Genomic DNA, 288,358 nt, shown 5'->3' on the forward strand with positions numbered 1-288,358 from the left:
GTTCTTTATTTGTTTCTGTCAAATTCAGACATAATGCAACTGATAAAGTGTTGTTATTATAATGCAAATTCAATGCTTCACCAAACACTGGAATAGACTCAGTGCAAATGTGATGGTTATTTATGAGGTAAAAAATGGAATGCGAAGCTAACAGTGTTTCATTTGATAAAGGCTTGTAAGTTATTTCTCCCTTGTTGCCTCATTTTTGCATTATGAGCAGCATTTGCATAATGAGCTTTATTGGCATGACAAACATGTTGCCATCAGTAAAATAAACAAAGAAAATGTTCAATTTAATCAATAATCAATAGAATTTTCCAAATGTTATATTATTAACCATCTCTCTCTCTCTCTCTCTCCCTCTTTCGCTCTGACTTGACTTTATGAGCGGCCCCAATGGTCCTAGGTGGAGATTGTTAATTCCACTCCTAAGGACTCCTATGACCCGAAGATGTCCTAAGGCATGACCTGTGACCTCTGTGTGTGTGTGTGCATGAAGGTGAGAGTGAGCTCCTGGCTCTGCAGCGTACTTACCTCAGACTGGAGGCGGTCAAGAGAGCTGAGGAGAGGGAGTCCCAGGAGATCATACGCAGACAGAGGTACCGTCCTCTACACCCGGATTCTAAACACTTCAGTGCTTTAGTACACTTCAAACTGATGATTAAATATGCCGCAATGTGCTCAGGTTGACGGCCTCGGGTGTCCTTCTGTGGTGTAGTTTCTGCCGAGCGGCAGAGTTCATATCAGTTGAGAGTTGTGGGCTGCTGTTGGACTTAATGTACTGTGTAAGCTTCTCTTTGTGGAACGCTGATGCCGGTGTGACTGTGACCCAAACTGAGCTTGACAAGCCAGACTGATTGTTAGCTTCTGCAACATCTACGGCGTCGCTACCTGCTGCTTCTAAATTCAAGGCCCGGCCGTCTGCATGCTAAGAACCGCTACCCAGGCGAGCGGCTGATTTATGTGGGCTGCAACACAGTCATACTGTAGATGGGAATTTCAGCCTTTTTGCATAGCAGAGACATCAGAGCGGTGCTTTGGAAGTGCTTTTGTGCTACTGTGAAAGATATACAGGCGAATACTATTACATCTTTCTCCGTGCTCTGTTTTCTAGGCTGGAGATTGGCTCGTTGACGGTGGAGCGGGAGGAGCTCATGAGCTCATTAACAGGGTTTCTGCCCGTCTCCAACAAGAGGGACCGTCCTGTGGCCCGGGCCGTACATGACATGCATCTGCAGAGCGATGACATCAATGGCCTCGTGGCCCAGGAGAAGAACAAGCTGGCGGGCTTGGAGAGAGAGGTCTGTGTTCGGGTAGATATTCCCATGATGCAGATTAAAGTCTTGTTCTCAGCATCACCATTCCCACTATTCCAGACAAGTTGAGAATGTCTGTAGGTTGAACTTCGTATAAGCTGTAGTACCCTGAACATGACTGGATGATTGGGGTTTTCAGGATGGAGAGAAAACCGATAATGACTACAATGATCCATGTCTGACTGCATACCAGATGTCTGCCCTCTGCCGTAGCATTATAACCTCTTTATCCAGGACGCTAGGACTCAAAGCCTCCAAGCAGAAGATCATTTAATTAGTAACACCATCCTGTTCAGCATCTTGAAAATTAGATTTGAAACCAATGTCTGTGTGCTCATGGGGATTAGATTAAGGGTAATCTACATAGACATTAAAATGGAACTCTTCCAAGTTCACATAGATGACTGCTGGAATTAAAAGGCACACACACACACACACACATACACACACACACACACAGAGGTACAGGCATTATGTATAAACATATGGACTGTAAAGTGAATTCTGAGATTTGTTTCTGAACACATTATACATGTTAGAAAATAATTGCTGAAAATATGTGGAAAGTCTGTGAACTATGTAGTACTGAATTGTGGCGTTAGACCGCTAAACTGTTTTTCCAAATTTGTATTTTCCTGATTTTTAAAACACGGCTCGATGAGGAGCCCTGTGGAGCCCTATTTACTGTATCATGGTCAATATATTCTTAAGAGATTGTACCTGAAAATATGACATAACATAACATAGAAATGGTGCACCTGCATGACCAGCCGAGCGGTACATCTTGAGTAGCCTGTTCCTCAAGCATCAATGACATCAGAAGGTTTCTGTGTCGAAGAGATCATCCTCTGCTGATCATTTTTTTCGCCGGTGGGGATACGCTTTTATCCCTGCTTCTGGTCAGACTGAATATAGCTACAATTGCCCGAAAATAGATCGCAATTTAGAAAAACTACACTAGCTATTTCAAAAATAGGATTTACAACAGCTAGTTCTAACCACGCGTTTGATTGTCATGGCGGGCCAGGTGCTCGATGACGTTGATTTTACTGGGGGTGAGCCCTTCGGTGTTCAGCTGCAGAATTCTGGCTTGGGCTGCTCTCCCTGAACACCAGCCCGGGCGGTGGCCCTCAGTTGGCTTTGCTTCGCGTACGGTGGTTAATCGCAGCTACTGACCACGAGAAAGTGTCTGCCTTGCATCTGTGTCGTGTGCCCAAGTAAGGCCATCAGAGATCTGCATCCATAGGAATTTGAAGTGGCTGATTGATGATTGAGGATGATTTGGGCAGGGGGGTGGCTTTTTCCTCCTCTCTTGAAGTCCACAATCATCTCCTTTGCAATGCTAGTGTTCAGGATCAGGTTGTTGTCTTCACACCATGTAACTAGGTGTGACATCTCCTGGAGGAAGGCCGATTCAGATGAGTCATTGGGGGAGATCAGGCCTATCACAGTGGTGTTGTCCGCAAACTTGATGATTCGAATGCTGCTGTGCTTGGCTGAACAGTCGTGGGTGTACAGTGAGTACAGCCTGGGGCTCAGGGAGCAGCCTTGCGGGACACCCATGCTGATGTTCAGTGTAGATGAGTTATTGCTGCTTATTCTCACCACCTGTGGTCTGTCACCGACCATGATGTTTTGTCTGTATTTACCTCCATAAGCAATGCCTCTATCGACAGTGATTGATCCTAAGTATTAATTTACCATGAAGAGCTTGAAGACCTTCATCTCCACATATCTCATGATAGCAGAGTTTAAAACATGGTGATGAGAAATACCCATTTTACATGGCTCAGCTTGTTCCTATCGATGGTAAAACACTGCCTTATCTGAAATCTTAACAGGACTTAATGGCTTGGAAATTTAATCAATCCATACCGTTTAAAGGAGTAGTAAAGAGAAAATGCATGTTTAGCCCTGTTTTAAGGTTACTTATGATCATATACAATGGTTCAGATCAAAACGTTGACAAAACTAGCACTTTTGAGAAAGTCTGATAATTGCTCTACCATCATTTTGAGGCTGCGTGGGTGGGGCAGGCTGGGGACCCACAACAATAAGTTGCATAGAACAGTGACCATTTATATTGTATGGGGTTCTCTCTTATTTCTAGTGCTGCTTAAGCGGCAGTGGATTGTCTTGTAAAGGGATATTACTGAGATATTACTCTGGCATCTGGATTTGTTTTTCAGATCCGGGACACTCTGAGGAAGATTGACAAAGAGAGGCGAGGGTCAACTTCAAAAGACGACCCTGCCAGAAAAATTCAAAAGCTGACCACACAACTGGAAAAGGTTTCCTCTCTCTCATATTCCTTCTCCCCATTACAATGTTCTACTCTCCTTTTAGTTTGTTCTCTAGTCCGTGCCGGTGGACTCCTTCACCTCTCCGTACTGTACCTCACAAGCTCTGTTCACATACAACAGTTAGAGCAATTTCAAGCAGTTTTATCATGTCTCCCTGTTCTAAAACTGGAGTATTTTTAGGACTACAGTTTAGAACTGCAAGGGTAGTTTCAAACAAACATTATATTCTAAAACTGCTTAACCCTAGAACTGCGGTTTGCCATGCCAATGGGCGTCGAGGTACTAAATTGTCTATTCTGTTGCATGTGAACCCCCGACTGTTGACCTTCGTGGGGAGTTCTGTCAACCCTAACCCTAACCCTGGCTCTTACTGTAACAGAGAGAAGTGAACATATTTAGCTGTAGTTCCTCTTAACGAGCCATTCCTGTCCATTTTTGGTGGGAGGATGCTGCATCACTGCCTACAGAAACTCAATCAATTAATCAAAGCTTTATTAGTATAGCGCATTTCATACACAGAGGTAACACAATGCGCTTTACAGAGAACAAGGGAGGTGGGCATAGGTCCCACCCCTACATATTCCAGAGGGAAGCCAAAAAACAGTATCACCCAGGGGCCAGAAAAGTGAGCTGTAAAATTTTTTCCCTGACCTCTCTCAACGAGATGATCGAGCAAGCTCCTGGAGTATGTTTGTTCAACGGCTAAGAACATTTATAGAGCAATAAATTACATTAAATTACATTTTCAGAGCAAAAAGGGGTAAAAATATAATAGGAGAGACACGGCATACACTGGTGTACAGTATGTCTGTGTGTGCGTGAGTGTGAGTGTGCCTGGGTCCAGATAAAGGCAGGGGTTGAGTAGGGTGGGGGGAGGAAAAGGATACGGACCCGGGTTAGGGTGAGGGGAAGGGGATCTGAGCCCAGGACTGGTCTATGTGTGCGCGAGTGTGCCTGGGTCCAGGTAGAGGCAGAAACTGACCTTGCTTCAGTCTTTGTCCCACAAGCCTACTCTGTATTGACTGAATGTTTGCCTCTCATTAACCTCTAGACATAAAGCCTGGTACAAGACCCTGAACCTCCTGTGAACCTTCTTCTAAACTGCGTCTTTCTATGAATACCTTAGTGCGTGGAGCTTTGCCTGTACTGTCTAAGCGTTGCCTGATGAAAGCCATACCATGTGGTATGCGTAGTGGAGCTTGTTCAGGTCAAGGCTCTGCTCAAGCACAGCAAATGAGTTGGCTTTAATGGTTTTTTGACACATCCCCAACCTCCCACCATTGGAGCCTTTCATACGCAATATTCACTGATCTGGTAACCGTGACAACCATTCTCAATGTAAAGGACTCGCATCCATTGAAACCACCCAACAATTTCTTATTTCCATACTGAAGAGGAGAGACTATACAACAGCTTACATGCACTTTAAGCCCACAAAGGCTCAGGTGGGCCAGAACTTGAAAACTCCTTATTTTCTGACAAAGTGAAGCCTACAGTACTAGCAGCCAATGAGTTAATATTCCGATCAGGTTCCAATCTGCAAATCTTTGAGCAGGAAGACATACAGGGAAGTTGACTCTGGCGCTGAAGAGGCACAGCGTGCAGTAATTGAGCGAAAGGATTACAGATCTCCTGGCAATTATACGCTTGTTTGGCTGCTCGTCTGCCGTGCCCTTCTTGTCAGGTTTGGCTCTGAAATTGTGATATTTTCCAATTACATCAGCGACACATTAATCCACAGTGGTGCATATCTGTACGCCGGCAAAAGACACACAACTGTTTACACAGACTGCACTGCACTTTCACTCAAACACTTATACTTGTGGATTCATACTTTGCTTAGAAAGTCTGTATGCCGCTAACTCTGATTTGAAAGTCTGTAGTAGCTACATGGAGTATGTATAAGAATATATTAGGGCATGAATAATTAATGTAACTGAACAAACGCATGTGAGCTCTTCCGTACCTCCCCTGTCAGGCTCACAGCAGGTTCAGCTCTGTGGTGTCGACCAACGGCACGCTTCGGCAGGACATTGAGACGATGAGAGGGGAGAGACAGAAGTTTCTGCAGTTGCACAACAAGCTCCAGACGGTACAAAGATTTAAAGATTTTCGTAGTCCTCACACGGATGATCGCTGTGCGGATTCTATGTTCATTTCCTCATGCTTTGATACAACAGGAGTTGTTGGACACGAGGCGTGAGAAGAGAACTGTTCTGGAGGAGGCCATAGAGCACATGAATGTTAGGTACTACTCTTTCTCTCTCTCTCCCTCTCTCTCTCTCTCTCTCTCTCTCGCACACACACATACTCCATGCTGTCAAGGTGCTCTGATGTCAAAAAGGGGATCTGTGTGCCATGTCTTTGCCCCCTCCGCCTGCAGGGAGGAGGCCGGGACGCGAGTGCTCCGATCACACGACCAGTGGGTAAAGGATGACGAGAGTCACGCCGGTGAGGCGAAGGAGCTCCTCAGAGAACTGAGCCACGCTCAGAAAACAGAGCGGTTCCTTGAGGAGAAGACTAAAGCCAGAGGACATGACAAGGGCTTTATCAAGGCTAAGGAGAAAAGGGGTGAGCTGAGCTCGCTGACCCATGTCGCCCATCCCCTCGGCCCCTTGTACAAAACTCAAGCCATCAGAAACCCATTTTAAAAATTCTGTATTCATAGCATATAGGCAAAGGGAAGTGCTTAACAGTGGGGAATACGTAATGGCTCTGTGTTATTGCTTTTTTTATATTGGCTCGTGCTCTCTTATCTTCAACCATTGAATTCTAATAACCCCAAAAGCGCATGTAAAGCGCTCATATTTATTTCCGCGGCTGTTCTAACACGGCAACGGGACGGCACATACCGTGTGCTGAAGTCACCACCAGTCTCTTGATTAACAGTGTCAGTGACCTTAAGAGGACTCTCATCAGTCAGTCGGCTCTCGTTCGGACCACTGGGCCTGGAGGACTGTAAGAGGGAGAACGGCCACATGAGTTGGATTGTGAGGCCATTGATTGAAGGAGGCAAACTAACTAAGTGGTGTCTCTTTACCTCTGATCACCACCGATGAGAATGACATATTTCTTGGCTATTTCGTAGTCTCTTCTCCTCCTACTCCTACCCACGTGATTGCCTTTTGTTTTGCTCATTCTTATTCATATAGGGGTCATCTTGGAACACTGTCCTCTCTGTCTGTTCTTCCATTTGGCCTGTTATTAGTGTGCTACATTATACTGTATGTCAGTGGCTCTGGACCACTGCGTCCCTCAGCTTTAGGCCCCGTGTGGATTCTGTAAAATGCACTTTCTTTCCTGCCTTCCTTGGAGAAAGCACTGATCTAACTCAATGAGATCTTAATCATGTTACATCAGAGATGACCTCGAGGAGGAGAGGACGGAAGGGTTGCAGTTCAAGAGAATTCAAACTGGGCCCTCGCTCCTCTCTGTGGCCTCGCTCTGGGGAGAGATAAGAGCGTGCTGTTGTTTTACCTCCTCCGTTGAAAGAGACAAGCGACTGCGAGGCCAGTTGGTCTGCAGAGACCTGCGATAAGGCTGTCCACGGCCTTCCTTGTAACATGTTGTAACACGAGCCCCATCACTTCCCTCAGAACCAGAACATTTTAAAAGGGAGATACTGTGGGGGAAGGGGGGGTGTCTCTATTCCACACGGAGTAACTGTTCTTTCCACAGAGTTGCAGGAGCGGGAGACTAAAGTGGAGCAGCAGGTGCAACTGAATGAGTATGAGGTTGCCAAAGAAAAGATTGGAGACATTGTGGCGCGCAGGAGGACCAAGAGGAGGAAAGTGGGGAGTCAGCATGGAGGTGGGGCAGTGGACCGGTCCGCCCCCACGGACGGTATCGATGAGGAGGAGGATAGGAGACGCCCCTTCCTGTGGGAAACAGGTAGATTAACACATTCTGTTACACCGGGTGACATCTGGCCATGATAAATAAGCATTGATGAAATACTTGCTTATATCTGCATCAAGCGACATGCGTATCGCATCTCGTATCCAGACTCCATGTGACTGCTCACAAATATTTTAGAGTGGGGTACGTGATATGCACATATGTTTCAATGCCCAGCTCATAATGAAATGTTAATTTAGAAAATCAGTCTACAATTTATATGTAGATTGTATATTCATTGAAGTTAAAAGCTGCATTTAGAATGAATGAATGTTTGAAACAAAATTGGGCTTCTCACTCTGAAAAAAACAAGAGCGTGAAGTGCAAGATGTTTCTCATGAAATGACAGATTGGACACACGCACACTTATACTCACCAAACACCCCTTGATAGACAACCGCAATAATTTAAAAGCCTTAGGACTTAAAAACTAAACCAGGCACCCTTGACAAGAGACATCCTGTTCCATGTGTGTGCATGAAAGAAGCCACACAGGTTTGTGCTGATGAAAGCCACTCTCCAAGTGTGCCAGGAAAGCGAGAGAGAATATAATTGGAGAGACAGAGAGGGAGAAGAGGAGAAGCACCGTGCTGGAGAAAGGTCTGGCTGGCCTCTTACCATTCGGGGATAGAGGGAAAAAAACACCCCATTTCTTTAAACAATCACAATCGTCTCGGGCGGAGCGGTTGCTAGGTTGTTGTTGTTTCTCGTAGTCTGGATTGAATCGGATTGCACCGGGATTCACTACTGATTGAGCAGTAATAAACGAATGACAAGGCCTATACCCTAAAACCTGAGTTTGAGTCAGACTATTCGTCTAACTCTGCCACCAGTTTAGGAGAAATAGAATTTCCCATTATATATATGCTCATTCACTGTCGACAGCAGGACAGCAGAATTGCCTCTTTACCTTATCTTCAGCACTAGATTATGCTCTTAGTCACTTGTTTTAGAGAGGAGATGCACTTGTGAGTTCTGGAAGGTAGTAGTACATTGGCTTTTCTTACGTTAATTGCAATTATTAAGTCGCTTTGGATAAAAGTGGCAGCTAAATGACTGTAATGTAATGGACACCAAAAAACAAATATGCCCGGCTTATGTGAAGATATGTGAGACAGAATTCCAGTGGATATATAGAGAGGTTAAATCAGTGCGGACACAGAGGGCATCTCAATGCATCAGCGTCTCGACCGCCCCTGGGGCTTTGTCTGGGTCGGCCCCGTGATTAACCGTCCAGAGGCATGTCAGTCACGGCCACCCGGGGATCTGCTGACATATTGCGGTTGACACATCGAGGATGGAGGAGTGACCCTCAGGCAAGGAGCCCGTTCCTGCAGCGTCTCTCTGGGGGCTTCAGACTCCAGGTGTTGGCGGGATGAGCTGCCTCCTCCTCCTACTCTGCTGCCCCCCACCCCCACCAGACCTCCGCTCCTGCTAACAACCAGCTCTCCTCCCTGCATTGGCACAGTAGCCCAGGAGGGAGGAGGAGGAGGGCGGATAGGTTAGGCACCCCATGCGTTGTGACGCAGGCTGAGAGAGGCCGGGGAGGTTTTGTGGGCCAGGTTGACTACAGACAGAGGCAGATTGTGGGAGAGAATTCCTACACCCCGGATGGGAAATATAGAGTGAGGCTTCACAGCTCCCATTGTTAAGGATGTCTGTGATATACCATGTACGGATAATGCCCCACACAGTGAACCCGGTATGCAAATGTAACACAAAGAAGTGCTACTAAAGTCTGCCAAGCTGGCTGCATGTGCAACATTCCATACAATACCAGTAACTACAGTACGTGTTTGTGAATAGAGTAGACCTTATTGCTTCCAGGAGCTTTGTAGTACAGGAGGTAGCTGGCGAGATGAAAGGAAGACAGGAGAAAAGCACCTTGCACTTAATGTTTGCGGCCAACAGTGGGTAATGACATGCAGGAAGATACAGTATCAAACCATTTGCTTCAGAGCTCAGCATATTTTCTCATAAAATCTCGCTATCTTTGTGTTCTGAGCATTAAAGTGCCCTTTCCAATTGGGGCAAATTACTTGGAATTATTCGCTGACAAGTGGCAGATTGCGTTGCTATGGATATGCCTCTTTGAACAGATAAATTGGTCCACAAAAGTTAGACACTTTGCTTGAAATAAATTAAGGGGGTGCATCTGTTCTCTGTGTGTGTGTGTGTGTGGGTGTGTGTGTGTGCATGTGTGTGTGTGTGTGTGTGTGTGTGTGTGTGTGTGTGTGTGTGTGTGTGTGTGTGTGTGTGTGTGTGTGTGTGAACACTGAGCCCTCTGCATATCAACTACAGTGAATGGCTGAGGGAAGTTGATAGGAGGAAGATGGAGGACATGATGCAGAAGAACACCGTGAGGGAGGTTTGAGATGGTATGAAGGTCATCTGGCTACAAACAAACCAGCCAGTTGACGGAGGGAAGCCAAGCCAGGGCCAATGCGTTGAACAAGTTTGACAACCAATGTTTTCGTTGGTAAGGTTTTGCCTGGCGTGGCGCCATGGCAAAATCCTTGCCGCCACACTATACATTTGATACAAAATAATAATAATAATAAGCTACAATACAAATTAGGCTATACTGTATATTAAAGTCTTAAATTCAAAATCTTGAACTTTCTAAATATTTCTGCCTAAATGCACTTTCAAAATCATGATAATATCGTGCCCTAATTTTTACTTTCCACAATAGCTTGTGGAATAGCTACAATAAAATGTAATAGATAAATGAATGACAAATAAATGTATAAATAAATTAAAGTGGATAAATAAAATAAATTAAAAAAAGACAAATGCGGGCTCTCCGCCCCTCGACGCTGGATCGGATTCGTGGTGTTATGCGCGACGCGCAGTATCTCTACCGTCGCTAATATTTTGCAGGGCCCTCAGTGGTCTAGGAAACGCTTTCTCTTCTAACGATGCACCGTGAATATTATCAACTATGATCGTTTTAACATTCCGTTCATAATAATTCATGCGCTGCCTCACATGGCTGTCCGGGCACGGGAACTTCTTTTCCACGCGTCCTCGTCCCCGGCCTCAACAATCGAATCGCTGACTCGCTGTCCCTGTTTGATTTACAGAAGTTCCGCAGACGCCAAACAGGATGTACAAGCTGATAAGTACAGCGGGCTACAATGGAAGTCAATGGGGCATGTAAAGTCCAAAACAGTGAACTTATCCTTTAAGCAGCTCCAACTCTCTGGCTCAGAATCATTCAAAGTAAATACCCTTAAGCTCTCACTCCTCAGGTCTCATGCCCAGCTGTGTTTGAGTGTGAGATGCCTCGTCATAATAGTTCAACCTTTCTGTCTCTCCCCTAGTCGGCAGGAGGCGCTCTACACTGGTGGGGCCGGCGTTCCGGGCTGCGGCGGGGTGGGCCGGCGAGGCGGCTGGGCGCAGGGGGAGGAGGCTGACGGAGCACAGGAGGCGTTCCACCGTGCTTCTCCCCGGGCTGCTGGCGGAGGAGCAGGAGCGGCTGAGGGAGCTGGCCCAGAGAGCCCTGGACGAGGAGCGCAGGGGGCGGAGCAGCCAGGCGGCCGCCTTCGACGCCGAGCTCTTCTACTCTGTGTATATGGAGGGTAAGATAGACACCCACCCACATACTAGTAGTCAGGGATGGGCTAGGCTAATTAGGCACCCACCCACATACTAGCCAGGGATGGGCTAAGCTAACTAGGCACTTAAGACGGATGGACACTAACCAACGATGGGATGGGATGGGATGGGATGACCTGCTCGATAGCTTTGAGATCATTCATTGTACCTGCAGTACATCACTCTGGTGGTTGCATAGTCAAGATATTTCCCAAACAGTCTGGTGAGGAGGAGCGTTTTTATGTGCAGTTGTGACACATTGCATGAGTACTGCACATACAGTAAGTACTGTAGGCTACAGTATGTGGTGCACACTTGAATAAAGAGTCAGACAGTGTATGTTATTTTTTTACTGATAAAACCACTCACCAAATCCCTGTGCATTATGAAATAATGATGGCACTACTACTAAGAGGCAAGGATAAAGAGTGATTTCTGTTAATGTCACACATTACAGCACTCAAGCACACTTCTAGTGATTGAAAATGGTAAGATAAGAGACAAAATTTGTTCTTTTAGATGTAAGCGCCTATAACAGACACTTCCATCTGAAATAACAGAGATTGAAGGTAGAACCTTTTTGGTCCGGTTTCCCGTTTCTGTTGACAGCCTCGAACTATCTGTTTGAAAGCTTTCATGACATTTGGATAGTGTTTATCAGAGACTTTGCTCCTACCGGCATTCACTGTGTTAATGTATTCTTGTTTGTGTGTGTCTCTTTTCCCTGTCAGGGGAGGACGAGAACTTTGCCCTCTTCAATTATGTATTGGAACAGAGCAGAACGATTGAGGAGCTGGCCAAAGACTTGGAGCAGGTATGGAGCTCTGAATGCTGAGAGATGAGATGAGGTGAGATGTAGCCCACGGCCCGGATGTCACCAGAAGTGAGATGCAGTGCTGCTTTTCACAAACCTGATGATTCAAAGCACCGAAGAAAGCTTTTATCCACTCTTGACGATCATGCTCACGTTGCCAAAGATGCTACGAGCGATGAGCTACTCTATACACTTGTCAGCGTGCCGTGCCATTTTGAATGGAATCTGAATCAACATGCACACTTGCGGTTGATTTTAGCAGTTCAGAGCAGGTTTTATTTTTTGAAAATAGTGTTGATGTGTCTGGATGAAGAGTTCCTAGCCTTCTCCGCTGTGCAGTCAAGAGAGCCATTATGAATCAACCTGGGGCCCATGGTAATATGGATAGCACCCAGAAATGAATGGAAACAAGGCATAGTCAGCTGGTGATGGCTAATGCTGCTGATGGCTCAGGCTTCCTCACTCTCCCAGCAGAGATACACTAGACGGGGCCCATTGGAAATGCAATTAATAATACCTTAGGTTTGGAGAGAGAGAGAATGTTTACAGTAAGCGTGTTCTTCTCTCCATTCCTTCTTGCTGGACAATCATGACACAAAGACTAAATGCCATAATTAAGCACAGAAATGAATCCCCTCTGTTAAATGTGAATTGGGTGATCAGTATTGGTGGGTTCTCAATCAATCAATCAATCAAAGTTTTATTTGTATAGCGCATTTCATACCCAGAGGCAACACAATGCGCTTTAAAGAGAACAAGGGAGGTGGGCATATGACCCACTCTCTACATATTCCAGAGGGAAGAAAAAAAACAGTATCACCCGGGGGCCAGATAAGTGAGCTGTAAAAATTCTTCCCTGACCCCTCTCAACAAGGCGATCGAGCAAGCTCCAGGAGTATGTTTGTCTACCGGCTAAGAACATTTATAAAGCAATACATTACATTAAGGCATCAAGTGATGCCTTTAGCCCATTTTCTCCTTTTAATACACTGTAGTGATTCAAGATATTGCTGTGGTGGCTTTCTTTTGCAGCTCAAACGGAGTATCAAGCTCCAGGAAAAGACAGGCGCTGCCCAGGGACACCAGAGCAGAGGGCGGGCAGCAGAGCTGGTGCTGGAGCGCCAGCGGGCCGCCCAGGCCTCGGGACAACTCCAAACAGATGTGGAAAAGTACCAGAGGATCCTGAGCCTTGTCAAAACAGGTATACGTCACCTTTGACATTCAGAACAGAGTTTAATTAAATTTGGGTTGAGGACAGGATGATAGGCTGTGGAATCACGGATATGTTCTGCTATTTAAAATCACAGCGGATGCTTTGTTATTATAAAAACATATGAGGACCTCCTTCCATTTCTGTTGGAGCCAGTCCGTCTACATCACACAGGTTGGCCTAAAGCAGCTGGTATAGCTCTCATCTTATTTTAGATCAGTAAATACAAGCCACTTTTATTGGGGCCCATCCATGACCTTGTGTCACAGGACGAATCAACTGATTGATTAGTTGGTCCCAATGTTAATGTCTATTCCAGGGATGAGGTCATAGCTACATTACATTACAGTTATTTAGCAGACATGTTTATCCAAAGTGAAATCATAAGTGCGTGGGTTAGGGTTAGTCCTTTCTAAACAAGCATCTAAGAGAACAACCAGTGCTAAAGTACAAAGTACAAGTGCAAGTGCAAAAACAAAATGAATATTAGAAATGGTGCTCAGAGAGCACAGACCTCCGCCCATTAATACATTTTGTGGCGCTGAAATTGAATGAGTTCCAAATTGGCCCATGCTACACCCCTCCACCGAGTTTCATGAAAATCGGTCTGGTAGTTTTTTGCATAATCCTGGTCTAAAAAAATGAATGGAGGTGAATGGTCGGCCGTGTTTGGGCGGCTTGTGGACCTGCCCCGTAGTTTGGATCCCCATAGTTTGGATCCACTTAATGGGTTCTAGGTTGACCCATGTTACACCCTTCCACTGAGTTTCATGAAAATTAGTGCAGTAGTCTTTGCGTAATCCTGCTAATAGACGTACGGACGGACACACGCCATCGAAAACATTACCTCTCACCCTGCGCTGTCGCTGGGGCGGAGGTAACTTATACAGTAAGCGAGGAGGGGTCAGGGTAGTACTTCTTGAAGAGGTGAGTTTTCAGTCTGATGGGCAGCGACTCTGCTGTCCTGACGTCAGTGGGGTGTTTCCATTCCACCACTGTGGGGCCAGGACAGAGAAGAGCTGTGACTGGGGTGTTTCCATTCCACCACCGTGGGGACGGGACAGAGAAGAGCTGGGACCGGATTGAACGGGTCAAAGGCTAATGACATCCAGGGTTATATTGATTTGGATGTGACCTTTATCTTTCTCACACACACACACACATGCATGCACACACACACACACACACACACACACACACACACACACACAATCACTAATACCACCAATATCAGCTGACTCCCTGTGAGCAATGAATTCAAATCAATAATTCAAATCCTTTTGTCTGCTGAATGTCATGGCTTATCACCAAAGCAAAGATTACAGCTTGATTTAGAAGACTCTTGAAACAGGACTAAATACTAGAATAACAAGTTATATTTGATCTATTAGAATGTCTTTGTTATGTGTGTGGGGAACCCCAGACCACCTGTGTGTTACAAAGCCAGCCATCAGTGAATCGTCTCATGGGTCCTCTGTTCTGCCATCACACCCCTATCACACCCCTATCACACCCCCATCACACCCCATATCACATCCCTATCACACCCCTATCACACCCCCATCACACCCCTATCACACCCCTATCACACCCCCATCACACCCCATATCACATCCCCATCACACCCCTATCACAACCCCATCACACCCCATATCACACCCCCATCACACCCCATATCACATCCCCATCACACCCCTATCACACCCCCATCACACCCCATATCACATCCCTATCACACCCCTATCACATCCCCATCACACCCCATATCACATCCCCATCACACCCCTATCACACCCCCATCACACCCCATATCACATCCCCACCACACCCCATCACATCCCTATCACAACCACTGTGTTCCTCTTCTCATTCACTCCTGTGTTCTTGTCCAATTATAAAGTGTGTGTGTGCGTGTATGTGTATGTGTGTTCGCGTCTGCCTGCACATGTGTGCGTTCACATGTGTGAAGGAAACACTATTCAGACACTTACAGGTGCTGTAGATTCTAGGACGGGTCGCCCATTTAGCAATCACTTATGCAGACGCAATAAAACAGTGTATGTCCACCTTAAAATGGACAGACATCCCAAGAGACAGAAACAAAGAAACCTAAAGTGTCCACTCAGCCCCGTGGCCTGCTGTTCCCTCGTATAACTGTAGCTGCACACCAGATTTGCAAATATGTTAATTCCATCCAGCTAATTTCAGAGGCAGTGCTGATATAATTTGTCCACATTTGGATTTTATTCCGAAATGGATAGGCCCTTGTCGTTTCGCAAAACAATTATTTACAAAAGACTGCAGACGATTTTGAGATCGCAGTCACCCCTCAAACCATAATTCTCATGCTAATGTCCCAGAGCGCCTGCCCCCCGCCCCCCCTCCAACATCACAAATCAAATTGGGATAGATCATGGGTTCCCAAACTCCATCAATGTGGGCCTCCCCTCTGAAAACAGTGACACACCCGCATCCTCCCCAACCCCCCAAATTGGTCCATTTTGCAAGGCAGCGTTACACAGCTAAGTTAGCTCGGTGGCACCTGTTGCTATGATGTTTTGACGTCATAGCGTTGCAATGACGCTTTGACGTATGACGTTGTTATGACGTTTTCGCACAATACATTCATGCCTGCGGGGCGAGGCTCTCTCTGCACTATCCACAAATTTAGTATACATCTCTCCCATTATTTATTTAGATTTTCTGTCCTTTAAAATCACGCCTCACAGTTTGGGAGTGCCTGGGATAGATGATTGGTCCCTTTTTTTCAAACCAGCCCCGGCGGAGGGGGTGAGGATGTCCGTGAAGCAGATTAGTCTGTAACCTTCCCCCGTGGCTCCTCCCTGTGACAGATAGGGCTGAGGCACGCTTCATGCCGGCTTCCTGCTCGGGTGGCAGAGGAAGACGCAGACGGGCCGAGCGGGAGTAGAACCAAAACCGCTCTCGCATTTGCATTTTGATTTAGGCCACATTGTTGTCTGTCCTGCGGTATCAAGCCATTGTTCCCTTTCATGAGACATCCGTGATATTAGTTTCTGAGATGCAGACGGGAGGGGAAGTTACACACTCCCCAAAACTTGATTAGGACCGGAACTTGAATTTGAATCTTTGTCGTGTTGCTGTTGTGAAGGAACATTTCAGTATTCTCCTCTTGCCATTCTGCCACATTGAGGCAGCCTTCTGTGACTGTTGTTGTTCTGGACGATCAGTTGTTAAATGTAGCAGTTTAGGAGTTTAGAACTATGGAAATATGACTATGACTAGGTATAATTTATGAATATTTATCATATTATTATTATTTACATTTATCCCGACCCACACCTGGGAAAAAAAAAAGAAGTTAAACAGGCCTACCGTTGACTATGTGAAGCCTGACGAATAAAAAGTTTTGCAAAACGAAATAGTTAAGCCTACTGCAGCGCACAAACATAAAAAGAATAGGCCTACAATTATTCCCTCTAGCATGAGAGCTTGGCTCAAAGCTTAAAGAGCTGCAGCTCGAAGCTTCAGTAGGTGACAGCTGGAATCTGGCGGCAGTGAAAACTGGATTTAAAAACACATGCAAACTCACCACCTTTCCCGGTGGTCCGTGGGGCGCTGAGAAAAGTACGGGAGGGAGGGAGGGAGGAGTTCGGAGAAAGGTGTGCACTCTCCGACATGTAGCCAGGTCTCCGTCAGAAACATAAAATCCAGCTCACGAGAAGTGAAAAAGTCATTCAGTATAAAAGTCTTATTCACTAGCGATCTGGCATTAATCAGAGCCATATTCAAAGTGGTGTTAGGAGTCACACTGGTCGCAGCCGACAGGATGTAGGGAACGTAAATATCTTGGAGATCGCTTCATAGATTCAGTGTCAGTAGAAGGAGCTCTGTCAGTGATCCTGGTTGTGATATTAAAAACAGTAGGTGGGTGAGGAGGGGGTACAGGTCTAGCACATGTACGGGGAGAGGGCGTGGTGGGGGGAGAGAGAGAGCGATTGGGGGGTAACAATGAAGTGGTACAATGTGAAGGTCTTTAAAGGTCTACACCAGCCTGTGTAGCCTGGATGTTCCAATTATCTTTGCACAGGTGTGGAGGCCATGGCAACAGCGGCTGGCGTTGACCACCCTGGGCACGTGATTGGTGGAGAGTGGACAGATGACACGGTGACCAGAGCTGTCCTAAGTCTACTGGGACAGACGGAGCTGAAGTTGACAGAACAGCTGGCTGCACGCTACTACCAGACACACATGGTCAGTCCCCCAGAAACCGTGGGGTCAAAGGTCACTGATGACATTGTTGAGACAGGGCTGGGAATAGATACAAAAAGGCTACATTTACGGACGTCAGATGCCATGTTTGTCATTGTATTGATAGGACACAGAAAAGACTGCTGGGAAGTTGAGCTCCATCAGATCTGTTCTGGGGATGTCATCACCACACATGGCTCAGAATGATGACATCCAGCTTCCCTTCACCAGGTAATATTAGATTTACAGAGGTTATTAGAAACAGCCTTGCATCCCTCCTTCATTGTAGGTCCAGATACAGTAGCTTAGATACATTTAGATAGAAGTGCTGTTCCTAAATTGCAGCCTAGTCATTGTGAACATTAGATATTGATCATATGATTAAAACCAGAGGACTGAGGGGACATTTCATCGTAGCCGCCAGGAAATGTTGGGATGACGAATCAGCATTTTGCAGTATCAGTGTCTTGAATGATAAAATGCTTCTAATTAGGGCTGGGTATCGATTCGAATTTCAAGAATTGATTCGATTCCGATTCACAAGGTTCAGAATCGATTATCACGAGCGATCGATTATCAATTATCAAAAAACTTTTTTTTTTTTGCTGTAACCTTAATTACATGACTGCCAAGTTATGCAACACATCAATACTAGGGCTGGGTATCGATACTGATTTCCAAAAATGAATGAATCATTGAATCAATTAATGAACTATTCATTCCTTCATTTATTCATTCATTCATTCATTAAATAAAAGATCGATTTCGGGATTCATGAATCGATTCTGAATGAATGAATCGATGAATCGATTTTTTAAACCCAGCCCTACTTCTAATGCCTTTAGAAGTGTGATGACGATCTCCAGACATTCATCAGAATTTCAGACACGCTCATTGGATTACACCTGCTTTTCAACTGTGGAGAAATTTAGCTGTAAAACACGTGCGTTCCCCCCCCGCAGTTTTCATACATACATCGCCCCTAACAGGGCGCTAACATGTTAGGACATCTGCCCCCTTTGACTTCAATTGAACTCTCTCAGCTGGGTAAGAAAGATGGCCTAGGGGCTAAAAGCCTGCAGCTAAAAACTTATCTCACTTATATTGACTGGCATTTCGTAATCATGTCCTTAAAGTGCTCTGCAGTGATCCTCTCTCTTTTCAACCAACATTCAACACTCTATCTAGAGTTTATTGGGTCTGATAATGGATAATAGATTGGGGAGGGAAACCTAGCAATCAATTACATTGGCGAGGGAAATCCATCAAGCCCAAGATTCACAGCCGCTCTGGTTAATTAGCCCAGAATCAGATGGGTTCAGCCCAGCCTGGACCAGCCCAGGGGTGTGTCGGACTATAGTGGACCGCGTCAGTGTCTCTCACACTCTTTGGTAATGAACAGTGAGGGCGGTCTGGGGCTGAGGAGGACCGTCCGTGCTCCTCCCGTGCCTCTCTCCCAGCTCACCGCTCCAAACCAGTGGAGCCGTCACCTGCCGACCATCTGTCCTGGACGCGGCGCTGGCTGGCGTGCGCTCGGCTAATGGCGGCCTGTCACTCAGAGGCCGCGCTCCGCTCCTCTCTCCTGGCACGATGTGTCAGTCCAGGAGGAAAGCAGCCGTGATAATGCTAGCCGTCTGTGGGATGAGGTTACTTGGGATGAGGTGTCCTTGACTGGATTTCCCCTGGGTAGTTGTGTGTCTCTCCGGTCATCAGTCTTTGTCAGTCAGTGGGAGGGGAGTGGCCTCGTTTGACCGGGACAACATGCTCGGGGTCCAACCAAAGAGAACATTAAGCAGGATTATCTCTCTGGAAATTCCGTTGACAGCAAAGCATCTGTGCCTCTGTATGGGCATGAGGACAGTACTGTACCTCCATAGTAATACAAATGACTCTTCTTACTTACAGTACTTATTTGCTACCAATCTCAATGCCCCTGTCAACAATTCTACCTTATCTACCCTACCATTCTACCTAAGCATATCATTGATCATTCTGCTACTTGTTTGGTCCTCAGCCTGCGTGTCAACAGTGAGGTGGAGACCAGCGATGAGGAGGAGCTGAGGCCACTGTCCAGAGATGAGCTCAGGCAGAGAGCCCTCAACATGGTAAACCCCTGGGCCCTTTTACTCCTCTGTGGAACGGCCAGGACCTGCATGGCTGTCTGTCCGTCAAACATGGTTGTGTGTTACATCAGGGGGAAAGGTGTACGAAATGGAGAGTTCAAAAAATACATTTTTAAATAATCCCTAAAGACAAATTATTAATTAAAGAGCTTAATTTAACAGACATTGAAGGTCATTATTTATTCTTCCCAAAAATGCCAATGACATTTATATTTAGACTCTATATAGAGTCTATATGTCTGTATCAAAGGTACTGATGATGAATCAGTTCAGAGAAAAGGAATCCTGAACCAATTCATCAGCAGTCCCAGTGTCTGTCCCCACCTTTGGTCAGGATTAAACCTGAAGGCTTGAAACACCGATGATAGTATCAGATCAATTAATGATGGGCTTCAAAGTATAGGGGAAATAGAAAATCAGTTAATATCCACTTTCACCTGATGTTGTGGAATATTTATACACTAATTAGACCGGCCCTGTTAAGAGTATTGGGTCCGACAAATCACTCGTCAGCTGAAAGGGACAGGTCCATTCATAGCATAGCATGCTGTACAGTATACATCAGGGACGCCTTCATCTCTCACTGGACACAGTTACAGTTAGGTCCATAAATATTCCATAACGTTTTCCGTTGCCTACCTTGTTTAGGCAGTTTTCTCTCTGTTTTCTACACTCCACTGCTAATTAGTAGCTAGATAAACAGAGATATGCCTCAGCCAGTTACAGTACAGGGGATTGTATTTTGGTGCAATAATATGGTGTCACTAAGCAAATGTAATTCAATTTGTGCTGATCCTCTACCGTGTCAGATCATGGTTCAACCTACTAGTTGGGTCATCTGTGGCACTTCCGTGACCGTGGAGAGCGAAGGTCCGTTTCTCAATGGATTTGTCATCTAGGAGGGTTAATAAACAAATTTAGCCGGGGTGTATTTTTTTTAAAAGGCAGAGAAATTTTGTGAGAGGAAAAAAAGGAATACATATTTGGTGTTTATATAATGATTTGACCTATTTTTGACCTTCAAATGCGATATGGCTGCCAATTTTTGAGCTCTAAAAGGCTTTTTTTTCAAAATCGTCACAGAGCCTTCATATTAGGCTCTAATGAAAGCTCTGCTCATGAGTTGAATAATATACAGTATATGTACACAGAAGTACTCTCTGAGGTCAATAAAGTCAATGTTTGTGTGTAAACAACAGTTGCTGATACTGAGAATATGGTGTCCAGTTCATCCCATAACATTTTCATAATGAACCAAAATTAATTTTGCGCTATAGCCTAACATATAATAGTATTCTGTATCCAAAGCTAGCAAGGTAAGTTGCTTGAGCTGAATTTAAAGGTCAATTTAAAACAAACAATAAAATCCACTTCAAAATTAAAACAGAATCCTAGGCTACTAAATTTCATCAACACACAGTAAAGGGAACTCAGCTGTCTAACCCTAATCCCTGTTGCATGTCCCTTTTCAGTAAAGTTTTAGTTTTTGCTAAGAGTATGGACTTTTAAGCTTGACCTTGTTGGTAGTTTAATGTAATAAAAAATATATACAATAGAGGTGAAGTAGTAATGCTGGCTGTAGATGATTATACATAATTATAACTCTTCCATCCATACCAGTTACATGGACCAAGCTGACACTATACATAGCTTTCCTTTATGTGGCTGTAGAACCACAGCAGCCATTCCAGTCGACACTGATTACAGATGGAATCTGCTATATTGGAATCGGGATGGTAGTTGGTGGCATTGACGGGGCCCTTATCCAGGCTGTTGATCTCCAGGCTGTGGAAATGAGGGTCAGACACATGAGGGGGGCCAGGCTGCTATCATCACTGCTGCTCCGCTCTGTCTGAAGGCTCCTGGTTGCCTGTAGCAACACCTGTTCTCTTGTGCTCTGTGTTATAGATGGCGAGTAAGGCTGGCGGGGCCAGAACATCATCACATGTCAGAAGTCCAGAGGAGATGATTTGATAATCGCCTCCTTCATCTCCAGAAATGTCCAAACGTTTGTTTTTTATGACATTACCGTATCTCCAAACTGTATCTCAATTTTTGGACATTTCTCCCTGTATCTGCAGATGTTTTTGGGGTACATGTCTATTTTCTAATATCTTTATCATGTAAGTTTGCCCAATAAAGGTTGAAGGATATCAAAAATGCCCAAATGTTGTTCTTTGATGTAATTACTGAGAATACCGCTCCATGCTCACAGGGCTCTTCTTTCACTCCTCTCTCCCACTCAGAGAGACTCCCAGCTGCTCCGCTCAATATCACTCACCCCAGGCCCCCAGGAACAGCCGGTAACGTTAGCTACGAGGTGCACGTCAGGCTACGGCATAGGCAGGCGCGCAGATTGGCTGGAGGCGCAAACTGTCGGCAACTCGTCCAAAACATTTCTAGAGACTGGGTCGCAACACCGGATCGGAGAAATCCACAGCCAGCTAACTGGCCTAGCGTACTTTTGCTTAAATGTTGTAGTCTGTATTCATCAATGTCAAATACCTGTAATTATCTATATTGCACCTATTGCACCTTAAGTTACTAGAGTTGACTTGCTCTGCAGTTGGTGTCCTTGACAAAGGCTACTGTACATGTGTCAAAGGCAGAGATAGGCCTGGAAGCAGAGAGGCCATGTCGGTGTTAGAGTGAACTAGGCCAATGGTGCCTAAAGATTTGAACTTGATGGAAGTTAGCTGCTCATAGTCCTGTACTTCAATCAAAAGTGTGCACTTCAAACTCAGATTGGAAATAAAGCATGGACTCTCTTCAACCCCGTTCTTCATAGGCAAACAGTTTGCACACATACACTCACCCACGCACACACACAACCACACACACACAAACATATACAGCACACACACACACACACACACACACAACAGGTCTGCCACTCCCCTATATGATTCAAACAGTATGTGTAAATGAAACTTGCATGGAACACACTATAGTTACAATCAAATGTTCATAAATCGTACTGTATAATCACTGGTAATCAGTGACTCGTTGCTTCCTCTGTCCTCTGCAGCTGCTTAGAGCCTGATACCCTCTTGATACATGGCTAACTCTTTGTAGCAGGCAAGAGACAGGCTCCTTTGGTTGACAGTGAAGGATCTGTATTGCCAAGCTTAGCAGTGGCACACATCTGCCAGAGGGATGCCAGCGTGGCGTCTAACATCCGCACGCTCAGCAGGCACCGTTCTGGCACCGATCACCACAAAGCGGCTTCTGACGGATCAAATGCGGATAAAAATGAATAAATTAATCAAAGTGAGGAGCCTCATTTGGCATCTTAAAGTCGCACAGAAATGAAAAAAGCATTCTGTCCCATTTTGGTTCACATAATTGGTCATAGTGTTCACCTATTCAACGATGTATGCCAACATTTTTTACAAAATTCTACTTTTGTTGTAATCTTATATCAAAGTATATAATTTCTTACTTCCTGGAAAACGGTAGGTCACGTGCAATTACGACACCAGGTACCTTAGATCTTAGGCCAATAATCTCACGACATCCACCCTGTCAATCAAAACGTCAATTACTCTGCAGCCTCAAGTGTTGAATATCCCGCCCGCTCGATAACGTTCCAATGAAATGTGTGTCTTTGAAACCCCTCTATTTTAAATGATTATCACCGTATCACTGCAATTGACTTTTCCATTTCTCATTCTTTTTCTCATCATATCCTCCCATTCCAGTGTAGCAGTGTGCTGACGGTAGGCTATTATCAATCCCAAAGTTGGCATAGTTGTCAGGTGCGCTGTGGGATTTGACTCTAAAGTGAGAGGGTGTTTGATTTAGGCTCCTCGGAGCGCAGTGGGTGCATCTCAAACACAATGGGGCTACGACCGCCTATCGGATGCAGATATGTCCAAGGACAAGGTATGAGAGAATAGTTTCCCACTGTCCTCAGATGCTCCCTGTTGACTATGTTTCCACCAATCTGATCTCAATAAAACAGTTCTTGTTCTTTATTTGTGTGTGTGTGTGTGGAGGTGGCGGGTTAGGCAACTCATTTGTTTTTTTATATTAGAATTTGGTGTTGGATCAACATTGAGTGATTGATGTCTGCGTGCATGTGAAAGAGAAGTGTGTGCATGTGCGTTCGTATGTGTGTGTGTGTGTGTGTGTATGAAAGACCAGGAGTAGCGTGTGTTTCTGCCTGTGCAGCCTCAACATGGCGTCCTGAGGATGGATGACAGATGCCCGTGTCCATTGACAGATGCACCACGATGTGGCCTGTCCATTTCGGCTGGCCATCGCCCGTGCAGCACCACACCACAATATGCCTGTGGGGTTGATGGACGGCACCTGTCAGCATTATGACTAAATGAGAGTGCGAGGTGCTCGGGTGATTTATGGGACGGTCGATAGAGATCCATGGGTAAATCATTGAAAGAGAGTGGAACAAAGGGTGTATGTTTTGTTTTTGCCAAATCATGGCAGCAGAGACAACAGTAGAGTATTGGCAGTGTTGCTGCTCTACAATGGACTGTCTGGCCAATTTGTTTCGAGGCAAACAGGGAAAGTACAATACAATAGTTACTGCTAGTAGCTCCGAGCAATCTGTTTTTGATATTGTGGTGTTGTTCTTCCATCGGGTTTGTGATATAGTGTGAATTGAATAGTGTCAATATTTTAAAGGGATAGTTCGGAATTTTGGACATATAGTAGTGTCTTATTTACTACTTGGCCATTTGGCCGATGTTGTTGATCCATGAAGATCTTTTTCAGCTGATTCCATGCTGTCCTTCTCTGTGGGCATACACAATACACTAATGCAAGCGCAAACCAGTGGTAACCAGCTAGCACCCATTAGGACATAATGTTTAGAGGAATTTGATTGGAACATTGACAAGTGGACGGGTTTTAAGAACTTTAGACAGATTCGATAGGATAGCGTTGATTGACAGGTGGATGTCGTGAGATTATTGGCCTAAAATCTAAAGTACCTGTTGTCGTAATTGCACGTCACCTACCGTTTTCCAGGAAGTAAGAAATTATATACTTTGATATAAGATTACAACAAAAGTATAATTTTGATTTTTTTTTGCCATACATCGTTGAATAGGTGAACACTATGACCAATTATGTGAACCAAAATGGGACAGAATGCTTTTTTCATTTCTCTGCAACTTTAAACACCCCACAGTGCCCTGTGGAATAAGTCAAATTCTGTGGATCTCCCTGCACACAATTGTCTATACCAGTGGTTTTCAAAGTGGGGGGCTGGGGCCCCCCAGGGGGGGGCAGTTGGAAGGGAGAAGAAAAAGTAAAAAGCAAAAATAAATATATATATATATGCGTATATATATATATATAAACAAAATCCACTTCAATTAAAATTCAATTCATAATATTATTGTACTGGTTTAAACTAACTAACTAACAACTTTAATTGAATACTGTAAAATCCATTCATATCGAAATGAGGCCATGCCCTTTCAGTCATGCCAAATCTACGTGTCTGCCTGACAAAAATTCAAAACATCAGCCTACAACTGCTCGTGCTAGCTAGCTCAATCAATCAATCAATCAAAGCTTTATTTGTATAGCGCATTTCATACCCAGAGGCAACACAATGCGCTTTACAGAGAACAAGGGAGGTGGGCAGACATCCCACCCCTACATATTCCAGAGGGAAGCAAAAAAAACAGTAATCACCCGGGGGCCAGATAAGTGAGCTGTAAAAATTCTTCCCTGACCCCTCACGCTCACGTTATCTTTACCGATACAAAAAATGCACGACCACAGAACTCGTCTTATATAGCCTATGCCAGTTAGTCTTATAGTACAGTCCTATCTTATATGACCACCGCTCCCTATGGCAGTGTTAATGATCATAGTTTATTTGGAAACAATTCAATCCTCTGGTTGGTCAATTTGCATTTGGTCATCCATCCAATTTACTTATGCATTCCTTCCCCGTTAGCTCATTTCAAACTAGTACATAATACATAATACATACATAATAATAGTTTCAGTAGTACATAATAATACTTACAATAACCTTAAATGGTTTGAGCCGATTCTCCAAAGGGGGCCACAGCATCTCATAGTTGTGAAACAACTGAAAAGGTCACTCTACAAGGTCACATATACTCCTAGGGACCTGGGTAACTTCCACCAATGACATTATCCTATCTACCATTCAGTTATCCAATCAGAGGGGCATGTGTCTTATTTAAAACCTCCCGCTTCCCTCTTCATGTTAGGAATCATTTTTATTTGTTAGTCAGGTCACGCTGTCTCTGTCACTAGTGTTTGTTTGTTGTTCCTGTTTTAGTTGATCGTTAGTCCTGCTGTTTTGTTTTAGTCCTACTTTATTTAGCTCCTACAGTAGTAGGTTGACCTAGGTATAGTAACTTAGGTAAGAGGCCAGCGGGCCTACATTTACACGCAGGTAATGTCTTCTAAGTACACTAGGTTAGTTTCCCCAGGTGGGTGCCACCTTTTGTATTTTTGGGATTAAGACTAGGCGGGACAGTTAGTTAGCATTAGTGAGGACGATGGCTGATCTTTTTTAGAGTAAAGATAGGGAAGTGATAGGGAATTAGATCTACTATAGGGCGGAAATTATATTCCTTTTGTTCTTTTGGTTCCAGCTGGTTTTGGCGTCCTCCCCTTAACTTTTCCCGAGGTTTGCCTCGCCTCTAATTGTTGGTGTTGTTTTTTGTATTGTTACTCCTATTTGTGCTTAATAAACCCTACCTGAGATTTGGGCATTTTATCCAGTTGTCTGTCGTATCTGGGTTGTATTGTTTGTGCTTCCTCCGCAGCACCAGCTATTACATGCAGACACTGCTTCTTGAGTTGTCTCCCTTCTTTATCCCCTAGACATACCATCTGGGAGGGGTATGTAACAGATATGAATAATAAGTAATGTAGGCCTACCAAATAACCCAGGGGGGTTGGGGGGGGGGGGGGGCATGGGTGTGTTATGTACAGTACATGCTATAGCTACAGTATAATAAATAATCCTGCGGGGGGTTATATTGACATTTGCATGTGTGGCTATGATCTAGATATTCTGATCCACTGCGTATAGTGGTACTGTACATATTGTGGTACTATACGTTAAATAGTCATTCAGGTGCCATTCAGGTGCCGGATGGCTTGCGGAAAGAAGCTTTTCCTTATAAGGCTGTAACAATGACTAACCACCCAATACTGTACCTCTGGGTGGTTAGTGGGAAGGACAGCATTGACATACTGAAAAAGGTCTATTCTCCCTTTAATGTGTTCCTGTGGTTGTAGGCTATGTTTGAACTCTGGTCTGAATTTTAGGTTGAGTTCCCTTGCTTGAATTCAGTTTCTGTGTGATAATTGTTGTCCCCCACCTGATGAAGTACTTTAGCTTGTGTGTGCATGCGTTTCTCCGTCACATCAGAGCCCACCCCCTGGGGCGTTCGCCACAAGGCTCATAGTGTACAATCACCAGTTCAAACATCATTCACCTAACCTGACGTGCCAGATGGTTTGCTCGTGAGCTCGCGAAATCAGGATGGTCTCACGAGGCTATTGTTCACTTATATCTCCCCTGGAACCCGAGATACGGGTATCAAACCGGCTGCCACCGAGAATGAATGGGGGAAATGTATTTCGCTCTTGAGTAATGCTAGATTATAGTTTGCCGTTTGCCCGCAGCCTGGGGAGCAATGCCCCTGGAAGAGAGATGGAGAAGGGAGAGATGGATGGGGTGAGGCGGAAAGCAGGAATTGAACGTGACATGTTGCCTGTGTCAGTTCCACCCTGACCTGAAACTCACGAGATGGAGAAAGAAAAGATGACAAAGGGAAGTGTGTGTGCGTGTGTAATAAACGTACTTGAAAGCACTGTGGCCTTTCAGAGAATCTAGGCTTATCCATCCTGTGTCCCTTTAATTCACTGAAACCAGGTCATGGCGTTGAGTTAAAGTGGAAATGCAGTGTGGCATAGGGGACACACACTTTGTCATGCCATCATAATGAGGAATCTACAGCCCCTAATATACAGTTGGATGCAGCAGAAGTAACGAGCCTGGGACCGGATCAGGGACGTGTGTTGCAAACAAAGCTGCTGTAGCAGTATCGATTTCTTACCAGGTGCAAATATCGATTGGCATGGTACAGTGCAGAGTATGAAACGGAGTGACAGTGAAACTTGTATTTAGAAAATGTAGATTGAAGACCGAGGATTTTTAGAACAGTGTTGCTACTGTATGTAGGAAACATTAATACTGTACATACTGCAGCTGTCCCAATTAGTTAGATAGCATTTTCTAGGCTGCTACCATGATATAAGTCATTGTGAAGGGCTGTGTTCAGTGTTGTAAGTCATCCTCATGGAGTGTTCAGTGTTATAAGTCAACCTCATGGAGTGTTCAGTGTTATAAGTCAACCTGATGGACTGTGGTAAGTGTGCCTGTGCCTTATGTTTGGGGACCACTGTACAGTATCATCCACAGTTTGATTCAGGGACCCAGTCAACACCAGAAATTGCTTTTCAAAAATATACTTTAATACAGACATCATTTTTCATTACTCGCGTGCATCTATGACCTGCAAACTCCAGTAAATAAAGTTGACACGGACACATCTTGGCACTAAATCACATACAGCAGAACAACTCTGAACATGCCTCGGAAAGTACAAGACGACAAAACACTTGAGGAGCGTCAGATTAGGGGTCAGATGAAGACAATATAAAACGTACACAACTCTTCTTATCTGTACACCAAGAAACGGCTTCCTCAACTTGATCAGTGTGCACTGCAGCCTTGTATCCCCTAGACAAAGGTCATCCCCAAGGTGGTGCTGATTTATCATGCTGTTACCTTCCAGACCAAAGTACAGTTGCCTCCTTCATAATACCCGTTTAAGTCCCCACAAGCTGAGCAATGTCATATTGCTGTGTGTGTGTGTGTGTGTGTGTGTGTGCATGTGTGTGTATGCATGTGCTGTGTATGAGCAAGTGTGGTTTTGGTTTCAATCTGATTAGGAGCAAGCATGGCTACAGATTTGTACATACATGGTGTGCTTATGGAGACTTGACTCATGCAATACAATATTAATCCAGGCATCTGCTCTATATGGTCATTACCATCCCTGTCGTTGCCTTTCCTTTTGTTCAGTGACGCTACAGCATGGAGAACAGAAGACACTGTCCCGTGTACAGATACAGTATAAGGACAGAAACCAACACAGAAATTCAAAGACACCGCAAACCTGTTGCTACATCTACAGAAACTAGCTCCGGATGTCGACAGTGTCACAGTATGTTGTCCTAGTGACGTGCTTCGACGTGATCACACGCTTCGTGACGTGATCCTCTTTGCTTTTGGACATGGCCGTGTAGCTAAGCTAATGTTGGAGCTACAGTTGGCTGTTTTATAATACACTGGAAAACCATTCACAGTGCCCATACAGTAAGCAGTATCTCTATACATACAATATACAGGGAAGTGTGTGTGTGTGTGTGTGTGTGTGTGTTAAGAAAACATCCTTTGTTGGCTGTTGATGGTCACCAAGTCCTATTGATTGATGATTGACCAAGTCCTATTGACTGTCTTTGGGGATAAAACCTTTGACTCAGTCAGTCTCATCTGCTCGGGCAGAACTCAGACCTTCCACATCCAGAAAGCCTTCCCCAAGCAGTGGAGGTGAATTAACACACTATATCAGAGTATGATACTGGAACAGCACTCAACAGTCCACTGTCATGTCTAGGCAAGCTTCAAAGGGAGGAGGAGACAGATGAAAGCAGGGTGCATTCTAAAACAGCAGTGAAGGCTGGCGTCCACATCTCCGAGGACTTCTCTTGGGCGCCTCTTCATCCCGAAGGAGACAGAGGAAAAGCCCGTCTGTCTCCTCAGACTCTGGTGAATGTCTACCGCTGCACCGTCTCCTTCCCCGCGGCTGAACTCTGCGCCACAGTGACACCCCACCCACCCACCCACGGATACCCTCAACCCCTGGACACCCGAACCCCGAGCCCTCCGGTGTCTGAACTTTTGCACATTTGCACTTTGCACAATGACACCGCCCACCCCCTTCCTCTAAAAACTGACCTAGAACATGTTGACTCTCCCTGCCTCACTGGCTTGCTTACTTATTCCTATTCCTATTTATATGTATCTACTGTCTATACTGGTTACAGTAAATCTGACTTAGTGCATTCATATGTACTTATATTATTTACACCACTGTCTATAGTATATTCATTTTATTATATTACTGTCTGTAGTGTTTATACTGTACCTGATCTATAGTGCACACATCGTATTCTTATCATACCTTGAACTGTTTACTCCTACAACGAATCCTCCTACAACTCCTGCATTTACATTTCATACTGTTCACAGTTACTAGTGTTCACACTGTATTCTGTACATCTTAGTGTACTCATAACACTCTGTTCATACTGTTCATCCCGTCAATACTATTCATACCATACAAACCTTAGATTTGTCATGTTTCATACTGTATATTATACACACTCTATGTACATTACAGTCACTTTACTGCTTCTTTCACCTTTCTGGTTACAGTAGATGCTAAACTGCATTTCATTGTCCCAGTACTTGTAGTCTCTGCAATGGCAATACAGTTCAATCTAATCTAATCTAAATCTAATCTTATTTAAAACAAAACAAAACAACAGTGAAGTCAGGTGCATGCCAAGAAGACAAGTCAGGTGCACAGCAAGAATAGACACAAAGACATCAGAGTCCTAACGTTAGCACTGGCTTTATCGGGTTTAGGCTTACGAAATGGGTCAATCCTGTATCTACAGTAGCCTGTGATCATCCTATTTTGTCATTGTAAATCAACATAACCTAAGCACTTCATGTCCAGCCTAATCTTCATTTGAATTAGGCTAGAACTCTCCCTGCCAGGAAAACCCAATGTGCACTGGTCAAATACAAACAATGATTCATGACAAATGTTGGTTTTGGACTGTTTTGGGTTTTCATGTAATTTCAATGAAACAGTGTTTTATCTTTCATATTCTGTACTTGCAGTTAGGACATTCATAGTATTAGCTACATATATTTTTAAGGCTCTTTCCAGTTAAAACTTAATTGTTTTCACTCGGAGTACTTATTGTCCTGTCTAGGTTGTAGACCCTCTCATGTATCTAGTTCAGCCTTCAGGAAAGGCTTTCATCTCAATAGATCCCCTCAATGCCATGGCTAACAACAATGAAAATCCTGATGATTATAAATTTGCCGGATGTTTTGAAAATGCTATCTTCTTTATTTTCGATGTCTTGAACTTCCACCCCTTCTGCTCGCTCCCCCTCCTCCTGCATGAAAACTCCACTGTATGCTGATTGGCTTCTCCCGACGTCCCGACATGTCGGGAGCAAGTTTCTCTGAGAAGTCGGCTCCCGACAGCTCCAAACGGCAGCCGAAAATGCGGCCTCCCCAAGCTAATACCTCCCGAGTCCGGACAGTTAGAACCCCTAGTGGTTCGTCGGACCATCGGTTTGGTGTATTTACAGCTTAACACAGGCCAGACACGGAAAGACAGACAGACGCTTACCTACTGGGTCTGGGTAGTGCAAGCACCCTTTGCACTCTCTTTTGATGTCCATGCTGATCCTGAGGAGGACATTTTGAAGTCTAATCTTGCTCTACCAAGACAAGCTGTATGGATAGCAGCGTAAGGAGAGGGGGATCTGACAAGTCAATATTTACAACTGGGAAACTGCAGAGCTGCTAATACAGTTTTGTCATGCATGATCACATAATGTTGTTTGTGCTCTGGTTTTGGACCAGTACCATCCAGCCAGTGAAACCTGAACAGACAATCAGGGGACCACTATAGTATCTTGGCAATGTGGCAACTAGTGAGATGCAAGAGGGGGAAGCGGGGGAGAGTGTGTGAGTCTCAGAGAGACTGTGGGTCTGTCTGGGAGTTGCCGGGAGAGGAGGGTAGAGCAGGAAGGGTCATCTTACATGGGGCAGACCTTATTCTCTGGGATGGGCAGCTGGGCGAAGGAGCTGCACTCGCTGGGCTGGTCGTCGGACTTGGGCGCCATCGTGCCGCCCACCGGTATGCGGGCAGTGATGGTCGACATCTCGCCCGTGTGACTCTCCCCGGTCATGCCTGGTCGCTCAGAGGTCTGGTTGAAGTTGTCCGGTATGGTTCCCCCGCCGGTGAAGAGCTGGATCAGGCACTTCCTGAACTGGACAAAGGTCAGAGGGCGTTAGAACAGCCAATCAGGGGGCCATTGAAGATGCTGCAAGAAAAGAGAGATGCTCGTTCCTTAGAGACAAGACTTGTGTTTATATTGGACAAGGTCTCTGTTTCATATTTCGTTTGCATGATCACTGAGAGGGTACAGTAGCAACGTCAGACCTAGCAAGGAACTAGACTCAAACGAGCAGTTAGCAGATGGCTTAGCAGGATGCAGATGCATCCTACAGTACTTAGCCTCGGCCAGATGGGGGTCAACAGTACTGCTGTATGGACGTCATTTCTACCATTTGCCATTCGATGGGTTACATGGCTACAATTAGGGCTCTTCCAAGTAGGGGATCACAGCTCATTTTGGTTAAAAGTTTGATAAGAACGCTCACAGTGAGAATTCTCACAGCGCTGAGTGCATTTCTGCTCTGAGTGCTGAACAACTGCCATCTACAGTAGCACAGATAATGACAACGAATTCTGCATTTCATAGTAACAAATAAAGAACATTAGCAACCAAAATTTCAAAACATGCCAGGGAAGCCAGGAATAGGGCTAAACATGAATTTCAGTGTCCTTATCCTTTAAGGAATTCTTAAGGCAGACTGAAGTATCTGTATTTTTGGTCATGGGTCAAATCTGTGGTCATGTTTTTTTATGCATAAATATGAATACATGTTCAGTCAGTGCACTACCACTAATCTACCTACAACACTTTTGGCTGGGTAGTCAAAGAACTGAATACCTACAGTACCGTATGTTCTTATGTCAAGCAACTACAGTACAACATTGAATAACGTATGTGTCACACTAACAAGGCTCTGAACATTTTACCCTAATGGTGAAATGAATGGCTCCAGGAAAATGTCCCTAGCACTTATTCGTCAAGGCTCTTGAAAAGCTTTATCCCCAAAAGCCACTGCAAATGCACAGATTTCCTCTACTGTAAATGGAGGGACACATTTGAGGACTGGATGTGCCTTCACATGCTATACGAATGAGACAAGCCATGTGAACTCAGATGTGTTGCATTACATGAGGTGCTTGCATTTTTCCTCAAGGATAATTGGTCTTTCATCTTGTCACAAATGGCCAAGGATGTTCACAGGTTCACATGATTATAGTCTGGTTCTGCTACAGTATCTCCGGTGCTTTCTCTGCGCTATTCCGCTGCTCAGTAACTGCCTGTCTGGTGCCTGTGTGGAATGGAAGTTTTGATGGGAACTACTGCAGCGAATCAGAGGCCCTCTACTTCTAGCCCACACAATGAGGCTCCTGGGTCTCCCTGCAGCATACACGACGAGAGAGAGAGGGAGAGAACGAGGGAGAGAACGGGGAATGAAATCACATCCCAATCACCTCAGAGAGAGAGAGAGAGAGAAAGGGGAAAGGAGGGCAAGGGTTTGCTCCCTGATAACGCACTGTAAACGCAACCCTGTCAATCATACAGTATCATTCCCAAACGGTCAGTTTCATTGGGTCTTATATGATCGTACATTGGGGGGGGGGGGGGTGAGTGGGGGTTCAAGGTGGATGCCAAACCACAGAGGCACAGCTTGCTATCTCACCAGCCTTCTGGTGGTACCTGTGGTGTAGTGGAGGGTATACAGAGGTATATGCAGTAAATCCACTTCTTTATCCATGGACCCACAGTATACCCAGTTGTATAAACACCACTAATGTAAAAACGGTAACATTTCTGCTGCAGTATACCCACTTCTTTAGTCACCACACCACCCCTGGCTGATACTGTTCACTCGCACCATGGAACCACACTCCCCTAGCTTACATTTACAATAAATTACATTACACAGTCATTTAGCTGACGCTTTTATCCAAAGTGACTTACAATAATTGCATTTAAGGTCAGTGTGCTACTACGTGCCGGAACTCACAAGTGCATCTCCTTTCTGAAAGTGACTAATAGCATAATCTAGTGCCGAAGGCAAAGTGAAGAATATCAAACTAAAAATACAGTAGGTGTTTAAGAGGGAGGATCCTGGTAGTACTTCTTAAAGAGGTGAGTTTTGAGCCTGCGGCAGAAGATGGGCAGCGTCTGACAGCTATCCTGACGTCACTGGGCAGTTCTTTCCACCACTGCGGGGCCTCTCTTCCACCTTGTTATGCAACTGACCCAGAGTCAGCCTCAGCGCTGGAGGTCAGTTGACTTTTATATCAAGTTAAGCTCTTTCCAGGGAAAAAAACCAGCACTCAGGAACAGGCTAGCAGGCTAACTGTGATTTGTGTCTGATTCTACTGGATCTTTTAGAAATACTGTGACCTGTTTAGAGTCGCTGGGATGCTGAAGTGGGGCAGTGAGATGGATGAAGGTTCTCACTCGAGGGCCTACATGCTGTGCGGAGATGATGCGGAGCGTCAAGCCCACGCCAAGGCCAGGGACACATCAATGGGGCCTCTGCTACTTCTGGTCCTGAACATCATAGCTTTGAACCTATAGCACTGCTGCTCTGCCCCAGACCTTTGTAGACACCAGTCTTGACAGATTGATGTCTCTTTCTTTCTCTCTCTCTTTCAGAATGATTGCTGTGATATTTATTCATGAAAAATTGTCATGCGCCTGACAGTTGGCGTGCAATATTTTCTAAATGGTGCGCACAAGTTGTTGCACCGTACACAACTTAAGTGATTTGGTATTTTTCCATTCCATTGGAACGGTATGCCATTCAATGTTTTTCACATTAGACACCTGACTATCCAGAAGTGGGTGATTCATCATCATCTCATTCACGTCGCAGCTTAATGTCAGCATATAAAAGGCAACCATAATATGCATGTTGCAAGTTTCCATCTGCACATTGCCATCTGCATGTTAATTCTCAAGTCTGACTCACTTCAGATTTTCAGCTACTATGAACCAATTGATCATTTCCACGGATTGTTTTTCCCAATTTTATACTGGCTCACAAACGACTTCTTTTTCATTCACGGACAAACACTAACAAAAGCCGCTACCGTTTTGTTACTGTGACTTCCTCCACAAACAGTGTAGACGTGATTGATTTAAGATTTTGGGGGGTCTGTCCTTCACACGCATTATCAGCCCCTTTCCTTATGAACCACTGCCTAGACCGGCCTTGACTGTAATCCCGCATGTCAAAAGATCTCTATCTCACTGAACAGAGCAGCAGCAGGAAATGGAAGAGCCTGATGGAAACAGCAGCGATGCCGCGTTATAATTGCTACGCATACCCGAGAAGGGCTGATGTATTTTTTAAGCAGCAGTCCTAGACAATTCTGTGTTTCACGTTTCATTTATTCATACGCCATGCATTATTGAGAGACAACCTAGCACCCAACAATAGCTGCAAAAAAAAAAAAGTCCTCAAAATTTTACTCTAAAGCTTTCGCGTTGGGGGGCTTACTAGTCTGGCTCACAGCTTGGTATCTGCCAAGGGAGTTGCACTAGCCAGTCGGATTCAGATAGAGAATTCAGAAACGTATTCCCAGTTATGCTGGGGAACTGCTATCTGCTTTATGACTATACTTACTAGATACTAGAGCTAAGACTATTGTAAATTCATTTATGATTCTATTGAAATCAGCATCACACAAAGCACATTTCTGTTGCCGTGTGTCTATGTGTACTCCATTCTCTACCTGTTTATTCATGAAGACGTAGATGATGGGGTTGTAGACGGTTGCGGTCTTGGAGAAGAAGGCGGGGACCGCCGCCAGGCGGGGGTCTATGTAGATGGTGGGACAGGCAGTGACCACGATGGAGAAGGCGGCGTACGGCGTCCAGCCTACCATGAACGCCACGATCATCACCACCACCATACGAGTCACCTGTCGCTCCGGCTTCCTGGCATTACCCAGCCTGCCGTGGGACACCTGGCGATTGACAAACACTGTTGTGAGGACACCTTTCATACTGTACACTCTGTAATAAACTGAGATTAATGTATAGTATACTGTTATCAGAATCAGATTTATTGCCACGTAGTTTTTATAAATACTAGGAATTTGTTCTGGTCAGTTGGTGCATAACACTGATGGGTAGACATCATCAGACAGGGTGCAGGACAGAGACGGGACAGTGCAAATGAACAGTGCAAAATTCAAAAGGGTGTGTGATGTGTGTATATGCAGTACATGTACAGAGCGTCAATGCGTGCGCGATGTTTTTATATATACAATGTGTGTGCCGTTGTGATAAGTGTGCGCAGACTGAGCCTATGTATGTATATGTCATGTGCAAGTACTGCAAAAGGGACAAAGTCAGATGGCCGACTATACAGTGATTCCTCTCCCAGTAGTTGTATTGTCACATGCGCGCCTACTCACCTTCCTCAGCTTCCGTAGGAGCTTCATGTAACAGAAGATAATCACCCCCAGCGGCAGTATGAAGCAGGTCGAAAAGAAAGTGATGATGTAGGTGTGGTCCAAAATGTTAGTGGAGTACCTGTGGGGAAAAGAGACCGATAAACGTTCAACATCCTCACCTTTGGCTGTAATATACGCCGAACAGTTACAGGGTGGACAGTGGTGTTAGAGTTTCTAAAATGTCATTGTGAGCGAGTTGAATTAAGGGTACTGAGGCTGTGTTACTTCCATAAGAATACTGCAGGTTCCTTTTCTCTCCTGGGAGTAAAGTAGTGTACTGACTCCCAGGCACGGTGGCCAGCGACGTCTGTTAGCCTTAAAGGGGGCTTGAGGACCACCGAGCCGAAACATCTCCACCCTCAGTCCCTGCTGGCCGGTTATTGACTAACATTCTTGGTTTAATGAAGGCCTTATCGGCCTGACACAGCCAATAGGCCAGGTTCTGAAGGAATCTGAAAGGAAGTCAATGCTAATGCAGGTCAATTCCCCCGGTTGCTCTCTCAGCCAACACTTTTCGGGTAAAGTGATTCCCTTTCCTCCAGAGTACCTGGTGAAAATGATACCCTGGCGTTTCTTCTTCTTCTCTTTAACATTCACAATCCTTTGTTTTCGCGTTGCTTATGAGGAAGGGGGTGAACATAAACTGGGCATTTAAAATGCATTATGTCTATGCATGTGGCGAGGCCCGCAGCCCATCATGCACCTGTGTTTCCTCTGCGCCAGCTGTGAAGTCAAGAGTTACCCACAATGTTTTCTGACAGAACGCAAGCTGTGCAGTAAGGCAAAAGGCGGGCCAGGACATTCATACCCCTTGTCTCTGTCCTTGACTAGGAACTTAATTATATTGTCTGAACCAACACCGCAACCCCCCCCTTCCGCCCTCTCAACCCCATCTTCATTTATGGACCCGAGGCGAGCAGTCAGCCCCCCTACTTGCAGGGCTTTGATCAGCTAAACTAAACATCATTACCACAGTTCCCTGGAGGACACCGCCCACAGCACCAAGGTCAGAGATGAGTTGTTCCTTGAGAGAGTTGTTCCATCGACTTTTCCAGTGATCTCAGACTTTATGATTAGACAGTGACTATGCTTACGGAGGCTGGAAGTACTGATGTTAAGCATTTTAGCCATGAATACCTTATATTTGGGTTAGGGTTAGTGTTGGCTAGGGTGGCGGAAGAATAGCAGACACGTCTATTCTTACAGGCGCCGTGACTGTGAGGCTGCAGAAGCGGCGCTGTAATATGCAGTGTTTTTTGAGAATAGTGCTCGCGACACCAAGGTGGTGAAATTTGATTCTTGATCCTTTAGATTAAGGCTACGCAATCCCTGTGCTTTAGGACAAATCTACTAAGTGGCAGGTGTGTCCTCTCTCATCACACCGGGGGTGGGTGGGGACGGGGGGAGGGTTGGCTCTCTCTCACCAGTTTGGCTCACAGGTGGTTCCAATCTTGCTGACAGTGTAGCTGCTCCAGCCCAAGACCGGGGGGATGGTCCAGATCAGGGAGAAGGTCCAGACGAACAGCAGGCCCAGCGCCGCGTGCTTCCCCCTCAGCCGGATGTTCCCCAGGGGCCGGCAGATCACAAAGAAGCGCTCAAAGGACAGGACGGCCAGGGACCACAGGGCCACAATACCTGAGGAGGAGGAGACACAGGGGGGAAATTAGCCTTGAACTTTAAATGATGCCTTCTGAAGGGCTTAGATCTGAAACACCACTGTTAGCTCAATGTTTCTGCCCTCAACCAAAATGTGGTTCAATTACACAAAGTTAGGGCAAAAGCACAGCACACACATGATTCTTCTCCAAGCGCGCTGGGTTTTTTAAAGACAGGTGAGTTCAGCTGTGACTAAACACTGTAGCTTGAAGAGATCCCTCATCTAAGCGTAAGGTAAAAGTAATGGCACACAGGTGACTAATTTAGAGCATGTTTTTATAGTCCCATGTACATAAATATTGGTCTTTTGATGCCGTGACGACAGGTGGCTGCCTTCAAATGGACTAAAAAAATCATCTTTAATTCATGTAATAACACACTGGTTCATTATCCTCGTCTTCAGGGCAGAGCTACACTCACTCTGTCCCGTACAAACCCAGGGCTTGGTTGACACAGGGATAACAAAAGCCATATCAAAAGAGAATACAGTAATTAAATATGCTGTTGAGTGGTGGGCTTTTTCAGTGTAACATTTGAAAGTCAAAGAGCCACATTCTGTTTCTTCAGCAGTACAGAAATACACACTGAAATATGTCATTATTTCTATCCAGGCTCATCACCTAGAACATCCCTCCCATCTAGAATTCCACTCTGCCGCCACTTTCCACTTTCCTGTATGATGCACAAACACCACGGGACAACTAGGTCACAAGCAGGCTGTTAAGCACACCACACCACAAACTATTGATAAATTATTTCCCATTTTCAGCTTTTTCTGGCCAACAGATATGTTCTGTTCACAAACATGCAACTCGGCCCTTGTTCATGAGACTATGACAATGGAGTGTGTGTGTGTGTGTGTGTGTGTGTGTGTGTGTGTGTGTGTGTGTGTGTGTGTGTGTGTGAGTGGGCTGCAGTTAGCATGAGCTTGTCGCCAGACACATTGTGTACAACATTCCAAAACTTTAGAATTGAGAGTGAACGAGTGAGGTAGTGGTAGAGAATTGGACCACAGCATCCATCCAGGTGTGCTCTGCACACTAATGTGGATCACATTGTCTCATTTCTCGACATATCCATGGGAGGCATCCCATTGTCGTTAATCTCTGCCCAAAGAGCAAGGCTGGTTCAGAAGGCTTAGAGCATCTGTCTCTTCCTGGGACTAAATGAATACTAATTTGTCAACTGTTCAAAGTGTGACATTCCAAAAGCGGGAATGAGAACATTTTCCCCAAATGCATGACTTCATCTCTTATAAGCTCAATTGCACCCTCTCCTTATGAGCCAGTCATAATTTAAACAGAAAACTTGTCTCACATCTGAATATAGCCAATATACAGTATATCAATATATTCCGATATCAGACATTCTAATATATAGGTCGCCAAATCTCCCTGGACTGCCTGTGGGTTCATCATGCAAATAACCTAACTGAATGCTTTGACAAAATACTAGAAATGGTTCACCGGATTCAGTGGAATGCTATTAGCAGTCACGGTGCTAGACAAAGAGATAACCCACTTACAGTACAGTCTGCAGTGTCTGAGGGGAAGACAGAGAGATGACAGATAGAAACAGCTCATCCTGAGCTTGCTTTACTTACAGTAGCCCCCTCACTCCCTGCATGCTACTCAATGCAATGCCATGCACTCTAAAACTGTGTTGCCAGCACACGGGTAGGCGCAAAGGCATACTGCTTCATATGGTGGTCAATGCCCTTTGAACTTCCTAATATAACATTTACCCTTAGACACTTGGGAGAAAACCACACCTATGGGCTAAAAAAAAAAAAGATCATTGCCCCGACTATGAATTTGAGAAGCCTCACAACACGTCCCTAACCCCTGCCCTGAACACTCAAACAAAAGCTTCAGGAGCGAAGTGAAGTTGGTTTGATTTTGGATATTCCAGTTGGATATTCGAGGTGAACTTCACCAACGCTTTGCCGCTTATTTCGCTGACTCTACCGAAAGCCAGGTTGAAGCGGTACCGCAAAGGTCCTCAAGACGATTCTTCACAATGCAACGTAAATGTTAGGGGCCGTCTACAAATGACCGTTTTATATGACTTTTTTCAAATCTTTGATTTTCAATAGCTCTGGTACCACGTGACTCAAAAATACCAAAATAGACTCAAATTGTTCAAGGACAATTGCTGCACGAGATACACCTTAAATTTTCTCCAATTTCATCTCACATTATTTTATATTAAAGCTCATTGAGATAGCTTTTTATGGTTCATTATTCACCTTTACTTGCTATTAGTTTATGAATTGGTCTTAGCAAGACCCCAAAAATCATTTTCGTGACATGAGACTGCATGAGACCCTGTGAATTTATTATTTTAGAATTGCGATGTACTGGCTAGTACACTGGCGGGAAATCTTGTAGTGGAAACAGAAGTGACACGTCACAATATCAGGAAGACAACAAACACTTCGCCAGCGAAAAGAAATCTACATGCGAAGACCGGTATTTACCTGCGTGTTTGTTATCATTTTCCCCCCATCATTACAGCGAGTGAGTGGGGGATTATGGGAAGTGTGGTTCTTAAAATGCAGTGCCGATTTTATCACGACCAGAGGGGCTGCCAAAGTGCCGAGTTATCTCACCAGCTTTAATTTTTATCTTCCACTTTTTTTACCTTTTCTTTTAAATAGCTCTGGGACCACGTGAACTAAAGACCCCAAAATAGGCTCGTATTGTTCAGGGACATTGGCTGCACGAGGTACACCTTTTATTTTGTCCAATTTCATCTGGCATTATTTTATATGAATTTTAATTGTCATTTTTAGACCTTTTATTTTCAATAGCTCTGGAACCACGTGACCAAAACACCCAAAAATAGTCTCATATTGTTCAGGGACCTTGTCTGCACGAGATACACCTTTTATTTTGTCCTATTTCATCTCAAATGATTTTACATAAATTTTAATTGTCATTTTTAGAACTTTTCTTTTCAATAGAAAAAAAATAAAAGAAATTTGGTTCTTGAAGTGGTGTTTTTACAGCGAACTTTTAACATTGAGACTATTTTGGGGTCATTCGGTCAGGTGGTCCCAGAGCTACTGAAAAGAAAAAGTCTAAAAATGACAATTAAAATTCATATAAAATAATGTGAAAAGAAATTGGACAAAATAAAAGGTGTATCTCATGAAACCAATGTCCCTGAACAATATGAGACTATTTTTGGGTGTTTTGGTCACGTGGTTCCAGAGCTATTGAAAGGAAAATGTCTAAAAATGACAATTAAAATACATATAAAATCATTTGAGATAAAATTGGACAGAATAAAAGGTGTATCTCATGAAGCCAATGTCCCTGAACAATATGAGACTATTTTGGGGTCATTCGGTCACTGGTCCCAGAGCCCAAATGACGGTCTTGAGGACCGTTGGGGTAGGAGCTCTCAACCCCGGCTTTCGGTAGGGTACAGTCGGCGAAATAAGCGTCAAAGTGTCGGTGAAGTTCACCTCCAATATCCAACTGGAATATCCAAAATCAAACCAACTTCACTTCGCTAGTTTCAGGGTGGCCTCAAGAAGTGAAGTTTGTCATTATTATAATGTAATGTATTGGCTTTGAGATGACTAGTTTGTGTTGGAGGGTCAGGTTATCCCAATAGCCTACATTAATTAAAATGGGCCTAGTAGCCTATCACAGAGTTTAAATCATAATAGTATTGTACATTAATTGCTGCATAATAGCCTACAATAGTGAGAGTAAGGTAGTGAACAATAACCCTACCCCATGTGGACTAACAGTCACTAATTGATTATCAATTGATTGGCTACTGACAGATGTAGGCCTAATCTAGCCCAACTTGGTCCATTTAAGAATCTATGAAAATGATTGTTATAGTTTTTCTGTAGTTTGCCGCCAATGAGTGCCAAAAGCCCCGACACTGACACCTGCAGCAATTTTGAAGTTATGCACGCATCAAGTCACCGCCACACTCAACAGTTAGAAAGTCCTCATTCATTGGTAGACTAGACTTACCGAAATAGGTGACAGCAAATCCCTCCAAAACGCAAGCCCATCTTCCCAGGAAGAAATAGCCCCTCGCATTTGTTAAAAAGCTAATTAGTCCACCAGTAACGGACACTAGGAAATCGGCGATAGATAAATTAACTATGATATAATTCAAAGGCTGTCTCAGCTGTTTGAACTTAAAAGTGACAAACATTACAGTGAGATTTTCGCACAGAGACAGAGATGTTACCACAAACATCACAATTGCCAAAATTGTGAAATTCCATGGTGCAATATTACTCAGTGGACCACTAAATGGATCTTCTGGTTTCGAGATCTCTGCGGCCTCGGTATATGAAACACCGTTTACTGGGACTCTTAATGTATCCATTGTCCATGTCCAAATAACTTTCTGGTGACCTAAAATAGTTAAAGTCTTGCTCAACGAGGTAAGGAATCTGCAAAAATGTGGTCCATGGCTCTCAAGTTCACAACTTCATTGGGAGTCACTCCTCGAGACAACTTTCATTCGCAGGTAAAACGCATCTTTTTAAAACACTGTCTGAATCAGCGTCCATCCTTTGAATTCTCGACTTGTCTTTGGAAAAGAGAAAGTTAATTTCTTAAAGGCCACTTTTTGGATGCAAGAGCACTGACCAAAGCGACGCACCCTGTCGAGATCGGCTCTGTTCAAAAGAGTGAATCTACATATCGAAGAATAGCAAAAGCAAGATGAAAGACCAAAGACACTGCGCAATATAGACGAATTATTTGCGAGTGAATGAATGCGGGCTGAATCGATGTACTGAAAACCCATACCAGCATGTGAATAAATGAGTGATGAGCAGCAGCATCTTGGAAGCTCTTATATAGCCCGTGGTCCTCGCTACAGTTCGAGCATCACTCCTGCCTCGAGGAAACGCGAGATGCGCCCTCCTCCTCCTCCTCCTCCTCCTCCCAATTCTCCACACCTGTCAGACGCGTGCAGACATTGACGGACAGCTTGGTCTGACAGCTTGGTCTGTCCATTCTCCAAGCGTAGGGCGCTAATACACTCACGACTTTCGCTTTTTTAAATCCCAAACTATTAGGCTGGTCATTGCTTGTGATAAATCAGAGGTTGGTTAAAAGAAAAAAATCCATGCGCGACAAGAATAATTCAACCATGTTTTGACAGCGAGCACATGACACAAAGTGCTCAGTGTTGTCTAAGCTAGAGTTTGAAATCTTGAGAGAGATCTTAACCAAATCACCAGGCATACGAATAAGGCTACACTATATGCAGGAATGAAGTTGTATTTTTCTGTTGCAGATTAACAAGATTAAGAATAAATTGTGAGCAGGTTAAGATTGGACTAGCCTACATTTTCCTCAAACCCCCTCGTGTCCCAGCTTTGCCCACCCTTTGATCTAGTTCCTTAGTGCCAGCCCTCCATCTTGTCACATCTCAATGCCCATCTACAGAAATTAAGATTTATTGCTTTTACTGTCCCTGTCCCTCCAGACCTTGCCTTTTTTGTTTGCAGGCAGGGGTGTAAATTTACTTTTTGGCTCACGGTGAGTCACCTGCAAAGGGGACTGTAGATTAAAAAATCTACCGGCCAAGTATAGCCTATATATTTTTCAGATAGCCTTCCAAAATCTAGTCGCCAATTGGAAATTTTACATGCATTTGGCCGGTGGCAGGTGTTAATTTTCAGCCCTGTTTGCAGGTGTTTTAAAACTTCACCTGTCCAAGCTCCTCCTGGTTCTTTTCCAATTAGGCTATAGATGGACAGAGCTGTGAAGCTCACTAGTTATTCATACAGTCAGAGTGAATGATCTACAAGATCATCTTTAGTGGAAATAACAACTCTCAAGCCCACCTGCCACCACCACACACACGCACGCACACACGCATGCACGCGCGCGCACACACACACACACACACATGTTTACCATGCTTCCACACAGGTGGACAGATGCAGCCAGCCAGTGACCTGTGGAATTGGCTGATTCAGTGTTCGCTGGGGGCTTGGGATTGGATGGGAATGTGAAGGCCGAAGGTGACAGCGTACGTGGGGGAAATGTTGAGGGGACAGGGCCGGTGTGTCCACCTACATCTCCATGGTCAGTGGATGTATAGTTTTTTTTTCTGTTGGGGGATACTAGCAAAATGATTGGTTAGTATGAAAACAAGAAGCTTCTGGCAAGTGCAATAAAACCCACACTATGCAATGGCATACACATACAGGTGATTAGAAAACATGAAAATTCAACAGAATTATTTCTGTTGAATTTTCCCATTCCCATTTCTTGTGCTTTACCATTCAGTCCCTTCATCAGTCACAGGAGATGCCATACAGAAGCTACTAAATCTTGCTCTATTGGACATTGCTTTTATGTTTACTTCATGTATTCTATATCTATTTCCAAGATATTTCCAGTATATATACTATATATATATATATATATATATATATATATATATATATATTGTCCTTTTTTGAAACAGTGAATACTTTCAAAATCACAGGCTGCCTCCGCTTCACTTCATGGTCAGGGTACCTGGTATATTTTCCTCACAGTAACCAACCCCCCCAAGCCCCTGCTCCACTCCTTGTTGCTCGCTGCACATCAGTTGACGTTCCATTAAACGGACTGACTCAAGGAACTTCTGGAATGATCACTCCAGGGCTGAATGGATTTGTGACCTCTGGTACCTTCTAGCTGTATAGCTAGCCGTATCCCCCTAGTGAGGTCCAACTGAGGTAGAGACACCCTACCTCCTTCAGCTCCCTCTTACCAGCCCAGCACCGACATTTCTCCTGAAATGTTCATTCCATAAGCCAATCTTTTTACTCACAGAGCTAATCCATCCCCTCTTAAGAGCCTAGTGAAAGTGTTTCAGATTCATGGTGAATTTGGAATTCTCTCAATGGCTTATGTGGCCATGTAAGGGAAATACGGTAGGGAGGAAGAGGAGGTTGTGTGTGCTAGGAATTCTAAGCAGATCAGGCAGTGTTCTCGCTGTGAAATTCCTCAAAGTAAACTTTGCTTAAAGCCTCCTTGGAGACTGGTGAATGTAATGCCGCTGCACAAAAGGACTGGGTCCAATTACGATGTAATTACAAGGTACACCTGCTCTCCCCTTAAGATCTGACCCGTGTCACATGACTCGCATGTGCAGCGTTGCTACAGGCAACGTGTCAAAGTGGAGGTCACGTTGATTCATTTTTACAAGATTCAAATAGCTGATCAATATTTCCCACCAGCCACTTCGATCTTGGTGATGACCCCTGTCATCCTCCTGCACTGATCCCAGAAAACAGTGCTGATCCATGGGTTTGAGTAATGTTGATTGCCGAAGGCCTTCAGCTGGTTGAACAATATACAGTAGATATGGAGAGGTCCAATGGTCTGTCTAGTATTACCTTTTACTCCCCCAGGGACACAGCACGAGTTCATTATCCTCAAGTACTTTAAACATCCCTTCATGCACTACCTGTTTTCTTAAAGGAGAATGCTCGTTTTTGACAACCTGGACCTTATTTACGACATATTATAAGACGTTTGACTCACTGAGATCACTTTGGTGTAGTTCGGAGGCATGTAGAATAAATTTAAAATCCAGCGCGAGCCAGTATATCCATGTAATGGCGGTGGACGGGGCACCGAGAATGCAGTTTCTAAAAATCTATTTTCGGTCGCTAAACGGTTGTTTTCATCAATCTGATTTTATGAATCGACAGTTGTGATTCCCCAAAGCGAGGCCTTGTTGTGGTTTTCAAATACGTAGTCTTCAGCCTCTGTAATATGATCTTTAAACGCCTTTCCCCACTTGCTCCAGCACGCATGCGCACAGGCCAGCGCGCAGACTGGCTATTCTCCATCTGTAGGCTACACTCGCGGCTCACATTCTCTATGCTACGATCGGATTGTTGGTGCCTAGAATATTTGTAATGTGTTTACTTGAATAAAAATATTTTGGGAATTGTATTATATTGTGGATAGTATATGTTTTTCTGTATGAATAGCAGTAGTTTGAGGGGACAAAATGAGGACAGACTTCATAATACTGTCTAAAATGAACATTGGAGATGTATTGAGCGAGTATGCGGTAGCTGCATACAGTACTGTTTACAGTAAAACATTTTGATGCGCTATGGGCTCAGTTTTTGATATTTCAAAAATCTGTGAAGATCGTTTGTGGAGGACAGTCTGAAGATTTGGTATAGCATTTGGGGTGTCAATTGACCAAAAAATGTGGGAGGAGAAGGGTTTGATAGGTTTTACAGCTTTTGAGAAAAAACAAGTGATGGACTTCATAATTCCTTCCAGCTCAAAGCATATGGAAGTTTCTGCTTACTTGGGCCTACATTTTGGTGGTGGTTGCAAAGTGATAGCACATACGGCTGATTTGTTATGATTTTTAAAAGTTTTAAAATGTAGGTGGTTGCTGTAGCGCCACCATCAGGACTATTGGCTCAATGCCAGTTGAGGCATAGGACTGAACCTATGTGCAAAGTTTGGTGATTCAGATTCAGAATATTGGGAAATACAAGGGGGACCAGCAGTTGAGGCTGCCCGGCCCCTAAAAATCAATACTACACTAATCTGTAATTATAGAAACATTTTCTGACTGATCCCTTCTTCATTTTTTATTAATTATTATTGATTAACAGCGTCATCATAAACATTGTCTAAGGAAACAGCTTTTCCCAAGGTCTCCATGATCTTACATAACTCAGTCCTGAACTGGGGATTTACCTGACTGAATCCTCAGGTAGCAAAGAACCAGGCCAGGTCCTGCCTGGCTTATGTGCGTGGCCGGCTTGTTTCTGTTCAGGACTGGTAGGACGGAAGCTAGTCATGCCACTGAAATAGCTGTGAATTGAAATTACATTAAATAATGTTTTATAAATTAAGATAGGTATTGTCGCCTGGACACATCAGTTCCAATGCTTTCAATGCTAATCCATCACATAGGAGAGGTAGGGGTACACAGGTTTCCCCTACTGTGCCAGTAGCCAAATGGAACCTCCAAATGCGCTTGTGTGAGATGAGATAACTTCACACCACCAGGTGGTAGTAGTCTGTATCATTAAGGGAGGAATGGATGTCGACCGGATGTATAAAATGTAAACAACAGCATTTGTTTAGCTACATTTAGACTAGAATAATTTTGCTCATTTTATTGGATTTTAGGGCCATTTCTATTTTATATTAATATTTTAAGAAAATTGCATCTATTTTTTTCTATAGCTTATCTGAAATGTGAAACTGGCAGAATTGGAACTGCATTACTTAAAGAAGCGAAGAACTTTAATACATTTTAAAACTTTCCAGCCTGAGTAGTTTAAAGGAGTAGTAAAGGGAAAATGCATGTTTAGCCCTGTTTTAGGGTTACTTATGATCATATACAATGATTCAGATCAAAACGTTGACAAAACTAGCATTTTCGAGAAAGTTGATAATTGCTCTACCACCATTTTGATCATACAATGGATGTGGATGGGCATCTTGAAAAAGCATTCAAAAACATTTTAAACTCTCGATTTCAAAGACAAGAAGCTCACCGAGGGAGTAATTTGTGTCCGTTGGTGTTCTGACATCAAATTCGCCGCAAAGTATGAATCCTGTAGGGTTTTATTGATCATTTTATGAAATCCATTGACTTTATTGACGCAACCATTGTAGATGTGTAGATCAATCCGCAGAGGTGATTCAGGAAGCGGAACTACTTACGGTAGCTATTGTTATTGTTTATGTTGCTAGGCTACCTAGTTTTCGGAAGTTTACAGACATATGTGCTGCGACTAAATAGTTCTATGCTAAATATTTTAAAAAGCCTTTCCAGATTAACTAGAATCTTACTTTATGCGAATTATATGTCACAACGCCAACTAATACCTCGGTGAGTTTCTTGTCTTTGAATGCAGCTGACGGCTAACTATGGCTCATTCACCTCCATGTATTTCCAAATACGCGAAAACAACGGCAGTGAAAAACAATCAGAGTCTGGTAATGATGAGTTTGTAACCCCGATAGTGTATTCAGCCTGTTATTTTGACTATTTTGGTTCTTGAAGTGGTGTTTTTACAGTGAATTTTTAACATTGAAGTCAACGGGCACTTCCGCATCCGCACCCCAGACTGACCAATATGGCTGCCAGGTGAATAAGGCGAATTGAAACCCAGAAATTGGATGTGAGTACAGATAAACACTGGGAAGATTAAGAGCAAGCAGAGCGTGCCAGAATGTGCAGAATACAGACAGTGAATTGGTGTTGATGTATGACCCACTCTGTGCTCTTCCGTTAACTGGATAAGTTGTAAAAGAGTATCAACACAGAGCACAAGCGATGACTGTAGCTGAGTATCTACAAGGTAGGATGTTTAAACTTTCTTATCTGTGACTCAGAGGGATCTAACACTGACACGGTAATAAAGGTGGCCATAAGTTTTCTAAGTGTGTGTGTGTGTGTGTGTGTGTGTGCATGTGTGAGCCATTTATACTAAAAAAGTTAGACTGAAATAGTGTCAGATTTCTCTTCCTACCTATGGCCCTAGTACCAAACAGGGTTCGCTATGGTCAACTCTTGACTTCCCTCCCACCCACAATCCAATTACTTCAAATTAAATTGAATTTGCGCCGATCCAACGCCGTCTGACCGCAAATGCCCATTGACTCACCAGCCCTCAGGTGTGTAAAAGAGTGATGACCTACAGTATGGCAGAGCCTCAATATCATCTGTCCACCATGAACTCCACCTTTTAAACATCAAATGGCCAGGTCGGATGCTAGGTGTTTGTAGGCGGGTGGTAGGGAGGAGGGGTGAGGCTGGATAATGTTTTGACAACTTCTTTTTGATGACACTCCCGTCTTTTTCATAATGTCTGCCTCTGGTTGGCATTAAACGTCTGCCTCTCTCCTGGGCAGCGAAAGACGCTGTGCGGGTTAATTTGCATGGCTTTTATCTACCACATGAGACGGCCAGACAAGCCCCCATCAGTAGATAAGCGTCAGTCAGTGCCTTTCAAAGAATCCAGAGCAGGTAGGGAAATGGACTGGCATCTATCCCCCAGTTAGTTGAATGGCAGTACCAGAGAAGGTGGAAGCACAAGCCATGGAACGGTGGAAATAGGATGGAAGCAGGATTTGATGTCTACCATTATGATTGACCACAGGAGTGCTCATCCTCATCCCCCATGCCCAATTAAACCCTTTAATGAATATGAAATTTAAATAAAATTAAAAAAAGGTTTGAAAAGTTCAACGTTACTCCTCCCATTCGCTGGGCTGGGCTGCAACCTGATATCACACAATATCGTGGCATAGTTATGAAATGTAATCTATGATTGAGTGTAACATGCCATGTTCACCTATATTGGTGAATTTCTGCAAGGGTGTGATCTTAACAATACAGAACTCATGCCAAAATGCCACTCTCCTAACAGACAGGCCTATAATTGCTCCTTTGTAATGGTCCACAACACCGTGCATTAAACATAATGATAACATGGAAACGGCCTATAAAAATTGTAACCTTTACGATCATATGGGAAAAGGGCGCTGGGTGTTAAACTGTTCATATTGTACAGTATGTAGTAACCTTTAGGGCGGCTATGCTGAAATGGAGCCGCGGTATTAAAACAGTTCATTTGGTGTAAAATGACAGTCAGGCAGCACTTTCCAATCAGAGAGCCGCTATAGTGGTGTACCCTAACGGCCCTCCAGCCCTACCTCAGCATATGTCAAGGGGAAAGTATGGTCCATTCCATACACCTCCTCACTTCCCACCATCTCACACATTTCCTCAACCTGGGTACATTACACAACTGCCGTGTGACCGTGTTACAGATACAGACAGTGACCTACAGCTCCCCATGTTTGTGTGTGTGTGTGTGTGTGTGTGTGTGTGTGTGTGTGTGTGTGTGTGTGTGTGTGTGTGTGTGTATGTATGTGTGTGTGTTGGTCAGATCTAATGGTTGCTAAATGAACGTGGCCTTAGGAAAGGAGCTGGAACAGCTGTCTGTCTGTGGGGACCTTCAGCACTGTGGGAGACCCAGACCATGTGCACCCTGATGTGCGTCGCCTCCTGTGCAGACACACTTCCAAGAAACCCAAATTCATCCCCATGCCAGTGTGTTAGTGTGTGTGTGTGTGTGTCTGTGTGTGCATTTGTCTGTGTGTGTGTGTTTGTCTGACTGTGTGTGTGTGTGTCTGACTGTGTGAGTGTGTGTGTGCATGCTTCATTATTACACAGTTACACTTTCAGAACATTTTTAGCAACTTTGCCAATGACATTGAAGAGCTGCGACCATTTCTCATTGAACCATTTCTTCTTTACCTGTGAAACCTTGAAACATCTAATTCATTGATGCTGTTTTGTGTACCATTCCAAATTCATAAATATACTCTTCAGCCTTGAAATTCCCTAGATAGCCCCTATTGAAGGCCTCTATTGAAGACCTTTGAATGAAAATTCAGGAGCAATGTCAAAGGGGGGTTGGGAACGCGCCTGGGGACAGGAAGACCAGACAGTTCTCAGAAAATCAGGCCAGTCACAGCTGTTAGCCCGGAGACCTGAGAGAAATGGGGCAGAGAGATGTTGATGTGTGGCTGTGGATAACGCCCATGTGGCACCTCGGTAACCCTCCCCAATGCCCCCCCCCCCGTCCACCTCATGCCACATGGGGACCCGGCAATGTCCTTCATACTGCCCGTCTAACAAGCTCAACCCTTCCCCACCTAGCGTTGGTGCAAGGTTACACATCCGCCACTTCTGCAACTGTGATGCTCCCCCCAACGTGCCGTACCAGTCCAGAACAAAAGGCCAACAAAATCATCAGCAATTAATCATATTCATTCTAAGTTTTCAAAAAGCAAATGGCTGCAAGATCTTAAGCAGAGAGAGTTGAGCAGATTGAGGCGATTGATCAACCGCCGTCTTGGAGCTGGAGTGTAGCTCTATAGCTAAAGGGCTAATGAGCCAGTCAAGTGGATATCCTTTAAAAATGTGTCTGTAGCACTCACTTTGCAGATGCACTCAGATAAACTGTGAGTAAATTAATCTTCTACTCTCTTTCCTCTTACCTCGACTTAATTGACCAGAGGAACTTCAATAACCATTGTTGGGCAATATCAATGTTACTGGACAAAGACAAAGGTTACTGGACAACAGTATTATCTGCCGCATTTCTCTGAAGAAAAAATAAAATAGTGTTTATTTGACTTGCTTTAGTTGCTTATTTATTTAGTATTGTGTATCCTGTGAGTATCCCGTGAGCCTAAACACTTTAATTATCTGTGTATGTCACAGTCTGGTTCCCCCTGCTCTGTGTGGAACCAGAGGAAGTCTGCATTTTCCCCTTCCTATTAATGCTCTCCACAACCATAAAAGCAGACACAGGGCGGTCACTGTAAGTGATTACAAGAGTGCGGCTAGTGAGAGAGTGTGATCATGTGTATGCGCATGTTAGCATGTTTTCGCGTGTAGTTACACACATAAAGTTCATTAACATATGACACAAACACCACCAAGGACAGAAAGAATAGCACACCAGCATGGCAGGCTGAAGCATGCATGGTTAGGTAATGTAGACAACAGCCCCTCCCCTCGACGGACTCAGGCACACAGTCCTCATGTGAATTCATGAGGCCTCGCTGGTCGTCTCTTAGTGACAGCTCCTCTGGCGGGGACATCTAATAGTGTGTGAATCCTTCTCCCTGAGGACTGGGCCTCCAATGGAAATTGGGAATTTCACGTACACCGTACACTATGACCGGTCACTCAGACTCGGCAAATTCAATTTAAATCCTTGACGTTGTTTTAAAGCAGAGTGGAAATGCAAGGCAGTAATGCTGCTCCTCTGAACCACCTCTGAAGGAGTGAATGGAACAGACAAGGGGTCGATGAGTTGGAGAAAAAGACTGCCTTTAATAGGTAATCCCCATCCCCTGCTGTCTCACCTCAAGTCAATCTTTAAGGTTACGATGTTCTTTGTTCAACCACTTATTCAGTTTAAAGTTCTGTTAAAGCAATACATCGCGATATTTGGACCTTTACAAACATGTTTGGTGCTAATTCTCCAATTAGATTTACTATAAGTAAGCTGAATCGTCCAAACAGTTTACTAAGAAATATAATACATTGACATTTATTACCTTTTAAAACTCGCGCCCCTGGGACGCAGCATTCAGTCGAAGTGCGCATGCACAACGTTGTGCTTAAACAACACAGGAGTAGCTAGCTATTCCGGCGTCTATGGATATCATTCGTTTCTTAGCTCAATGATATCATGGCGGAGGTGAGAAAACCAAAGCGAAACATCACGGAGGATGCCTTCAGCATTTCTGGACGGATCTCATCAGTCCCTGGGGCTTTGCCACTGTGGAGTTGTATGACTACCTCAGTGACCTCCTCCACGGAAATTGACGATGACCCCCCATCATCTTCCGGCTCTGCCTCAATCGTAGAGGGTGGATTAGTCGGGTTCAGGAGTTCCTCAAAGTGCTCCTTCCAACGCTCAACAACCTCCTCAGTTGAGGTCAGCAGTGTCCCTTCCTTGCTGTATACAGCTTGAATGGTCCCCCGCTTTCCCTTCCTGAGGTGTTTGATGGTCTTCCAGAAACACTTTGGTGCCAACCGAAAATCCTTCTCCATGGTTTCTCCGAACTCCTCCCACACCCGCTGCTTTGCCTTGGTCACAGCCGAAGCCGCAGCCCTCCGGGCCAATCGATACCCTACAACTGCTTCTGGAGTCCCCCGGGCTAACATATCCCGGAAGGCCTCCTTCTTCAGTCGGACGGCTTCTCTGACCACCGCTGTCCACTACCGTGTCCTAGGGTTACCACCCCTTGAGGTACCTATGGCCCTCAGGCCGCAGCTCCCAGCCACAGACACATATGTCTTACATATATTTGTCTTTTTAGAATGGTGGTCTTTTGAATGGCTCTTGGACTGTTGCTGTCGCTGGGGGCAACCACACCCGCATCTCATTTCCCAAGACGTCTCTAGGTGCATTTCAAGAGGATATTTAAGGGGAAGTGCTGACAACTCCAGCTATCATTACCATGGTTACGCTGCCACCTCTGCTCATTAGTGTTAAACCTAAGAGAAAAATAAATAAATAAATAAATAAATAACAAAAGGCTTGTGAGAGTGTGATGTTAAAGCTTCACACAGTTCACCAGTTGCAGGTGGTCTATTGCTGATGTTGGGGGGTAGCTCCATTAGTGCCCAGCTGGGTAGGAGGTGAACACCAGTGATCCTCCACTGTACTGATCCAGACCAAACAAGGTTAGCCTGCAGCAGGTCAACTCAACAGCCCCAGTTCTCTTTGAACATGCACTTATCCCCTATAGTACTGGAGAGATATGACATACGCGCAGGGGCGGACTGGCCTTCGGGAGCACCGCACACACACACAGTCATAATATTAAAAACAAGAATGAAAATCAATAAATTCTCCAACACTTAATTAATACAACCCAGCAGAATCCAAGGATGGCTTCATAGATCAGTTGTAGGATTGATGTACAGGCACACATAGCGCCACAGAGATTTATTCAAGTACCCATGCATGTGCACAGGTAATTCAGATAGCTCTATCGATCCCGTCGAGAGCTCAGTGTGGCTTACATGCAGAACATGACACAGACTGTTGTGACAGAGCTCAAGTGAGCTGTACAATACCGTCATAAGAAGCTCATTTAGAGGGCTCATCTAACTCAAGGCTTTCAAGACCACTCATTCCTCCAATACCATGCAGTGGATCAACACCATACATGTTGAGTGTATTCCTTTGGTATGGCACTACCCTGGCTCCAGCCCCTAAATCTGAATTTTATAAATGTGATTTAGGGTCTGGAAAGATCTCCTCCAGAATGATTTCTCAGTTGGAATTCCAACCAGGCCAATCAGCGTCCTTTGAATGCGATGACATAATTAAATTGCGCAATGTAATTGGATAGGGGATTAAATAATCGCCGAGGACTCCCTTGCCGATTCCCATCTCGGAAAACAGCTGCAATGGGAGGCTGCTCGGACTGAATAATGAAGTGAAATAATCAAAAATAATCTGGGTACTTTATGGTCATTAGATGGATGATAGTGAAGTGGCCCTAACTTTGAAAGAGAATGGATGCACACAGTCTGACACAGAGCATTCCCTATCTGCCCATTGCATGCAACTAAATCATGTACCTCTCCAATATTAGTTCCACAAGAATGGATGTTTCAACTGGTCGTTTAGCGCCTGCATCGCCCTTGAACTGGGCACATATAGATTGGTGCAAATCAATAGATACACTATGTTCAATTTCGGTTCTTTCATCAACCAGATAGAACTGGGGACCTCACTACAGAATGATCTACAGTGCAGTAAAACATGCCAATATGTGGCTCGATCTGAAAATGATTTATTAGACGACTTTGGGATTGTGGATGTTCGGAAATCGGTTCAGTAAATCAGTGAGAAATATGCAAGGAAGGTCCAAATAGTTCAATTAATTTGTGTTGAACCTGGCCTGAAGTGCTCCATTCTCGATTGTTCTATAGGTTTGAGGATCAATCAATCAATCAATCAATCAATCAATCAATCAATCAATCAATCAATCAATCAATCAATCAATCAATCAATCAAAGCTTTATTTGTATAGCGCATTTCATACCCAGAGGCAACACAATGCGCTTTACAGAGAACAAGGGAGGTGGGCAGACGTCCCACCCCTACATATTCCAGAGGGAAGCAAAGGATTAGTATGTGTCCTCATGTTGCAGTGCATCCTCAAGGATCTCTTTGTTTACCTAGGCATTGAGAGAGTTGTCCGAATTTTAAGCTCTACAAACATTATGTCATGCCTGGCCTGACTGTGCATTCAAGGTAAATAGTTATTCTCACTGAGCAGCAAAGGTTCAATAGAAGATGTCAGTTTGATGTTGTAAACCTGAGCACAAATGATAATCGAGGTGTAATCAATTCAATGGGGTGAATCAATAGGCACTGGTCTTGCTGGAATGATACACAATTGTCAAAACTTGAAGACAGACATATGATGACATTTCTTTGGCATACACGATCACAATCAAAACAGCGTTCTCTCCCCCATCACCTCTTCCTTCTTTTGGCAGGATGGCACAATGAGATGTTTGCTGACCTAAACTAAATAGTAGCCCACTGGGAGCTCTTGGAGAGCTGCTAGCATCCGACATGTTACTCCATATGCCATCATCCCTCAACCATTCGGCACCTATGATCAGCTATGGAATTGCTGTGGCCATCGCACAATGAAAGTAAAGAGAGACAATACAGACAAATGGCACAATTAGATCATCAGTGGACAGTGTCTGCTATGATCTGAGCATATTTCACAGCCATCTAGCCTGATAGGCTATATGTATATGTTTGCAAAACACTATAGACCTTTAATGAATGGAGACGGAGCCTTGGCTTCGGTTTCTTTATTTTCGAGACTTATAGATCTTAATTTGAGGCCTAAATCAGAAGGCTGCTTGGCTGGCACTTGTTTCTTTGTCCAGCAAAGGTATTACGATGAGACTAGCCTAATTAATTACAGCAGAGATGCTGGCTGAACGGGGGCTGGCAGCCAGCGTCCAGGCAGCTGAGGACCCCTCCCTGTGAAACTGTCCCCACCAGTTCATCTCTATAAGGGCAAACGAGCTGTCAAGCTGGCCACAAATTCAGTTCTCTGGAGGTGCCCGTCACCCCTGCATGGTGTGGACCAACCAACCACCGCCACTCTGCGCCGACCCCATCGCACTAGGTTATCGACCGATAACACAGAAGCTAATTGCTTCTTAAAAAGGAAAAAGATGTAGTCCTTAAAATCGTTGATTAAAAACGTAGTTCTGCAAACTTGCCCAGTTGGCCAAAAGGGATGACTTTGGTAATGGGAACAGGCATATTAATCAGGTAATTATGACCGACCTTGTTAACAGCACACAATAGACTTTGCTGTTGGGATTCTCCACTCATTTATCTTCATTCTGCTTCTTCTTTGCCTAATCCTTCATCTGGTTTCCATTCATTAACTTATCTACGTTGGCATTACACTACCCAGTTTATCTAAATACTACTGCTACCTGCACAAGTTAGCATTGTGAGTACAGTACTGTGAATGGCTTCAAAGAAGAAGCTAACCCTGGAGTACTGTACTTCTCAACTTGTCAAAGACGACCCAAGCACTGCTGGCTGGCCTTTGCATGTCGAGGAAATCTATCAAACTGGGACTCTCAAGTTGGACCATGGAGGTATTATAATGGGTTTGCTCTCTTGTAAATAACCTTGATATCTAGTAAATAGAGTCCAAAGTTATCCAACATGCTTTAAAATTACCTTTCTCATTCAGGTAGGAGGAACAGGGAAACGTCAACACGCTGCTGGGAGGATCTGGAATCAAACCAGGAACCTTCCGATTCCCAGACGGCCACTCTACCTACTGAGCTAGTGAACAGTGAACAGTGCATTCATCATCATCATCATCTTCCACAAAATGTCAGCCACAGAGAGGAAGCAGCACACAATCGTCTTCCCCCTCAGGATCTATAAACAGGTTTTATGGATAAATCTAGCCGGTTTGTTACATCTCAGCTAACATGCTGTGACTGAAGCCAAACCCATGGCAGAGAAAAGAATATGACTCACCTAAAGGACACAGACATAATTTGCATGAAAACCACTGACAAATGAACTTTCCAAATATTCTCAGCCTTCTCTTTTTTCGAGACATTATCATTTTCACAAAAGGTTAATGCTTCTTGATTTACATATATTTCATATGAACGCTCCACAAAAAATGCTTGCCATGTTCAAACCTCCACAGAGATGTAGCCTACTGTAGCTCTACTCCTATGGTGTTGTCATGTTTGACTGTCAAATTGGTTAGCCTACACATTAATTTGTTGTTTTAAAAAGCATACTAAAGGCCATACTGTCTCTCTTTCTCTTTTCGCTCTCTCTCTCTTACTTCATGTATACTTTGTGTGTGTGTGTGTGTGTGTGTGTGAGAGAGAGAGTGAGTGAGTGTGTGTGTGTGTGTGTGTGTGTGTGAGAGAGAGAGAGAGAACTTGAGAGAGAAAGAGAGAGAGAGAGAGAGAGAGAGAGAGAGAGAGAGAGAGAGTGAGTGAGCTCTGATACTTCAATTAACCATTAGAACATTCAATCAACCGAAGGAGCTTTGAAGGTACTGGTCACAGAAGCTCACCGCTAGCTCACTTCCTTTTAACATTCTCCCAGCACCTTGACAACAGTTTGCAAGCTCTAAGCAGTTAACAAACCAAGCTGCATAAATAACCCTGCCCTTAATCATTTCCCCTACGTCTTTATAAGAAAGTCACTAATAAAATCTATACCAATCAACAGTTAGGATGTATTTTAGTAAAGATAACAATGTTATCTTGTGAAGTCTACCAGGTGCGCCCCCCCAATCTCTTCAGGGAACATGCATCTGCAATATCAATAGTGACATACTACACTATTACAGGCTTGTTACTAACATTGCCATGACCCTAAAGGATATGCGCATACCAAAATGTACAGTAATCCTATCACAATTCAAAACAGTGACCAGACAAATCAGATCTTGTCCAATCATATATCATAAGAGTTATTGAATTATTTTATTATTGTGTTGTGCCACTGCTGGTACTGTAATTGACTTTCCTAAGAGGATACACATGCCAAAAACAGCAGTCACATAGGAGCAGTGTCAATGAAACATAGAAATGTGGGGAAAATGATAGTATTGTGTGGACACTAAAGGGGCATGATTTACCCTGGAGCCCTTTGGGTGGGGTCATGTTAATGTTGGGTGGGGTCATGTTAATATTGTTGCCGCTTTTGGATTGAAGGGCTCCGCCCTTCCTGTTTTCTTTCAGTTGTGTTTGGTGTGTGGAACTTTATTAAAGTCAGTGAAAGATTGTCCATTCGGAGGTCTGCGGTGGCATAACCTGTAAAATATTATGCCCTGTTAACTCATTGTCACTGTAAATGAGGGAAACCTCAGTGTCCTTCGAGTTTAAATGAAGGTCATTGAATTGAATTGAACATGTTCATCTGACTTAAACACATTCTGAAACACATTTCAAATGAGTTTACTGAAGTTAGTTATCTCTGTCATAAGTTCCGTATAAGTTCCATTACTGAATTTTCCAAAAACAGGTCTCCCTTTGTTAAGTGAAGTCATACAACACATCTGACCACCGGGGACCAGATCCCCATAAGGAGTGACACATTGGCCAGTTGCTCCTTGAGGTTGGTTAGTTTAAATCAGCTTGGGGACCTGCAGGTGTTATGGCCATGGGCACTGAGGGAGTCAGGAAGCTGTCAGGTCACTTTCAGGTCACTGACCGGCAAGGTTGTGCAACAGTTCCATTGGCGAGGTTGGGGATAATTGGACACTACGTGAACTGGCCACTAAATTGGGAGGGGAAAAAAATCCAGAGGGGGAAAAAAACAAAACAAACATTATCCATTCACTCCTCTCGGCACCACACTGGTGACCCTGACATTTATCTGCCAGAAGACTCTTCAGCCTTTCCATTTTGAACATGGCTACCAATGGCGTTTTCGCTCCGGACATGCTGTCTCCCGCATTCAATTTCCCCCTGCCGGCTGGAAGTACGAGAGCCGTTGAAAACCCCCCAGCTCCTGACTGGTGAAAGAACACCAGCCTGTGCACCTACTGTACCATGCATGATAACAGCAACCCCATCCACAGTGTACTGTATGGCACCAGGTCCGTGGAGCACTGACTCTGCTTTTCCCCTCCTAAGTGCGGACTTCCTATGTGCCTAAGGGCTGCTGGTAGACGTCAAAAACTACCGCCTAGTCGATGCACTAACCTTCTCCTCCTTTGCACGCACTACCGGAGAAGTAGGCTCCATCGGGCTGTCCAGCACACTACCATACGCAGACAAGTTCCCCTGCCTCCTCGCTGAGTTTCCGGACGTCACCCAGCCTACCTTCTCAGACCACCGGGCCCCCAGTCTATGCCAGAGCCTGGGGCCTTGACCCTGCCAAACTCTCCATCGCGAAGGCAGAGTCTGAAAAGCCCTTGACAGCCCTTGGACATCGTCGGTGATCACACCGTTTGGACTGTTTGAGTGTCTGCGCATGCCATTCGGGCTCAATAACATGCTCAGTCCATCCAGCGCCTGATGAATTCCGTACTTCGAGATCTGCCCTTCGTGTTAGTCTACCTTTACCAGTGGTTACCAACCTGTCTTCCAGGGAATTTGGAGATCGACACACACTGGACGTTCACAACGACTTGGGGAGGGCAAATTCCATCAGGTGTAATGCTACGTTCACACCGGGCGTGGCAAGAAAATTTGCACCGCCCAGTTCGCCCCAATCTCGCCGCGGGATCCAATGGGTTGCCGCGCAAATCAGCTGCAGAAAGTTAAAAAAATTGCGCCACCAGGTTCGCCTGATTCGCGCTGCCGGTGCCGTATTGTATTGACTTTCTACATAAACTTGCCTGCGCGGCCAGAAAAATGTGCACCCGGTGTGAACACAGCATTAGTTAGGGTACAATGAAGCGCTTTGACAACTTAATGTCAATGTTGACGCGTTTCGGAGTCTCAAGATTAGTTTGTTGAATTTATATACGTAGAATTGTAGTGTACTGTAGAAGGCTTTTGACCCCATCAGACATAATCAAGTAAGGTAATTTTTCACGGTGCCCACCCACATCTATTGTATGACCAAAATGGTGGTAGAGCAATTATCAGACTTTCTCAAAAGTGCTAGTTTTGTCAACGTTTTGATCTGAACCATTGTATATGATCATAAGTAGCCTTAAAACAGGGCTAAACATGCATTTTCCCTTTACTACTCCTTTAAGTGATCTTAGAGCCTTTGATAAACAGGCTCAGAGAATCCATGGAACATTTCCGGGGATGATAGGCTACTCTGAGATCCCGTCTGTGTCACTGGAGACACAGTACTCTCAGACCAAGCCTGTGCCGGTTTTCTGACTCAGGACACGGTGGGCAGCACATTTTCGAGTTGAGAGCTTGGCCAAAAACAATAGTTTTGTAAGCCATTGGCAATCAAGTACGGAGAACCACCCAGCACTTTCATTTCCCCGAAGTCCTCCATGTTATTGGTGCTAGATCACTCCTGTACGCTGCCGCTTTTTGTCTGGTTTGTTTAGTCTGTGAAGCGAAACCTGTGTTCAGCAATTTCACAAACCCTGCAAACATGCAAACAAACACAACCTAACCTAACCCAACCCGGGTCCGTTCCCCATTCCTACCCCCCTCCCTACCCCTACCTCTATCTGGGCCCAGGCACATTCACGCACACACCGACGTACACCAGTGTTTGCCATGTCTCTCCTATGATGTTTTTAGCCTCTCTTACTCTGAAAATGTCATTTAATGTAATTTATTGCTTTATAAATGTTCTTAGCCGGTAGACAAACATACTCCTGGAGCTTGCTCGATCGCCTTGTTGAGAGGGGTCAGGGAAGAATTTTTTACAGCTCACTTATCTGGCCCCTGGGTGATACTGTTTTTTTGCTTCCCTCTGGAATATGTAGGGGTGGGTCGTATGCCCACCTCCCTTGTTCTCTGTAAAGTGCATTGTTTTGCCTCTGGGTATGAAATGCGCTATACAAATAAAGCTTTGATTGATTGATTGATTGATTGAGAACAAGCTATTTTACATGGTGGATAGTGCTGACGAGGACAAATGTGGACCAAGATTAGGATTGGGAGGCATTGGGTTCATTATGAGTTACCTACATATTATTAACTCTAACATATTATTGATTTTCATGGTCTGTTCCATAGTGCTGAAGGAGCCTTTATGATGCATTATGAGCCTTTATTTCACGCTATTCACAATTACACACTTAAATTGAAACCAACTTGCACAGCATCTGTTTCTCTTCTTGTTATTTGTCACCATCTGGTGGTCATATAGAGGTCACACTGGCCCCTGTGTCATTTCTGAGATACACTGTCAATCATATAATGCCTGTTTCGTATAGTTCCAAGACTTGATGATGATTGACAGAAAAGATGTCCAGGCTGTAACTCAGTCAAGTAGGAGTATTTCGCAGACACCAACCCAGTATTCAATATCACATGCAATGCTACAGATCAATTCAGATCCCCAAAATTATGATCTTCTGTCCTGCGATTGGTGGTAATACTCTGAATGTGTAGTGTAGTTTCTTTACTTGGATCTGGATGCTTTGGACATTATGGATAAAGTTTGTTGAATGTTTTCCTGGGGCTCAACAGCACCCCTACTGTTGGTACTGTAGGTCTACTTTATGAGTAGAATGAGTATGAATCTTCTGCCTTGCCACCAGTAGGGCTCCTGAGGAGGTAATAATGGCGAGTTGAGAAATGAAATGTTCTCACCCAGTTTACCCATTTGATAATTATTAGATAGTAGAACATCATACAGTTACAATCACACACACACACACACACACACAAACAAGGCTCCTCAGCAGCACACCTGTGGTGGAGGAGAGGGGGCTCACAGGTCCAGGGCCAGTGAACGTTATGAGATCTTAATCTTCGTCGGGAAAGCCGGATTAGGATGCAACACAGCTCTGAACCGATCATCAGTGATAGCGAGGCAGCCTGGTTGTGTCAATAGAGAACAGCTGGCTGAGGTCAAGGTGAGAAGCGCTGTCTTCAAAGACTACCACTTGAGTGAAATGTGCACCAAGGGGGGCTCACAGAGTGCCCCGGACAGCTCCGTCTTGAGGATATTATTGCGTGATTAATTGTGATGTTGTGAATGTGTGTGTGTGTGTGTGTGTGTGTGTGTGAGAGAGAGAGAGAGACAGAGAGAGAGAGAGAGAGAGAGAGAGAGAGAGAGAGAGAGAGAGAGAGAGAGAGAGAGAAGAGAGACTGAGTGAGACAGACTGACTGAGAAAAACACTAATTGTTAAATTTACAGACAGTACCCTTACCCCTTTCTTTTTTACCTTTGCAGTCATGGTGATTTTTGTCTGGCATTCTGTTCATATGGGTAGAGCTTCTGGTAATGGTACATTGGTTCTGGTATTGCCGTTTTCCATTATTCAGTCCCAGACCAGAGAGAAGCAGCTACAGTAGCTATGGCAGACCCAGGATTCATTTAGCACCAATGATATCAAAGTAAGCAGACATGGAGCACAGTGAGTATTCTAATCTACTTAACCGAAACCAGGCAAGGGCTCTAAAAGGGATCCTCTGTCATGCCTACAGGGGAACCTTTAAAACCCTTTAAGAACATTAAAACAGTTCTAACTGGCTGGAACCAAAAGGAGATTTACAGGGTTTTTCAGAGGGTTCCACTAAAGATACAACTGGAGAACCCAACATGGTTCTAGATAGCACATTTTTGAATGGCCTACTACTTGTACCAGGTCATATCAGAAACTGCCATCACTGCTATACCCCTGAACACGGAGGCTGCCACTACCACTACACCCCTGAACACAGGGGCTGCCACCACTGCTACACATCACTGCTATCACTGAAAACACCAGTGAAATATTTGCTCCTTCTCGTCTACACCTGCCCTCTCTATGGCCTCAGTCAACGAGCTTGTAGATAATTTCAATGTTAAAATTACAAACATTATTGACGCCATTGTGGCCACTAAGGTGAAAGTGGTCTCTGGTAAGAGAAGATTTCCATGGAGAAACGCCACGCTGGTCAGAATAGAAAAAAGAGAGTGTCGAAAAGCTGAACGCAGGTGGCGAAAAACAAATCTTCATTTCATTTCTTTATAGATGTTCATTATGACATCTATAAAGAGAGACTTCGCATTTATAATCTGGAGCTGAGAAATGCAAGGCAGACCTTCTTTTCTGACATCATCACCAAAAACCATAACAATGCGTGTGCCTTGTTTGCCACTGTTGATAGGCTGACAAACCCTCCTGTGTCAGTAGCCTCTGAACTTCTTTCCACCAGGGCATGTAACGAATTTGCCTCATTCTAGTTGACAAAATTCAGAAAATTAGACAAGCAGTTAGTGCCTCCATTCCAGGTACAGGACATGTGTCGTCGCAGTGTCCACTTAAAATCAATACCATGACACAATTTCATCCGATCAACCATAAAACCCTGGGGGACACTATACAATATCTGAAATCCTCCACCTGTTGCCTTGATGTTCTATCTACAGACTTCTTCAAAACTGTATCCATTAAAACATTACATTAAAAAATAATAATCTAGAAACCTCACAAATGAACAATTATAGGCCCATATCAAACCTCCCATTTCTAAACAAAATAATTGAAAAGGTTGTGTTCCAACAACTGAATAACTTCCTGGCACTAAGTAATGGCTTTGATGTCTTCCAGTCAGGATTTCGACCACACCACAGCACTGAGACTGCTCTAATTAAGGTATTTAATGACATCCATTTAAACACAGATAATGGCAAAATCTCAGTCTTAGTACTACTGGATCTCAGCGCTGCGTTCGACACGGTAGACCACAACATACTACTAGGCCGACTGGAAAATTGGCTGGGAATTCCTGGTACAGTGCAAACTGAAGTAATTGTTTTTGGAGCCAAAGAAGAATGATTAAAAGTCAGTGCTCAACTTCAATCAGTAATGCTAAAAACCACAAACGAAGCCAGAAATCTCGATGTAGTCATGGACTCAGACCTGAATTTCAACAGCCACATTAAGTCAATTACAAAGTCAGCCTACTATAAACTGAAGAATATCAAGGATCAATGTCCCAGAAGGATTTGGAAAAACTTGTGAATGCATTTATCTTCTGTAGACTCGACTACTGTAACGGCGTGTTTACAGGTCTCTCTAAAAAATCGATCAGACAGCTGCAGCTGATTCAGAACGCTGCTGCTCGAGTCCTCACTAAGACTAAGAAAGTGGATCATTCCTGTCTGTCAAAGAATTTACTTTAAAATGCTGCTGTTGGTTTACAAAGCACTGAATGGTCTAGGGCCAAAATATATTTCTGATCTGCTCATACGCTATGAACCATCCAGACCCCTCAGGTCGTCTGGCACAGGTCTGCTTTCTGTCCCCAGAGTTAAAACAAAACATGGAGAAGCAGCGTTCAGTTTTTATGCCCCACATATCTGGAACAAACTTCCAGAAAACTGCAGGTCTGCTGCAACTCTTGGTTCTTTTAAAACAAGCCTGAAGACTTTTCTTTTTTCCACTGCTTTCTAAGAGGAGTTATGTTTATCTGTATACTGCACTGTAACCTTTATTCCTGTACTCTATTTGTCCTGCTTTTTGCTTTAAATGTCTATAAGGTCTTGTATTTTGTTTTAATGCTTTTAATGTCTCATGTAAAGCACCTTGAATTGCCCTGTGGCTGAAATGTGCTATATAAATAAACTTGCCTTGCCTTACACCCCTGAACACAGAAACTGCCATCACTGCTACACCCCTGAACACGGAGGCTTCCATCACTGCTACACCCCTGAACATGGTGGCTGCCATTGCTGTTGTTCCTCTCAGCAGAAAGAGATGCCTGAGCTTCCACCTAAATGATTACAATGACCTGAATGCTCCACCCACCTCATCTTACCAGACCAATCATCAGACAACTCTGCTGATGAGAGAACCACAAATGATGAACACAGGGACACAGACAGTGATGATGGTTTTCCTCAGATCGACATGGCCTACTACTCATATAAGATCATCACCATGCCCCTATGGACTACAACTTGCCTGCCAAGGACTCCTTTGGCAACGCCCATCTTGGAAAACAGCTGCAATGGGAGCACTTTTAGACTTAATAATGAAGAAGAACTCTATGGGAGTTGATGCCTTCCTGCTCGCCCTACGTAGATTTAGCAAATATTGTGGCACCAACTTTCGTGGGGTATCGCAGGAACTTCAAGAAACCTTTGAGGCTCTAGAGCAGGGGTGTCAAACTCAAATACACAGTGGGCCAAAATTTAAAATTTGAACAAAGTCGCGGGCCAACATTGAACAAATGAAAATTTTAATATGGACCCAAACAAGTTTTGCTTTAACATTGAATATGCACTTATCACTTTCGCTTTTGGTGCGCATCAATGGTGTGCACTAACATATGTGAATACACCCTCAGACACAAGTGTTGGTGCTCCATCTGCTCAGTAGAGAAGCTTGTAAAACCCTGACTGTCCTACAGCCAGGCAGACAGACAGACAGCCGGCATGCAGACAGACAGGCAGGCAGACAGGCAGGCAGGCAGACAGGCCGGCAAGAAGGCAGACAGGATTGAATGAACAGGAACAGAGCAAACACAGCGGCCGGCTAGGTCAACACAGGTGTCTCTATCAGAGTGAGACGTTACATAACGTAAAGCTTCTGTTTTCTGCCTTTCTTTTCGTCATTTTTAAGAAGGGGTAACACAGTTGTAGTATGAGATTGCTATGACTACTGTCACAGAAGAGAGGGCGTTTCTGGGTCCTGTCTTGATTGACGCGCCAAAACAACAGCAGAGCATTATGGGATTTGTAGTATTAGCGGTGAATGCGCTGTATAATACTGGCGGGCCAGCTCTAGTAGTCATTTGGTATTGCCTCGCGGGCCAAATATAATTACACTGCGGGCCAAATTTGAGAGTTTGACACCCCTGCTCTAGAGGCTCAATTGAAATCACATTTTGCAGATCACCAGACATGCTCTTCAAGTTCAACCTGTCCAGCAATTCCCCACATCGGTAGGCTCCACTAGGGAGGTCCACTTGGTACAGAACATCCCCAGGTGGCAGTTGGAAGCCAGGCAATCTAGATAGGCTAGCTGCGTCCAGGTGCAAAGTAATGACTGGGCCCCAGAAAAAGTCCAGTCCCCCCCCCCCTTCCCCCCAAACCTGCTTCACTCAAACCAATGTGTTCTCAAACAGAGACTTACGCAGTGTTAAGGGCTAGATAAGCACACATGATGTGCAGGCATGCACACCCTTACACTCTCTCTCTCTCACACACAAACACACACACACACACACACACACACAAACCCTTACAACCAGGTCAACAAAGATCTTCTACATTCAAAACACAATGCTTAGATGTAGAAAGTATATTTTCCTACCTTATAGCTTCTTCCTCTTTGCCTCAGGCTCTTACAGCAGCATCCTCCTGGTCTTCCTGGATGCAAAGTCCTTTATAATGTCTTTAAAGTCAATCTTCTGAGCCAATAGAATAATATAATTCTTTATTATTTTTAATTTGCTGAATGATCTCTCTCCTCCTGCTACACATACAGGTAGTGTGCAAAATATCCGCAGCGCAATGCAGATGTCACCATAAATGCTCTCCCTTACCTAGCTCTTCTACTTCTTGGCAGTTAACGTTACCCTGGCTCTTCTGCGCTGATACAAAAAAGTTTGTAAGAACATTTTGTTTATTCGGGTCCAGTGCCCTCGATTGCTCCCGGTGTTTTTTCTCCTTCCTTTTCTGCAATCCGGATTTATGTGTAGGTCCCGGCCATGGGGTCCCGGCATAGCTAATTCCTAACAATACAACAAGTTACCTGGCTAGTTAAAGTGGATATTGACCAGTAGTTTTTTTTCTCCCGCGTAGGGTGAGTTTTGAACAACGCACATGACGTTGCACACAATTGGATTTAGGATATACCATTTTGGGGGAGGGGGGTAATTTGGTAATATGCTACATTTTATTAAAGCAACGAACCACATTTGGGTAAAATATAGTTTTGTTCTAGTAAGTGATGGAAACTTTATTTTATTTTATTTTGTTTAAAAATATATCTATTTTTTTTTCTGATTCATGGGCCCCCCTTAAGGGCTGGGCCCCCCAAAGCATTACCCTTTATCCCCCCTTATGCACGGGCCTGGCTGCGTCCAAGGTTAATGAAGATCCCACCACAGAAGTATACATACCATGAGATGTCAACACTCATCCCGAAATAAACTTGCTTAACCACAGATGTAGTGCAAATCAAGAACTTTATTTGTTCCTATGACTTTCATTGCCACTGATTGTCCTAAATGAGAATGGGGGGCAAAGCAAGAAGCAATGGTTGACGACACCCCTGCGGCACCAGGTGGGGGTGGGGGCGTTGAACGTCATGGTGGGAGCTGGGGATGTGCTGGGGGTCCTCTACGTGTTTCTCTCTGCCAGGGCTGACCGGCAGACCTGCCAGCATGCTACTGACCTGGGCCGTGCTCCAGTAGAGAGGTCTAAAAAGGGCCTTTGTTGGAGGACCACATGCTCCTTCTGACTGCATTTTTTATGAAGATGCTGGGGGAGGATCCAGCTGAGATATAAGATGTTCTTCCCCTCGGTTGTTAGATAACACCTTTCCTCCAGGCTCGCTGAATATTTTGGGGAGCGGAATGAGGGGCAGGGCCCCCTTGTATAGGTGTGGCACCTGTACCCCAATTAGCTGACAGATGCGTGCATGTTTTTTTTCTGTTTTTACCTCAGTCAACGTTGCCTTGCCTTGCCTTGCCAACATGGGTTAGGGTTAGAGGAGCCCCCCTATGGGGAGGAGCTCTATGACATAGAACAGATTTGGGTTACATGCACACGCCTATGCATACGCATATGCCCCTGTACACGCCTACTACTTCTGGCTGCCCTTGGAGGAAGTACAGCACAGATGGGTTGAAAACAGACACATTTCATTGGTTCTCCTTGCATTTGTGTGTGTGTGTGTGTGTTTTGACATCGCCACTTCCCTACACCGTGTGCTGTGTTTGCACCTATGACAAATAAAGACTTCCCTTCCTATGACAAAGAAGAAAACATAGCCTACACATAGTAGATAATATTATTTCAGCAACTTTAAAATCCCATAAATAAGTCCATGAAAAACTCATTCATATATTTTATTCTGTGAATGTTTTTTGGATGTTGCATTCTGCTTGATAAGCAGCTCCAGGCTGCTTGACCGCTAGCTTCACCCCTGGCTGCTCCTACCAGGTAACATATAATTACCCTATATTCCAAGCCTATTAGGTGGTCTACTGGTTACAGTGTTACAGTATGCTACCTCTGAAGCACCTTGTGAAGTGTGTATTACATCCATTAGTATCTACATTTTATAGCTCTTCCACGATTTGAGCAATAAACCAATGTCCAAACTATGTAGGCCTATTAGGCCAATGGAGTAGAGAAACCATGTGTGTGTGAGATACTTAATTAACGAACAATTTCCCTTCATGTACTTTAAATGTATCCTAACTGGTAGGCCTGGATCTAAAACATTTGTATGGTTTTACCACTAGAGAGCGCACTTATCCTAGTTATACAAGGTAGGCCAGTACTACAACCAAAGCAACGGCGACACTTGGGAGTTGGTGTCCATCAGAAAGTCTCTTAAGTCTCATATGATTAGGTTATTGATTACCCGATGTAAAGATATTCCGTATCCATGTGTCGCCCGTTGTTTTCCTTGACATGTGCAATATGGACACGGGCAGCAGATTTGTTTTAATCTTGCTCAGATTTGTTTTAAACCCTATTCTCGTTGATCCCTCTTTATCATCACTGCTTTGGTCCGATTCGAATTTCTCATTCTGTCATTACAGAATCCTTACAGGTCGTTGTGTTTGTACAGAATCTGTGTGAACATTCCAGTGTGTGTTGTTTGTGTCTACCTACCGTTCTGTATCAGTGTAGGCGTGCTGGCACTAGGCAGGCCTAAACCTCCCCGCCAACAATACAACATGGGCCCATTTTACACACCGAAATAATAAGCACACATAATCAGTTCTGAATTGAACCTCAAAAATAGAAGTCTCCGTTTTCAAATGAGGCCTACTTGAAATATAATCAAATTAGAAGGATAGATATTCCATGATAAATCCAATATTCGTTAGACTCTAAGTGAAGATCACAGTGTATTTTTTTTAAAATAAAGACATTATATAGCCTAGGCCTAGACTTAATTAATACTCAAGGTCCCTAATTAAAATCCAGGCTACATATCAAAATAAATTAAACATAGAAGAGATTTTTCAAATAATAAATAATAACATGTGAAGTATCCAGGGTACGTAATAAAATTAGCATACAACTAGGCTATAAATCATTAGGCTACTTATTATTAGAAGTAGGCTAATAGTAGCATAAGTATAAGTAGTAGGTCTATTAGTAGCCTATATATAATAGTAGGTCTATTCGTTTCTTATTATTTTCGGTATGATCGTCATTATAATTGTTGTCATCATTAAGGGATAATATTGTTATTATGCCACTGATAGCCTAACCTTACCTGTGGACATGGGAACCTCTTGTAGGCACCACTAGAGGGCTCTTCGAAACTATCATCTCAGTGTGTCCCCAGTGAAATATCAGTTAGTGTGGTTCATCTTAGTTTACTTCAGCCTTTTAGATTTGAGTTAGCTTTAGATTTAAATTTAATTTCCTCTGGATATATTTGATAGGAAATGACAAGAGAAATCATGAAAAAATGTCATAATCTACTCTTTGTTCGGGCCTATCACTCCACGTGCAATACTGTATTATTTATTTAAGCAACTTGCTTTTGTGCCGTGATAATATCGAAACAGTAAGGATAACAATAGCATATACAGATAACGATAACAATTGGCCTATTTGTTTTCTGTTGGTTAGGCCTACCATTATGGTTAGGTAGGTCATTATTGTTTTTCGAATAACACTAAGTGAGCATCGTCAACTTTAAGCCTATTGCAGAATGTGGACACAAATAAAAATCTCTCCTGAAAGGCAACAGAATATTTTTCAATTTACACACCCTTTTATAATAGAGACATTCAGACCTGCCAGAACACAGGCTGACTGAAATTGGGCGAAATTATTATTGTCAATTAACTGTTTAGGAAAACAGGAGTAGGCTACCGGTAGGCCTGCAATCTTATTGTGGATTTACCCGGGCAGCTTATTACAAGACTGCACCCCCTTAAAAGATAGGCCTACATCTAAAGTAGGAAGATATGGCACTGCACCCTGAGAATTTGGTTTATAAATTGAATTATGATTGATTTGAAAATAAAACAAACCTATTAAACAATTAATAAAAAGTACAATAAACATGTCGAGCACATTTTAATCTTCTGGAAGAGGAATATGTTTATTTGCAATGTCACAAAAATCAACTATAAAGTCATGATATAGCCTATAGGCTTTTTTGCATTTCTTAAAATTAATTTCCAAAAATAATTTCTGAGACATTCTTGCAAAGGCTATAAATTGTAAGGCCGATTTCGATGACACTTTGTAGATGTACTATGTGGGATAAAATATTCTGCTTGAGTTTTCCTCTCACTCTTAGGCTATTGGTTATTCTTAAATATTTCAACTGTTGATGCATTAAGATGCATGTCTAATATCTGTGAAAACGAAATCAGTGAGTCACTAGTCACCATTTAAAAGAAAAACAATGGCAGTTTTCTCGGCTATTGACTTCGGCAATAAGGTCCACAATAATTACCAAAAATATTAAATTTAAAACATTTAGCCTACATCTAATATTAAATATTGACCTTTTGGACACTGTCACTATTTTTTCAACCGTATTGACTACTGTCAATTCTTAAAATTGGATAACCTATAGGCCCTAGACAATTCCTTTTAGGAAACAAAACTAAGATTGAACGTTCTTCTCATTGCTATTAAATATCCAGGTGCAGTCACTGAACCCTTTCAAATCCTAACGTGGCCATATTTCACTCTAACAACATTCTCACATCTCCATAAAATATTAGCGCCGCGGCTGGATGCAGCACTCAATGTTATGACGTCTCGGCCCACGCGCTGTTCTCAGACCCAGTCTCACGCCACAATAGCCTAATGCAGATAATGAAAACAACAAGAATGGTAATTTGAGTTAGGCCTATAAAACAGACCCGCTATTTCTTGATTTTATGTGTAAGAAATTGCCTTCACAAGGCAATCCGAGCTCAGATTCTGACGACAGAGTGAATCTCGTATAGCCTACTCTAAGACCCAATTAGCTAGGACAGTATGGCAAGAATGAACAGATTTACAACAACGAATGGAACAACGATATGTATAGTACATTTAATACAATAGCCTATAGTTATGTATTTATTAGCAAGAATACATTCTTCCTAGAATTTATTTACTTATTTGCTATAATAATCAAAAGTATTTAATGTCTAAGCACATCAAGACACGGATAATAAAAAAGCACAGGCAATGTAATAGGAAAGAATCGGCTATTGATAGCAGGAAAAAATACGGATTGTAGTAAATCTAACGAATCTCTCAAATAGGCTAGATACTAGCTATGCCAAATAAACTTAAACTTTAGTGTCATGCATTGTTCTTCATGTCCACAAATAGCGTAACAGAGCATGAGTTCTAATGATCAGAGATCAGTAGGCTACCCTAGATGTGCGTAATCTTATCTTCAATCTCCATCAATTCACTCGAAACAATGAAATCATCGTTCAGCATGGCTGTATTGAGTTTAATGTAGCCTACTTACATTGTCAGCTGTAATGGGTTATAATGTAAATATATCTTTTTGTCAAATCTTGAAACAATGATTTCTACAGTACGATGCATCATTAAAAGCACTACAATAAGATCTTGATAGAGTGTGGCTTTGTCCAAGGGACGCACATGCAAAGTACCGGAGTCTATTCCATCCAATCAGAGAGCGGTCTTACTCAACGTTATCCAATGAGAAATATGCGCATGCAGGTGGCTGCGCGGTTATCAGTGCATCCTGCTTCACTCACACCATAGCTCCAGTCAATTTAGGAAGAAAGCCGACGCTTATGGTCACTATCAAAACCACTACAAAACATCATCCAGAACCTCTGACTTCCGAGTGGATTCTCGTTGTGGACGCATGCAGCGATCTCACTATTGACAGTCTGAAACGGGAAGACATTTTTGATCAGGAGAGAGAAGTTCTGTCTTAAAAAAGTGTTTTTCCTCAAGTTTCAACTTCCAGTGCCTGCAATATCCAGGATATAGGCTACTTCAGAAGCGTCTGAAGTGGCCTTTCTTTACGCGTCGATTCTCCCAGGTTTATAATTATTCCTTTCCTGTTTCTTTTTCATTTCTATTTAAGCGAATTTGGTGGTTCATGCTCACAAATGTTAGCTGTTGGGCAGATGGATGCTAACCGGCAGAGTGCTTTCGTCCTCGGCAGTACACCGCTGGCAGCATTGCACAATATGACCGAGATGAAGACGTCTCTCTTCCCCTACACGCTCCAGAATCCGGCGGGTTTCAAGGCGCATTCCTTCACTCATTTGAACTCACAGATTCCGCTCGGGACTCCACATGGAATTAGTGATATCTTGGGGAGACCTATCACGACCGCTGGACAGCTGCTCTCGGGCTTCCCCCGGATAAACGGACTGGCCACCACTGCAGGAATGTACTTCAACCCAGCGGCCGTTTCACGGTATCCCAAACCCCTAACGGAGCTCCCGGGGAGAGCACCCATATTTTGGCCCGGGGTGATGCAGAGCTCTCCTTGGAGGGACCCTCGTGTCCAATGTCCTTGTAAGTATTCTGCCTGCGTTTAGTGTGAATCTGATGTACTGTATAGCCATTTTAAATCTGCAGACATCTGTTGAATAACTTTTTTTGATTGATGTGTTGTGACGATCTGAATCTGTAACGCAAGAGTTGGATGTAGCATATGGCTAAACACTTCAGCAAAGGCACCTGATGGGATATCTTGTTAACTAATATTTCAAATCAATGTGTAGGCCCATCACAACACAACCATAACTTATAACAGAAGTTGTTGACTTAGATCAGGTGATCTTATAGGCTAGGCGTTTATAGGCCTATGTCTGACGTGACTTGTACATCTTTTTCCAGCTCAAGCTGGTATGATGCTCGACAAGGACGGCAAGAAAAAACACTCCAGACCCACTTTTTCTGGACAGCAAATCTTTGCTTTGGAGAAAACTTTCGAACAGACGAAATACCTTGCCGGCCCGGAGAGAGCCCGTCTCGCCTACTCTTTAGGGATGACTGAGAGTCAAGTCAAGGTAAGAATTATAAGGCCCTACTACACAAACAGGGTTTGACACCTAAAAAGAAAAACCTAAATTACATCATCCATGGTGTAACCTAATATATTAGCAAACTTGAAATGCATTTGACTGTATATATTATATCTGCAGGTCTAAGGCCTACTGCAGGCGTATTACTATTATTATTATTATTATTTGTTTTTACCACTATTGTTATTATTTTAGAAGTATTCTAGTATTTGAGTATTAGGATAGTACTATTATTAGTCTGTGAGATTAGGGGTATAGGCTAATAATAAAAGCCTCATTCTAGAGCCTTAGTAGGCTTCATTTCTGCTTAGACTCACAATCTAGCTTGTTTATGGTTGCAAACCAGGCCTTATGTTTGGTAATCTGTCCCTCTAAAGGCCTTATGTTTGGTATTCTGTCTCTCTAAAGGTTTGGTTTCAAAACAGAAGAACCAAGTGGAGGAAGAGGCACGCAGCGGAAATGGCAACTGCCAAAAAGAAACATGACTCTGAGACGGAGAAGATGAAGGAAAGCTCGGATAATGAGGACGATGACGAGTACAACAAACCTCTGGACCCAAATTCAGACGACGAAAAAATAACGAGACTTCTGAAAAAGCACAAGGCTACGAACCTTTCCCTGATCAGTCCCTGCAGTAACAGCTCGGACACATTGTGATGACTTCGACAACCTGTCGAGCAGAGACTCAAACACTCCATGATGCTTCTAAAGCTAATTTAACCAGGGTATAAATTGTTCAAAAGGAGAGAAGGGCGCTGATGTTTGGAATGAATGATTTGTGTTGTACAGACGAAAATGTAAGTGAGATGTATATATTTTTTACTGAGTAAGTTATGTTATTAAACCAATGTAAACAAGACATGGCAGCCTTTCCCGCAATCCTGAAACGCGTATACCCTCTCAATATTACAACTTATTTTTGTTTTATGGCAGAATAGTGTCGCCCATCTCTCCATATTTTACTATTCTAAATTCAATACAGGTAGACTACACAGTGTATAATGCAAATGTTGTAAATTATAATGTAAATGCTTGTTTTAATGATATCAAACCACACTATTTTGTTATATCATTTGAAGGAATTTATGTTTCACCTCATCAAACGGAAACAGAAAATTGGACCATCGTTTATGTTGAAATAAGAGAGTATTATTGCTTCCGCGAAGGTATAGGAAGAAAAAAAACTTTGTATTATGAATAAATTATTTAACAAGCTTTGTTTTTAATATGGTTTTGTTTTTTCACTGAAATATATAGGCTAGGCTAATCCACATATAGCCTACTGGTGTATTATAGAAATTGATGGCTATAATCTGTAGCACTCAATCGCTTTTAATAGCCTATTGAGCAATAACTTTGGTTTTGAAGAACTTTAAACAGTGGAAACTTGAACCTGATATCTCAAGGCTTGAAGCATCTTATAGGCTAGCGATAGTCTATGACTGTATCATGTATTATCTTAGACGCAATTCTACTGCTAGTATTTCAGTTTTGATACGTCAGGGTAATGAATCAGATTGAGATGCGAGTGTAGCATCGCTCAAACGGGTCGCAATAGGCGCTCTGTCATTTTCGTAATGTAGTTATTTATTCTATGAACTGCAAATGCAATTACCTAGGCTATGGATTACGAACACGCTCATCTGTCTTCTCTAGGAACGCAGGAGTTAATAGTAACATTGTCATTAACCCTACTGTAGCCTATGTTGTTCATAGAAATGTACCCTAATAATTTATCTGTAATTAGCCTATAGGCCTAATGGTGTGGAGCGGCTTTACTAATTTAATTAGCTCATGCTTAGGCGTATATGAAATGAGAACATCCTTTCACTATTCATATAAATAGAACGAATGAGCAGTTACACCAGTATGCCCAGGTCACAGTGTAGGCTACTATGGGAACAACAATGTTACAGTAACCAATTGTAGCGCTACTACCCACAGGCTATATATGAGGCTATATCAACTTTTTTTTGTTAAGGAGACTATTCGATTTTCGCCGTTTTAAGAGAGCATCCACAATAGGGTTCTGCGCTGTGTTTAGGCTACTTTCAGAAATGAACGTTTCATGGATCTTGCTCATTCATGGATTTAAAATTGAAGCCTAGTTTTAAATCATGCACCTATAGCCTAACACCCCATTTAAAAATGTTAAACTTCATAGAATTTCAGTGTCCAAAACATTGTGACGCTAGTTTACAGCTGATCTTTTTCTGACATTTAGAGCCCAAAATTATAAAGATAAGCTATTCTTATCACATGGCCTATTTCATTTGGTCTTTTCGAGTATTAAAGCCTGTTTGTCAGCACTAATACAATTTAATTATAATTGCTTACGCTATAACGTATCAACAATGTCAAAGTGCTGATTTAGAACATAATCATGCTCGTTTATAGCCTAAACTGGCCTATATGTTGTATTTAAACCTACAGAATGCTTTATTGCCCTCCGGTTACAGGGCCGTGGCAGAGGTAACTTGATGTGAATAGTCCATTAGGACAACTCCAAACTTTATCATATTGTGCCGGAGCTCATCAACTAGCCTAGTGGAACTAAGCACAATTTGGTCCCATGCATATCCTACCAGTTGTGATTCAATGTAGGCCTTTGTTATCATGCATAATCAATTGATCCAGCTGTAAGAAGACGATTTACCATATTATTGTGTGACTTTAAGATCCAATAGAGCAACTGAAGTCATAGAAGCAGTGCAATGATGACAAAACACCCCACTGAGTTCTTATGGTTTTATTGCTTGAGAACCGCATAACCAACACTAGAGGCTTGCAGTCCAGGGGGGAGAATCTCTATCTGCTTTAAGAGGAGTGAACAAACTGCGGCACCACGTGACCAGCGGAAAAAACAAGCAGTTTTGCCTACGAACCGAATCACACTGTCAAGACAACATCCATTCTGCAGTAGGCACAAAATCATTTCCACTTGCGGTGATTTAGATGGAAAAATCAAGGATCAATCTAACGGCTCCACACAGTCTGTGAACTCTGTAGTGTAGTAAATTAAATCAATAAAAGGAAACGTTCGAGTTTCATCAACGGCCTCTCCTAATCGCCGTTTAATGCTCTAACGAGCGATGAGAGGAAATTATTTGCAACATATAGGCCTAGTGAAGGCTGCCGAAGTCTACATACAAAATTAAAGAGCAATTCCTCCAAGTCTTTCCCGCCTTTAGCGTTTTTTCCTTTTTTCTTTTTACACTTTATAATCAGGACCTTAATCTATCAGTTGGACTATTTTATGTTAGCTGTTACACACTTAATTTTTGTGTACAACACTTGGCACCATAATGCAGTAATAAAAATAGACAAAAAGTGTACATTTTTAAGGATACCCGAGTCTATCTAAAAACATCACATTCCGAACCATAATAGTATTACATAGAAATAAGTTAGAATAAGAATAATAATGACATAACGTGAGACTGCTATTGAACAATATCTTATCTATATACTTGTATGATCTATGGCACTGCTTAAAACATTCTTGGATAGGCTATAAATCATGTTGGCTGAAACGTTTGTATTTACTACTGTAGATTCAAAGGTCCTAATGTCCACAGCAACACCCAAGCAGCCAGACCGTCTCCATATTTCAGCATAACAATTTTGGTAAGAATGATAAATTATCTCTGTATAAAGTACAGTATATAAAATGGGACTCTGCTGATGTGTGAGGCATGGCAGTGTGTTATGCACACAACAACAATAACAACAACAACAACAACAACTCAAAAACAATCCAATATATAAATCATCAAAATGAACTAAAAATATCTATCTATTCTAACAAAGACCACCAAGTTTGGTCAGAAGAGACAGCGGCACTAAAACCATCAACAACTATGTTAAACTGTCCAATGTACAAATAAACCTAACCATATAGATATAGATATACAACTTTTTTGCATTGCACTTTTTAAAACATCTTATACCGTATGGAAGTAGCTTCTATATGTAGAGGCATACCTAAAACTTGCAAATGGTATCTCAAATAAAGTAGTATGACTGATTTCTATTAGAGTTTTGGCAACAAGGCTGTGACATGGAAAAGTGTTGTCCTTCAGGGTGTGAGGGACAGTGGGTGGGCTTCCTCCAATGAAGGTCAGTGAGGTGTCTTTTCTGGAGCATTTCTCAGATGCTGAGGCATTTTTTTGGGGAAAAACAACAGTTTTATATGGATGAGGTCTTCCAACCACTGCAACTGGTCAGCATTGCTGAAAAGTCTGTGTGTGTGTGTGTGTGTGTATGTGTGTATGTGTGTGTGTGTGTGTGTGTGCGCGCAAGTGTGTGCATTTGCGCGACAGGGCTTGTGTGTGTGTTGGTGTCCCGTGTCTTCTTTTTCTTGTGTTCTCACAGAGGCGCTTCACAAAATATCTTCTCCACCCTTTGGAACCACTTCCCAGACAAAATGAAGAAAACCAACACACAGGTTGGGCTAAGGGCAAAAGAGTCATGCCGTAAAAGAAAGCGAATCAAAGCAAATATTATATATGTATAATAATAATATTAATAATAATAATACCAATAATAATAATAATAATAATAATAATAATAATAATAATAATAATAATAATAACAATGAAATAAAAATAATGAAAGAAATAAATATTTACCACGACATCACTGCACGACACAACACTTGTGCTTATGTGCATTAGGTTTACCTGCCCCCGCTGTTATTCGGAAGGACAGGAAGACAGGCTGACAGGGGGACAGAGAGACACAGAGTTACGCACAAACGCACGCGCGCACGCGCACACACACACACACACACACACACACACACACACACAGAGGCAGCGACACACAGCTAAAACTCACATACCAGGGCCTGCATATTTTACCTCTGCATGCTAACAACATTGGACATTTCTTAAACATAGCCGACTGTGATTTTAGCGGGTGCATGTGGTTTGGAGGCCCCGGGGCCCGGCTGGAGTCTCTCTAAGGGCCTGGGTCACCTCGCAGACACACACTACGGTCCGCGCCACACTATGTAATGATGAAAGACTCACAGGCCAGTTAGCCCTGGGTCAGCCTTAAGGCGCCTCTCTTTCAGCCTAAGACCCTCTGTCTGACACCACACAGACTGGAGGCCTGGTGTTAAAGACTGTCTATACAGTCAGCATGGCCAAACATCCTCCCAACGTGATTATGGCCTCCATAGGACTTTGGTTCAAGCGGTAGGCCATACAGACTCACAGAGCCCCAAATCTTGTCAATAAAATCCAGCATCAAATCCAGCTTCATATCTCTGATCCAGTAGATTTTCCGACATGTTGTCGCCAGGTGTCAAAATAGTGTGAATTGCTTCAAAATGTTTCTTTGAACTGTCTACTCAATCTCATAATCTCATACAGTTACATACTCAACCCCCCCCACACACACACTCTCTCTCCACAGAGCTACAGTAGGGACACCAATGTTACCTTGTGGTCCCCCATGCAGTCATTGGGCCCTATGTTGTCATAGAGCACCGACTTCTCTTCATTTTCAGGCTGCGAAATAATGAGAGAAAAATGGTTTCAACAGTGTTATCAGCAACAGTAGACAATTCAGAAACCTCTGAGTGCTGCAGTGCTCAACTTCCATTCTGCAATTAAGTAGCTTTCACTACAAAATACATATATATATTTTAAATGATATGCAGCATGACAAAATAGAAGGTTATGAAGATAAATAATATGCTTACTCAATATTGTGCCTTAGCTCTGAATATAAAATACAGTGAATAGACATGAACCGTGAGGAAACCGGTTAAAAACAGCATATTTGCCTACCGAGCGACCACGCTCAAACTGCATCCGGATGGATGATGTTTCAATATCACACACAAAGGAAATCGTCACCCTCTAAGATAGGAATCTGACGCCCGGGGTATAAATCACATTCCTGTGGCAGAACTAAGGAGTTTTTAAACCAGCACACGCACGCACACACACACACACGCGTGCGTCGTCTGCAGTGCGTGTATCCTCAGCTGTGACTGTGGCTGAGCACGGCGCTGCCACTTGAAAGGAAAGAAAGAGAGCTTCAAGAATGAAACCATAAACTTAAATCCAAATTAACTTCAAACCAATCCTCGGAGTCGCAGGGGGTCAGCGGAGCGCTGCGTGCGGCGGAGGAGGCACACCTCGCTCTACCTTTCTGTCTGGCCACGCACCGGAACCTTCCCGACCCCCCCCCCCCCCCCCTCCCCTGCAGAAAGCCCGAGCCACTGCCTCCCAGAGCCCAAGATACATTCATCAAACACAGACTGGATAATTTACAAAGGCAGCATAAAATTGTGGATTTTCGGGCTGCATAATCTTTAGACAGATAAACAAATTACCAGGCCTCGCCGGCGGCGACGGAGCGCTCGCTCGGCTGAGCATTCATTACCGGCTCCCGGCGGCGGCAGCGCGCGGCACAGGCGGCGGGCAACCTTTGGCGTGTTAGGGCTCGGCGAGCAGAACATAACACCATGGCGAGTTAACCGACCGCGTCATGATAGATGATACCACACGGCAGGCTGTTTACAGGCCCATGTCTCCGCAATCTGTAAAGCCGGGTGCTGAGCGCACGCGTGCGTGTGAGTGTGTGTGTGTGCGCTCAGTGAATCATCAGCCAATCTGTGAACACTCTAACGGTGGCTGTTAGGGGACTCTGCCTAGTTCCCCATATTACAAGCAATTAACTGGTGCTCGAGAAAAACAAACACACAGGCAGAGCTAAGAGACGTGCGCGTCAAAGAGAGTGTTTGCACTCAACGTGCAACTCAACTCCACTCCACATTCTGGACAGTAGAAAAGCAGCAAACAAATTGAGACAATTTTGCAAATACATACTTGTTTCAAGTACCGCAGTATGTAAATCATTCCCGTACTGGTTGAGTACGACTGAGGCTTAGATCAGTGTTAACCTTCCTGTGGGAGACGGCCCTGGAAGCTTAGAGGAGAGGCTGGGAAGGAAGCCCAAACTTCCTCTGGCTAATTGAGTAAGCGCTTGTTGTGGACTTACACAGTGTAGTGCTACACACGCACGCACAAGCACACACACACACAAACCCTTACAAATGGACAAAAGTGCTGCTTATCAATGTACTTGAAACCAATATTTTGGTATTTTGGTATATACTGTAGTATGATTTTTTTTTTCTTAAAAGAAAAGAAAAGACAAATTGCCTTAGAAAACCAAACTCCTAACCATGCTACTCAGCCCCCCTACCTCTTCCTCACTCAAAGCCATTTAAACATGTACAAGGGGCGAGATGAAAAATCAACTTTGCAGCTGGTAGATCTCTAGTAATCCAGCAAACAAACATCGAGCAAGGGAACAGCCTGGCGTCCAAAATGGTGCTCTGTGGGTAATGGCAGGTTGGATGGAGATTACTCTGCATGGCTGGCTCGGGGCGGTAGGGGCGGTCCACGGTACGCTGTTGACCGAGAGAGCGGAGAGAGACAGAGGGAAGGCGAGAGAGGGCTTTATACAGCAGCTATGGCCGACTGGCACACTATATGAGGCGGGATATATATACTGTGCGTGTGGACCCTGGGCTTAGCGCTCCGTAAGAATATTCACACACTCCTCATCCCTCCATCTGGAACACTGGCAGAGGAGGGGAGAGCGACAGCATGGGTGAAGGAGTGTTGGAAAATGAAGGAGGGATAGAAAGAGAGAGATAGTAGTCAACATCGTGGACAGAGTAGTCCCAACTCTCACACCACTGCACATGGGCAGAGCAGGTAGCATTTCCTGAATGTAATACTGTATATTGGAGACAAATGCTTTAAAGCAGAATAGTGTTTAGTGATAATAATTCTAGTGAGGCTTCACCTTTAAGACCAGGTCTCTGGCTGAAGCTGACATGAGGATGCGGTCACACCAGGCGGGGCAGCGTGTGTTCATGTACTCCTTCCCCTGACCGATGTCTTCACTGTAGGGATAACTGTAGGGACACACACACACAGACACACACACACCATTGTCAGTTACAGTACACAAAATCCCTACAGAAGTGATATTGCACAACAACAACAACAACAACAACAGTACAGTCAGCTATCCTGTGATACCTTCAGAGGAAATAGTCTAAGAGAACATACACCCTCTCAAAAGCAAACCGTTATATGTAAATTAATATACAACACGTTAATGATATGTAGTTTACAAATAAGTCTTGTGATTCAACCAAGTGCTAAAGTGTTGAGGTAAGTGAGCGGAACCCGGGAGCGGTTTGGCTTCATTAGAGAAGCAGCTTCAGGGTTTCAACTAATCCCAACAATCATCTGGGTAAACTGTTCGGTTGTTCTGAACAAACACACATGGATGGCTCCATCACACCACCCAAGCTCTCTGATGGGGGGAAGCCTAGCCAACTGGAGAGAGAGAGTGAGGGAGAAAGAGAGAGATAGAAAGAGAGAGAGACAGAGAGACAGAGCGAGAGACGACTAGAGAGAGAGAGACAGTTAAAGGGTGAGAGATGGAGAGAGTGAGACAGAGAGAGACAGAGAGAGAGACAGAGAGAAAGACAGAGAGAGAGAGCAACTGAATGAACGAGAGTGCTCGATCAGTCAACGCCCTCACATACACACACTTACGGCCGCATCCAGCTACATACGCAGCCTTCAAACAGAGATTAGGGGAGCAGGCAGTGTGCGCGGTGAGCAGCCAAGAGAGATTGTATATCTGGCAAAAGCAGGAACAATCAGATGATCTAAGTAGCCGAGGCTCGCGCAGAGCCACCCAGCCGATGCAGATTTACATTGTTGAGAATTCAATTTGGCCTCGTAGCTCATCAAGCGCCATCTGATTTACACGCCGCCGATCCAATTTGTTGGTGGCGGGTCTCACCGGGACAGAGCCTGGGCTAAACACACTGTAAATACCAATCCAATTTGCTCCCTCTCCACCAAATGGCTCGCCGTAGCCTGGCGTGATGCATTTTCCCCGGCCTGGCGATGATAATTATCTAATTATCTAACTATAGATCAACTGCAGACATCCGGCAGGCATACTGGGGACTACCGACAGTCAGAGCGGAGGATCTGGTGATAAATTAATAAGCCTTCAAAGTAGGCCATTGCTTGAGAGGAATGAAGATGTCACGCCATGATTGTTGTGTGTGCGCGTTTGCATCCTTAATGACAGAGATGCAGGAGTTCTCCTGAACCTCTCTCTCTGTGCACGCACGCACACACACGCACGCACGCACGCACGCACGCACGCACGCACGCACACACACACACACACGCACACTCCTTCCCACCTACCCACTCGACCATACACAGCCAGTCAGATACTGTAGGTCCATCTGTCCTCTGAGAGACATGATCTGCTTGTTTGGCCTGCTAACGTGTTTGTAGCCATCAGACACACTCACCGACGGCTGCTAGGATACGCACACACGCACGCACACACGTACACGCACACACCGGCAGCTTCTTTAGCCAATCAGCCATGCACACCAACGTACTGCACACGGAAGCCATGGTGGGAGAGGGAGGGTGTCACTCACTAGGGACAGAGGGCCTGGTAAACACAGGCTCACCACGGGACAGCTGCTACCAGGGGCATGTTACAGTTGTGCCATGGTGACCAGGCCTGGGACTGCGAGGGGGGAGAGGTACCCCCGTCCGGCCAGCCACACAGGCCCCCCCGCTGGGCAGACAAACAGACCCAGAGGGCTCCTTTACAAAAGCTCCCGGCCTCCAATTAGCATTAGTGGCACTCAAAGCATGTGGAAATACGGCCAGGGTTTTTTTTTTTTCTGGTATGGTAAAGAAGGGCTGAAGGAGGGATGAAAGAGGGGGAGGAAGAATGGGATGAGTGGATGGAAGAGAGGGCGATAAAGGGGGATCACACAGAAAAGGGAAGAGAGAGAGAGAGAGTGAGGAGGCGGAAAAGAGCAAAGTCATCAAAGGCCCCCGGGAGCAGGCGGGCTTCAGGGTGGCCCCTGCGAGGGAAGGCTCCCCCCACCGTCGGCCGGCTCCTCCGGGAACGCAGCCTCTCTCTGTTTGGATCAGGGATAGAGACTGAACTGTCTCCACCCAGGTCACGCGGCATGGGGTCAACGCAACATCAAAGAGATTAATTGACATCCAGTTATCCCCCTCAGCCCATTATTCCACAATATAACCCCGGATAAGACACTTCAGCAACACAAACCCATGATCATCTGCTTCTTTTCGATGAGAGAACAAACCGATAGCAATAGCCGATTAGGCCATGGTTTTTGGTGCCACGTCTGTCTGTCAACCACAGGTTATTTCCCGCCGCCCTGCACGCCACACCCTCCGATGGCTCCAGTACCAGATAACAGGCCTAATGCAAGGGCAAACAGTGGGGCAGCGCTCTGGGCCCGGGTGATTAATGTGTGCGATTAGCGCGCTCACAAACTTATCTGAAGGTAAACGGGGAAAGTGGGCGTGGCGGCTGGAGCCCAGGCCGCTCCTATATCCGACCCTTACTGCCCGCAGCAAGACTAATTACGCTAATTAATGGGCCGCGCTGATAAACGCCAACAATCGCAATGTGTCTGCGTCTGTGTGTGTGAGTGTGAATGCACCGGCCCCTAGTGAGCACGACACACACACACACACATAAACACTGTTGTGCCGATCCCGACTGCCTACTGGTACACCAGGTGTGTGATGATCCAATCTGTGACGGCCATTTCTGGATTAATATCATATGATAAAATGAGCCATAAACCGGCGTCAATACTTACTGAAAGTTTAAATGTTATTACAATGTTATTACAATCAGTTTAAAGACACTGGCTAACACGCCACGTCTACCGTCCGCCCCATGGGGACGTCTACGCGCGGCCCCCCGTCTCCCGGCCTCCGGGAGCTCATTCATTCATGCTCTGCTGAGGGTTTAATGTTTGACTGTCGGCTGACACATTACTCACGCCGGTCCCCGGGCTGTGTCAGCGGAGCATGTTTGAGCAATGCCCAGGACTGAGTCAGGTGAACCCTGGCCCTACCCACAGTTTGTCAGGCGCAGCCTCAGGGGCTTTTGTTCCCCTCCTGGCTCCAGTCTCTGGGCAGCGCCCCGCCAGGCCCCAGGCCCACAATCCCCTATCTCCACAACGTTATCTTATTCTACATAATGACAAATAAGTGACAAGCAGACAAACATTGGCCCATTGAGCGGCCCTGTATTTAATAAGGCCAACATAAACGTGTGAATATAGGGCAGGAAGCCAGAGATAAGAGGTACAGTGTTAATGATGCAGGAGTCAGGGGTCACCAAGGGCGAAGGTCACATGATTGTGGCGCAAATGTAGGGATAGGCTGAGAGTTCAGGCTCTTTCCGAAGGAGCTGTGGATCTCACTTCCTCCTCCTCCTCAGTTCTGTTTGTCTATCGTTGTCAGGGGAGGCTTGGCAAAACAGAGCGACACAAACACACAGACACACACCTACACACACACACCTACACACACACACCTACACCTACACACACACACGGTTTTTGTTCACAGAGATCAGGTCTAACCCACTATCAATAAAACTCCACGAATGTTTGCTTGAGTTTACAGAAGTTCGGGGCTCACAGGCACAACATTGGCACAGTAGAGTACAAACAGCATATAAATGCCAGAGCTATCAATGAAGCAGCACATCAACGAGCCTCCTCCATGAATAAGACCACGTCTGAGGCCTTCATTTGACCCTCTCTGTCCCGGACCCTCGTACACAAAGACTCCCACTCACTGGCACCATCATCCCAGTCGAGAGGCGGTGTCACATGGGGGTGCCCATTCTCCAGCTATCATCGCCACAATATGCCCTCATCGTTATCGACGGCTGGCCTGCAGTTACAATGACGGATGTCTCTGTGACTGTAAAACAATGTACCCCCCAGTTCAGCTCGATAGGAGCTGCACTCCAGCGAACAATACACCGTGCGCTAGCAACTTTTCTCTCCCTCTCTCTCCATCTCCATCCCCCTCTCCCTCTCTCTCTCTCTCTCTCTCTCTCTCAGCGCTTCAACGTAACAGCTGTTAAAGGACATCTGTGGTACTCCATAAACGGAGTCACGTGCCCCCCGGTAGAGGATAGGGGACCTTTCAGACCAGTCCCGAGGAGAACAAGAGGCCTCCTTCACTCCAGCACACCAGGACATTCTATCATACACGTGTGCATGCAACCGTGCGCACGCGCGCGCACACACACACACACGCATGCACACGCACACACTTGCATACGTACAGGGACACAGACTTGCATACACACACAATATGGCTCAAATATACACTCACAGGCACTCACACACAAAGGCGTGCATACACACAAACACATGTACACACATGCGCGCACACGCACACAAACACACACACACACACACACACGCGCACGCACGCATGCCACTTGTCTAATGAGACCACACCTCGCTACTATGTATATTCTTACTCAACAACCTATGCTGTACTTTCTCACTGTTGAAACGCCCAAATTTCCCACCACAGGGATTATTAAAGTTCATATCTATCCAGTTATCCACTTCAACATGTCCGCCTGTCCTGGGGAGGGCAGGGAGAAGCCCTTGCACACAGATGAGTGTTGTGCAAGTGCATCCTGGAACACTAGCAGGCAAAACGGCCATGTCACTGGACCAAATGCTATTTGTCCCTCCCTCAGCAGATAGTCTGCATGGCCCAATCTGTTTTTTTTTCTTCCTTCTTTTTCTTCGGGCAGCCCCAGCCTTGGCCTGGGCCTCGGCGCGTCCGTGTGAACGCTGTAGCTGTTCCCAGAGGGGAAGTCACTCTTCAGCCCATCCTCATAGACCCGCCACCTTTGGAAAATGTATGCTAACGTGCCAAGGCTGGTCGGCGGTGCCCTCCCCGGCATCCTGTCAAACACCACACGGTGAAGAGACAACTGTTTATCACCCCTCGCCACCACCCCCTCCCCACCTCCTCCGCAACCCTCGACCCCACCGGCCGCCTCTCTCTCCTTCTCACTCTCCCTCCTTTCCTCTCGACCGCTTCGTTCCTCTCCCCCCCTGTCTAGACTTGGCAAACACAGACGCACGGGACTGGAGCCATCCCGCTTCTCTCTGCTACAGCGTCTTCCCATCTTTCTCTCTTTTCATTCTCACTTTCATTCTCTCTCCCTCCGTTCCCCTCACTCCCTCCTCCTCTCTCCCCAGTGAACTCAGGAGTTGTACATTGACAGAGTTCCCTCTGCCCAATCGGACGTCTCTCAACATCTCCCTGAAAGCTGGTTCAGTAACGAGGTTAGGGCGGGGGGGGGCGTTCTCATTGTCCTCTCCCCTGCCGCGCTCCCCGGCCCACTTCTCCATCGATCCAACGCACACAAAAAAAGAGTAAAGAAATGGGATAAGGGCAGTACTAAAAGCTTTCCCCTAAATCAATCAAAATACATGAATAAGTAACTCTGGATCTTTAGAGGTTTTTAGGGAAGATTACCTTAGTTATGCCTTTCCAGCTATGAAATCAGAAATACCGCAATATAGCATATACCATAGCTTTCTCTTCAGGCAGAAGGCCATTGGGCTGTCTATGGACGAAGATAATAGCCATGTAGAACTATGATTGACAGGTCCAAACCTAGATACAAGTACTTTCCTTGATGTTGTTTTGGCCAGCCTGTTGTAATTGAGTTTTATGATAGTGATTGGTTTCTGATTGATAGACTCGAAAAACTGTGTCCCTTTCCCAATGCCCAAACCCCAACAGATACTACCTTTGACCATACTTGGTAAGATTGCCTGATTGAGAGGATATTTAGATATGTGTGTGTGTGTGTGTGCGTGTGTGTGTGTGTGGCTCGGTTCAGCACGCGGCAGCCGCCTGGCACCAGGTACAACTCTGGCGGGGTAAGGCCAAATTCTACACCTAGGTGGCCGAGTGCTTAGACATGTCATGGCCGACTTTGACAGACGACGTCTTGAAGGTGAGCGATATGAATTTACAGCTTGTAGCACATTCCGTGAATGCAAACACGATGCACGAGAACGCATATGGAACACATACCCTAGTAACCCTACTCCCCAAACCTAAACCCACCCCATAATGCCAATAACACAAACGTGTTTATTTCTAAAAATGGAACAGAAATTGACCAGCTTCTGCTTTTTGGGTTTTGCTGCAACCTGGTGGATGTAAAAACAGATCAGTGTGTTTTACTAGATAACTGATTTAGCTATATAGTATATTAAAGTATATATATTTTAACTTATTTTAATGTATTTTATTTGGTGATCTTTGTTCTCAGCATCATTGTAAATGAGGGTCACCTTCAATGATCTCTTGTGAGAATATTAAATAAAAGTTGAATGAATTAATCTTTATCCTTGCACATACAGTATGTCTAATTCACAACAACGCAAGACTCTCCTACGTCTATGTCTATCCACTAAATCAAACCTGGACGACAACATACCTGGACGACAGCATCTATAATTAATTTATAGATTGAAAATGAGTGACCAGTAATAATTAATATATTGAACATGAGTGAGCATGTGTGTGTTTGTGTGTGTGCATAGCAGAGGGCGTTATGTGCGTGTACATGTGTTTGTGCGCACTACTGTGTTATCTTCAGTATGTGTGTGTGCGCATGCATGCATTTGTATGTGTATGTGTGTGTGTGTCTGAGTATGTGTGTGTCTGTATGTATGTGTGTGTGTGTGTATGTGTGTGTGTGAGAGAGAGAGTGAATGAGTGTGTGAGAGGGGGGCCTCTGATGGCCTGTGTAAAGACGAGTAATAACCTCCCAGATGGTGAGGGGTGGTCGGGAGCAGGCTATGTGATGGAGAACAATCATTGAGGGCTTGATTGCTCACCGAGCACAAGGCACATCTGACAGGGGGAGGGGGGACAAGCGTGTAAGCGGTGTAATTGTGTGTGTGTGTGTGTGTTTTAAGTGTGCGTATGTGCGAGCAGGAGGCCGGAGGGAGGGCTGTTTAAGTTTAACTAGGCCGTTTCACTCATTCACTGATGACAGTGATGTGTCTCGTACCAGACACTGAGTAGATCAAATCAGATTTGATCTGCTGGAGCCAGGTTTCATCTCCTTGATTCATCACGGTTCCCGTGTACGCGGATATCATTTGTATTCTTTGGCGGCGGCGGCCTGTTCATTCATTCTGAGAGGAAATGATTCAATATTATATGGATAGGTAGGTGCAAAAGTCACCCGGTGTAAAAGGACAATAAATCCCCCTGTCACTTATGCAAAGCAATGTAAATGGGGTCCTTGATTAAGACGCAGAGTCATTTAAAAACAGTGAGTGCCGGAACCTTGACACACTCACACACGCGTACCCACTCGTTTAATCTCTCACACACCCACACACACCCACACACACCCACACACACACACTCCAAGTCCCCGTCTGGTCTGCGCCTGCCACTAGAGCAGTTTATCAAGTAATTATTGTTTGATTACAGCGTTTCATTATCTGCGCTGATTGAGTCACAACTGACGGCAAAGGTCAGGCGCCATTATCGCGCCAGCGCCGAAACATATTTCCACGCAGGACGACTGTTTGCCCTCCCTCTCCACTGAAAGGGCTAATTGCAAATGCATTTGTTTGAGGAAGAGGAGAGGAGAGCGGACCCCCGCCCCAATCCCCCCCCCCAACTCCCACCGCATCAGAATATCAATGCGCCCCGTCCCCCCGCCTGCGTACGCACCCTCACAGGGGAGCGGTTCGGGAGCGCGTCCAATCATACTGAACAATTGATAACCATCAGAAGCGTATTTGGCATGAATAAACCCGTTTGCAGCGATGAGGTTTGATTGAGTAATCGAGGCTTCGTGTCATTAACACCATGTCAGTGAGCCGCTGCTCCGTGTTGCAAGAACGCCTTGCTGGAGAAGAGAAGGATTCAGTCATCATCATGACAAGAGTCTGAACAATGGAGACATATGCCCTTTCTGAACTGTCTGTCAAACCATCTGGGCTCTGCTGGAGGCCCATTCTGAGACAATGGATCTAACTTAGTAACTGATTGACTGCTAATATAATCTTACTAATATAGAAGCAGTACAGAGACTGCTGTTACACTGGTTAAACTGACTAACTGGTTAGTTAGTGAGGGTCATAGATACAGGGGGCTGGGCCAGTTCTAAAGAATAGGAGGACATTTCTGGAACATGGGTAGAGAAGAGCAAACATTAGGCCCTATAGGGCAAAAAAGACAGAGGAGGTAATATACCAGGTCATAGACTGTAACGAGTGGGTAATATACCAGGTAATATACCAGGTAATATACCAGGCCATAGAATGTAACGAGTGGGTAATATACCAGGTAATAGACAGGGCCATTGAGAGCAACGAGGAGGTAGACTGTTTAGGGTAATAGACACTTAGGAACAATGGATTCACTTTGTCTCAAGCTGTTAACGGCTCAGTAGGTTGTTAGGCCCCCTTGTAATAAAGAGGTCACTCTACCAAACCATCTTAGGAAAGGCTCACTGTTAGAATGGTGGCTAGAATTAACCGCTTGATCAATATAATGCCTCATTTTGGACTATCAAATTATCCTACGTAAAAACACACACACACACACACAAACACACACCCACACACATATATATATATATATATATATATATATATATGTATGTATGTATGTATGTATGTATGTATGTATGTATGTATGTATGTATGTGAAACAACGGTGGAATGACATAACATATTCAATAACAATGGTATTTCATGTTAAACAAATCTGCATTCCAGGGACTGACAGATATATTCATGTAAGTGTCACATACCTGGGAGGAAAGGAGATCTCTAGCTCCTGCAGCCGGTCCTTGAACATGGCCAGCTCTTTATCAAACTCTAAAAGCTGTGGAGAGATAGAGAGAGAGAGAGAGAGACAGAGACAGAGAGAGAGAGAGAGCGATGGAGAGAGATAGTCATAAATAAAGAGTTCATTTCTTTATTACAGCAAGTAATATCCTTCATGTCAGTCATCACTCACTGAGTGAATAACTACTGTATGAGAGGGTTTATGTGCATGTGCATGTTCATGTGTGTGTGTGTGTGTGTGTCTGTGTGTGTGTGCGTGTGTGCGTGCGTGTTGGTGTGCCCTCACCTCACGTTTGGTTTGGTGGTGATTCTATGTATAAGCTACTTATATCATACATGGAGATTAAACATGGGATAGCAGCTGCCCAGTGTTCGCCTGTGTGTGTGTGTGTGTGTGTGTGTGTGTGAGTGGTGTGAGCGTGTGTGTGGAATGTGCCCTCACCTTACGTTTGGTGGTGATTCTATGTGTCCGCTACTTATCTACTTATATCATACATGAACATTAAACATGGGATAGCAGCTGACCAGTGGTCATCTGTGTGTGTGTGTGTGTGTGTGTGTGTGTGTGTGTGTGCCTGCCTGCTCATGTGTGTGTGTGCTGCTCAGGCGCCACTAGATTTGTCGTGGTGGGGTCTGTCTGTCTGTCTGTCTGTCTCTCTGTCTGTGTCTGTCTGTCTGTCTGTCTGTCTGTCTGTCTGTCTGTCTGTCTGTCTGTCTCTCTGTCTGTCTCTCTGTCTGTCTCTCTGTCTGTCTGTCTCTCTCTCCACGCTGACAGTGAATCTAAACACTCTTCATCAATCATGTCTCTTCCCCCAGCTGTACTGTGTCTGACTGCTCACACACACACACACACACACACACACACACACACACACACACACACACACACACACACACACACACACACACACACACACAGACACGCACATCCCCCCATTCCCAAAACCCATAAATCATTAGTGAAAAGTGCAATTAGCAGCTTCGTGTACACATTAATTATGAGGGAGATAACAGGTAGCTGGGGCACCTGCATCACTGCCCCTCTGAGAGACTGACAGATATCCTGGCAACCCTAGAGGACCACCCCCCCGTCTCCACCACCACCACCACCACACACCCTCGCTGGCCCCGCCCCTTCCTGTCAAAACTACCCCCAGAATCAGGAAATTGCCAGGACACACCATCATTCGGTGGTAAACTGAACCGCTCGATGCGCGTTTGACACAAGACAACAATTATAGTGTAATGAAGACTGTCTGAGGTTGGCTGTGAATCAGAAGCTGGCTTGACGGTAATGTCATTACATCGCTGTTCTACACCAAACAGTGGGGCGACTGGAACATAATGGCAATCTCATTCGAGTAATGATGATGATGATAACGTGGAGGAGAGACATCCACACCAGTGCACAGGGGCCAGGACAGGGAGAGGGGCCGTGTTACGCTGTCTCCGGACTGGAGGACAACAGCGGCCATTCATCCACAATTCCTATGAATATGTTAGCGGGCGGGATAGAAAGTTGACCGACCGCGCCGTTCGTGTGTGTGTGTGTATCCATGCCTGTTTATGCATGACTGTATGAGTGAGTGTCTGTGTGTATATCTCTACCATTGTGTGTGTGTGTCCAAGCCTGTTTACGTATGCATGTAAGAGCGAGTGTTTGTACCAATTTGTGTGTGTGTGTGTGTGTGCGTGTGTCAGCGGTGTAGAACAGTGGCCATTACTTCCCAGGCAGTGAGGCCCTCAGTCAGGGAGTCAGGAGGGCAGATGTGCTGCATTCATCAAGCTCACGCGGGTGTGGGGTCACAGGAGAGGCTCACACACTGTGGATGAGGGATGGAGCCCCGAGATGCGCCACACGCTCCACTGTACACACACACACACCCACACCCACCCTCCCAATGACACGCTCCCAGAGATGGGCCCCGAGACACTGGGAGAGTGTGTGTGTGTGTGTGTGTGTGTGTGTGTGTGTGTGGAGGGGGGTTAGAGCACTGGTGTATAAGGGTGTTGTGTTTAGTATTTAGTGTAAGTTTGGAAACACAAGCGAGTTTAAACCGTTTCTTTTGTGTTTTATTTTGTGACAGTGAATGTTGCAGCTGTAAGTGTATTAATGTGTGTGTCCATTATTAGTACCAAAATAGAATAAGTGTATGTGTGTGTGTGTGTGGTGTTCTGTGTGCACAGGTGTTTGTTTCCATGAGGTAAAGCACCTTTCATCAGAACTGACACCTTTTGAGAGGTAGCAGATGAGCTGTGTTGGAGGGCAGTGAAGGGCTGCGTTGTGTGTGTGTGTGTGTGTGTGTGTGTCCTAAGTGAATGTTGAGTAATTCATTTAGGTTGACTGGAAAACCCGAGGGCTGAAATTTCACACTACATTTCATCCCGGGTCAATTAACCATAATGATTTGCTGGTCTGGTAGGTCAGCAGTAAAAAATCCCAGCTTATATTGGTTCAAGGCCTCCTGGCATTATAAAGCCGTGGAGTAGTTTGTCAGCCAGAAATGACCTTGAAGTTGTGGTGGTGTGTGTGTGTGTGGGGGGGGGGGGGGGGGGGGGGCAATATCCTAGACAAGGAGAAAGATGAGGAAATGCAAGAGAAAAAAAAGGCGTCAGGGTTCAGATTTCTTACTTTGTCCGGACGACCACATGCGTCTAAATCACCTTGGCGGCGATTGTTATGAGGCACAAGTTGCTGGGATAGAGAGGGAATATGACCAGACCGTCTGGACTGTCCCCCTAGCCCGGCCGGAGCTGCTCCACAGCCCATAATTGTGCTTTGATTTACACGTTGTCAACTGTCCCTCTGACAACACCCGCAGCCGTTAAAGGCCATCAATAAATGGCGGGGTGAAAGGTCATTTAATTTGATTTTTACACCTCACACTTGGCTTTCATTGCGAGAGTCATATTTCCCCCCTCTTTTTATGAGCTCTTCATGATTTTGTGTGGAAACGATAAAGTGTTGCTGACAGGGTGAGGCTGAGTGCTGAGGGGGGGTCAAGCCAAACAAACAGCTTCAGATAAAATCCTCAGATTGTACTTGGTATGCCGGAATAACGGCTGCACTGAATCTGCAACTGGAGACGGCAATAATAACAACTTTGAATCAAATATAACCAACTCTGTATGTCCTATTCCTACACCTATATAAACACCCAGAAACCACCGTTCAAATCTTGTTTAATGTCACTGACTCGTACCCGACCCAGCCTATGACTGAGGAGCAGGTAAAGGCTAAACATCTATGAACAGCATATTGGAGGACGTATACGTGTGCAGTACAGAGCGTGATTAATACTTAGAAAGGCCCAATGAGCCGTGCAGAGCAGTGCTAGGCTAGGAGACAGCGTGGACGCCCGTTCTCTGAGCCTGCCGGGTTTATATATCCACCAAGTTCAGCGTTTATTTAGCATGCTGCCCCCTGCTACCACTTAAGAGCACTGGCAGGTAAAATATGAAAGAAAGTTTTGCCGCCGAGCGAGAGAAAGGGGTTTCTCATTTATTTATTTATTTATTTGATCTTTGAAACTCTTGCGGGCTCCTGAGTAATGCCCGCCAGGCACGCCAGGAGCATGACAAGGAGGAGGCGGCGGCCGTGACAGCAAAGTTCATCACTTGCAACAGGACGTCCCCCCCCACCCCTCCCCTCCCCCGACCCCCTGTCTGCCAACACCACACTGATAAAGTTACAATAAACAGATACTGAAACAAAATCAATGAGACCGAGAGAGGGGAGGGTCCCGGGGGGTGGGGGGCAGGTGCTGCCGGACGAGGATCCACTGTTGGAAAGCGGGGAGGAGCGGAGGTGGGGCGGTGTGGAGGAGGACGGGAGGGAGGGGGGGGTGGATCTGTAGAGCATCCCGTTCTGTGGTTGCTCTCACCCTCCCCTGTGTGTCCTCTCCTCCCCCCGTCTCTCCACCGGGACGAGCCCCCCGGCGCCCCCCCCCCCCCACCTCCCCTCTCCCCCCTCGACGCGGCGAGCCACCGGAAAATTTAATCTTCCCAAATACTCATCAGGGCTCTCCATCGTCCCCGGCCTGACAGCGGAGGGGATAATTAATTATACAATTTCGATGGGGATATCGACTAAACAAACCTATTAATCATAGCAAAAGTCAATAGGCATGGACACATTCAATCATGTCCCGGCCAATGATTACTCCTCTCAAAATACAATAATTATTTTCAAGAGCTGCCTCGAATTAAATTTCTGTCAAGCCGGTACAAGTCTAGTAGTTGATGAAGGATGCAATGGATTTTTCCCCTCTCTCTCTCTGTATGGATGTGTGTGTGGATCTGTGTGTGTGTGTGTGTGTTTGTGTGTGTGTGTGTGTGTGCGTGTGTGTAAAAGGACATTTATCCTTTTGGAAAGGTAGTTTGTTTTATAAGGATCATAACACGCTGTGTTTAACTACACCATGACCATCAGATTATCTCTGATGCCCCATTATGTCATTTATCTTTCCAGGATGCTGGAGAGGGGGATGAAGGAAGAGGGGGAGAGGGGGATGAAGGAAGAGGGGGAGAGGGGGATGAAGGGAAGAGAGGGGGAGGGAGGAGGAGGAGAGGTAGATGAAGGAAGAGGGGGAGAGGGGGATGAAGGAAGAGGAGGAGAGGGGGATGAAGGAAGAGGGGGAGAGGGGGATGAAGGAAGAGGAGGAGAGGGGGATGAAGGGAAGAGAGGGAGGGGAGGGGAGGGAGGAGGAGGAGGAGGAGGAGGAGGAGGGAGAAGGAAAGAGCCTCTGGAGCAAACTGCACAAAACACCCAAACACAAACACACACACACACACAGCTATTGACACTGACACATAGATACGGAAATGGACACATAAACGGGCTTTCACATATATACATGCCATGCTACATACATGTGAATATAATTGTGTGAATTCACTGTATGTTTAGTATGCTCTGTATGAGAAGTCATACAGCTCATCTATGCTGTGTGTGTGTGTGTGTGTGTGTGTGTGTGTGTGTGTGTGTGTGTGTGTGTGCGAGCACGTGTTTATTTCCTTCACAGCGAACTTCATCTCTAAACGGCTCACTGTGTAATATTATACAGTAGCCGGCCTTATTAAAAAGGAAATTCACATGAGGAGTTTTGACATAGCGGACATTTAAAGTTAATCTGATCAGATTGTCCGCGTCTTCAAAAACCGTCTGTCTTCCCTCAGAGGTGCATACTGGAAGTCATGGAGGTGTGGCGGCGGCGGCTGACTCATCGGTAACTCCCACTTCCCCGGACCGGCACAACGGCGAGCGTTGTGTCCACCTCATCACTACACCGACGCCTCCAAAGCCAAACCCCTAGCCTAGTGGCTGTATCGCATCAGTGTCTTTCATTGTTGTTCATGAATGTTGTGCATTTCCGTTCAAGGCAGGCTGGTGGAGTGAGCGGAGGACTTACCGAGGTCCCGTTGTTTTCCCGGAAAAAGTCCTGATTGGCGTAACTAAAAAGCTTCTTTTCAAGTTGAAGTACGACCTAAAAACAGAGGGAGAGGCAGAGTAGAGGGCTGGTTAACAGGGTTCGTCCTCCGAGCTGCACTCTAGAATCAGGGGTCTCGGCGGCTGTGTGGTGTTAGAGCTGTTAGTTCTTCTCTGTGTTCAGGACTATTCATACCCAACGCCACCTGCTAGGACTCATGGACCCAAAAATACACACCTGACATGCACACATGCTAATTAACCCCCCCCCACCGGGCAACCTCATGATCAAGTGAAAATGGAAGATGGGTTGTCGTCTTAAAAAGATATGTGTGAATTAGCGATATTGATAACTTAGTAGCCGAGGAAGGATGTTCTTTTTTCTTGTTTTTTTTAACGTGTGCAGGACATCTCGTGATGTCTCGACGCCGTTGGGATGCACACCTTTCGGTCATTTTCCACTTCTCTGAATATGAGCTTGTCGACCTCGTTGGTGTCGGGGGCTCTGACTGTCTGCATGGTGGCAGTGGTGCAGAGACTCTGTGAAAGGAGAGAGAGAAAGAGAGAGAGAGAGGAGGGGGGGGGCAGGTTTAGTGAAAGAACTTCGAACTAGACAGTTTGGTAGGCATAGGCATGGCGATCATAAACAATTTCACAACAAGATTAAAAGGACAATATTCCCTTGTTCTTTCTCACACACACACACGCACACGCACACACACACACGCACACACACGCACACTTTCGTCCCTTCAGAATGGCACACACTGTATCACATTACGGCAGGCCGTTCTACAATGCTCACACACACACGTCACTACGCATCTGAATGATTTTTAAAGAACCTCCCAAAATCACCATCTCACTGTCCCCCCTCTTTATTTGGCTCTGTGCACCGGCCCTGTGGACCGTGTGCATGGTTAAATTCCCCTTTGTGGCCGCTTCTAACAATTAGTTAAACATTCAACCATCTGTGTTTGAAGACAGTTGAATGAGGTAATCCTTCAGCCAGAGGTTCCCATCCCACACTGCAGGGACAGTCGCCTGATTGAAATTCAAAGCACAGATTAGATAATCGGGTCAAGCCAATATAACAGGGCAGAAAAAAGGCCCTTTAGACAGAAATGTCACAAATCAGTCCTCCTCTGCCCTGAAATGGCGCACCAGATTAGAAGGAACACCCTGCCGTAAGTGAAAGTGGAACAGCCCTCCCCCGGTACACACACACACACACACACACACACACATGCACACACGGACATGCACACACATGCGCATGCTCGCACATGCACACACGCACACGCACACACACACACACAGATATGCGCACTCACTCCGACAAACACACAGATATGCGCAGTCACACACACACACTCTCTCACACACACACGCACGCACGCTCACCCCCCCCCCCCCCCCCCCCCTCTCCCCAAAGCTTCTTTCTAAAGCCCTAACAAATCGCTCCATCTTTCACTCATTTAGGCCCTCCAAATGCAGGGTCAATATGGTCCCCTGGCATCCAAATGCTAATGCGCTTAAGTGCGCTTAAGCAGCTTTGTGCAATGAATAGGCCAAAGAAGGAGCTAGAGGAGGGCACGGCAGAGATACTTTCCCTGTCAAAAGTCATTGTAGCTGCAACCCAGAGAAGACAATCGCAGGCAAAAATCATTTTTCACCCTCTTCGATGATCGTCACCCTATACACGGCAAATATAGCATCTAGTACTCTTTATCTAGTTTGTGTTCTGCAGAACGATGTAGCCACTGCAATTAAACAAATCAAATACAAAACATTGTGCCTCCGGGGAATGGAAACGATGGAGAAGAGAGACTCAAAAATGTTATTTTATTCAAATGAACCCTTTGCGTTATTGGCTTCTACAAGCAGTTTGGTCCTCTTCTTTCTTCCCAGCGAAAGCCGGCTTTGCAAATCCTAGAGCCAGCCAAGCAGAAATCCCCGTGACCACTTCACACTCCAGCACAGAGCCAGAGCCCACACAGATTACTGGCCCAAAAGGAATAATAAAATAGAAAAAAACAACTGATGTTTAACAGGACAGCAATGGCCTCTCCATTCATGTTCAAATCATTGCTAAAGTCCAGCAAGCAAAGCTCTGGCCGTGGAAATATGCTGTTTGAGCACAAGGCTCAATGTAACTTATCGCTGAACATGAATTATAATCTTAAATCATAATCTTAGATCAAAAGCACACCTGCACAAGCAAGTAGGCTGTGCGTGCGCACCAAGAGACACACACAAACACACACACACACACACAGAATAAATGGAATGAGATCACCGAGTGAGATCATTGGTCCACAACGGGTTTGAATGAGTGTCACACCTTGTGCCAACTGCCCTTGGACTCCAAACTGAAAGTCCAACACAGAAGACGGACAATGGCTACAGTCTGTCTGACTAGAGCTTGTCTTGTGGGAAAATCACTTTACTCAGCCTGGTGTTGGAATGTGGGTATTTCTGCGGATGAAACATTCATTCATGGGTATCAAACTAATCAGAAGGCAATGATTTGAGAGTGAATTAACTTTTTCCCAACATCGCCTTATAATGCAAAACAGGGGACAAAATTATATACGAGACTTCATTTAGTGTAACAGTGTGACCTTGTGCGCTACTAGACGGGTCCGCTAGCGCAACGGTGGCCTGACCGCGGCGCTGCAGATGAGGCCCGCCCAGCGGCGAAGCCGTGACATGTGATGGATTGATTCATTCATGTGTTCATTGGCTGTGACTGATCAGTGTGTCACGGGAGTCCTCGGCGCCTGATTGCACGCCATTGATCACGACCGGCTCTCCTGTCGTGCCAGGATGCCTCAGCAAAAAACAACCCCTCCTCCTCCTCTTCCTCTCTCTCTCCTCCCTCCACCGACAGCCCCCCCCCCTCATCCCTTGTTTGCCCCCACCACGCCCCTGCCGGACCCTCGACGTGAGTTCATCACCCCTGTCTCCAGTCCCATGCCAGCGTTTAAGGGCCCCGCATCAGCGGACGGACACTCCACGGCCCCGCCCTGCCAGCAGAGTCCAGGTGCGAGCATAGCTGCCGAGTTACAGGGAATTAATGGGTGTGTGTGTGTGGGTGGGGGGTGGGGGCATCTCCTGAAGACTGTGAGGAGGAGGAGGAGGACAGATGGTGACCACGAGTTAACCCAGCCTCTCCTGCAGTCACTAATTGTGGATCATGCATCTGGTAATAGGTAAGCCGGGGTAACGTGACCGTTGGGGTTGGGCTGCGAGGGGGGTGGGGGGTGGAGGAGGGGTGGGGGGGGGGCTTCTGAACAGAGCTCCCTCTTCAAGTGGCTCTTCAAAGTGCCTGCCCTTAAACACATTATGTCTGAACTCGCTCTCACTGACCCCCTTCAAATGATATTAACGTAACTCGTTTTACTGCAACTGGGCATTTAATTTCATACATGAGGATTAGGGGAGAGAGAGAGAGAGAGAGAGAGAGAGAGAGAGAGAGAGAGGGAGAGAGACAGTGATATATATATATACATAGTAGAGAAGGAGAGAACTGAGTGAGTTTGGGAAAACAAGTTTGTGCATTGTACAGTTGGGATGTCCTCGCCAAGAACACTGACAGCCTCTCCAGCTTGTCCAAACACTGTTCCCGGCAGAGCTTTGCATTATGGGTCATAGGTCAACGCTGGGAGATAGTGGGTCTGCTTCTAGAAGGCCAGGGTTAGTAGAGGGGGATGAGATGTTGCCGCGGTGCATCTTGGGGGGACGGCACTTAGAGCTTGAATGGAGTAATCTCATGCCTGTCAGAAAAGGAAGCTGTTGGAGAAACGAGCTCTGTTCCAACTGCTGTCTTTAGAGAGGGGGCAATCTGGTACACACACACACACACACACACACACACACACACTCACACTCACACTCACACTCACACTCACACACACTCACACACACACACACACACACACACACAAACGTAAGCTGCCCAGCCCTGTACCTGTTCTCTGCTACTGATTCTGGCCTGCAAACAGATGGAGGTATCTCCTGACCTCTGACCTAACTCAAACACCACACCATCACAACCCCCCACCCAACCAAGATTACACCCAACACCAGGGCAACATTCTCAGCAGGCATCACGCAAAGTACCCGAACATACTTAATATGTGAACGAGGGTGTCTATGTTTGCAACTAGGCTACGTACACAGAGTCCCAATACAAAATGCACCTTGCATGAAAATATTGCAGAATTAGTTACGCAGGAGGACACGCCCACGACCTGCTGAATTCCATTTCCATTTCCTTGACCTGTCTATTTGAGACGTCACGCAGACTTTGCGCAGTCACGGCTCAAAATGTGCTGTACCCCAGACACACACCTGCACGGAGGTAAGCGGTGGTCTCCAGGGTCCTCCCGGGGGGCCCGCCCTCGCATGAGAACGCTGATTAAACCCACGGACGCTGGCAGAGGACGCCACTCCCCATTTTTCCACACCCGGGATTCCCAACAAATCATGTCCCAGGCCAATGTTCACCATCCCGCCAAATATAATAACCCAATGAGTGCATGTAGCGTTCGGCGATTAAATCTCGACTGTGTGGTAGGGAGGAAGAGAGAGAGAGAGAGAGAGAGAGAGAGAAAGAGAGAAAGAGAGAGTGACAGACACAGGACAATGAGTGGAGTATTCCTTCTCCATTAACGGGGGTGAGGGGGGGCGTATGGGGCCGCCCTTGGTATCACCAGGGGCTCTGGCATTGTCACGCCGTGCCATTATTTTCTCGCCGCCCCACGAGGCGGGCTGCCAACCGTCCCCGCGAGGTGCCAACAGCGCGGCTGGCAGGTTGAGTGTAGCGCTTAACGCTCTCCCCCTCTCTCTCCTGTCGCCACCATCCCTCCCTCCCTCCCTCCCTCTCTCCCTCCCTCGCCACCCTCCCTTCCTGCATGCATGATTGAGACATCTGCCCCTGCGGGCAAAGGCGGGGATCCAAAGTGAGCAAAAACAAATTTCGCCTCTCCTCCCCGGTAGCCATTACACAGCCAGCCTGTAAATCAGGACTGACCCCCCACACCCCCACCCCGGCTGCCTGGAGTCCGGCCAGAGAGCTCAACACATACTCCCTCTCCCTGCGGCTTGCTAATTAATCCCACTCAACACAGTGGATTCATCAATGCCACGGCTAGCGTTAGCGACTAGATTTAGCGGGGAGGAGGAAGTGACGGTACAGTTCACATGTGAGACTGAGGAGGTTAGCGTTGGCTTAGCCACTGGTTTCAAGTTAGTGTTATGTTAGCTGCAGGTTACAGGCTAGGCCATGGGTTTCAGGCTAGCGTTAGCTTAGCCATGGTTTTCAGGGTAGTGTTAGCTTAGCCGCGGGTTTCAGGCTAATATTAGCTCAGCCGCCATGACCCAGACGCAGAGAAAAGGTTACCCAAAGGCCTCTCTGGTCAGAAGTCAGATGGTTGACCCCATCGCCGCCTCGCTTCTGCATCCCCTCGCCACACACAAACATGGTACACGCACGCACGCACACACTCAGGACTTCCCATGAGCCTCCGAGTGTGAGAGCCGGAGTAGCGTTGACGGCGGGGCCGCGTCGTAGGGGGTCTCTCGGAGGCGGCCCCACCCACCGCGGGGCGAGGGACGGAGGTGAAAGAGAGCGGGAGGTAACGATAATGTGCCCTAATTTATCCTGGGCATTATAACATCTGGGAACCTTCTCTAAAACAATGGGCTGCATTGAGGGGGACCGCCATTCCTGCCCCTGCACTACCTTCAGGACCCGACCGAACGCATTTGTCCTCTCAGAGAGGATAATAGACAGGCCACAAATCATCCAGGACAACAGGATGGTGGGGTGAATGTGTGTGTTGGTGTGTGTGTGTGTGTGTGTGTGTGTGTGTGTGTGTGTGTGTGTGTGTGTGTGTGTGTGTGAGTGTGTGTGTGTTCACCCCCCTGGTATTTAACTCCTCTGCTCGCCCATTCTGCTGGGCCCCGCAGGACAAATTGCCCTGCTTGGTTGTCTTTGAGAGGCAGTGCAGCGCGGGGAGGAAGGGACAGGCCTGAAACACAGGGAACAGGCCCATAAAAATTCATCACTTTGACCCCGGCGACCTCTTGCTACTGGGGGGTTCCACACACCCACGCACACACACACACACACACACAGACCCCCCCCCCCCCCCTACACAACACACACACACACACACACACACACACACACAGTATGCTAATACATACTCCTAATCCCACCATAGTGAATATACTCGAGCTATACCAAACTTTCACACATACATACACTCCCTAGAAACACATTCCCTGCTTTGACAGTTTAAGACACAAATAGAGAAAACACACACACACACACAAACAGACAATAGCCCAAGAAAGAGATCTTAACGAAAGACCACCAGATGCTTCATTGTGTGTGTGTGTGTGTGTGTGTGTGTGCGCATGTGTGTGTGTAACAGGAGGACGGCCACTCCTCAGCATATTAGGCAGAGTAAGAGCAGCCATTGTCTCAGAGCAGTCTCCTGACACATTACTGCCACCTGTACAAAGAAGCTAATGGGAGATTTCATCTGAAAACCTCCCCTGCCACTTTAAATCAGCAGTCTGCAACCAACTGCAGCAGATGTCCGCAAGGCTGTTTAACACAGCGGCTTCCCCCGAACTCCTCTTAAGAAGCCCGTCCAGTGAAAACCCTCCTTTTCAACGACTTTTCTGTTCCAAACAGCAGTTGAGGAGAATGAAAGCACCGGACGTCAATGTTTCAGCAATTAATGCCTATTTTCATACCTTGCCTAAATGAGAAACATTTCCTGAGAGGAATCTAACCGTGAAGTCATGACTAAAGGGCATATTTTAACAGACTTGAGCAAGAACCAATGAGACAGGCCGCAATGGATAGTGCATGAATACCGGTTCTTAAAGCACTTAAGAGGCCATCAGGGTACCTCCTAAAATACATTAAATTCATTCTGCTCCCTTTAGCTATAGCAATCAATTAAAGGAAACAGAGGTATAGGTTGTGGTGGTGGGCGGGGGGTTGTTGCTGGGTGGGTCAATTAGAGAATATCGAAGACCCAATCAGTGATCAGTGGTCAGTGATTAGTGTTGGACCAATAAAAGAGCAGCGATGGTAGAGTTCATTACCGCCGTGATCAATATCTCTCACGACTGGACAATTAATGAAGCTCTGATCCAGTTCCCTGTGGAGGGGTTAGTTCGAGGTTGCTAGCAGCACCAGGACCTGCCTCCTAGAAAACTGGCTGATAGAGCTTCCTTTACCTCCCCACACCGAGTATCATGTATAGTGTGAATCCAGACTGACGAGTATGACCAAGAAGTTGGTGCAGGTATGTGAAGGCTCTAGATTGATTTGCCTCTTTGCCACTAGGGGTGCTATCAAGCCTCAAAAGGCCCCCAAATTGGCTAAAAATATTGTTAAAATAATTTCTGCCAGGGATGGAATGAGGTGATAAATGGCATAAGAGTACTGAACAGTACTAAACTTCTAAACATTTTTTTTTCTCCAGAAACCAGTGACTAAGTTAGCCTAGATGCTAGCATTTTCCTCAGGCAGGCTGGTGGCCGCCTATCTCCCTCCCAGTGTACAGTGTGAGGAGAGGAGCCAGGACCCCGGCACAAAGCCCTCCTAGGGGACAAAGAACAATGATTCATTTGGAGAGCACCACCCTTTAATTTGTTTGCACCATTTCATCTAAATGATGTGCTTGTCTGTCGGGACGGGGGGGGGGGGGGGGGGGGGGGCTATGGGGGCGGCTGTTGGAGAAAGGTAGGGGGGGTTGAGAGAGGGAGGGCCAGCAGCCCGGCACGACGCGCTAGGCAACCGTCTAGTGGGTGGGCTTTGTGGTACATTTTACCAATTTTTCATGCCCATCCCTCCCTGTGTGACCCCGCAGCGGGCTCTTTATGGCCCTGACAGCTCGGCACAGGAAAACATGCTGCCCCTCTGATAGCATGAAATCGGGAACAAAGACCCCCGGGGCGAGGGGAAGGGGGCCGCCGGGGCGCGCCGCAGCCAGGGTCCCGCCCGTACGGGGACACAAACAGATGTTAGACCGGCCCCGGCCCTCTCAGCCCCCTGAAAGGAGGGCCTTGTCACAGGAATGGGCCCGAAATGTTTTGTTTCGGGCCTCCTTTAAGACAAAAAGAAGCCCCCCCCCCCCACCACACACACACACACACACACACTCCCCCTCTCTGAAAGAACGGAGCAATATGGCCGTCGCAGATAAATCACCAGGGGAGGGATCGAGAGAGAGGCCCATGAATTCTCAATGTGCCACTTAATGGGCCTCTTAAATATGACGGGGATATTTGTGCTGCGCTGTGAAAGGATCCGAGTGACTCTTAATGTGGCTGGCCAGAGTTGTTTAAAGGCCCAGGGTGCCAAGGCTGGGTTTACAGCAGGGTGACAAAGAGTTCTTCTGTGGGACGCCCCCCCTCCCCTCTCTGACTGACAGCGGCTGAGAAACAACTCAATGAACAAGGACATTTAAGTCATGACATCTCACCAGCTTTGTATTCAGACATTGTTTATGTTCTCAATTCTTTTCCAATAATTGATTTGTTTGATATCAGTGCACTTTAATGGAAGCTAATTCATTTGACTGGATGTCAGCTCTAAGTGTGATCTGAGTGTCACCTCGTCTGACCTGGAACTGAATGACTTGTTGTTCTGAGTTGAAGGCAAATACTGTCAAAAGGCTGATGGGAATCGACAACATTACTTATGTTGAGTACCTTATGTAAACTCCATGGCAGAGTGGAAAAGAGCTGGCATGGTGTTGGTGTGTATGTGTGTATGTGTGTGTGTGCGTGTGTGCGTGTGTGCGTGTGTGTGTGTGTGTGTGTGTGTGAGTGTGTGTGTGTGTGTGTGTGAGTGTGTGTGTGTGTGTGTGTGTGTGTTGTGTTGACACCATTACATAACCCCCTGAGACAACACGTACTGTCCTGGGACCTGCTTGGTACCCTCCTCCCGGCCCATGGAAAGAAAAACTATTATTGTGCTCCGCGCGCAAAAGGCCGAGGACTGCATTAGTCAAAAATAGACTGACATCATACAAGCAGGGTACTATGCGCCGGGCACAAAGACAGCCTTATCCGCCACAGTTTATGCCACATTTCATTCGGACTAAATGGGAAAAAAAAGGCAGTGTTGTCGTTCCTCCGAGCCTTTTCAAAAGGCGAGGCCGGGCTATATTTTGAGAGAGACAGAGATGAAAGCCAGGGAGGTGCATCCGTCTAGTCAATTGCTGGAGACTAGCAGATAAGATCAAGATGGGAATCCACAGTCAATAATTTGAAGCGATGGGGAAGACCACGCCGCCTGGGAAAGAAGCCCTAACTCTTCCCCCTATTGCCTTGTTGATACCAGGTGCAGTTACTCAACCCACAGATAAAAGCTCTCTGTAAATCTGATCTGGGATTGGATTAGATCTAATCCAGTAAACAAATCCATGACTTAACTATGTAATAACTTATTTCAAGCACATATGAGATACTTCTCCACCCTTTTCCCTGTTGGCTGTACAACACATCTGCTGTTTCAGGATACTGTTAAACAATGTTTTGCTATACTGTCACTACAGCACTTTAATCACATTATCTGCATCAAACACGTAGCCACTTGTCGCGTCTTCAACCAGGCCAATATCTACACTGTCCAAACAGGTGTCAACCCATATGACAGCAGCTGCTGTATGTACATGTGTGTCTGTCTGTCTGTCTGTCTGCCTGCCTGCCTGTCTGTCTGTCTGTCTGTCTGTCTGTCTGTCTGTCTGTCTCTGTCTGCCTGCCTGCCTGCCTGCCTGCCTGCCTGCCTGCCTGCCTGTCTGCCTGCCTGCCTGCCTGCCTGTCTGCCTGCCTGCCTGCCTGTCTGTCTGTCTGTCTGCCTGCCTGCCTGCCTGCCTGCCTGCCTGCCTGTCTGTCTGTCTGTCTGTCTGTCTGTCTGTGTCTGCATGCCTGCCTGCCTGCCTATCTGTCTGTCTGCCTACCTGCCTGTCTCTCCATCTGTGCCTGTCTACAATATTCTTGTAGCTAATATCCCCAGCTTGCATAATGTGCCTTCCTGACCCAGTTCAACACCAGAGTGTTGAGAAGGGAAAAGAGCTTCCTCCCAACAAAACACTTGTTCCTTTTCTTCTCTCCTCTCTTTTTCTCCTGCTGAAAAGCCCTAACCCCTGATCCTGATCCGTTAAAGACCAGTGTTGGGAGCCTTGTCAGGAGAAAGGAGAGCAGGACGGAATAAAGGCACAGTGGAGGACAAAAAACCTGCTTTCAGAGAGAGAGAGAGAGAGAGAGAGAGAGAGAGAGGAGGGGGTGAAAGGAGACAGGAGAGAGACATAGTGAAAGAGTGAGTGAGTGAGTGAGTGAGTGAGTGAGTGAGTGAGTGAGTGAGTGAGTGAGTGAGTGAGTGAGTGAGTGAGTGAGTGAGAGTGAGTGAGTGAGAGTGAGTGAGTGAGTGAGTGAGTGAGTGAGAGTGAGTGAGTGAGAGTGAGTGAGTGAGTGAGTGAGTGAGTGAGTTGAACAGGATGGCTAAAGTGTAAGTCAGTGTGAAACAGGCAATGAGGGATCATGGGAAAGTGAGTGAAAGAGGGACAGTGTGTGCAGCACGACAGAAGAACCCTCCCGAGAACCCTTCATTCTCCTCCCTGGAGTCTCAGAGGTCTGAGTAGCCGGTGCAAGTGTCCACTCCAGCGAGCCTCAGCCTATGAGGAGAGCGCATTGGAGGGGTCACTGGGGCTAACCTCAGGCACTGGTGGGGCTGGGGGGGGACAGGCGGGGGCTACTGGTGCCAGGCGCTGCCCTCACCCGCGGTCACGCCATCTACCGCTGGCGTGACGCGCCCAGCTGCCGGCCTTCCCCGGCCTGCGGCACAATGGGTCTGCGGCGCGGCGGGGGGCGCGGAGCGAGCGCTTGATAATGAGCCCACAGAAGCCCCCGCCTGTTTCCTCCACCCGCCGCCTTTTTAATTACCGGGACGCCGCTCCCGTCAAAGCCACGCTGCTCGCGCTCCGCCCTCGTCACTGAGCCTGCTCCCTCTCTCTCTCTCCGTCTCCTCTCCCTCTCTCTCCGTAAGCAAACAGAGGAGGAGAGAACAGTGTCTTTTGTCTCCCTCTATCCAGACGGGTTATTTCTGATATAATGGGGCCTCCTCATGATCAATTAGGCTCTTCTCCCCAGACACTGATACTGTGTTGCACTGGGGGAAGCGTGTTCATCTGAGGCTAGCTGGGGATGTGGCTGTAAACAGGCCCAGGTCCTCGCCTCAGCACAGTGAAGACATTAAGTACTACACAGACATGACAAGGGCGGATTACCATGATAAATCGCCTCTCTCTGGGACAGGACTGTGATAATGAGTCATCATTACTATTTTTATAAATATAAATCACTATTTTTCTCTCTCTATCTAGATACTGTTTACTATAGTGGAGGAAATACTCCCAATATGGGGATTTGGGGGAATTGAGAGCAGGGAGTGTGTGTGTGTGTGTGTGTGTGTGTGTGTGTGTGTGTGTGTGTGTGTGTGTGCACGTCCGGGGAACGGACGGCAGCCAAGGAGGGTCACGGTCCCTGGTGTCGGCGGGTCCCACAGAAAAGAGGCCCAATCAGTGCTAGCCCACTGGCTAATGGATGGACGGGGCCCCAAAATTAATTAGCCTGACTAATGTAGTGTACACTTAATTACGCTGGCTGCCTTTTGATTTATAGCGGGCCAGACGCACACATGCTCATCAAACCAGGATAAAAGGAAAGAGAGGGAAGATGATTTACCAGCCCAGGTCTACCAGCCAAGACAACGTCTGAAAACACCACATTACTCCCTTCAGCCTAGTCCGATGATGTGCACCCTGTGACATAGCTTGGTTGACTGGATATGACACACAGACACACACACGCACACACACGCATACAAAGGGACAGACGCTATATATTACGAAATCTTCCAGCATATATAAACACACTGACTTCACACACACACACACACACACACGTTTCACTGGCAAAGGCCGGTGTGCGGCATGCAAACCTCAAAGTGTGAAGAAATGAAATATTTATTGCCGCCGCATGTCATTAATGAGCATTTTACAGCGTTGGTTGGCCAGCGGACCCACCTTTAATTTCACGCTGCTCAAACGGCAGAAAGGAGCCAGGGACAAAAGGGAGGAAGATTGATGCCCGGGCCGGCCCCTGTGCTCTCAGCTCACACAGACAGGGGGCGCTGCGCATGTCTAAAAATCCCCCTTCGGACGGCTGGGCGTTAGCATTAGCCAGCGAGCTAGTCTAATGAAATCTGGCCCCCGTGTAGCGTCCAGATAAACTCCAATTAAAACAGGCATGAGCTGTGTCACGGGGACAGTAGATCAAGTCAGCAATTAACCTCCCTGCCGGCCCCTATCAATCCCGGCTTCAGGGCGGCCGGGCCCAGGAGCGAAGCCATTTCTGCAGATATTACATTTACATTCTATTAAGTTTAATTAGGAGGGATTTTAAATATACTAGAGTCCGGGCACGGAGCCCCGGGGCCTATCACTGATCTACAGCCACCGCCGCCGCCGTCGTCCTCCGGGGGTCCCGCACCTACCGCCGGACCATCATGCACCTCTTCCTCAGACCGCGTCCTGGCCAGCAGGATATCCCGGCGCACGCGTACCGCAGCGCACGGGCTGTCGCTCGGCCGCAAACCGACGACGTACTACAGCAGCGCCACGCGTCCAGGTGGGATGTCGTCCGAAAATCGGATCATGAAGACGCAGAACGCAAAGGCAAAACTCGTTTTAATCATACCGGTTCCTGCGTTCTCCTTACGCCGTCGAAGCCCTCAGGGTTGAGTAGCCCCGCGCCTCCGGCCCCAGACACCTGCACCTCTCCCTGCCCCAAAGGCCTGGCTCCTGGAAGATGGAGGGGTGGGGTGGGGGGGGTGGCGGACCACCTCCAGGACGGCTCAGTCCCAGCATTAGACTCCACGTGGCTGTGTCCTTTGTCCCCCAGTCAAAGGGCCGCTGAATGGGGGTCAATTGAAGCCAATTCCCTCTGTCGGACACAATTAATGGGCAGCCGGGGGCCCGGGGAAGGGGGGGCCGCCACAGCCTCTGGTTACTGATCCCGCCGCGCAAGCATGCCAGGAATCCGCCACCTGTGTCCATCCCTGGGACAATGACCCCCACACCGTATGGAGGGGGGGGGGGGCCTGGAGACCACCGCATACACATGCACACACACACACCACACATACATCCTCCGCACCCCTCACCCACAGGGCATGATGGGTAAAAAGGAAGAGGTTCCACAGGCTGCCCAGTGTGCAGCCTTCCACGAAAACCCAGTCACGGAAGAGAGCAACTGCACGAGAGAGAGAGAGAGAGAGAGAGAGAGAGAGAGAGAGAGACTCTGCCTGAATCAATCTCCAGATAAGCACGCCAGATCAATACACTAGTGGCCAATCTACAGTAAAGCACCCTCCAGCAGGTGCACTAATTGTCCCGCTGACATTAATTGTCATTAAAGGGTTGAAATAGCTACACCCGCCGCAGGGGGGAGGGGCTACACCCATTTGTTTACCAGTGACATCACGGCTCCCTTCACGACCACATCCAGGTCGCCATTAAATCAGCCTTCCGGGGCTCGCGGCCGGACGGCTTTATACGAGCACAGCGCTGCCTCTTTAACGAGCGTCTCGCCTGGATGACATCAGTCTCTCGTGTTGTCCCTGATAAAACGCCCGGTATGTACGAGGACTCCTTATGAAGGAGGCTGGGGGGCAGGAGATGAGACTGTGTGTGAGGAGAGGTGTGTGTGTGTGTGTGTGTGTGTGTGTGTGCGCGGGGGAGGGGTGCTTCACGGCCCACAGCTCTAACTTGCTGAGGGTGTCTCCAGTCTAAAGAGCCCCCCTGTGTCACGGAACCACCTTTTCAAGCGGGGGAAATCAATCAGAAATATCTGCTCCAACAATTGGGGGAGGGGGCCACTGTGTGTGTGTGTGTGTGTGTGTGTGTGTGTGTGTGTGTGTGTGTGTGTGTGAGAGAGAGAGAGAGAGAGAGAGAGAGAGAGAGAGAGAGAGATGTACAGGTATGTGAGTGAGAGATGTGTGTGTGTGTGTGTGTGTGTGTGTGTGTGTGTGAGAAAGAGATATAGAGAGAGGTGTGTGTGTGTGTGAGAGAGAGAGAGAAAGAGAGAGAGAGAGAGAGGTGTGTGTGTGTGTGTTTGCGTGTGCTTGTGTGGATGCATGAGAAAGGGGCTGAGACCGATACACACCGGTGCTAGCCTTACACATCCCTAGGAAAGGGGTCACGACCCCCACTACCGCCTTCCTGCAGAGTGGAGGAGACCGCTAGAGAGCTGGTAGTGGGAGAGGAGGAGGAGGAGGAGGAGGAGGAGAGAAGAAGGAGTGGACACACACACACACACACACACACACACACACACACACACACACACACACACACACACACACACACACAGATGTTCCAGGGTGACATTCACATGACTTTGTAAGTGGTATCTGTCACAACCCTAATCTCTGTGACATGACATGTTGTGATTTCATAACAGACATGCTAACAGTTAACTACATCCCAGTCATCATCATGAGGTTTGACCCAGTTTTTTTGGGTCTTCGGTTCCCTTTCTCCCCTCTCAATAGGCCCAGTGTTCCGGCACATCTGCTTTTCCCGCTCCTGTAGTCTCTCTTATTATCTCCAAAAGAAGCTCATATATTCTTCACATGATCAGTGCTAATGTGATCCAATTACCCCAGTGAAATCCAATGTACCGAAGCACTCAGTCAAGGCGATAGGTGGGTACAAGGGCAAACAAACAAGCAATCAATGCCGGCAAACCGACGTGCTGCTTGAGCGATGGGGTCAAGAGCATATGACTTCAGCCCGATCTGGTGAGGCTGTGAATAAGGGAAGGGTGACCCTCAACTGCTCCCCCGGTGGCTGCATGGCTGAACTGCGTTCCACTTCAGAAGGCACCTCCTCGCCTTACCTCACAGGATGAAGTCCTTTCCTGAACCGTCTGAGCGCAACGCTCCTTTGAAAGACCTCCCACCTTCCTCCCCTCCTCTTCCCCTCTGCGTTCAAAGGGGATAGTTCCAAACGACCGAGCCCACACCTTGGGACAGGGTTAGTGATTTGAGGGCTATTGTGTGGGTACCAAAAGTGGCTCCCTCTCTCTCTCTCCGTCTCTCTCTCTCTCTCGTCATAGGGCATCACCAGTGTCTTGTGTAGGGCTGTAGGCCTTTACGTCTTGTTGTCCTCCAGCCCCCCTTGTCCCCTCATGAAGAATGCTAAATGGCCGCACTACACTGGGCCACCGTGGCCTCATTTGCACCGAGAGAAGGGGAGGAGGGAGGGAGAGAGGGAGGAAGGGAGAAGAAGAGGGGAATGGCACCATAACATAACAATGCACTTGGAGGGTTGATTGGCAAACACAGCTGGGTCGGCCACAGAGACCAGATAATGGGCCATAATTCTGAAGGGCGGGCATTCTTCCTCAAGTCAATTGACTACACGCACGCACGTGCACACACACACACACACACACACACACACACACACACACAAACACACACACATCACATCTTACCTCAATAACCTGCTTTGTATCCAACCTGAAGTTGAAGTCCCCGAAGACGAAATATGGCATCTTCTCATACCGCTGGTCGTTAATCCTGAAAAACAATGAGACAGCGTGTCATCATGCTGACCTCAACCAAGTGCTGCTGACTGCCATCTTACGGGTGTCAGCGCTAGAGGCCACAGGGCCTGTTCTTGTTTCCGAAGGACACAGCACCACCTGGTGGTCAACACAACCTCAGGCGGATGGAAGCTTTCGTCTCTATAGTCCCAAAGTCAAAAAGTCCTTTATTAATCGCCTTATGTGACACACAAACACGTGTGCGATGTGCGGTGACAGCGAGTAACACACAACACAGAAACGCGCGGGAGCAGTCGCCCAAGAAATGTATCCTCTGCCTTTTCACCCCCCATCCAAGCTGTCCTCCTCCAAGGGCGGCTGCCGTCGGCAACGTCGGGGACCAAGTCCAAGAGCTAATTTCCATGTCCTGGTCAGTCTGCTTTTTTTTTACATGTATTTTTTTTATTGGGGTTATTTGTGGAGGCAGCCCATGTGAGCACAGGGAGAACATGTTAACTCCACACAGAAAGGCCCGGGAGATAGCCCACCTGAGTACCAACAACCCAGGGGAGAACCTGCCCCCGGTGCCAACAGGGTCCCAAGCGGGGATCGAACCCTGGACCTTCTTGCTGCGAGGTGGCAGTGCAAAGCCACCGAGCCACCGTATCACACTGGGGGACATTACAATACATGAGACCACGAAATAAAGATATCTTCTTATCTTGGTTTGGGAGTACGTCCCTTTTCTACATCGGGTTTCCTCTCCCCCTCCTTTTGTTTCGAAATTGTTGTATGAAAGAGAATGAGAATACATATCTACTTTTCAAATCAGCATCTCAGTAAAATAATCATGCAAACGACATTTCTAATTGAACTCAGTCGGACTTGTCTGAGCCCTCCTAGGACAATCAAGTACATGGCATCTCATTTAAATGGGGTGCTGGGATGCCTGGCAATAGCAGAACAGAAAAACAGACAGCACTTAGAGAAGATCCTAATCGGGGTGTGTGTGTGTGCGTGAGTGTGTGTGTGTGTGTGTGTGTGTGTGTGTGTGTGTGTGCGTGCGTGAGAGGAGGATTCATGGAGACCGGCTCGCAGAGTCATGGAATGCTTCCAGATCCGGAGCTCCCTCGCGGCATTGCCGGCATCCAAGTGCATTTAAAACGCACCTTAAGCGAGGTATAATTAACTCTTCTACCTAATCATTTACTTAGAGGAGGCCCCGCTACAAGGGGAGAGATAAGAAATTAAGATGGAAGGTAACATGGCTCCCTGTGTAATTAATGATTCGGGATGCTTGCCGCGCTAATCGGGGGGAGGATAAATCTCCAGGTTCGACTCCCCCGGCCCCTGATAACAATATATTTATGAGGCCGTAAAAGGAGTCTCTCTCTCTCTCCCTCTCTCTCTCTGTGGTGGGTCCTTTCCCTGGGCCTCTATCGTAAAGCACACACAGCGCTTCTCCCTGGGGGTGGGTGGGGGGGGCTGAGAGAGGCGCTCCCAGCGCCATGTGGGCGAGGGTACTTGCACCCGATGCTTAAAAGGAAGGAGGTTTAGTGCACGAACACACTCGGTACTGATGAAGAATGTGTGCCCCAGACAGAACACATACAGGACATACAACACAGTCCGGTCCGTTTGCTAAAGAGAGAAAGCAAAAAAGGGATTTTCCTGAACGAGCCCGCATGGGTAAGACGCACCATCAGTCTGTGGGAGGTGAATATGATATCCTACGTTCCGTATAGATCAGAACTTCAAAAGGTATCATTCTGTCAGCTTGGAGCAGCCTTTGGACGGGGTCGTTTCAGAGAAGAGAGAAGGATGAGTCTGTTCCCACGGGCCGTGCTACTGCTGCGTGAAGGAGAGAGAAGCGAGTGGAGAGAAAAAAAGAGAGGAGAGCCTAACGAGAGAAGAGGGAGGTTGGGGGGTGGGGGGGCGGGGGGGAGAAGGGGACGAGCGAGAAAGGAAGAGGAAAAGATAGGGTAGGCTAGGAGCATGCCTCTCTCCACAGGGTGTGTGTGTGTGAAAGAGAGAGAGGGAGGGAGAGAGAGAGTTTCTCCCCTGAGGGTATGGAGCGCAGAGCTTTATCCCACTAATAGCCATGTCTAATACGTGGGCCCGGGCCGTTTTGTCTCCCAGGCGAAGGTATCAGCCACAGGTCAGAAGGTAACACTTTGTTTACACGATCATTTCCTAAAGCACTTCTGGTGACCCGCTGGCGTGAACGTTGACTTTTGCTTGGCCTTTGTGGGTGGGGGGTGGGCAGTGGGGGGGGCCTTGAAGAATCGCCACATTAGGCACAGCGGACTGGGCGTGAATGGGCCCTGAGGGTGGGGGGTCCCGGGGGCCTCCCCGCCACCCCCCTAGCGAGGGGGGGAGGGGCATTAGACACGTCATCACAGTTCATTCACGTAAACTGTAACAGTGTCGGCGACATTACCCCACAAAGACGCACTTCTTTACACAGTCTATAAACATGCTCCCCCCCCGGCCAATTCATCGTGCGGTGACACCCCCGAAAGGGGCTCTTCACAGGGGCCGTTCTCACTGAGCGGGGGCCATTAGACGGGCCTTCCTGGGGCCCGCACAAAGACGGGGGTCAGCCGCTAATTTATAACACGGCTCCTAACTCTGCTCCCAGGCCCCGTACAGCCCAGGCACAATGCACTGGGAGCACATTCCTCACACACACACGGACGCAGGCGCAGGCGCACGCGCGCGCACACACACACACACACACACACACACACACACACACACACACACACACACACACACACACACGCACACACACACACGCACACACACACACTCTTCACTTAGTTCTCACACTCACACACACACACATGCAAGCACACACATGTGTATTCACATGTAAGAAAACCTGTGTGTCATTCTGCTGCCCCACACACACACACACACACACACACACACACACACACACACACACACACACACACACACACACACACACACACACACACACACACTCAAATGAAACAAATCACATGACTGAGTATGACTGACAGCTCAGCAGAGTCATAATAGACAGGCCTTGCAGGATGGCGCTCTCCTCCAGCGGGCGCCACCGTGGTCCGTGTGAGCAGCAGACTGAGCGGATGACTCACCGGGAGCCGGTCAAACGCAGGCCGGCAGGCCGGGCCGACTCATCCGCTGAGAGTGATTCGGAGAAGTCGGGAGACTGTTAACATTGTGAAGAATGTGCTGGTTGACGTCCGTGTGAATGGCATGGGGGTGGACGCCCATGTGACCTGTGACCCCCCCCAAACCCAGGCTAGGGATAATCTTGGAGTCAGGTTGGTGGGGAGGGGGGGGGGGGGGGCAGTCACCCAGGGGTTAGAGAACAAGCCAACCCACGTCAAAACCGCCGCACCGTCAACAGGGCTCCCACACAGGGCCTGGGCAGACAGCAGTACAGGAAGCCCATGTAATGGAATGGTAAATGCACTGCACTTATATAGTGCTTTTATCCATAGCGCTTTACAATGAAGGGCTCTCATTCACCCATTCACACACACACACACCAATGGCGGCAGCTGCCATGCAAGCTAGCCTGCTCATTGGGAGCAATTTGGGGTTCAGTATCTTGCCCAAGGACACTTCGACATGTCATCAGGAGGGGCTGGGATTCGAACTGCAGACCCTACGATCATTGGACAACCCGCTCTATCTCCTGAGTTACAGCTGCCCCATGTGGTGGTATGTGCTATTGGGTCATCTACAGGGCTACAGGATGGGTGTCCATGCTGTTCCATCCAACTAGAGAACGTATCTAGTCCATGAGCAACACCCTCAGAGCCTGGTAGGGAGGGACCTTAGGATATACAGCCCCCCCGGGATTTGTCAATCTCTGTCTGTCTGTCTGTCTGTCTGTCTGTCTCTCTCTCTCTCTATCTCTCTCTTTTTTGTCTCGTGTTGTATTGCCATTTTAATTTATTACTGTAAAGCACTCTGTGCATCCGTGCTGTGAAGAGCGCTATATAAAGCTTACTTACTTACTTAAACTCTCTCTCTCTCTCTCTCTCTCTCTCTCTATATATATATATATATATATATATATATATATCACTATAGAAAAGTATATATATATATATACTATAAGAAAGTGAAACTGCTACACTCTGTGCTAACTGCACACATAATGTGTGATACTCCACCTGCACTAGTAAGTTAGCAGACAGTCCCTTAAGCGCGTCCTGAAGCAGAGGGGGAGAGAGAGTGGAGCTCGTCTTGCAGGTGGTCTGACAACCAGGTCCGTCCCAGTCAGACTGTGCTACCAATAGGAGAGGGACGGGGGGGGGGCGGGGAGATTAACCCTTGCTCCTCTAGGCCTCCCAGCGTGATGGGGCAGTTCACAAAGTCACACACTAACCCCTCCCCCCCCCCGACACACACACCCACCCATCTCTCTCTCCGCTCACACCAACCCTGCACACAACAGTCTCGGTCAGTGTTCCAGCTCCCCCGAACCCAAACACACCACCCAAGCTGTTTTTCTTCACGTCTTAAGACAGTGCAACCTGACAGGTCCTGACAGGTGGGGCAAAAAAAACAGACCTGTGGGTCACCACAGGTGCTCTTATGCATAAGGCAATGGAGCATCATTGTGAATACATACAGTATTCTCACAGTATTCACAATGAGTTAGAGATTGAGCCACCTGTCATAAATAAGCGTACACCATAGTGCAGTCAATTCTGGTATTTCACACATTTCTAAAATGCACCCATGCGCACACACGCGCGCGCGCACACAGACACACGCTACTCTCACTCTCCCCATCTTAATAAATTCATCCTGGCTTTATGGAGGATATCCCTGCAATTATTCAGGCCTCCTTCCCAGCTGAACATGTCCATTGCCTGGAAACTGGCTCCCCTTTCTGCTCTCTTTCAGCCTGTTGTTGTGGGGAAGCCTAAAGGGAAACATTTAGCTTGGAGGGGCTCTTTGAGACGCGCTGACAGTTGACTGATGACCGTCCATAAAATGACAAAGCATCGCTGTGTGGCGGCCAGTTCAGCCCAGTGACTCCCCATGGGAAACTAATTGCTCTGAATTGTTAACGGCAACATTATTTTTCTGCCAATCATTGCTTTTCAATGCCCCTGAAAATGAGCATGAAACGAGCCTTTTCAAGGGACAAAACGGTTAAATGTCCCCAATGTTGATCAAATTAACTTCAGCTGTGTGACAATGGACTATATTTGTGTGGAGATAATGGTGGGCGACAAAAGGGGTTCTTTATGGCAGGATTTCACAGTTGTAATGTAAAACTGTTCTCTCCTGGACCCGGGCAGGCACTCTGAATGCGCCAGGGGAGAGAGGAACAAACTCCAATACACAAAAGATTTAGTTTAAGGGGGTAAAAGAAGGAAAACATTTGTGTTGATTTGATCTCATGCTGCGATTTCACATGCCTCTCTTGGCAGCCCATTTTCCCAGCATCCTCCAGGTCAGAGGGTTTTCAATTAGAATATCAGACTCATTCTTAGATCAACTGTCCGCAGCGGAACTAAGCCAATTAGCAGGTCTTTCACTGCACACACACACACACACTATACACACCAGCTACCTTATTACCCCCCGCATGACACTCGCAGATCCGTTCGGATCATGGAAAGGTCTCAATAAGACCACTTGGTGAGAGCTTGTTCAAAGCCGCGTCTATTTCGGGACTTGAAAGGAATGAAAGAAACTCCCGTAGCAGTCAGATTACAGCATCAACATTCACACACATCATGAAAACACCTTACATAATATTGAAACAATGACCCATAAACATCAAGGCCCATTATGAACAAACAGGTGTAACTAATGCTATGATGCTGGCTGAGCTCATATCTCTCGGTTTCAAAGACCAGGAGAGTTGGGGAAGGAAAACAAGCAGGGGATGCATTTCAAACAGGCTTTCCTCCCTCCACTCTCACAGAAGCGGCCCCCACATCAGCCCCCCCCCCACCCCCCGGCTAAAAGACTGCTTGTTTTTGTGCTGTGACTCAATAGGGAGGCGCGGCCCGGCTAAACACGGTTCCCTCGCAGCATTGTTCCCCCGGGGCCTTGAAGCCTCTTTGGAGATAAACACCGTTTAGCAGTTAAAAGGGCCACGGAGGAAAGGGGCTTATCAGATGCGTCCTCAATGGGCCGTAAGCTGCATTATCAGGCCCCCGCACCCTCAAGATAAGGGGCCCGCCGCGCTGGTGAGAGAGGCTGGGCCTAGTCGCGGAGCTCCAGCCCCGGCGCACGGCCCCGGCTCGACCCGACCCGACACAGTCTCTGGATCTCAGCTGGCGGTGGTGTCCGCTAGGCCCCTACATCCACCTCCACCCTGCCCTCCCCACAATGAGAGATTAGAGCTCAGAGACACAGAGAGAGAGAGATAGAGAGGGAAGGAGGGAGGAAGGGGGGGGTGGGGGGTGTTTGGGCTATAGATATTCACCCCTCTCCCTTTTCCTGCTCTCTTTCTGGGGGTAGGAGTCAGAGTTAGGACAATGGCCAAAAAGATGGTTCCCAACCCGCCGACTGAATGGGAACACTGTTGGTGGTAGTGCTTCATTCAAAGCCGGCCCTGGCTGCATTGTCCTCCCCGATCGCTGCAGGAGAATGGAGTTCGCTGGTGGCTGCCAAGAGGTTAGCAGCCCCTGTGAAAGGGCCGGCCCATTATTCACTGCCCCGGCAGAGCTCGGGGACCCTTTGTGTACCCCCCCCCTCCACCACCACCCCAACCCCCCCCCCCCCCCCACCGCCCGCCACCCCACCCAAGACCCGGCAAGGGTTTTCCTCACTCTAGCGGTCCGGATCTGTGCTCCGAGCGTTTGAGCGAACGAGGCCCCGCCCCGCGTGGGATACCAGCCTAGCCGGAACATGCCCTGCCCCCTTACAGCACCCCCCACCTTACCCCTACACCCAAAAAAGGGCAGCAAAAATCTGTCAATGTTAATGACACTGCCCAAGAGAGACACAGCCAGGAGGACACCTTCCCCGCCGCACACAAGGGGGTTTTGGAGCGAGGGAACGTGGAAACTGCCACTCAACGCAGGGGAATCCATTCACCAACACCCCCCCCCCACCCCCCTGAGGCATTTAGCCGGGGCTATTTACGAGGAGCCTTTTTAAAAATAAATAAACCCGCAAGAGAGCATCGAAAGCGGAGAAAAATACGGTCAAAACCCTTAAATGTGCGCAACAAGCCGGGTCCCATTGGAAACTTGGTTGGGCGGCCCCGTAAATCTGACTAAATTATGGCTTCATAAAAATTGCCGCCATACTCCCCCGGAAACACTCCCACTTCCCCGTCCATTAAAGGCAGAGAATTCTTTCAGCCAATGGAGAATGAAGGAGGGGGGAAATATGATCTTTGAGTAAACATTAAAAGCGGCACGCCCGTATTTCAACACGCGTCAAAAGCACGGATAATATATGCCACCCATATATGCATGTAGTTATTCAAAGTGGAGATGGCGTGCATTCTGATGCTGTTTCAATGGGAGGAGGGTGTGTGTGTGTGTGTGTGTGTGTGTGTGTGTGGGGGGGGTAAATGGTGCTAGGGGTGGCCAGGAGGCTTTTATTCTGTGTTAGCATGACCAGGTAGAGAACAGGGTGGCCCTGCTCTGCACACTATATCATTCTGCCCCCCAACTGTAAATGGTAAATGGATAACCCATAAATCACATCAGCATGGCCTGGGAAGGGCAGCCATGTTTGCTTCTAGCGGGGTGGCCCGGGTAAAGGATTCTCTACAGGGGGAGAGCGTTGAGCTCTGCTGCGGTAGGTGTGTGTGTGTCTGTCTGTGTGTGTGTGTGTGTGTGTGTGTTGGAGGGACGGATGGAGAGATGGACGAGTTGGTGAGCTGGAGGCTGTGGGAGAGTATGGAGAGCTGCCGGGGACGGCGAGAGGAGGGGAGCTGAGGAGGGATGAAGGAGAGATAGCAGACAGGATGGGGGGTGGGTTCTACCGGTGGAGGGATGAAGGAGAGATAGCAGACAGGATGGGGGGTGGGTTCTACCGGTGGAGGGATGAAGTAGAGATAGCAGACGGGATGGGGGGGGTGGGTAGAACCGGTGGAGGGATGAAGGAGAGATGGCAGACAGGATGGAGGGTGGGGGTGGGAGGGTGGGGGTGGGTAGAACCGGTGGAGGGATGAAGGAGAGATAGCAGACAGGATGGGGGGTGGGTAGTACCGGTGGAGGGATGAAGGAGAGATGGCAGACAGGATGGGGGGGTGGTTGGCGGGTAGAACCGGTGGAGGGATGAAGGAGAGATAGCAGACGGGATGGAGGCGGGTAGAACCGGTGGAGGGATGAACGGACGCGAGAGTGATGCAATCGACTGGGAGACGAGAGTCGAGGTTAAGAGGAAGAGGGACGGACGAGAGACGGAGATGGGGAAGGGGGGGAGGCGTCCGGGGGGAGACGGAGGAGAGAGAGAGAGAGAGAGGGAGGGAGGACGCTACCTGTCCAGGACGTAGCCCAGGGCCTTCTTCCGGGAGCCGGAGTACACAGACGGACTGTTCTCCCACGCCACCAGGTTAGAGGCGTCGTGGAACAGGTGGATGTTCACCAGGTCAAAAGAACTGGGGAGGAGGATGGAGGGAGGGAGGGAGGGAGGGAGGGAGGGAGGGAGGGAGGGAGAGAGAGAGAGGGAGGGGGGTTGGGTGTGGGAGGAATGGAGGGAGGAAGACAGTAAATATATAAGACAATATCCATACTGCTTCATATTTATTATAGTCCTGCCTTGATAAAGTGCTGTCGTTGTGTATCGTTGAAGGTGTATAGATATGACAGCAAATTTCCTGTAAAGGACAATAAATTAATCTTTCTATCTTACGCAGCCACGTCATAATTCAATGCTACTGATGACACTTTGCATATCATTAGCACAGTAATGAGCACATAAACACTGAAGTGTCTTGAATTCATTCAGCGGTTAGGAAGTGTATTGTTTCCAAAGGGAAGTCTATATAATTGACCTCTGGTGTGAACCGCTGATTAGCATGAAAACACACCGGCAGATAGGGGGTTAGAGAGCTGGGAGGCGAGCTACCAGATGGGCTCGTTTGATTGGTTGTGCTCCAGCCCAGATTAACAAACCCAGTGCTGTTGTAGTCTATCTGAACATCTAGATCAAGCCTGTAGAGATTATCCTCTCTCTCTCTCTCTCTCTCTCTCTCTGTTGACAACAGACAGTAAGAAGGTGCAATATCTACAGTAAGAGCATAGTGACAGTGATTTACCTGTTGATCTTATCTTGTCTAAAAATGCCTATCCCACCGTCATCTCCCTCTTCCTCCCGCTCTTTCTCAATCCCTCTCTCTCTCCTTCCCTCCCTCCCTCCCCTCTCTCTCTCTATTACAGTGTAACAGTTTCAGCCGTTTTGTTCCCATGTCATCCTTCTATTAAATTACAATCCCCCTCTCTTCTCCTCCCCCATCCCTCCTCCCCACGCCAGTAGTAAACGTATTCATCCTGCACAGGTTTAGTTGCATGTAATGTTTTTTGACATCTGTCATATGCAACTGCTTGACTAACGCGATTACGCCTAATCCAATCCAGCCTGCTCCTACAGCAAGCCGTCAGGGGAGAGACTCCACTCTCTCTCCAGGGAGGACTCACCGCTGTCTATGAAGACACAGGACCTGCAAAGCCCCCTGGGAAGCTACCCTATGCATCATGGGTAAAACCCTAAGTGACAGATACCGCCAGGGCTTTCTGCGTAGACGGGAGCGGGAGCAGAAACGGTGGTGTTGATATGGGATATGTACTGTAGTGTGATTGTACTGTGATAGTGGTGAAACAGCAGTGGTGATATTGGATATGTAGTGTGATTGTACTGTGATAGGTGGCTGTAGATGACTTACCAGTCCGCAAAGGCCCATCGAGTCCTGATGAAGCCTTTTCTGGACCACTTGCACTGCAGCAAAGGGAGAGATGTACTCAACGTCAGCATGGACACCGTCTCAACTGCAGATCAACAATCACTATATGCCCACAGTCCTGGAACAGTTATGGTTTATAAAACTGAATATAAACATCGGCTAATATCATTACACCACTCACTTCTGAATGGCCAGTTTGATGTAATTTGAAAGATACGAGAAGTCAGAACGACCCATGCATGGTTTCAAATCTAGGCAGAGACAGACACACAGACACACAGACACACAGACACACACACCCACACACACACACACACACGGCCACCTGGTCGCGTTGCAGTGCTGCTGCCGCGCCCTGAGTGGTTTATCCAATCACAAGTCCAGAGATCTCACACACAGCACATGATTTACCATGAAGCGGCTTATTAAATTGAGGGACAAATTGATGCTGCTCATTTCGAGCACAGAAACAAATAAATAAATAAATAAATAAATAAAGAAGGAGTTCTCGGAGGCCTCTAATGGGGAGTTAACGGCGGTGGAGAATAAACTAATTACTGCCCAGGTCGCATTTACAAATTGACTAATTTTATTTAAAAACTTAGATGCAAATTAAAGGCTGAGAGGTATTTGATTGCACCTCACATCCTTCAATCTGCATTAGTACAAGATTAACTGTATCAAATTGGATTACATTAGCATACTTGAATTAATCCATACCGCCTGGCAGAATGCACGGTCCCAATTACACCCCACCGTCAAACATTGTGACTTTGAATTCGGTGTGTGTGTGTGTGTGTGTGTGTGTGTGTGTGTCAGGCAGGACAGGTACATTTAACAAATAGTGATTGAATGTTTTAATAAAAAGATCTACATACTAACAATGAATGACTCAAAATGTGGTGAAAAATACTTTTTTTTTTTTTCTTCTGCTTCATAAAAAAAGATACATAAGAACACATTCAAAGACACAAACATGTTTCGAGGAAATTGCTTCAGTAATTTAATTTACAGTTTACGTGGCTAGCAGATGTTTTGGTGCACTATACTTTCAGTACGTTTAGTCAGCCATTATATTCTCCTTCCTGCATGAAAGATTCAGACCGTATGTGGTGTGTGTGTGTGTGTGTGTGTGTGTGTGCGCGCATGTGTGTGAATGAATCTGTGTGCGCGGTGTGTGCATGTGTGTTGACATAATGTCAATGTAATGGGTTGAGGGAGAACCATGGATAGGGAGGAGGAGGAGGGAGAGGATGAAGAGTAGGGTGGAGAGGGGAGAGGGTGGGCTAGCTTGGCCCCCATAGGGACTATCCAAACCGGTGTTCTGACCACAGCCAGAGACAGATTTAATCTAGGTTTAATTTAAAGAGCCATTAACTACAATCACAGCATTAAAATCCATCACTCGTCTGACACACAACCTCAGACTGCCCCATTTCCCCCACGTATGACTGATTGACCCTCTACTCATCGCTTATGAGTGAGAGAGTACGCACACACGCACGCGCACACACACACACAACCACACACACATAGGCACGCGCGCACACACACACACAACCACACACGCACACCCACACACAAACACACGCACGCACGCACACACACACAGCCACACATACACACACCCACACACAAACACACGCACGCACGCACGCACACACACACAGCCACACATACACACACAAACCCAAACACACACACACACACCAAGGAACCCTCTCCAGGGTATTATACATTGGATTATGGTCTATCCAGAATGACTTCCTCATTCACTCCTCACAACTGTAACTGATTACCACACTCACACTCACACACACACACACACACACACACAGTGTCGCATTGCACACGTTCACTTTCATTCATTCCCACAATCTGAACCTTCATTCATAACTGCCAGTCTAAAAAGGCTGCATGCGGACAGCATCACCACAAGACAAGAGTAACAACAAACGGACTTCTGTCTCACCAACACCCCCCCCCCCCTCTCTCTCTGTCTGGCCAATTTAATTGTTCTGTCTGACCAGAACCGCCATATCTGACACTGGGGGGGGGGGGGGGGGTGCTGGCACAGGTGCTGTCCAGCCACATTTAATCCCCTCGGAAGACATGATCATCATGGAAAACTCCCTCCACCCCACTTCAACCGCCCCCCCCCCCCCCCCCCCCCTATCCCAGAGGTGTGGCCTGGCCTGTGAGGGGTCATCGTGGCGGGGTGGCGTGGTGGTGGGAGGGGGGGGTTGAACGGTAAAGGTCATGGGGCCGGGGGGGGGACACCGGCTGACCTTCCGCGGGACAGCAGCTGTGACAGTGATGAACGGGCCGTGACGGAGGCAATATGGAGACAGGACAGGATGACGGGGGGGGCGAGGGAGACAGGGACAGGACGACAGGGGGCGAGGGCAAGGGAGACAGGGACAGGATGACGGGAAGGCGAGGGAGACGGGGGCCGTCAAATAGATTCCCCATTACGGAAAGCCGTACCACAAACTAGCCCACTTGTATCCACTGGAAGTTCTCACTGCAGTCAAATGTCAGCTGACGAAGGAAGCCCCCCCCCCTGCAACCCCCAATCCCACTTTCCCCCTCCCTTTTTATTCGCTGACCTTTCCTATATCACGGCCCACGGCCCACCCCCCCCCCCTCCCAATAAATAATGTTGGGGTGCAGGATGGGGGTTCCGCAGGGCCTTTGACAGAGATGCATTGTGGGTAATAAGTAATACTCACAAACCCTGACTGACCTGGCCTCACGCAGACCCCCTCCAAACCCATTCATCTTTATTCCATCATCCTATCACGTACACTGTAAGAGAGGTAGGAGTTTAGAGGACTGACCGGGAAGGGTGTGTGTGTGTGTGTGTGTGCCTGTGTGTGTGCGTGTGTGTGCGTGAGTGTGTACTGTACACAGAGGATGGGGGACAGCAGGAGAGACAGACAGATGGACACGGGTACACAAGGTCAAGTTGGACGTCTTAACCTTTCGACCTCATGTAGCGTGCAGCTTGGACTACTGAAGTTGGAAATACAGTGGCTTTAAATTGAACCAACACAACAGGAGGTCATCCTGCAACAGAGGCCCCTGAAAGGGTCTGGCTGGTCCACCACCAATGCATTTATGAGCAAACCCACGTTGCCCCACGGCCAATAGCAACTCGTACGGACGATGATCTACAGCCGGTCTTGTTGGTGTGGCTTTTTTAGCTTCTGTGAAAACAATCAATAGCGAGGGGACATTAAGGTCTTGGTCGTGTACTTTGTTTATACAAGGCAATGACAAATCCTTATGATGCAATGTTTTTTGGAAGCATGTACAGTAATACTGCACCAAACTAAATAAAGATATTAAACTTGCGGCAAGCTGAGAGGATTGACGGGTCAACGAGAAATGACGGGCAGCCAAATCCATCACATCGACCTTTCAAAAGAAATGCGCCCGCTATTTTGTCCAGTTCCTCCTTATTCGGCTTTTCAATTAATGTCCGCCAGCCCCCCCCCCCCCCCCAACCCTCCCCTAGCCATAACTCAGGGTACGGGGAATGGAGGCAGGGCAGTGTGTTTGCATACAGGGAGGGCTTGTCATTTCAACACACTCAACCTGGAGGAATCATGAGGTCATAGACCTCCTGTCTAGCCCTATTGGAATACAAGGAGCTTTACGCTCCGGAGCGTGTGTGTGCATTTGTGTGTGTGTGTGTGTGTATGTGTGTGTAAGGGTCAAATAAACACGCTGGCACACACGTGCATGCATCAAACATCTTTTCAAGTACAGACCAGACATAAAAGTACACACATACAAACACAGACACACACGTGCACTCAAGTGCACTCAAATCTAAGAGATGCCAGGAAACGACATTTTGTCTCAGTCTTTAACCGGGCCTGCCACTCACATGATGGCCCCGTCCCACCATGATGTCATCAGCACTCGCCGTGTGACAGGTTATTAATGGCCGACTGTAAATGTAACACTCCAGCAGGGAGCCAGACTGACTGCTAAGCTGATCGCTGTCACCTTCTACTGTTCATCTCTCTATATGATAACCGCAGCTTCAGATTATGTCAACAAAAAGGCATGTTTTAGACTCGAGTTTTAACAAAAAGTTAGTTTTGTTGAAAAGACCCTGGAAGTTTAGCTTCAGCAAGGTCTCTCTATCATTTGCACACCAGTTATACGACGCGCAGACCGCTCAAACGTATTTTTTTCCTGGTTCCTTCCAACCGCACATTCTTAAAAACCTGGGACGCGGACCTCCGGGCTCGGTGTGGGCCCACGCGCGGCGGTCCGTCTTGTCCCAGATCCCCTGTTAATAGGATTCCTTAAGGCTGCAGATGGATGGCAAATCCAGGCGGTTTCATCTACTAAAAGACGGCATAAATCAGAGTGGGGGAAGCAGGGACGAGGTAGGGGTTATCGCCAGCCGGCTTCCCTCATGAGAGCTTTGCATTAAAGCATTAGTGAAATTAATTCATCTTTCATAAGAGGTTTGAGCAGTATCTGTGATCTATGATAACAACCAATTTCTCACTACAGGGGCTGGCGGCCGAGGAGGAAAAAAAACTACTGGGTCCTGATAGACTACACAAATCTGCTCTTTTTAAATGGGCTAACATTATCTGGAGTGCTGCTCTCCGGAGCATCATCCCAGATTCATAACCCAGCCGGGAAAGAGACATAAATCACGGGGAAAACTTTTCTCATCTCTCCAGTCTCCCTCTCTCTCTCTCTCTCTCTCTCTCTCTCGTGTTCCAGCACCAGTTTCGGTGTTGTTGTTGTTTATTCCGGCTTGTCCTCCTAAACGCGGAACAAGTGGAACGAGTTTTTTGTGTAATCATTTGAAATGACTTCACGCCTCAATCAATGTAATTGGTTTTAGATCATCTAGGAAATGGCAAAGTGGGAAACCCAAGCTGGGTGGGGGAGAGGGTGTGTGTGTGTGTGTGTGTGTGTGTGTGTGAGAGAGAGAGAGAGAGAGAGAGAGAGAGAGAGAAAGAGACGGAAATTGGGAGACGCCTGTGAAAGGGGCCGTATCCATCTCCTTTGCATATATTTGCAGAGGCGTCCGGCAGAGCATGGTTGACAGATGAGTGGGGAGTCGGAGGATGACACCCTGGAGCTGGCGCTCTGTATTACTATATCAGGAGAGCTCACTGTGGGGAACCAGCAGAGGAACAAACACACACACACGCACGCACACACACACACACACACACCGCTCTGCAGAACACACCCAGCCAGCGCTGAAATGAGAGCTTTCTCTCAGTCTCGCCTCCTGAACCTGGAACTGATGAACTGAGCCTCGTATCAGCCTAGTGTCAACCTAGTATCAGTCTAGTATCAGTCTAGTATCACCCTAGTATCACCCTAATATCACCCTAGTATCAGTCTAGTATCACCCTAGTATCAGTCTAGTATCAACCTAGTATCAGTCTAGTATCACCCTAGTATCAACCTAGTATCAGTCTAGTATCAGCCTAGTATCAGCCTAGTATCAGCCTAGTGTCAACCTAGTATCAGTCTAGTATCACCCTAGTATCAGTCTAGTATCAACCTAGTATCAGTCTAGTATCACCCTAGTATCAACCTAGTATCAGTCTAGTATCACCCTAGTATCACCCTAGTATCAGCCTAGTATCAGCCTAGTATCAACCTAGTATCAACCTAGTATCAGCCTAGTATCAACCTAGTATCAGCCTAGTATCAGTCTAGTATCAGTCTAGTATCAACCTAGTATCAACCTAGTATCAGTCTAGTATCAGTCTAGTATCAACCTAGTATCAACCTAGTATCAACCTAGTATCAACCAAGTATCAGCCAAGTATCAATCTGATTTGTTGAGTGAAGAAAAAATCTGAGGGATCTCATTTAGAAGCTGAAACTGAATGTAGGTTATTGGACTTTTTTTCCTCACAAGAATTTTAAAAAAGGTTGCAAAATAAGACATGAATAAAGAAATGCATGTATTAAAAAAATAAAGCATAGAAAGACTTGCTGAGGGAAAATAATTAACCTATTTCAAGCTTCACAAATGGAAACAATATAATTTACTCTAAGTGTACAATATTTCAACTTTCTGTATATCATAAAACATTACATTAAAAAGGGGAAATTAAATGTATAAAGAAATACAACAAAAGGAAAAATAAGGTATGAATAACATTCTCATTATAATGGTATTGTTAATGAGGACTGTAATAAATTAACTTTAGCTCTATAAGTTAGCCTTTTTCGATGTCACACCTCTTGGTGCAGGCCAGGGTTCATTGCCGACACCCCTCTGTCAATCAAAATCCCAGAGCGACAGGAAGTGAGAGAGAGGAACAGAGGAAACAGTGTCAGTTCAGTCTACCCACCTCAGGGAAGTAGTCCTGAGGAAACTTCTCCTTCTCCAACATGGATGTGCTCTCTAGTGTGTCTGAGTAGATCTCCTTCCCCACCACCTTCTTGAATTTCTTGGCTAACAAAAAGGAAACAGAGTGTTACTACCAGACAAGCGACATGTAATCTTTTAAAAGGCCATGGGTCCATCTAAAGAGTCACTAATGTCAGAGTTGTGTTTCAGATTCCTGCTTGCATAAACCCAGTCATTCTCCAGGCCTACATCAGACAACTGCTCCACCTGCTGGCCATGACGGGAAGTGGCACGGTGTCTGCCAGGGGGAATCACCAGATTCTCCACGGCTATTAAGATCTCTCAGATCATACAGTGTCAAACATGCCGGCTTTTGATCTCACAGGAAGACCCTTTCGTTTCGAGTAATTTGGGACAATTTACTGGAAGGAAAATATTTTTAAGGAGGCCACAGTGGGTTTGGCATGATGGGAATAGAATTAGTGTCGTCTGGGGAAGATTGGTCTGAATCCAGACCTTCCTGGAAGCACCAGACACAGCCTGAACCTCAACTCGGCCTCTCCAACTGAGGGAGCAGAAAAACGCAATATATAGTCCCATGGTGTTTACATTTGTCAAAGAAAACGCCTGAAGTGGAATCTATATAATTTAAGTGTATTTGGTCATCAGTTACAGTTGTGATGAGTGAATGGGGAAGTCATGCTGGATAGACCATAATACAAAACACCCTGGAGAGGGTTCCAGTGTGTGTGTGTGTGTGTGTGTGTGTGTGTGTGTGTGTGTGTGTGTGTGTGCGTGCGTGCATGTTGGGTGTGTTTGTGCATTTCTGTGTATGCATGTGGGCAGTACATGGGCTACTTGTGCATGCCTACAGTACCTGTGTTTCTCTCCTGTGTGAATGTGTGTGTGTATGTGCGTGTAACTGTGTGAGTGTGTGTGTGTGTGTACCATAGGGGTCTGTCCCCTCGCCCTGTCCTTCACTGGGGTGACGGCAGGCTGCTAATGCTGACTCGGGCAGTAATGGTACAGTGGGGCCTCCACATCCATATCCTGTCTTTAATTAGCGCGGCCGCCGGCCCCCCTGGCCCTCTGACACCCCTGGCTGATGAGACTGCCGTAACTGTCCAATAACCCCAGTACACAATTACCGCAGGCCCGAAATCTCATGAATTAAATCCTAATATTAATAAGCATTACCATTCCATCTTGCGGCTGTTACATTATCTTACCCCTGACCAATCTCCAGCTTACTGGTTTTGATGGAAGTGGGAATAGGCTGTAAATGGTTGGGTGGGATATGCTTGCGGGGGGGGGGTTGGGGGGTACGTGGCAAGTTAGGGTGGTGGTGGAGGGGGGGGGTCATTTCGAGCCATGCGGGAGCAGAGCGGACTCACCTTTGAAATCAAACTGTTGGATGTTTTTCAAGGATTCGTGGAGGAAGAAGCAACTGCCTAGTGCCTGGAGGAGAGAGAGAGAAAGAGAGAGAGAGAGAGAGAGAGAGAGAGAAGGGGGTTATGAGACATGCTGAGAACTGGTCGTACTGTAAGTTAAGAGATTCCTCTGGTTTTGATGCAGACAGGGGGACTCTGTTTGTGGCTCCGTGGTGAAAAGATCCCTCCACTCCTGTGAACGCGCCCCGTCTCCCAGCACTTCACAGACACTCCTTTGGTCAACAGCAGGTCACACGCTCTAGACTCAATGTTCAGTACACATTACATTACGTCATTTAGCAATGTACTACTACTTGCCAGAACTCACAAGTGCATCTCCTTTCTAAAACAAGTGACTAAAAGCATAATCTAGTGCTGAAGGCAAAGTGCAAGAATAGCAATACAATAGGTGCTTAAGAGGGAGGATCGTTGTAGTACTTCTTGAAGAGATGAGTTTTGAGCCTGCGACGAAAGATGGGCAGCGACTCTGCTGTCCTGACGCCAGCGGGCAGTTCGTTCCACCACTGCGGGGCCAGGACAGAGAAGAGCCGTGACCGTGTCGATCGACCGCAGGGGCATCGGAGTGACGGGGCAACCAGTTGCCCCGAGGTAGCAGATCATAGCGGTCGGGAAGGGGTATAGGGACCATGGCCTGGAGGTAGGAGGGGGCTGTTCCTTTAGGCTAGCGCCAGAGTTTTAAACTGGATGTGAGCCGCTACAGGGAGCCAGTGTAGTACACAATATGAGCAGCGCACTCATCAGTACAGTACATTCAACAGAGGGGCACTCAGACACTCGGCCCCCAAAAGCCTCCCCGGTGTGAAGAATGAACCTTTTTTGCCTTTCAAAAGGACACATTCAGATGGACTTTGGAATAACCAAAGATTTACTTCAATAGGATTAAAATCTCAATTTTTCAGAGAGAACAATCGGTCAACTTTCCCTTGTCTGCGGGACAAGCCAAACAAACTCTGTGGGAAGATGTGGAGTCACGGCGTGGGGATTTGACGCGGTTCACAGTCCGCTACCCTGCTTTCTGCTCGGCCTGCTTTACATCCACCAGCCTGACTCTCAATCCCCTCTGTGTCTTTGAGACACTGTGCCGGCTCTCCCCTCGGGGTCATTCTACCGTTGGTCCTGGAAGTCCTCCTTTCTCCTCCTCCTCCTCCTCCTCCATTACAGCAGCCGGAGAATGAGGTGAGGTAGAAAGAGACGGAGAGGGAGAGAGAGAGAGAGAGAGAGAGAGAGAGAAGCAGAAAGAGATAGAGGCAGAGAGAGAGGGAGGGAGAGAAAGAGGGAGAGAGAGAAAGAGAGAGATAGAGAGACTGGGAGAGAGAGAAGCGGGAAGGAGAGAAAGACAGGGAGGGAGGGAGGGAGTGAGAGAGAGAGAGAGAGAGAGGGCCGAGTGTTATTAGGTAGTGAAAGGAGAAGCTGAATGACAACATGAGCGAGAAAGAGTGATAAATGGAGGGAGAAAGTCCCGGGACAGAGGGCTATTCCCTCAGAGGTCGGTCCTCAACCGTGTGCAGGCCCAGGTAGAGGGGTGCTGAAAAGGGGGAAGGATGGCACAGGAGCTGGAGGCGTCCGCAGATGGGAGGAGGAGACGGAGCAGGGAGAGAGAGGGGGAGAGGGTGTAGGATTGCGCCTACAGCCTTTCGCACCAGGTTCCTTTGAGGGCGCCGGCGTGGAGACGCCCTCTCTCCGACAGGGGAGGGAGAGAGAAGGTTTAGGCCGCTCTGCCCGCCCGCCTCCCCACCCAGTCCCTGCATTATTTATGAGCGCGGGCACATCTTGAGATTAAACATTTGCTGATTTGTCAAAAGCACAAACATGAGGTCCTGCCTATCTCCTTGACATGTCGGTTCATCCAACAGGAGAACGCTGTCGCACATTTAATTGATGAGAATATGGCTGGTGACCCAGAGCCACAGCCTGCTCCTTCATTCTCTCTCTTTCTCTCTCTCCCTCCTTCTGAAGGTGGACAGGAACTGGGGGGGTGGCGGGCGTGGAGATGAGAGGGAGAGAGTGTGTGTGAGAGAGAGAGAGAGAGAGAGAGAGAGAGAGAGAGAGAGAGAGAGAGAGAGTGTGTAAGAGAGAGAGAGAGAGAGAGAGAGAGAGAGAGAACTCAAGGTCAGCTTTCCCAGTGCAGCATGGGAGCTTCCAGGAAGCCCCCCCGGTTGTTTATTTGTGTGTTCTTTCTTTATGTTCTTTTTCACCTCAAACTGCCACTGAGAGAGTGAGAGAAGAGAGACAGCCAGAGAGGCAGACAGAGAGAGGGGGCGAGAGGGAAAAGGAGCCACAGAGCTTTTATGTGGTTCTCATTTGTTTTCCTTTACAAGAATATACAGGATAATGTTTTAAAAAAAGAATATAAAGGATCATATAAAAAAGAAGAAATAATGACAAAGAACAAAAATATCTGCTCAATAAAATCTGCTTCTAAACCACCTCTCTCACAGAGCACTCAAATTGTACAATTCGAAAGAACTGCCAGCCATTTGCACGGAGCATTGAAATAGAACAGGAAAAGGGCAGTCTGTCTTTATTTCCAGTCATAGCAGGTGAGCGACGCTAGCGCTCACCACCCTGCCTTAGTGCCAGTGTCCCCTCGCCATCGATCAGTCCTCAGCCCCGCTGAATGCCACGGGCAAAACTGGATTTAATATGACGCCTTTTAAACAAATCGCAATTAATCAACCCTCAAATAAATGATAAACAATTGTGCCTAAGTGGCTATCTGTGTAATCAGGAGAATCTACTTACCCCCCCCAGCCCTAATAAATATTTATTTGACGTTGGGGTTCAAACCCACCGGCTGGTCCAGTTCGCCCTCTCTCTCTCTCTCTCTCTCTCTCTCTCTCTCTCATTCTCCATGAAGAGCCTATTATATTAGCGGTGCGCAATTAATCCATTTGTCTCTCGACGTGACAGGCTCAAAATATGAATTAAGAGCCGCGCCGCGCTGACAGGCCGTCCTTATCTTGAACCGCTGGCTTTACAATGGCCCAGGTCACGTCCCACTCTTATTGATTACCTGCCAGATTCACTTGAAATAATTAAAAGTATATTTTACATATTTATAAACCCTGCTGCCACGGCCTCTACTTAATTTTCCATTAGTAAAATGCACTCTATTAAGGCGGGCTCGCAGGGCCAGGAGGTAAGGGGGAAATGAGTAATGGCCATAATTGTAGACAGAAAGACAATAAGAGAGCCATAAAAGACCGGCTTTATTGCCCTGTTCTGGCAACGCTATCTCTTATCAGGAGTTGTATCCGAACACAGCACTCACGCACGCACACACACACACATACACACAAGTGCGTATGATGGAGAGAGAGAGATAGAGAGAGAGAGAGAGAGAGAGAGAGAAAGAGAGAGAGAGAGAGAGAGAGAGAGAGAGAGAGAAAGAGGGCAGTATGCAGTTGACATTTCCAAAAAGCCTTGTAGACAGGAGCTGAAGTCCTTATGGACTGGCTGGGAGGAAGGAGAGGGTGGAGAAGTGCGGAGCGCCGTAGCTCAGCCGCAGCTCAGCCGTACCTCTGCCGCAGCTCTGCCGCAGCTCAGCCGCAGCTCAGCCGCAGCTCAGCCGCAGCTCAGCCGTAGCTCCACTGAGTGCTTCATCCATACCAGGCCGCGGAAAAATTAGTTCCCAGCACATTGAACGTAGTACGGTTTCCGTGACCTTCGGATAGATTTTCTGCATTTAATGTGAAAAATGAGCCATAAAGAAAACATAAAAGTAATAATTTTTCGACGAGGTCTGTGACCTCCATAACACCCTGAGGGAGCTTGGACCATCCCGGGCAGTTGTCTCACACACACACACACACACTCCTGTGTCACCAGAGAGTTGTCACACACAGACACACACACTCCTGTGTCACCAGAGTGTTGCTGAACACTTCAGAGGGCAACGCTATAGCCTGCTCTATCGCCAGGACGGTCGGGAGCCACAAGCACTGAGCCATTTGAAAAGGGTTTGGAGCAAAGATCGAACGATAACGACAATGTGTCCGAAGGCCACTTTGTACACACGGAGACGGATCGGGTCGAGTCCCAAACTGAGACGGCACACTACAGTAGTAGGGGACACTTGAGTATGAGATCAGCCGTGTTATCCGTTGGTGCCGGAGACGCAGCTCCTGTAGACAGCCTGGATGAAATGTGGAAATAGGCTGTTCTGCTTTCTTAAAGGCCTCCCCAAGGCTCGCCCCTCGGCCCCGAGCCTGGGGGGAAGTGAAACATCTACGCCCAAACGAAGAAGAAGAAAGGCTCTCTCTCCCCAGAGTCTTCTCATCCGTCAGATCACGTGTAAAAACAAACACGCACGCACACGGGCACACACACGCGTCACACACACTTCAAAAGGTAGCGCATAACCTTGTAGGTTATACATGCGCACATGTGGAAAGAGTCTTCAGATGTAAAAGGTCACTCAGATATGCTGTCACGAAGGGACTGGGGTGCCATACATCATGAGCGCGGCCCACATCACAGAGGCTGACACGCAGACGTGGAGACTGACTAATGTCTATACCATTTGGCCATTAGTTGCCAGGAAGACACATTTTTTTTAACCACACCCACAATATTATCCATCATCTCCCGAGATACTATAGATCAAACAAGGTCACATCACTATGTTTAGTCATCATGACATGTTTATAATGATTCCAAGACGTTAGATCAGTTCAACAGGGGATGTTTAAACGCTAGTTAACCAAGCGGGCAGTTGGTGCAAGGAGACATCACTTGATATTCAGGCGCCGGTCTCCCAGTGTGCTTGGTGAGGGGGCCCTCCAACCCTGAGCCCTCTGGTCTGGACCGACCGCCACTGGCGCACAAACAGGGTGTTTGTCATCCGCTGTGATGGAAACATGCCTGGCTAGAGAGAAGAGCGTCAATAGAGATGGGCTGTGCTTCTTCTCAGGCCAAAGATCCAGATTTAGAGACTTTAGTACTCCTCCCCCAAACACACACACAAGCACGAGCAAGCGCGCACACACGCGCACAAACACGCGCACATACACACACACATGCACACACACACGCAAACACGAACGCACACGCACGCACGCGCGCTGCCATATGTGGTTGCCAAGCACCACTCGCAGGCCCATTGATTGAGTATTCAGAGTATTGAGCCACAGTGTCTATTATTCATCTGCTGGTGCTGGGCCCTGACTGGATACACAGACAAAACTCTCATTAAAACTTCTTCAGTCACTTCCTCTTATTTGAAAGGGGAGACTGGATGCTTTGCCATCGATCAAGTCCCTGAAGGACACCTTGTCTGTGGGGGAGGCGGGCTGGCGTGCAGGTTGGGGCCGATTTCTTTAGACAGTGACATGGGAGAGCCAGGGAAGAGCACACTCACATATCAGCCAGAAAGAAAGAGACCGTACCGCACAACGATCCTGATGAGAGTACCGACTTCTCTAAGAATCTCTAAGACAAAAGGAGACAGAACGTGGTAGTTTTTCAAAACCGAAATAGCTTTTCAATCCGCCGGCCGTCAGTCAAACATGATCGGTAGTGAGATCTATCAGTCGGATATCTGAAGAGATGATGCCATCTGCTGGCCTACCCCCCCCCCCCCCCCCCCACCACTACCCCCCACCCCCCCCCCCACCCATGCAGAGCAAGATTGATCTCCAAACCGCTGATTTTATTATTCTTTTGGAGTAAAATATTATGGATGGGTCTAAACAAGGCGTAATTGGCCAAACCCACGGCAGAGGCCTGACCTGCCAACAATCCGGCCCTACTCCCAAGGTTGGCTGCCTCCCTGGAAAATATTGTGCATTAATTTCATTTAGTCTCCCCTCCAACATCCAATGGTAGAAGTTAATTAAATTGCTTGTCCATTGTGTTCATCCACTTACAAAGTTAATGATATTGTGCCTGGGAATTAAAGAGCGTTTTATAAAGCGTGCTGGATGGGAGCTGGCAGCCTCTACGTTGCCCAGTTGAACCCTGTCATTCGGTGGGCCGGCGGACCCTCTAATTAGCGGTGAAATGGATGCTTCCATCTGCCAATTTCCTGCCACACTCATCAGTCGTGCCGTCGCTCCCCTAACCTGCCTGTCGGAGGGGTCCACAGCAATAAAACCCTCACGGCAATGACATTCAACCAGGACGAAAAAAAGAGAAGAGGAATGCTATGATATGACTCAGACTTTTAAAGAGCCTTTTTAGAATGTCTGTTCTCCCTGGTGCACATCATTGGTTAGGTTTAATACAGATTGAGCGGTTTGATAACCTCATTGAAAATATACATTCCGTAAGGGCAGACTGTTTCCGTTTTCAAACTAGGCTGCTACAATATACTGTCGATAGTCATTTATACTGTAGATAGTCATTTCACAAAATAGTAAAAAAAAAAAAGAAAAGTCAATTGATGTACATTTTTTATGAAATCTTTGCTTTACCCTTGAACCCAAGGTATGTAAACTGGACATTACTGTACATTCATTTAAATCAAAACATATTGTAACTCAAATGCACTCCCTGAAAAGCTGCCACATGAAGCCCAGTTTCCAGCGAGGAAGCGGGGAGCCCGTTAAAGACGACGGAGTGAGTAATGCTTATATATTCAGACTGGGTATTTGCTAATACAGCACTGCTACTTCAGCAGTTTTTAACGAGCGTATAAAAGAGGGACATCAAAGCAAATGAGATTACACCTGTGGTTCCTGTTCTGCTATTGACCCGTTAGCCGGTGTGCTATCTAACTGGCAGATGGACTGCATATTTTGCAGGTGCTGGTGATAAAAGTGGAAAAAATGTGCATGATAGTTGATGCACAGTTGTATGTTGTTGTTGTTGTTGTTGTTGTTTAACAATCACAAGCGTTGTAGAAGTGTTGTTAAAGGTTAAATAAGTTGTTAAATAAATAAATAAATAAATGCAAAGTATTTCACTGGTCATATCCCGGAACATCACCCCTGAATGAGGCCAATGAGCCCATAACACAGATATGCAAGTCCCGGATGGTAAAGCAGAGTACAGTATTAATGAGAAAAAGGATGCAACACGAATCCAATGACAAATTTGTGGCATGGTTTAGATGAAAACAGAAAGTCTGTATCTGGAAGCCAGTTTACCTCAAACAAGCTCAGAGCATGAGTCACTGCTGCAGACATCTCTGAAGTGACAGGAAAAGGCACCCCTTTCTTCTCAAGAAATATAATCTTGCTTTGAAACACCCCTATCTTCAAATAAACCCTGATTTAAAAGGCCGGCGTGGTGAATAACCACTTTCTTTAAGTAAATATGCGGTCTGGCGCTAACTAGATCATCTTTCTAAAAGGATACGAAGATGATGAATATTAGCTGCGTTATTAGATTGGCCCTAAAAATGAAAAATCAAAGGCTGAACAACGGAGGCATCCATTAGTAATTAAAATGACATTACCTCCTCTGCTCTTTGTTCGGCCCCTGCAGGGCTGCCAAGGCCATTATTCAATTGTTTCGGATGCTGGGGGATAAAATGCCTTTAATATACTTATGCTCATTAATGTAAATCATATTTAGCTATGGATGTCCAATAATCAAAAAGAATATTTCAACTTGTATGTTTTTTTTTCTTTCTTCTGAAAGTGTATTCCCATTAAGGGGAAGAGGCCCATGCAAATGACAATGACAGGTCTTTGAGTCCATTGATTTTTCCTCAGCCTTTTGGACAAAGCCACTAATGTTGTCATGGTCTGTTCATCAATCCAGATTATTATCTGATTTAATATCTCGCCTATTCATTTGGACTCATTTGTGATAGACGGTATTGGATTTACGGTCACATATGCACAGAAAGTAACAGATCTCATTTGAAGGGCTTGCAGCAGACTTGAAGTTTTGCCTTTGCTTTTCAACAGCTTAAAGTGTAACTGACTTATTTTAAATATCAGGGCACACACACAAACACACACACACAAACACACACACACACACACACACACACACAAACACACACACACACACACACACACACTCCTACAGTAACTCTAACCATTGACAATGGCAACTTGCTTGATACTGGGCACTAAGTAACGTCCCCTCCCCCTGAGGATGCTGGGATAGCTCCATAGCATGATTGGTCAGAGTGTAGCAGGGGGCAGGTCTGATTTGGTCCCTGTCCCACCCTGGCTATACCTGAATTATGTGGCCTTGCAATGACAGAGTGGCATCCTTGGCTGTCCAATGAGACACAGCTTTACTGCCAAGTCCCACAATGAAATATATTAGTTTGAGGCATCTTTGCCGAATCTGTCTTGTCACCTCTGGGAGGGATTTATTAGAATGTTCCCCCATTTCTCTACATCAACAACCTGTCCTCCACCCTAAATATACACACGCAACTCTTTCCAAATGAAGGCAGACATTTCATAAAACACTTATATGGCGGTAGACACGTCAAAAAGGCTGTTAATGGAATCCGAAACGGTGACGGCATCTCTCCTTGGGCGTGAGGACTTGCGGCGTGCTGGATGGGACGCCAACAGCCATGGGAGGACTGATTTTCAAGTTTTGAAGTACAGACACAAAAATAATTTTTTTCTCGTACCCCCCCACCCACCCGCCCGCTCAAAAAAAAGCAGCTTTCTCTCAGGGTGTCAGTCGGAGGCGTTCTCCGAGCACAAACAGTGACCACAGGACCGTGAAGCTTTAGAGGAGCCGGCACAACACAGCGCCGCGGCTGGTCCCCGGCTAAGACCCGCTCCGGACGCTCTTTGTCGTCCTCTTTGTCTTTATGTAAAAATCGATGCTCGCCGATGATGTGTTATGTAAAATTGCCGGGGCTTGATTTAAATGGCTGGATATCCTCCATGCTAGCTTAGTTATACTCCAGTGCATCGCCCCCAAGAGCCCGCGGACGCCCACGTGAAAGGCGGAATGTAAATGCAGCCTCAACCTCTTAGATAACAGAAATTATGTCATGGGGCCTTTTTTTGGGGTGTATTATAATAATAATAAATAAAAAAGCTGGAACAAAAAGGAGTAGGGGGAGGCATTTCTGACGCAGATGTTCTTTCTGCCTGTACAATCGTGGCGTCGGGCCCTTTCCCTGGGCCCCTTGGAAAGCAGCTTGGAGACGGGAGCGGGCCGAGGGCCTGTGCCAGGGTTGGGAGGGTGGCAACACACACCCACGTCTGCTCTCCTGAAAACGCAACACCCACAGTAAAAAGGAGAAAAGAGGATTTCCGGGGGGCCTGTATCGGGTCGGCAAGCAGTCTCCTGGGCCACCTTTCTGAAAGCCCGACAGATGACCCTCAAGTACTGTATATCATTAGTTTATGTGAGTGTGTGTGTGTGTGGGGGGGGGGTGGGTATATCATACAATGGGTCCTTAGTCCATAAACCTTGCTGTCATATACCGTAATTCGGATAATGTATGATAAGATCCTCCTACTGTACATATTCCCATCTTCCTTATTTGACCTCTAGTTCATTGCAGTCTCACACACGCAAACAGAGGGCTTTTTGTCAACGAGTGTGTGATATATTCATTCATTCATTCAAAACTCAGTCATAGGGTTTACATAGAGTGTGCTACACATCTAATCTTCCCCAGGGAAACAAGTGGAGACATACAGTAGTTTTTCAGGAGTTGGACTGTACCTCAGTTCTCAGAGGCCTCTCTGGAAACCCTTCATCTCTGGCCAAGCGCTAGCCATGAAAGACGTTTCTCGTAAAGCACAGGAATGTAATTAGGGTAATTAAAATTAAGAGGGTTGAATCTAACTAAAAGAGCATAACATCCAATCTAATTACAGCCGCCTTTAATGAGCTGGTAATTAGCTACGGAGTGGCGCACACAAGAAGCCATTGTTGGTGAACTTGTGCATGGGGCCTGTTGACTGGGGCAGTGTTGTGTCAGATTAAAGCCCACTTGGAAAACATTACTCACCGAAATATAGTTATGTTTCGCTTTATATGTCTCTATAAGAGACCAATTCTATGTCCTGCTGAGGTTCATCTGGAGGTTTCGGCCGCTCAATCAGTTTACTCTGAACCTCCCTGGCTGAGGTAGTTGTGAATGACGCTAAATCAAGTTGTTTCAGCGAGTTACTGCACATAAAGGTTATATTTCACTACTTCAATTTCCAGGCAGGCATGTTTGTCATGAATCGCAGTCTGCCCTCTTGAGCGGCAAATATCTCGCCCATGTATTTTGTGTTGACGACAACACCCTGACAATACATCATAAACCGGGCTCGTCCGCCCTCCAGCCCAGCCCCCGGCAGCTTTCATCAGGGAAGGCTCTAGAGGTTCCACCGGCACCCTGCCGCCGTTCCACTTCCCACCCAGCAACGCCCCTCATCTGCTGGGACAGATTCCCCAGCGTGACCCCCAGAACCTTGGAGAAGACTGTATTAATTTTCCTGACAAAAATCAATTGGGAGAAAAGACCAGGACGGGAAAGAAAGGCCTGCTTCCTGGACCTGCCTGAATCCCACCCCCTCATTGGGTGCGCACAGCTTTTAAAATATTTTTTACGGCCAATAGTTTAACAGGGGGTGGTGGCTAGGGGACAAAGGAATTGTTCATTTCCCTGACCCCTTCTAAGAGCCATTCTGAATCAATTGCCACGTGCCCTGTTTAATACTGTTAGGATATGTGGGACTAAAACAATTTTGGGTTATGGGTTGTGCATTTATCTTTCGATGTAATCACAAGGGACAAAGCATATGACACTGACTTGTTTATAAAACATAGCATTGATGTGTCGAGATGTAATAAAAAGAATAGAGAAAAAGAAAGGAAAGCCATTCACTCAGGCCGAGGGGCATATGACTGCAAATTCACTTTTTCTTCTTTTCTTTTTTTTGACTGCCTATTCATAGCCCCGCTGACCAAACAGCAATGCAAAACATCTTCCCAGAATTTGATTAGGAAGATGTGGGAAGAATGGAGTCTACTACTTCAGTGGCCGCAGATGTGCACATTGACCCTAGTGAGCTCTGCAGACAAGAATGAATAGGGGCATTAAATAGCCTAGCAGATGTGACTTAATTGACCATAAACATCCAAAATATGACACTGCCAAAATATTGGAGAGTGCACGGCCGTGGTGCAGTCAAGGAAGCCAGGCGGAGACATACTGTACGGAAGCCAGGCGGAGACATACTGTACGGAAGCCAGGCGGAGACATACTGTACGGGCGCCGCGTACAAAGACCACACCGTGAGGCGACCACAGCGAGAGACGGTCCAGAACTGCTACAGCAGCCTACATTCAGAGTGGGGGGGGGGGAGGGAGCTGGGAGAGTGAGTGAGTTGTGGCCGCTATGTGTTTAAGATGTGCTGCACAATACGCACTAATTCTATTAAGTGCCTGTGTGGTGCGGCACTGTGCTTATAGGTTGATGTAAATGGAGGGCTGGTTGAGTAAACAATGCAGGAACATTAGAATAAGGTGATTGGATGACAGAGTGGAGCGGAGGAGGCCTGTGCCCGGCCACCCCGGCCCTTGCCAAGTCCATTACGTGTATTGAGGACATTGTGAGCGCCGCCGTAGGACAGGTGTGCCAGCCAGGCAGAAAGGTGTTGCTAGCCCTCATCGTTAGAATGGCTTCCACCCCATGACATCCTAGGTTAAGAAATGAAATGAGCCCCCCCCACACACCCCCTTTTTCAATCTGCGTTGGTGCTTTTGGACTGTTTTAGGGATCTGTGGCAGTAAACCCGTAGTGGTCACTTGGACTGAAGTTCTCTTTTCACATTGCATGTTCTGCACCACGACCAAAAGCAAATTCCTAGTATGTTGAAAAACTGCATGGCAACAAAACAAATTATGATTATGATTAGATGCGCAGATAAATCCAATCAAAACACTCAAACTGTTAATGATCAGGACTTTGTTGGTTGCTTGCAGACAGCAGCGTTGTCATTCCTACCAGGTCCCTGGCTTTTACGCATCAGCCATTAAATGCACTTGTACGTGAAGTGAGATTGTTTGAGTTTGTTCTCTCCAGACAGGTGTCAAGAGGTTGTCTCCACCTCTCTAATTACTCCACAACACACCGGCCAGCGCCCAAATCCCTTCCTCACGCTCCTCCACCCGCTTGAGAAATTGCCTGGATTTGAGGTAACGATTTCCTCTCTGATATTAACCAGCTGTACATCACGCATGGCGGCTGAGATCAATTTCCCAGGGTAAAAAACAAAACAAAAACGTGTCCCTCTTTTCAAGACGGCGGGCGGTTGAGCCGGAACGAGAGAGGGGGAATCACGGACGAGGGACGCTTTCACGGATGGCGGGCGGGTGAGCCGGGATGAGAGGGGGGATCACGGACAACGAACGGACAATGTTTGAATTAGAGTCTGATGGCTCCCTGAAGATGACCCCCCGCCCCCCACCCACCCCATCCCGCCACCTGGCTGTAAGGCATATGTGGGAGCGACCCGTGCGTGAACGTGCCTGGTGGGGCTGGTGGGGGGGGGGGGGATATATAGATATACACTTAGCCAGGAGAAAAGGTCAACGGGACGGAATGTGGCAGGCAAACACGGTGGCGGGTCGCCCGCCTGCCAGGGACCCCGGGATGAATCACGGGAGAATTGGTGCATGGCAGTGAATGAATAACCCGCCTTGGCTCCCCAAACCCCATTATTTCCATCCCTCTCCGCCGGGCCCTAGATTCATGTCGGCGCATGCTGCCAGTTCATTAGGGCGGGATATCATTCCTCTTCTGTCGGCGGCGGGACAGGCCATGCGGGGCCCCCGGGGGCCCGCCCGGCCCTGTTTAATTCCACATCATCCGCTCCACTGAGGGCCTTAATCTCTGCCTGTGTGATCAATACTATATCAGTGTAAATTAAAATGACAATTTTAAAGTAATTAAGCCCTGTTAATGCTCGATTCAAATGTCATTATTTGCACAAGCAGGGAGCAGAGGAATACGGGGGATGGGCTGTGTGTGCGTGCGTGTCTGTGAGTGGGGGGGGTTAGGTAGGGGATAGGTAGGGGTGGTGGTGGTGTGTGTAAGTGGGGGGGGGGGGTAGGGGTGGTGGTGGTGTGTGTGAGTGGGGGGGGGGGGTAGGTAGGGGATAGGTAGGGGTGGTGGTGGTGTGTGTGAGTGGGGGGGGGGGGGGGTAGGTAGGGGATAGGTAGGGGTGGTGGTGGTGTGTGTGAGTGGGGGTTGGGGGGTGAATTACGTGCGTGTCTACAGTGACAGGCGAATGCTTAAACTGGCCACAGCCCCTGTTGCCGTGGCTCCCACTGAGGGGGGTGTGGGGGGGCTTAACAAAAGCAGATTAACTCTCCTCCCATGCCGGCCAAGGGACCTCTGCAATTTCAGTGGAGGATAACCCAATTGGAGAAATTTGATTTGTAGAACCAAACCCAATTATGGCGATATTAGATGAGAAGTGGCGGGAGGGGAACGCTTGCTGAAGAAAGAGGGAAAATAAAGGGGTGGTAGGACAGGGGGGGCGGGGGGGGGGCGGGAAAAAATAGAAAACTTACACAATAAAAATGCACTTAAGTCTAAAATGAAGCCCAGCAGTAATTGTGTGATTCAATTATTTTTCTCCCCCTCCTCTCCCCGGGTTTTGAAAGGCCATTTAGAGTCATTGTGACGGTTAGAGTGAAATAAATGGGATCTAACGTTAACCTTCCCCCTGTGTGCGTGTGTGTGTGTGTGTGTTGTGTGTGTGTGTGTTGTGTGCATGGGGGTGGTCCGTTTGTTTGGACTATCTCAGGCAGTTGTCCTATGTGGTGTGAGGTGGTGTGTACGCGAGGCGGGAAATGAGATGATCACATTGTTGAGTCTTATTAACAGAAGATCACAGCCCCCCCCCGCCCCCACAACCCCAACCCTCTACAGACCGGATTCAACAATTACCCCGTTCAGACTGTTTAGGGGGCAACACAGGGACGACCAAACATACTCCTGCTATGGCTAACTAACCCTGGCTTGCCCTGAGGCCATTTTCTCCCGCTATGACACACACACACACACACACACACACACACACACACACACACACACACACACACCAGTTGCCGTATAGCTCTGGTTGAGCCACCAGTCTAGAGCCAGTTCTGTGGAGCCAGGCCGCTAACAGGATTTCCCTTCCCGTTATGGACACTTCCATATCTCACAATTAGCCGCTAACGAGCCACATGCTGACAGACAGGCGAGTGGATGTGGTGATTAAGGGAGGCCGACGGATCGCTCGCGGATCCGTCCAATCCTCTGCAGCCCGGCAGCGCCATTGCCATGGAAACTATGTCTTACAGCTGACCAGTAAAAGGCCGGTGTGACCGTCGTCTTCTGTGAATAATACCGATGTTCTGTCAAGATGCTACATGGTACCGTATGACGGTCTAGCAGTCACATTTCACTGGCGTCCCTCTCTACCGAGTCGCTGTGATTCTGTGCCATCAAATTCTAATCAATTTCATCAATTAAAAACTCATAACTTTGCACATTATGTACAGTGTACAGAACAATGGCATGAGAGCTAAAACGCACTATCGTGGGACGCGCCAGATAAACTGCTAACTGCTAACGGTTCCTGAACGTACCCTGCCCCGCGACGGCCATCGACAGACGACTACCCCGGCCCATGAATTATTAAATGCATGCCAATAAGGAATAGATGGACAACAGTGGGCTGAAAAACAAAGGCAACCTTTGGGTATTTAATTAGTTGGAGGTGCTGCTCTGCATTTCTGATCAGGCCCCATAATAGACACCTGGGGGCCAGAGACAGAGACAGAGCGAGAGAGAGAGAGAGAGAGAGAGAGAGAGAGAGAGAGAGAGAGAGAGACGGGGGGGGGGGGGGTTGGGTTGGTGAGGGTCCAGGCAGTCCGATCCATCATGGTGTCTGTTGACCTGTGTTTGTGGAGCAGGCCTTATTAATTATCAGCTCGTTTGGAGAGGGTTGGGGGTGGCAAGAGCTCCTCCGCAATCAATGCTAACTGTCGCTCCAGGAGAATTCTGGCGAAGGCGTTTAAGATCAATTTGACGCCGGAGACACGATGAGTACGTGTTTTCGGGGAACAGGACAGGACACGAGGGAAGCAAGCTCCGGGGGACGGAGATGCAGAGAGGTGTGGGCTTGCTGGTTATGGACAGCTAATCCATAGCCCCGCTTCCACTAGCGTGCTACTGTAGCTTAGCTGACCTTCGGGTACTTTGTACAAATATGTATCAGCAAGATGACGGGTCGAGGCAGAAACAAACAGGGTGACAGATAAAGAAGCCAGAGACGCCACTTGAGTAATTAAAAGCGAAGAAACCGAAGAGCAATATCGACTGATCTTCGACAGCTCTAAAATGGTGTAAATACAAAAGAGTGAAAATTAAGATTGTACTTTTCTTGCAACCCTCCCCCCCCCCCTCTAGCGGACTCTCAGAGGGTGAGCAGGACCTGGGGGGGGGGTTGTGAGCAGCTGAAATAATCATGTTGCTGAGGGCTTCATCTGTCGCATAGAGAGCGAGCTGAAGCTGAGCTCTGACACGGCACGTTAATAAAAGGGGCCTTTAAGGAGATGCCTGGAGCCATTTAACAACACCTCCCTTGACACACAAACACACACACATCACCACATCACCATGACACCACAAAGCACACAGGCACACACGTCACAGTCACAACATCTGACACGCACACATACTCAATTAATCTGACACTGTTACACACACGATACACATCACAGCAGCCTGTATCACTAGGATGTCAATATGGATAGGATAAGGATAATGTTCGTTTCTATAGATTTGTACTCAAGTGTGTGAAAATGTACTGCTATTCGATTTAATGTATGTATGTTTGTTTACAATGTGTGTACTGTATCACAGGATTGTAATATCTGTGTGTGTGTGTGTGTGTGTGTGTGTGTGTGTGTGTCCACGTTGCTACACAGGTCTTTGGGGAGCGGGGCTCCAGAGACCGCAGGGCTGTGAGCGGCCTCAATAGCGGGAGGATTATGGAAATCAAACCAGAGAGATTAGCTAATGGGGATATAATGGCCAGTGTCTGCCTGGGTCAGCTTGGCCATGCAAACCAAGTGCTAGCGCTAGCACTCCCGCCACTGTGGTGGTGGGGGGGGGAGTCGGTTAGCACTAATGCTAATGCTATCCCTAACGCAGGGCCTGACGCATCCAGGATCCAGCAGCTTTCACCGGGAGAAGCCTAACCCTACCGGAGACATGGCCACCGCCGCGCCCTCACTGATGTCAACGCCCGCTCTCCTGCTCTCTCTCTCTCTTTCCTCCTCTCTCTCTCGCTCCACAGAGAAGGCTGCTGTTCTGAACCCACTGTGTGTGCTCCATCAGATATCTATTCATTCTCCCTCCGCACCCTACCTTTCATACAAAAGACGTCCTTGTGGGCCAAATCAATAGTAGTTTGACTAGGAGAGAGCCAAGAAGGACAGCATTTACACACGCGAGGAATTGGGTCTATTTCAGTTTTGACCCGAGCCATCTGCTACCCACCAGGCACCACGGAAACAGCTTCATAAAAGAAATGGAACATCGTCAGGTTGGATATATCAGAATTCCAATTTTTAGAGTGTCGACAATTTTAATTTTGATGCGCGGCGGGGCGGTTTAGCCCAGCGGCCTTCGCCAGCCATGGCCTCTCTCCCCTCTCACTTCCATTCCTTGCCTGCTCGGTGCGACCATTCATCAGGACCCGGGCGGAGGACACCTCCTGCCTGCTTACAAATGCATGGGAGCAGGCGATAAAATTAACCTTGTGGCAATTGTTTTCCCACCCGTTTGATGGCCCCCTGTCAGCCCATCCGTTATGCAGCGTGAAAAAAGGAAAGAAAGCTCAGATGCGCAAAATATTATGACTGAGGGACCCCAACGGAGCCAAGCGAACGCCAGATTATGGAGTCGAGAGGAACAATCAATCAGCAGCAGAGTGGCTGGCGGAGCAACTTCCTGTGTAGCTCATTTGGTTGGAAGGGGGGGGGGGGGGCAGAACCTGATGGCAGTGTGGCGTAATACCACTGAGGCTTCTGGGTAATGTAGTAAAGGCGGGCAGCCGTATTTACAGTCTGGCCGACAAGCATCCATGACCCAGCCCTCTCTCCGGGGGGAGGGACGGGGGAGGGAGCGAGGGAGAGGGGCGGAGGTGCGGGGGGGGGCGGTGGAGGGAAGTAAAAAAAAAAAATCCTTCAGAGGGTGTTTATTTGCTCTCAACACCTCCTAAGCGATCAATATTTTTAATTTGGGTCCGAGTTATTATTTTTCACATCACCGCGCCTTGGAGCAGAGTAAAGTGGCTCATATTTTAGCGCTAAAAAGATCGATATGACAGGCTCACCTTCACTCTGCCCCCCTGGTCGTCCAGAGGGCCACACATCATAATGGACGGTGGTGGTGGGGGTGGGGGTGTGGGTGGGGGGGGGGGCGGCATGCTGGAATCACATCATTATCTGTGCCTGTCGACCCCACCATCCCATCCCATCCAAACAACCACAACACACACACACATGCGCGCTCATATACACACACACACACACACACACACACACACACACACACACACACACACACCTCGGCGATAGAGCTGATTTACTTCCCCAGCCAGATCCTGCTGCCCCCACTAAACCAATCCCACCACACACACAAACACTTTATCAGAGCGCAGTTTATGAGGGGTGGGCCGTGTGTGTGTACGTGTGTGTGTGTGTGTGTGTACGTGTGTACCGTATGTCAGAGGCTCGTCGCTGTGATGGGCTAGAGGAGGGCACAGGCTCAGTTCCGTAGATTAGGCTCCTTGTAATAAATGCATCAATTTCTCGGCCTCTCCACACAACCCATTAATTATATATACATTTTCTACCGAATTTTTTTCCCCCAGAGAGCCAAAGCAAGCTCTCTCTCTCTCTCTCTCTCTCATAATTCACATCTGATGGCAGATTCATTGATTGTCGCTCAACACATGTCCTGAGTGTGTGTATTTACGCTGTGCGCGCGCACGTGCGTGTGTGTGCGTGCGTGGGTGCTCAGGGGTGTGAGTGAGTGTGTGTACGCACTTATGTGCATGCATGAGTGATGACGGGGGTGGGGGGGCGGGGAGTTATGGCCCAACAATATTACTCCTTTGACATCTGCTCCATTCAGATTGCCGCGGCCTGCTCTGTACTGTACTACTCTGTACTCGCCTTATTGAAATAAGAGCCGTTAGATTTAAGTTTGCAATATTTTAACCTGCTTATGGTCTCAGGGCCGTCCCAACAGCCAGGGGACAAAAGAGGAAAAGAGGTTGATCCCCCTCGTTAACCTGCATGTGTAAAACCAGCATCGTGCGCCCCCCCGCTGTGACCCCACTCTGAGTGTGTGTGTGTGTGTGTGTGTACTGTATGTAAATGCCATCTAAAAGGGTAAGCCCATTTCGTCTGGTATAAAGAGGACAGTGCCGCACAGTGAAAACAGGCTTGGAGTGCAGGTCACACGACTAGGCAACACAACACTCACGCACGCACAAACGCGCGCAAAGCTGTCAGCGCAGAGGGACACTAAGTGTTCATAAATTCCCTGGCCGGGCCAGGCCGAGCGTCGGGGTGCGGGTTTGATGATTGCATTAGAGCGTGCTGCTGGAGGGAGGAATTAGGGGCCTCACCTCCAGAGCAGCAGTGCCGCTGGCAGCTGCCTGACACAAAGCCTGGAACGGAGGCCGGGCCTGGGGCTGGGGCTGGGGCTGGGGCTGGGGCTGGGGCTGGGGCTGGGGCTGCTGGCGGCAAGGACACGGTTACTGACTCTGCTCTGAGCGCTGAGGTGTGAGTTAGAGGAGGGGAGAGTTAGTGGAGGGGAGAGTTAGTGGAGGGGAGAGTTAGTGGAGGGGAGAGTTAGTGGAGGGGAGAGTTAGTGGAGGAGAGAGTTAGAGGAGGGGAGAGTCAGAGGAGGGGAGAGTTAGTGGAGGAGAGAGTTAGTGGAGGGGAGAGTTAGAGGAGGGGAGAGTTAGTGGAGGAGAGAGTTAGTGGAGGAGAGAGTTAGAGGAGGGGAGAGTTAGAGGAGGGGAGAGTTAGAGGAGGGGAGAGTTAGTGGAGGGGAGAGTTAGTGGAGGTGAGAGTTAGTGGAGGGGAGAGTTAGAGGAGGGGAGAGTTAGTGGAGGGGAGAGTTAGAGGAGGGGAGAGTTAGAGGAGGGGAGAGTTAGAGGAGGGGAGAGTTAGAGGAGGGGAGAGTTAGTGGAGGGGAGAGTTAGTGGAGGGGAGAGTTAGTGGAGGGGAGAGTTAGTGGAGGGGAGAGTTAGTGGGAAGAGCTGGAGGAAAGTACTGCATGTAAACTAAAGGCTGCAGAGGCTGGGGTGTATTTTGGTGTTCAAGAAACTGCCGACCATATCGTCACAGAGGTCGGAGAAAACGCTGAACTGAGTGAGGAGTGATTGCAAGTAATGTTTAGAGCCTGAGCTTGAGGCCTGTGTGTACAGTGTGTCTATTCAGTGTGTGTGTGTGTGTGTGTGTGTGTGTGTGTGTGTGTGTGTGTGTGTGTGTGTGTGTGTGTGTAACGCGCTTGCGAGCTAACCGGATACTAGGCATAGTCGGTGAGAGCAAGAGCGCAATGTCTCTCGGGGTGACAACACACACCGTCCCTCCCCTGTCTCTCTGCCGTGGGGGGAAATCCAATCAGGCCTCCGACACAGGAGCCGTCAGCTCCAGCACCCGGCACAAATACCACCTAAACTGATTACGCCGACGTGACGGGTCACAGCTGCTGGGAGGAGAAACCACACACACACACACACACGTGCACACACACACCACACACACACCACACACACACACACACACACACACACACACAAACATACACACACACACACAGACACATGGTAACGAAGCAGTTTCTTTTCTGTCAGACCACAGAGCCTGATTTATCCTCTCTCCTGTGCCTCTCTCTCCTGTCCTGGAGACCAGGATGCCTTTAATTCCCCATTAAAATGCCAGGAAACAGGGCTGAGTGCAGGGCGAGGTGTGCGTGTGTGTGTATGTGTGTTACAGTGTGCCTTAGTGTCAGTGCTGGGGCTTTGACTGAGAATTGTAAAGGGACATACCCGAGAGGTGTGCGTGTGTGTGTGTGTCAGGAGCGATAATAGGCATTACAGTGAACATCATTCCGCATGACGCCCCCAGGGCCGGGCCCGTGATAAATATTAATGGCCTGGAACAAGTGGATTGGGAGTTGAGTTATCAGGGCGGGCTTTCCTAATTGACATTTTACCTGCTGTATACCTTAACAGGGCCGTAAAAACCACCAGGCCTGGAACCCGCCGAGGAGGGGCATGTCACTCAAGGAATCCCACACGATGCCCCCCTCTCTCTGGCTGGTCTGTTGGTCCATATCACCTCCACTGTCCACAGCCACTCTGCCTGACTGGAGGTTGCAGAGCTGAATCCATCAGGTTTGTGGGCCTGCCCTGCTCTGCCCTGCCCTGCTCTGTCCTGTCCTGCTCTGCCCTGCCCTGCTCTGCTCTGCTCTGCTCTGCTCTGCTCTGCTCTGCTCTGCTCTGCCCTGCTCTGCTCTGCCCTGCTCTGCTCTGCTCTGCCCTGCTCTGCCCTGCTCTGCCCTGCTCTGCTCTGCTCTGCTCTGCTCTGCCCTGCTCTGCCCTGCTCTGCCCTGCTCTGCCCTGCTCTGCCCTGCTCTGCTCTGCTCTGCTCTGCCCTGCTCTGCCCTGCCCTGCTCTGCCCTGCTCTGCCCTGCCCTGCTCTGTCCTGCTCTGCCCTGCTCTGCCCTGCCCTGCTCTGCCCTGCTCTGCCCTGCCCTGCTCTGTCAGGCTCTGCTCTGCTCTGCCCTGCTCTGCTCTGCCCTGCTCTGCTCTGCTCTGCTCTGCCCTACCCTACCCTACCCTACCCTACCCTACCCTACCCTGCTCTGCTCTGCCCTGCCCTACCCTACCCTACCCTACCCTACCCTACCCTACCCTGCCCTGCCCTGCCCTGCCCTGCCCTACCCTACCCTACCCTACCCTACCCTACCCTGCTCTGCTCTGCCCTGCCCTACCCTACCCTACCCTACCCTACCCTACCCTACCCTACCCTACCCTACCCTGCCCTGCCCTGCCCTGCCCTGCCCTACCCTACCCTACCCTACCCTACCCTGCCCTGCCCTGCTCTGCCCTACCCTGCTCTGCTCTGCCCTACCCTGCCCTGCTCTACCCTGCTCTGCCCTGCTCTGCTCTGTCCTGCTCTACCCTGCTCTGCCCTGTCCTGTCCTGCCCTGTCCTATCCTGCTCTGCTCTGCCCTGGGCCTCTCTGTGCTGCTAAAATAATAAAATAAAATAAAATAATATATATATACATCTAAGTGAATTGAATGTTTACTACTTCATGTGTAGGTGAAAATTCTGAGCAAATTAATCTTGCAGTAAGATTGCGGTATTTTATATACAGTATTTATTATACATGAATTGACTGACTCCTGAAGGTGATACAGACCCAATGGACTAAAGGTAATACAGACCTAGTGGATCTTAAGGTAATACAGACCTAGTGGATCTTAAAGGACTATGCTCGTTTTTGACAACCTGGACCTTATTTACGACATATTATAAGAAGTTTGACTCACCCAGATCACTTTTGTGTTGTTCGGAGGCATGTAGAAGAAATTTAAAATCCAGCGCGAGCCAGTATGTCCATGTAATGGCGGCGCACGGGGCAAAGGGAATGCAGCTTCTCAAAATCCATTTTCGGCCGCTAAACGGTTGTTTTCATCAATCACATTGCATGAATCGACAGTTGATATTCCTCTACGCGAGCCATTCTTTCGGTTTTCAAAGACGTGGTCTGTAGCCACCGTAATATGATCTTTAAACGCCTCTCCCCCACTTGCTCCAGCACGCATGCGCACAGGCCAGCGCGCAGCCTGCTATTCTCAGGCTCACATTCTCTGCGCTACGATCGTAGTTGGTGCCGAGAATATTGTCGTCGTCATTCGTCAGCAACAATCCGATCGTAGCGCAGAGAATGTGAGGGAGCATAGCCAGTGTAAAGATCATATTACAGTGGCTACAGACCACGTATTTGAAAACCGAAAGAATGGCTCGCGTAGAGGAATATCAACTGTTGATTCATGCAATGTGATGAAAACAACCGTTTAGCGGCCGAAAATGGATTTTGAGAAGCTGCATTCCCTTTGCCCCGTGCGCCGCCATTACATGGATATACTGGCTCGCGCTGGATTTTAAATTTCTTCTACAGGCCTCCGAACAACACAAAAGTGATCTGGGTGAGTCAAACTTCTTATAATATGTCGTAAATAAGGTCCAGGTTGTCAAAAACGAGCATAGTCCTTTAAGGTAATACAGACCTAGTGGATCTTAAGGTAATATAGACCTAGTGGATCTTAAGGTAATACAGGCCTAGTGGATCTTAAGGTAATACAGACCTAGTGGATCTTAAGGTAATACAGACCTAGTGGATCTTAAGGTAATATAGACCTAGTGGATCTTAAGGTAATATAGACCTAGTGGATCTTAAGGTAATATAGACCTAGTGGATCTTAAGGTAATACAGACCTAGTGGATCTTAAGGTAATAAAGACCTAGTGGATCTTAAGGTAATACAGACCTAGTGGATCTTAAGGTAATATAGACCTAGTGGATCTTAAGGTAATATAGACCTAGTGGATCTTAAGGTAATACAGACCTAGTGGATCTTAAGGTAATACAGACCTAGTGGATCTATCTTATTGAGGCTTCTGGGACTGTTCCTTTCAGCCTGTTTACCTCATGGATACTTCACATTTACTAGTGTCTCTGTGTTTAATTAGAAGACACAACCACACACACACACACACAACTACACACACACACAACTCTCACTGGCTCCTGCTGACACAGCTTTAACTCTCAGTCACCTGGGTCATTAGACACACTGAGCAGGCTTAGCATGAGAGAAGCATATGCCAGGCAGGTAAACACACACACACACACACACACACACACACACACACACACACACACACACACACACACACACACCATGGTCGTTACCATACACTCTCACTGCATCACAGCCCGCCCACCCTCCCAGCACACTCACTTATGTAGTTCCAAGGAAACACACACAACACACACACACACACACACACACACGCACACACACACACACGCACACGCACACACGCACACGCACAACAGTACTGGAAAGCCCAGAGTCCTCCCCACACACAAACACACATTTCCACTTACATTATCTGAAAATTGACAGACAGAGCAGACAACAAACAATTGCCTCCCGGAGTAAGAAATCGAAGTTTGCAAAAACAAATATGAGTGATGTCATCTGGGCTAAATGGCAAGTCCTGAGTGAGATAGGCCGAGCCAATTCATATTTACAGTTACCATGGATTTCAATATCTAACATCATATGAGGCACATTTGATGTCTCTCTTCCACAAATTGATTTACAAGAGAGGCACAATTGCATTCTCTAGCTGAGAGATGGGGATTTAAAAGCAAACGGGAATCAGAAGACTGAACTAAATTAAAACAAGCGGCTATCGCTCTCAATTCACCGATACGCCAGTTAATTATTTTCACAAAAGGCCAACGTTTGTACTGGGCTCTTAATATGTTTATGAAAAGAGCACATTTGTCTTCTGATGGTGTGATTTACGAGTGTTTGCTGTGAGGAAGGGCGCTGTACCGTGGTAATGTGACCCAGACAGATACAGATGAGAATCCTAGCTGTCACAGCCCAGCGGGCACGGCTGAGAGGGGCTCTCTAAAACACACGTCTGCTCCACTCCGTGGCTCATCTCCCAACACTTCCTGGTTGGCCTCAAAATTTACTGAAAAACAATATCTTAGCACTGAATGAAGAGCTTTATAAACCAGGAACTGAACTGCCCAACTGAGAGAGAGAGAGAGAGAGAGAGAGAGAGAGAGAGAGAGAAAGAGAGAGAGAGTGAGACAGAGAGAGAGAGAGAGAGAGAGAGAGAGGTTGGATGCTGAAATAATGTTGAACTTTCCAACTGAAGGAACTAAAGGTATCAAGACTGAGTATTTGGCTCCACCAGGAGGCCATCACTCGCAACTACAGGCCACAACTCTGTCTCACCCTCCATCTTGAAGTACTGCGCTGATCAGTTGTCCCCGGTGTTCACTGACATCTTCAACGCCTGGACTGGAGTTATGCCATGTACCAGCCTGCTTCAAGACCTCCACCATCATCACAGTTCCTAAGAAGGTGAAGATCACAGGCCTAGACGACTACAGACCCGTTGCCCTCCCTCTGTAGTCATGAAGGTCTTTGACTATCTCAAGACCATCACAGACCCACTCCTGGACCTCCTGCAGTTTGCTTACAGAGCCAACAGGTCCGCGGACAACGCGGTGAACATGGCAGGAAGACTTTCCAGGAAGACTAGCTCGTCACCTAGGTGGCAGCTAATGGGGATCCTTTTAATAAATACATAAATAAATAAATAAATAAATAAATGTCTCTTCACTACGTCCTACAGCACCTGGACCCTGCAGGAACTGATGTCAGGATGCTGTTTGCTCAGCTCGGCCTTCAACACCATCCTCCAAGCCACACTGGAGCACGGAGCACATAGAGAACTCTGCCTGCCCCCCCCCATCACCCTGCATGACTCCCCGATTGCCACCACGGACTCCTTCTGCTTCCTGGGTGCCGTCATGTCCTTCCTGGGTGCTGTCATGTCCTTCCTGGGTGCTGTCATGTCCTTCCTGGGTGCTGTCATGTCCTTCCTGGGTGCTGTCATGTCCTTCCTGGGTGCTGTCATGTCCTTCCTGGGTGCTGTCATGTCCCGGGACTTCAAGTGGGAGCTGACCGTCAGCACCCTGGTGAAGAAGGCTCAGCAGAGGATGTACTTTCTGCGGCAGCCACAGACCATGATGGTACAATTCTACACCTCCATCATCGAGTCCATCCTCACCTTCTACATCACGACCTGGTTCCCTGCCGCATCAGTAAAGGGCAAGACTAACTTATGGCGGGTGATACGCTCGGTGGAGAGGGTGATCGGCTGCGCCCTGCCCTCACTCCAGGCCCTGCACGACTCCAGGGCGCTGAAGCGGGTCAGAAAGATCAGGGCCGACCCCTCCCACCCGGGCTATGGCCTCTTCACACCGCTCCCCTCTGGCAGGAGGCTGCGGTCATTAAAGACTAAAACTGTTTGACACAGTACGTTTTTTCCCCACGGCCATCAGCCTCATAAACATGGCTCCCCTCTGACTCTCTCCCCCGCCCCCTGCAACTTTTGTACTAAACTGCCTACTGTACTGACTCTTTGTAGTCCAATTGCACTGCTACTTTTTGCAATATGTTTGTATCACTGCACTTTACGAGTCCTGTCATGCACTATCCTGTCCTGTCCTGTCCTTGCACTTGTCCATTGTTGTATTGTTGTAAGCACCACTGTGTAAAAAATATGTATGTAAAGTACAATGGCAATAAACAAATTCTGATTCTGAACTCTAAAACGTAACTGAGAAAGAGAAGCAGGCAGTCAACTTCTGATTCATCAAGTACCAAAGTTAACCAATGCCCATCTGTGTGACTTTTTCAAAGATAGCCATCAAAACATTTATTTGTGAATAATATTAAAATTGATCTCATCTCACAGATCGATAGCCCATTTGATTTGCATATAGATAGATAGTAATCAGCAGTAATCTTGAAGTCTTCAAATGTGCTGATTTTAGAGAATCCGAAAAATGTAGAAGTCTCTTGCACCACCTGGTGGTTCTCCACAGTTACTGCAGGCCGAGAGAAAATGCTGGTGGACCTCTTCTAAGCAAAAACCCTAATGTGATGCCACTCCATATTTGCTGTGACTCAGTGGAGAAGACTATGTTTAGGGGCTGAACTCGAGCCCTCTGAGACCTCCAATCCGTCATTCAGAGTGGGGGTAAAAGTTATTAGTGTGGCCAATGGATCCTCCACGCCCTGCATGACTCCCTGAAGCGGGCTAGGAAGACTGCGGCCGACCCCACCCACCCTGGCCGCAATCTCTTCATACCACTCCCAGGAGATTGCGGTCCATTAAGGCCAAGACCTCGCGCCATAAAAACAGCTTCTTCCCCGTGGCCACCAGCCTCATCAACAAGGCTCGTGTCCCCCTCTGACCACCCGCCCCCCACTCACACACACACCCCTGGCAATATATGCACAAGGCCTTGTACAGGATTGTACTGTACATAGCACACACATATCATGTCACACACACTGTATACATAAGCATAACACACACATTACACTTTGTACACTCTCTGTATATACAATCACCACACTCAATTTTGTATTTTGCGTTCGTATTTTGTACAGCGCATTTGCACTATCCCGTCTCGTCCCTGCACTCTGTCCAATGTTGTCTCCATGTTATGCACCATTGACCGAAGTAAATTCTTAGTATGTTATTAACTTCCTGGCAATGAATGGATTCGGATTCTTATCCGATTCTGAAGGAGTACTCACTGTGAAATGCTCCAGGGATTTGTAGTTCTCGTCGAGGTAGACGCGGGCCCTGTTGTACTCCTTCATGGCATCACTGGACAGCAGGTCTCTGGATGAGGCAGTACACAGAGTTACTGTACAGACAGCATACGCATGTACCTAGATCAGGCACTACTTGGGGGCTATAGTATTACAGTAGGTCATATGAGCTTGGAGCACAGGCTGTGAGGCCATATTGGGTTATTGGGTTATCATTCGTCATTTATTATACCTGCAATATAAACATCACAGCGTTCGAAAACTAGATCCTCCCATAAATGTCATCATGTCATTTAAAGCAGCAATAATTGATTTTATTTTACCACTGGATGGCGGTAAGGTAATTGCGCAAACTTGTTTACAAACCAACGGCCAGAGCCATATACTGTAAGGCACGGTGGGGCGGAGCAAAGGCACATTGACAACACAGGCAGAAATACAGGAATAACAACAGCCAGACAACCGGTAGGGGTGAGTCACTGAAATAGGACACTATAAGAACACTATGGCTCAATTAAACAATCGGATATCAGGTGGTTTTAATTAGTTTTGACAATATGCATAAAATTAATGAATGCCACTTTAACTCTTGAAAACCAAGCAGAGAAATGCGGTTGGTGTCTCAGAAGTCACCAGAGGGGGAGTAGTTCTTCCATGTACACAGTTTGTTTCCAGGATATGAGGTCAGTGGGTGTTGTCTCCACTCATGTAGTGTGACCACAACTGTAAGCTGGGCGGCTACTGACCTAGAGAGTGAGAGTGACCTATGCAAGTGAGGATACAAGGGTACTTACTTGACAAAGGAGTCCACATGTGACATGGAGGCTTCAAAGTTTTTGCCGCCCACTTCTTGACAATGCAACGCTATGAAGTGGGGCTTGTGTGATTGGACTGTCTGTGAAGCAGAGAGAAGCAGAGGGCACAGGGTTAAACGTAGAACAGGGCAGCGTTTTTCCATCACAACCACCTGACCAAGAGACTACTAGTGACAGCCCGATGTAGCTGAGACCCTGAAATCACGCCCTCTGCTGGATGAAACCTGTCAAATGATATCAAATGATGTCATAGCTGCATCTATAGTCAGGTCTTCATATGCACTGAGTGACCTAACCTGACCAGCAAGCGCTTACAGAGGCCACAATGACCAACCAAAAAACTTTTTTTTTTGTGTGTGACACCTACGCACGCATGTGTGACAAACACACACACACGCACGCACACACGCACACACGCACACACACACACACACACACACACACACACACACACACACACACACACAAAAACACACACCCACGTATCTTGGTATGTGTGTTTAATCTGTCATCAGGAATGTATCATCTCACTGTAGCAACAGTGACTGAGGATGTCATCAGCCAGTATACGGTAAACCCTTGAGGAAGTACACGTACCCGGCACCCTGCGTCTGACTGGGGAATGTCATGAGCTACTGTAACGCTATGGACACAGGAAACCCCTCCAGGATATACACACCCCACCACCCTGCCTGACCCAACCACCTCAGGGCTGATACAGTACCATGTCAAATACGTGTGTGTGTGTGTGTGTGTGTGTGAGAGAGAGAGAGAGAGAGAGAGAGAGAGGAAAGAAGAGAAATCCAATCAGCTAAACATTAATTTCCTCTGTGCCATAGCCCACAGCGGAGTCATGTGACCCCCCTAACGGCGAGGTGTTTGTGAGTGCACCGGACGAGTGTTCCAAGGTGCAGAACCGTAACGGAAAATCTATAGAGGAGTGAATTACAGGCACTCACAGGTCGGCCTGCGGATGGCGAGCAGGGACCGTAGATCAATGTCCCCCCGGATGTGTGGTCCCCCTGGGGCGTCACGCCAGGGACAGTCCCAGGATCCGAGGCCTACTCTACCCCCCCCCCACCAGCCCACTCAGCCCCCAGCTTGCATTATGCTCAACTACAGGCCAGATCAAATAAAAGTAATGTATGGCAATAACGCTATGGATTTCCCATCAACCTATGGCTTGTCACTTAGCTGGATGACCTGGGAACTGGGCCCTAGAAACCCAGGTTCTCAAACTTGGAAAGATTAGTGGACCTGTCAGCTTCCACTGAAAAGGTCATATGCCCCGAGGAGCTTTAGTTAAACAATATTACGTGTGTGTGTGTGTGTGTGTGTGTGTGTGTGTGTGTGTGCGTGCGTGTATGAGAAAGTGTGCACAGTATTCTGTTTGTTTTTCCGATCCATAAAACCCCAGCACCAGCTTCACTCACAGACTCATGATCTCATTTCATTACCGGAACTGCTACCGTCCCAATGAACGACAAAATCTACCCTAATTCAAACTTTAAACGTTTACAACGCCAAACAACTGTCCTACTTCTGTCCATCTTGCGCACCGAGATCTTGTTGCTTTCCCATTTATTTTCCCATTAACCATTACAGCCGCTATAAAGCTGTTGTCTCTGAATATGGCAGCTATAAAACTTCAACGCCGTGAAGCTTGTGCACACAATTCTGCCGGCCTGAAAACCCCGCGAAATCCCGACAGCTGCTACCGTGACGGCGAGCACTGCCAAGAGCCAGGATGTTGTGGGACGGTGAGATGTTTGTCAAAGAGGTGCGTCCCCCGTCCCCACCCCTCCCTCATCCTCCTCTCCCTCCCTCCCCGTCAAGGTGTTTGGGTTCCTAGGAGGTTCCCTCCTCCCGTGACGCAACGTCCCGGACGGTCCTCCTGGTTTACAGTCCAGAGCGGAGTGAGGTCAAACAATTGACCTCGTACCCGCTGTCAGAGAGAAATGATCGGCCTATAGTCTGTTAGTGTAGTAGTGTAATGTAGTAGGAAATGTTATTCTATGGCTCTTGTCTGCACTACTTCTGTCGACCCCTAGCTGACACTGTTCTCAGCTCTGCGGTGTTGCTCTTGTGATGACTGTATGCTAGCAGTATCCATGAATCATCATCATCATCAATAAGGAACATTTTGATCGTATACCAATAAAATTGTCAAACTATATACTATTTATATTATATACTGCAAGTTATTATAGGCCTGTGTGTGTTCGTGTGTGTGTGTCTGTGTGTGTGCACGTGTGTGCCTAAGTGTATATCTGTATATCTGTGTGTGTGTGTGTGTGTGTGTGTGTGTGTGTGTGTGTGTTGATGGTCTTCTAGGGAAGTGTAGGAGGCCTGGACTTGAGTCAGTATTACTGTAACTTAGCTCTACTGCATCAATGCTGCACCTACATGATTGGATGGAGACTACTCTCACCGTGTGTGTGTGTGTGTGTGTCTGAGTGTGTGTGTGTGTGCGTGCGTGCGTGCGTGGGTGGGTGGGTGGATATGTGCTGTGCGCGTGTGTGTGATTGTGTGTGTGTGCGTGCGCATATATGTGTGCGAGTGTGTGCGAGGGATGGGTGTTTGCTTGCATTGAGTTATGCTTATATCATTTTGCTTGCCAAGTCCCTGTTGTACATATTGCACCAGAATGAACAAACCTTGAATAAACAAGCAGTCTAGCTTGAGAAAAACACACAAACACAGAATTCTGAGAGAGAGAGAGAGAGAGAGAGAAAGAGAGAAAGAGAGAACAGCACTTTGACACTGTGTATCCCTTGTATAATTTCACATCCAAAGCAGAGGACTACAGAGCCATCAATATAGGCCTGTCTTTACTTGGGTGTATGGCTGTGATCGACAAGTGTGTGTGCGTGTGTGTGTGTGTGTGTGCGTGCGTGCGCGCATGTGTGTGTGCGCGTGTGCGCGTGAGAGAGAGGTAGCGGGTCAGACATCCTGTCCCTCAGCTCTGCTCCCCGCGTTTGTGTTCCATCTCTTAAACTGTTCATTTTATTTCTCGCCGTGTCATCGTTCTTCTTTCACGCGCGGCTTCTGATTTGCTTGTGTCCAATTTGCTTACGCATCGCTTCCGGATCGCCAGGTCTTAGTTTTACATACTGCATCTGAATGACACAGAATAAACCTGCAGCCTAAGCAAGAAACATACACACACACACACACACACACACACACTAGGGATGAGACGGTATACCGTAAAACCGTGAACCGTGGTATAAAATGTCCACGGTATTAGAACCGTGACATTCTCTGTGTTTACGGTATTACACAATGCTACTGAAACTTCACATTTCAAGTTGCTTGCAACAGTTAATTTTGTAATTTAATATAAGCTTGCTATTAATAAACTGAGCTTAATTACAATAGTGTGTATTTTCTATCATGTGTTGCACTGTAGTTCCTTCAAAGTAAAATACTTGTTTTTTGTGTGTGTTGGGGAGGTGAAATGCCGTAAACCGTACCGTGTAACTAGATACCGTACCGTAATGCAAAAATCCATACTGTCTCATCCCTAAAACACACACACACACACACACACACAAAGTGGACAACATAGGGGGTAAAAAGTAGTGTCCGACCGATATGCTTTTTTTAAGGCCGATCCGATACCGATTTTGGGGATTGTTGCAGTGGCCGATACCGATACGACACCGATATTTTGGGCCGATATTTGTGGCCGATATCCCAATATTTGGTGGCCGATGTGGTGGAGGACAATATTAAATTCACTCGCATCCCTCATAGCCAAACGTCGTATATTGCTACATTGGAAAAGACCTAACCCCCCTGGCACAACTTCTTGGTTGAAAGATTTAATGTATTTTCTGCATCTAGAAAAAATCAAACACACGGTCAGAGGATCTTTACAAAGATTCCACAGAACTTGGGACCCCTTTCTCTCCTATTTTACCTCTCTAACTTCAATAGACACTTAATTCTGACCAATACCTCTATTTATTTATTTCTCTGTCCTTTAGCTATTTACTTTTTACTTAGTTATTGTACATTTATTTTGTTTTTGTTATTTTTGTCATTCAAGGAAAAGTGCTTTGTACCTCCTGGGACATGCGGGTGGGTTAGTTTAGCGCGGTTCATTGAGTGCTGTTAATTTTTGTGTTTGTTTTTGCTTTTGTCTTATTGATATGCTAAAACTGCCAAACTTCCCATTTACTGCTGACTTGTACTGTTTGTTACATGTCTTGGAGTTTGCACAATAAATCCTTTTTTATTTTATTTTTTTACCGATAGCCGATATTTGTAAAAGTGTGAATATCGGCCCGATATATCGGTTAACCAATTAATCAGTCGGACTCTAGTAAAAAGCCCTTGCGTTTGCGAACATCTGGACAGAGGGGCTTTGATGAACTACAGTAATGTACTGTAGGTACTCAGTCCTATTTCATAGCTCCCGTTTAGAGCTGGAAAATGAAGTGAATGGAAGAATGAAGGGATGGGGGGATGGGGGGAGGAGGGGAGGGGGGGTTGAGTAAGCAAGTGAAAAATGAAGGAGTGAGGGGGCAGAGAGTCGGAGGGAGAGGTCAGATGGCCGTCTGAGCTGAAGCGCCCGATGCGGAGCTCCAGAGCGCGTCTCTGCGCGGCAGGTGACTGGACGAGAGCGGGAACATCCCCGCCGGCCCGCCGCCGCAATAGTTTCCCATGCAAATACCGCGGAGGGGGTCGCCGGCGGCCGGCGATGCAAAGCATTGTTTATACTACGGCTCCATATCACCGGGGCTCTCTACGCTGGAGCACGTGGGGGCAGGCAAACGAGCTGCTTTGCTTACTGCTAAGTGTGAGATGACCTGCCGTCTGGCTAGAAAACGCGCCTGGCGTTTTCTGCTTTGCTTACTGTAAGTACGGGATTACCCCTCCGGCTGGGCGGGAACACCTGTGTATTCTAGTAGAGTGGCTGTGATTGAGCTCGATGAAGCGCAGACAGGCTGCGTCATGGAGGGTATTAATACCGTGTCAGGTGTTACTGAACGTGCATACTTCTGCACAAGGACAGGGACTGCACAAGCTGCATGGCTGCTAAATTACAGTGTGTGTGTGTGTGTGTGCGTGTGTGCTTTATGGTACTGTAATGGTCACATGTACTGTATGTCAGTAAGCAGGCTTGATTTACTAAGATCCCAAATAAAGCATGCTTAACTCAAGAGCATAGAGTATAGTGAACAGTTGTTAATTTTCTTACTGCGGATGACCCACAAAGAGTAAATGCGTGAATGACGTCAGGTGCAAACATATTTAAATGAGGGTTTTGCATGTTTTAAATTGACCATGGAGAGCTTGAATGGAAACCTGTCAGGTTCACAGACAGCAGTCCTGAAAATACCCTGGAATGACCCAGAGGCAAGGAAAAGCAGAGTACGTTTGGGCATTGCTGGTGCTGTATTGTGTGGCTCTTTCTTGTGACCATCTCTAAATCATCTGGTAGATGATCTAAAACAGCACTGCAGAATATGAACTACGCTCTAGTTATTTTGGTTTCTGACACCAGTGGAAAATAGCGGTTCTCGACGTATTCTTTGATTTTGTCTCTTTCTCGCTACAATGAGTGCAATCATCTTTCTGAACACGTTGTCTGGTTAGGACCTACATGTACTCTCCATTCATATTAAAATAGAGATCCATCTCCTTGTCCCATACTTTAAGGCTTGGTAAATCGCATAAGACACACTAAAATTAATCTATTTACATTTTCTCCTCCCACTATTTTGCACGCTCACGTAGAAAAGCTCAAGCTTGCATATTCATCAGGGCAAAGATACCAAAAATGCCCGTTTGAGTGATAACCATCGTCAGTGCTGACTGGTGGTGTTCCTGGCAGTGAGGTGAGTTTGCAGTCTGATGGTTTCCATGACGTCATCCAACAGCTTGCTGGCATGAGCCTGCAGACCTGGCTGCCTCATAGAAAGACACCTTACTCTTTCCTTCCTCTCTCTCTCTCTCCCTTTCTCTTCTCTCTCTCTCTCCACACAAACCACATCTATCCAAACCAAGGTTATAATAGTTTTGCCTTTTGCATTAGTTTTTATTTTTATAATTGTTTTAACTTTTTGTTTTCTATTTCTGTTAAGTTTTAATTTGTTTTCAAAGCGTTTTTTTTTTTTTTTTTTTTAAATGCTTAGTTTTAGTTTAATTTTTATTCGTTTCATTATTCGTTTTAGTTTATTTTTTTCTTCTGTGCTAGCCTCGTGAGACTAACCTGATCAGTATGAAACAAACTATCTGCCGCACGTCAGGTTACTTCTGCACAGGGGCAAAGCTAAAAAAGAAAAAAGAAAATGGAGGATAGATTTCATATCCACCCACATATCCACTGGCTTACTGTATGTAATGAAAAAGACTAAAACTTAAGACATTTTCTCTATAATTTTAGTTCATTAGGTGGGCTCGCTTGTAGAAGCTAGCCCAACTTGTGATATTCCCACTATTTCTTTCTTTATTATTATTCTCCTCAGTTTTTTGCCGCTTTATAACTTCTTCATACTGCTAAAAACTTCATTCAAACTTTTAAATGTTCATGATGTTAAGCTCTTTGGTAGATGTATTCAGATTTTTGATATTTTTATAGTTTTTTAGTAATTTAACTTTTAATTAATTAAGCAATGAACCACTTGAGGCCGTGTGTTATAGTGATTTTATAACAGCTAGGGGGCGTTGTTAGGCATGACACGAAGCGGATCTGATTGGTCTTCATTCGCTGATGACAACTGGCGGATCCTAAAGCATAAAGCCTTCATTGTCCAGATGGACATCCGACAATATTTGAAGAGGAACAGAAAGTAGAATGATGTTGAGAGCAGTCAGGTAGGCTAGCGTATTGCTTCCCCCGGACCAGTAAACTATGTTCGGGCAAGTGCCTCATGCAATTGTCTGATCGGACAAGTAAAAAATAGCCTATAGTTGAAGTGTGATAAATATGTAACGTTATCTAGAAAAATACAGTGTAGAAACATGACGTGGAGCTACACATGCACCCAGTAGCATGGCTTATGTTTGAGCCGAAGCGGAGCCTCCATCTACGTCAGTCAGCAAGCATAATTTGTCAATGAGACGGCCCACACCACAAGCGCGAGTACCTACAACATGCGAATCAGAGGCGCTGCCCTGACTGACTGATTGAGCGACCGTCTTTGCCATGGTACTGTATGAACAGGCCGCACACGGCTAAAACCCAATTCTGCCTGGTGCAGGAGCGTAGAATGGCAAGTTGTGCTTTTCCTACTCATCCATATGTATTCAACATGGGAGGGTCGAGGGACAAGTGCGAGTTTTGAGGGAGAAACTGGGAAGAGATGCGCAAGGAGAGACTGGTTATGTATTCCATTGTATGTACCTGTATGATATAGGATTCCATGGAACAGCAGCAGTCATCTCCTCAGCAACAAATATAACTAGCCTAAAGATACCACATCAGTCCTCATCAAATAAAATCAGATCAATATTTGATACACAGAGGCAACACAATACGCTTTATAGAGAGCAATCAGGGGATGGACAGGGTCCTACGCAGAGCCGGCCCACCCTATAAGCAAAATAAGCGGCAGCTTAGAGCACCGGCCCCTCCCCGTGGCCCCAGCTCACTTTAAATTATTAGAGACCGCACTGTGAGCAAACATGTCCAAACGGATTTACCTGAGCGGTGCAGAAAAAAAGAGAAAAAAGAAAATTGAGTGCCGCAAGAGGCAAGCACTAGGTAATGTTCAGTGGTCTGTATTTCTACCAAATGATGGACATTTAGGATTTAGCGACACAAGTGTCGCTAGCCTAGCTTAGCTGACGCTAGCCTAGCAGCAAGCTAGCTAGTTTAGCTAATGCTAGTAGGAGCAACCACAACTGTTAACAAATGTATCTCTAAAAGGCACACTTGTGTCGCTAAATGGGCTGCACCTTGCTGCACTGTCTGCATGCATCCTCTTAGCTAGCAAGCTAGCAGCAGCCAGCAGGACAGGCAAGGCAAGCCTCTGACTAATGTGTGTGTGTGTGTGTGTGTGTGTTTGTGTGTGTGTGTGTGAGAGAGAGAGAGAGAGAAATGAGGATTTAAAAAGGTGTGTGTGGTGCTTGATTGGTAACGAAACCTACCATTCAGTAAGAATGCTGTATCCTCCACTTTAATAAAGCATTATTGGTAATTAAAAAATATTCACTTTCGCAGAAGGAGCATGGCAGATGGAAGATGGATGGATGGAGAAGGAGCATGAAATATTGAATATACTGAAATATTTTGGTGGTGGTACTGGTGACCAAAACAGTCGTGATGAAAGCACTGGCGCGTAGGGCTGCAACTAACATTAACTAACACTTATTTTGATAATCGATTAATCTGTCAATTATTTTTTCGATTAATCGATTAATCGGATAAAAACAACGTTTAAAAACGGTTGTTTTTTTTACATTTTTAGTAGCCTTTAATGTGAAGTTCTCCCATACTTTGGATGATTTCGGTCGAACAGTTTTCTCCGCCTCCGCCATGATTTGAACGTGGCCAGCTCCGCAAGACAGAGTGGTGTGCGTCAACAGGAAGTAGGTTTGTTATGGAACAAGACCCAACGAATCGATAATGGGAATTCGTCGGCAACAAATTTCATTATCGATTTTTATCGATTTCATCGATTCAACGTTGCAGCCCTACTGGTAAGTGAAAATTGATTGTTTGATGTATCTTGTTATCTACTCTACATAGAATGTTCTATATATATATATATATATATATATATATATAATTATCCCACGCAGCAGCTGGTGATGAATCCAGTGCAACTCCGGGCTCAGATAGAGAGGATGATGTTGTAGGTAAGTTAACTTTCTTATTGTCTATATGTCATTGCCATTAATAATCTCTTTGTTTACAACAGATTGGTTTATTAAATTTGATTAGATCAAATGAGATTTAATAAATATGTTGATCTATGTCTGGATAGCTCTCTGGATCTCTATTTCTGAATGTCTGTCTGGATTGCTCTCTGGATCTCTATCTGTGGATGTCCGTCTATATGTTGTCATGGTAAATTAATACGGTAGTATGTCTTTGTTTACCACAAATTGACCTTATGCATGATTTAGGTGAGATGATTAAGATGTGCTTTTTCATACCAGGGCCGCCGTCACACCACACTAACATGAACTCAACATCCTCAACCCCTATGGCAGCTGGAGAAAACAGTACTGCACCTCCTGGTTTTGGTACAGATACCACCAACGGATAATGTTGCTGGTAAGTTAACTGTCTCTATGTTGCCATGGTAAATGTATTTGTTTTTTTTACAACAAACTGACCGTTTGGCTTAGATAAGATGATTAAGATAATCATTTAAAATTACAGACATCAGAATTAAGAAAGTACAGTTGGAAAGTTTCCTGTTTGTTGCTTGCCACAATGTGTTTATCTGTGTTGTAACATTAAATTGTGTGTACACAAGTAGCTATAACAACTTAAAGGGAGAGCAGGTGGTGACAAAGTGAGTGAGAAAAAGGAGAAAATACTGAATGACATCACAATATTGTAATCCTAATGTTAATTTAAATTATGAGATATTCCTCTAAATCTGGCTAAAAAACATCCAAATATATATATATTTTTCCCGGCGGCATCCAAGGGGCCCCAAACCAATATCCTGCTTAGGGCCCCCAGATGGACAGGGCCGGCCCTGGTCCTACGCCCACATTTTCCAGAGGGAAGCAAAAAAACAATTCACCCAAGGGCCACCCGAAAAATATAATGAAGCCGTCAATTACACAAAGGAAGCCTAATTGTTATGCACAAAGCACGAGACTGCGGACTGGCCAAGTCACTGTTTACGCTGCGTACATTGTGGTTTGAGGGCGGTCACATGCGCTGCTTACGTGACCAGCCGCAGGTTTGGTACATCCAACGTAAAATGAGGAGGCACAGTGTGTGCTTTCAGCTGACAGGCGAAGGCGGTGTGTGTGTGTGTGTGTGTGTGTGTGTGTGTGTGTGTGTGTGTGTGTGTGTGTGTGTGTGTGTGTGTGTGTGGGTGGTGTGTGGGTGTGTTTATCAGGGACCCTGGCAGTCTCCCAGTACTGTTGAGCTGACACGCACTAATTAGGGCTGATTAATTCACCTGAGAGGAGCGTGCCACTTTCATTGGCATGGAAGTCAACCACAGTCCGTCCTACAGTACAGACATAATGGTAGGGATGCTTCCTGTAAGACTTGATGGTCCAGAGATGTCTCAATGTTTTTCTATCTGTGCCTTTCTCTTCCTCCTATACTGTGTCTTTATCTGTTTCTCTCTCACTCTCTCTCTGAATGTCTATTTCTTTCACCATTTCTCTCTCTCTCTCTCTCTCTCTCTCTCTCTCTCTCCCCCTCCCCTTCCTCCTTCTGGTGTCACACAGCGAGCAGCTGTCTATCTGATGGCAGACTCACTTCCCCTGTCACAGTGGAAAATATTGTGGTTAGTCAAGACTTTCCTTTGTAGATGAAAGGTGAGATATGAAACATGACTGCTTGCACTCTCTCCTCCTTGAGGCAAGCCGTGAGAAGCCATGTTAGGTAATCTTCCAGCTCCACTCTCTCCTACAGTGGGTCTTTTCTGTGTGGCACAACTGGTAGACCATGGCGCTATCACAGCTCAGATAAAGGGTTAAGTCGGGAAATAGTAAATGGAGTAGATTTAAATAGCGCCTTGATCCAAAATGCTTTACAATGGCCTCTCTCATTGGGAGCAGGTAGGGGTTCAGTGTCTTGCCCAAGGACACTTCAACACACTGCCAGGAGATGCTGGAATCAAACCGGGAACCTTCCGATTCCCAGGCGGCTACTCATGAGCAGTGTTGGGCAGTAATAATATTACTTTCCCCAGTAATGAGGGGTGTAGCGAGTTACTAATCAAATTTCTAATAAGTAAAGTAATGATATTACTTTTAAAAAGGGTAATGAGTAATAACTAATATATTAAATTTTTTGAGTAACAAGCCCAACACTGCTCATGAGCCACTGCCACCTTTACTCATCTAATAGTACACATACTCACTGACTATACTGTAAATCACTTTGGATTCAATATGACATTCTAATGCAGGGGTACTCAAATACAAATCCTAAAGGTCCACAGTTTTTTCCTCCAATAATCCAATGGTCCGTCTTTAAGAAAGCAATAATACTACTCACTAATTCCCCATCACCACCCTCCAATCAGTTCGCACACCCACCCAACAAGGGTGAATCAAAACATTTAAAGTCCTGTCTCCTCTCCTCTCCTGTCTCCTCTCCTCTTGTCTCCTTCCCTCATCTCCGCACCTCTTGTCTCCCCACCTCCTGTCTTATCTCACCTCCTGGCTCCTCTCCTTCAGTCTCCTCTCCTCACCTCCTGTCTTATCTCACCTCCTGTATCCTCTCCTTCAGTCTCCTTTCCTCACCTCTTGTCTTATCTCCTCACCTCCTACTGTATATCATCTCCTCCTGTCCAATTTCTTCCTGTTGATTTTTCTGGTTCTTAGCTCTGGATTCTCAGGAAAGGTCGCTTCAAAATTACTGTTTTGTTTCAGTGACGTTTCAAATTGCTACTTCAGCGGAAAACCTCCCAATCTAGCAACACTGCCAACACCAAACCCTCAAACCAGAGGACATTCGAAGTGCTGCTTGCAGCGGAGAAATTGTAGAATTCTGACTCGTTGCATCGCGGTGATGTCTCTGAAATAATGCTATGAAAAGTATACTTTGCTCAGAGTCCAGAGACCGTTGTGGTTCGGTCCGAATGTGGAGTCTGGACTTTAAGGATGGATGTTTGAATGTGTGTTGGGACAGGAGCCGGGGCCCAGTACCTGGTAGAACTCCCGCAGCCATGTCTTCTGTAGGTTTTCAGGCTGAAAGAGAGCAGAGAGACAATTCGTCACTTTTATGGCGCCAGAAAACAATTAATTCACGCATCAGCCGAACTTCAGCTGAACACTTCTGCTGCGGTGGCACAATGTTGGGCAACTGATCCTCTTTTCTTTCAAACTGTCGTCTTCTTCCGTCAGCGGGGTTATGCGTTCCCCTTAGTGCACACAACCACCCACCCACTCATCCACGCACACACACACGCGCACACGACCCATGCACGCACGCATACACACTCGGGGCACTTCCAGTATGAAAAAAAACAAATGAGGGCTTGTTGGGCATCAGTCAAGTCATGGAAATAACGCTAAGAAAAAGTAGCGAAGGCGTTTGTGTTTGTGTGGCTGTTGAGTTTAAGCAGCCTCCCTCCAGTAGCTTTTGTCAATGGACAGGTAATCTCTCTCTCTCTCTCTCTCTCTGCACTAAGCTCTCGGTATCTGTCAACAACCGTCTCCCCCATTCTCCCCGTCTCCCCCTCTCTCCACTTTAAAAGGCCATTCCCAGCTCTACTAGACTTTATTTCATTTGCGCGTTGGAAATGGAGACAGAGCCTTGGGCAGTCTACCATTTAAGGAGAGATCTCCCCATGTCCATAACTGGGGTCCGATGTGAACTGCTGTGTGTGGCGAGTTCATTCTAGAGGGAGAGAGAGACTATATTAAGAGTCTGTACTGGACATGTGCTGCCTGCCTATTGACAGCGCACAGCCCAGTAAGACAGTGCTGCTGAATCGTCAGATCACAACAGCACCCGCAGAGCGAATTGTCATTAGGACGCTCTAAAAATACTCCCATCGCTATGGCAACCTGGAAAAAATATTGACCTCTCTTTTCGTGTGATGTCCACGGTCTGACCATGCAGAAGTCCTTCATTTTATGTCTGAAACAAGCTATGCCAGCCTCAGGAATTGCCCCTTGGGGATAAATAGCATTGTTTAACTGAATTGAAACACACTTTGATGGTATTCTCCTCTGGGCCGGCGTGGCTTCTGGGGTCTGTGTTTCCCACACATGCTCCAGTGTGATCATCAGGGGCCAACCTCTGTTGATGTTTCAGGGAGCACCTGAGTCTCTCCAGGACTCAACTAGAATAAACTGGTGTGTGAACAAGTGTTTGTGTGTGTGTGTGTGTGTGTGTGTGTGTGTGTGTGTGTGTGTGTGTGTGTGTGTGTGTGTGTACGTGTGTGTGCATGTCTGTGGGTGTGGATGTGTGTGCGTGTGCGAGACAAGAACTATCTGTGTCCCACAAATGTCTGTGTGTGTGTGTGTGTGTGTGTGTGAGAGAGAGAGAGAAAGAGAGAAAGAGAGAGAGAGAGAGAGAGAAAGTGTGTGAGAGAAAGAGAGATAGGAAGGGAGAGATAGGGAGAGAGAGAGATAGGGAGAGAGGGGGGAGAAGGAGAGAGAAAGACAGAGAGAGAGGGAAGAAGGAGAGAGCGACAGAGAGACACATGGTCCTAGCCCTAGTTTCAGTCTTAGCCAAATCAGTGCATAGGGCTATATAAGGACATGAACACTGGACCGTGTCATTAGTCACACGGAGAAAGAAAAAGAGAAGGGGTGGTATAGAGAGTGAGGAGAGGAAGGGAACAGAGAGAGAGAGAGAGAGAGAGAAAGAGAGGGAGAGAGAGACTCAAACAGAGAGACAGTCAGGTGGCTTTAGCCTTTGTTTTCTATGGCATAGGCTAAGTACTGAACATATTTTCTACTGTGTGAAGACAGGTGGAAGGTAGGGGATCCATGTGCACCTGTGTCTGTCTATAAATCTACTATATGAGTCAAAGAATGTTCCAGATCCATACTGCCAGTAGCTCAGTAGGTAGAGTCGCCGCCTGGGAATCGGAAGGTTCCCGGTTTGATTCCAGTTCCTCCCGGCAGTGTGTCCAAGTGTCCTTGGGTAAGACACTGAACCCCTAACTGCTTTGGGCGCTGTAACATAGCTGCCCAGCATTGGGACAAAATGCAGAGACAAATATCCCCAATGGGATGAATAAAGTTGAATTATAATTATATTATTATTAGGCTACCTCTGTGTAATTGACTGCTTTAAATTATGAAGGCCGATGTGGTACCTTTAGACTGGTTGTATTTGCTGTTGTTGATGGTTTTAGGTGACGATTGCATCAGTATACTGTATCATATTTCCAAGTGCACTGATTGCGGAAAGCCAATCATTCCCGCTATCCCTGGCATCTATTCATTTTCTAAAGCCAACAAAACCTTGTAAATGCACCTGATGGGTGCCAATTGCAGTGAATGTCTGCATTGTGAATGTGCCAATTTTGTTGCCACACTCTACATTATAATGGGTTTTAGCTAGGCGATGTGCGGTCTGTTCGTACATACTATGCCATTTAGGCACACAAAATTACACCTAAAACGGGAGCTAAGCATGTTAGTACCTCTACTCTGTGTCATATGATTATACTTTTCCATACAATTCCCATATATTCCCAAGGAAAGTTTCCTTTTTTTAACCCCTGTGTGCGTGTGTGTGTGCGTGTGTGTGTGTGCGCGTGTGTGTCAAGGTTAGAATATGATTCTCGTTAACAGTGATCCTCCTACAGTTACACTGCTGCACACTGCCATGAAAGCCCATTCCTAGCCTGTGGGATATTTATAGGTCTTTCCATTGTTTAGCTCTCTCAAGGAACTGTGATTGCCATTTCAAAGAGGCTATGTGTATAAAAACCATGTGCACACGCAGGCACGCGCACGCACGCGCACGCACACACACACACACACACACACACACACACACACACACACACACACACACACACAGTTATATGCAGCTCCACTGGATTAATTAACACAAGTTTATAACAAGTCTGGACTGTGTATGGGTGTGCGAGACTGTGGCCAATTTGCAGTCACAGACATTCGCGTTTATAGGGCTGGCCCCACTGTTGCGGTCAAGCCAAAAACCACCACAGCCAAAAACTTAATAAGAGCTGTTCCTGACCACAGCACTGAGTGATCACGACAAGCTTGCAACCACCCCCCCCCCCCCCCACCCGACAAGAGACTTCCACACACAAATGAGACAATAACCGCTCTGTTGACAGTTTCACACGCAAATCCTCAAGTCATCGCCAGGAGAGTTCTTGTCCTCACAGACCAGTGATGGAGGAGAACAGGAGCCCGAACAAGCTGAAGTCGGTGCTCGTAGTCAAACTAATTTTGGCAGGTGAAACTCTTTAAAGCCCATCTCTGTTGAGTGCAATGGCTCGGGTCCTGGGGAACCGATGATGACCTTGGTTGGGGCGGCCCTAAGTAGGGCCAGGGGCCCCCAAGGGCCCACCTACAGGCGAGGGTCCCAGAGAGGACCGGCTTAATATAGGAACAGGGCTTCTCTTCTGTGAGATAAATCTGCTGCCCTGCACCTCCTTCCCACACCTTATCAAAAGTTAATTTGCAGTTAATTAGAGACAGGCTAAATATAGGCTTGCCCCCGTCTGTCTGTGTCTGTCTGTCTTCAGGGCCCACGCGCTCTGACTCTTCTTTTCTCTCTACCTCCTCTGCGCTCTTTATTTCTGTGCCCATCCATCTCCTCTCTGCGGCCGATGCCCTACTTCTCACACAGACTGGGGAATTAAAGACTCTGGCTTTGGTGAAGATCCCACTTTTCAAAGAGGTGGATTCTTCGAAAGGGTTGTTGAGAAAAGCTCTGGCTCATGAGCTTTAGCTGGTGACCTAGAACTGTGTATACGTAGAGCTGATTATGAGAAGATGGGGAAAAAAGTAATTTCAGAAAAATTATTAAAATTATGACCGTTTCCCCCCCCCCCCCCCCCCCAGCTGTCGAAAACCATGCAACTCTCCATCGTCATGCTGACTCCGTGGGGTTGTCTTTCATGAGGTTGGTGGGGGTCCCAGACTCCTCACTGGTTTTCTGTGTTTATTTGTTCATCTGGTGTGTCAGCAATAAGGTTGTATTGTTCACAATAATACCAATACACAATAACATGATCCCTTGGTGTATACAGTAGTATACCACATTAGTGTTGGTGCATACTACATAAACATTCAGGTAAATTAATACTTAAATGAAACTCATTTAACATAGAATATTAAAATAATTGTTTAGGAACCGGTATTGAAATCAAGAACCGGAATCAGTACCATAAACGATGCCGAGCCCTAAACAGAGATCATGACCTTAAGGTTCAGACAAAACAACAAACGTCACCAAGGTTCTCTCCTGCATTTCCCCATGGCGTGGTGTTCCCTGGCGGAGCTGTACTCTAGTGTCCAGAGTAAACAACGCCGTCAGAGAACCCACTGATCAGCTGGGAAACGCATGGCCACCAGATCAGCCTCCTCGCGCCTCATACAGTAGGTCACGTCCTCCTTCCTCCATCTTTTCTTTCTCTCACTCCATTTCTACCCCTCTGTTTTTGTTTGCATGATCAATCCCTGCCATCTTCACCCCACCCCCCACTGCTTCTCTTCATCTCAAGCTGTCTACTCCCCCCCCCCGCAGCTCTGACTCTCTGTTTTCTCTCCTGTCTCCCCAAATGACAGGGTGTGTAAGTGGAAGGCACAGTAACAGTTGTTTAGACCATGTGTCAGTGTGAGGTGAGGGAAATGCAATAAACTTAGTTATTTTTACACTTTCCACTATAAAAAACAAAAAGGCCAGACTGAAGTAGGCGGGCATTTCTGAGTCAAATCCCTTCATGTGACCGCGTGGCTGTCCCCCCACCCCTCCCCACCTCAAAACCCCCGTCCACCCACTGCACTTACTGTAGCCACTGTAGCATACAGCCACAGCAACGCTAGAGGCGAGCAGACGAGGGGCCCTCGAATAGGCTGCCGTTACTTGGATACACGGGTATGAACAGAGACACAAGGGTATGAACAGAGACACAAGACAATGATAATGTCTGTGTGTGTAAGATACCGTAGGCGTTGGCAGGGAGAGGCTGTTGTGAGGAAAAGTTGTGAAAGTCAGTCTGCAGTCCTCAGTCTCCAGATAAGAAGATGAGAACCAACTGAACCAACCAAAGAATAATGATTGAAGAATGTGCCCTTCGTCACACTTCAGGATGTCCTGTTCTCTCAGTAGTCTAATCTAGTTTCTCTGGAGGACGTGCGTCTATCATCCGACTACTCTGATCATATCTGAGGCGTTTCTAAAAATGTGCGAGCTGGAGGTAATAATCTGGTCATGTTTTTCTTGTGGAACAAGTTCTGCTGTTCAGAAGAAAGATCACTTGTAAATAAACCTGAAAAACTTAGTTGCCTAGTCAAATCAAAATTGCTTCAATAGGAGAATACATCAACGTTGGCTCCCACTGTTAAAAAGGTTTGGAATGCCCCTCCAAACAAAAAGTCTCCAAAAAGTACAGTTCACAAAGTGATTATTTTTATAACCCAGGCTGTGATGTTGTTCCAAAACTCCCTGAGCTTCCCATAGACACAGCCTCACAGGCTATCCCGTCACCTTGATGTTCTAATCACAAAGAATACATAACATTGCAGTGTTTCCCCTAGGATGGAGTTATAGCAGTGGTTGTGATGCACACTTTTTTGTGTGTACTCACAGTAGTGCGCCCTGCGCCTAAACTTTCTCCAACTAAACAAAAATAAAACTGAAGTAATTGTTTTTGCAGCCAAAGATGAACGATTAAAAGTCAGTGCTCAGCTTCAATCAGTAATGCTAAAAACCACAAACGAAGCCAGAATTCTTGGTGTAGTCATGGACTCTGACCTGAATTTCAACAGCCACATTAAGTCAATTACAAAGTCAGCCTACTATCACCTGAAGAATATATCAAGGATCAAAGGATTTATGTCCCAGAAGGATTTGGAAAAACTGTCCATGCATTTATCTTCAGTAGACTCGACTACTGTAACAGCATGTTTACAGGTCTCTCTAAAAAATCGATCAGACAGCTGCAGCTGATTTAGAACGCTGCTGCTTGAGTCCTCACTAAGACTAAGAAAGTGGATCACATCACACCAGGTCTAAGGTCTATACACTGGCTTCCTGTCTGTCAAAGAATTGACTTTAAAATACTGCTGTTGGTTTACAAAGCACTGAATGGCCTAGGGCCAAAATATATTTGCTTTCTGTCTCCAGAGTTAAAACCAAACATGGAGAAGCAGCGTTCAGTTTTTATGCCCCACATATCTGGAACAAACTTCCAGAAAACTCTTGGTTCTTTTAAAACAAGCCTGAAGACTTTTCTTTTTGCCACTGCTTTCTAAGAGGAGTTATGTTTATCTGTATACTGCACTATAACTTGTATTCCTGTACTCTATTTGTCCTGCTTTTTGTTTTAAATGTCTATAATGTCTTGCATTTTGTTTTAATGCTTTTAATGTCTCATGTAAAGCACCTTGAATTGCCCTGTGGCTGAAATGTGCTATACAAATAAACTTGCCTTGCCTAAGCACTTTTCCACGGATACCTACGACTGCTTCGAGCACTTCGACCGCTTCGAGCCCTGCTCCGGACTCATGGGAACCCTCCTCAACTGGGAACCCTCCTCAACTGGGAATCCTCCTCAACTGGGAACCCTCCTCAACTGGGAACCCTCCTCAACTGGGAATCCACAAGATCACACCTGATCTTACAAATCTTGACCAGCAAACGTAACCATGAATGATACTGTTCTTCTTGTTTGCTGTGCTACTTAACAGTTGTCAAAACTAAATACTGTACCAATAAACCAGTTATGCTAGCCAGATAGTGTTCCCAAATAAATGTTTAAATGCTTGTTTGAAACGTTATTTGACTGCCTGTCACCATCCAGACATGAATGACGGTCCCAGCTTATAGCTAGCTAGCTTCAGATGAACAAACAACATTGTTAACACAACAATATAGTAAATAGTAAGCTAATGTACTAGCTAATCTTTATACAACTTGTGCATTTGTTAGACGTTTCTGTCGATGCCCCCCTGCGGTTAATTGAAGCTACGGAAGAGGAAAACACCTGGCCAGCGATCCCCGAAAATGTCAAACAGATTTACAAGCAGGGGTTCTCACAGACGGGTGTGTGAATTGACCTGGATATGAAGCGTCGGTAGCGCAAAATAATATCTCAGACGTTAGTTTCTGAAGAGATAAGTAGGAGCCCTGACACCTCTACCTCGCTCCTCTCTTCTCACAGCTACAGTGGTCATATTTCAACAGCAGAGGTACGGTGCATATAGGGGAAACACTGCATTGCTTACATACTGTACCCTGTTCATCTAAATTCATACTCTGATATTTCATACTGTGATACGTATTCCATAACTTTAGTCATGATAGCTAATAGTTGGGCTGTGATGGCTGGAACCATGGGATGGGATCCCTCAGTATTCCGACAGCATGTGAATGTTGACACACCAGTAAAAAGGAGGTTATTAGCTTTCAAGGGGCCACGCGGCCGTCTAAAAATACCCTCCCTTGATGGAGGGCTTCATTGAGGTGGGGCTCGAGGGAAGAGTTGGGAGGCAACTGTGCTACCAGCAGGGCGCCACAGGGGGGAGTATGGTGAGGGGGGGGGATCTCTGGCTGACACGCAGCTGCAGTGCTCTTCTGCTCCTCGAGATCCAAAATGGGAGGAGGAGGAGCATGAGTGACTACAGGCCTTACGGTGTGTGTCCTTCAGCACATTATTATGTTAACTCAGAGTTGTCATTAATTCAGAGTGGCTTGTTATAGAATTAATTAGAGCAGATCCATTCAGAGAGCGCTCAGAATTAGGTCTAAACTCGGAATGAGCCTACCTCCTCTGGGGTCTCCCGAGCCCCACAACAGTATAGGGCCCTCGGGGGTCTGGGCTTGGGGCATCCAGTTAAGGTGACATGGAAGCATGCAAGCCAGAATAGGGTCTCCTGAAGACTAAGAAGGATGTACTGTTGTGTTCAGCCTGTCTGTGGAGACAGATTCACAGACCCCCTGAGAGGGAATCAATACTGCAATCAGCCAGACTGACAGGATAAGTGTCATGCAGTGCAGGAAATTACAGCACTCAGAAGAACCACAGCTGTGTGGTTGCGGGCATGCAGGCTCTGCGTCACAGCCAAGCAGTCTGCCGGGAGCAGCCGGCCCACACATGAGTGCTCTGCAGCTCCAAAACGTCCCTGGATCCTTTCTTGCACCAACAGTCTAGCCATCACCATGCAGCAAAACACAAAACAAAACACACGTGACTGGACCACAGACCGGAGAACACGGTGCAAAGTATTTCCCTAACACTTGTTACTCAACAGAGATGCTAGGTCTTTCACACCAGCACGCTGCAGACTGCTACTGTATCTACAGTAGAACCTCTGCACACCACAGCAAGGTGGAAACGTGGAACATTCCCTAGTGTTTTTTTGTTTTGTTTGTTTTTTTATTCACAGTGAAGTGAGTTTTAATTGCTCCTGAGTCCATGTCCAAGTTTGAATGTCTCATAACAGTTCACTGCAACACTTTAAAGGTTGTGTGTAGAATGTTGTGGTGGAATTTTGTGTTTTATGACTTGGCAAAAATGTTTTAATTAGTGCATAGTCCCATGAAAATGAGAATCATTATTTTTTTCATTACCTTAGAATGAGCCCTTTATATCTACATATGGAGAGGATCCTTCCACAGAGGCCGCCATGGTGCCGGTCTGCAACCTCACCACTAGATGCCTCCAAAAATCACACACTGCACCTTTTAGCCAGGGATAGACTTTCCTGATGCGAATTTTCTAAATCGTTATGTCAGTGAACCCCTCACACAGCATGACCAAAAGTTTCCACACCGTCTCAAGAAACGATCAGACGTTATGATGTGCATGCTCACACTGGATAGTGTGTCAGCCACGATTGGTTGTGCTGTGACTTGTGGAAGTGTTGTGACCAACAAGCCCTGAAGCCCAGAAGCCATGATTTTGGGTGGCTGTATGTGCGGATCCTATCATACCAGCACTCTCACTTCATGAGCCACAATAAAAAATTCTCACAAGAATTCAATTTGTAGCCTGGTCTTTAGAACGTAGGAGCAATTAGTCGCTGATCTTTGACTCGACTTGGCTTTGCGATGTTAGGATTCCTCTACGACTATACAAATGAAATGAGCCTGCGACAGCAAAGTCATGGCAAAATCACAGTGTATCCCAGGCTTTAGACAGACGTCAGAAGACTATAGGCCCAGGCTTGAACATAATGACAGGAGTCAGTGAAGCTCCCATTGAGAAAGAGATGTGATTTACAGCATGGAGCTGACGGGCAAGCCCATGCCAATAGTTCACCCAAAACCTGTCTGAACAAGAGATCTACTAGCAACTGCTCCCATTCTGCCAGGAGGGTCCAACATTCGGGGTCTGTCTGGAAGACAGCCTTATAAAGCACACAACCAGAGAAGAGTCGACACGGTTGAGAAAGGGCTCCTCAGTGTCTGGGAGCTCACATGCCCATTGATTATCCTTTACGCACAATGTATGGGGCGATGCTGTGTTGGAATTACAGGGTGGAACTGAGACGGGGCTGATATCATGTAGTTCCTGGTGTTAGATCTGCGAGCCCACCACAGCGCCGTAACAATGCACCACAAAAGTGCAAGCAAAGAGGAAGGCCTACTGTATGTTACCGCAAAGACATCTTCCCTCTCACTTTCAGCATCATATTACGACAGCTGCAGACCATGGCTGCTTACACTGTCTCTTGCTCAGTATTCTAAAATAATTGCTCTTTTAGAATACTGAGCACATATTCAACAAGCATGTCCATGCAACAAAATGGGATAACAATTGTCTTTGGTAATTGCTCCATTATCCTCTTGACATAGCCTTCTCTTTTTTGGAGGATGAGAAGTATGACAAAACCCCCACAGTTTTTCTACAGGAAGGTTTGTGTTATTGTCGTCTTTTTGCAGACCTCCTACTGTAAAAACGTTGTACCGCCAGATCTGGTCATAATCATGGTAAGTCGAATGTCTCCAAAAAGCAAACCTGCTAAGCATCACAGGGAGAGTCTACATACGTATCCACACTTTCTGCACTAACTTTTATACAGACCAGATGCCACCAGATTCTTCCACGGCCTCTAGAAGACTTGATGGGTTTCTGTAATCTTTGAAGGGCAGAGAGGGCTTGAATCTAGTTGAATGGGAACTTCAAAAGTTGTGTCAGATAAAGGTCTGGGGCCTAATCCCAGTGTTTATGCTGGCTCCCTGTGTTCTCCATCTGACGGAACAGCAAGACTAAGGCAAGAGCTGAACTGCAGAAAGTCTTGACGTTATCAGAAAACTATGATTCATAACTCCCACGGCCAACGTTTCCCAGCTACCACCACTTCGGATATGAGCATTTATCATTCGCAGGCCTACATGTTGCGTCACTGACCTCAGTGACCTGTCAAGGGGTTAAAAACTAGGAAAAAACGATTACCCATGTTCACAAAGGCCAACACAAACCTTTTAAGAATGCAAAGACGTAAACAGAAAGAAGCATTTTAACAGATGTCACTGAGTGGCGGAGGCTCATTTTTAGACAAGGAAGATAAGGGCCCTGAGAGGAGGAAATCCTCTACTGTCATGGAAAACAAAGACCCCATCCTTTAATAGAACAAGACATCCTTTGATATGGGGACTCCATCCTAGCGTAGAAAAACAGATGACCTGACCCTACAACCCAGCACTAGAATAGGAAAACAGATTACCCGACCCTGCTACAAACCAGCACGTTCATGGAAACATATTCAAAATGTGACCTGGTCTCTAGTATGAACAAGCTTACGCAGTAGCTTAGATGATAAACTCAAACAGTCCTTATCTGCATGTACCCAAAGTCCTTATGTACAAAACAGACTAAATGTCTCCCTCTTTAGACATTGTCTTCATTGCGTCACACTCCCCACACCAACCATATCTGTTGCAAAAGATAAGTCAGCTGATGGGAGAGAATCACAAAGATGTCAACCGCTCATGCCTTAACATTTTATGCCATCTTACGTCACAACATTGACGTTAGTGCTTACACACCCATTACCTTTGAACTTTAACCCACTGTCAGACCCAACGGGGTCTAAAACATCCATATCACAAGCACCAACTAATCTACTGAAGGGGAATGACGTCTCACCATTCCTGAGGTGCCATTAAGAGATTGTATGCAAATCTGTGCACATTTTCAAAGAGGAAATAATTTGAAACAAGGACATACTTGTATAATATATATTATAGGCATATATTTATAATTCATGGGAGGAGATCTTCAGGCTGTCAAAGATTTATATAAAATAGCTGCACCACTTTCTCTGGCTTCACACGGATGCTTCTGGTCTCCAGAGAGGCCTGTACGGCCATGTTTGATGTAGGGCTGTACAAAAGGTATTGCAATATTTTTTGTCACAATTCTGTATCAAACTTCATCGATAAATAAAAAATATCAAGCGCAAGGAAAATATACAGAACGAGACAGGAATATAGACAAAATGAAGGACAGAATTCAATCACCGATACATTATTCATGTCATAAACTGATTTAAAATGTCCTCCGCCCTCAGGATCACCTCCAGGGAGCGGGGGATGGAGTTATATTTTCTGCTCTATTTTTAAAATGTCAGTAAATTATGTACTGCAATACTGCATTAAGTATTGCAATGTATCACCGTATCGTATCACAATGTATCATGACAATTGTATCAATCGTATCCTGTGTATTGTGAGGTCCTTGACAATACCCAGTGTCCATTTGGGTTGCCGCAGTTACCAGTGGTACCAGTGTTCGGGCATAAGTTACAGTTTTTTCATCAAATAAAAACACTTTAATTTGTAAAACAGTACGCGTGTTATCCATCCTTAGTGACGAAGGACTACAATTAAAACTGAAGGTGTCGGCCTCTCCCTCGCTCTGTGCGTACAAGGTGAGTGAAGCTGAACACAACGCAGAGCAGCACAGTCTCACATTTCACTGTTCACTAAGGTGTGGAGTCTATAGCGATCAGCCCTCTGCTTCCTTTGACTTTCCTTCTTTGCAAACTTTTAAAAACTAGACAGAAGCAACTGTAGGCCTACAAATGGTCGTGTTGCCATGTCTGTTTAGTTTTTAAGCAAACAATTTTCGAATGTTCTTAAAAAGCCTTTCAGATGTAATTTTAGTTTGATGCGCATGGCAGAGCAGAGCCAAAAAATGAAATGAAAAATGTAGCCAAGTGCTCGCGGTGTTACCGGTAATACCAGTGTTGTCATGAGTTTATTAGTTGGTGGGAAAAAAATCCACACCCTGTCATCCATAGTGTCCATCTCCTTGAGTCCCAGGAAAGAGGGAGACAGGAAGAGAAGGAGAGGGAGAGAGGCAAAGTGAGTGAGAAGGTAGGAGGAGGATGAGGGTGGAGAGGGAGAAAGTGAGAGAAAGAGATGGAGATTGATGAGTTTGACGGAGCATGACAAAGAGATGTTCCAAAGAAAAATGAGACAGAGAGAAAGGTACCATTAGCATGAGAGAGAGGAAGCCAGGAAAATATGCCAGTAATCTGGGTGGAGGATGAAGAGTGACTATGTACACACTATCACACGTGTCTGTACATGAGGTCCTTGATTTGGCAATGCTGTGCTCCAGATTTGTAATCCTCCTGCATCAAAAGTGGGCGCTTCCTATCCATGCACACACACACACACACAAACAGGTAGACAGACAGCAAACAGCGCATTGACTTTGATTTCCTGGTAAATACAGTCAGAGTGAACTGTACATCTCACTCACAGGCAATGCTAAACAGGAAATGGTTTGAGAAGAAGAGAGACGTTACTATATGTACCGTTGGAGCCTAGGTCACGTTTCCCCTCAGGTCATGATGTGAATTCGACTTCCTGGCAAGAACCTGACTACTTCCTTCCTGACCACTGGGCTGCCGCTCTACCGTCTCTCCGTTCCTCCAGGCCCGCCTCTCTCCCCTATCCTTACCCCTCATTTAACCTGCTTCGGCCTCTCACACCTTGTCCCTCTCATCCCCCAGTATCTGCCATGTTATCCAGTGTTTTTCCTGCTATGTTGTCCACCGTCCGTTGCCGTCCGGTTCCTCCCTCTTTCTTCCCCTCAAGTCGCTGTGGGTTCTTATCTGTCTCTGCTCTCCTGCACGCGGCATCCTGTTTGTGCCGGGGCAGGACAAACATTGTCTTTGTCTGACGCCGAAGACATTTCACAGGCTATCACGTTTTCTGCATGGGTCTGATATCTCTATAATTGGGTCCTTCCTGCTGGAGGGTGGAAGAGAGAGAGAGAGAGAGGAGAGAGAGAGAGAGAGAGAGAGAGATGGAAAGGATGGGGTGGGCTTTTAGTTTCCATGTCCTCAATAGCCCATAGGCTAATAGCAACCCCCGCAACTCTTTCCATCAGCCTATGCTGCCAGACCCGACCGCAGGATCAACAGTGTCCATATCACATATGAAAACAGGCTAAATTCATCCACTTCAGCCAAAGGCCCAAAACAGGACCAGTAATAAAATAATATGGCTATCTGCATCACAAAATATTTCCAAATCTGACTAAATCCCTCATGTACCTCTCCTATAAAAGCTCCCTTGGGCACTGACCCGCAAAGACACACTGTCCACAGCCTCCCAAAATAAACAGAAGAAAAACCACTGGGTTTCCACAACACAGAGTTAGGGCCAGACCTCACCCAGGCAGCAGTGGATGATTCATGTTCTCTAAAGCCCCTAAAACACCCTATAAGCGGAGGACTCGGGACCTGGGCCAGGAAGACTGGACATTAACAACCACAGAGCCACAGAGCCAGTCACCAGCCCAGCCAGCTGAACTGTGAGTGGTCAGGCTCTGGCCGTTGTCAGCCTGGCCTTGTAGTTCATGGCTTGAGCTCAGTTGGTGAGGACTTGAGGAGCGCAGACAGAGCAGATTTGAAGTCCCTCAGGAGCCAGATAGGTCAAGGTCACTATGTTGGTGGGTCTATTTGTCAGTGCTCACTCTGTGGTGTTGCGTATGCTTGTGTGTGCCCATGCCTGACGGCCATTTCCCATGGCCTGGCCATGTCACTGGACTCAGTTACCACCCTCTCTCCCCCCCCTCTCTCCCGCTCTCCTCATAATGTCTTCTCTCCAGTCCTCCCCTCCCTGACTATTTTCAGACATTTTCAGTTTTTTTTTTTTCTACACATCTGAACACCGACTGTTTAAAAAATCTTGAACCTCAAGACCGGGGCAACCCTAAAAGGAGATTGAGAATTCCCACGACAGCTGCTGTTTATTTGAACAGTGTCGTACTTAAATGTGTTCATAGCACAGTAAGTGGCCTCTTTTGAGGAACCCCCTCCTCTAAACACAAAGCATCTAGATTTAACATCTCTGTCACCTTGCATCGCTCCCCTGGTCCTCTGCTCACAGAAAACCCAATCAATTTTACAGATCCTGCCAAGATGTCACCTATTCACTGCTAATGTCTACCTCCATTCATCATCCCCCCACAACCACATCTCTTTGACAACCCTATTCGTCTCCACTGACCCCCCCATGAAGGAAAGATGATGGAAGACAAAAACACGTGCGCACACACACTACACACACGCGCACACACACAGGATGCAGAATGCACACTAAACATAACGAGGGAAGCATAAACAGGAATTGAGAGACAAAGTGCTGTATGAATTTCTATGTTCCAGATGCAAAAAGCACTCACGCACTCACACACGCGCACGCACGCACACACGCACACACACACAAACACCAAACCGGAAACATTCAAACAACAGTTCAAATAACATGGATATATAAAATGGATCATGGCGACACAGAATACCTTCCCCACCTCCCCTGAAGATATACATGCACACACACAAACACAGCGAGTTAGCTTCAGATGACAGAGAGCGAGGGGAGCAGCTGGAGAAGTGTCCCTGGAGTCTTGAGGTGGTCTAAGTAAATAAAGGGACAGGTCAAACAGCTGATTGATTTATTTTTGCTAGCAATTTCAAGCGCTGTAAGGCTCACACAAGGCTTTATCTCTGGTAATGAGCACTCAGCGCATGCAAACTTTGTGGGAAGCGTCCGTACTCATGTTCCACAGCAGGTACAGTAGCTGTGGTAGGAGACGGCAGCGATAGCAGTGATGTGATGATGTTTATCAGTAGCAGAGGCACACTCTGGTTTGTTTGCCTTCATAATGACCTGGCTGTTGAGAGAGAGAGAGAGAGAGAGAGGGAGGGAGTGAGAGAGGAGGGAGGAGAGAGAGGGAGAAAGAGAGAGGGAGGTAGAGGGACAGAAGGGGGAGAGAGAGGGAGAGAGAGAGAGAGAGAGAGAGAGAGAGAGAGACAGACAGCGAGAGCGCAAACATCAAGGCCCAGAGAGGAGCAGATGGGGGCAGAGGTCATCTATTCACTCGATGGTTCTTTCTTTCATACCACTTCCACTCTGTCGCTAGCTAATGAGATAAAACAGTGACTCTTCCCCCAACACACTGCTCCTCTGGATGAAGCACTTCTGGGTTAGATTTAGACCTGGGAGAAGCACTTCTGGGCAGCTATCACCACTGTCACTGTCGCCACCATTGTCATCACCAACATCACCACCACTCTCGCCAGCACTGCCCATAGACTTTTAATCCACCTCATAGTGTCTGGACCTCAGTGCACACTAGGACTGTCAAATAAATACTCAAACTTTGACTAGTCATCGACTTTGGGGGAAAAAATGCATAATCAACCTTCAAAATGTAAATTTGATTAGTAGGCTATCGCAAAGCAGCGTGAGTCACACAGCCTCCCGAGTCCCGCCCATCTTCTAATCATGCCAAAACACCACGTTGCCCGTTAGTAGACTACATATTCATTCTTTACAACATGGCCAAAAAACAGCCAAACAACCCACCCACGCACCCATCCATCCATCTACTTCCGTAATATCCAAGTGCGTCTTCTCGGCAACTGGCAGGCAACATTGTAAACAAGCACGGAATCTGATCCAGTGGACCAGCACTACAGGCTACTCCTCTTGTTTTGTTTTCAGTTGGCTAGGCTATAGCCCTAATAAAAGGATCCTGTTTGCACTAAATGTCACCCATGTTGACTGGGTATTAACTGGTTGGCACCTAATGACTATTTTTGTGCGAGGCTGTAAGCCAGCGCACCTAGGATAGTGTTTGTCCGGTTTTCACTCCCTCCCTCCCCGTGTCCAGACGACAAGACCTATCTTAATTTATCAGACATTATTTCATGTCATTTCAATTCACAGCTATTTCAGTGGCATGACTAGCTTCAGTCCTACCAGTCCTGAACAGAAACAAGCCAGCCACACACATAAGCCAGGCTGGACCTGGCCTGGTACTAGAGATTTTTATTGCTTGATTAATAGAACACTTAATTGATTAATTAATACACACACTTAATTACAGTGTAGAATGTGACAAGGAAGAACCCATTAAATGTTGGCGCAGATAAACAAATTATTTTTCACTTTCATTATTAACATTGCAAGTGTAGTGATAGGAGCTACAGTATTAATACTTCTGACTGCCCACCAGAGGGAATCAACGACTACCTCTCTCTTATAGGTAGTCGGCCTACTTCCTGCTTTCAGACAGTGCAGACGCTTCTGCTGCTTGCTCTCGCCTTTGTTTGCATTTTCTGCATTTTTCAGCTGATATTGTTGCTTTTCTTCCATAAGAAACTGTGAGCAGTGGCTCCTGGATACTTTAAAGACTCTTATATATATATATTTTTTTTTTTGAAGATTTAGTTGCCATATTTCAACGTCTTTATCATCTCCTCACGATAACGTGAGCACGGCAGCAAGATGCCCCCTCTCACTGCAGATGACTTCCACAAACTTCTGCAGAAGATTACAGTGCTGGAAACAAAAATGAACCGGTTAGAGATGAGTGTGGACGTCAATGGACTAACTGGGAACGACACCACCTTACCATGGATTCAAAACAGTACCAGACAAGCTAACACACCGCTAATTAACACCAAGGAGACTACCAAGAAACAGGAGAGCCATGTACTGGGCACTAAACCTACAAACCCTCCCTGGAACTCTCTTGGTGCAAAGCCTAAGAGAAATTCACCTCCCAGGGAAAAGGGAGAACAAGGCAGAGACCCGTCCCTGGAGAACTATGAGACTGACTGGCCTGCATTATCATCCAGGCAGAGTGCCTCTTCAACCCCTGTCCCTAGAAGGACACCGCCGTGGACAACCGCAAAAGGGAGAACCAGAAACAGATCTCGCCGACAATCAACCATACAACTGGAGAACAAATTTGCCCCACTGTCTGATGACCTGGATCACATCTCTTCTTCACACAGCAGGGTAAGGACTGAGAGTAAACCAGAAAGTAAAAGGCTACCGACTGGGCCTCAAACTCTGATTGTGGGTGACTTTACTGTAAAAGATGTGAGAAGCATGTGCGGTGAAAGCACCAAAATACTCTGCTTTCCCAAGGATACGGTTGCTGACATGACAAAAAAACTCTTGCATATCGGGGTTTCACATCCAACTGTGGAAAACATCATTGTGCACGTCGGAACAAATGACGTTGCGCAACAGCAGTCGGAAGTTCTTAAACGAGACTTTATTGATCTGCTGAACACAGTCAGCTCTCTGAAAGCGGAGGTGTTTATCAGCGGCCCTCTACCACCAGTCAGAAGAGGGGTTGAGAGATTCAGCAGACTGTTGGCACTGAACACATGGCTTACAACTGCCTGTACCACTCACTCAGTGCGCTACATTGACAATTTTCCATTTTTTTGGGAACGATACCATCTTTTTCAGAGAAATGGACTCTGCCTTAACAGGTCAGGAGTAAAACTGTTTATCTCCAATCTGTTCTATTCTCTGCGTCATCCATCTGCTCCCTCTGCCATGGTCAAGGACAAGAGACAAGAAATACCAAAACAGAAGGAAGACATATCACAACATGGCAGAAACCTTGAAGAGCTGTTGCTTCAACAAAGCTCTGATTATGGGAGACACCCGCGCCAGGAAGAAGAATCTTCACTCCCCCCCCCATCGACAACAACCCAACGATGCCCCTCCCCTCCTCCACCACGCTCACCAATCAAGGGCCTCATCAAAGCTGCCACACTGAAGCTCAGCCAAATTGATGAGCTACTGCAAGAGGGGAAGTCTCTCACTCCCCCCCTCCCACTAGCACTCACCAGCGAGGATCCACCCCCCCAAGAGCGGGAGTCTCTCACTCCCCCCCTCCCACTAGCACTCACCAGTGAGGATCCACCCCCTCCACCCCCCCAAGAGCGGGAGTCTCTCACTCCCCCCCTCCCAATAGCACTCACCAGCGAGGATCCACCCACCCAAGAGGGGGAGTCTCTCACTTGCTTCCTCTCACCGGCATCCAGCAAGCACCTTCACGCGCTGTATTACGCGCTCCCAACCGCCCTTACCCCCTGCCGGGTCCAGCCTGATAAAGGCACAGCACATTCAGTTACTTGTTTACCAAATACAGCAAGCTCTAACTGATATGTACTGGGTCCAGGCTACAAGGCTAATGGCACTCATGACCCCTTCCAGGACAAGCCAGGACCCAACGTGATGGTATCTTCCTCAATTCCTGTCTTGATAGGTAATAGAAAATCAATGGTGAATCTGCTAAGTAACAGGAAACACTCAACCGGCTCTACAAATGTATCAAATTTAGTATCTATTCCTCGTCAGCCACAAACTATCACAGAGAAATGTGCAGATAATACCCTCAGCACACTAAACTTAGCTTTATTAAATGTCAGATCTTTAACAGGAAAGACATTTTTAATCAATGATTTTATCACCAACCACAATCTTGATCTTATGTTTTTAACTGAAACTTGGCTAGACCACGGTAACAGTGCAGCTGTTCTTATTGAGTCAACTCCTCCCAACTTCAGCTTTATGAGCGAGGCTAGAGTGCATAAGAAAGGAGGTGGAGTAGCCATCTTGTTTAATGACTCCCTCCAATGTAAGCAGATGTGTTATGGACATTTTGGTTCCTTTGAATATGTGGCTCTTCAGTTGAATTCCTCTTCCCGAACGTTATTTCTAAACATCTACAGGCCACCCAAATACTGTCCAAACTTCTTTGATGACTTTGCTGAACTGTTGTCTACTGTCTGCATTGACTTTGACTGTGTGGTTATTGTTGGTGATTTTAACATCCATGTTGACAACCCTCAGGGCAGAGGGACAAAAGAGCTAGGTTGTGTCCTTGATAACTATGGACTGACTCAGCATGTGACGGAGCCCACACACAACAAGGGGCACACTCTGGACTTAATCATCACCAAAGGTCTGAATATTTCTAAGGTTCAGGTGTCTGATGTTGCGCTCTCTGATCATTCCTGTGTTTTCTTTGAGAGTACTATCTCCATGCACACAAATTCTCAATCAGAGGTTATCTCAAAACGGCACATCACTGAAAACACCAGTGAGATATTTACTCAGGCTTTCTCGTCCACACCTGCCCTCTATATGGCCTCAGTCAACGAGCTTGTAGATAATTTCAATGTTAAAATTACAAATATTATTGATGCCGTTGCGCCCACTAAGGTGAAGGTGGTCTCTGGTAAGAGAAGATCTCCATGGAGAAACGCCATGCTGGTCAGAATAGAAAAGAGAGAGTGTCGAAAATCTGAACGCAGATGGCGAAAAACAAATCTCCATGTTCATTATGACATCTATAAAGACAGACTTCGCATTTATAATATGGAGCTGAGAAATGCACGACAGACCTTCTTTTCTGACATCATCACCAAAAACCATAACAATGCGCGTGCTTTGTTTGCCACTGTTGATAGGCTGACAAACCCTCCTGTGTCAGTAGCCTCTGAACTTCTATCCACCAGGGCCTGCAATGAATTTGCCTCATTCTTCACTGACAAAATTCAGAAAATTAGACAAGCAGTTAGTGCCTCCATTCCAGGTACAAAACATGTGTCGTCACAGTGTCCACTTAAAATCAATAATTGTACCATGACACAATTTAATCCGATCAACCATAAAACCCTGGGGGACACTATACAACATCTGAAATCCTCCACCTGTTGCCTTGATGTTCTACCTACAGACTTCTTCAAAACTGTATCCAACTGCATGGCCTCTGATTTACTACAAATTGTAAACACATCTCTTCTTTCAGGTGTGTTCCCACATACCCTGAAAACTGCAGTCATCAAGCCACTCTTAAAAAAGAATAATCTAGACAGCTCACAAATGAACAATTATAGGCCCATATCAAACCTCCCATTTCTAAGCAAAATAATTGAAAAGGTTGTTTTCCAACAACTGAATAACTTCCTGGCACTAAGTAATGGCTTTGATGTCTTCCAGTCAGGATTTCGACCACATCACAGCACCGAGACTGCTCTAATTAAGGTATTTAATGACATCCATTTAAACACAGATAATGGCAAAATCTCAGTCTTAGTATTACTGGATCTCAGCGCTGCGTTCGACACGGTAGACCACAACATACTACTAGGCCGACTGGAAAATTGGTTGGGAATTTCTGGTACAGTGTTAGATTGGTTTGAATCCTACTTAAAGGACAGGGATTATTTTGTGTCTATAGGCAATTACAAATCTGAGCTGACAAAAATGACCTGTGGAGTTCCCCAAGGCTCCATCCTGGGGCCTCTTCTGTTCAACATTTACATGCTCCCACTAACTCAAATTATGGAAAACAACAAAATATGTTACCATAGCTATGCAGATGACACACAAATTTATATCACTATATCACCAGGAGACTATAATCCCATACAAGCGCTGAGTAAGTGCATTCAACAAATCAATGATTGGATGTGCCAGAACTTTCTCCAACTAAACAAAAATAAAACTGAAGTAATTGTCTTTGGAGCCAAAGAAGAACGATTAAAAGTCAGTGCTCAACTTCAATCAGTAATGCTAAAAACCACAAACAAAGCCAGAAATCTTGGTGTAGTCATGGACTCAGACCTGAATTTCGACAGCCACATTAAGTCAATTACAAAGTCAGCCTACTATCACCTGAAGAATATATCAAGGATCAAAGGATTTATGTCCCAGAAGGATTTGGAAAAACTTGTCCATGCGTTTATCTTCAGTAGACTCGACTACTGTAACGGCATGTATACAGGTCTCTCTAAAAAATCGATCAGACAGCTGCAGCTGATTCAGAACGCTGCTGCTCGAGTCCTCACTAAGACTAAGAAAGTGGAGCATATCACACCAGTACTAAGGTCTTTACACTGGCTTCCTGTCTGTCAAAGAATTGACTTTAAAATACTGCTGTTGGTTTATAAAGCACTGAATGGTCTAGGGCCAAAATATATTTCTGATCTGCTCATATGCTATGAACCATCCAGACCCCTCAGGTCATCTGGCACAGGTCTGCTTTCTGTCCCCAGAGTTAAAACAAAACATGGAGAAGCAGCATTCAGTTTTTATGCTCCACATATCTGGAACAAACTTCCAGAAAACTGCAGGTCTGCTGCAACTCTTGGTTCTTTTAAAACAAGCCTGAAGACTTTTCTTTTTGCCACTGCTTTCTAAGAGGAGCTATGTTTATCAGTATACTGCACTGTAACTTTTATTCCTGTATTCTATTTGTCCTGCTTTTTGTTTAAATGTCTATAATGACTTGCTTTTTGTTTTAATGCTTTTAATTTGTCCTGCCTTTTGTTTTAAATGTCTATAATGTCTTGCTTTTTGTTTTAATGCTTTTAATGTCTCATGTAAAGCACCTTGAATTGCCCTGTGGCTGAAATGTGCTATATAAATAAACTTGCCTTGCCTTGCCTTGCCTTGCCTTATATTCACTTTTGTTAATATCGAGATCAAGAGACATCATTCTCAAAACTAGAAAAGCCCACTCCACTTACACATTCAACTATCCATGCTGACGACATGCATCATGGGCGGAGGTCTGTGCTCTTAGGGTGCCCTGTTGTAGTTACATGATGAGACAAAGCCGCAAAAGCAGGTGGAAAATGCTCTAATCCCGATATTTACACTTAGCATTACTGTATGTTCTCTGTAACCTACAGCTTTAAATAGACTATATACAGTAGCATAGCTCATATGTAACCACTTAGACACACACATATTGCGGTTTCTGATGGCGTGTATGTTGCTTGGCACTTAAGTTACCATGTATTCGACTAAATGCTTACTAGCCTACATGCTAGCCATCTCCAGTAGTGCAGCTGGGCTGTACAAGTCGAGGAATTCCACCTGCTCTCCATCTCCCTCTGACAATGCAAACAGCGTAAGCCCTAAACCTGACAACATGAAGATTCACAGGTGGGCTTAAGTGCTACTGTTCCAGCGTACATTTATCTCCGGATACAGCTGCCTTTCCCTGTTTAAAACGTCCAATAAAAAGCAGTCATGCAGGCTCCAGACACCATCTGCCAGGCTGGTATCAGGACTGGGCTGGCATCGTAAGAGGAGCACCGGGCTGGCGAGCAAGGCAGCCTGGTGGACACTTGTCTGGAGGAGCTCCGACAGCCCACAGTGGCAGATGGCAAGGGCAGCACTTCAAATACTGTGTGGGTGAGTGTGGGGGTATGTGTGTGTGGTGTGTTCAAGGTTGGCCACTCGACAGAGATTGCCCTCCTTGCAGTGACAGAGTCACTTCACGCAGCAAGAGCAAACTCTCTATCCTCCGTCCTTATACTCCTAGACCTGTCAGCTGCATTTGACACGATAGACTACCAGATCCTCCTCTCCTCACCAGAAAGGCGTCACTGGCTCTTCACGCTCCCTGTTTGCATCCTATTTGTTGGGCTGCTCGTACCAGGTGACATGCAGAGGGTCGATGTCGGAACCAGGTAGTCTGCCTATGGGGTTCCATGAGGGTCCGTCCTGGGTCCTCTCCTTTTTTCCCTGTACACTACAGCCTGGATTACAATACTGCATTTATTGGCGTTTTCACTGAAAAAAACCTACGTTTGCGCCGAGCAATTACACTAGCCCAGCCAAAACAAAGCTCAAACCCGGAGGGCTTGGGAAACACCCGGAGCTATGTTTTACCACCCGAAATCTGGAGCTGCGTTCTAGTGTAATAGACTGATCTGTACTGTATACACTTCAAATAATAATATTCTCTCGTTCAAAGAAAAGTAACTGTCAAAAAGTTTAAAAGGTTTCTTGAGATATACTGTACCGCAATACGTGTGGGATTCTAGGGTTGCAAAGGGGCGGAAAACTTTATTTATGAATGATTTATTTATTTATTGTTTATTTATTCCGGTAAACTTTTCCGGGAAGTTAAGCTCTGGAATTTTTACATTTTTTTCTAGCCTATAGCAGCTTTTTTCAACAACTTTTTATTTTATTTTATACATTTTAGGATTTTATCTAGGGCTGGGTATCGATTCGAATTTCAAGAATGCACGATTCAATTCGATTCGGTTAGTGTTACTAAAACCTGTTTTTTTTTTAGCTGTAACCTTAATTACATGACTGCCAAGTTATGCAACACATCAATACTAGGGCTGGTTATCGATACTGATTTCCAAAAATGAATGAATGAATGAATGAACATCAGGTGGCTAGGTACTGTAAGCTGAACGCTAGCTAAGCTAGCTAGCTACGAGAGCCATCACCTTATATGAGCCATAGCCTTCTCCTCCCCTGTCCAGACAGATCAGACACTTGTTTGAGTTTGATATGCGAAAATTAACTAAATAGCTAAAACGACGGTGGGGGGTGGAAAACAACGGTGAATACATGGTGTATGCCCGAACACTGAGTAACACCGGTAACACCAACAACCGTGACAAGCCTAGTCGGTGGGAGACAATCCACGCTGTGACATCCCTACTGTTAGCGTTGGTTGGATGGCTGGATAGCTGCATTTTAGACTCACACTATTCTAGACCATGCTACTAGCCAAGAACTTGTAACTTGTAAATCACCTGTTTGACATGCTCTTTAATGGTGGTGTGATATGCGTTTTTGGGCGTGTTAGTGTGATTAGAGATTTGAACAGATCTTTATGTGCAATTTTGCATGTAATCGCAGATCGTTTTCCCGATTCGAAAACGCAGCCATGAACAAAGGCGGTAGTGTAATCCAGGCCTACATCTCTGGGTTCTGTCATTAGGCTGGCTTGGCTTCTCCTATCACTGCTAGCCAAAAGGCTGAGGTGGTGTGTGCCAAAAGGTTGAGGTGGTGTGTGCCAAAAGGCTGAGGTGGTGTGTTGCCATCATGGATGTATTAGGTTGCCATCCACTCTGAGATGTCAGCCAAGCACGCAGCTATGCGTGCCTCCACCTGTGTGTCAGAAGTGGGAAATTACATGACCTGTTGGGTGTCATCGACGTGTCATCAACGTGGCAATGAACCAACCAACGTGGCAACCAGGTCATGGTCAAGCCCTATACCCGCTCCTGACCACTGCGCTCTGCTACCTCGGGGCGACTGGTTGCCACGTCATTCCGAAGCCCCTGCGGCCGGTCGGTCGACGCGGTCACAGCTCTTCTCTGTCCTGGTCCCGCAGTGGTGGAATGAACTGCCCACTGACGTCAGGACGGCAGAGTCGCTGCCCATCTTTCACCGCAGGCTCAAAACTCACCTCTTCAAGTATTACCAGGACCCTCCCTCTTAATCGCCTATTGGGTTTATATTTTGCTACGCTTGCACTTTAGTGCACTTAGCACTAGATTATGCTGTTAGCCACTTGTTTAGAAAGGAGATGCACTTGTGAGTTCTGGTGAGTAGTAGTGCACACTGACCTCCTACGTTAAATGCAATAATAAGTCGATTTGGATAAAAGCATCTGCTAACTGACTAATGTAATGTAGTGTGTGTGTGTGTGTGTGTGTGTGTGTGTTCGTGTTTACAGTATGTGGGTGTTACTCTGTGTGTATGATCGCGGCTGATAAGAAAAGAGGTCAACGGGAGTGAACAGGAGCAAGAATCATAATTAACAACAGGTCTTATTTTACATACAAAATTTTTTCGTAAGCAATAATTAAGGCCTGGTGTTAATCATGATTCCCACTCCCGTCCACTCCTTTTGACTTTGCATTAACATGCATTTCTAATTAATTAACACTATTATTTTTCTATTGTCTCCCATCTGCTTCTTCCTAGTTGCTGCCATGGAACTATTGCCTGCTTGGGAATGTTGTAAGCTATGCCTACAGTGTGTTCTGACGTTACTCTACGCTGACCTTACTGTTCGCTGCGGCTGACAATAAAACCAGACTCCGTTGGGTTTCAAAGAGAATTACAGTTTCACTCTTCCTTTTTCTGTTAGTTAGCCATGACGCAGCTCTACAATATAAACTGCTGTGACAGTGCATTTCCACAGGAGAACTGGTCTTTATTTATTTATCGGTGTGACTGAATAAAAAACATAAAGTAATGTAAGAAAAGGTTGGCCAGAACATCAAATCAAAAGCCATTGTAACAGAGACTAGCCTTTTGGCTGATTAAACTAGCCTTTTGGCTGCTTTGAGAAAGACTCCCTCACCACTAAAGAATTAAAGAGGGAAAAAAAACGGGAAAGGGACGGGAGTGGGAGTCATTCTTGACATTTTTCCGGGATCGGGACAGGACAGGATTTATTCTTTTAACTCTGTCATGGGATTGGGACGGGAACATTTTTGTGGGAGTGGGATGGGACGGGAGAGAAAATCCACTCCCTCTAGTGTATGCACCCCCAGCTCCCTAAATACATGCAGACAAGAGTACTGTGAAATCGGCTGGTCACGATGAGGGATGGATCGGTAAGACATTATGGTCCACAGAGAAGAAGCCGTTGAGAATTTGATTGACACTTGACACGGCAAGGAAGAACGCGGACCTGTTCACTTGCCGGGGGGGGGGGACCGCCATTCTATTTACCCCCCCCCCCCCCATTCCTCTCTCTCTGCTGTGTCGGAGAGGAAAATTGGTCTGGGACCAATTCTTCACTGCCACGCTGTTTCCCAAGGCAAGGACACAAGGTTATTTTCCTCTACGGCCCTAATGAAATAAAAATGACATCTTTAACCAAAATATACTTGTGGAGCAGGCTTTAAATAGCTCTTAGAGGAGAGGAGTGTTGGGGGTAGGGGGGTACGGACAGGGAGTTGGAGGAGGAGGGTGAGGGAGGAGGTAGAGGGTCATGAGTGTCAGGGAGGGTGGTGTATTGTTTGAGAGTGTGTGTGTGCGTGTGGGGGGGGGGGGGGGGGGTCTTCAAAATGGAAACTGGCAAGCGGTGTAAACAAGGCTGCTGAGTAGAGAGGTAAGTGAACCCGAGAGGTGAGTGACCAGGCGAGATTAGACTGACACACACACACACACACACACACCCACTCATACACACACATACATGTGTTTAACACAGCTCCACACTTACACGCAACCACATTCACACTCAAAGACTCATACACATACAAACACACGCGCACACACACACACACATGCACACACACAGAGACGTGATGGAAAACACGTCGCCCCAAAACTCCAGTGCCAATGTTTACACTACAGGGAGGACACACCAGTGGAACACAGAGACACACACACTCATGCACACACACACATACCTGCACCGTACAGTTGGGGGTAGTTAGAAATTATCCATCCAGAAGCATTTCACCATTGCGGTATTTGACAGTGAAATCCGGTTGGAAATCTCGTGGGATTTCAGACGGGTGTTATTTCATTTTAGTGATGCACCACCGCCAGGGGGTGTCTTTGAGCAGATTTAGCAGGCTTGGCTCACATGTATTTCTCCTATAGTTTACGAATGATGACAAGCCTGATCTGAATTTATCTGTATGAAAGGTGCTATACAAACATTTTATTGTTATTATTACCTTGTTCTCAAACACATTTGTTTCCATCTGGATGTAATTTAATTATTACGAACATATCTATCCACATTATTTATCTCAGTAACTGACGTTGGGTCAAGACGTGGTGTCTGTTAAGTCAAATACGCAAAATAACAGTATTACTAACAATGGCTAACAATAGCTAACTTGCCTAGAACGTTAAATTGAGGGTTTTGCGTTTTGTTTCTGGAACGCATTCAACTGGGATGTGACGCCATCCCGAGCTCCAATACAAATTTGTAAACCCCGGAAGTAAACTTGAAGACGGGGCACCAGCTAGTGTAGCTGGTGAGCACAAATGAATGTTGAATGTACTTTTATTCTTTAAAGGAGTAGTAAAGGGAAAATGCACGTTTAGCCCTGTTTTAAGGTTACTTATGTTCAGATCAAAACATTGACAAAGCTAGCATTTTCGAGAAAGTTGATAATTGCTCTACCACCGTTTTGGTCATACAATGGATGTGGATGGGCATCTAGAAAAATCATTCAAAAACATGTTAAACTCTCGATTTCAAAGACAAGAAACTCACCTAGGTGTTAGTTGGCGTTCTGACATATAATTCGCCATAAAGTAAGATTCTAGTTCATCTGGAAAGGCTTTTTAAAAATATTTAGCATAGAACTATTTAAACGTGTAAACTTCCGCAAACTAGGTAGCCTAGCAACATAAACAATAACAATAGCTACCGTAAGTAGTTCCGCTACCTGAATCCCCTTTGCGGATTGATCTACACATCTACAACGGTTGCTTCAATACAAGTCAATGGATTTCATAAAATGATCAATAAAACCCTACAGGATTCATACTTTGCGGCAAATTTTGATGTCAGAACACCAACAGACACCAATTACACCCTCGGTTTCTTGTCTTTGAAATCGAGAGTTTAACATGTTTTTGAATTATTTTTCAAGATGTTTTATTCCAACTATGTCCACAGGATGTCTATTATAATGTATTATTTGGGCTGTCAATCAATTAAAAAAATTATCGAATTAATTACATGATCTGTAATTATTAATCACAATTATGTGTCATTTTTGCTGGGAAAATACCCCAAATTAATTATTATTCTGTATTGTATATAGTATTGTATAGTATTTAGTAGGATTGTTTTATTAAATTATTTGCAATACCTTGTTATGTGTAAGGCTATTAATCAATCTGAGCAACATATACATACCTTGGATTTTCAAAACTATTGTGCCTCTTGATGCCGGCTGCGTTGGAAGACGTAATTTGCTACGCTTCCATTAAGCCCTTGTCTTCTAGCATAGTAACTAACCTGCAGTCCATAGCAATTCATTTTGCAACCAAGTTTGTCAATTTGTCTGAGGTAGACTTAGCCTACTCATTCTTTGCTGCCTGCTCTCTGTAGCCTTTAATTTGTGCATAATTAATTGATCTAAACGCGTTAAATTGACAGCCCTATGTATTATATTATTAACCTGACGCTTCACATAACCATCTGAAAACTACTTGAAACTACTTGGCAGGTGATTGGATGAACCATCTGGAAAAAATCTGACAAGCTCTATCACGCGCTACTTCAACCGCTCCTCGGTGTCATAAACCTGCCCAGCATAGCTGTTTGTATTTCAAATTTCTCAGAGCCAACGCTGATTGGCAAGATTTCCAATCAGGCTCAAAATTTAGGAGAGTATTATTATTATCATTATTATTATTATTATTATTATTATATTATTGAGAGTATCCAGACTGATCTGCGAGTAAGAACGTGAGCTCGCAACATCAGGATGGTCTCACAGGGCTATTATATTATATGAGGCCATAAGAAAGTCAGTGTTTTATCTCATAGAAATCAAGCCCGACCATGGAAGCAGACTGAGCATACTGAACTGAACCTGTTTTGGACGCCGACAGCTCTTTCCACCCAGAGAGAGGGAGGGCACTGCAGCTCAAACAATACTGGGCTGGGCTGAGCAGTCGTTTTCTGCCATTTGGCTAGAGCTCAAGATTGGGGTGGCGTTCAGGGTAGCTGGACAGTGTTCAAGACTTGGGTAAAGCTGCCAGGCCAGGGTGTTGGACTGGTGTTCAGTGCCAGACGAATGTCAAGGTTTGGAGGCAGAGTGTTAATAATAATAATAATAATAATAGTTCATGGGGGGCCCTGTCTGTGTAGGGCCCTTGGAGTCATCCTAACCCCACCCCTTACAGCTCCTCTGAATGCTGTGATTGTGCCTGTGTGTGTGTGTGTGTGTGTGTGTGTGTGTTTGTGTGTGTGTGAGAGAGAGAGACAGTCAGATATGGATTGCTTCCTAAGTGAACAGTTTCCCTTAAATGGGCACCTGTGCATGTCAAACACTGGAATACTGATGTCTGTCGGAGAGAGTTTTCTGTTATGGTTCAACCGGTTAGTGAGGCAAACCAGGCACTGCACGAAACTGCACCACACACCCACACCCACACACACGCACACACACCCACACTCACGTGCACACACACACACAAAGGTAAAGGAAATAACATCAGCAAACACCACACAGGTGTTCCCTTCATGAATGAATGAATAGTGTATGTTCACTTCTGTCCAGGAAGTCTGCAAATTAAGCACAAGGAAGTGAGGGAACGTGTAGTCATGGGGCACACTGAAGCCTGCTTAATAACTTGGCCAGGCACCCATATGCTTCTGTGGACCTGCCACACTGAGAGAACAATGGACCTGGAAAATGTGCGCACAATGGAGAATACGGGGACAATTGGCCATCACAAGCTCATGCTCAGGTCCTCCTGGAAGTGGGAATGTGTATATGTGTGTGTGTGTGCATGTGTGTGTGTCTATACAGTGTGTGCATGCGTGTGTGTGTGTGCATGTATGTGTGTGCATGTGTGTGTGTGCATGTGTGTATGTGTGGTGTGTGGAGAGGCTAGAATGAGGCGTCTGGGCTCTCCCTCTCCTACTAACACACCTGAGAAATACAGGCGGAGTCACAGAGCGGGAGAGACGCTACACATGACGGAGCAGTATGACATCCACTACTTGTAGCCGTTTGCTCTGCTGACAAAAATCCATTCAACCATCAATCCATCTTTCCACAGAAACCCTGTCGTATGTTACGGACACAGAACTGTCTAGACACATACTGTATAGTGGAGATGAAATTACAGTACACACCGTTTTCGGTATACAACGATCTTACGGGGCGGGGGTGAATCCTTAAGCTGACAAAATGAATTGCGTGTTTTTCCCGTGCGGCAGAGGGAGGAGCGTGTGAGAGCCAGCGCAGGGGCCGGCCTGGCAGGCCGGGAGCTGAGGAGACGTCTTCAAATGCTGTGTGGGAGGAGGACGTTGGTCTTTTATTAAACATTTGGGCTTTCAGAGAGATAAATCTGGTAAGAAGGCTTTTCACAACCATTCACCATTTGTCTCTCTCCTCGACAGGCCCGGAAGAGGAAAAGAAGAGGACAGAATAGAATGTGTGTGTGTGTTTGTGTGTGTGTGTGTGTGTGTGTGTGTGCTTGCGCGAGTGTGTGTGATTGTTCGAGAGTGTGTGATTGTTTCAAGTATGAAGTGACTTCAATGCACCCAAGGTGCCGATCTGATACAGACATGACTAGTTGGCCGCAGTGGAGTGGTTGTGAACTCAACTTCCACACAACCTTTGGGCAGTGCACACACACTGAGAGCATTGATGCAACTCTTCAAAACACACATCAGAGTTTACACATGAAGGGGCGAGAGGGACGGCCGGTTGCCAAACTCCTTTGATAAACATTAACGAGTGATTGATTCTGGCATAGAACAAAATTAGTCGGGAATCATTCGTGAGATGAATAAAGACACATATTCCACTTGAGTGAAATGCTGTCCACTTGAGTAAAACACAAGTTTTAGGAATGATAATGAGAATCCATTTTTCCCTCAGGCGTTCCCTTCCTACGAAGTACCATACACTCTTTCAGTGACAGAAGCCCATGGAACTGCGCAGTGCTCAGTTTGGACATGTACACACCAAGTAAGGACACGCCCCACGCAGTCAGGTACACTCTACAGACGTCTCTAAAGAAGGAAGTGAGGCAGCTCTCTCCTTCACCTGCTTAATAATGGGCCATGCGTGTGTTTACATTCTAGTCGAGACGAGTTTCAACATGCTCGTCATCAAGGGGATACAGGCGGGGGGTGGGGGAAGACAGCTTTTCTCACAAGTAAAAAAAAAAAAAAAAAAGGGCCTTGGGTACAGGGCTGGGCAGGTTGCGTGTACACTGTCCATGCTTCTGGAATTCTGGTTTTAAAGGGGCGGCCTGCATGGATGAATTCCTCAAAAAATCCACGGTAAGTCTGGGAGAGGAGCCAGAAACGTAGACTTCTGGTGCAGGATGAGACTCGGCTGCCTTATAAGACCTGCAGCTGCTCTCAATTTTCTCTCTGTTTATTTGTATCATCCTCCCGTGCGTGCGTGCGTGGCACAAGTTTCTTTGTGGTACTTTGTGTGTTCAAACCATGCGGAAAGGGTGAGGAGAGGAACACTTCCTTTGACAAGCAACACACTACTGTAAGTTCTCCGCCCAGTCAGAACCCCTCAGAAACACCCATTCTTACTTCCCTCCATCTCTCCTCCCCTCCTTTCCTCTCATCCACTGAGGCAGTGCACACACACGCTGGTGCACACACAACCAGGAAGTCTTGACGCGAGACTGATACAGATGTTTATCTTCCGTTGTGTTTACGTGCAGACATCTGTTGTTTTTACATTGTGCATTTACAGGGAAAATTGGAATTTGAAAATCAGTTGACTGTGCGGCCACAACACACATTGGATATTTATTTGTAATAAAAAGTTTCAATCCTTTAATAAGTGGCCTTTTGTTTAGTAAATTGTTTGATTCATTGATTTAAAACAAATAAACAAGTCTCATTTCAGTTTTCATCGCGGGGCTTTGACCGTGAACCTCAACACTCACGCAAGTGTCAGACACTCTCACTCACACCTAATCTCACATAGCAGATGACTAGACCGGCAAGCCTCGACATGCTATGGACACTGGGGAAGCACGCTAGAAACAGGGATTTCCTCCAGGGATCCCCTTTCTGTATGTCGACCAGTGCTACAAGACCAGGGGCTGAGATGCTGTGATCTTATACTGTACCATGTCTCATAACCAAGAACCCCGAAAGAAGGGACAGATCCCCTTTTTAATCATTACTTCAATAAGGGAAAAATAACCTGGGCTGTGTGGCTTGAGGTCACAGTTTGACCGTTAGTTGTTACCAAATTGTTAGGAATAGCCTTTGTGGTGTCACAAAGAAACGCAGATCTACTGATATTGAAACATTGGTTCGTGAAATAAAATAACCACAGTGTACAGCACAAGTAGAGACTATTAAACAGTACATCAAATGTAACATGAGACAACAGGCTCCAAGTCTGACTGTTGATTTAGCCCATTCCACTGAGCTACTCAGGTTTGAATAGGACTGAATTGCTCTCTATCGTCAGTGACTCTCATGGATGAGTCCTTGGACTTGGAGTGGGGGTGGGGAGGTGGGGGGTGTCCCTTTCTAGCTTTCTAGCTTTCCCATTCTGGATAATTGTGGCTCTTGGAGCGGACCCAAACTGCCCTGCCCTGCTCTGACGCTCCCAATCGAGTCCCAGGTCCCCATCTGGCTCCCTGGGGACCCGAGGCTTCATTGTCTCGCTCTAAACCCACTCCCCACTCAACTCCTCGTGAGGGGGGGTGAGTGAACTCTGGAACAGCCCACACAGAACCCCATCACTCCCTTCTTCTACTGTAAACACTGGTCTAGTTCAGTAACCGCCTGCTTGTTTTGATAGGTTAGATGAAAATATCAGATGCCTCATAGTCCATCATGTCTGAAACACAATCTCACCCGCCTTCAGTACAGCCGGCCCTGGTTGTACTGTCCTGCCATGTTCTGAACTCCTCCGCTGGGCCAGGGTGACCTGGCTGACGGCTTGGAGGTCCGATGTCACACAGGGCCCGGCGCAGCCTGGATCCTGGAACTCCACCCCTGGAGACAGTATCTCAGGGTTGGACCGGTCAGAGAACGCCAGTGGCGAAGTGAATCGGAGAAGAGCACAGATCTCCGGTTAAAGTAACTCTGTGTGGGAGTGGGGTCTTCTTCAGGAAGCTGCCAGGAGTGTGATGACTTCTGTATGTTAGCCGTGAATGACGGAGGAAGAGGAGGAGGAGGAAGGCAATAACGGACAGTGTGATGCAGAGAGTGGAGAAAATAACACCCATACAGCACAGCAAAAAAACACTTCTTCTCTTTCTCTGCTCCTTCAAGCTGGTCAGCAGGGCTAGTGGAAAGCACAGTTGGTGATCTTCTGTGGGGATATTTTTCTTTTGAATGTTTTCATACATTTGTCTAGCTAGCTGGTTAACTCTGTTTGCTAGAAGTATGTTCTCTCCTGAGAAAATTACCTGACAGATGGTTTCTCAGCAAGACCCCTACTGGGAGATCTATTGTCTTAATGGCCACTCCCTCACCCTCTCGCACTTCATGCTGTCTGGGTTGGGGATTTTCATTTCAAACCTTTATTTATACTCGTAAAGTGCTGAGGTTTCCCTCATTTACAGTGTTGATGAGTTCACACAAATACACAAATAACAAAAGAACAAATACAATATACAATGATTATAATAATAATAATAATAATAATAATAATAAAAACAGTTACAGGTTGAAATACAAATGTCAAGAGCCATGGATTTAAACTCTGCGATTGAAGGAAGTATCTCTAACTTTATAGTCTGATGAAAAGGATTCCAGATATAAGGAGCATCATGGAAAAAAGCAGCTCTACCAAGTTCGGAATGCACTCGAGGAACCCTAAAAACAAGTTTCGTTTGATCGGGTATGGTAGGTACCAAAACTCCAGTCCAACAGAGACGAGATGTATGGTGGAAACTTACCAATAATGGCTTTGTAAATAAACAAATATCAGTGATAGATACGCCTTAAAAGACAGAGGAGACCAGCCTACCTTATCATAAAGAACACAGTGGTGGGTGTCATAACTATCACCCGTAATAAATCTTAGGGCAGAATGGTAGACCAATGTTTCCTCTGGTAAGGTTTTGCAGTGGCGTGGCGCCATGGCAAAATCCTTGCCGCCACACCATACATTTGACAGGACCAGCACAGAGTGGAGGGACAGGTGAGAGAGGAGCAGAGAGAGGTTGTTGAGAGGAGAGCAGGAGAAGAGAGAGGAGAAGGAAGGGGATAGGAGAGAGTTAAGATGAGAGATTAGAAAGACAGTCTTTGTCATTGTGATTGGCTAAAACGCATTCCAAGCCAGCTATAACCACGTGATACAGTGTATTCAAATCAGCGATTCACGTTCGATACACTAACTTTAACATTTCCTACTTCGAAGAATGGTTAGTGCTAAGCTTGCTTGCTCACTTTGTGGACCAGTCCAGCTGTAAGTTGCCTATAGTAACGGTAAACAACTGGGAACTATTTTGGATTGAGGAGGGCCGAAAGCAACACAATTTAGCGAAATTGAACACTAAACCCTTTTTTTTTTTTTTTTTTTTGATATTTAATGACAGTGCAGTGCTGTTGTATAAAAGCAATAAGACACTCAAGGTCATGCTTTACTGTAATTTATTGGCACAGCCGTGCCAATAAAGAACAGTAAAGCACGACCTTGAGTGTCTTATTGCTTAATTAAATAAAACATTCTATCTATTAGCCTACTCTCACCCCATAACTCAAAATTAAAGAAAGCACATTTCATGTAAACATTCTGTTTCAGTACACTTTTCAGTATACGTTCTACGATTTTATTTTAATTCTTTAAAAATCACCAGCATACAGGAAACTAACTCTCTGAAACTTTTTTTTCTGGTGGAGGACCCCCAAACCCCCTGCTTTGGTATAGAAATCCTCTCTATTTTGGCATTCTTGAGCTTGGCACCACCACACCAAGAGATCAATTCCACAGGAAACACTGGGTAGATAGTCTAGGGGACTCTAGATTGTTCTCAGACTCCTCACACCGCTCATTTCACACCTTTCTCTTTCCTTTTGTGGGTTGTGACTAGGATTGCAAAATTCTGGGAATATTCCCCAAATTCCCAACACAAATTTATGGGAATGAATGGGATTTAAGGGGAATAATGCTGTGTTCACACCGGGCGCAAATTATTCCGGCGACATTTGCAAAAGTTCAATTTTTTGAAAATTTTGGAGCGAGCAAAGCGCAGTCCAGAACGGGATGTTCTTATCAATTAATTGACTATTGTTTGTTAAGGTTAATAGTTATCGATTAATGAAATTCCTTGAAATTTGCAACCCTAGTCAAGTCACTTCTCAGGATGGACTTTTGACTCACAACATTGGTTGATTGGATTGTAAACTCCCTTCCCCACTCCACTCCCCTTGGCAACAATAAACAGCAAAACCCTTTTATGCATATGCACTGTCCTGTCTAGTCCTTGTACCCTGTCTAATGTTGTCTACCCATCAGTGTTATGCACCAACTGACCAGAACAAATTCCTAGTATGTGTAAAAACTATCTGGCAAAAACGGATTCATATTTTGATTCTGAGAAACAGGCAAAATCTTTCTTAGAGTATTTTAGAGTAATATCCATGACAGCTCTCGCTCATTCTGTCCAAATGCTGTTGATCCTGGAGTATAGGCGTATTCACAAAAGCTGCAGCGTCGTTAACGGCCTCATAATTTCATCTGAGTGGTGAAGAATCAGTCCTAAGAGGGCTCTGCTGATAGACAGTGATTATTCGAGCTTTTAGATGCCAGGACAATTTATCCCGCTGCCGCCTCTCCTTTGGAAATCTAATTTCACATTATGAGGGGGCAGATGAGAGCGGAGCGGAGAGGGAACGCACCAAAATAGCATCATCTGATTCTGATCTTCCTTTCATGAACTTTCAATTTCAGCAAAACCACGGAACACATACCGGAGCTGTCTTTTGGGTAGAAGAAAGAGAGATGGAGAACTTTGTGAAGAGAAGAAAGACTTTTGAGGTTTTGTGATGCACAGCTGCCTTGACAGAAACTGTTGAAACGGTACCTTGAAAAGGACACTTTTTCAGTTACCAAGGACACAAAACAACTTCCCCATTCCAGAACTTATCATCAAACCCTTCCATAGCCTCGCCCATCTATCCCTCAGTAATTGGTAAAATGCACATTCCAATGAGACAGAGACAAACATCCCATCCATCCCCTCTAAAAATACACAGAGCAGCTGCAGTCTAGTATGCTATTATATTATTCACTTAGTCCTCCCTTTACCTGGCATCGGGCATGTGATCAGGGTCTAAAAATATGTGCACACCGCAACACCCTTTCTGTCTGTGTTAACATTACACATGTTCACGAGAAAAATACAAATTCCTGCCACTCCTGTTGGGAGGCCACGACTAGTGAGCCCACCGATAGCAGAGAGATAAAGGCAAATCTTCAGCATCACCTGCGTACGCTGTGCTCCATCAAGGTCATGGAGGGTCGAAGCCACAGGAGCAACAATGGCTCCATCCGAACTGAGACGTGCAGACTAGGGATGGGTATCAGGAACCGGTACTTTACCAAATCTACCGACTGTGCTAAGTGCAATTTATGTAAAAGGTTAGTTGTATCCAAAGGGTGTAACACCAGCAACCTCATAAAACACTTACAAGTTTCACATTCGGTAAATGTGTGGCAGTGCAGCGTGTTTGACTGCTTTAGCGAAGCGGCTAATGCTAACGCTGGAGGCTCCAATAGCAATGCTCCAGCAGCAGATGAGCCGGGCTAAAGATGCAGGTAACACTAATTATCGTTATTATAAGTCTGTACAGTGTTTCCTCTACCATTGCTTTGGAGGGGTGCCCCACCCCCAAATGTGACCTCCTGCCCCCAAAATGAATGCCAACAATCACAGACTTTTAGATCACTAACGTTTTTTAGCATAAATTGATGGAGTTTAACATAGAGGAAATTAGCATTGGGATTAGCGGTCATTTTCTGACTGGGAGTGAGAAGTAATGAAATGAAAATATTTTCAGTTGCTGAAGCTAGCTACATAAGTAATTTAGCCACAGTTTAGTTAGTGTCTTCTGATGTTAGTAACTGTTCATTGTTGTTACAGCCCTTAACCCCAGCTACCACCCCCCCCCTTCCAGAGGCACATTATCAGTAACTGCTTGGCATGCAGTTGAAAAGAGAAACATCATAGGTGAGCTTGCCATTGTGTGAAAGGTAGCCATAACCAGCTGGGCAAGTATCACAAAGGATCACTATATTACAGTGACAGTCCACTTTGTAAATGAAGCCTAACTAAGACAGAAACATCAACCCAGGCAGTGTATGGGTCCCAAAGTGGTAGAGTAGTATCGATTACAGTATTGATAAGCAGTATCGATACCGGAATCGATAAAATCCTAACGATACCCATCCCTAGTGCGGACACATTGAAGGAGTCCACCCCCCATTTTCATGCTATCTTTAGTAGTGTGAATATGCCGACACACTGGGATCCGGATCCATCTAATGAGACAGGCTGTGATGGCCAAAACTAATGAGCTGCTGGGAGACTCCTGAGAAGTGGACAGAGGGGAGGTGTGTGTGTGTGTGTGTGTGTGTGTGTGTGTGTCTGTGTGTGTTTGTGTGTGTGTGTGTGTGAAAGAGAGAGAGAGAGAGAGAGAGTGTGTGTGTGTGGGGAGGCAGATAGGCGGAGGCAGTGCACCAGGGCTCGGCAGGTACACCGCCAACGCGAGTGATGGACATAAGGCAGTATCTCATCCCCACAGGAGAACAGCCACCCAGGCCGGGCACACAATCTGTAGCTCAAGGGTATGATGTCGGTGTATTTCCACAGCCACAGTGGACGCCACACAAGACATGGACTGGTGGACAGATTGGTAATGTCATAGAAATTGTAGTTTCACCACTTCCTTTGTAAGTCACCACCTCCCTCAACCTTTCACATAGCTGTGCTAATACAGGATGACCTCTCCAGGAGGTCGACACACCTAGACGTTGTCTACTCCAGAATAACCATCCTTTGTCCCTTTGTCCCTGCAAGAATGACCGCCTTTTCTCATGTCACGTGTCTGTATTCTCGACCACTGTTGATGACGCCTGCCATTTTAATATGACGTGTACAATGGGTTAGCCAATCACATCCTGGAAGCGCCATACCTGTGTTTTGCTTGAATATAAGGCTGCGCAAGACCAGGCTGCGGCACTTCACTTGGATAAACCACTCACGTGCGTTGTCCTGAAGTCCTTGCGCTCGTATGTTTTCTCAATAAACCAGACTTAACCTGTTTGAGCGAATCTTGGCAAATCCTTTTTGACTAGATCAGTTAAAAATCCATTACAGTAACCGGTGGAGAAAACATGCAGGCCTACACCTCATCGTAGTCTTGTGACTATGCGCTGGGAGTCCCATGTGCTAAGAGTTGTGCTGTATGGGAGGGGGATTTCAACTGGGCTGTTTCCAATGACTGGCTCCAGCTGTAGTAGACTATATCTGACCTACAGTGGCAGAGAGAGAGAGGGGTGCCCTCTGTCCCCTGTCTAGAGTTCAAAAAGGAAGAAACACAGTTATCTGTTCTCATCATACTCCACCCCTCCCTATCCTTATGTCCCAGTGTTTATGACTCTTGGCCAGTCCCTAGTGACGGGATTTACAGGTGGTTGGTCTTCTAGATTAGATTGGCCTATTCTCTTTGATCAGCGTCTCTTTCATCAACTTCCAGCAGGAACGGCCCATTGGCGCTGAATGCTTACAAGACAGCAGAAGAGTTCCTTTGCTTTACCCAACACAGTAGCTAACTCTGAATAAACAGGAAAAGTGGGCGTGCGAGCCATTCACAAATGCAAATAATGATTAACAGCTGACCTTTATATTTTAAAGTCTCCAGGGAAAGTGATGTTTGTCTTCCACATTCGAATCATGCTTCAACCGTGAATGTTTGACTTTGCCTCTGGACCCTGAAATGTTTGACTTTCACCTAAAGAGAGGACTCCGAAGAGAGTTGTAATGACAAAGACACACACCCGCAGCTACACTTGAATATCAACCACACCTTCCTTACTTTCTTTCTTTCTTTAAGGTCTTACAACGTTCTTTTACCGGTTACAGCAAGGCGGCGAGTGTGGGTTGTAAGTTTGGAGAAACCTTGTGGACACTGACTGTAGTGACTAGCATGGGTCCATGGCTGGATCTGTGTTAGGTTGCCATGGGAAAGGACAACACCACCAAAATACACTCATACTCTTGCATCTGTGGGCCAATCAACATTTGGGTAGACAAATGTTCCTCATCTGTCTTGCTAGGGCGACAACCCCCTCCCTCCTCCACCCTCCCTCCTCCACACACACACACACACACACACACACACACACACACACACACACACACACACACACACAAACACAAACACACACACACACACACACACACACGTGGCTAGGGTACAATAATATTTGTAAATGAAAGATTCTACAGAGTCAGCCAATCTAATCAAAACACCAAACCTTGTGATCTGGTAGGGCGCCTGTACTTTTTCTCATGAAACTACACAAAAAAAACAAAATTGTACAAAGAGACCATTCAGCTGCCATGCTTACTGTCTGGAGTCAGGACAAATTCGAAGATGTCAAAGCAAAAGCACACATGACAGCACGCCCAGAAATACTGTGTTTGCTACAGCGCTGGGTATTTTGGCTCACTGTGAAAAAGGCGAATGGAAAAATAATGCTATCCATAGGACACCCAAAGCTGGGTAGTCATGACAGGCGGTCTATTAATAGACAAACTCTCCAGAGGAAAAACCCTCCTCTCTCATGTTTGGGCCCAAGAGTTTACACGGGTGAGGAAGAACAGAGTGGTGGTGAGAGAGAGAGGGAGAGAGAGAGAGGGAGAGAGAGAGATAGGGAGAGAGAGAGGGAGGGAGGGAGGGAGAGAGAGAGAGAGAGAGAGAGAGAGAGAGAGAGAGGGAGAGAGAGAGAGATAGGGAGAGAGAGAGGGAGAGAGAGAAAGAGAGAGAGAGAGGGAGAGAGAGGGAGAGAGAGAGAGGGGGGAGAGAGAGGGGAGGGGGGTTGTAATTTTAACACTGTGCTTTCCTGCAAAGAAATGAGATGTCATGAAAACAAAAACCTAGCCATGCTCGCTTGCGGCCGCACGCGCTTGGGAAGAGCAGCATCTCTCCTTTGGGCGGTCGCTGAAAGAATGAATGTAGATCGTAAAGACAGTATCATACTGAACATGACTTATTTAAGCAGTTGTGGTTTTAGTTCACCCATTTCCTCTTTTGACCACTCCATGTACTAAGATGCTCATTAGCCAATGTCTATTCACAGACAAACAAGAGTGGTGGTGGGGGGGGGGGTAGAGAGACGGTCTCCTCAGCTATTGACACCTTGATACAGCATTAAAAGTGATATGAGATTTTTAGGTTTAGTCCACTGTCAATATTTGCTGGTGGGCCTAGACAGTCTGCTTTGTGATTTATATAGGACAGGCCACTTATTCATTCTAGATCTAGGCTATTACCATAGCTATTTGTTGTGCAGTAAAAGGAGACTTAAGACTGATATAGCGGAGGGAAGAAGGCAGGGAAACCCTCTCCCCTCCGTTGTGCGCCTAGTCTACTGTGCGCCAGCAATCACATGCATTTCCCAAACTAAATATCACAAGACAAAACTGCTTTCCTAGATCAATCTTCTTGTATTAACTAAGATATCCAATATATTTTTTCCCATAGACAGATTGAGCTGTAACGTCAGTCAAAATGCTTCAGTGACAGCCAAAACATTTCCTTGTTGACTGCTACTGCTGCCCAACGGATGGTGAGCCTATCCACGCACGCTTTCAAATGTGCAGATGAGAAGATAATGGTCAAATCAACCAACCATGATGCAGGCTATGGGAAACACTGCAAAAGAACATGGGGGCATCATGTTTAGCAAGAAAAACAGGCGTCTTTTATCGTACTGCCTGCGAGTTTGAGTTAGTTTGACAGCTGTCCTGACTCCCGTGGTCTCCCCTCAGCCTAACATTAGACGCATGGGGGGAAAAGGAGGAACGAGTCGTTGAATCTCTGGTTTGAATAGGCGAATCTGATTCGGCTCACAAAGTACAGAGTGGGGGCAGCCCTATATTACACTAATGATATCACACAACTAGCAAGGTCTAACCAGTCCAGCTAGTCAGTCAGTCTAGGCTACACCACAAAAGGGTTCATATCCTCCTCTTTGTCTAAATAAATACTGGCCAACTTTATATTTACACTATTCCAGCAGTCTTTTCTCACAGGATATAGTGAGGAGGACTACAGGAAACTTATTTCAGTAATGATTGCCTGTGTTTCTGAGAGCTGAGAACCATGGAGCTGGTTACTTGAAAAGCTTCTCCAACCACAAATTATGTGTTCTAGTCGGACATGGCAACAGGTGGTTTACCAAGTATGATTGTCAATATTGCCAGTTATGCTTTATGACAGACTTCTTTGTAGGCTACACAATGAAGTGAAAGGTTGCTAAATGCAGCCCATCCCATGCAATAGCCTAACAATAATTGCCATAGTAAAACAATGTTACTCAAATGTGGTGTACAACTGCATAGCAATGTAAAGTATCACTGAGTAGGGCCCTAAAAATAGGTGCAAACATTGACAGCACCCCTCCAATGCAATGACACCTCACTTATCATGAGTAGGCTATAGATATATGGTTTCACTTTGTTTACATCTGGGTTAACCCGTAGCCCAGCCTCAATCTGAAAGTATTTCATTCAAAACCCACCCTGAGGGTACCAGACATGCAGACCACGTGATACAGTCCATCTATCCCTGTAGGAACATTTACATGGACAGTCACCTCAACAGGCAATATGCCCGGGTGGTCTTCTGACTGCAGTCAGGCATGATGGCACAAGACTGTTTAGGCCACACCACATACTACGCTGGGAGACTAATATAAGCCAACATCCAAGGCAATAGCAGGTACGACTACAATACATTGTTATGCAACTGAATCAAGCATGCGAGCACATGCACCTAAATGTTGGCTCATATTTGGGGCTGAGAGCGCAGAGCGGCCCACGTTGAGAGTAATGCTCGAAGCCCACGAACAAGTAGCCTAAAGGTGTTGAACCTGACCGATCAGTCGGGTTGAGATACACCGCATGCAAGCATCAAACAATGTTTGCCACGATAACAGGCAGAACGACAATTACATCAGGGACACATTGTAAAACATCCACAACCGTTTATCAACACGTTGAAGCAACTCACATCTTCAAAGAGCGATCCAACGTTGGCTGTCACCAGCAGTATTCCCGTGCCTTGCGCTGTCAGCTTCCCTGCCATATTTCGGTCGGAGTAAAGGACTGTTACGGACTTTGACTGTGAAGAACAGAAAGCAACTCAAGTCGGAACAATGTTTTAGGGTGCTGGTTCGTTCAAAACCCAGAGGAATTGGGACTGCGGCCAGTGTTGAGACGGCTGGGCTCGCGTAGAGGAGCTGTGCCTGTGCATCTAGTTGCTGGAGAAAGGTCCGTCGCGGGGATGTTTTCGGCTACTTTTTCACGTTTAGAGCCATCGTTAAAAGTTTCCGTTTTTTAATCCACAGCGACCGCTGGGCTCTGGTTCATTTCAGCGACGAGTGTTTCCCCTGGCCTGGCAGTGAAAAAGTCTCCCGGCTCTGCCAGTACCATCGCCTTGGTTGTTTAGAGAGGAGGATAGGCTGGAGTCCTTCACGGCTCTGACGTCACCGAGCGAATGGAAAGACGGGGCTCTCTGGAAAGGGCGCCGCGGTGTGGGAGTGTAGTGTAGTGAACCTACCGGTAGCCAAGTGGCATCCCTGGCTTCCTGCACACATTGCACACACTGTAAGCTGGTGCCTTCTTCTAAACTTGGTCAACTTCGTAGACTGGGTGCATTAGATCTTATTTGTGGCGGGCTATGTATATGTGAAATAAATGATGTGGCCAAAATGCTCTTCCACATCATGCATCTGATGCACTGCATGTCTCGCTCAAATATATGCAGATTGAAAGATAATTTACGACTGCATGTCACCATTTTGAAAGTGGTGCAGCCCAACCCACACATGAGAACTGTTTATTATCCTATAATGTGTGTGTTGTCTTCTCACAACACATCAGGTTTAAACCAATAAAAAAACATTGCACCTTGAACTATATTTTTTTCATTTCTTCACACTTTCAAACAATTTACAGTGCAGGTATTCCACCGTGTAGCATCCTTCCCCCAATGGCGTAGATGAGGTGTTGAAGTCGTAGCCTAAATATACCACTTCCCACAAATATTGGCTATTTGGAGCAACGGACCTCCATGACTTGGAGGGTCAGAGGTCAGGAGGTCAGTCACAAGACACCACAGCAGAGTTACCAGAGGAGGGCCTCATGATGTAAGAGGATGACGAGATGGTGGAAAGGCTCATGGTCCATACAGGGGAGATGACATAACAAGCGGACACAGTGGCAGTCCCAAAACGTTTCAGAGTGTGGTCACTGGGTGCTGGGTTTGTGGAGGCTGTGTGTGTGTGTGTGTGTGTGTGTGTGTGTGTGTGTGTGTGTGTGTGTGTGTGTGTGTGTGTGTGTGTGTGTGTGTGTGTGTGGTGTCTGGAGGCTGTGTGTGTGGAGGGTGGGTGGTGAGTCCAGGGGGTGAAAGACACATGGCTCATTGAGATCAGCTGAAAAGAACTAGGAGATTATCACCATAACAAGTTATTCAAAGAGCCCATCTGTTTCTGGCACTGTGTGCATGTGTGGGTGTGTGTGCGTGTGGGTGTGGTGCAAGGCCCTCCCGTTGCAGTCCGGCCGCTTGGCAGTGCCCACAATCTCCGGCTGCTTTGCATACAGGTATGCTGGTGCTGGCATTACACAACGGTGACCTGAAAAAACTCCTACAGAACACTGATACCAACCCAGTGGATGTCAGTGAATGCTGTTGGCTTGGCTGTGTGTGTGGAGAGTTAGTTATTTGGTTTGCTCTCTATCACATTAGCACACTGTACTATGCTCATACTGTACACTGTTGGCATGTGCAAACAGGACATAGAATCTCCAAACAATGGGTATTGTTATTGCCTGTGCTAAGTACCACTAGAGTGCAATAAACTGCACTTTCACTGGAATGTTCTCGATCAAACCGATTGATGTTTATCATAAAGTTAACATTTAGTCAGCGTACTCATTGCCATCATGCTGTGGTCAGATGACTGTACTGTGAGTCAATATTTTGGAGCAGACAGGGACAAATAAAAAAGAGACCAATCTGCTTCAGTGTCACATGTTGTGGGTTTGGGTACCCCTAAGGCCATAGAAGAATGCCACGTGTTGCTGATTGGATCTCAGCCTGAGCGTGTGACAAATCTGAACTAGTCTGCGTTGTGTATTGTTAGAACAGAATAGAACGTTTTTTGACACGTGTAACAAGTATGTGTACAGGTACATGGGAATTCTTGTAATCGCTTGTCGTTACAGTATCTTATCAGTGCTAATCAGTTCTAGGTACTCAGATGGACATTTAAAGGTTCCCACACTGGCAATATACTATACTATCCGTCATCTAGCAGTCTATCAGTATCATTCCCATCTACTTATCCCATCCGATCATAATACAAGTGGAGTTTATTCGAGTTACAATTGCACACTTTGAACCAGGTGAACCAAGTTTTTATTTTATTATTTTTTTACACTCTGGCATCAAACAGCAGTCTTCAAAGAGGTGGTTTTCATAGCGGAGCTCAATAGCTTATCCCTCCTGATTTATCATAGCAATATAGCAATATTTAAATGTTAAAATCTTACAAAACTCATATATATTGCAGGTTTAACAGTGCCCTAAACAGGGAGAGAGGGAGGGAGGAGAGGAAAATTAAGCTTGTGGATATTGTTATTATTTACAATATAGGAGCTGGGAATTGGGGCTTGTCTTTGCCAAGCATAGCTTTTCCCCTCTCCACTTACTATTCAAACAGAGAGGGAGAGGAGGAAGGGGGGAGGGGGGATTCCAGTGGAAATGGTCCTAAAAATAACAGTTAAATACGTATGGAGGTCTGTGTACAACATGATAACAGCCCAGGTAATGTGTTCCATGAGCTCTAGCAAATACTACACTGTTATCTCTGGACAGGATATCCCACAGGAACGTGGGGGAGGGGGGAGGGCTAGCAACCGATGTTTGTGTGTGTGTGTGTGTGTGTGTGTGTGTGTGTGTGTGTGTGTGTGTGTGTGTGTGTGTGTGTGTGTGTGTGTGTGTGTGTGTGTGTGTGTGTGCGTGTGCGCATAAGTATATAAGTGTAAGTCTGTTGTGTGTTGGCCACTCTGACTGGGCTGAAGCCCCTCCCTCTTCACTCTGGCTAATGGAAAGAATGATGTAGGAATTCCAGACTCTGAGCAAATATGTGCACTTTGACCCCTTTCTCTCCACAGCTCAAATTCACTCACCTAAAAATAGAAAAACCTGGAAATAATGAGCCCCTTTTATAAATCTCTCCAGAGCCGTGATTCAGAGTTTTCCAAGTTTTGGCAACATGCAGTCTTGTGGGGCTCTTGTAGTAGCAAGCCACACTGACAATGTCAATAATTTTGTGCTGTGGAAATAACATGATTGACTTGACATCTATTATTATTATTATTATTATTATTACTATTACTATTATCATTATTATTATTATTATTACAACTACTATTATCATTACTACAACTACTATTATTATTCCTACAACTATTATTATTATTATTATTAGTAGTAGTAGTAGTAGTAGTAGTAGTATTATGATTATTATTATTATCTTTCTATATTCTATGTCTGGCTGTTTGGTGAGAGGATGTTCTTATCAATCACACAGAATATTCAGAGAACCCATTTGAATAATTTAAATTTGAATTCTTAGACTGCCCCTTTGTGATGGCTTGATTCTTCTATAAAGGGTAACAATATGAATAGTAAACCAAGATTGATGCTATCTCTCTCTCTCTCTCTCTCTCTCTCTCTCTCTCTCTCTCTCTCTCTCTCTCTCTCTCTCCCTCTTTCTCCCACTCTCTTACTGACCTTCTCCGTTCTTAATGCACAGTCTAACACCTCACCAGAACACCATGATTACACAGACTAGACCAACAAGGCACAATCAACTCTTTCTAGTTCTATTAATCTGGAACCAGGGAAATTGAGCTCTTGGGCTCTATTGCCTCCCCCTACAGTGCGTACAAACCACAGTCGGCCACAAAGTCTATTTTCTGATGCCGGGGGCTGCAATTAACCCTGCACATGATTTCAATTAGGGCTGTTCCGCCTTGTCTGACTGAACTGTACCCTTAAATCTCTGACACATTTCTGCAGCCTCTCTCTCCCGGCCCGGGCGGCCCCCGCTGCGAGGGCGACCTATTTTGGAGTTCCCTCAGGAGAGGTCTATAATATCCAATCTTCTAATTTACTCTCTCTCTCTCCAATTAATTTGGAGCACCGCATTTTTGTGGGACAAATGTCAGATATTTTGCGACAGAGGCTGGTGGTGGCCTAAATCAGTTAAATCAAGAGGGATTTGCTAGTATCGCATGACACTTTGGAGTCCACCACCAGTGGGGCGCTTCCACAATTAATTTTTCTATTGCTAAAATGTACTTTCTATTAAGTAGCCTATTTTGCGTTGTACGTGAAAAACTATGCTTGGTGTCTCTGTAAAAGTATAGTCTACTGTAGCTCTCAGGAGTTGCCTGGATTTGTTTTTTTGTGCCACAGTGTTGAGATGGAGATCTGGTGGTACAAGGTGAGCACTTGGTCACAGGTTTGTGCATGGCTGGTGTTAGCTAACTAGCCTGCATGACAAGGTCCCCCACTAATGGTCAGTGGCCTTGTCCACCACCTTTTTTGATTGCACTTTGATCAACAACGTCACTCTGAGAGAGAAGCAGGGCCAATATAACACAGTGGCCTGAAGTTATATATTATTATATTACATTGAATCCTTTAACGGCCTCAAACGGTCGGACATGTTAAAAAAAAAAACTTGCGAGTTGACAAGATGTTCATGCACTGACACCAATCAACTCCAAACTGCTCAAACAAGGCTAGCTAGATTCTGAGAGGAATCTAATGATGTCCACCACTTGACATTTAGTAAATGTTACTGACCGCTGGATCCACAAGGAGATGACCAATCAGCATTTACAACCTAAACATATAGGTTTCAAGTGGGATACCCAGCTGAATGGGAGTCTGAGGGATGGTTATTCTCTGTGCCTATAATAGGGCTGTGCAACAAAATCGATACAGCAATACATCGCAATTTTATTTTCCACGATATTGAATCGATTTTTCACGGTATAGTATTGATACATTATTTATTTATTTTTAGCACAATGAAAATATACAGAACAAGACAGGGAATAGAATAGATATAGATAAATAAAATGAATGAGGGATGAAGGATAGATGAATTCAATCATCAGTACATTACTCATTATGTTTTAAATGGATTTAAAATGTCCTTACATCCCCTCCGCCCCTGGGATCACCTCCAGGGAGTGGGAAGTGGGAGGGAGAGTATCGCAATGTATCGCAATGTGTATTGCATCATATCATATCTCAATGTATTGTGATAAAATCGTATCGTGACCCATGTATTGCGTTATGTGTAGGCTACATATCGTGAGGTCCTTACCATTACCCAGCCCTAGCCTATAACAAGACAAGATCAACTCGAAACAGCTTGTTTTTGGTCTTATTTACAGTAGATCAACAACTATACATGATGACGACAGGAATAATGGGTGTGGGACACAGGTTTACTGCGTTTATCCTAAAATCATGTCTTGTCCAATGAAGATTAAATAGTGTGGAATTATCCTTTAATAACTGGATCAGTTTCAGGGTGGAATGGTTTCACTACAGGTACTTGAAGCTGCAAGTGCTTTGCACTGTATCCATTTGTCATTCAGGATTCTCCATGTGTTTTGTGCCATCTAGAGGTGATATGCTGCAGCTGTGAGGGAAGGCTGAGGGAAATACTGTCTCTCAAAAACCCATACAGCCTACTACACTACTGTCAGACCAGTGTGGTAGAGAGGGAACAGCTTTAAATGTTTTAAGTATTTAAATGTGACTGTGTTTCATCACAAGAGGAAGTTGCATGCGGTTAACTCTAGGTAAAGAATCGTTAGCACAATACTGTATCTCTCAATCAGTCATTCTCATCCTTGGAAAAGCTCACCAGCCATTTTACAACAGAAAATGCAGCCCCTCCTTCCCAGCTGGATTTAGACTCTCTCCTATTTATTCTGGTATTCATTCAAACCATAACTGGCGATATGTCAAACAACCTGACCCATTCCGCCTCCCGTGGCCCAGAGACCTGGTAAGGAGTTCTTGTTCTAAATATAAACCTGTGAACTTCGCCTTTTTAGTTGCTTGTCTGCAAGCTCCTGGTGGTGTTGAAGTCTGGATTGTGTGTAGCTTGGTCACGGTGGCCACTGCCAAGCTGAGAAACAGACCTCTCCTCTGTGCTCCTCTCTCAGAGAGGCTATATGTAAACGCCCCACAGAGTTAGACTTAATTGACATCGGCCTGTGGCCTCGCTTGGCCAGACTGGAAATGATGAGACTGTTCCACCTTGTGACCAACAGATGTTTGTGCTACAGCTGGGTGTTGCCGTGCATAGACCCTGCCCTGTCTCACCCAGTCTGGGGTTCATCTGTTAGTCGTTTGCAAAGCGGAGGTGGTTGGGTGACCACAAGCCCATAATCAGTCTCCCTGCTTAAGACATGCGAGCAATGCCTTATCTTCTCAGGCATGCATTGTGGGATATGTGTCACAGGGGTTGCGTATAGCAGAAAAGGTAGGACCCAAATACAAATGAGAGAGGCAGACTGAGACAGTTCAGGGAATTTATTCAAACAGAAAAATTACCACACGCTCTCCGGCATGGGTGACAGGTCCAAAACAGAACCAGAAACAAGTCCACAGAATAGCAAGACAGGGAGACAGGGAATATCAGGATACAACAGGAACCTGCGAACACAGAACTACAGGCGACATGACAAACACAATGATTGGACATAGGCTCTGGGGCCGGTATATACACAGCAAATTCAGGAGTGAATTTGGGTGTTGAAAATCCAGTGTTACAATAAAAAGTGTAAAAGTGTTACATTTCTGGAGTTTATATGCTGAACTACACACCAAAAAGAGTTCGGACCTCACCTAGTGTTGCAATTGCTGGTGTACAATTTAGGTGTTATTTTGAACAGAGTACATGTACACGCCTTAACACCAAAAACGTGTTAAAATATGTTGCACGCATGCGTAATCATTCTACTCGTTCCACGCGGCTGCTGTCGGTGCGAAGTGACTGAGACCGAGGATTGCCTATCAGGTGAATTTTACCATTTTGTTCAACATACCAAGCGAGCTAGATCATTTTATTCTATGCCAGTATTTAAATATGACATTATTTTTGACGTGTTTAATCAAAGTGAGCAACTAACATTATACTGTTTTGATATTGTAGTAGACCATGAGTCCAAATGACCAGCTAGCTAGCTAACAGTTACGTTACCAAGCTAGCTTGAAGAGAGACACGTTTTCATTTCACGTTGTTACTTCGACTGCTAGCACTAACATTATATGAGCTAAATGGACTGAATTATGCTGCTAGCCTTTGTGGACCAGTGAACTCCAGATAGCTCACGTTAGCTACGCGGCCGTACGGCTTTGAAGAGCTTTTTATTGTTTGATGTCTTACAGGTCAAAATGATCGTCACAGTCAAACACGGGGACACAAAAAAATACATAAAGCTCGATGAACCCTGCTTCGTTGAGCTTCTTTACGAAGGTAAGCTAACCTTGATGTGCTAGTGCTAGCTCTGTCGCCCTCGGCACAGCACTAACGGTAGTTTCTCGCAACTTGCTGCTGAACCTTTTTGCCAGCTAGCGTTAGGAGTTTAGACCAGTAACTTGTTGTAGGAGTGTCATGATTTCTAACTTCAAAAGCAAGTTCTCACGGTTCTGCTAGTACCCCCCCCCCTGCGCTGTGCTTGCGAGCCAGATCATGCGGTTGGTGGGGAAATGTCTAGCTCGGCCATCCAAAGGCGCTAACGTTAGTGTGAACCAGTCGTGTTTGGGTGTAATCTCAATTGTCAATGTTCTTTCTTCAGTGAGGCGGAAATATCTACTGACCGAAGATACAGTGATAAGAGTCACAGATGACCAGGGCATAGATGTCGATGAAGATGTCTTTCCAGATCTGGCAACAGTCAGGGAAATGTGTTTTGTAATCTATACAGGGAGCTATGGTAAGTAGCCTAGGGATGCCACGGTTCTCGGTATAATATTGTATGGAACGGTTCAATGCGCACTTGTGAATTGCGGATTTTCCATGCGTTTCTTACTGCCGAATTGGAGAAAGCCTCTCCCCGCGAGTAAATAATCACACAGGATTTCCTCCCGCAGAAGACTGGTTGCAGTTGTAGCAACGAGCGGTCGACAACTTGGTGCTGTCATTCCCTCCGCTTGGAACAGGCGCTCTTCGCGCGTGTGTGTGCAGGCAGACGGAGCAGGAGAGAGAGATGTCTCTTCCTGATAATTAGGAATAGCGAAAATGCTGAGACGAATATCTTAATCTTATTGCAAGTTAGAAACGGGGTTGGATAGATAAAAAGTGCGAGACAACATTTATATAACCTACATAGAAAATCAATTTTCTTAATTTCTCCAATAGGCCTACTCTTAGTTTTGACCGGGCGCAGCCAGCCTCATGCGTTGAGGCACGTTTTGCAAATCGACTACTATACCAGTAGTCAAGGCTGAGGCACTTTTATATTTTAAAGTGTTTATCATTTATTTATTTTTTAACATTGGATGTGTTTTTTATAGGCCTATCTTTATTTATATTTTTTTATATTATACAATACACCAGGCATATTATGGAATGTGTCTGAATGGAAAAGTTCCATAAGTAATAAGCAAAATAAATAAAGACTTTTTGAAATGGTAGCTTTTTTTTTCTCCTTACGCAAAAAACGCATACCGAAAACTAACCGAAACCGTGACCCAAATACCAAGGTACCGTGGCATCCCTAATGGTAAGCATGACTTAGAAGTGTAGGTGATGGTAGAGTAGCTATGAATGGCCAAGGAAAGAGCTAAGAACGGCAAAGGAATAGAAAATGATGTAACTGAGTGTAGCAAGAAAGGGAGTATTCTTTTATTGGCTGGTGTCTATGTTGGGCAGCAGCAGTTTTGCATATTAACAAGATATACATGATAATGTATGTTTCAGCTCCCTCACAGTCGCCGATGCCATCTTCCATGTACCTGCCTGTGCGAGAGTACTCTAACCTGGATGGAATATTGACATTAACACCTTGTGGTAAGCATGATATATGTAGACTAGTAAAACCTCACTTATCCAAACCCTTTATGAATGGAGGAATACAGAAATATGTTGGAAATATAGGCTTGTTTGATCAAGTCCTATGCATTGCTTTTGAATTCCCCATTGTATTTTGCATGTTTTAGATCTCCCACTGGAGCTGCCCCAGTCATCCCTAAAGCGGACTGTCTCCCCAAGTCTGACAGACACATTGTCACTCACCCCTTCCAGCAGCATTGACAGCAATGTTACTGATGACCTAGGATCAGAGAGGGCAAACCTGGATTCTACCAATGCAAAAAATGCAAGTATATATTGTTTACTTTATCTATGGTACTCTGCCATGGCTTACTGTTAAGAGTTTTCACATTGCCTGATTTCATTAACAATTACTGTATCTTAATTGTCATTCTATACTGTATAATGCCTGTGTTTTAGATGGTGGAGCAAATTCTAATCAACAAACCAGCAGGTTTGAGTGTCCTCAAAGAGTACGCAGATACAGGGACTCTGAAGGATTCCACCAGACGACTAATGGTGAACATCATAGTTGCTCACATGACTGAAAAGGAAGGGTGAGCATACTTTATTATTTTCATGAATACTGTAGTCATGAATATCCTGTTTGAGGAAAAAATTCTCATAACAAACGTATCTGTTACAGAAGAGCTATAAGAAAGGCCACAAAGGAGCTCCATGCCCTTGGAATTGTAACATTGTTTCCTGCTTTGAAAGATCCATACTCTGAAAAGGGTTATGTAAGTTTGAGATCTTGAGATCTAGATAAGCTTGTAGGCCTAGCTATCATGATGATCAAGCTGTACAGTACCAGCTTATGTACAATACCAAGTCCCATCCTTACAATTTATAATTATCGTTATCGATAGCCTGGCCGGAGGCATTATGGATTCGTGTTGTCCGTACTTCTATTTCTAGTTCCCTTCTTGTTCTTCTCCTACAGGAACATTTCTATGACAGCCAGAGCAACAAGGGCTTTTTTGAATGGCGTGTTAAGACTGTTCAACGTAAATCCAATCCCAAGACTGCGGTACCCAGGTTAGAGGACAAGGGAGGTCCTACGTCTAAAAGAAATATCAGCCATCTAGCCAACCAGCGAGAGGGAGACGATTACATGGAGGCCATTTCGCTTCTCAACCACACCACTGATCGAGAGTTGGTTCTCCAGAAGATGAGGGAGACATTTGAGTATCGTCAACAAATGATCCATGACCCACAGCAGTCTTCAAATCTGTTCAAACTGTTCCCTCGATTCCTGGACACCAAAGGCCTGGTAAGAAGCTAGAGGTTGACCATTTGAATGCTTTCTCCCCAGGTTTTGTATGCTGATTAGACACTAAATGGCTACATTTGTTGTCCTATACTTTTGATTAGATCCTGCAAGATTTCTCAATGCTTTTCGGTGTAGAGACTGCATCAAGATTTCTGGAGAAATGGAACACCAGCTTCAAAGAGAAAGTTATACAGGAGGCGAAGACGCTGAGTAAAACACCTCTACTCAAAACGCTGCTGAAATCTGCACTCAATGAAAACACAGGCACTGATGATGATGATGAGCCAGGTAGTGTTTTAACAATGTTTCCTACATGTGTGCACATGGAATGTCTAATGTTGTTGTTTACTCTGTTGTTGTTTACTCATGCATTTCACATCCAAACATCTCTAGTGCAAGCCACAGGGAATTTTGTTTTTGATATCACACTATTGAGTCTACCTAGTTTAAAATATGACTTGTGTTCACTGTACAGAATTAGACACAGCAGAGAAATTATTAATGTGATGTCTGATGTTTGCAGAGTGGGACAGCGACTTGGCTTCCTTGCTTCTCTTGCTGCATCTTCTGAACCCCCAGCCAGCTGGAAGGAAGCGACCGAAGAAGATCAGTGTCCGTGAGGCTGGGGATCACCTGGTGATATTTCACAAGGTCTGTCTAAAATGACATTACACCTAAGATGCCAACACACTGTTTGAAAGTAAGATATCCATATGAAGTTGTATTGACAACTAGTATATCTTTCATTGTGCTTCAGTCATGCAGAAGCCTTGATGATTATCTCAAGAACATCGAAGGAAACTCCCAGCCGTACCTCCTGGCCTCAGGAACAACCAAAGCAGAGATCCAAAGCTTCTACATCATCACTGAAAGAAACCTCATTCCCTGTCAGGCGAGCACATCCCTAGGTGCATTTGATGAGCTTTTTAAGTGCCACTTTGTATTTGGTATGCATTACGACAATGCACTTTCAAGCTTGTATACATTTGTGCAGACCACGGTGTATAATATTGACATAGGTAGCACTGAAACCCCAAAGGTCAGGGAACTGAGGGCCAAACTGCTAAACAAAGCATAGAACACTGACAACAGATGTCTAGTAGTCGAACATATGTACAACTGTTTTATTTGTAAGTCCCAATTTGATACAAGTTTGCTGTTGATTAGACACTTAAAATTGAACCATGGTATGTATCCAGGGAAGAATTTGAGACTGAAATGTGGTCAAGTTGGATGTAACTTAGAGTTCTGTACTTATTCTGGTTTTAGGAAACATCTTAATAAGATACATGAAACCACTGAAGGTAATAATGCTCCACATGATATTCACCCGCCTGACATTGTCCTAGAGGGGCCAACAACCTCAGATCAGTGCCTTAATGATGTAGAAGGGCCTGTAGATTCAGATCAGTGCCATAGTGATGATTTTAGTACAGCTCAAAGACAAGAAATGTGTGCCTCCATTGTAGCTAATCTTTTGGCAAGCGGTGTACCAAATAATGTGGTTAGTTCTACAGTTGAACATTTAGAGGAATATGTGAATGATTTACAATCCAATCTTAAGGACCAGGTTTTGAGTTTAATACCACCTATCTCCAGATCACCTTTTGAGGACTTGTTTAGAAACCTAGACAATCCCTTCAGCAATTTTAAGTCTGAGAGTAAATGGAAGAAGTATTTTGATGAAAAATGGGGTGTAGTACAACCTGTTGAGCTCCGCCTGGGAGAAAGGTTTGACACCAGGAGAAATAGACATTCCGGAACCTATGAGCAAGTCCCAGTCAGTGATAAATTCATTTATGTTCCTATATTGAAAACCTTGAAATTCATGTTTAAGAATGCTGACATATGTGAGTTAATGCAGACCAATGCTCAGAGTGACAAATATGATGATTTTTGTGATGGAAGCTACTTTAAAAGCCATCCTTTATTTTCCAATCACAAGTTTGCTTTACAAGTCCAGCTGTACTACGATGATTTTGAGTCTGCTAATCCTCTGGGATCGAAGCATGGTATACATAAAGTTGGCTGTCTGTATTTCATCCTTAGGAACCTTCCCCCTAGAGTGAATTCTAGTTTGATGAATATTCATTTAATATCTTTGTTTCACTCATCTGATGCTAAGAAGTATGGGATTGACACAATACTAAAACCTTTAGTCAATGATCTAAAAATACTAGAAACTACTGGAATAGAAGTTCCTTTTTCAGAATTGCCTATATTTGGTACACTCGCTCAAATTACTGGTGACAATTTGGGAATGCATGGGATTCTTGGCTTCATGGAGTCATTTAGCGCCACCTACTTCTGTAGACTGTGTTTAATAGACAAGACATCAGCTCAGTCTGTGTTTTCAGAGGATGATGTATGTTTAAGGTCACAACAGTCAAATGCACAGCATTGTGCTAACTTAGTAGATGATCCTACATTGATGTCATCATTTGGTATCAAGCGAAACAGTATACTGAATTCATTGTCCTTTTTTAATGTATCAGGGAATTATGCTGTAGATATCATGCATGATATATTGGAAGGTGTGGCTCAGTATGAAATCAAACTCCTCTTTGAATATTTGACTAAGAACTTCATCTCAAAAGAAAGCTTGCTCAGTAGAATATATGCCTTTAACTACGGCTATTTGGAGAAGAAGAATAGACCAACCAATCTAAATCTGGACCAGGCAGGAAATGGGATAGGTTTGAATGCAACTCAGACGTTATGTTTAATCACAAACATTCCATTGATAGTTGGTGACATTGTCCCTGATGATGACCAACATTGGCATTTATTACTGTTGTTACTGAACATAATCAATATTGTGTTCTCGCCTTCAGTCACAAAAGGTATGACTGTTTATTTAAAGCACCTTATTATGGAGCACCATCGCTTATTCAAAGAGTTGTATCCGTCTAAGAGCTTGATACCTAAACATCATTTTATGATCCATTATCCCAGGTGCATACGGAAGATTGGTCCTTTGCTCCATGTATGGACAATGAGATTCGAGGCGAAACACAAATTTTTCAAAGGTTGTGTAAAGAATTATAAGAATGTAACTGTATCACTTGCAAAAAAACATCAGTTTGCAGTAGCCTATCATTGGGAATGCTTGACTTTGAAGTCATTTGAGTGTGGTCCAATCAAGATGTCTTTACTTGGATTCCTTGACTTTTCTGAAGACATTTCCGAAAAGCTTCAGATTGAACCTCTGGCCAGAGTCAGTCACACCAACTGGGTGAAATGTTCTGGAGTAGAATACCGTATTGGCCTCTATGTTTGCACGGATATTGATGAGAATATGCCTGTGTTCTGCAAAATAACCTCTATTGTTCTGCATAGTGGGCAGGTTTTCTTTGTTTTAGTTGAAAACGAAACTTGTTTCCATGACCACTTTCATGCATTCCAAATCTGTGAAAAAAGACCCAGGAAAGTACTTGTTTTAGAGAAGGAGAAAATAAGATATTTTAAACCATTTGATGTCCAAATGTCATATGGATGTGACTCATTGATTTATATTGTGATGGAGGGCTGTCTCCTTTAGGCCTACATTTTTTTTATGGCCGTACTGTACAGGCACTTTATAATTTTTTAAGTAGGCTATTTTTTGTTTATGCTTGATGGCAGTGGCATGATTAAAATGTGTCTTGGAACTTATGTAATCTGTGTTTATTGATTATTAACAGGTAAACAAGTATTCTATTTACAAGTTTGAAGTAGCCCTTTTACACCATTAGTGTTCATTATACAGTAGCCTATAACATTTTGCATTTTAACACCCTAAAGTGTTAAAAGTCAACACAATCAAAGTGTTCATATTGTGATATATATAACACCCTAAAGTGTTAAAAGTCAACACAATTGAAGTGTTCATATTGTGATATATATATAACACCCTAAAGTGTTAAAAGTCAACACAATCAAAGTGTTCATATTGTGATATAAACAATTTTACAAGTGTTACGTTTTAACACTCAGAAGTGTTCACCACCAACACTCTAAAAGTGTTAATGTCTTAACACTCCAAAAAGTGTTAATTTAACTCAGATTTTGAGTCTACTCGATGGACCTATATGTACACTTAAATTGAGTTGATTTTAACTCCCACAGAGTTAAATTCACTATTGAGAATTTGCTGTGTAGACAAGGCTAACGAGGAGTGAGGTGAAGGTGGAACTAATCGAGAAGAAGGGAGAGAGGAATGAGGGGCAAGTGCGGAACTAATCATGGCGGGGCAGACAATGGCTGCATTCCGAATCGCATACTTCTACTTGCCGTACTGCATGTGGCATGCTATGTATTTGGACATACTACATCCTTTTCAGACATACTATATAGTATGAAAGTATAAGATTCGGAATGCAGCCAGTGTTCATGGCCTGTCATCAGTTGGCCATGTTTTAGGCTATTGAATGTAGATAACTAGATAGATAGGTCTATCTATCTATTGATCTATCTACTGTAGCTAGTTTAGCCTAAACCTAAGCTTAAACCTCCAACATGGCCGGCCGTGAAAACCCTCTATATGTTCAGTAGTTTGGCATAATGATTTTGTGAGAGAGTTCAAATCTCACCTCGGACACACGCCACATTACATTAATCATTGATCACAAGATTGAGTCAAGCTAAGAGTCAGACTGTTATAATTATTCATTCATTCTTTGAAATGCAGTGACGTGAAGGATTTTACAGTATTATTATACAGTTAATTATTAACAGAATAGGAATTGTTCAGAAGCGTGGTATCATTCCTGCTTCTCAAATGTCTCTCTGAGGTGGGGCTAGGACCAGGCTAATGTCAGTCCTACCTCTAAAAAAGACAAATACAAAAATGTACAAGTTGTTTTACAAGTGTAAATATTACAAACTTGAAATAGGCATCATTCTTTTGTCAATGTCTTGTCGATGGTATACCATTTCATTACTTTCCCTAGCCACAAGATGTCAGTCTTTCACCTGGACCGATAGACTTCCTCTTGTTTGATAACAGATCAATCCAGAAATATGTGTGTTTATGATTTAACTATGTCATTCATCATGCCATTTAGTGCTCTGGTGTCACATATAAAGAACTTTGCACCATGGAATGATCTAGATGTTGAATAACATGCTCAGTACACTGTGATGACCCCTTACACTTGGTGATGACCAGCTGTCTGCTGGGACATTGGTTTGGAGTTGTGGGTGGTATTGGCCTATCTTGCCGTCATGACCTCCATGTGCTCTCTTAACAGTGTACAAATCTCATTAGCCAGTGGAGATGCGAGGCTAACGATAATGTCATGATTGACAGGCCTGCGGCAGCTGTTTGGTGGAGGAGGCGCCTCCAGACCCTCGCATCTGAATGTTCACCCTCGGAGGGAGGTATTTGTGCTTCAGTGACAGCTGTCACAACCCCCCCCACACACACACACATCCTCCCCTCGTTTCCACATCATTACCACTCCCTGCCCCCCCCCCCCAGAACCAAGGACCAGAGTCCTGGTTGTAAATCCAAACCCAGTTGTTAACAGCTAATGGAAGAAGTCTAGTGAAATAGTTGGCTCCAGCCTTTTGGTACAGTCTCTATAGAACGTGTGTCTATTGTGTGATCTATGTGCTTTGGCAACAGAGCAGACATGTGTTGCCCTAAGATGCACTTATTATGTGTTTAATCAATAGCGTTTGTCCACGGTGACAAGGGAACAGAGTGACCGGGAGCAGGGAGGATGGAACATTCAGCTGCGACAGATGTGGCCTCTTATTAAAGGGATGTTGCCTCTTATTAAAGGCATGAGTCACTGGCAGAGAGATGCACATACAGTGTACATGCACTCACATCCTCTCTCTCTCTCTCACCCCCCCCACACACACACTAATGAACACAAAGATAATACTGTTATCGGACACTCATGGGCACTTTACTGCATGTTATCAACTTATCTTCACTTCCCCACTCTCACTCATGATAATAATACCAGTTTCACGGGGGGGGGACTGTCCCTGAGGTATCCACTATAGTGCTGTTTACAGTAAACAGTCTGAGTCAGCCCTGTACTGTGACCACCTGCTGCACTGTACTATACAACACCACGTGATACTGTACAGTGGATGGGTGGGGGACTCATCTTCTTTTCTTGAGGAAGGGAGAAGGTTAATCCGCTGGCAGGGACACACACACTCCTGCTCTTGCCATCGTCCTCGTCATTCGTGGTGTATAGATGGCGACACTCGGTGCTGCCATCGAATCCAAGTACTGTATGCATGCACTGTGCGTTTATGGCACACACACGCTAACACACACGCTAACAAACACACACACACACACACACACACACACACACACACACACACACACACACACACACACACGTACCAGTAAACACACACACCTCTTTCTCCCTGTCTCTCTCTCTCTCTCTCTCTCTCTAATGCATCTAAACTAAGCAAGTGGCTCCGTTAGGTTATTTTCTCAGAGAGCAACCATGTTTCCTTGGGGGTCATTGACTGTAAAACCTATATTATGCCAAAAAAGGATGTAGTATGTCCCAATACATAGTATGCCAAATGCAGTATGGCAAAAATACCAGGATGTCCTACTACTACATCCGATCATATTTTGCAGTATGCAAACCAGCAGACTTTTCAAGGTGCAATGTTATGACAAAGTACAGTAGTATGTCCCAATTGTATGCGTACTGCTTACAAAGTAGTACTTTCTAGGGGCAGCTGTAGTACGTACTGGTAGTAAAAAGTAGAAGTATGCGATTCGGAACACAGCCCTGGCAACTCCGTTCAAGTGGGAAATGGTCAGCTAGCCCCAACTCTGCCCTCCCTTTGTGTGTTGTCACTGTACCTATACTGTACCAGGGCATATCATGAGGGAATGGCATGCACAGAAACACAAAGATGCTTATTGTCGGCTTTGCTCTTCTCTCTCCTCTCTCCTCCCTCCTCCTCTCTCTCCTCCTTCCTCTCTCCTCTCCTCTCTCCCTCCTCCTCTCTCTCCTCCTTCCTCTCTCCTCTCCTCTCTCCCTCCTCCTTCCTATCTCCTCTCCTCTTTTCCTTCCTCTCCTCGTCTCTCTCTCTCCTTCCTCTCTCCTTTCTCTCACCTCTGTCCTCTCTCCTCCTTCCTCTCTCCTCCCTCTTCTCTCCTCTCTCCTCATATGGCCTCATAAAGGGCAAGAGCAGCGGAACAGATTGAGGCTGCGTAGGTTTGTGATTGAGTTCATCGGGGTTCATTCCTGTTTGGCAGTTTGCCTCTTCGGTTTTACCATCAAGTCCTCCTACTGTTTAACTCCGTTCTCCAGGATGAGTCACGGGGCTGGTATGACGGTGGTCTGGCTCTGCTAGACTCCGAAAGGTTACCCCATTATGAAAGCAATACCGCTGAGCCTGACTCTTAGTCACTTTAGTAATATTCACAGATGTGTGTGTACGTGTGTGTGCGCGTGCGTGTATACTGTGCGTGTGTGTGTCCATGTGTGTGCATGTGTGTGCATGTGTGTATGTGTGTGTGTGTGTGTGTGTGTGTGTGCGTACGTGCGTGTGTGTCTGTGGGTCAGGATGGGAGGAAATCACCAATTAGTCAGGGCACTTTAGGGGAAATGCATTAAAGTACTGCATTCAATCTCAAATCTTGAGGGTTAGTGGGTTTGTAGGAATACAATACATCGAATTAAACAGCACCTCCATAAGAACAATGAAATCATGTACCTAGCTACAGTAAAAGAAGTGACTCACAGACACACAAAGGGGTGAATGCTAGCGGATTTGTACTGCTGATGTTCATTGTCTCTGTGAAGGCCATTTATCCCCTCCCCGCAGCTGTGTGTGTGTGTGTGTGTGTGTGTGTGTGTGTGTGTGTGTGTGTGTGTGTGTGTGTGTGTAAATCGTGAGCGTTAAGCTGTCGATGAGATGAGCAAAGGTCCTGTCACTGGCTGTGAAGTCTCACCACGCCCCAGGGAATTGTGGGTGAGAAATGTGTGGCCTCTCTTGATGCGGGTCTCTCCCACACCTCTCTCTCATGTCCCCCTTCGCCAAAGGGCCGTTACAGTTAAAGTAAAAGGAGGCTTTGTTAGGTCAAGCCGTGTTGTGGCTTGAGCTGCCTCTTTGATGTACAGTATGTGGATATGGACTTTGCTCCAGATTGTATTTATGGAGGCATTATATCAGGACTATACAGCTGAGGATAAGCAGTTCAGGATATACACTACATTTAAGTATTTTGTATGATCCTCATGTTTCCTTTTATGTCTCAGATCATCTTAATATCCCCTGGCTCAGCACTAATGGCTGCCATAGAAAGTAAAGAGGCTAATTCTAATCCCAGAAAATACACCACCTCCTCCTCCTCCTCCTCACCTCCCTCTAGATGTTCCGTATCTGAATAATAAGCAGGCCAACCATGTGATGAGTCAGCGATGATGGGAGCTGTACAGAATGCCGATGTTTCGCAGGATGAGCGTGTGAGTGTGCAGCTATAGGCATGAATTCTCTTATTGGCATTTCCTCCCATTCCCCGGGACCACAGCCCACAAACCAGGGACTAGAGTCACACATCTGAGAGTGAGAGGGAGGGAGGGAAAGAGAGAGAGAAAGAAAGAGCTAGCTAGCTCACAAAGACAGTCTTCCAATCTGTCAGTGTATTAGCAGTAAATGAGAATATATAAAAGGGTTTGTGTAGTGCTCGCAGTAACAGCGCATGACATAAAAGGCTCTGCGAAAGTGTAAGGGTAATCATAGTCATAAATCATGCTGATGAAGGCAACTTGAGACTTTTTTCGGGGGTTTATTCCCATAAGGAACGGCAAGTGATGCCAATCTGCCATACATGACTACAGGATATGAAACATGAGGAGACGCATGAAGAGGGTGACTGTGCTCAAGATTGCTTCCTGTCTGTATGCCGGTCTGTCTGTCTGTGCCCATGTCTGTCTGTCTGTCTGTCTGTCTGTCTGTCTGTCTGTCTGTATGCCTGCCTGCCTGCCTGCCTGTCTGTATGCCTGTCTGTCTGTCTGTCTCACATATACGCAGTCATCTGGATCTCACAGTAATACAGTACCATATGTTATGTCGGCCAACAAAAGAATGAAAAATGCAGACAAAACACACACACACACACACACACACACACACACACACAGGTGTTTTCCTCCACTCCTCCTTGGCACCAGGGCAGTTATAATAGAAGGCTGGCACCACTTGCAGGAGGTCCCAGCCAGTGGCTGATTGGATCTAATCCCCTGATCCTGTGAACCCCCGCCCCCCCCCCCCCCCCACCGCCTTGTCACTCAGCCACTGCTGGTAATGACATCGGCCACTCGGAGGAGACAGAGTTTCTCAAGTCCCGGATATTGTCGTGCCATCCGGGGGCTCTGGTAAGCGCCTGTTGTTGCGATGCGATGCTAATAGTCTTGGATTAGCAGGGACAATGGGGGGGAGTCGGTGGGCTCAAACTGTGCGGAACCAGAGCTCACAGATGGGATCACTATAGCTGGAGGCCAGCTTGGAGACGGACACCATGATGCCCAGCTCAAACACACACGCACGCACACACACACACACACACACACACACACACACACACACACACACACACACACACACACACACACACACACACACACACACACACCCATCCACCTCAGAGAAAATGACAGGCAGTCAGATTGCAAAACCTCATTACTAATCTGAAAATATATGATTGACGATGATGACGACAGTGAATAGTGAACAGGAGAGCTGTTCATGGTGAGGTGTCCTTGGAATGCCTTGTTCAATTGATTCTGAGCGTTTGATCCTTTGAGCTTTGGTCTAATGCACAGATAAGAGCCTGAGGGCGCTTTGCAGAAATGCAAGATCACGTGATCAGGATGGCGAAGCTGGGCTACATTGCAGATGGATTGTGGGCCGACGTCAGTAGCCGATGTGAGACAAAATAAGCACCCTGGTATGATCAGACTAAGGAATATCTAGAGGGATTGAGATAGATAGAGAGAGAGAGAGAGAGAGAGAGAGAGAAGGAGAGAGAAGGAGAGAGAGAGAGAGCGAAAGAGATGACAGATGGTGTGAGAGGTTGCGCCCTGAGCTGACAACAAGCCAAACGTCTTCCTCCCCTGCACACCCCAGGTTCACACATTCGATCTGGGGCATGTTTGAGAAGCCGCCTCAATCCTATTATAGCTCTCCCGAGAGCCATCTGATTGCTTCAAAGGCCCAGGGAAGTGTAATTCACCTTGCTTTGGAAGTGGCATTAGAGTTCAGAGGATAATCACAACGGGGGAAAGACGGTTCATCATAGGCATTGATTGAGAGAGCATTAATCAATACTAGCCATCAAGTCACAACAGGAAGCTGGTATTCTTCTTCTTCATCCTGATCACATGCTTTCCTTACAGTAAAATATGAGGCTCCTCTGTTCATTTCATGACATGATTTGTGTGTAATCAGCATGTGTGGATTACTGTATATTCTATTATTACTACTGTTCTCAGTGTCACATTGTCACATCTGACCACAACTATCTGAGGCTTTGGGACTAGGGTGTCCTTGTATACACAGCAGGGTGGGGTGGATGTGGTTTACTGCTGAATGTCCTGTTCTATGAGGGCTCTAATCCAGCCACACCCGTATGCATCTCAGTCCCAGCACAGCCAGGGGAACAAGAGGAGACATGCTCAGAGATACAGCTCCGCAAAACACGAGAGTCTGCTTTCAAAGATAAACAAATATAACTGATATACATGTCAGGACATTCGATAAAATGTTGTTGGAAAAACGACTGGCACAGCAACTACAAGTGATATATATAGGCCTACAGGTATATTCACACACTACCTCTTTGTTTGAGGGTTAATATGTCTTTTACTTTCATGTTTTTCCTTTCAAAGGTCAAATATCACTCCTGTTTTATAGCTCTTTGATCTCGCAGCAAATTCTTGTGACACAGTTAACCTTTTAGGCTGGATGGTTTTGTGGAGCCCAGTGGCAGAGACAGTTGACTCATGAGTCATTCCTGTTGGATGTGATTCTGATGAACAATCTATCCTTTGGTTTCGACTCCTCACAAATATAACCTGACACTCCTGGTCTAAACCTCCGTAGAATGTTTCACCTGGATGAGGTCTGGAGCGGAAGGATTATGATGAAAGAACGATGAAAGGAATGAGAGAAAGAGACACAACTGGTGCAACGATCCTCTTACAGTGTAGTTTTGATGAGCCGTGTCTTCAAATATCAATAGCTGATACGCGTATCACACGAAACATAATAAAAACTCCAAATGTGAAATCATCAAACAGTCTTATCAAAGTGCGACATATCCTTACAGTCCAGGAGTATTTTGTTAGATCCTTAGATCCTGAAGAATTCCCCATCCCCCTAGCAGAGGGAGGGGGAGAAATGACAGGCTGGTAGTGTTGGGGGAAGGGCGCCTCTCCCCCCTCTGGCTCTGCATCTCACTGACAGATGCTGGGGGAGGCCTGCCTGCCTGGGGCTGTAGCCTGCTGACTGAGGGGGGCGGGGGGTGGAGTTCAGGCCAGGAACTACAGAAGCACATCCACATCCATGTCCTGGATTGCCGTACGGAAGATGCCGTCGTCACTCAACGGCTATAAACACTGTGTGAACTTGACTGACCCAACGTGCCTGGATTAAAGATGGCCTTGTCTGTGAGGGCCGCTTGTTTACTCAGTCTGTCAGCTTATGTTAATATTTGAGCAGTTTGTGAGGAAGTGTGTGTGTGCGAGAGGGACTTTCTAAGGCGTTGCAGCTGACAACTGACATGCGTGTGACGCACAAAACACACACCATCGGGGTGTTGGGCCATGGACACTTCCTGTCATCGAGCCCACAATGCATGTTTGCTGAGGGTCACATGACCACTCCCTGAGGACGAGGTGTTGGCTTTTGGGGCCGAGGAACGGCTCGCCCCAGTTCACCCGGTTCACAGCTAGCCCTCCTACGACATGAAGCAATCTGGATGTATTAGTGCAATCTGAATGCAGTAAGGCAGCATCTTAAGCAACCACACAAGCAAGGGGGAGCTAATGAGTGGACAAGCCTGTCAGAAATATTGCTTAACATTTTGATGGGGGCCATTAGTGAATAACTGCGTTCAAGTAACGACTGTCAGCAAATGTTAAGCAATTTCTCAAGCAATTTCCTGACTAAATCGATCAAGTAAAAGACTGACATTATGCTTGTTACAGGCAACATAAGAGGGAAGGCCATAACAAAGAATTCAAACATGAAGAACTTTACTGTCAAAGTCACCAAATGATCAATCAACCTGAATTAGTAAAACAACCCCTCATCAGCAAAGTCTACTGTCAATGCCAATCACATGGACTCAAGGCTTCAAGGACAAAGGAATTGTATAACAGACTGTTCGTTAGTGTGTGTAGCACAGATTCGCCCTAGCAGCGATTTGGAACAGGTGGGACTGTTTTGAATAAACACACACTGCAGAGAAGAACAAAATACAGTTCAGTTTTAGACTAACCCAAATGAACCACTAAACAGTAAGCCTGCATGTAGCTATTATATAACAGTAAAGGGCTCAGTGTGCTGCACTGTAACATCCAGCATTAGAAAAGTGCACCTTTCTGAATAAAGCATCCATATATATATATATATATATATATATATATACAGTATATATATATATATATATACAGTAGGCATATATATATATATATATATATATATATACAGTATATATATATATATATATATATATATATAATATATATATATACATATATATATATATATATTTCACCAAACATCGGTATCAGATTTTTTTTCTAAATGGACCACCCAACATGACTGTAATGATTGCTTTGAAATAGGAGACTTGTGCAGGGTGTCATGGCAGCTTTGGTTCCCAGCATTAGCAGGCAGGCTCGGGATCTCCGCTTTCCAGCATCTCATCCCGTGCGTACACAAGCCCAGGCCTCATCCCAAGTTAATTATGGCCACAGCTTGCATGGAGGCATATCATTAGCAGTAATTGCACACAGCATCCTACCGCCATGCGTCTCTTCCCTTTCTGTCCCAGATTTACGTAGCACTGATCCGTGAAGGAGTCTGCTTCTCCCACATGCTGTGAATGAATACAAAGTATATAGCTGACAGAAATGAAATGGGAGTGTATGTACTGTATGTGTGTGTGTATCAGTGTGCAATCCCATCATATGACAGTACAGTACATTGGTGAGCGTGCCTGCATCAGAGCATGTTTCTTAAGCCGGAGTAGAGACCATGTGGCTGAGTGGCTCAGCTCGATGTCACACAGGAAGTAGGTAGATTAGTAAGAGCCAGAGTGTTTGTTGTGTGTGAGCCAGTGTGTGTTTTCATGTCAACAGTGGGACATTTGTTCCCTTGCTCTGGGGGAGCGAGTCTGGGCACGACGGACAGGGCACTGGAGATTTAACAACCCAAATGCAATTAGTTTGTTTCCTCTCCACTGTCTCTGTAAACAGACGACTAGAGAATGACTAGAAACACAGCCCTCCATGGTATATCCCATCAGGCATTGCACCTGCAGACGGACACCTTGTCCTCCACTACGAAATGGTTTATGGGGGAAAATGAGGCAGCATTAGAATGTCCGTGACAAATTAAGAGGCTTCACTGGAAGCGGAGCCTTAATGTTGCTGTGGTGTGTTGCAGAGGGAGCCGGGCCGTGAGATTACTTTTCGCAACATTAGCAAGAACACCATAGAGTTTAGGGTTAAACTGGGTTGTGAAACGCGTAGACACAGCCGGGCCCTGCATGTTGGCCTCACGACGTCAATGGAAATCCTGTGTGACAGAGCTTTTCCCATTGGCTGTTAGTCCTGCCACCCTGCTGCAGGTATCCTAGCTACTGCTGTATCTTTGTTTGAGGTGTGTGTGTGTATCACCCTCTGATGCAAGGGTTTCGAAAAATGCCTGCACACCTTCCCTTCGACTCACAGATGGGTGCGGATAGGCAACAGCCACCAAGTGCAGCTCTGACCATGATGGTCAGGACTTTACTTGCAGGCAGGACACTCATAAGATATTGCAGAAATAATAACATAGCTCAGGGACAACAGCAATAACCCGTGGTGGAATAAAAAGTCATGATGTAGTATGCTTCTGGAGCAAAACAGCTGTCTGACATTTTAACATCGCATAGCCTCAAGATATGCTCCTCTAGTCTTTATTCATCATATTTGGACACTTTAACGGCTAAAGGAAATAGACTGGAATGGGAGCTATGAAACCTCTAGCATGAGACTGGAGCACTGTGGTGGGGGAGGGCCAATGTGGGGCTGATAATATTCATTGTAAGATGATCTGATTGTAAGATGGGGGAGGCGGGGGAGAGTGGGGGAGCCTAACCCTGGTCTGCGTGGCGTGCTGTACCTCTCCGTTATGTAACAAAGATACAGATACGCTCCAGTATCTGACGCGCGGCCCATAAATCTACATTCTGATGCGTGTGTGGAGCCAGGAGGTTAGAGAAGGTGGAGGGGCTGGGATCAGGTGCAAGACAAGCAGACGCTCAAATGGAGGGTGGTAATCAGGTGAGGAAACGGTTACTGTCCATCATTTCAGAGTAGAGGATAGATAGGGGAATGCTGAACAGCATCATGTTCAAAAATGTTGAAAATGCAAGAGTTGAAAGAAAGCTGCTCCACCGTTTACCCGTACTAGTTTAGGCCTAACCCCACTATTCGCACGACATTACGAAACCCGAGCGTGCTAACAACGAGAGGACAGCTATCATGTGATTGAGTTGAAAGTACAGTAGGTATAGCTGAGCTACACCCAGTCAGAGACACGGTAAATCACAGCGAGGGGGGCTTGGGGAAAAACACACAGTTGAGTAACACAATCGGACAAACAGGCAGACAGCTGAACAAATATTGCTTGTATATTTTATTTTATGTACAGAACATGTAAAAAAAAAAACATCAAAACAAAAAAAAAAAACAGCCAATAACATTGACCAACGTGGACAACAACAACCGACGGCCATGTTGCTCAACCATGGGAATTTCCTGATGACCGTTTCCCTCTCGATCATAACCTAGCAACATAAAAAGGGGGGAGCACTCTCCTATCCCACTGCTCCGGAAGCGTAAACCACAAATAAGGGGACTTAAATGAGCACAGACAGGAGAGGCTTTACGGTTGATTTCATGGACATAAAAGCATTGGATTGGTGGAAGCATTATGGAGGACATTGCCTGTGTTTCCACCGATCTGACGCTTTTAAATCCGTGAGAGGGTGCAAAGAAGTACACACTTCAGGGGGAGGGGTAGAGAATGGCACCACAGACTTGAGTACGTGTGCACTCAGCAGTGAGCTATAGAGATGGGCTAGGCTACTTGTGGTTCTTCCACTGCAGTCCCTACCCCCCTTTTTCCCAGCAGTGCTGCTATCAACCCAAGGTCACTAAAAGTCTATCCTGCACTCGCTTTCTCTCTCTAGTTCAATAACTGCAATCTGCAACCCGTAGCCGTGGTAGTGAACTCACAAAGCAGCGCCCCCCCCCCCCTCCCAGCCCCACCTCATCCTCTGCACAATCAGCAGTTGAATTCACAGTATTCTTACAGCATTACTGAGTCACTATAAAGCTTTAATTTAGACAGGATGCATAGGGGGATTTCTGCAACTTTTTGTCCATTTCATTTTACAGGGACTGTAGTGTGTGTGTGTGTGGGGGGGGTTAGGTTGAGAGAATGTACAAAGACACACCCAGGTCAATATGAGAATACCATGCACACAACCACCCTTGAAAAGTCCTCCACTGTCCCAAATAAAGGGAAAAATAAAAAATAAACGAATCTCCAAAGGCCATGGATAGTCAACCACTAGACATATACGAACTCTCCCGCTGCCCATCAGTGCTGTATCTCCAGTTAGTATTCGGACAAGTGAGCTTACAGCAGGCCACCAAGGTACAGATAAAGTGCTTTTTCTTAACATGACACATTAAATAATTATCGTGAGTAGAAATGAACATATAGGGAGAGGGAAGGGAGGGGCTATCTTTCACAAACCCATATTAGACTTCTACAGTCTTCTAACTAAGTCAGAAATGAAATGGAAGAGAGGAAATTACGTGTCAGAGAGGACAGAGGTCATTAATAAATACATCAACATATTCGACTAGTGACGCCCGAAGGCTACAAGGATGGAACACTTGATGATAGAAGAGCTAGAACAGTATTGGGATAGTACTAGAGCAGTATTGGGATAGTACTATCTCTGGATGGAGCACTTTCACATTGTCAGATCTGGAAAGTAAAAGTGTTTTCTAGAATAAGACTTTTCATCAGTGGATCCATTCCATGTCTGTTCGCTAACGCGGAGGAGATTTCATTGAAGATGGCACTGGGACTGAACAACGCTGAGTCCTCTGATTGGGCAAGTTGGACAGTGTCGATACCAATCGGTCGGAAGGACCCTTCCTGACAGCAGTGTAGAGATCTTGCAGGATTGTAGAAAGGTGGACTTGAAGCATAACAGATAATTAATTGTTAAGGGATAATAAATACATTCAGGTTTTGTAGTGTTGCTATTCATCTCTATTGAAATATGGTCAAATCTAAAAAATAAAAAAGGAGGAATAATTCATATAGTCCATGAGATGCCTGAAACTGGATTTCTTCTTGCTCCCTTATCCAGTCCAACACTTCACCTCGGCTGCCATTTCCTCCAGCCTTGTGGAAAAAAAAGCGCTGTATAAATAGTGACCGTGGCAACTACACGTAGGCTCTCCCGGGGCTGGGCGAAAGATTCTGAGAGTTCAGGGAAACTTCTGACATGTTCTTCAGCCCTCAGCCCCTACCGGGAGAGAAGAAAGAAGGAGAGAGAGGGTGAGAGAGAGAACAGAAACTAATGACATTGAGCAAATAAGGGTAGCGATGTTTACCCAGAAAGGACATTCAGACTGTTGGCCTAGAACTTAGCCTGGGTCATAGATGCCGTCTTACTAGTTCCTTAAAGTATAGAAAATTCTAAATTCAGTGACCGATATCTCAGCTTTGAGAAGCTACACCTTGAGTGGAAATTAATTTCAGCTGTGAGTCTCGATGTAACCAAATGTAGCCTAGGTTCTCTGGCATAAGCTCTGGAAAGAACACCAAATATAGGCTATTCTCAAATCCTTACCGTCTGCACTAAATCTTGCCTAGACTAGGTGTAGCCCAACTCCCCATGGCTGGACGTTCAGCAGAATAAACAGAAAGCGTGGGAGCTGCATGTCTGCCTCGTATCAATGAGACAATATTTAACCCCGGCATGTGTGTGGAGGGCCTGGTGCTTGGCTACATATCAAGCCAACACAAGCAAAACAAGGCCCCAAAGCTTGTGCTTGGCACAGCCCACAGGTAATTAGCACGAGCCATATGGTAGAATGTTCCGTTAACCCTAGAACACATAGGCTAAATGTGAGGTTAATGTCAAGGTAAAATGATTGAGCTACTGGTTATTTGGCTCTGTTGTTTGTAGAACTCGGGTGAGACATTCAAATTAGTTTGATCTCAATCTCCTAGCCACTTTAAGCTAAATGTGAGGTTAATGTCAAGGTAAAATGATTGAGCTACTGGTTATTTGGCTCTGTTGTTTGTAGAACTCGGGTGAGACATTCAAATTAGTTTGATCTCAATCTCCTAGCCACTTTAAAAGGCAAATTAGCCTCCCTCAGTCTAAAATTCAGTCCAATTTACTACTTCCTAAATCAAATAGTATGGCCCTTTTACAGTATACTGACAATCCATCCCATCCATTAAGGCTACTACCCAAGTCCTTATGAAGGCTGTAGCCTATAGCCTGACGAGTGTGGTGTGGTGGACTCACCTACGTTTCGCAGTGGGACAGCAGGGAGGTGATCTCCGGGCTCATGTGGCCCACGGCCTTGGCAGCGTCCAGGATGGCTCGCCGGTACATCCCTTTCTTCTTGCGGTTGAAGCGCGACCTGAAGAACTCCCTGAAGGGCGACAGCTTGGCCACGGACAGCTGGGAGGTGGTGGGCGAGCCGAACCAGGCCACCTTCGCCTCGGGCCACTGGGCCTCGCAGCCGGCCGTGCCCTCCCTGTGGCTGCCGCTGATGCTGAGGACCCTGGCCGGCCACCAGGGGAAGCCGTGGATCTTCCCCCACACGATGTCGCCCACCGCCACCGCGTGCCCCTCCTCGGTCACACACTTGGTCATGCTGCGCGTGTGCAGGCGCACGGTGAGCGGAGGCACCGTCTTGCCGCCCTCGCGGGCCGAGGAAGGGGCGGAGGAGGAGGAGGAGGAGGAGCAGGAGGAAGACACAGAGATGTCCTCGCCGGGGGCCAGGTCGCACAGCTCCGGGGAGGTGCCGTCCGAGCTGAAGGACTTGGACTCGTCCAGGCTGTCGCTGCTGCACACTGACAGGCTGGAGGAGTCGGCCTTGCGCTTGCGGAAGTTGATGAGGAGGGTGAGGTCGCTGTGGACCCGGCCGGCCTCCTCCACGGAGCTGCCGGACCACAGCTCCAGGGAGTTCTTCTCCCCGGACTCCTCGGGGTGGGGCAGACGGGGCTCCTGCGCCTGGGGGCTTTTACTCCGCGCCGCCGCTACCCCCCCGCCGACCAGCTCGGCCTCGTACACCGGCAGGCCTTCCTCCCCGACCTCCGGCGTCCGCAGGCGGACCTTGGGGGACGCCAGGTCTGGGCCCACGGTGGTGAAGGGTCTGGTGAGCTTTAGTTTTGGAATGGAGACGGTCAGACCCGACCGGGTGGCGTTCAGGATGTGCCTCTGTTCCCTGGTGGGCTCGGACAGGGCCTTGCCGTTCTCCTCCAGGCCGTTGTGCATCAGCTGCTTAGGACAGAAAGGCTTGACCGAGCCGTGGACCCGTGAAGGGATCTTGATCACCTTGCCTTTGCCCTGCGGAGTGCTGTATGAGATCTTGATGACGGGACTGTGCGGGATCATGTCCTCCTCACGCTTGTCCTTCTTAAGGCGCTTGCCGTCGTAGCCCGGGCCATTCTCCCGCCTCTTGGCGTCCTTCGCCACGTCCGCGTCGTCTTTCCTTGCCTCCTTGGCGGGTGGGTCCTTAGTGTCGTCGTCGTCGCTCTGCGGCGCGTTCTCTTTCCTGGACGCCTTGGTGGCGCTCAGGCCATCTTTGCTGTCCTCATCACTGTTCAGCGTGTTCTTACACTTTTCGCACAGCACCTGCCGGGGGCGGAGCCGGATGGTGCTCATGGTCATGTGTCCAGGCTCGCGGGTCCGCCTCTTCTTCCTCTTGATTGGTCGCGGCGGGGGCTGAGGTACCCACTGGCCATAGCTGTGACGCACCCAAATGGGCTGGGGGAAGGGGGCTCCGTCAAAATAAGGAGGGTATGGAGCCTGCCCGGCGGGCACAGGGGTGGGCACGGGGACAGGGCAAGGGTCACTCGGGGGGTCGCTCTCAGGGAGTGTGTTTTCATCCTTTGGTCTGTGTGGAGCCTGGCTCAGAGGTTTCGTAATGGGGTCCTCACTCGGGACGTAAGGGATTTCACAAGCAGGTTTCAGTAAAGGGTATTCCATCGGCTTGATTGTGAAATCTGGTAGACAGAACAGTCCAGTTCTAAATGAAAAGAAATGAGAAAATAAATTAGTGCATGCCACACATAAAACCCAGCTGTTAACATTCCAGCTGCGGATGAAGCAGGAATTCTTCAAATTTTTCCATTCTATTTCTCCCTGAGAACATTAAGACTACTCAAACGCACTGCCTGTACTTGACTTGCTGAGGTCGTTAGGAAAGCCTTCACGTCTGTAACCATCGTGTTGAAGACAGAATGATAATAATCAACCCACAAGACCAGCCTTTGTTGATTAGCTCAACAAGTTAGTTTGCACCAAAGCTGACGCAAGCGAGTTAGCCTATGTGATCCAAAGGTATTGGGCCCTAAGCTGTGTGTAGCTTTGTCCTAATTTCTTATAGACTAAGTTGAGCACACTTAGGAGTTAGCGAAAAATACATTTCACTGCTCATTGATGTAGTATGTGGAAAAAAAACAAAACCTGTTGAACTCTCAAGTAAGTAAACTCCATTTAGCCTGGTCAAAAAATTGAAATATTTTCCTGGAAAAGCCAACTGTATTTTGTGGTTCAGTCAAAATATGCACCCTGTGCCTGATAGTATTATCTAGGCTACTCATCACCTGAATGTTTTAGTATCATACGAGAGGACTTAGCAGGGAGTGCAGAAAGACAGCAAGCGGGTGGTTGTTGAGCCGCATGTCTGCCATCAGCCAAGAAACTGCTCCAACATGAAATATAAATTCACATGTTCCTTTTCACTGTGTGTGGACTTGCAGATGTGTCCAAGCCCAGCCTCTAGGGAGCGTTTGAACGGTGGCAGGCAGGCTTGAAGGCAGGCAGCAGCAGCAACATGGCTGTGCTACTCCGGCTCTCAGTCAGAGACGGCAGACAAAGAGACTACAGGATGCCCAGGAGCCCCCCTCCATCTGACTGAACAAAAACAATCCCATGAATCACTCGGGATTCAGAGTCAGACAGCCAGGAGAATCAGTTTATTTTCACATTCTCTGTCTGCTGTGTGTGTGTGTTTGTGTGTGTTACCAGATTATTAATTAAAGCATATTTTGGAAGCCCAAAAGGCGTTTTCCCATGAGCCTCAATTTGCAGACAGCAGGGACCTTTCAATAAGAAGCTCAGCTAGACCCTGTGCTTAGGAGACCTTTAAAGGCCCTGTTTGCTTAGGCAACAGAATATTAGCCTTCAAAGTGATTGACACAGCACAACCCGTGTGTGTGTGTGTGTGATAGAGAGAGAGAGAGAGAGAGAGAGAGAGAGAGAGGACAGAGAGTCCCGTCCCAGGCAGAAAACAAGGACATCTAGCTTTTGCCCAGGCGTGACTCAAACGCTGTGGCCATTTTACAGTGTGCACTTATCACAAGATAAGGCGATCTGACAGAATGATAGACGATGACATGGAAACTGAAGGAAAACAATGAAGGGAAATGCTTTTATAAGAACTAAAAGGAACAAGCACTCATATTTTAACAATGCTAGACCTAGACAGAAAGAATAGAATGGCCTGTTTTGCAACTGGTAGCTGGGCCTGTTCCTTTCATTTGGGGGGGGGGGGGGGGGGGTTATTCTGAGTTCAAGCATGTGAAAGAGTGGAGGAGAGCTAGATCAATTTTTATGCTTCCCACATCTATAAATAAACCCAGTGGCTTTTAAGGTGCACTGGATTTGTGCAACACAAGGCACTACATGTGACTGTAGTCCTGATGTGACACTTACTTGTCAGATAGGCCTCACACATGCTCCATATAGGCCTACTGATAATTCCATTTAATGCCTTTATTTATTGTTAGCCCTTATAGTCTAATGTGTAGGCGAGGGCTAAGGTTTCTTGTTTAGATTGACAGAGAGCAGCCTTTGTCTAGTATAAAGAAGGTACTCTGGGCTTCTGAACTGATTCTTAGCCTTTCTTTATGTGTGCTCATTCAACATAACAGTTGCATAATGTCAGAGTGTGGAATTTCATTTAATTCATTTAGCTAGCAATCATAGCCTTCTATAATTAGATAGGCCAGTGACTAGTAGTTGTATGAAAATGTATATGTAGACTTAAGACTATTTTACATTATATTGGAATGATGATGATAAAGGCTAACCATCACATATCAAGTCATGATGTGTTCCATTATCAAAAGCATGGGTTATATAATTTATATTAGAACAGTAGAGGCATTTTGATAAATGGAAAGAGAGAGGATTTACAGCAAGGCCTGCTTTCAACTGGCTACCTAGCTAGGCCTGGATTTAGCTAGCTAAGTTAGCTACAAATAGCTGGCTAACAATGAGATGTGGATGTACCACACATTAGACATAATCTTTCAGGTTACCGGTTAACTAAATTATGAAAATTATTTGAACAGGATGTTAACCTTCACTTGACCCTCGCGGTACTGATGCCAGATCAATAAAAACTATTCATAATTAAAATGGAGTGAATAATGTTGGCTGGTTCAACTCAACTAGCTCAATGCTAGCTAGCCGAGACCTCTTCAAGTCTTTTGTATAAAGGCCCATATTGGATGCTAGCTAGGTAGCACGCTATTACCCAGCTATGGTTAGCAAGTGAGCTAGCTAATTACTTTTAAGTACACATGTAATACACAATTCGAGGAGATATAACTCACTTCTTGCTGCAATCGAGTAATATTCCCGTGTAGCTCCTTTCAAGATAGGTGAGCGTCACCACGAGTGTATCGTTAATGATTTGATCGATAGTGACAGGTAACCGAGAGCCGGCCCGCAGCTGCAAGGCCTCAGCCTCCATGTTTTCCTGGGTGGGGTGTCCGGCTTGGCGGTGCTCGATCGCGGCCGCGGGAGCCACGATCGCGTCGGCCTGAGATCCTCCTCCCTTCTGCTTCCGAGCACGGGAGGCTACGCCGGGCACGAAATGACGCCATCACCCCCACCGAGTCAATTACAACACTTCTGCCACTGGTGACATCACACAGAGAGGAGCAAAATCTTTTGAGATTATCCCTCTGGTCTGACTTGAAATGATACCATTTGGAACCTTAGAATACAGTGTATTGACTGTTGAGTGAATTGAACACCAAGAAAACAAGGTTGTCTTATCATAAGCTATTATCCAGTCAATTTACTTGTCCCCATATGTTCTATTACATACACACACCAACAAGACACTCTGAATTAAAAGTTAATTTCTATTTTTAATTTCCATTTCACATTTTATTTTCACATTTTCACAGCACCATTTTCACATATATTCATTATTCAGTATGTGTTTCATATTTCTCTCTTGCTGTATAACCCAGCTTGACTGTCACAGGTGGCTAGTTTTACAGTGGACCTATCATAAAGGAATACAGGAAATAAAATATTATTCATCTTTAATTTGCTTTAAGCAAACTATACATATTTAATTGTAATTGCTACACTGGTAAAGACACAGAAGTCATTTTAGGAGCCAAATCTGAGATCTTTTTGAACATTTCACATTGGAAGTGGGTTTGTTTGAAATATAAAAGCATTGCATGTAAACACTAGGCTGAACACATTTATAGATAATCGAGGGGAGCCTGATGATGAGACAGGGCAGAGAAAGAGAAGGGGAGAGATGACAGAGGAGCTAAATCAAAAGAGAGGGTTACAGCACCATGCAGTGGGCGAATGAAGAAACAGTTCTCAGTGGTCAAGTAACATTCGATGGTGATGAATAAATATAATTGTGAGTTAACAGCAACTTTGTGAAGCAATTTTATGAAAAATCAATGTTTTTTTCACATTATACAGGTAGTAACCATCTATTCAATACGGCATTAAATCAAATGGCAGGACACACAAAAACATCACTTGTCAGAGCACCTTGGCAAATTCTCCCCAGTAAATGCCAGGAATCGATACTCAAGGTCTTTCTCCTGTTTTCTCATAGCAAGCTCCGCCTGCAACTTCTCCGCCTGTAACAGAATTATAAGAATGAGCAAGCCAGACACCTAAATCACATGATTATTCCTGAGGGCTTTTGTTGTGTATCTCTGTAAATGACTGGTTGAGTGATTGACTGCTTGTGTGATGTAATAGACCTCCTCCATGTCGCGCCTGGCGACTGCCATCTCCTCTTGTGCCGTCCCCCGCGGCCTCCTGCGTCTCTCCTGCATCATCTGAACATGGCTCCTGATTCGCTGCTCCAGTTCCCGGTCTCGGGCCGCTCTGGGGTCACAGGGGTCAAAGGTCAAGGTTACACGCCAAATTTACCCCTAGGGGGATCATTAAAATATGTATGTGTGTGTGTTTGTGTATCTATCTATCTATCTATCTATCTATCTATCTATCTATCTATCTATCTAAATGAACATCAATCCCACTGACAAGGTGTCAATCATGTTTGGGCTTACTCTTTAACAGTGTGCGTCATTGTACTGTTACATATGCCTCTCATATCCACTTTTAACATGGTACTGTGTATTCGTAGAGGACGTACATACTGGTGCAAGTGTGTGCATTCTATTGAACAATAACAATAACATTCACAAATGGAACAAAGGATTTCCCCCCCAATACGACTGTATCACCCTATTCCACTAGATGTCTCTAGACACCCCTGAATGATACAGTCTGAAGCTTCTGTTGATAACTAATGGTTGTATAGCACCTCTCAACTGATTGAGCTTTCAGTTGACTATATCATCCCATACCTGGTTTCCTCAACCTCCCTTTGGGACAGAAAGGACCTCTGTCTCTGCAGCCTCTTGGGGGTGCTTTGCGTCGAGACTCCAACACTGTCAGGAACACTGCACAGAGAATCTGTTGCATACGGGGCTTTCTGTGGAGCCAGTCATAGACATGAGAGGCTTTCATCAGGAAACTTTAGGAAATGTGTGGCAGAAACTGCAAATATGCATCAAAGTTGTGGGTTTAGGAGGACTGACTGGTCTTTAGTCTTTCTAATATCCTTGATTAGAACATACTGGATACTCTGGATCCATTGGAACTCAAGAGGTGAGATAATGTCTGGTATGTGTGTGTGGGGGTGTACAGTAACTTTCATGTGTGTGCAAACCAGTGTTCTGTGTGTGTGTGTGTGTGTGTGTGTGTGTGTGTGTGCGTGCGCGCATGTGTGTGTGTGTTTGTGTTCAGGCCTACCAGCTGTGGCAGGGCCTCTGTGGGGCCGTCTGACTGCTGCAAGATGACTGACTCTGCACAGTGGAGACACAAGGTGCTGTCGCTAGCTAGGCCTGCAGCTGCCTCAGAGCGTGAGAGCCTCGGCTGAGGGTCTGCACAGCTGAGCGCTGTCTTTCTGGAAGTCTGCTCAGTCACAATGAAAAAAGGCGCTTCAGGTCAGCCTCTTTAACTACTGTACATCCGCTACTGCCTCAACACACGTTCTTTATTACTTGAGTAGAAATAACTTTTCTTAGGCCTTTGACCCCTCTGTCCAGGCTGCTACTATGCTGCCCTCTTCTGGCTAAAAAGGGAACCTCAGGTTTATTGAAATAAGAGACCTAGACAAAAGAATGGGTTCGATGTCCAGCAAACCTACCTCTTCTCTCCTATGTCTCTCACTCCATTCCTGCTTGTGCTCAAAGATCTTCCTCTCCTGCATGGTCCTTGCATGAGTACGCCACTCCCGAAGGTACTCCTGGTCTCTAAGTGGGAGACAAAGGGCAGAGGTCAAGGAGAGCACTGTATAGAATGAAGAAGCCCAGAAACACAGATCTAGCACAGTTTGAGCTTGTTAAGTGTAGGACTAGGGTAGTACATGCTAAGTGATCTCGCTACATATTCTTACATACCCCTTATTGGCAATGGGTTTTGCAGACACAATATATTGATCCCTCCCTTTCTGGCACTTCATCAACACTTCATTTGATACAACACACCCCTGCTTTCTGAAACTGCAAGGTAAGGGAAAATTATCTCTTACCTGAGGTATAATATTACATAGTTGCTTACTAACTAGTCTCAGCATTTTTTGTGGTTCAATAACCACAGACCAGTCATACACTGTAAAGTGTTGTACTATACCAACTGGTCTTTGGAGAAACCAGCTGGCCATACTTACTTCCTTCTCTGTTCTAAAATGGCTTGTTTCTCTTTGAGTTCTTTCATGGTAGCCGTCCTCCTTTCCTCTGACCTCTTCCAGTAATTCATGTCAAATGGCGGAAGCTCTGGAAATGCGCTCCCTTTGGCAATCTCTTTTTTTCTGGCAAATAAATCGAAAGAAAATGGTTTTTATTTTAATGGCTCCCAGAAGGACAGTCTCCCAGCAGGGTGCCTGGAAGATTTTATCACCAGGCCTCCTTCTCAGTAAGGGCCATTAGAAAAGTTTTGATATGATCCAGGGATTCAATGAAGGAGCATATCAACCCCTTCTCCACAACTAGAGACTCTAGGGGTAAGGTTTTATCAGTGACCAACACATAAGACCATTCATCTACATGGATCAATGACACACAATACTAAGAAAAGATGGTGTAGGATTACCTCTATTTCATCTGTGTAGATGTGGTACAGGGGAAAGGAAAGTAGATATAACAGAGATGTAGATGTGCAAGTGAGATGCACTCCCATGCCACATCGAAGGACAAACTTTTCCAAAACGCTAAGCGTCCAGTCCACTCACCTTTTCACAATGGGCAGAGCGTATGTCTTCTGAACTCTATCAACCTCTGCCGTCCTGGGCAGGCGTGCCGGGGAGAGGGCTTCCGTTCCGTAGCCAAACTCGGCCCGCTCCATCTGGATCATCTTCTGTTTGAGCTCCCTGAACCTCCGCAGCTCGTCCTCATCCACCACCTCCTCACACAGGTCCAGGCTGGACATGACCAGCTCGGCCAGTTGCAGCTTCTCCACGGGAAGCATGTCTGGCACCAAGACATGAATAAGCGCTTCGCACATAAGCGACTGTGACAGCAATTATAGACCTATGCAGTTACATTTCCCACTCATGCTGTAGAAGCGGAGTGGTGCTCATTTCAGCTACGGGGTGCAAATGGTTGGTTATGTTACAATTTCATATGTCTACTCTAACTATCAGATGCCATATGCAATAAGCCTAACAGTGAGGATGTGCTGTGAAGGGTAAAATAACTTCATGAAATCTGATATGTTATAATCTAAATGCGCTGATATTGGTCCCACGATGACAATGTGCTATCCATTAAGATGTTATTCCCCTCCCTCTCACAAGCACTGCTCCTCTTTTTAATAACATTCTACACATTAAGAGATAAATAGATAGACCGAGGCATGCGTCTTTTTCAAGGTGCAGGTTTAGCTGTTTGCCTCCTGAGTTGGGCTGCTCAAGATGATTAGCTACAGACAGTTTTAGATGACAGAAAGCACCCGCTAGAGGCCCACGGCTTATCGATCATTTTCATCTGGCTAAAAATATTACCGAGAAGAGCCACACGCCCCCAAAAAAATCAGCCCTGCCGCACGCGCCGTCACCAAGGGAACAGAAGTCACACCACTGAAGTGGAACCAGGGCAGAGAGCTATTTTTGTGGCCTTCCTTTCTTATGCAAAAGAACAGATGGCTGGGACGTGTTCAGAGGGCACGCGTGCATGCACACCAAGGTACAGAAACACATCCACAAGCACACATCTCGGTGTTGCATTGTTCAAGTTCGGATGACAGTTCTCTTTTTCATTCACCTGGAAGAGGATTCCGCATGCTCACGGGTCTCTCAGCCATGGCACTCCGTAGGTACTGGAGGATGGACTGAAGCCCCTGCTGCACAATCTCCTGAGGCGGAAACGTGATGGGACAATACCTCAGACTCAGGGCCCTGAGAGTAATCACATTACCTGAGGAGCGCAAACACATAGAGTTTTCACCTGTGAAAGAGTTCTCTTGGGGGAAATAAGCCATTTCCAAGGGACATGAATCCCCAAATGCTCCCAAAGACACAGCAGATATGTTGGGCTGAAAGTGCTTTTCTGATGTAAAGGTCAAGCGGAAATCACAAACTGGTGGGGGTGGAAGCTAGCCTGGCGTCTCCAGCCTGATCACGTGAGTTCACATTCTGTTTCTCGTCACAGATCAGTCTGGACATCCACCCATTCTTACTGATTTCCACACAACCAGATGTTGGTTGGGCCAATCACAACCGTTTATCTCTAAAGAAGCCAGGCAAGGTGGCAGCAGGTCTACTCACCCAATTCTGGTGGAAGCTTTGTTATAGGATTCCCCTCCAACAGCAACGTTTTCAGACATCTGAATCAACCAATAAACAAATTAGAGCATGTCACAATAACAGTAATATTATATTACCAGAGACCTTAGGTCTATGTCTTGACCTATGCCTACCTGTGAAGACCAATTTCCGCAGGAAGGGATTTGATTTGGTTATTTCTAAGGTCTAACCACACTAAGTTTGACAAACTGGTGAACAGAGAATCCGGAAGACTGGATATTTGATTACCTTCAAGATACAAATTCTTCAGACAGGAGACAGTACAGTTAGAGAGGACAATTAGCCATAATCTAGATCACATCAAAACGTGGTTTGAGCAACTAAAAGAATATTCAATCAATGAGTTGTGGTTTGTTTACCTTTAACATAAGGTTCTTCAAAATGCAATCCACATCTTTTAACTTTCTTCTGCTTAGGTCTAGTGAGTCAGAAGTCACATATTCAGTGATCTGCATATGATCAATATTCTCAGGTGGGAGGTGAGGGATCTGCGATTTGACAAAATTATCACAGCCAAGGCTTAGATGGAAATCAGGAATTAACTCCTCCAAGGATGACATGGTTTACTATTTCGTTTGGGTTTTAGCGGTTTCACTGATGCCTATAGAGAAACAAGCAAATTGTCAGTCCTATCAACCCACACACGGCGCAGACACGCACACACGTCTCTGATCTTTAAAAAACAAAAAATAAAAACAAAACACGGTGTGAGAATTCAAGTAATTCCAGTTGACAGTCTTTAGCTCGCTACTCTCAAAGTTAACTAGACAGGTTACATTAAGCTACAGTAAATACAGCTGTTAGTGGCAGTTGGAAGAATAAATTGACTCACGTAGAAGCACTAATTACGGCATGAATAATAATTGACCAAGCCCTAAAAACGACCCTAGCTTATGCTACACGATCTCCTGTAACCATAACAACCACAGCCGGCCAGAACAACATCAACTACGGCACCCGTCAACATCCAAACAGTGCGCGTCTTTTCTCAAACTAAAAAAAGGGAAACTGATTGGAAAAGTGTTTTTGATGGCTTCAGACAAATAGCAACATAATAATTAAACAAATGCATAAAAAAGAAAGAAATCACTTGACCAATATAATTTAGATAAACAACAACAATAATAATTATAATTATAAAAATAAAATAATAACAATAATAATATCAATAATCATCATCATCATTATTATTACTATTGTTATTATTATTGTTGTTGTTGTTATTACATCACATTGGTTCAGTGTTATTGGGTCCAGCTTTAGTCCTGCTGAGTACTTATGACACGGATTTATTGTGGATCTGCTAGGCTATGTGTTAGCTTGACTTGAACATTTGACAACATGTGATACATTTCCCCTAATGGTCAGTTAAAGGTGCACACACATGTCAAATCATTGTTATTACCTATTTGTTATGGACGTATAGTTTCAGGGAAATAAAGTGTTAACCATTTTCAATGATCTGGCGCCACCCATCTCATAATTAAATCCATAATAAAGACTGAATTGAGTGAGGGAGCGTGCACACACAACCACCGTGCTGCAGCTCCGTCTACATTTCAGACTACTGGAGCTCCCTGCACCAGCGTGCTTCTGGATGCCCGAGAGGAGATCCATGCCAGAGGGGGGTACGTCGACAGTCAGCGGCAAACTGTCACACAGCGCCTAGTCCTGTAGAACAACACCGCCTAGTCCTGTAGAACAACACCGCCTAGTCCTGTAGAACAACACCGCCTAGTCCTGTAGAACAACACCGCCTAGTCCTGTAGAACACAAGTCAGTTGAGGAAGCAACAGAAAGCAACGAACCAGTCGCCTGTCCTCCGCTAACCTTACTGTAGCCAGCCCGATACCAAGTGAACGGTATTTTTTTTGTTCAGTAGATCCGACACCTCTAGGCTACTCGTCTGTCCCTATTTAGAGAGGCTCTAAAGTCGCGGTACGGAAATGAGAACAAATATTGGACAAACAGTAGCCTAACCGAGGAGGGGGGCGATGCATTAGTGAAACGTGTCCAACACAGATCAGTTCGTTTTCCAAGGGGCGAGGAATGCTATCTGAGCTCACGCATCAATGTTTCACTGGGGCAAGTGGAAGAAGAGGATGGGCTCGAATAGTTCTTCAAAGAGACCGGTTTTCGATGAAAAGGAAGATGGTAAGTAGCGACCTAGTCTGGCCAGAGTACCGAAATCACTGGGCTGACATGTTATCTTATATTTCCTCTATTCAGATTCGCATTCAGACTAGGAAGTTGCAGTGTCCAGTGTTCAGTCTGGTTATCATTTTGGAAATGATGATGGTGATGAGGATTAGGCTACCCTAATTATCTTAGACTAGGCTATGTCAGTGCGTAAAATAATAAAAGAGTATTGCTCTCAAATAGAGATTAAATTACTTGCAACTCAGACAGTCATTACTCTGGTGCTTAGAGGAAAAAGCATAAGTCGGGGGGTGGTGGCCAACTTCACAGCGATGGACAGCGAACGAGCCAATGATGCCAGTTTAGTAGGCTACTTGTTAAACACCGCCATACACAAAACATTATTCATGCGGGTGTCATGAAGGCTAAACACGACACAGCATTTCAGAGATGTGATTGATTATCTGGTTCCTATAAGTTGTGACCCAATTACAAGTCCCCCGAATGTGTAGGTTATCTTTATTTTAGTATTAGCCTACTATGTCTTAGATAAGGTGGAAACGATTCCACTAAAATGGGAAATTGAGAATGAGAGATTACTAATACAATCCAATTTCCCTGTCCTGAAATCTTTGCCTTGTGCATTCAATTCATAGATGAGCAGTCACCTCTTTGAAATAGGCCTACTGTAGCCTATAAGCATTAGATTGTTTTTGTTTATGTTAATTGAATAATTAACGCAAGATGAGTGGCATGCATGAAATGATATGAATGCTAATTTACACAGATGGTTGTCTTTGTGGAGAATAAGCCCCTTGGAACTGTACCAAATATGCGTTGCATTGAATGATGACTGCTCTTTAATGGGCTAAAAATTCCAATGTTGCCAAAGAGTTACCTCAAATGACAGATGAGCCTACAAGTCAAAGGAAACACTGAAGTAAATGAGGTCAGTCCACTGCAGAGTTATGGTCATATGATTGGGAGGGGATGGTGTGTGTGTGTGTGTGTGTGTGTGTGTGTGTGTGTGTGTGTCTGTGCGTGTGTGCGTGCGTGAGTTGTAATTACAAGTGTGACCTATTTTGATGCTGTAGTTTTATCCACAACATTAATTTGGAGTGTCTTGATTTCTCTGTAATTAATGAGTGGATTCACCCGGCAGTTGTTTTATGTGTGACCTAATAAAAGGCTTTGTGTTTGTTATAACATATTTTCTTTTTGAGATCTGGACAGTTTTTATTTTTTATTTTTTATTCTTTCGATTAAAGCAATACATCGTGTCTGGTGCTAATTCTCCAATTAGATTTACTAAAAGTAAGCTGAATCGTCCAAACAGTTTACTCAGAAAGATAATACATTGACATTTATTACCTTTTAAAACTCGCGCCCCCGGGACGCAGCATTCAGTCGAAGTGCGCATGCGCAACGTTGTGCTTTAACAACACAGTAGTAGCTAACTATTCCGGCGTCTATGGATATCATGCGTTTTTTAGCTCAATGATATCATGGCGGAGGTGAGAAAACCGAAGCAAAACATCACGGAGGAAGCCAGAAAAAGACAATCTGATAACTTTACGACAGTACGACAGTGCACTTACTCGCAGAGCCTGTGGGGGCGCAGTTCTGAGAAAACCGGAGAAAACGCTATGTATTGCTTTAAAGCATGGGTTCCCAAACTCCATCAATGTGGGCCTCCCCTCTGAAAACAGTGACACACCCGCGCCCCCCCAACCCCCCCAAATTTGTCCATTATGCAAGGCAGCGTTAGCTAGCCCATAACGTTAGACAGCTAAGTTAGCTCGGTGGCACCTGCTGCTAGTTAACGTTATGACGTTTTCACACAATACATTCATGCCTGCGGGGGAGGCTCTCTCTGCACTACCCAAAAATGTAGTCTACATCTATCCCATTATTTATTTCGATCTTCTGACCTTTAAAATCACCTTTCATTCATAAAAACCATAGACATTTCAAAAATAAAAAACATGTTTTTCCTTTTTTCTTCTTCTAACCACCTCCCCTGAATTTCTTTGGGAATGCCTGCAGTTTGGGAATGCCTGCTTTAAAGGATAAGGAGACTGAATTTCTTGTTTAGCCCTATTCCTGGCTTCCGTGGCATGTATCTGACTAGTACAGGTTAAAATATTTATGTTTTGTGCAGTACAGATTTCTGTGTCACCGAACATACAACAGCCATCCCTTCACGCTGTAAACCTCAGCGAAATTCATCTGAATCCGAATTTCGCTGGGGTTTACAGCGTGAAGGGATGGCTGTTGTATGTTCGGTGAAATTAGTACTGTTTACAAGTTACTGTTGTTTCGAAATGCAGAGGCGAAAGGACCTATGGTGTTTACAGGACGACTTCAGAGCTTGGTAAGCATAAACCATGTAATTCCTGAACTTGAAATCCACGTATACCATACTTTTTAGAGTTTTTCGACTGTGACCATAGCTAGCAACGAGCCAGGGTGCGCGTGCCGACGTTATTGACACAGAACTCTGTACTGCACAAAACAGAAATATTTAACCTGTACTAGTCAGATACATGCCAGGGAAGCCAGGAATAGGGCTAAACATGAAATTCAGTGTCCTTATCCTTTCATGAAGAAGACATATTGACCTATCTCTCTTAACACAATAACTTCAAGTGCTTATTTTAAAGGAGTTGAATGTTCCTCTATAGACAACTCACTAAAGCTGAGTGGCCAGATAACAGGCACTCGTATGTCACGGTTATTATGAGGCTTTAGAGCTAGGCTACTTGTTCTCTATCCTATACCGAATAACATAACAATTTGTGGTAATTGCACTGGTTACAACCTCTTTTCCACTCCACCTCACCAACAGTCAGCTTGCATTATCACCATGATCATCACCACCACCACCACCACCATCATCATCACCATCATCACCACAATCATCATCACCATCACCACCTCCACCGTCATCATCATCATCATCATCATCATTACAGGTTGATGCACCGACGTAGCCAGCCGTGTTCACGGGGGTGGCTGATTAGATTTCTCTTACAAGGTTAATATTTACAGTACAATACTTTTTTATTCTATATTTACATGTAGTTCCCTCCCCCTAGTACAAACAGGATGAGTTGGGTGGGGCAGCTAGAATTAAGGGAAGCAATATTACTTTTGAAATACATATTGATGATATGATAATGATAATGAGCTTTAATGTACAAAGCTGAAGGACTGGTCTATCAATATGTCCCCAAACCCTTTCTCCTGCAGAAGATGAGCAAGTGTCATGTGGACGTTTAGTGTTTATGCCTGCCCAGTGTCTGGGCTCTCAGAAACAGCATCTCTGTGCTTCTTGGAAAACAGCATACTGTATGGCCTACATTAGGCAGAAATATTAGAGCACCGCTTGGCTAGAGGGGCCGCTAACATAATCGAGTTGTCAGGTTGATGTCCAAGCCAGGCTGCCAAAGGGCTGTTTTAGCAGATTGTTTGATTAACAGGGGAGTAGAAAGCTTATAGAACTGATCGGGGCATCCTTCCTCCCTTGCACAGCCCTTCATTGCCTATTTCTCAGAAATACGTCTTGTGGCTGATTCCCACCGCTTCACATAAACCGTTATTTCACAAAGGTCATGCAAACAGGATAAGGCTGATAGGCTACAGTTTAAGTATGACTCTAGCCCCAAAACAAACGAGTGATTTGCTTTGAACAGACCATTTGCTGTAATGCAGTTATAAAATACGGTAGCCTTTTTAAAGAGTAAAATCGTATCCAATGGAGGCTTTGAATGGAAAATCCTACTCTGACTGAGGGCACACATGTACCCAGAAGGCATACTCTAGCCGACATGTTTTTCTCCTAATGGACTACACAAAGCATGTTTATTGAGGCTTGTGCCGATTTTGTGTGTGCGCGCACGTGTGTGCATCTGTGTGCGATAGAGAGAGAGAGAGAGAGAGATATATATTGTAAGAGTGTAAGCCCATGCGTGTGTTTTTCATGATGAGCATATGAAGTAGGCTTCTGCAGGCATATATATATATGGAGGATATATAGGGAGAGATGGATGGATGATTACTTGCACTGAATACTGAGTTGCCTATTTTCTTTCATCTCACTGGTATTAGCCTCTAAATTCGTCTCCTTCCCTCACTCCCTATTCAACTGAAGTTAGGGACTACAGCTGTTCACCTCTCATGACTAATTGCCCTTTTAAGTAATCCAATAAGTCGCTGTGGTCATATTGTAGCATTTCCTGACCACTGTTACAGTGGGAGTATGGGCCTCTAGGGTTCATGTTAAAGCATATAGGCAGCCGAAACACATTATTAACTGAATGTTCAAACACAGTACAGCTCCATGTGCGTACAGCACATTTTAAAACGGACTGTGCTGGTCATGTACAGCCATTCCCAGAGCCAGCCTTGTATTGCTACAGGACAGGTAATGTGCCGGAGGTGGCACAGTCATTGCAACATGGTGTCTTCAAAGAGATCAGCTCAGCTGGGTGCAGAGATAAAAACGGAAAGGAGAAAGGTTGCTCGGTGTGTGTGTGTGTATGTGTGTGTGCCTGTGTGTGAAGGGACTGGGAGTATAGGATTAGGACCCACAGAGAATGCAATTGATGTGGGCCCAGTGGGACGGACCAGAACCTATCATAAAGCCAGTGTGTATCCTTTCACACTTAGAGATTTCCCCCACTATCCTCTCAGACCCACATCTTCACTCCTCTCTTCATCTTTCCCTGTCAATACTCTCACATTTAGAATAGTGTTGCAGTTGCACTGACTAAAATCGAAATCTGATGGGAAAGTTGGAAAAACCTTGGGTATTGGGAATTTGCTGAAAGTCAACGCAACAATTTGTTTTGAATGTAGAGAGTAGGGTTGCAAATTTCAAGGAATTTCATTAATCGATAACTGTTAACCTTAACAAACAATAGTCGATTGATTGATAAGAACGTCCCACGCTGGACTGCGCTTTGCTCGCTTCATTTATGTGTCTTCTTTCACTGTGTCGTTGAAATTTCACGGCATTCCAATTAGCCTTCACTACGTGGCGTGGCGCCCTCATGTGCAGTCAGACCTTAAATCATGATTACATTTCACGCAACTCCCGTTGATTATGTTTGTTTGAAAAAAAAGGTTATGAGTCCTGTAGGGTTTTATTGATCATTTTATGAAATCCATTGACTTGTATTGATGCGACCATTGTAGATGTGTAGATCAATCCGCAAAGGGGATTCAGGAAGCGGAACTACTTACGGTAGCTATTTTTATTGTTTATATTAGCTAGGCTAGCTAGTTTGCACACGTATGTGCTGCGACTACAGTAAATAGTTCTATACTAAATATTTAAAAAAGCCTTTCCAGATGAACTAGAACCTTACTTTATGGCGAATTATATGTCAGAACTCCAACTAACACCTCTGTGAGTTTCTTGTCTTTGAAATTGAGAGTTTAACATGTTTTTTGAATGATTTTTCACGGTGCCCACCCACATCCATTGTATGATCAAAACGGTGTTAGAGCAATTATCAGACTTTCTCAAAAGTGCTAGTTTTGTAAACTTTTTGATCTGAACCATTGCATATGATCATAAGTAACTTTAAAACAGGTCTAAACATGATTTTCCCTTTACTACTCCTTTAATCGAGTAACCAAATCTTACTCTAGTAAATTCTTATCGGCAATGAATTGATAGTCAAATAACTGTTAACATCCCTAGTAGAGAGTATTACAGAGAACACGGTATTTTCTTCATGGGTACGCTTCATGTAACACAGTATAGGCCTTAGGTCTATATGGTAAGGAGGAAAGAAGATTGCAGCTCTTCACTGGCCTATTACCTGTGGTAGGTTGCACAAGTTTCACTACAGTGTCCGTGCAAGAGCAAGTGAGCGTGGGTTAGTGGAAGAGAGAGGATACCGATGTCTACAGCAAATACAACATCAACAAAGTTGTTTGATCAAATGTGATGCTTTCACACTGCGTGAAACATGTCTAAATTACTTTTATCGGGCAGCAATGCTCATTAATATGCAATTGCATACATGTTTGTGCTTTTACTGTATGTGTTCATGCATGTGTTTCTCTGTGTGTATTTGTGTGACTGTGCATGTGTATGTGTGTGACTGTGTGTGACTGTGTGTTTATGTGTGTGTGTTCAAAGCAGAGTGCTGGAGCTTCCTCTGGGTAGAGTGGTGAAAGAGCATTAGACAGTCTTTTATTTGGCAGCTCGAGTCCAGGCATTCCACAGAGATGCCTGTTGAAACCAATTAAGCCTCACACCATCAGTCTAGCATAGCCTGCCTTCACAGTGTCCTACCCCTTAAAAACATTGGGACTAAACAAACCATTCCATACGTTTTCTGCCTGCGAAGACACTGAGATATTTCATTGTGTAAAGAATGTGGGGAGGAAGTTTTACAAATTATTCTCAGGCGAAGCAGAGACGTGATTTCGTTTAGAGACTTCTAACTCACAGAATGAGGTCAGAGGAAGGTGTACTCTGTATTGCCTAATATGGACAGGACAGGAAGTCTGTCAGCACATCGCCATGCCTCTGTGGAGCCATGAGCTTCCACCACTCATGATGCCAGAAGGGGGAGTGGTGCTCTCACCTGGGCGGCCCTTTTATTCATGAAATGCCGCTCACCAAATCTCTCCGAATTGTGACACTATCAGAGCTGATGGAAGCTGTTCCCTCCCAGCTGGCCATTGGCCCCTATGTAAACATCGCTCCCTCACTCCCACAGACCTTGATCGCAGTCCTATATAAAATATACAGGGGATAGGTACCACAAGACCCATGTCATGTCATATTCCATTCATTAGTTCTCAGAATGAGAAAATAGTGTGGGATCATCATTTAAGTATGTTTTTACAGTCATCTGCATTGTGCCAGTTCACTGAATCTGTGAGCTCATTTGCGTGTGCATATTTGGACTAGGGCCTGCCTGTGTCCTAGATACCTGGGTATCGGGCCGACAGAAGTCAGGTGTATCTGGGCCAGAAAACGACGTGTCCTGCTCCTGCCCCAGCCCAGCCCCAAACCCAGAGCTGGGGGAGAACTAGGCCAGCATCCACTTCCTCTTTCTTCATATGCAGTAATGCAGACACACACACACACAGGGGTGCCAGGGATTTTGGGCCCCATGGAAAGATATGACATTGGGCCCCACCAGTGCTCTAGCTTTCATTTGAACATTAGGGGGATACAATAAGCATGGGGTCTGGCGGTCCTCCCCCAGTGTCGCACTTCATTTCCTGCATTCTGGTGAATTTGTATGCACCAATTGGTGCCTTTTCTGCCTCAATTTATGGTGGAAATGGAGGGAAAGGAAAACATAAAATGCAGGCACCAGGTAGTCTCTCTCCAGACTCAAATATTACATTGAATCTCTGTGCTCCACATACTACATAATAGAGTCTGTGCCACTTTGCTGGTATCAAGCTGGTATTCTGAGGGCGTATCAATGGTTCAAAATTGAAAGAGTGACAGGTCGTAGCAGCAAATAAGAGATGCTAGCTCAGGTTAGATGGGCAGGGCATATCTATGGGTGGGAACGCCTGAAGTCGTTACTGATTGGTGTTGCAGGGATTCCTGCGAAAGCAATGAATTGCCAGGATTTGAGCACCAGATTTTTGCATGAAGCGTCCCAGACCCATAGAGAGATCTGCAGCATGCAGTAACGTAGTTAGTGTAGCTTACGTAGTGTATGAGCGAAATAATTATCATGGGTCTGGCATTGAGACTAGACTAGACTTGACAATTCAAAATATAATGGAATGTAATGCAGTAAGTCTGCTAGGCATTCAGTATTGCTTTCAAATATGTATTCTCTTGTAGATCAATCTTTCTCATTTATTATTGTCCCTGCTGAGTCAACACACATATAGGCATGAAAGGTAGCCAGCTAGCTAGCCAGCCAGCTTGGCCATAGGCTAAAGTTAGGGCAATGCAGTAACCAGGACCTAAAAAATACCCACTTCAAGAGTCTTGGCGGGGGTGGGGGTGTTTAAATTGGTGACGTTCATTTAATTGAGGATGCATTTTAGGGAGTAAATATCTGCTTGATATGCTATCAGTAGGTGTGTTTCCATTACCACTACAAATGCGCAAAACCCGAATATTGCAATAAAAAAACGGTAATGGAAACACCTACATTTTGAAAAACCTCTCAGGTGTCGATAAAAAGTTTTTACGCTCTCATGAGGTGGTTTTTCAGACATGTCGATATAGAAGTATGTCGCAAAAGTGTAGTGGAAACACTTTTTTTTCCGAATTTAGGCAGGAGACGAAGAGGTAGGGGTCACGTGATTTGCTCGCTTCAAAAAATGGCGCGATATGTCTGGACGGAGGAGGAGACAGGTGTTTTAATATTTAATTCAAGAAAAAAACATAATATTAGACAGCAAACAACAGCGCAATGCGGATACGTATACAAGGAACTGGAGCGGGAAATGAAGGAGAAGGGGTACGAAAAATCATGGCCAATCCTCCAGAGCAAGTGGACGACCCTAAAGCAGCGATACTTAGCTGAGAAACGCACGCTGTTTACGAGTGGAGCAGGGGGGAAAGCTAAAATAAAGTTCAAATATTACAGCGGCTTGTTTACTTCCTGGTTGCTCTTTGTGTGAATTGTGTGGCATCTCAAGACTAGACTAGGAGAATTACGGCTCTTGCGCAAAACACCTTTCAATGGAAACACCTGCAAGTCGCAATTGTACTTTGTCGAAACTTTAGAAATATCGCTTTCATTTTGCAAGAAAGTGTAATGGAAACGCACCTAATGCCTCTAGATAGGCTTACATTTGAGAAAACATTAAAGAAGCATTCAAAATGAATTGCTGCTGGTATTCTCACTAAAGGATGATATTTTTGATTGATGCTAGCTGAGTAGACCATGGATGTATTAGACCAACAAAAAGGAGGGCTGAAGAGGTAGAGACAGAGAGATGATGAATGAGCAGGTACAGACATTTAAAAAACAAAAGAATACTCACAAAAAGGTAAATAGGATGACCAGCCTGCCTCAATGAATATCGCCCAATAGCTCTCAGCTCTGTGGTAATGAAGTGCTTTGAGAAGCTGGTCAAGGAACATCTGCTCCTCACTGCCCAGCACCCTAGACCCCCTACAGTTTGCATACAAACCCACCAGATCCACAGAAGATGCAATAGCTCGCATCCTCCACAGCACCCTATCCCACCTAGACAAGAGCAAGGGGAACGAGCGGGATTCTGTGAGACTGCTGTTCATTGACTACAGTTCAGCTTTCAACACTACAACCCCACTCAGACTCGACACCAAGCTCAGGGTCTTGGGGCAAAACGACACCCTCTGCAAGTGGATCCTGGACTTGCTGTCAGACAGACCCCAGGTGGTGAAGGTGGGCAACCACACCTCATCTCCCCTCACACTCAACACGGGAGCTCCCCAGGTCTGTGTACTGTCTCCACTACTGTACTCCCTGTACACGCATGACTGTACAGCCACCTTCAACTCCTAGAGTATGCCATCGTGAAGTTTGCTGACAACACAGCAGTGATAGGCAAAATACATTTTTGCCGTTCTTCCGACTGGATTTGGCAAAAGTTTGATCTATGTTTTGTTATGCTGGCTGGTTTGTCTATCAAGGCAATTTCTCCCACCCACTCATTATTTTTAAGTCTTGTTTACCAGGCTAGGCTAGACCTGCAGTGTGAAACGTATAGCCCTGGGCTTAGGTTAACCCCGGATTACCAATATGTGTGTGAAAAGCGGCTAAGTTAACCCAGGGTTAACTCTTAGCCTAGGGCTGTCTTTAGGGATATGCAGTGTGAAAAGCCTTGTGTAGCCTAAGATGACCAATATCACTGACACTGGTGCGTTGCCATGACTGGTCTGTACAGATCAGTGTAGTTAGTTACCGTAAACGTTTGTGTGAAAAATGGCAACAGACATTAACAAATACAGAGGTCATGACCTCGGGGTCCTCAATGCTAGTTATGGTCATGGGACAATGTTACCAGTTTGTTAGCTAACTATCACTAACTAGCGTAAAGTTACTATCTTATGTAAATCTCAGCAAGTCGCAAACCACCAAACCTTCCTTTTAAAACCCTTTATTTTCTTTCTTTAGATTTTTGGAAGCCTGATTTCTCTTTACAAAACTGACATGAGGTCCCGTTCTTACCTCGTTTGTGGGCAGGACCAAACCATTTCATGTAAATAGAGAGGGGGGGCATTTGGCTCTCTGGTTGTTTACTTTTTGTCAAAAACTATAAAAGAAAAATAAACTGTTAGCTTTATTAGTACATTGTTAAACAAATATTCTATTAATGATGATAGGTTAATGTATTGGTGAAAAAAGTACAGTACTGTACGTAACTTTTCTCCCCCATACGGCACCCCTGCACACGATCATGCATGGCATGGCATGGCATGGCATGGCATGGCATGCACTCACTCACTCACTCACTCACTCACTCACTCACTCACTCACTCACTCACTCACTCACTCACTCACATTTAGTAATATCTGAAAGGTATGACGTTCACTGCAGAAGGCATGACTATACGGTTTGAATCTTGCCACATTATGTAATATTCATTAATAATATCATCCTCATTGTCTTCCATACGTCTTTTGTTCTGTTCTACGTGTTAAAATTCACTGACACGGTTGCCCGTGTGTATTTGTGTCCGTTTGTGTGTATACCTGTTTACTTGTGTCTGTTCATGTGAGGATAGCTGGTGTAAGGATGCATTATTCAGGTTGTAGTAGTGCGTGCCCTCTCCTCATGGTAACCCCTCCGACACACTCTCTCCCCACAAGCTACACACACACACTCACACACACACACACACACACACACATAGTCAAGCACGCACGCGCACAACCAAGGCTGTTAACGGCCTCTCTCTCCCATCTCCCTCTCTCTTCCCGTCTCTCTTTCTCTCACAACCCCCCACCGCACATCTCTGCAGCCTCTAAATAGATCCTTAGTGTTTCTCTCCGTGTTCTGTGGCCCGCTACTTTTATACCAACACATTTTACAGCCTTGTGGGATGTTGAACCATTGGGAGTGTGTAGGTGAGAGAGAATGTTGTTGATGATGATGATGATCATGATGATGGATCAAACTCTACATCTTCATTGCTCTCTCTCTCTCTCTCTCTCTCTCTCTCTCGCCATCGCCGACCTGGATTCAGAGTGCTGGCCCTGACTCCCTCTGAGTGGAGCGAGATTATGAGGCCACTCCGTGGATCATTGACAATGACCGGCTAGACACTGACTGGTTGGGGTGGAGCCACTGTGCGCCGCATGCCGGCCAATCACAACTTATCTGACCCGTTGTGGGAATAATGGAGCATTATGGACAGTTTAGCATAAGGTCACCAAAGCCCCCATCCATGTTTTATTAATGAGAAGCTCCATGAATAAATGATGTGCTAATGCTTGCATAGGAGTTGTGAATCACAGTGAATTAGTTATGGCAGCGTGAGAAAGCCTGGAACCAGAGAATGATGTGGCACCGACAGCCACATAGAGCACACATGCGCGCGCATGCACGCACATGCATGCACACACACAAGCACGCATGCAAAATTGCCATGGTAACCCCAGAAGTTTTCTTGATGTTGCTTTGTAGCACGCCACTGTGAGTCCCTGTGAAAAGTAGAGTCTGTCAGAGTACCCACACACTCTCAGTCTCTCTCTCTCTCTGTCTCTCCCTCTATATCTTGACAGTCACAAATCGCTCTATTCTACAATCTCCTGTTGTGAGTTGTGTGTGAGGAGAAGTCCAATTTCATATCTCCTCTTAGAAACTCTGCAAGATTTATTGTTTGGGAAGATTTGCTGTTCGCTGGTGTGGCTTTTTCACACCTCATTCAGTTTTTACATTATACAGTACACACACACACACACACACACACACATCCCAAATCATTTGTCCATAAACTTTGTTGACATCAGTGAAGTGTGGCCATTTCGGTCTCTTTGTGTCGAGTGTTTGGATGAGATGCAAATTGGCCTAGCTGGGAGTCGTGTTGAACAGCAGTGCGTTATTTGTGGGTTTGCCTGTGTACTGTGTGTGTTTGTTTATGTGTTTGTGTGTGTGTGTGTGTGTGAGAGAGAGAGAGAGAGATTGTATGTGTGTGTAGGTGTGTGTGGGTGTGATTGTATGCTCAGAGTACCTGACAGGGTGATATGTCATCACTGAAGTTAACCGTGTATCTTTCTGCTGATAGAGAATGGTAGCAAAGGTCATAGTTCAACAACGACCAAGGAAATGGCATTTTCACAGGTCAGAGGACTGACACTTCTCTGACGAAGGAGTTAGCGAGATGGAGAGAGATCGACAGAGAGGGAGAGAGAGAAAAAGAAAGTGAGTGGCAAGAAAGAACAAGGTGAGTTCTGGAATGCAGAAGTGTATTGGACATCCCGGAGAGGATGATAGCAGAGTCCGGGAAACCTGATGACTGGCCCATTTCCCCCCTCTGTCTGAGTCTGGAACACAGTCTCTGAGGGCATGGATGCTAAAATAAACAGGCACGACCGCACAGGCGTGGGGTGGGGGATCGATGGCTCCCATTCGCTGCTGCCCAGCCACCCAATAGAGCGCAGAGACGAGCCCCTGGATTGTGCCCTCTAATGATCCACTCAGAGACTCGCAACGGTTCAAATTGACTCTCATGTGTTGTCCTTATTCAACATGTTAGGATTATCATAGGTTAGTGTAGAGAGGTTAGGTGCATTGTGGGTACAGTTATTATTTATAAGTTATTGTCATATTTTACAGGATAGATTAAGTTTTTTGCTAGGGAGTATAATAATCTTGGATTGATTAGAGTAGACAAGTAATAGTTTATAGCTAAGTCATGTTTGAGTCCAACTGACTGTCATGACCATAGGTCGGGTGTCTGTCGGTGTGTCACAATGCCCATCGACGTGTTCCATGCTCTCATTCTCAGGGTTCACTGTCTTGAGAGCATCTCAGCACGTACTGTACCTGAAATTAATGCATGACAAGTAGTACTGATTAGCACGCTTGGTCCCCATGCCTGGCCAGCGAAAGGATCACTAGTGTACTAGCTACTTTGTCTGGCTAGCTCACTAGTTACATTTTAAGAAGCTATGTTTATTTACTTAAACACAGTGTGCTTGGCTGTTAAGGGATGTTGGATGCTGAATGGGACGTTATGAAAATGGCAATAATTAGCTGATCGGCTAACAGCATGTTTAGGTCATTGACATTGGGGTACCGATAGGTAGAGGCAAACAATGACAAAATATAGTGTTAGTTTTCAAAAATGTGCACCACGTTCGCAGAGCATTGTGGGACTTTTTCTTGTGCGCTCCTGTTTAAGTTTGCATCATTCAAACCTGCAAATGACTTCAATTCCACTGCTTAATTGGACAATATGTTTACTGTGCACTTGTTTTTGAATACATGCATTGCATTAGATAATGTGTAGTTGGTGGGAAACAAAACTCACATGCACACACATACACACATGCTGGAACAGCATCACACGTGCACACACAGACAAAACAGCCTCAATGCCCTCTTTCATTTTCCTGCAAGTCGGTACTTTTGTGTTATGAAAGCAGGCCGGCATGGATGTGGGTTGGACTGGCATGGACTGGCTTTGAGGATGGAAGATCAACAAGTGCAAATTCGCAATAGCTGCGACCACATACGTGCATGTGCAGTGCAGCGCACATGTGCAGCCAGACCCAATTTTTGTGGACCAACCAACCGATAACCAAACCAATTAAAGCGAGCTATAACGCTGCTAGTAGCAGTGCTATATTAGCATTTGGATTAGCTTCCCAATTTGTCAAAATGGTCAAATTTCAAATGCCTGCCATTTCCTTGTTTTTTGAGATATCTGTTTTCCTTTTTTTAGATATCTGTTTTGACATGGTAGAACATGGTAGTAGGCTACCCATGCGCAGTCAGTTTCCTATATTATTAGTGTAAAAAGTTATAAGCACTTAAAACTGTATCCAAATTTGTTTGTATTTTTAAATACCAATTTCTCCTCCATCTTGGATTGGATCTATCAGCTTTTAACATCTTATAGGGAGACATGCACCATACATGTGTATGTGAAACTTCAGACCAATCGGACCTACGGTTTATGAGGAGTTACCTTTTATAGGTTTTGCCAAATTTTCAACCTGCAGAAAAATCCCTTATGGTGGACCTTATGGGTTCTTGAGGCAAATTTGTTCCCCACAAGGTAAGACATAAGTGCACCAAGTTTCAAATATTTTCGCCAAACAGCATGGAAATGCCAGCATTTTGAAATGTGTGTTTTGAATCGGTTACTATAGCGCCACCTACTGATGAATCATGGTCATTCTTTCTGGCATAGTTACTCATGGTCTCTAGTTGCAGCATGCGGATTTAGAGTATTTTTAGTCAAAGACTTTTTGCAGTTATCCAGGAAAAGCTTTGTGGACCGACCGACCAACCAACAGAGCAAGCTACTGTATAGAGCTGCTGGTCGCAGCTAAAAATAGCACTACGGACAATTAGTACAAAAGCCTAAGACTCACAAAAAGGCATCTTCATAGGACTGGCAGCTGGCGCGGGAAACGGGCATTATGCTTCAAGTGTCGTTTTTCCACATTCTATGGGCGCATCTCCACATCCTTGTTCTCATTTGATCAGCGAAAAGGCATATTTGAGAAATTCTCCTGCCAACTAAGACAATGGACCTGCTGAGTATGAGTATTCATAAGAGACTATTTTAGAAGAGCCGGCAATTAAACTGTATTAGGACTCCAGTGTATAAGGAGAAAATGGTGATGGCTGCTTTAATGAGGATAGAATAAACCGATTTAATGAGGATAAACAGATTTGTCAAGTGTACTCCTTAGTGTTGTGTCAAGGCAGTATCATTCCCCCAACTCTATCTGGAACAGAGCGAAGACTGTTGACTTTGGTTTAGTGTTTGTTTTCTTGTCACCAGCCGTGCAGTTACTGATGATGTAACTATACAGTAAATATTGCTCTAAGCCCTTTGCGCATTTCACTTGTTAAAGTGTCAGAGAGAGAAATCTATTTTTGTTACAGTATTGGTGCCCAATATTTATTTGGACGGTGGTGAATCAACCAGTTGCAGTGGGCCATGTGGTTCTGCATGTGTTGTAATGGTCACCTGATTGAGTTTAGATCTAGTCAAGAGGTCCATTGAACACAACCTTATGAAGGAAGACCCTAAATCTACTCTTTTTAACACCACCGTCTGAGATACGTGTGGCACAGACATGTCCGCTCCTCCTCGGTTCGCTCACTCTCAGTGAAGACGGGGTTCAAAAGAACATGTGAGCCTCCTCCCCCGTCTTCCCCATCCACGGTTCCGTCAATACAGATCAAAGCCATCCAATAAGCCCGGCCTGGAGAGATGGCTTACACACAGCTGTCTGACACAGTGAGCTCTCATGAAAAATGAAGCCCGCCGCCACGCGCAGTGCTGTCACAGATCTAGGTGGGAGCGTTCGTCCCTGAATCCCAGCTCGAGAGATGGCCTTGTTTTAGTGATCATGACTATCAAAAGAACTCAAGCGGCACAGCAGTAGCAACCGGAGCTCTCTACTGTCAGCAGCCCATTATATATATATATATATATATATATATGTATATATATTGTATGGCTTACTATGACTACTATCATGAAATATTCAGTAATCATATATAGAGTATAGATAGTGCTGGCCTTTTTGGATGGTTTTTAGAGGTCAGCTGTGATATGATATGATCCTACTGTATGTTCAGTATAATGGACCAGTCTTCTGTGCCCAGGCGTATATTCTCCAAGCAGGGAGCGGGGAGGGATCGATCATCGAAGGGCTTTTGATCCCGGGCCAATCGATGGGCTTCAACTCTGTTGTTCAGTAGTGCACCCTCCTGCACAGAGTGCATTCACTGTGTGTGATTTGATTATGAATGTACACAGGTTTGAAAGGAACATTAGTGAATGTTGGGCGGAGCTGAGTTGGCGTTCAGTTTAGTTTTCAAAGGACAGGCAAGCGTTTCTCTTTTTGAGTAGCCTAATCAGGAAAGTGTTTCCATTTGTAAGCATCACACTGAACAGTGAGAAGCCGTCGAGGCCTCTCAATAGCTTTTGAATGTACCATGCAACTTATTTTATGTCTTATTTCAATAACATTACATTTACATTACAGTCATTTAGCAGACGCTTTTATCCAAAGCGACTAACAATAATTGCATTTAACGTAGGAAGAGCCAATGTACTACTACTTGCCAGAACTCACAAGTGCATCTTCTTTCTAAAACAAGTGACTAAGAGCATAATCTAGTGTTGAAGGCAAAGTGCAAGAATCACAATCCAAAGTACAGTGCAATATAATATAATACAATAAGTGCTTAGGTGGGAGGATTGTTGTAGTACTTCTTGAAGAGATGAGTTTTGAGCCTGCGACGAAAGATGGGCAGCGACTCTGCTGTCCTGACATCAGTGGGCAGCTCATTCCACCACTGCGGGGCCAGGACAGAGAAGAGCCGTGACCGTGTCGATCGACCGCAGGAGCCTCGGAGTGACGGGGCAACCAGTCGCCCTGAGGGAGCAGAGCGTAGCGGTCGGGAGGGGGTGTAGGGTTTGACCATGGCCTGGAGGTAGGAGGGGGCTGTTCCTTTCATTGCCCTGTAGGTTAGCGCCAGAGTTTTAAACTGGATGCGAGCCGCTACAGGGAGCCAGTGTAGGGAACGGAGGAGGGAAGTTGTGTGGGAGAATTTGGGGTGGTTGAACACCAGGCGAGCAGCAGCTTTCTGGACAAGTTCCAGAGGTTTAATGGCTGACGCCGGTGCCCCCGCGAGGAGGGAGTTGCAGTAGTCCAGGCGGGAGATGACCAGGGCCTGGATGAGTACCTGCGCCGTTTCATTAGTGAGGAAAGGGCGAATCCTCCTGATGTTGTAGAGCATGAATCTACAGGAACGTATGACGTAACATCCATTAAGATGAATATAATAACTGGTTAGCTGGTTAACTGGTTAACTTGCCTGTCCTTCTAAAAGCAGATGCTTGAAGGACAGGCAAGATGATCAAATCTCCACTCTACACTTGCTCCCTGTAGCAGCTCGCATCCAGTTTAAAAGTCTGGTACTAGCCTACAGGGCCAGGAAAGGAACAGCTCCCTCCTACCTCCAGGCCATGGTCAAACCCTACACCCCCGCCCAACCACTACACTCTGCTGCTTCTTCTTCTTCTTCGCTGTGCGGGTTAGGTGTTGAGTCCTCTCCTCCCCAGGCTCGGGGCTATCCTTTTAGGGGTCACCTGGGCTATATACAGTATATCTCCATCTTGATTCTGGACTTGCAAGCTTCACAGAGAACAACAACACTCTGCTCCTTTGGTTCAGTTGTAGCTAGTGGATCAATGTGCTTCCCTGACATGAAAGGTATTGAGTTGCCACCTCTTAGGCTTAGCACTCTGGTTTCTCCACAGACCTTGACAAAGTCCCGCACACTGGTCAATACATCAATTTCAGATAACAGCAGGGCGGTAACACCAGCCCAGTGTATTGATTACGATGACACTCTTCCTACTTGGATATAGATATTACCTTGGGGTATCCCGGGGGGTAATTTAAGAGGCCGCGTAATGTAGAATGGGATGTCTTTGGCGGTGTCCTATGATTGACAAAGGAACACATCATTGCCTAGTCTTCCTGGTTTTGTGTGTAAGCCCTAGTTGACGGCACTGACTTGAGCTCGGTCTAACTCAACTGTTGGGTCACATTCTTTGGTGTTTTTTTTTTTTTTTTAAAACAAAACAAAAACTTAATGCTGTTAGAAATATTTTTATCAGAATACTATCAACAGTATGAGTATACTGCATTCCTGTGTGACCAGTTTGCTGCAGTTTGCTGCGATAACTGTTCCCATACCAGGAGCCTGTAAAACATAAAAAAAATAAAAAAAATAAAACGCACTAGTAGGCCCTACATGTCGCTGCATAAACAGGCTCCCAACATCTGTTGGTGAATAATGCCGGAGCTAGCCGAAATATGGGCTCCAGTTTGAGTTAAAACTTACATTTCAGCAGTATTGTTGACAGACCCCCCCTCCACCTTCACTCAACCAACACTCTTTTGTGCCGGGAGCAATGACTGTGATGGTGATTAATGAAGAACGCCTCATGAAAATTACATCATCTCTTTATTCATAATTAATCCAAAAATATGACTAAAGAATCTCAGTACCTCAAAGCAAATGAGTCATTTTCATACATCCATGATGCTTCTCATGGTCTCGTCCATCACTTCTCTGTGTATTGGACCCAGAGATTATCCCAATCTTGACTATTTCCATGTATGTCTGTTCGTAGCATGAGCTTTACCGTTGCACACCAGCAGAGGACAGTAGACATTGCCCCTACCTGCACCACTTCACCAGCTGGGTGTGATTTCTTTCTTAACCTGGGTTAAAACCAATGGATGATAGTTTACTTTTAGCAACTAGAATATTTAACACTACTCCACTTTTCTAGTCGGTGGAACCTGCTAGAAGGAAAAGTTAACGTGATCACATCTACATTGTAGCTCAATATCAGTGTTACCTGTTCAGTCATAGATAATAGATGGAGTAGGACCACTGTGTAGAGCTAAGTGCCCCTCAGGCAAACTGAGAGAGGAGTCACTGGAGCACACGGCAATTAGAGCTTTTTCGTGGGAAATGCAGCGTTTGACAGCGTTTCAATGTCAATACATCTTCATGGTCATCAGGTCATACAAGAACAAAGGAAGAGGTAGCACTTTAGTTTTCTATAATCACCCAGCAGGCGAGTAAAAAGGGGCAGTGCACCATACCCGAGTTGAATTCCACTAATAATCAGCATAGCTGTCTAAGGCATGCAATAGAGGTTATTCTCATAGCATCTCATTATACATGAAACATATCATTTTAATCAATACATTTTAATAATGTACATACTGCATGTAATCTGAAGGGTGTAGGCATTGAGGCAGCCTGGTTCTAAACTAGGGTAAAAAATAGTGCATCCTGGGTCCAGCGGCAGCTCTCTACACCTGGCAATTACCTATAGAAATAGTTGTACACGGTAGAGGAACATGAACCGTTCAGGGGAGTTATTTTGGTGGGGAATTGGATTTGATCAAAGGAAGGCTGGTTTCGATGGGTGTTACCACCACTCATCTAACATGGCTACCATAGCTGCCTTTATGTGGTTGTCAACGAATTGTCAGGGTCATGTGCCACACTTTGCGATGGCCTTGTTAATAATACACACCGATGTCAGTTCTGCACAGCAGATGTTCGCCTCTTCAGAGGGCATGGTTTGACACTGTCCACATAAGCACTTGTTTATAGATAGATTTATATAAATATTTAAAATGATCCCATGTACTGTAAGAGATCAACAAAGACTCAGAATTTACTGCAGCCAGAATTGTCATATTTGACCATGTTTGGCAAGCTGTATACCATTATTTTTCACTCACCATTCTGTGACTGCCTGTTTTTTGGTGGTGGTGGTGGGACGTCAGCAGACTCTGACAGCTCAAATTGGTACGGTAGTACCAGCCACCCTACCTACACACCCTCTGCCTTGTGCCATAATTCTTCAAAGCTGTAGGGAAGAGCAGGGAAGAAACTAGCCAGCCACTGCACAGGTTCAATGAGCTTTGCTCATTAGAAGAGGGAGACAGAAAGAATAAGAGATGGGAGAGAGAGAGAGAGAGAGAGAGAGAGAGAGATGGAGAGTGAGTGAGTGAGTGAGTGAGTGAGTGAGTGAGTGAGTGAGTAAGTGAGTGAGTGAGTGAGTGAGTGAGTGAGTGAGTGAGTGAGTGATGAATGGATTGTAAAAGTGTGTGACAGGCTGACAGCTAAGTAGAAAAAGGAGAACAAATCTAATTAGTAAAAGCATAGCTCTTTTGCATCAGATACATGTAACATAAATGGCATAACAGTACCAGTGCCAAGTAGACCTACTAACCTCGCTAGCACTGATGTTACCCGCACAGGTCAAATAGACCTTGTTCCATGCAGCCATGTTGAGGTGTCATAGCAGGGTAAACACGGGTATATTTATTCTATCCCATTCTACCGGTGTTATGTTAGCTTCTGTTTTGTCCTGCTTCTGAATATCATTGTCCAATCAGTGTCAAGTCGTGTTCTGTGGAGAACCGCCCCTTTTGGACGATTTCAGTCTGGTTCAAAATCATCCAGGTTGTTCTGACAAGACTTACATGTAAAATCTTTTTTCTTTTCTTTTTTTTACTGTAGACCCTGTAATGCAACATTATGACAGGAACTTTCACTGGGCCAGAGTGTCTCTGGTTTGTGGATCCAGTAAGCTTCCCTTTTTTGATTGTGTCACCTGAAATATGGCTGTCTGTCAAGCTGACGTGTGCCTTGCAGTGAAATGGAGACCCAGTTGACCCCAACGACTCTTGATGAAGAGTGACAATCGGATTATCTTAAACGTCTCCCATGCTGTTATGGCATGTAATTTGGTCTATGCAACCCATGTTATGGAAGGCTAAATGAGCAATCCTTTTGGGGTTTACAGGCCAAAAAGTGGATTCTCACACTCACACCAACACCCTGTTCGCCCACGCTCCTCCAGGCTCTTGGCCAATATAATCTACCCACCCTGTGCCCCCAGGAGCCAATAACCCAGAGAGGCCCACAGGGGAGCCTGTTCAGCAATCTCTCATGGTGTGTCAGCAGCCATCAACCCCTACAGACCCCGAGGATGTCACCCCTCTGGCCAGATCTCCAGCCCTGGAGTCTCAAAATACTGCACCATCGCCACAACACCGCCCTTGTGAGGACCCCGTTGCTTTTCATGCAGACTCCTCTGAAACCTGAGAGAGGGAGGGATGACATAGTTGATGGCAGTGATTTCAGACACTCTATCCATTCACCCGTCTCTCTACTGGCTGCCATTAGCGCCACTTGATATGATAGATAGATACAGTAGATAATTATCACACCTTCTTTTCTCCTGTAGTTTGCGCAATGACACGTCTCTCTTCAGACCAAAAGTAATTTCCTCCCAAAGCCTGCAGTAGAGCATTACGTGAAGTCGAATTACCATAACATAATTGAGGCAGTCATTGTTCCTTGTGGGGAGATTTAGGAGTCCGTTCAGTTCCAGCTTGTAAAAGAGAATGTTCTGACTCCACTCACCTTCACTTTGTATCCACTCCCCTCCGATATCAGAACCGGTTCCTGAGAGGTACGCTGGGACTTTGAACAGTTTATCCACCAAGGGCACTCTTGAAGGAAGGAGAAACATTCATTTACGAAGTGGAGAGAGAACAAGGTTAGTTGAGGTTGGCTCTCCACAGGATGGCTCTACAGTGAAAAAATGCAACGTAAATAAACTAGATACCTGTACACAGTTCCCTTCATTCAGCACAAGTATCTTCGCACCAGTGAAACACTGAATCACACTTATCAGCGACAGCGGGGGGGGGGGGGTGATGTGTGGAGGTACTGACTGGCGATTGAAAGCAGCTTACGCCTTGTATGGAGAAGCCGGTCGACTTCATGAAATCCCATCGCCGCCTCGCCCACTATAACCCTCCCTGAGTGACTGTTGAACCAACGAGGCGTACGATGAGAAAGCGAGAGGCCTCAGAGGGAGAAAGCATGGCTGCAGGAAGCAGCATGTCCTTTCTAATTACCAGGCCTGCATGAAACAGGGCTTCAGTCGTTAATTCAAAAGAGTGGTTTCATTCATCGGGCAGGGGAGAGAGGGAGGGGATGGGCAGATACCTACGGTTCCTCTAACTCGGTGAGTCATGCTTCAGGGAAGCTCTCAGAATGCTGTATGATAGGGATGATTAATCGAAAGAAAAGGATCAGATGGATGGTTATTGTGCCGCCTAACACATTAGGTCCATTTTCAGTGGTAATTAACACAATGTTAACTAGAAAGGGTGCTCAGAGACCACAGGCCTATGCGCATTTAGGCATTTTGTTGGTGTAACTCAGTTGATATGGTTAAAGTCACACCTCGGTTTATATGAAATAGCTTACCACAGGTTATAGGCTAAGTATTTTTTTCCTAATAGTGAATGAGAATCTGATATTATTTTGTTTTACATGCATACTGTAGAAAGATAAGATAGTAATGCTTGCTTAAACAACACATGGATAAAGTTGATATCTATCAATCTAAGGCTTAACATCATTGTAACGAAGAGCCAATGTTCTTTCAAAAAAAATAAAGAAATCTCAGTCAGGATTCAAATCTCTGTCTACAGAATATAACTGCAACGCCTTCACCACTCGGCCACCAGGCAGTACAGTAAACCTGGCAGAAGACGTAAAGATGAAGTGAAGAGAGATGGTCCAAGAAATGGCCACGTTTTGTTTTATTGTAATACCACAGGATCCAGGCTAAAGAAATGTAACTTTTCCTAATATAGTGTTTATCTGATTTGTTTCTCATGAATCAGATGTTTTGCTTTACATGCATAGAAACATAAGATAATATTGTTTGCTTAAACAGCAAACAAATAAAGTTGATATCTTGATATCCCAGCCTATCTACATCTAAAGTTAATTTGACTCCTCATTGTAACGAAGAGCCTAACCCTAACCCCAACATTCTTTAACAAAAAAACAACAAAAATTACACTACTGCAAAGCCTTAACCCTCGGCCACCGGGCAGTACGGTAAACCTGGCAGAAGACGTAAAGATGATGTGCATGCCAGTCCATTTACCATCTACCAAGACATTCGTCCAGATTTCATTGCTAAAAGTTGGTGGAAACAATTTGAGAGATTGAAAAAAAAACTGCATTGCAGAACCAATCCAATATCTTTGGGGCGGTCATTCCTAATCCTGTGCACTCCCGTTTAAGTTTGCATCAATGTATTATCATCAGAACAAACCTGCAAACGACTGCTAAATGTTTACACTTGCTTCCACTGCTTCACTGACACAAATGGGTGATACATGATTGGTGCGGCCTTAGTATTGTATGCTGGTGGGCAGCGTGGGCTTATGTCTTTCCTTTTTCTATAATTGATTATGTGAATTTGTCTCCCCTAATCTTTATTCTTTCCCACGATCCTTCTCTCTCAGCTGTATTGATGCATCATGCAAGCAGCAACATAATAACCCATGTTCTTTTCTCACTGACAGATTCTTTCTCTTTTCTTTGCAGTGAACTTTGACCACTTTCAGATCCTAAGGGCCATTGGGAAGGGGAGTTTTGGAAAGGTAATATACAGTAGCCGATACACTGGCTTTATCTTTTCTGTATGAGCTCCCAGGGCTATACCTTCATATCACACAAGTGTGTGTGTGTGTGTGTGTGTGTGTGTGTGTGTGTGTGTGTGTGTGTGTGTGTGTGAGCAAAGCAGTCTACAGTCACTGCTCGGGACCCTGGGTAATTCCGTGGCACTAATTAGCCCGCACACTTATTATCTCCAACAAGGAAGCGGAGACAGTCTGGTGAAGTGGGCCTAAAGTAATTACATTTTAATTCCTATTAATCTTAACCGTTAATTAATTTAACTGTGGCTCCATTTTGTTTTGTTTTTTTCTCTTAACTTTTCATTTGATGGCACCCCATCACAGTGGATTTGACCAATATCTTACATCCAATTACAGAGAAGCATAATAGCTCAGTTTGCCTTTTTGTTCTTATCTCTGTTTTAGCCAGTAGACAAACTCAGTCTGTGTGTGTGTGTGTGTGTCTGTGTGTGTGTGTGTGTGTGTGTGTGTGTGTGTGTGTGTGTGTGTGCGTGTGTGCGCGTGTGCATCTGTGCGTGTGTGAGTGTGTGTGGAGGGTGAAATGTGAGGAAAATATCTTTTATCTTTTCAATCTTGTCAATAGTGACAATAGATTGATTGGATTGTGTTTGTATGATGACAAAAGTTTGAGATTGATAATTGCTTTTGAGGAATTCACAGTCAGAACTTTGCATATCACAGGAATGTAGAAAGGACGACTGCGATTGTGTTGCCGAGATTGGAAAAAGCTTATCTGCAGTTTGACTCGGCAAGATCATGACTAATATTTATTTGTTCATTATACTTCTGTTTACGCGAGCCTTTGGAATTTCTTTCCGCTTTGCTCTTTCCAAAATCTTTTGGAAAGTACAGTAAGTGTCTCTTTTGAAAGGCAAGTCGGCTCTGGCTGCAGAATACATTACCATCTGAATGTATGTTAATTTTACTTACTGCTTCGGTCCCTCAAGCCGCTGTCACTTCTCTTATGATGTTGGAGAGATGCAGCAGTAAGCCATGAAATCCATAGCAACCAGCCCAGCCTTCAGACATTACACCTTGCTGACCACAGGGTTTATGAGACTATTACAGCTAGACACGGATGAGGACTGGATATGAAAACCTCATTGGAAAAGTAGCCTTAATAGTCGTGTGTCTTACTCACACACACACACACACACGAACACACACACACACACAATGCTGCCAAGTCTTGTGAAACTCTCCCGTAGGTGGTAAAAAAAAAAAAAAATGCCTAGCCTTTATGTGAATGGTTGTAGTCTTTCAACGCCAGTGGCCGTCATGAGATACAGTAGCAAGCTGAGAGAGGAGTCGCTGGAAAGTGCCACCCCTGCCTTTGTTCTTATGACCTGATGAAGATGTATTAACATCAAAACATCATTCTGCACCTCCAATAAATGGCGCGGCGAGATCCTTTTATTCTGGCCTTCATGAGATATGTTTTAGTAGTAGTAAACTTTTCTACAGTATGTAGCTCCATCTGTAGAAATACATTGTTCTTGTGTATGTTGTCTATTGTTGAGTGTGTGTGTGTGTGTGTGTGTGTGTATGTGTGTGTGTGTGTGTGCGTGTGTTTGTGTGTGTGTGTGTGTCTCTCCGAGTATGTGTGTGACCCTGAGCGTACTCTCTATCCTTGCTGGCAGGGATAACAGATAGCACATCCCTGTGTCCCAGGTCTGGACTGTAGGCTAGATTCTGATGATGTTTTTGCACCACAAGGACAGAGTGGGCTCTGACTGTGACAGACGAACAGATAAAATTCCCTCTGCTTGGAGGTCATCTTGTCTGTGTCATTAGCCTCTCAGCCCCTGTGCTTCCCCGGTATCCATGCTGCTGTTGGAAAAGCTCGATTCCGACTGCCAAGCAGATTGCTCCGGGACGCTCGAGTTGTTTGTGATTTTTTTAGTGTTGAGTTGCTCCCTGGTTTTTAGTGCTGCAAAGCACATACGGGTCAAACATTGTTTTGTGCTCTGTTAAAATAGCCTCTCTAGGGTGTTTGTTGATCCGTGTGTGTGTGTGTTTGATGGAGGTGGTGATTGCAGAGTGGGGTCTTTTTTACCCGTGGCGGGGAAGTGTGGAGCCAGGCGAGGCTGCAAGCAGGGAAGCCACCAGAGGGGATTGAAAGAACCGGCTCAGTGGGGTGGGGGGCTATTTGAAGCTGTGGACCCCCGTGGAGACACCCCCTTTATGCAGTGCAGAACTGACACTGGCCCTTGTGGCAGTCCTTGGCTCTGTGTGCGTGCATGTCTTTCTTGATCTATTTCTCTATTAATATTTTCTCTTTGTCTCTTTGATCTCTCCTCTCTCTCTCCTCCACTTGGTGTCTGGGGGTAAGTGTCATGGAATTTTTAGAGACAACTGGCCTCGGCTTTTCAGATTTCAGCCTTTGTTCCTACACCTATTGTTGTAGCATCCTGCTCACCTTCCCATACCTTTTGCTATTCTAAACACCCCTGTCCTCTACCCTTTGCATACCTGAAACCTATTCAAGATGTACCGCCCTTTCTAATATCACGTGTCTAAACTCCTGACCACTGTTGATGATGTCCGCCATTTATTATGACGTGTACAGATGGGTTAGCCAATCAAATCTCTAGAAGCGTCATATCCGTGTATTGCTTGAATATAAGACCACGCAACACCAAACTGTTTCACTTCTGTCAGATGAACCACTCATGTGCGTTATCCTGAAGTCCTTGCGCTCGTATGTTTTCATAATAAATCAGACTTAACCATTTTGAGCGAACCTTGGCAGATCCTTTTTACTTTCGATCAGATTTATTTCCACTACATAAGCATCCATTTTAGTCCGTTGGATGAGAGGGGTGTGGTCAGATCATTTCACCCAGGAATGGGAGATGCCTGCGCCTCGTTTGAGGCCTAGCAGCCTGCTGTGTCTGAGTTAGCAGGGGAAATGTCCCACCTACGGAGTAAGGTATAATAATCGCCCATCTCCTGTTGCTTTCTCTCTCTCTGTCTCTCTCTCTCTCTCTCTCTCTCTCTCTCTCATCCAACAAAGCGCCTGCCAGCACACCACGGGACTCATTAAGGTCCAGTGCTGGGCTCGGCTGGAGTGGGGAGGGCACACGCTCGTGACCCAGCGTGAAGACTGCCACCTGAGACAGCGCTGACATTGAAGGCACTGACGGCGCCGTAATGACAGCGGGGGTGTGGGGTCGGGGGAGGGGGGTTGATGCAGGGAGGTGCTCAGAGAAGGGGAAATGTGACAGCGGAACTCAGCTGGCGGGTTTATGGCGGAAAGGTCCTTGCAGTGCCTCAGCCGAACCCTCATTGTGACACCGGCCTCGGCGTCACGGTAACCAGGCCGGTGAGAATAAGGATGAGGGACAAAAGGACAGGAGCTGGAAATAGCAGGGAGGAGAGAGAGAGAGAGAGAGAGAGAGATAAGGAGACAGGCTGCGTTTTGTGCCAGTGATGCACTTGTCATACGGCGGAGGAGTCCACGTCCGGGAGAAAAAGGTCAAAGTCATGACAAGTCGTCTCCGTGAGCCGTTCTATATCAGGCACCACACTGCGGGGTTGGCGGCACGTAGAGAGCTGGATAATGATCAAGTCCATGCTTTGTTACCACGATGGAAGGCTTTCCTCCCCACACTGCAGTTGTGCAGGACTGCAGACGCACCCTGTCGGGACTGCGGAGGGGGAGGGAAGGGCATTCAGCCGCAGTAAGGCCTTGGGCACCCTGTTGGCCCAGAAAATACAGCTACCGAGCTGCAGAGCCTCACGGTTTATTCCACAATGCAAAATTGCATTACCGGATAAGCAGTCCAAGACTGGGTGCGTTTTACAACTGTGCAGATTGGTATCCAACCTTTTGAGATACGACCTTTAACTATACTGTTTTTATAGTTTTAGACTTTAGACTTATTATAGACTTCTTTCGTAGCCATCATTTTGTGATATGAGTCAGGGAATATTGAACAGAACAAACTTAAAGTAGGTTTCCTCCATCATCTTAGATGTCCCTGTTAAACCATGGAGATATTGCTGAGACTAGGCTCACTCAGCCTAATTCCTTGCAGTCCCTCATAGAGACATTTGGAGGAGGGGTGCTGAAGAAATAGCCTGAAAAAGCCTGTTCATCCCTGTTTCAATACTAATAGGAAGTAGAGCATTGGAAAGTAAGACTTCCTGTCAAGTCTTCACCATCACTGAGCTGTGACTCAAATACAGTCTCGTCTCTGAATTTGGTTTGTAATGACCAATGCTGCTGTAATAGTGTGTCATGTAGCTCTGCAAATGGCTGCCCAAGCTCAGTGAACTGTTTAATGTTCCTGCTGTCTGTCAGTGGCGATGGAAGGGAGAATGGTCCGGGGGAATGAATTGAAGAAGAAGGGGAATTATTTCTTCTTTCTGTGGATGACAAGTTCATCAGAGCCTAAAAGCGGATCTACTCGCCTCCGCGTCTCGCTCCCTGACAGCAAAAGCCTATGTTCAAGGCTTTCTGAGATGGGCGTGTACAATGTGTTTGTGTGTTTGTGTCTGCTCGTGTGGGAATGTTATTCTATGCTTGTCTCTGTTTCAATCACTGTTTGTGTACGACACACCTTCCTCAGTCTGACAAACAAAACCTCGCTCCTACACACAAAACCGAAACTCTGACAATGATGAATGTCAGCACTTGTATTTTCCAAGAAACCTGAACACACTGTGAACAGGTGGAGGCAGGATAGTCACTCACTGCTCTCTCTTTCCCACCCCCCTTTCTCTCTCTTGTTCTATCTCTCCTCTCTCTCTCCTTCTTTCCATTTCCCCTCATGTCCTCAATCAGTGGTCTGCTGCTGCTTCCCCACCTGTCCCCCATCTCTCCCCCACCTCTCCCCCACCTCTCCCCCACCTGTCCCCCACCTCTCCCCCACCTATCCCCCATCTCTCCCCCACCTCTCCCCCACCTCTCCCCCACCTCTCTCCCACCTATCCACCATCTTTCCCCCATCTTTCCCCCACCTCTCCCCCATCTCTCCCCCACCTCTCCCCCTTCTCTCCCCCACCTCTCCCCCATCTTTCCCCCACCTGCCCCCACCTCTCCCCCATCTTTCCACCACCTGCCCCCCACCTCTCCCCCACCTCTCCACCTCCTCTCCCCCATCTCTCCCCCATCTCTCCCCCGTCTCTCCCCCATCTCTCCCCCTCCTCTCCCCATCTCTCCCCCACCTCTCCCCCATCTCTCCCCCTCCTCTCCCCCACCTCTCCCCCACCTCTCCCCCATCTCTCCCCCTCCTCTCCCCCACCTCTCCCCACCTCTCCCCCATCTCTCCCCCTCCTCTCCCCCACCTCTCCCCACCTCTCCCCCACCTGCCCCCACCTCTCCCCCATCTTCCCCCACCTGCCCCCACCTATCCCCCATCTTTCCCCCACCTGCCCCCACCTCTCCCCCACCTCTCCCCCATCTCTCCCCCACCTCTCCCCACCTCTCCCCCATCTCTCCCCCTCCTCTCCCCCTCCTCTCCCCCACCTCTCCCCCTCCTCTCCTCCTCCTCTCCCCCACCTCTCCCCCTCCTCTCCCCCTCCTCTCCCCCTCCTCTCCCCCACCTCTCCCCCATCTCTCCCCCTTCTCTCCCCCATCTCTCCCCCACCTGTCCCCCATCTCTCTCCCACCTCTCCCCCTTCTCTCCCCCACCTCTCCCCCATCTCTCCCCCACCTCTCCCCAATCTCTCCCCCTCCTCTCCCTCATCTCTCCCCCACCTCTCCCCCACCTCTCCCCCTCCTCTCCCCCTCCTCTCCCCCACCTCTCCCCCTCCTCTCCCCCACCTCTCCCCCTCCTCTCCCCCACCTGTCCCCCTTCTCTCCCCCTCCTCTCCCCCACCTCTCCCCCTCCTCTCCCCCACCTCTCCCCCTCCTCTCCCCCACCTGTCCCCCATCTCTCCCCCATCTCTCCCCCTCCTCTCCCCCATCTCTCCCCCTCCTCTCCCCCATCTCTCCCCCATCTCTCCCCCATCTCTCCCCCTCCTCTCCCCCATCTCTCCCTGAGGCCTGTGGTCCACTTGGCACTTGCCTGACCTAGAAAAATAAATCTTATGCCTCCTGAGTCCACTGAATTTAATACCCCCAAATCTTTTTTCCCCCCTCAACAATTGATGGGGCTGCTAACTATAGCGGAACCAAGGGGATAGCAGGAGAACGAGGAGGGAGGGAGGGAAAGGTAAACACCCTTGGCCAACGCTGCATGGAGATCAACCGTTCATTATGATGGCAGACCCCACTTTGAAGTGCCACATGAAAGGGTGTTTTTGAAAACGTAATACTTTCAGCTAATAAGCATTTAATAAGAGCATGTGTTAGCAGTAAGTGTTGACACAGAGATTAACTGGAGGGGGGTTCTCGGATGGCGGGGGCTAGGAGGCTGAGAAATAGGACCAGAACATGCTCATAAGTCATCATCACTCGTTATCAGTATAGCACTGGCCTTGGGCTGAACTTACAATGGCAGAAAGGCCTACAGTTAGCACATTCTTTTTTTAAGATATTTCCAAGGTCTTCTGCTCTGACCTCCATGTAATCTAACGGGAGTGAGTGGTTGTAGAATAATTATCATTCCATTCTGGAGTCTGTGTGACAGTAACATGCTCTAGAAGGAAGGTGATAGTTTATGCTTGGTACTGTATCCCATAGCATAAACTGTGGCTTCTCTATTTGAAGCTGTTTTTCTCACTCCTCCTTTCCTTTGAGTCGGAAATGTGGCGGCACAAAGCTCTATTGTAGGGTATGAAATATTTATTGGTCCATAAAACTGGTCTTTGAAGAGCTGACCAGCTTTAAATTGTTTTGACTGTAAGAGCATTCGGCCCAACAACACATCCCTGACAGACTGAAATTCTTTCTATTTTGTTCTGCATCCCAGTATTCTGGGGCGGCTATGGCTCAGTGGTAGAGCGGGTCGTCCAATGATCATAGGGACGGCGGTTTGAATCCCGGTTGCTCCTCTCCACATGTCGAAGTGTCCTTGGGCAAGACACTGAATCCCAAAGTGCTCCCAATGAGCAGGCTAGCACCTTTCATGGCAGCTGCCACCATTGGTGTGTGAATGTACGTGTATACGTGATTGGGTGAATGAGAGGCCATTGTAAAGGATTTGCCATTTGGATAAAAGCGCTATATAAGTGCAGTCCATTTACCATATTCTATTTTGGAACTGACGGCTCATACAGTTTGGTTGAAATCCAAGGAAAAATCCCCTTGAGATCAATTAGATTAGACTTGCACCTTTGACTTGAGGCAGATATTTGGTGTTTTGAAATCCCAGTATTTATTATACTTTTAGAAGTACCTCTGAACTTTTATTTTTCTGATGTAGAATTATGTCATCGTATCTGTAATCTTTAGAGCACCTCAGGGAGCTGGCAGCACATTTCACTGTATATTGTACACTGCACTTTTACATCAAATTAACCTCAATCTGAATCTGCTGTTTTCCTCCTAATTCTGGACATCTTTAGGTTGTTTTGTGCACCCATTCATGTCAATAAGACAATCTTTCCCAGCACTGTTGAGTGACAGACTCCATTACTTTGTCAAGTCTCTATGTCACAGCAGAGCAGTGGCTCTCGTTTTTCTGCTTGCACACTCTTTACACATACACTCCTTTTGAACTGTCAGTCATCTTGCCGTGTCTGTCAAATTCTATGGTCCAATTACAAATGTATATTCCATTAACGCAGGAGAGATCCAGCTCTCTCCAGATGTCCAATCATCTGACAGCGAGAGAGACAGGAAGAGGAAGAGGGATTAGGCTAGATAATGAGCGATTATCGATAGGTCGATTGCTGTTGCCTACTGAATGCTTTGAGTTTACATTTAAAGGGATGATCATCAACGCTTATGACAAGACCTTCCGTCGATATTTTTTCATTTGCCGCAAGAATCTCTTCATTCTCAAGAGTTCTAAAACGTATAGATGAATAGTTTGCAGTTTGCAAGAGGTGTGTTTGTCTTGATTTAGAATATCAGTTGTTTCATGCGGGTTCAATCACAGGAATGTATTTCTGCCAAGCTGACATAGTGAACTTTCAGAACATCTACACTTGAGCGCCCACCAAACTATTCATTTGCTCATTATTAGCAGTTTTCTTCATGCACATTCTTATTCATGAAAATGTTTTATACTTAAATGCTCAAGACAAAGTTGGCTCGGGAGCTAATCCTGTTTTTCTTTCATTGTGATTATTCTTTTAAGCTGTACAATATATCTGACAGACAGGCGTTTTTCATCTGCAGCTTCTCATCCTGATTGAATCTATCCACATCAAACACCTTCCTCCCTCCCTCCCTCCCTCCCTCCCAAGACCGTCCAGAGAGAGAATCAATAGATCCAGCCTGGCCCGGGTGTGTGGGTGTGTGTCCGTGTGTGTCTACCCACCTCTAAAGCAGACACCTCTTTAGGAGGAGATAAGCAGGCATCTCTTTAGGAGGAGATAAGCCGGTGTGTGGTGCAGCTGGTGGTCAACGATTGCGGCCAACGTTGTCACAACATCAGGCACCTCACCCCATCTCTGCCACCGCCACAGAAACAGTGGAATCTGGAGGCGGCACAGTCTGTCGCGGTGATGGTGCCAGTTCATTCAGCCAGCCCCTCACCAAACCACACCGCAGACAGACGGCCTGCAGAGTGAGTTGGCACCAACCGAGGCATGCCCTTGCCCAAAGTAAATACCCCCCAATTCAGAAAGATTGGCCTTTTGCTGGCCCACATTTGAAAACATCAGAAGTGAGGCTCAATAACAGGTGTTCATAATGAATATTTAACAATGAGCGCCAGCTAGCGGGATGTCAATGCTTTGGACTGCGCCGACCATTAGCATTTTAGAGATAACGCCTCTGAATTAATTACGCTCACTGGGGTGTCTACTACTCAGGAAGGCTCGCGCCCGAGGGCCATCTCTCCGACTGTCAGGGATTCAGCCCAGAGCCAGGAGTCCAGCAGTGATTAGCCCTCTCCCAATTCTTCAGTCGTCGAATCTCAGAAGATTTCATATTCATATGCTAATGTGACGGGGGGTGGAGGGGGATCAGGTTCAGACCTGCAGCCCAAAGTTGGTCTCTGATTCTCGGCACCTTTTCAGAATTGAGATGCTAATGTGCTCTGTGAAATATAAATAAAACTCTGGGACTGCTCATGAGGTCCCGAAATGAGGCGGCATAGCTGAATGTTCTGACAGGTCCGACGGGGTTTTTTAGCTTCGTGCTTTAGACAGTTTAGTTCCGACTGCCCTCAGAGTGTGAAAGACTGCAGCGGACTGTCATCATGGGCAGTGGCCGACGCCTGTCCCTTGTTTAACAGCGGATAGAGGAGTCGTAAGAGAAACGAACAGCCTGACAAGTGGTAAAGATAAAAGCCACAGCCACTCCGGCAGTGTTTCGTGCTGTTTTTACCCCCACCACCACCGCCATCTTCAATAGCATTGCAGCAGAGTAGCTGCCCTCTGAGAGTGAGAGAGAGAGACAGAGAGAGAGACAGAGAGAGAGAGAGACGGCCAGGATGGAGAGAGTGGGTCTTTGTGTAGGCCATCGTGACTGGGGAGCCAGGGAGGGCCAAGAGCCGCAGTGTCAGCATGGGGAGGATGTGTGTGTGTGTGTGTGTGTGTGTGTGTGTGTGTGTGTGTGTGTGTGTGTGTGTGTGTATGTGTATGTGTGTGTGTGTGTGTCAGTGAGAGGGATAAAATAGAGAACCTTGAAATAGACCTGAATTTAAAGACAACATAAAAAAGCAAAAGAGAAGCATGACCTTCTCAGGTGTAACATTGCAAGCTTCCTCCAAACACAGCATTCTTGACCTTTAGTCTCTCATGTCTCTCTTCTCTTAATCCTTCCTTCCTTCAATTAAACAACATCTAGTAGAGGAAGTAATGGGTTATACCATAATGAACCGGATGTGTCAAAGACAGAGAGAGAGTGAGAGAGAGAAAGAGAGAGAGAAGGAGCAGGATAGAGAGGTAGAAGAAGGATAGGATGGAGGGATGCACTCATTGAGCTCCTGCTGGAGGGGCAGGGAGGAGGACAATCAGATTGGGTTTGGGCGGGTAATAGATTTCCTCCTGTCATTGTTGTTCTAACGCAGTAAAGCAGCCATCTGCCCGCCTGTAATAAGCAGTCCTGAGCCATTGTGGACAATTCAATTCAGTTAGACCCTTCTGCCATTACTGTACATGGTGAGCTCTGGAACAGCCCAGGGTCGTTACCTTTTACTGCTCTGCGCGTGTGTGTGTGTGTGTGTGTGTGTGTGTGTGTGTGTGTGTGTGTGTGTGTGTTTGTGTGTGTGTGTGTGTGTGTGTGTTTGTGTGTGTGTGTGTGTGTTTGTGTGTGTGTGTGTGTAAATGGGCAAACAAACTCTGCCTTTGGCCCCTTAGTACATCAATAGCTTAAACAGATGGGGTTCTCAAATAACAAAGGCGTTTTGCCAGCAATATAAGCTTAAATGCATAAAATGATTTTCATCCTGTTGTACCAAGAATGTTTACCAAGACTCTTTCCCAAACTTGCAGTACTCTTTTTACCACTTAACTTTGATGGATTGTGCTAAAAGTTATTGAATGGAATTGAATCAGTGTCAACGCTGTTTTACTAAATTTGTATGTTTGAAATGACTATCAGAATGAATTCTGTTAGTAACCGTAACTTATAGCAATCCTACATTATAGAAACGTATAACATTGATCTACTACATTGATCTTCTATTGAACCATTGTTTATCTGGATGGAGCAGCTGATCTATGTTACACTGAAGCAATAACTCATGAGAGGGTGTGGTGTATGGCCTATATACCACAACCCTCGAGTGAGTTATTGCTTTTATACAATGGTTACATTATCGGGAAACATTGATAGGATAAATACTTACTCTTTCAGTGCCTTAATATCGATTTTAGTGAACTCTGCCAAGAAAGGTAGTTCATAAAACTATCACGTTGTCTTTCAAAGCGACGAACAATGAGCCCTAGCAACCAAACTAATGCTCCTGACCAACCTAGCTAGCCATGAATGAAGTGTAGCCTACCTTTGCTGTGCAACTGCGAGTTTCAAATGTGGTAATGATAAACCAGACTGGTAGGCTACAGGACGGATAAAACAACTCAAAATTGACAGTGAATGAAACCATAATGTAACCAACAGACCATAACGCAATGGAACTAACATTTTTACAGGCAGTAATAATTAGCGCAGTAATATTTTGCATAGAACGATAAAGAGGCTTTGCCCGTGGTATATATCGTGGCATATACAACGGCTCTTAACCAATCAGATTGCGAGGTCGGAACTACCCGTTATATAATGGCAGATTCACTGTCAGTCTAATCCGGACTGTGTCTGGATGTTAATGTTGATATAGTGAGTCCAACCTCATGACCTGACACTGACCTTTCAACACTCTGTTCCGCACGCTGCAACTTTTAATGAATATATAATGAGCCTTGTGGATGTTTGTTTTTAGAAAGTATTTTCCATCAACCTCAGTGCCTCATTGTTGTCTTTTGAAGCCACAGACGTCTTTCAGAACGGAGCGAAGTGTCAATTGCCTATAACCGAGGCAGATTACTGTGCAAATCCAACACACATCTGAAAATGCTGTGCAGAAAATTGTACCATCCACAATGATGGTATAATAATGGCAACCTAATGTTGTTTTTCCCTGCCTTGTCCCAGATTAAATCCAGTGCTAACTGCTAATCTCTCGCCTTGCTCTGTCTCCTCTCCAGGTGTGCATTGTACAGAAGAGGGACACAGAGAAGATGTACGCCATGAAGTACATGAACAAGCAGCAGTGCGTCGAGAGAGATGAGGTCCGAAACGTCTTTAGAGAGCTCGAGATCCTACAGGAGATCGAACACGTTTTCTTAGTGAACCTCTGGTGACTATCTCATGTTTTTTCCACTTTCTCTACTTGTATGACATGCATGCGTTATTGGTCTTTTCAGTGTATGCATTGTTTGCATTTGTCCATAGAGTAGATATAGAATGCAATTTTACTCATATTACTTACAGGGATGTCTCAGGCAAGTGTTCCCATGGGGGAAATGTGTATCCTCAATATGATCAATGATACATTGAATAATTGTAGAAACAGTGTGTTCAGAATGTGTTTTTTTCCAGAAGTGTAGTCAGTGATATGTTTCCTGTCTTGATGAAACCTTGTAATATACCATCTGCTGTGTTCATCTAGCTGTTTGGCTCAACTCTAGATGAATGACAAACATCGGCATCATCTCAAACGATGATAGAAAATGCACATGTAGCCATTTCTCCTCCTCATTTTGGATTGAGGCAGAATGCTGAATGTACTGTTCATCAAGACTTCAATCACGTCGACATTCTCCCCAGTAATGTATCTGAATGCGGCACATATTTGATAATTACCGTAGTGTGAGATTGAGATAGACTTCCCAAGAGTCTGATACTGTATGTGGGTGAAGGAAACCAGCATTCATTATTCAACATTCCCCACAGTGTTCTGAAAAAAAGCACTTCTTAAATGTAATTGGGATGTTCACGGCATATTACACCAAAGCACTTCACGGTGTGTAATTGCTAGACGGATATATTCTGTGAGTTAATTGCCATGGTGAGCATCCATCACTTTGCATAGGCTACACCTCATTCGATTGATCATCTGTATACTGTGTGAGTAGACACTCCAAGACCAGATACGTGGCAGCTTATTACTCTGTTATATATTTCAAAGGTTTTTGATTATAATTTTTATAATTTATAATTGTTTTATCTCTTGGAGAAGCTCCCATACTGGAATAAACTGAGGCTGTTAATGAGCTGTACTAGTAGGGCTGTGTATTTTTCATAATCGAACTCCCTGAAGTACAGTACGGCTGCCAGATTCGGCTACGCTGTCGTTGTTTATGCGCTCCTAGCTGTTCTGTATCCTCTCATCCACATTACATCAAAGGGCCATTATTCAATTCAACTCAATAACATTTATTTTAACTTGAAGGACACTGCAGTTGCCCTCATTTACAGTGACAATGACAAAGTCAGCAGACAGCAGCATTATGGCAAGGTGGGAATTATAGCGCTTGCATCACACCTCTTTTTTTATTCTTCATCACAACGTCAAAGGAGAAAGTGGGAAGCCTTAAAATTACTGAGGAACAAATCAAGAACAATGACCTACAGTGTTCCGCATACTGTAACTTTTAATTAATATATGATGAGCCTTAATTGTAGATGTTTGTTTTCAGAATGTGTTTGTTTTCAGAATGTATTTCCCTTCAACTTCAGCTCCGGTTGTTGTCAAATCCAACACATATCTGAAAATGCTCCACAATGATTGTATACGAGCCTGATGTTGGCTGAAAAATGCTTTTCACAAGACCCAAGACTATCACTTTTCAATAGAACATCCTTCAATAGAACTTCACCTTCTTCTATGATTCTCAGGAAGTTGGTTTTTCCAAACCCTGTCCCTTGGGATATCTTTCTCAGATGCTACCTGTATTTTGATTTTCCTTTCACAAAAGCATATGCAAGCTGTTAAATGTGTCTGACAAAGAACATCAAAGCGTGGGGGGAGAAGTGGAGAAGCAAGTCTTCCCCAACAGGCTGTTCGCCTTCCCCATAAAACTGACCAGATTGGGCGACAAAAGCGAGAGATGGCCTGTCAAGGCACAGCTGTTGCTCTCTGTCGACTCCATGGAACACGGCAGATAGTAGCTTTGTCGAAAAAGATCCAGTATGTTTGTAAGAAAGTGACAGTCCTGGAAACCCACGGACCTCAAAACCTAAGCAGCTGTCACACTGTTTTGTACTGTAATACTGCCAGCTTGATCCCCTGCCAAGCCATGAGAGAACAGAAAAAAGTTTGTGAAGTAACTCTCTGCAGCATATGAATCACGGTAGCCTCATTGTGTAGGCCTACTGTGGTGTAGTCCGCCTTCTGCAGCTCTCACTGTCCAAAATAACCTTTTTTTGCGCTCTTAGCGTCCCATGGTAGACTAATGCAGGGTTCTTACTAGTGCAGTCTGAAGATTATGTCTGGTGTCCTGCTGTGTCTATCATGCTAACTCAGTGGGAAGAAAAAAAATTGTCAGAGGGAAACGTTTTCCGCTTTTCTTCCTTCGAAGGCAGGGAAAGAGAAATGGGCCCGGAGACATACTGGAAAATAAATGGTCGCCTTGTGTGGAGAACAGTAGATTTGTTAATATCTTGCCCCCCATTTCACACTGATTGAGTTTTACTAGACACACATATACAGGGCTTGAAGTTCTCTGGCACGGTGCCGGAATTCCGGCGCGGGAATATTCTGGTGCAATGAATATTTTATCATATTTCCCGAGCAACATTTAACCAGTCGTTTTAAAGCAAAGCGAATGGATAGTTCCAACTACCAATAGTATAATCACATTACTCAAGGTAACCAAGGAGTTCTAGCCAATCAGAGGCAGAGTAGGGTGGGCCTTAAACATGTTTTCATCTCTCATTCAGTCAGGTTAAGCTGAGGATACAAGATATTATGCCCGATTTTATACACGATTCACAATCCTGCCGAGTCGGAGTGACAATTTAGCACAGAAATCTGTAAAGCCGCATGTACACTGTGCGATAAAACCCACGATTCTGAGGTCGTAAGGTGGTCGTGGGTTGTCGCAAACAATCGTAGCTCATCGTATGCAAAATCGGGACTCGCAAGTCACACAGTGTGAGAAGGTGTACTATCTGTGATTCATTGCTACGACGTTCTACGACGAGGCTACGACCTCCCGACAAAATATCTGTCACAGATATTTTCATCGTAGATCGCAGATAACATAGAAGTTTAGCCAAGATGAATCATGGGCATAACCGTGGCTGACAGAAATCGTATAGTGTGAATACAAATCGCATAGTGTGAATACACACGTCGTATGGTCGTATGGTCTTGAGTCCCGGTCGTACAGTGGGAAGGGATCCCCGATCTAAGATTTTTTTTTTCTTACATAGAGCATAGACCTGTGGTGGTTTTCACATGCCATGATCTTTAGAAACGTCTTTCGAAACGAAATAGCTTCCTCAATTGCTCCAGCACGCTGTGCGCATGCGTGCTGGAGCAAGTGAGGAAGCTATTTCGTGTCTAAAGACGTTTCGAAAGATCATATTACAGAGGCATGTGAAAAACAACACAACAGGCCTATGCTCTATGTAAGCACAACTAGCGATTCATCAAGACAGATTGATGAAAACAACCGTTTCGCGGCAGAAAATAGATTTTTAGAAACTGCATTCTAAGTGCCCCGACCACCGCCATTACATGGATATACTGGCTCGCGCTGGATTTTAAATTTCTTCTACATGCCTCCGAACTACACCAAAGTGATCTCGGTGAGTCAAACGTCTTATAATATGTCGTAAATAAGGTCCAGGTTGTCAAAAACGAGCATTGTCCTTTAAGCTCATTCCTCCATCACCACCTAAAGCTGTGCCAGTCAACAGTCAGTCTAATCACCGAAAATAAACCACATGCGACTGGTGCATCACATCCCATACAAAAATGAATTACTATAGGATTTGAAGTGTCCTACTCCTATTGTAATGAGGACTGTCTGTCTATAATGCAATAGCGTACCGTGGGGTCTTGAACAGGGTCTTCTCTGACATTGTTATTACTCCCCCCCCCCCCCGTACACACACACGCAGATAGGGAGAGAAACTACGCACGTAGGGGTCAGTGGCGTCTGGTGGGTCC

At 45.7% G+C, this 288,358-nt stretch overlaps 7 protein-coding genes across 9 annotated transcripts in view; 3 read left to right on the plus strand and 4 right to left on the minus strand.

Annotated features, from left to right (window-relative positions):
• The window catches only part of cfap46 (cilia and flagella associated protein 46), a gene marked incomplete at both ends in the record, with an annotated part of 60,636 nt that extends 59,046 nt beyond the window's left edge, over window positions 1–1,590 (plus strand). The window contains 4 exons of the mRNA XM_084458779.1: window positions 500–599; window positions 719–778; window positions 1,115–1,301; window positions 1,456–1,590. Of these exons, the coding sequence (XP_084314905.1) occupies window positions 500–599; window positions 719–778; window positions 1,115–1,301; window positions 1,456–1,590 (482 nt within the window). The remainder of the gene's footprint in view (window positions 1–499; window positions 600–718; window positions 779–1,114; window positions 1,302–1,455) is intronic.
• Window positions 1,591–31,433: 29,843 nt separating this feature from the next.
• valopa (vertebrate ancient long opsin a) lies at window positions 31,434–42,031 on the minus strand (the record flags this gene model as incomplete). Its single annotated transcript, XM_084458554.1, has 5 exons — window positions 31,434–31,667; window positions 35,288–35,521; window positions 35,975–36,092; window positions 37,438–37,648; window positions 41,668–42,031. The coding sequence occupies 5 exons, from the start codon at window positions 42,029–42,031 to the stop codon at window positions 31,434–31,436; spliced, it is 1,161 nt and encodes a 386-aa protein (XP_084314680.1).
• Window positions 42,032–71,671: 29,640 nt separating this feature from the next.
• Window positions 71,672–73,255, plus strand: nkx6.2 (NK6 homeobox 2; the record flags this gene model as incomplete). The annotated part of the gene is made up of 3 exons (XM_084458520.1): window positions 71,672–72,086; window positions 72,411–72,583; window positions 73,007–73,255. The coding sequence occupies 3 exons, from the start codon at window positions 71,672–71,674 to the stop codon at window positions 73,253–73,255; spliced, it is 837 nt and encodes a 278-aa protein (XP_084314646.1).
• Window positions 73,256–76,850: 3,595 nt separating this feature from the next.
• inpp5a (inositol polyphosphate-5-phosphatase A) lies at window positions 76,851–209,620 on the minus strand. The gene is made up of 16 exons (XM_084458534.1): window positions 209,223–209,620; window positions 167,197–167,238; window positions 155,368–155,468; window positions 154,556–154,643; window positions 128,108–128,171; window positions 126,715–126,818; window positions 120,341–120,393; window positions 118,937–119,056; window positions 110,416–110,500; window positions 95,263–95,358; window positions 94,802–94,876; window positions 89,354–89,427; window positions 80,432–80,543; window positions 78,046–78,114; window positions 77,230–77,317; window positions 76,851–77,051 (listed from the first exon to the last, which is right to left on the minus strand). The coding sequence occupies exons 1-15, from the start codon at window positions 209,295–209,297 to the stop codon at window positions 77,237–77,239; spliced, it is 1,239 nt and encodes a 412-aa protein (XP_084314660.1). The 5' UTR covers window positions 209,298–209,620; the 3' UTR covers window positions 76,851–77,051; window positions 77,230–77,236.
• Window positions 209,621–234,591: 24,971 nt separating this feature from the next.
• pwwp2b (PWWP domain containing 2B) lies at window positions 234,592–241,995 on the minus strand. 2 transcript variants are annotated; one of them, XM_084458589.1, is made up of 3 exons: window positions 241,766–241,995; window positions 237,442–239,169; window positions 234,592–236,423 (listed from the first exon to the last, which is right to left on the minus strand). In XM_084458589.1, exons 1-3 carry the CDS (start codon window positions 241,903–241,905, stop codon window positions 236,417–236,419), a joined length of 1,875 nt encoding a protein of 624 aa, XP_084314715.1. In that variant the 5' UTR covers window positions 241,906–241,995; the 3' UTR covers window positions 234,592–236,416. The 2 variants fall into 2 exon arrangements, with proteins under 2 accessions (XP_084314715.1, XP_084314716.1); XM_084458590.1 differs by having other exon boundaries at window positions 237,438–239,169.
• A 952-nt stretch (window positions 241,996–242,947) lies between these two features.
• Window positions 242,948–247,853, minus strand: LOC311325963 (leucine-rich repeat-containing protein 27-like; the record flags this gene model as incomplete). Its single annotated transcript, XM_084458780.1, has 11 exons — window positions 242,948–243,055; window positions 243,182–243,308; window positions 243,794–243,921; window positions 244,242–244,403; window positions 244,639–244,744; window positions 245,161–245,301; window positions 245,722–245,959; window positions 246,752–246,904; window positions 247,255–247,313; window positions 247,407–247,537; window positions 247,653–247,853. 11 exons carry the CDS (start codon window positions 247,851–247,853, stop codon window positions 242,948–242,950), a joined length of 1,554 nt encoding a protein of 517 aa, XP_084314906.1.
• A 1,512-nt stretch (window positions 247,854–249,365) lies between these two features.
• Window positions 249,366–288,358, plus strand: part of stk32c (serine/threonine kinase 32C) — a gene marked incomplete at both ends in the record, with an annotated part of 59,770 nt that continues 20,777 nt past the window's right edge. For both annotated transcript variants that reach the window (XM_084458557.1, XM_084458556.1), the window contains 3 exons: window positions 249,366–249,447; window positions 272,584–272,639; window positions 284,385–284,536. In XM_084458557.1, the coding sequence (XP_084314683.1) occupies window positions 249,366–249,447; window positions 272,584–272,639; window positions 284,385–284,536 (290 nt within the window). The remainder of the gene's footprint in view (window positions 249,448–272,583; window positions 272,640–284,384; window positions 284,537–288,358) is intronic.

This window comes from Borostomias antarcticus (genome assembly GCF_949987555.1).
Source record: "Borostomias antarcticus genome assembly, chromosome: 25".
NCBI lineage: Eukaryota > Metazoa > Chordata > Actinopteri > Stomiiformes > Stomiidae > Borostomias > Borostomias antarcticus.

What these genes read in the sequence shown, in the direction of transcription:
- inpp5a (XM_084458534.1), bottom strand. Translation starts at nt 209,297, where the DNA reads ATGGCAGGGAAGCTGACAGCGCAAGGCACGGGAATACTGCTGGTGACA. An exon ending in CCAACAGTTTGATTTCAAAG is followed by an intron (nt 126,819 to 128,107) that starts GTGAGTCCGCTC and finishes CCTTTTTGTTAG; the next exon opens with CCAAGAAATTCAAGAAGGTG. An exon ending in ACTGCATGGGGGACCACAAG is followed by an intron (nt 77,318 to 78,045) that starts GTAACATTGGTG and finishes TCCCCCTGTCAG; the next exon opens with CCTGTCTTCCTGTCCTTCCG.
- pwwp2b (XM_084458589.1), bottom strand. Translation starts at nt 241,905, where the DNA reads ATGGAGGCTGAGGCCTTGCAGCTGCGGGCCGGCTCTCGGTTACCTGTC. An exon ending in TTACTCGATTGCAGCAAGAA is followed by an intron (nt 239,170 to 241,765) that starts GTGAGTTATATC and finishes CTTTTCATTTAG; the next exon opens with AACTGGACTGTTCTGTCTAC.